This window comes from Lampetra planeri, chromosome 1, assembly GCF_965212315.1.
Source record: "Lampetra planeri chromosome 1, kcLamPlan1.2.h2, whole genome shotgun sequence".
NCBI lineage: Eukaryota > Metazoa > Chordata > Hyperoartia > Petromyzontiformes > Petromyzontidae > Lampetra > Lampetra planeri.
Genome location: NC_136107.1, coordinates 24,089,948 through 24,378,305, shown reverse-complemented (window position 1 = coordinate 24,378,305; position 288,358 = coordinate 24,089,948). Strand labels below are relative to the sequence as shown.

The window sequence follows — 288,358 nt, the reverse complement described above, 5'->3', positions numbered from 1 at the left end:
TACTTATGGTGAACATGCAAACAAAAAACGTGCTCTGATAATGTATGCATTGTCTTTGAAACTGATTGGTCCACACCAGAGACAGCCTTCTTTAGGGCCTCGTGTCACCAGTGTCGGACCAGAGAACGCCAAAAGGCGAACGGTGTTTTATTGCCAGAAAGGGTAAAACCTATTCCTATTTTGTAATACTTTTATACTAGTGTAATGCGAGCGTAAGCTGGGTTCGCGGCTCGGCTCTGGGCCAATCATACGGCCCAGGGTATTGGGGGGCGGGGCCCAGTATGGGGGCGTATGTGAAGGTCCGCCGCTCACCTCGGGTCCAATCGGATGCGAGGTGAGTAGGGCGGAACCTAAAGGCGGAGCCAGCAAGGCGCTATGCGGAGGCCAGATCTGGAAGGTTTGGTGAAGGGCGTGGTGAGAGGGAGGAGACAGGATCACGTGGTGAAGGGAATATAGCAGTGGCGGCTCCTGCAAAATCTCTCAGGGGGGGCAAATGTCTGGATGATTGATAAGGATAAGGTCCACCCATGCAATGGATAAATTAACAGCTTAAGCATGTAAAGGCAACTTCACTTCTTTAATATTAATGAAAAATAAAGTGACTCTTACAATACATTTTGTTTGTTTCTATACTCACTATTAATATACAATCCACTCAAGTTTATTTTATTAAAGATTCCACTAGGTGGCGACAAATTATATTGTTGGATGAAACGTGCTTACGTATGATGACGTAAGCACGTTAGGGCGAGCCCTCCCGGAAGCCATAGAGAATGCATTGCAGCGCCCCCGTTCGAAAAAAAACATCTTTGAATGTAAGTCTATAGGGCCACTCGGGGCGATTCTCAGCCGGAGTGAAATCACCCAAAAAGAGGCGGTACTCCACAGAACGTGACATGACGCTGATTGGACTATATCCAGAGGCACAGTGACGGCTAGCGTGACTCTGTGCTTGAATGACATTGGTGGTGCGTCGCCCAATCGCCCTAATGAAGAAACCGCCCCTGGAATATAGGTGGGATCCCGGAAGGGCTCCGGGTCAGTTGGTGGAGTCACGAAGCGGGACCACGTTGGGTGGCCGGAGGGTTTCCGCGCCATCAGCCACGTGGCTGGAGGAGCTTCGAGCACACCGTCGGCCAGCGGTGTGCGGGAGTGGGGGGGGGAGAGGAGCGACTGATGGGAGAGCGCGTGCGGGGCACGCGCGAGGAGCAGCTGGTCCGCTATCGGGACCAGCGGAGTGCGAGCGGCAACGGGAATAAAGAGTGACGGAGACCAAGCTGTGTATCGGCGAAGTCCTTTATTACACTAGCAAAAAAGGTCCCATGATACAATCTATTTATCATGTAAGTGGCCATATATTGTTTACACGGTAGCCAGCAACAAACAACTATCAACACTAACAGGCATTAACATGTTTCTTGAATTGAGCAATCTTATAAGGAGATTAAGAAGACAGTGGGAGGGAATTCCATAGTCGAGAGGTGCAAGGATAAGAAGCAGACAAAGGAGTGTTTTGACCTGCAGCACGGTGGTTGAGCAGAGTATAGATGGGACGAAATAGTCACTCCGGTAGACCGAGTTCTCAACATGGGCGGAGGAATCAATAAGTGAAGTTCACAGAAACATTAACAATGATCATGTGATAGAAGAATGATTAAGGATGTGACACTGCGAGTGACTGGTGTGCATCAGTGAGTGCTGGATCATTCATCACCCTGACTTCTTTACTTGAATTCTGTCGAATGTAGTGAAGTAGCAACTGGGTGCTGCATCCAAGATAGGATATCAGTTTGTGTTTTTTGACTGATAGCTTAAGACACTCATTACACCAAGTTGCGTTCCAGCAGTCTAAGCATCCATTCAAATACAATAACCAGTTATGTATGTAGTATTAGCTCACTATTTAGTACATTTTCTTTTGGTTAGCTAATTTAAATGAACATATTTATATTTTTTGTCTTTCTTAATTAATAATGCATTCTAATTAAATGGCTTGAAATTGGCGTTTGTTCAAAATAACCGTGGCCCGAGATTATTCTCAACGTATCAACCAAGTTGCCTCTCTAAGGGAAGAGTATCAAAAGGCATTCTGTTCATTTTTTTTTATTTTGGTACGATGCCACGAGAGCCACTGAGCATGAATATGGTGAATTAACATTGAAGAAGTGAATGCCAAATTCCATCCAGCTGAACACAAAGATTGAAATATTTACTTTCTTCCCGCTTTACAACTTGTGTGGGTTGTTACTTTGCTCATGAGTGTTTAGTGAAAACAAAACTAAAATCTGTTTGAGGAGATGATTGGTCATTTTAGGTTGATTAATTTATAATTAATAATATATACTCTCATGGAAACGTGTAACGCTGTTGATATTATATTAATGTTGATTGCACATTAACAGATAATATTTATATTTACACGAAACTATTTGGTAACATTTTAGATGAGCTCATCATAGATGTAGGGAAGAGACTGATGCATTTGCTAGATGCCAGTTATGAAATTTTACTTTCTTCTTTACTTGATAAGAATAGCAGAAGAAACTCGTCACGAATGGAAGGGTTGTAAACATAATCTGCACCTCCAATTAGCACGGTTGGCTATGTACGGTGCATATGTTCTGGTACAATGACGAGGGAATGATTGGAAGGATATAAATGTAGACAAGGCATTTGGCTGTTATATTGATGAACCCATTGTACACTTACAATCCAATTGATTTCCACAACTGTGAGAGTTGGTGAACTCAGTAAATCTATATTCCCCCATGCATTCCACTTTTTCCTTCGACATCAAGAACACGCAATTTTTCTCAAATAAACATTACGAAATACATTTTATGATCACAGATAAGGCAATTAAGTATAGTGGTCCTCAATGTTACTTAGATAAAGGGCCCAACAAATGTTGGAATTTTTAAAAAAGATATTTACCGACATCACAACATGACAGCTGTCAGCACACCGCTTATTTGGAAATATACAAGTACCTTCATCATTACAGCCATTCTTAATTCACTGTTGACTGAATTCCACTACGACGTAAAACTTACATATGATTCCACCAATTTAAAGTGAATTAAGCTCTCATCTTACCACTACATATTTAAGAATAGCTTGCCAGGTATAAATATTTGGTAATCAGCCAAATGTTATAGGCACGTCTCAGCAACCTCTGATGTTTATAAACCTACTAGCGGTAAGTACCCGGCGTTGCTCGGTCGAAAAAGGCAGACACACACATGGACTTACACACAGACATTGACCGACACACGTAGAAACACATCGACTTAGACGCACACACACACATATATGGTTAAACCCAGGATGGATCGTTAGCAGGCCAGCCTAAATGTTTCTAACCGGCGAAGATGTTCCATTAGGGGGATGCACGTTTCGCAAGCGTATAGAAGAGAGGGAATTACCGTGGCCGAGAAGACCTGAAGCTTGGTGCGGAGCGACAGACCAGGTAGCTTCCACACAGCGTAACGCAGCTGATGAAAAGATAATGGCGCTCGACTGATTTGAAGTGAGACCTCTGCGGTTAAACCGGAGCCGGTCATGAGCACACTGGGCAGGTATGGGAATCTCGGCAATCTCTCCACAACTGGCGCATCACGAATTGTGAGCTGTGGGGGTGGATTGTTCGATGGTACAAAATACCCAGGCAAGTGCTTAGTTTTAGTGGGGCTGATGGTAAGGCCCCACCTCTTAGTGGCAAGCTCCAGGTTGAGCAGCAGTGAGCAGCAATCACCAGAGCATCAGCATACATAACATGGTTGAGCAATAGGGAGGCATCCGTTGACCGCACCCGGGCATCGATCAGCCTCCCATTGTATCTGCACAATATGGTAATTCATCGGGTACAGCCATTGAAGGCTTCACGAACTACGTGGTCAAAAGATATGTTAAAAAATGTGGAGCCAGAGGACATCCCTGTCACACCCCAAGGTGTAGAGGGAATGGCTCTGACTGACGGCCACGTAGTTTGACGCGGGGCCGCTCACCATCATGAAGGTCCTTAAGGATCGTGAGCAAAGTTTGAGGGACTCCGAAAGCATAAAAAACAACCCAGAGGCCAGGCCTACTGATAGTATCATAGGCCTTGAGCAGGTCAATAAAGCACATACATTTGTAATAAAGGACTCGATCACTGGGTCTGTCTTCGTTGTCCTTTATTTGGGTTCTTACACTTCTCCCACACGGCCCTCGCTCAGAGCCCCTCCGCTTGGCAACTCCACAGCTGCCTTCGCTCCCGTAGCCTCCCCGCTCCTGCAGCTCCGCTGCAGATCCCCTGTGCAGTCCTCCAGCTGCCCTCACTGCAGCTCCACCGCTGCTCCTCGTTCCTCCGTGCTCGGTCACCGCTGGCCCTCGGTGCCGAGTCTTACTCCGCGTGTGTGGCGATCTCGCCACTCCTCAACCTCCGCCCTGCGTGGCCTCACTGTAACTCCATCTCCCACACTCTCCCGTCTCTTCCGGTATCACTCCCTAAAGACCTCACCCCTCTCTCCCACGTGACCTAACTCCTCCCCCCCATGACGTCATATCCGCGAAGCCGTTTACGCCCGCATTACACATTCACTCACACACAGACATGCAAAGAAATGGACTTACACTGACTGACATGGAGCCATGCACACAAAGCGACTAACACAGACGCCCATGGACTGACACACACAGACATATCGACTGACACACACAAACACGTGGACTTACACACACACACACACACATATGGACTGACACACGCATAGACATGCACTTTAGATACACACACATGGAGATACACACACATACATAGACTGACACACATACAACGACTCACACACACACATCGACTCAGACACAGGCATACGTGAACTCACACGCACATTGACGTAAACACACATGTACTTACACACACACATATCGACTAAGACACACACACATGGACTTACCCTACATCAACAACAACAACAACCGCCATTCGCCACTAAGTGGCGGTGACGTCACCACGACGCTTGTGCCAGGCCATGTGCACCCTGAGGCCACGTGAAGTGTCGAACGCCCGCTGACAGGAGGTCACGGGGCAGACCCAGGTGCCACGGGTCGACTGACCGAGATGACCGAGATGACTGGCTGATGCACCACCTGTGCCCCCTACTGTGCCAACTTGCTGTGCTTTAGCCACCCGGCGCTCCGCTCGTTGTTGTGAGCGTCGCTCCTCCGCCCTCCGTTGTTGTTGGAGGGCGACTGCCTCCAACTGCCCAGTAGCGTCCTTCACGAGCCTCCTCCACTGAGGCCGATCTTGACACCGCTGGTACCAGTCATCGGCAAGTCCACTCAGCTCCACGTCCTCCTGTACCACATCACTCCATCTCTTCTCTAGCCCGTGCCGCGCCCATTTAGCCCCCTCGATCCGGCCGAACAAAAGCTGTTTAGGCATGCGGTGGCTGGGCATGCGGGCTACATGACCCAGCCAACGCAGCCTTGCCTGCCGGAGGAGCTCACTGATGGGACTTTGCCCAGATCTTTCAAGGACTTGTGAGCTCCTCACACAATCCAACCTGGTTAAACCCAGGATGGATCGTAGGCAGGCCAGCCTAAATGTTTCCAACCGGCGAAGATGCTCCACTAGGGGGGTCCACGTTTCGCAAGCGTAGAGAAGGGAGGGAATGACCGTGGCCGAGAAGACCTGAAGCTTCGTGCGGAGCGACAGACCAGGTAGCTTCCACACAGCGTTACGCAACCGATGAAAAGATATTGCCGCTCGACTGATTCGGAGTGAGACCTCTGCTGATAAACTGGAGCCGGTCATAAGCACACTGCCCAGGTATGGGAAACTCTCCACTCTCTCCACAACTGCCCCATCACCGATTGGGAGTTGTGGGGGTGGAGTGCCCGATGGTACAAAATACCCAGGCAGGTGCTTAGTTTTGGTGGGGCTGATGGTAAGGCCCCACCTCTTAGTGGCACGCTCCAGTCTCAGCAGCAGCGTCTCCAACTCCTCTTCTGAATGAGCAGCTATTACCAAATCATCGGCATACATAACGTGGTTGACCAATAGGGAGCCATCCCTTGATCGCACCCGGGCGTCGATCAGCCTCCCATTATATCTGTACCAAATGGTAATTCCCCCGGTACAGCTATTGAAGGCTTCACGAACTACGCAGTCGAAATAGATGTTAAATAATGTGGGAGCCAGAGGACATCCCCTACATACATAGACTGACACACACATTGCCCTACACACACATAGACATATGTACTGTGACACACAGACATCTACTTTAGATACACACATGTAGATTAACACACACACATCGACTAACACACATAGACACACAAACGCACATTGACTTACACACTCAGATGGAGCCATACACACACATCGACTCACACACACACGCATTCACTTAGACACACACACATCGAGTGAAACACACACGTATGGACTTGCACACACATGTGGACTAACACACACACAGCGACTGAAACGCACACAAATGGACTGACAAAACACACACAAACACTTGTACGTACACACACACACGGGGCGTTGTCCGTTTGAAAAAGACAGACACACACATGGACTCACACACAGACATGGACCCACACACATAGAAACCCATCGACTTACACGCACACAAATACATATGGACTCACACACACAGACATCAACTTTAGGGACACACATGTAGTTTCTGCACACAAACGTTATCATTGTAATATTTGTAAACTTATTTGTTTAATAATAGTAAACAATAAACCTCAGTTCTTAGCGAAAGATGCAAGAAAATTGTACTTTACATTGGCATGGTGACGCATCGTCCCGTGCAGAGCCCGCGGCCTCGCCTAGATTGGCAAGCCGGAGGTGAGACGTTGCCAGGCTGCGAGCTGGGCCGCTACCCCCCCCACCATCCCCCCGCCCGAGGCAAAATAATACCATGTAAGCGTTGTCATAATATTAAATTAATATATAAGGGCTTTATAGCAGTAACTGCACGCATTGTGGTGGGAGGGGGGGAAGACGACATGACACTGTGAAGAGAGATCGGCAGCGTGATGTGGATATTTATTCCATGTTAAACGCGTAAAATAAAATATCTCCCGTGAGCTGGAGCGAACGTGCTTCACTTGGTAGGGTCCCCCCCCCCACGCAATTGTCGTGAGTTGGTATGGTCGATGTCGTGCAATAAGTAAATAATGAATAATAGAAACGGCACAAATGTGTTAATTAAACTACTTTAAAGTTTACGGATGGGAAAACGGAATAGCCTATTCCCACCGCGGGGCTTAGGGCGTGCCGCCTGTCAAAAACATTTCTACGTGAAGCCCACCGTCCGAGAGCCAAATCCCCCGCAAGCGCGAGCGCGCGGAGACTTTTATATATAAGAAGAAGAAAAGAAGATTTAGCATGAACACAACATGGAGCACCCTATACTCAAAGAAGTGGGGCCAGTTATTGGAACATTAGCTGTCCTATTCACCACATTTTTACTTGAATGTATTTTCATTCATCCTAAATTATTCTTCTATTAAAAAACTGCATTGAATTATAGACCCATGAGCCACCAATTACACGTGGACATATTCTGCAGGAATTGAGTGATGAAATCAGCTCATGTAAGAGGTAGTTACATCCCACATCCATAATAGATGGTGATGTTTTTAATAGGAATTCCATGAGAAAAGCTAAATACAAACATGTGAAACATTTAAACCTTCATTCATGCATTGTTTCTATATTTTTTTTTTGCTATTTTTAGTGGAAATATGGAATACCTGGCAGATGATGTCAGTGTGATAGCTATTTTTTATAATTGGCCGTAAGCAAGTTTCCAGGAACTGATTTACACAGATTTAATTGGGTGCAATGTGAAGCCATAACATTATGCTTATTATCCTTACCATGTACTGAACTTTTTATATGTATCTACAGGTATGTACAGTATATAATGATTGATGATTGTTGTGCCACAATCTTCGTCAGTGGTTTTGTTGAGAGCACATTAGCAAAAGTTACAGGCTGCCCCATAATTATATTGGAACGAGATTGACGTCCAATGATTCATTTCTTGCAATATTGTGAGGGTAAAACGCTCCAGTAAATTTCAACTACACCGTCACAGATGCTGAGAGGGTTTATATTGGGAATGCTCAGTGCTTCAAATAGCATTTCCCTCCCTCCGGCATTGGAGAGTTGATTGTGCTATAGGTTTATGCAGACCCCCCCCTGCCGTGCACTTACAGAGATATAGTTATTATTACGTCTTTTCTCCGAGTACTGAATACACCCTTGTCAGAAAGCATTAGCAGTCTCTACCTTCCGATGAAAAGGGCTTTTAAATGATTTGTGTTTATATAGCCTGGAGCCTAAACTTTGTGCACCACATTGGTGGATGCAACGCTGAAACACTCGTGCTCTGCATTAAAAGCCTCAGTTTTGTGTGCAACTGGGTTTTTTTTCTCCCTTTTATTATGGAATCAGTACAAAGAAAAACGTTGTTTATAATACAAGAAAAGTGCAATGACATTTCAGGGAAAGTTCTGAAAAAAACAAGTTAGAGCATCCACTAATGTGCAACCACATGCCAAAAATACAAATGTGGATGACCTTTGTGTTATTTTGATGTTCAGGTGCATTGGGTACTGTTGATCTGATCTCATCAGTAATCAGTCATGCTGAATACAATCAATACATCTGGAAATGTATGAAGAAAATTGAAGAATATTTGTTTCTTATTTATATTAACCGCTTCCACCTTTCTCCCCCCGCTCCTTCCCTCCCCTCCCTCCAGCCAGCAAAATTTTGTTCTAACTTAGTACGATAATACATTTAACTTGATTTCATCATTTTACTCAGCACAGATATATTTTGCATAGTACAATGTCTTACATTCCCCCTGGTTTTTGTTCTCAACGTCTTTGTAAGTTATTACGTATTGTATGTTTTACATGTTAACAAAGAAATGAGATGGGGAGGTGCTTTATAGCAGTGAGATAATAGGAATGGTCAGGTGATCACTCACATTTGAGATGGCGTCAAAACCTTAGACATGTAATGCACATTAATGCCTCAACTATGTACTTTTTTGTGGGTTGTCGTGACATGTAACATAAACTAATGAGATGAAAGCCAGATTACATTTAGTCAGAAGTAATAACGTGAAGGCTTGTAATTTAAATATCGCAGCTACTGAAAGTTGCGAATGTGCAACTTTTTATGATAGTTGTCCAGATCAGTAACACCCATGTTAGTGGGAATTAAATGTACTGTGTGGCATTTTCTTTCATACCCTTGTCAATGTGATTTTGGGCTCCACATATTTGCCTATTCACAGCAACGTTAGAAACTATTTTCAATAAAATGACATTGGATTTAGGCAGAAACTGTAATGGGGAAAGCATAAAGTTATATCAAATTCGTAATAATTATCCATGAAAACGTATTTCGAGAAGAAGTGGGTGATTGAATAACTGAATGACTCCAGTAAATATAAAAAAAACAAATCTCACACACACCAAGTTTGCTGAAACTAAATGCAATGAAAATGTATAATGTATCTAAAATATGATCACGATCAAGATAATAAGCAAAGAGGTGAAAACAAGGGCATTGAGCATATTTGGAGAGCTGAACGAGTCATGAAACGCAGCATACCGATGTGCCCAAAGAGTCTCCAATGGCTTAAAGCTTTCGTGACTGCAGGAATTCATTTTCTTGGGTCTTTCGGTAAAGTTACGTAGATAGGTTCAAAGAAAAACAACAGAAAACTACGACGTCCTGAAGACGACCGCTTGCGTTGCGATCGAAACGTCGTAGTTTTCTGTTATTTATTATAATTTTCTTTGAACCTATCTACGTGACTTTACCGAAAGACCCAAGAATATAGTTTCCAATGGGTTTATATTTCCAGCTATGACATACTGATCAGAAGCACAGAGGCTGACAAAGTAAAAGGGAACAAATGGCAGAAAAGTGTGCAGAAATGCGTGCTCTGAATTACATTGAGAGACAGAAGGATAAACACATGGGTCACTTCAGAACCTCCTGCATTTGGGCAGGAGACATCGCTAGAGGGGTTGATGACCGATGGACGAGACTGGCGAAGGAATGACGGCCAACGGAGGAAAATGTGTCCTTGAGGATGACCACCATGGAGATGGATCCACACGATCAGTTATCATGCAGGAATGCAATAGATTGTAGCATCACATCATCAAAAGTTGGCATGGGGAAGCCACATCATTTGAAAGGAAGTAGATAATGATGATAATCGGTGTTTTTTATATCATTACTAGTGGTACGTACCTGGCGTTGCTCGGTCGAAAAAGGCAGACACACACATGGACTTACACACAGACATTGACCCACACATATAGAAACATATCGACTTAGACGCACACACACACATATATGGTTAAACCCAGGATGGATCGTTAGCAGGCCAGCCTAAATGTTTCTAACCGGCGAAGATGTTCCATTAGGGGGATGCACGTTTCGCAAGCGTATATAAGGGAGGGAATTACCGTGGCCGAGAAGACCTGAAGCTTGGTGCGGAGCGACAGACCAGGTAGCTTCCACACAGCGTAACGCAGCCGATGAAAAGATAATGGCGCTCGACTGATTTGAAGTGAGACCTCTGCGGTTAAACCGGAGCCGGTCATGAGCACACTGGGCAGGTATGGGAATCTCGGCAATCTCTCCACAACTGGCGCATCACGAATTGTGAGCTGTGGGGGTGGATTGTTCGATGGTACAAAATACCCAGGCAGGTGCTTAGTTTTGGTGGGGCTGATGGTAAGGCCCCACCTCTTAGTGGCAAGCTCCAGGTTGAGCAGCAGTGAGCAGCAATCACCAGAGCATCGGCATACATAACATGGTTGAGCAATAGGGAGGCATCCGTTGACCGCACCCGGGCATCGATCAGCCTCCCATTGTATCTGCACCATATGGTAATTTATCGGGTACAGCCATTGAAGGCTTCACGAACTACGTGGTCAAAAGATATGTTAAAAAATCCCTGTCACACCCCAAGGTGTAGAGGGAATGGCTCTGACTGACGGCCACGTAGTTTGACGCGGGGCCGCTCACCATCATGAAGGTCCTTAAGAATCGTGAGCAAAGTTTGAGGGACTCCGAAAGCATAAAAAACAACCCAGAGGCCAGGCCTACTGATAGTATCATAGGCCTTGAGCAGGTCAATAAAGCACATACATTCACTCACACACACACATGGACCTACAGACACGCAAAGAAATGGACTTACACTGACTGACATGGAGCCATGCACACAAAGCGACTAACACAGACGCCCATGGACTGACACACACAGACATATCGACTGACACACACAAACACGTGGACTTACACACACACACACACATATGGACGGACACACGCATAAACATGCACTTTAGATACACACACATGGACTTACCCTACATTCATAGACTGACACACACATTGCCCTACACACACATAGACATATGTACTGTGACACACAGACATCTACTTTAGATACACACATGTAGATTAACACACACACATCGACTAACACACATAGACACACAAACGCACATTGACTTACACACTCAGATGGAGCCATACACACACATCGACTCACACACACACGCATTCTCTTAGACACACACACATCGAGTGAAACACACACGTATGGACTTACACACACATGTGAACTAACACACACACAGCGACTGATACGCACACAAATGGACTGACAACACACACACAAACACTTGTATGTACACACACACACGGGCGTTGTCGGTTTGAAAAAGACAGACACACACATGGACTCACACACAGACATGGACCCACACACATAGAAACTCATCGACTTACACGCACACAAAGACATATGGACTCACACACACAGACATCGACTTTAGGGACACACATGTAGTTTCTGCACACAAACATTATCATTGTAATATTTGTAAACTTATTTGTTTAATAATAGTAAACAATGATTCATATTCTCAGGTTTTTTCGGTAAAGTCACGTAGGTAAAAACATTAAAATTAATGAAAGTAAAATAAAACAAAACAAAATAAAATTCACGACGTTTCGGAGGCAACACAAGTCTCCGTCATCAGGTGGGACCGTCACAGCCGAATTAGCTGCATCAAGTGAAGCAATGATTCAAGATGTAATCCCTTATAAGCAAGTTGAAGGGAGGTGGAGAGGGGGGGGAGCTTATCAGGCTGTGGTAGCCAATGAATGGAAACGTATCGGGAGGGAGGAGGAGCGGTGATCAAAGACTGCACGCAGTGCTCAACACAATGAATGGAGACGTGTCGGGACGGAGGGCGAGCGGCGATCAAAGACTGCACGCAGTGCTCAACACAATGAATGGAGACGCGCCGGGACGGAGGGCGAGCGGTGATCAAAGACATCACGTAGTGCTCAACACAATGAATGGAAACGTGGCGAGCGGTGATCAAAGAACAATGAAGAGATCACTGTTAAACACTGTGGATGTTAACACTCGGTGAAGTAAATTAAAATAGTGCCTGTCAGATAAGATGGTCCAAAAAGTGTAATTAAGTCTTTTTTGCGTGGTTAATAACATCTTTCCAGTGATTACTGAGTTTGTACCCATCATCACGGTTGAAATTATGTCTGTGTTTGTATATTTGTATGGCTTCGTGTACAAACCTTTGATGGTAGCCCGGAGGTTTGCAGAGAACCTTGGTCTCGGAAAAGACAATTTCATGAGAGCCCGCCGAGTTGTAGCAATGATCGGCAACGGCCGAAGAATCAGTTCTGCCGTGTTTCAGATCTGACTTGTGCTCGCGGACACGATCAGCAACATGACGTTTTGTTTCTCCAATGTAGCAATCACCACAAATGCAACTCAATTTGTAGACTCCAGGATACTGTAAGTCAGGAACGACATCCTTCACAGATGGAATCAGATCACGGATTTTATGCACTGTACTGAATCGGACTTGGATCTTATGTTTGTTTAGAATTTTGGAGATCTTTTTGGTCACGCCTGCTATGTATGGTAACGTGATAGTTTTGGTCAGAGTTTCATGTGGTTGTTTCTGTGTGGTGGGAGAGACAGCTTGGCGGATAGTGCGGTCAGAGTATCCGTTCATCCTGAGGGCCCGATGTACATGTCTTAATTCATCAGTCAGGTGGTGTTGGTCAGAAATGCCATGGGCTCTGTGGTATAGCGTTTTGATGAGAGAATTCTTTTGTACACGAAGCCATACAAATATACAAACACAGACATAATTTCAACCGTGATGATGGGTACAAACTCAGTAATCACTGGAAAGATGTTATTAACCACGCAAAAAAGACTTAATTACACTTTTTGGACCATCTTATCTGACAGGCACTATTTTAATTTACTTCACCGAGTGTTAACATCCACAGTGTTTAACAGTAATCTCTTCATTGTTCTTTGATCACCGCTCGCCACGTTTCCATTCATTGTGTTGAGCACTACGTGATGTCTTTGATCACCGCTCGCCCTCCGTCCCGGCGCGTCTCCATTCATTGTGTTGAGCACTGCGTGCAGTCTTTGATCGCCGCTCGCCCTCCGTCCCGACACGTCTCCATTCATTGTGTTGAGCACTGCGTGCAGTCTTTGATCACCGCTCCTCCTCCCTCCCGATACGTTTCCATTCATTGGCTACCACAGCCTGATAAGCTCCCCCCCCTCTCCACCTCCCTTCAACTTGCTTATAAGGGATTACATCTTGAATCATTGCTTCACTTGATGCAGCTAATTCGGCTGTGACGGTCCCACCTGATGACGGAGACTTGTGTTGCCTCCGAAACGTCGTGAATTTTATTTTGTTTTGTTTTATTTTACTTTCATTAATTTTAATGTTTTTACCTACGTGACTTTACCGAAAAAACCTGAGAATATGAATCATTGCAGTCACGAAAGCTTCAAATCTAGAAGTAAACAATGAACCTCAGTTCTTAGCGAAAGATGCAAGAAAATTGTACTTTACATTGGCGTGGTGACGCATCGTCCCGTGCAGAGCCCGCGGCCTCGCCTAGATTGGCAAGCCGGAGGTGAGACGTTGCCAGGCTGCGAGCTGGGCCGCTACCCCCCCCACCATCCCCCCGCCCGAGGCAGAATAATACCATGTAAGCGTTGTCATAATATTAAATTAATATGTAAGGGCTTTATAGCAGTAACTGCACGCATTGTGGTGGGGGTCGGAAGACGACATGACACTGTGAAGAGAAATCGGCAGCGTGATGTGGATATTTATTCCATGTTAAACACGTAAAATAAAATATCTCCCGTGAGCTGGAGCGAACGCGCTTCACTTGGTAGGGTCCCCCCCCCCCCCACGCAATTGTCGTGAGTTGGTACGGTCGATGTCGCGCAATAAGTAAATAATGAATAATAGAAACGGCACAAATGTGTTAATTAAACTGCTTTAAAGTTTACGGATGGGAAAACGGAATAGCCTATTCCCACCGCGGGGCTTAGGGCGTGCCGCCTGTCAAAAAAATGTCTACATGAAGCCCACCGTCCGAGAGCCAAATCCCCCGCAAGCGCGAGCGCGCGGAGACTTTTATATATAAGATTGCTTATAAAATAATTAGGCTACACCCATGACGAAACTCAAATCTGTTCCAGGGTTTGCCTTGTTCTAACCTTTGTCGAGAAGACACATTGGTCTATGGGTAAAGGTGCAGCCCTGCAACTGCTTGCTCACATCACTGCTGGCAAAAGGACCTCAACTACAGGGAGCTCAGGACAGCCCCTCTAAAGGGTATTTGGACTACTCTTACAATTTATTTGTCGAAATAATTGTATTTTGGTGCTGAAGTAGATTCCATATAAATTGCATTTACTAATATCTTCTTCTTTCTTTTTCTTTTCTTCTTATATATAAAAGTCTCCGCGCGCTCGCGCTTGCGGGGGATTTGGCTCTCGGACGGTGGGCTTCACGTAGAAATGTTTTTGACAGGCGGCACGCCCTAAGCCCCGCGGTGGGAATAGGCGATTCTGTTTTCCCATCCGTAAACTTTAAAGTAGTTGAATTAACACATTTGTGCCGTTTCTAATATTCATTATTTACTTATTGCACGACATCGACCATACCAACTCACGACAATTGCGTGGGGGGGGGGGGGACCCTACCAAGTGAAGCGCGTTCGCTCCAGCTCACAGCAGATATTTTATTTTACGCGTTTAACATGGAATAAATATCCACATCACGCTGCCGATCTCTCTTCACAGTGTCATGTCGTCTTCTCCCCCCCCCACCACAATGCGTGCAGTTACTGCTATAAAGCCCTTACATTTTAATTTAATATTATGACAACGCTTACATGCTATTATTCTGCCTCGGGCGGGGGGATGGTGGGGGGAGGGTAGCGGCCCAGCTCGCAGCCTGGCAACGTCTCACCTCCGGCTTGCCAATCTAGGCGAGGCCGCGGGCTCTGCACGGGACGATGCGTCACCACGCCAATGTAAAGTACAATTTTCTTGCATCTTTCGCTAAGAACTGAGGTTTATTGTTTACTATTATTAAACAAATAAGTTTACAAATATTACAATGATAATGTTTGTGTCCAGAAACTACATGTGTGTCCCTAAAGTCGTTGTCTGTGTGTGTGAGTCCATATGTCTTTGTGTGCGTGTAAGTCGATGGGTTTCTATGTGTGTGGGTCCATGTCTGTGTGTGAGTCCATGTGTGTGTCTGTCTTTTTCAAACCGACAACGCCCCATGTGTGTGTGTACGTACAAGTGTTTGTGTGTGTGTTGTCAGTCCATTTGTGTGCGTATCAGTCGCTGTGTGTGTGTTAGTTCACATGTGTGTGTAAGTCCATACGTGTGTGTTTCACTCGATGTGTGTGTGTCTAAGTGAATGCGTGTGTGTGTGAGTCGATGTGTGTGTATGGCTCCATCTGAGTGTGTAAGTCAATGTGCGTTTGTGTGTCTATGTGTGTTAGTCGATGTGTGTGTGTTAATCTACATGTGTGTATCTAAAGTAGATGTCTGTGTGTCACAGTACATATGTCTATGTGTGTGTAGGGCAATGTGTGTGTCAGTCTATGTATGTAGGGTAAGTCCATGTGTGTGTGTCTTAGTCGATATGTGTGTGTGTAAGTACATGTGTGTTTACGTCAATGTGCGTGTGAGTCCACGTATGTCTGTATGTGAGTCGATGTGTGTGTGAGTCGTTGTATGTGTGTCAGTCTATGTATGTGTGTGTAACTCCATGTGTGTGTATCTAAAGTGCATGTCTATGCGCGTGTCAGTCCATATGTGTGTGTGTAAGTCCACGTGTTTGTGTGTGTCAGTCGATATGTCTGTGTGTGTCAGTCCATGGGCGTCTGTGTTAGTCGCTTTGTGTGCATGGCTCCATGTCAGTCAGTGTAAGTCCATTTCTTTGCGTGTCTGTAGGTCCATGTGTGTGTGTGAGTGAATGTATGTGCTTTATTGACCTGCTCAAGGCCTATGATACTATCAGTAGGCCTGGCCTCTGGGTTGTTTTTTATGCTTTCGGAGTCCCTCAAACTTTTCTCACGATCCTTAAGGACCTTCATGATGGTGAGCGGCCCCGCGTCAAACTACGTGGCCGTCAGTCAGAGCCATTCCCTCTACACCAGGGGTCCTCAAACTTTTTAAACAGGGGGCCAGTTCACTGTCCCTCAGACCGTTGGAGGGCCGGACTATAGTTAAAAAAAACTATGAACAAATTCCTATGCACACTGCATATATCTTATTTTGAAGTTAAGAAACAAAACGGGAACAAATACAATATTTAAAATGAAGAACAAGTAAAGTTAAATCAACAAACTTGCCAGTATTTCAAAGGGAACTATGGGCCTGCTTTTGGCTAATAAGATGGTCAATGTCCGGTTCCATATTTGTCACTGCTAGTCGTAACAAGTGATGCAAGTGTGCATCCGTTAGTCTAGATCTGGTTGTAGATTTCAAATGTTTCATTCTGGAAAAAATCTGTTCACAGATATAAGTGCTGCCAAAGATGGTTGCCATTTTGAGTGCATGGTTCCTGAGATGAGGATATGTCTCAGAGGGGAGAGATGCATAGAAATTATGAAGGCTGCTTGACTTGAATGCGTCTTTCAGAGAGTCACAATTCTGCAGTTCAGCCAGTTCCATTTGGTAAATTGTATCCACATTTTCAATGTCAATAGAAAATGGGTTACGGAAAAGCTATATGTCCTGTTCATGGAGATGAAGCTCTTTAAATCTAAATTGGAACTCCTTTTGCAATTTTTCCAGTGAATCCACACATGTTTTGTTTGGGAATGCAACCAATGGTTTTTCCGCTAACAGATTTTGAGTTGTGGGGAGATGGCAGAAGTTTTCCTCCTTCACTTGTTTGATGAGGAGGCCTAATTTTACTTCAAATGCTTTGACATGTGATTGCATATCACAGATGAGCTTCCCCTTTCCTTGAAGTTGCACATTGAAACTGTTGAGTAGCTCTGTTACATCTGTCAGAAAGGCAAGGTGCCATTTCCATTCTGCATCATTGAGCTCTGGTACTTCTTTGTTTTTTGAAAGCATAAAAGCTGTAATCTGTGGAAGTAAGTCATAGAAACGTTTCAAAACTCTCCCTCGACTCAGCCAACGGACTTCTGTGTGGTACAGAACATCTTCATAGTCAACATTTAGCTCAGACAGAAATTCCTGAAATTGTGGTTGAGTGCATGAGCTCTAATGAAGTTAACAGAGTCCCACTTCAGTGATTTACTACACAGCGCTTATTGGTGGATGAGGCAGTGTATGGCTATTGGATGAGAATGGTTATGTTTGTCCATCTCTTGGTTAATGCGATCAATTACTCCTTTCTTAGACCCCACCATGCTAGGAGCACCATCAGTTGTCACACTGGCTAGTTTAGCCCAGTTCAGCTCCAAACCATTTACAGTTTGGCAAACCTTTTCATAGATATCCTCTCCTGTAGTTGTTTCTTTGATGCTTTGCAGTGCAGCAAGCTCTTCTGTGACTTCGAAATAGTCATTCGTCCCACGAATAAAAATTAGAAGTTGTGTAGAATCACGAACATCATTGCTTTCGTCGAGTGCCAAGGAAAAATAGGAAAGTTTTATTGTGGAGTTTTGCAAATGCTGATGCAAATTGTCTCCCATTTCTTCAATCCTCCGTGTAATTGTAGGTCCTGAAAGACTCACTGTACTAAATAAATCGGCCTTCTCTGGACACATCTCTTTGGCAACAGAAAGAAGGCATTCTTTAACAAATTCTCCCTCCATGAATGGTCTGCCAGTGCACGCTATTAGCTTGGCAACTTGAAAACCTGCTCGCAGTGATGAAATATTTAGCTGCTTCTGCTTCACAAAAGTATTTTGCTGAGTTGTTAATGTATTTTTCAGTTTTAATATTTTATCTTTTCTCACTTCTCCGACCAAACAATCATATTTATCTTTATGTTGAGTTTCATAGTGTCGACGTAAATTGTATTCTTTGAACACAGACACTATATTCTGGCATATCAGACGCACAGCTCTTTCCTTGTACTGCATGAAAAAGTAATCATAAGTCCACTGTTCTTTGAATATCCTACACTTCGAGTCAATTTTTCTCTTTCTTGACATCATTGTTTTCTAGGGAGTCAAAATTGCTATTAGTAAAATTCCAATATATATACAGCGCTACAAAAACAATATACCAGCAATAACTTTGCCCACACAGAGACATACAGACTGCACTGCCCATCAATGCAGTCTGATTGGGGGAACTCCGCTTTTACCCCAGGCTCACACTGGTGCGGGTGCCATTAAAAAGTTAATTACACCTGCAGTTTTGTTCACAGATCGCAGTGCGATCTGCGAACTCGCATAGGAATCTGATCGCATGGGGGAGAAGACCCATGCGATCCGATTCCACTGCAGGAAAAAAGAAGGCACATGTGCCTTTTTTCTTCCGAATCTAATGCAAGTTCAGCCATACAAGCATATGGCTGAACTCGCACTGCTCAGAGATCGCAACAGTATGAACCGGGGCTTACACAACATACAACATATAACCTCATACAACTGAATAGCAATCAGAATATAAATGCACTTACTGTCATTTAAATTGGGGTTCCTACTCCTCGGCTGTCTGTCACTGACCAGCACGGGAAAACAGCAGGCAGCCCCTCCAGAGATCAGAGATCACTCTGTTATTACCCCTCTATCATTTACTCAGCACACAGGAATATCACTGGGAGTGGAGCCGAGGGGCAAGTGAGGGAGCTGAGGGAAGGAGAGCCAGTCAAGCGCAGCCAGGGGAGGGCTGGCAGCCTTAGGCCTGGGGGGCAAGTCCAGTCAATTGGCCCATTGAACCATTCACCAGCGCAGCCCAATGAGTGCCCACCGCCGCAGCTCAATCAGTGCCCACCGCCGCAGCTCAATCAGTGCTCACCAGCGCAGCCAAATCAGTGCTCGCCACCGCAGCCCAATCAGTGCCCACCACCGCAGCCCAATGAGTGCTCACCAGCGCAGCCCAATTAGTGCTCACCAGCGCAGCCCAATTAGTGACCATGGGCCGGATAAATGTCCTCGGTGGGCCGCATGTGGCCCGCGGGCCGTAGTTTGAGGACCCCTGCTCTACACCTTGGGGTGTGACAGGGATGTCCTCTGGCTCCACATTTTTTAACATATCTTTTGACTACGTAGTTCGTGAAGCCTTCAATGGCTGTACCCGATGAATTACCATATGGTGCAGATACAATGGGAGGCTGATCGATGCCCGGGTGCGGTCAACGGATGCCTCCCTATTGCTCAACCATGTTATGTATGTCGATGCTCTGGTGATTGCTGCTCACTGCTGCTGAACCTGGAGCTTGCCACTAAGAGGTGGGGCCTTACCATCAGCCCCACCAAAACTAAGCACCTGCCTGGGTATTTTGTACCATCGAACAATCCACCCCCACAGCTCACAATTCGTGATGCGCCAGTTGTGGAGAGATTGCCGAGATTCCCATACCTGCCCAGTGTGCTCATGACCGGCTCCGGTTTAACCACAGAGGTATCACTTCAAATCAGTCGAGTGCCATTATCTTTTCATCGGCTGCGTTACGCTGTGTGGAAGCTACCTGGTCTGTCGCTCTGCACCAAGCTTCAGGTCTTCTCGGCCATGGTAATGCCCTCCCTTCTATACGCTTGCGAAACGTGCATCCCCCTAATGAAACATCTTCGCCGGTTATAAACATTTAGGCTGGCCTGCTAACGACCCATCCTGGGTTTACCCATATATGTGTGTGTGTGCGTCTAAGTCGATGTGTTTCTATATGTGTGGGTCAATGTCTGTGTGTAAGTCCATGTGTGTGTCTGCCTTTTTCGACCGAGCAACGCCGGGTACTTACCGCTAGTACAGTATAACCTTGATTTGAAGCTTTTGTGAGTGCAGGAATCCATACTCTTTGGTTCTTTCGGTAAAGTCACGTAGGTTGAAAAATTAAATTAAATATATCACGACGTTTCGATCGCAACACAAGCGGTCGTCCTCAGGCGCGTGTGATGGGCTGTGTGTCTCACTGGCACGACCACCGTTGCGGTGGTTTTCTTGTGTGGACGCGCTTGCCTCTCACAGCGCAGTTGGCAGCGCCACAGCTTGTGTTACACATGGACATGACATTAACTTGCTAATCTCTCTGCCTAATCTCCTATTAACACTGCTGTTGTGCGCATATGCGGGGACGATACTCTTATGCGGCGACTGAAACTCATTTCATGCTAATATCTCTCCCTAAACTCTCCCTAATCTCCCCCATTAACACAACTGACGTGCTTGCGGCCGGAGTTGGAATTCCTTTCCAGCTCAGACCCCGCTTGCTTGCCCATCACCACATAAATAACCTCTTGTTGTAAAAGCTCTCTCGCTGGTTCGCCAGTTCCACTGGTGGATATTTTTTTTTGCCTGAGGACGACCGCTTGTGTTGCGATCGAAACGTCGTGATATATTTTATTTTTCTACCTACGTGACTTTACCGAAAGAACCAAAGAGTATACTGTATAACCTTTTTTACAACCTTTTTCCTGTTAAAACGCAATGTATTATAGATATGGAACATCTAAATAAGCAAAATTAAATGTAGGAGCGCTGAGCATGCTATGCAGTGGATAGTTAACAATCTTTGTACAGAGGTGGAAAATATATTTGGACATCCATTGTCAAAAACACAATTGAACTCACATGCTGTATGATAAAAAGTATATGGCAGATTAAGAGATCGGAGGAGACTTTCTGATCACCAAATAGTGGGCAATAAAAAAACAATGCTCATGGATATGTAGTGACATCGGGGATGTCATTGTATGGTGCTGGCCAGGGAGGGACGTGGCGTGCGATGTTCCTATATCGCGGACAGCACCGTGTGGGTTGCTGTGTGATGCCGGCTTTAGCATAGAACGGCGTGTGATGCACCGTAACCGCGTAATACACGCTGTAGGTGGGTGTAGTACCAGCCCTAGTGGGGCTTGGTGAGCGTTGGGATAGCGCGGGCACCACGCATAGCGTGTAGTGCGGGCTCCCACAAGGGGGAGCGGGAGAGTGTCAGCCCAGGGACAGGGTTACCCTGGGCTATGGCACTCTGGTTGACCCCGTAGACACATGATCTGGAGTGTCCACAGAGAAGGGGGGCTCGGGGGTAATCACGTGTCCAGGGAGAGCTCTCGAGGGGGATCGAGAGGGAGCTGGAACGCTCGAGAAGGTGGGCGGGGCCGAGAGCGGAGCTGGCCCCTACCCGGGAGGATACAGTGAGGGAAAAAAGTATTTGATCCCCTGCTGATTTTGTACGTTGGCCCACTAACATAGAAATGATCAGTCTATAATTTTATGGTAGGTTTATTTGAACAGTGAGAGCCAGAATAACAACTACAAAAATCCAGAAAAACGCATGTCAAAAATGTTATAAATTGATTTGCATTTTAATGAGGGAAATAAGTATTTGACCCCCTCTCAATCAGAAAGATGTCTGGCTCCCAGGTGTCTTTTATACATGTAACGAGCTGAGATTAGGAGCACACTCTTAAAGGGAGTGCTCCTAATCTCAGCTTGTTACCTGTATAAAAGACGTCTGTTCACAGAAGCAATCAATCAATAAGATTCCAAACGCTCCCCCATGGCCAAGACCAAAGAGCTCTCCAAGGATGTCAGGGACAAGATTGTATTCTTACACAAGGATGGAATGCGCTACAAGACCATCGCCAAGCAGCTTGGTGAGAAGGTGATAACAGTTGGTGCGATTAATCGCAAATGGAAGAAACACAAAACAACTGTCAATCTCCCTCGGCCTGGGGCTCCATGCAAGATCTCACCTCGTGGAGTTGCAATGATCATGAGAACGGTGAGGAATCAGCCCAGAACTACAGGGGAGGATCTTGTCAATGATCTCAGCTGGGACCATAGTCACCAAGAAAACAGTTGGTAACACACTAGGCCGTGAAGGACTGAAATCCTGCAGCGCCCACAAGGTTCCCCTGCTCAAGAAAGTGCATATACATGCCCGTCTGAAGTTTGCTAATGAACATCTGAATGATTCAGAGGACAACTGGGTGAAAGTGTTGTGGTCAGATGAGACCAAAATGGAGCTCTTCGGCATCAACTCAAATCGCCGTGTTTGGAGGAGGAGGAGGAATGCTGCCTATGACCCCAAGAACACCATCCCCACCGTCAAACATGGAGGTGGAAACATTATGCTTTGGGGGTGTTTTTCTGCTAAGGGGACAGGACAACTTCACCGCATCAAAGGGACGATGGACGAGGCCATGTACCGTCAAATCTTGGGTGAAAACCTCCTTCCCTCAGCCAGGGCATTGAAAATGGGTCGTGGATGGGTATTCCAGCATGACAATGACCCAAAACACACGGCCAAGGCAACAAAGGAGTGGCTCAAGAAGAAGCACATTAAGGTCCTGGAGTGGCCTAGCCAGTCTCCAGACCTTAATCCCATAGAAAATCTGTGGAGGGAGCTGAAGGTTCGAGTTGTCAAACGTCTGCCTCGAAACCTTAATGACTTGGAGAAGATCTGCAATGAGGAGTGGGACAAAATCCCTCCTGAGATGTGTGCAAACCTGGTGGCCAACTACAAGAAACGTCTGACCTCTGTGATTGTCAACAAGGGTTTTGCCACCAAGTACTAAGTCATGTTTTGCAGAGAGGTCAAATACTTATTTCCCTCATTAAAATGCAAATCAATTTATAACATTTTTGACATGCATTTTTACAAATTTTGTTGTTGTTATTCTCTCTCTCATTGTTCAAATAAACCTACCATTAAAATTCTAGACTGATAATTTCTTTGTCAGTGGGCAAACGTACAAAATCAGCAGGGGATCAAATACTTTTTCCCCTCACTGTATAAGGTGGGTCCCTGAGAGGGACCGGGGTCGCTTCGTTCTACAAGCTGGAAGCTCAACATCTACAAGCTGGAAGCTCTACGACCTACGAGGCATCAACACGTGGCCGGGGACCTGAGTGAGGGTCCGACCCTTCATAACTGTAACTCCTACGTGTAGTGTAGTTAGCTGGGTGGTCACTAACCCAGGCTGTATCTGGTAAAGGGGCAGTTACCCCTTTGAATATACGTGTTAAATTAAATGTGTTACCTCTGAAGAATAATGTATGCGACTCAGTTGGACTCACTACAGATACATGGTAAGAGTAAATGTAATTTCCATGAGAGTTAATTTTACGTAGACTGGGGAAATGTTGAGGCAGGTAAAGGGTTCATGGGTGGCTCAAATGAAATAACATGTGTGTTAGTTCTTGAATGTGCAATTCCAGGGTCGCACCTTTACCTATGATTGTATGTAGTCACCTATACCTTTATTAAAAACCCATTTCATTCAGGCAGGACAATGATCATATTGTTGGGTGGGAGATAGCACAGCATGTTATTCCTCAAGGTCGATCAAATGCATATGATGTTGCAATAAGCCAAACAGTGTCCTGTGATGAACCTGACACCACAATCCATAATAATGTGGATTTATAAAGGGTTCATAATAGAGGTGTTTTGGGTTAGATTGCGTAAATAGAATGGGTTAACAGTTATAATAGAACGAAACTAGAAAGTGAACACAAAAGACACAATCATTGCAAACAAATCCATGCCAATCTAAAATTGGTGCACGTGTGAAATTCCGATGCAATCAAGAAACGTACATGTCAGCCAAAGTACTTCTCCCCATTATATTGCACATGTGCATCTTGCAATGAGATGAGCTGTGACTGCTTATCATTTTGAGTGAATGTGTTTCACTGACAGCTTTTGGCAGAGTTATATTTAAGTGGACATCTAATATACATGAGCGGCCTGAGCCCTGATAGATTACTCAATATAGAGTCGGAATACTACATAGGGAAGTGCACTGTTTGCTGTGTACGTCGAGGAATACAACACTGGGTACTACTTGAAAATTGGCTGTTAACTTCATTAGAAATGTCCAGACAACATCATGTATGAGCATTTGTCGCATTGCCTGACATTATTAAACAGTAAAATAATATTAAACATTGAGGGAATTTGCTATTTGCGCAATTCTTATAATGCAATAATATTACGAAGGGGCTATGTTTGGGCACAGCTATAGTCTGGCATTTGGGAGCAACTTTGCTTTCTCTGTGGTTTTTACACAATCAGGAAATCTGGTAATTTCCAGGTAATTTGAACATTTAGAAAATGTGGACACAGGGCCTACTATTTTTTAAAAACTTCACGGGATATGTAGGTTCCACTGTGCAGCAGGTGGGGTATTTTTTCGTGGTAAATACACACACAGTACTAACCAGGGCAACCGCCAGGCTCGGACTGCAACCTTCTGCAACAGGCAGCGGCGTGCTTCTCCTCAGCAATGTCGCCACTAAACATAGAGTTTATTACACGGTGGCTAATTGCTCTTGCCTACGACCAATTCACCCAAATGCACTCTATATATTGAAATCTTGGAAGCCAAGCAAGTTTGACAGTGGATAGCGCATTGGATGGGTGACCAACATGCCTAAAATTAGAGTGATAAGCTGCTGCGGTGCCAATGTGGTGGGCAACCGAGGGCAGTGCAGCAAAGATCAATTGTTGTACTCTACGTCTTTGTTCAGATATCTATGTTCTACCTGCTCACAAATATGCACACACCCGCATGGTGAAGTACCATCAAACAAACCCTCCACTGCCCATCCAGCTGTGGATTGACACATACTCTTAAGAGTGAGGTGTATATCTCCTGTACCTGTTCCCATGGGCTCTAAAGTGCTTGTTCTCACTGTGCAGGCAGCTGGAGAACATCTCAGTATAAAACATAAGCAGTGGCTAACCACACAACGAGGCAGTTGTGTAAGTGCAGATGTGTCCGCATGCCACTTGTCGTAAGGACAACTTGACAAGTCGGGTCTATAATGGAAACTTCTCTTTGTGTTAAATATAACATTGGCTTAGACATTAATACAAAAAAACCTAAAGCTCTTAATAGTCTCTGTTTAGCTTTACCTTGTCAATTAACTAATATACTGGTAGGAACCGCCAGGTTACACCAGCCCACAGGCGATTATTGTGTCCGTCCGTCGTGCATCTAAACATGGGAGGGATGGGGCTGGGTGAAGAGGGGAGGGTGGGGAGGGGCTGGGTGGGGAGGGAGGGGCTGGGTCGGGAGGGGAGGGTGAAGATGGGCTGGGTGGGGAGGGTGTGGAGGGGCTGGGTGGGGAGGGGTGGGGCTTGGTGGGGAGGGGCTGGTCACCCCGTGGTACCCTTATAAAACTCAACGTTTAACCTTCTCACGCCGGCTTGTGCCCGCCCTCACAGTCGGGCATATTTGCGGAATACACCACGCCGCCGTTGACCCTGGCCATTGACCGAGCAACCCAACGTTCCTATCAGCTCCCTCCGCAGGAATGTGTTCTATAGAATACTGAGCGTTTCCATTAGTCTATTTCAATGAGACTCGGACTTGTGAATGAACATTGATCTCTTAAGAATACACCAGCAAGTATGCAAATGCGTGCACTCACATAGCGTATTTGCAGTGATGTAGTTGTTTTGATGATTCACTTAAACAATGAACATGTTTACCAGTTTGCATATTGGCGTTTACATGTAATAGTTATCTATTGAAAACCATCATTCAATCAAAAACAAATGAAAAGTAAAAATAAAGCACCAAGTGACCAACCTAATATTCTTTGGAATTTTAACACAAACAGTTTTGCCCAATAACTCAATATATGCTGGACGTTTTTATTATGAACTCCTTTCTGAGTTCATGAAAACATTCCAGTGGATCTCACTCATCGGAACTAATAACACACCCTAAGTGAATACATAATAGATTAGACTGGTTGCTAATTTTCAATTGATATAGCATTAGCACAGATTATGTCCCTTGGGTCCAATCATTTCAGGGCAAGAATAATGCAAGACTGTATTAAATGTGTCCCCAATAGCAGGTGACTGTTTTATTATGTACATAGAGTATTCGTAAGTGGCTAATATTTATTTGCTAATTTGTTCGAAACTGACTGACTGCCCATTGAATGAACAATTATAAGCACAATTTTATATGAAAAGCAATGTCATTGGAAATATGCGTTCTCATTTAGAAAATGCATATTGGAAATAAAAAAAACATTCGAAAAACTGTCAGTTATGCAATTGCGGTTAATTAAATTAAAAGCACTGCCAGTATAGAACGTTTTTATAGACATTTTACAATGTAATGTAACGCATTCTGTGCCAAGGTCATTCTATCATTCAAAGTGCTAACAAGCAAACGTCACTTGTAAAGCTTTTTATGAATACATATTTAAAACAACTTATTCAATTTTGGTATATTGGCGCAGCCTGGCTGCCCAGCAGATACCAAGGAGGAATTTTGGGAACAATTTGATGGACACATGCAATCGATAAACGGAGAAGTGCAGTTAGTAATTGGTGGAGACCTAAATGGACACGTTGGAAACGCCCGGGATGGATACCCTCGAAACCATGGTGGCCAAGGATATGGTACCCGGAACGATGAGGGAAACCGAGCCATGGACTTTGCGGAAGCCCATGATCTTGTCCTCACCAACAACTTCTTCAAGAAGAGACCATCCCATCTCATTACGTACGCCAGTGGTGGGAGATCAATTCAAATTGATTACTGGCTTGTCAAGCGGGATAAGCTGAAAACGGTGACAAACACTAAAGTCATACCATCGGACAACATCGCCCCACAACATCGCATCCTGGTCATGGACATGAAAATGGACATTGGCCAGCAACATCGCCCACCAACAACGGGACAGCAGCGAATTAAGTGGTGGCTGATGAAGGAATGCAAGGATCAGCTGAGAGTCGCCCTCAATCAGATTGACGTGAACACCAACCGACCAGCGAATGCAATTTGGGAAGATCTCGCCGGCCAACTGTGCACAGCAGCAACGGAAGCACTGGGGCTAACTAAGCCGGGAAAACGTTTCATTGACAATCAAATATGGTGGTGGAACAGCTAGCAGTGAAAGAGAAGAAGCTAGCTTTCAAGAAGTGGCGCCAAACGCTCGCAGATCTGGATTACCAACACTACAGAAACTGCATATCGGCAGCGAAGCAAAGTAGTAGCAGCGGTGAAATTAGCTCAATACGACCAACTGTATGTCCAACTAGACACCCCAGAAGGTGCCAATAAGATCTATCGACTGGCAGAGGCGCGCCATCGTTCGACTCAGGATATTGGTCAGGTTAAATGGATAAAAGATGAAAATCACAGCGCTCTCAGAGACCCGCCCGCCATCCTTCAAAGCTGGAGCGACTACTTCTCTGGAATCTGCAACCAGGAATTTCCCCACCCACCGATTATTAGCGCTGAACACGTCCTTGGTCCCGTTTTGCCTATCACCATCATCGAAGTGGAACAAGCTATCAAGAGAATGAAGAATGGGAAAACGACTGGCCCGGACGATATCCCTGCTGAGGCCTGGAAGATCCTTGGCAGGCAGGGTGCTGCCCTCCTTACCCAGCTCTTCAGCACCATCACGAGCACCGGTGAGGTCCCAGAAGCCTGGTCGACCAGCACGACGGTTCCAATTTGGAAGGGTAAAGGAGACGTGGCAGAATGCTCGAATTACAGGCCAATCCGGCTCCTGTGTCATGCGATGAAGATCTTTGAGCGAGTTTTGGACACGAGGATTAGAAACATCATCACCCTATCACCCAACCAATGCGGCTTCGTCAAAGGATGTGGCACTATGGACGCCATATTCGTGGCGAGGCTCCTGCTGGAGAGGCACAGAGAGAAGAACAAAGCTGTGCACGTGTCGTTCCTCGACCTTGAAAAGGCATTTGACAGGGTCCCCCACGACCTCATCTGGCACTCGCTTCGATCCCATGGAGACCCTGAAACCTACGTGCATTGGGTGCAACTCCGATACAAGAACGTCACCAGTGCAGTCAGGTGCGCAGTGGACATATCACCGCCATTTCCCATCAGCGTTGGAGTGCACCAAGGATCGGCCCTGTCACCACTCCTGTTTATCCTGTGCATGGACACTATCACTGCCGACCTGCACACGCCCCTGCCATGGTCAATTCTCTATGCGGATGACGTCCTCCTCTCAGATGAAGAGAGAGGAGATGTGGAAAGACAAACGCGCCTGTGGAAGGAACGTTTGGATGAAAACGGGATGAGGTTCAAAATCAAAAAGACGGAGTATATGGAGTGTGGCCCCCAAACCGACGGCACCATCAGCATTGACGGAGAAGATCTGAAGAAAGCGACGGACTTTAAGTACCTGGGCTCCACCATCAGCTCAGATGGAAGCATCACGACTGATGTGAGGTTACGAGTCAATGCGGCATGGATGAAGTGGAGGCAAGTCACCGGAGTCCTCTGTGATCGGAAAATGCCGGATAGGCTGAAGGGAAAAATTTACCAGACCATCGTCCGACCGGTGGCACTCTATGGATCCGAGTGCTGGCCAGCCACAACTGTACACGAACAAGCTCTCCATACCATGGAGATGAGGATGCTCAGATGGAGCCTTGGACTGACTCGATGGGATCGTGTCATGAACGAAGACGTTCGGAAGCGACTTGGTGTGGCCCCCATTGCGGACAAGATGCTTGAGGCAAGGCTTCGGTGGTACGGCCATGTGATGCGAAGTGAAGAGTCATCAGTGGCCAAGACTGCCATGCGTATTGAGCCAGAGGGCCGCCGTCCACGCGGACGTTCGAAGAAGCGATGGATGGATCGAATAAAGGAAGACATGAAGACGGTCAACGCATCCCCCGAAGATGCCCTGGACCGAGCCAAATGGAGAAGACAATGCCGAAAAGCGGACCCTGTGCCACAGCGGGAACAACGCTAGGAAGAAGAAGGTGCAAACACTAAGTATTTAAAAAATATATTAAAAGTAGCCATTTGTGGATTAAGTGCATGTACCTTTTGAAGACATTTTATTAAACGACATGTGGAGTGACCTTGTAATATTAAGTTTTACTGCAATATTTTCTACAGTTGCTCCTGTCATTATATTTTTTCAGGAAGCTTTGCAGACTTTTTCATTCATGGTCACTGAATAATGTGCTTATAATAATGTCTCCCAAAGCTGCATTTTGAACAATGCTCATGGGAGTTCACTACTTGATATGTAGCCATCTGCCCCTTTTATCCAGAGGCCTTCTAACTAGAGACTGTTGTGAAAATAAAAATGTAATCACTGCAATTGGTGGAATCAGCAAGATGGTGCATTCCAAATGACCTATACAGGGACTCTACTTACGAACGAGTTAGGTTCCAGAGGTCTCTTCTTAAGTCAATTTGTTCGTAAGTCCAACTTTACTCCTGTCGATTCCAAACATGTTGCATGGCATGTACGCAAAACACGGGGAATGGCTTTAAAAGTTGTATAATCTCCAAGTAGATGTAGATGCCACTGGTTCTTCTTACTACCACCCTCGACACTTTCACCACTCTTACGCTTCTGAGACATGATGGGGGTTGATAATGTTCATGAAAAGCGGAGAGAATGTCGCAGTGATCCACACACCGATAATACAACAGACAATGGCGGCGGCCCAGGCAGAAATGCTAGGAATACTGGGTAATGACGCCGAACAACCACCGCCATTTATTGCGTGGCGGTTGAACTTACGACTCTCGGTCCGAAAAGGCAACTGGACATATGGACAGGTTTGTTCGTATCTCTGAAAGTCCGTAAGTTGAATGTTTGTAAGTAAAGGAGTTCCTGTATTCAGACATTACATTACCACCATTCATTGCAATGTGAAATTATTATTTTAGTCCAATTTCGAGGGCATCATTATATATGAATCAGTTTGAGGCTACATTCAGAAGGGAACATTACGTTTCTGGTATTACATTTCGAGGTCATGTGCTATCGAACATTCCCAACTGCTGCATGAAAAGTTGTATCCATATGTAATGGGTTCCGGAGACACTTGTAGAGGTAACTTCTTTATTACAATACAACACTCCAATAGTCCTGATACTCTGTTACAGCCTAGGTACACAGCCTAGGTACACAGCCTAGATACACTACTCTGGCTACGCTCTGGGGTCCTCCGGCTGCAATTACCCTAGGGGAGGCTAATTGACCCGACCGAGCCAAGGTGCAGGTCTGGACTCTGGCTTCCTCGGAACTCGCCCTTACAAGGACGTAGAGCCAGGAGTCCCAGAGTCCCACCACTGGCCCTCACAGCGTCCCGGCCCTTACAAGGACAAGCGGGACGAGGGGGTCCAGTGTCCTAAGCTGGCTGGCTGGCGGGTCTTGGGTCTTGAGCTGCGACTGGCCCTGATCGGCCAGGGAGCTGCCCTTTTATGCCTCGTCCCCAACGAGGGGTGTGGTTGTGTGCGCCCCCAGATATTCCACAGAGCACGCTGTTAGGAATGACAGCGTGCTTCAGCCGCACCGAACCTCACAAAAATAATATTCAGGGCCTACCTTGCCTCCTCCCACCCTCAACCAGTATATATACAAGGACTGTTTTCTTGGAATTTCTCTCACTTGATACAGCTTTCGTGCTGTGACGGTTCTACCTGAAGACGGAAGCTTGTGTTGCCTCCGAAACGTCGTGATTTTTATTTTATTTTTTATTTTACTTTTATGAAAAAAAAAATTACCTACGTGACTTTACCGAAAAAAACCTAAGAATATGAATCCTTGCAGTCACGAAAGCTTCAAATCTAGAATCAACGTTGTGTACTTTTCTTTCAACTTTGATCAACATCACGATTACACTTTAAAACACTGCTTGAGTTTTAAAATGCCACCTGGTGTATTACTGTAATACATACCATTAACAGACATTGTTCATGAAGAAAATGAGGAACACAATAAAAGAAAACAAATCGGAGGCCAATCATCTGCTTTGGCAGGGAGGGTTTAGGAAATGTGTCTCTACCACGGACCATACATACTGTCTATCAGATGCGAAAAAAATACTATGAAAAGGCTTTTGACTCAGTGGAAATTGATAGTCATTAGAAATAATAATAGTACTGTTAATATACAAAAAATGGAACAGCCGCACTGAGATTACATTTGGAAAGCACCGTTTTACTGTATATTGGAAGGGGAGTCAGGCAAAGCGATATTCCATCATCATTCATGGTGTTTTCTAAACATTGGATTGGAAAAACAAAGATGCACATAAATTAAAGATGTGAAGACAATGTCGAAAAAAGCAAATATTGTACATATTTTCAAACTCTTGACATGTACTTTTCAAGTAACTTGGGTTTTTAGATAATTGAACCTTGAAGACTGACGATATATCAGGAATAAAGCATTCCATTCGTATCTTCACATGTTTGGATGTTGATTTTTTTTTATTAAGGCCTGGGTTATATTAGAAATGTCCATAATTCTGCAATTGATAGGTGCAAGTGACATTTTATAATCTAACAATTTACAGCAAGGAAAATTAATTATCATGCTCATTATTAGGCATGTATTACGCAGCAGATGCCCTTCATTCTGTCAGTCCTTGTGAGAGTTGTTATTATTGTGATACTTTAAACGAGACTAGACATGATTATGTTTTCTCCTTGTAGGTAAAGGAATTGTGCACTTATTAGGTCCAATGGGCTCACGATTGCTTCGTGTATAATTCAGAAGCAACTTTCGTACTTAATTTGAGCAGTCTAATATAAATAAATAAAAATATTAATTCTCCCCCATCCTTTTATGCATAATAAGTAGTGCTCATCTATGTTAGTAGCTCTGAATCATTGAGGAACAAATTATTTCTTGATTTTAAACATAGAGACTATTATCTCCAGAGAACAACCACTGTTCATTTTCTGCAAAGTTTTGTCTTCTTGTCAAGTGGTGACCATTCTTGGAAATCCAGAGGGAAGACATGCTGAGTTGAGCCTGGTTATAAATTAAACATTTCCCACCGCCATATTGAATGAGAGATGTCGTTGCATACTCCCAAATAAATTGTTGAATAATTATTACAACCATCTGAAATATCCTAGCAAACAAGTGATGTAGGTCTCAATCGATGGTTTTATCTGCTCAGTCACATAATGAAACTTCAAGTGTCTTTATTTCTTGATCATTACATTTCTCCTTACATATGTTCGTACAACTAAATTTGTTTGCTCTTGTTCATCACATTAAAATTGATGAATTTACAATTGTGAAAAGTTGCTGTAAAAGTATTCTTTGGGTCTTTCAGTAAAGTCACGTAGATAGGTTCAAAGAAAATAAGGAAGATGACCACTTGTGTTGCGATCGAAACGTCGTAGTTTTTGTTTTTTGTTATTTTATTTGAACCTATCTACGTGACTTTACCGAAAAACCCAAATAATATGAATACCTGCAGCCACGAAAGCTTTAAGTCAAGATTTTCTGTAAAAGGTTGTGCATATGTATAATAATAATTGGGACCAATTTTTGTTCTACTGCTATGACAAGCGACCGAATCTCGGTGATCTGAAACTATTCATGAGCACCGCTGGGAGAGTGATTGTTAGCTTGTGCCTCACTCCGCTCGTAGTGGGTGGGAACTTATCTGTCCATAATGAGGCGTACAACAGGGATCGGCTACCTGACCAGCAGCTTAAATAACTCGATGTTGTAAATGGGCAGTGTGCAGTTTACATTGTGAGGCCGTTGGAAACTTGACCATGCATAATTGCTGAAAAGCTCCTCTCATAGAGAGTTTGACAAGAGAGCTGCCTCATCACGTTTGATGAATAAATGTCCACTAAATCAACTAATTCCTGGCTCAAATGGACTGGGAAACTAGCCCATTGAGGACTTATTGAATTACCTGCATCTTATGTGCCAACTTTAAAATATTATTGTGCTTTTCTTCTAATCATTCATTTAAAAGCAAAAAGAGACTGAAATATTGTAAAAAAATCTGCAAAATCAGTTGCCATTGTCCTGCTCCAGGGTACATTGGTCCAGAATGAGAGAAAACAACCGACACCACCCTTTTCAGTTACATGCACATGCACTCATTGCAGGTGTATAGTCGTGCTTCGTGATGCCCTGTGGGATTGTAGACTCAGACGGAGACCAGGGTTAAATATTCATGGCTGCTTGCCGTTAATTCACGCCAACATCCGCACTCTCAGTTCCGTCGCGGGCACTCACTACTCCCTGTCCCTTAGCCCTCTCTTCCGACTCCCTCGACCTTCGTCCAAGCTACCTCGTACTCTTCCACCCGTAGCCTCAGGAGCCCTTCTACCTGCTACCTGGCTCCTCTTTATTTATCTCTCTCTCCTTTGTCTCTCACCCCTCCCCTTCCATCCAGGTTCCCCTTTTATCCCCTTAGCCCGGGCTCCTCCCTTTTACCTGGCTCTCCTCCTTCTACCTGGCTCCCCCCACAAGCAGACGTCTCACTCTGCCTACTTACCCTCCTCTCTCGCCCTTCTGGCACTCCCCTTTTTGCTTGGACCCCTTCCCGCGGTTGCCCCTCGTTCGGTCCCTGCAGTACTCCTCTACACAGGTACCCATAGCCTCTCAAATTAATGCAAGGGATGGACAGTGTTGTTTACATTTTCAATCACTGCTTTGTATTATTTGTAGCATCAACATCACCTATCATTACATCTGGCTTGTTCTATCTAAACGCAAAGAGGCATGTGATGTGACAGATACCACTGCTCAGGATGATCAGAAATCTCCAGGGCTGTGTTATAGTAGCCACCAACTCGATCTCCTGCTTTACAATTCAGGTTTTACTGAACTGCGTTTTGTGTTTAGTTTGTTTTCCTTCCCCCACACCTCCAATTAGCATGGTTGTCTCTGTTCGGTGTGAAAGCAGTTCAACATAGATACATACATTTACTGCATTTTCAAAATAAAATGCTTTTGGGTATACGTTTAGAGAGAAGCAAACAAGTCAACACAATAGTGTTCCATGTGTTCAGAAAATCACAATGGAGCTTTACTAGACTAACCAATTATGGCTACAGCTGAAAACAAAAGGGAATGATTTATGAAATAATATTTACTTTATATGAAGGAAAGACCCAATATTTGTTTTCGGATTTGTGTCGTGCACCATGAGATTTGGTCTATTTAGAACTCATGAATATATTTTTTCGTGGAAGGTAATCAGAGTACCCTGAGAGGACTTATACATATGTAGTGTCATGAATAGAGCCACTACTGTAAGTATAGAGACAGTTCGATGTCTCTGTGGGTCACGCCAGCCACAGTGCTGGAGGAGCGCCGGGTGCCCCTATGGCACATGACCGGAAGCGGGCCCCGATTGGACTACCTAAGGGCACGTGGCCGGAAGTGGGGGCATCGTCTTTGCTACAGCAAAGGGCGGGGCTGGGGCCAAGGGATAAAGGGGGAGCGTGTTCCGGGATTCGGGGCTCATTCGGGGATCAATAGAGTTAAGAAACACAGGGGGGACGCCTGCGTCGCCCCCCAACAACCTAGTTGTTTAATAAACGAGTTGCCTCCTACAATGGTGTTTGTGCACCTCAGTCGACATACACTATACATATGATAGGATAGGGTCATCTTGTGTGCGTTGTCATGCCATTGCTGCGCTCGCTGGACGTATTGGTGCAACAAGCTTTGCAACAAAGGCTAATGGGCTACACTAACCCGTTACACCTGTAGTGTTCAACACGGAGGCACACACTCTGGACTGGGAGGCAATACTTTTATTTAACAACTTCCCTAGCAGGTAACACTGAACTTAACTCGGGTTCTATAGTAGGGGATATGGCTAACTATGCGAGTAGCGAGTTAACTCTAAACGAAGACCCGGAGACGACGAGACACGGGACCCAGGCTTGATTCCACAGACGAGCCAAGAACACGCCCGGGATTGCCCCTTTATGCTCCTGGGCGTGGCCTCGCTCCGTCTTTGGCCACGCCCCCTTCGAGACCTTTTCCAAAGGATCTCGAACGAGAATCGCGTGCCCACTCAGGCTACCACGTCCTCCTTTGCCCTCTCTCAGGCCATCACCAGGACTATGCCCCCTAGGGCTGGCTGACATGCCGTACTTACTCTGGTGCTAGAGAGTGGCTCCAGACGCACAGATACATTCCTGTAATAGTAGCTGGCGCGAACACCCTAGTGACACAATTTACATCACTCCACACCAACACAAGGTGAACGTGATCCGCCAACTGCCAAATATACTTATTTCAAACGACAGCGTAACATAATAGAGGATTGTTGATTTAGATCGCCTAAATTATGGATGATATTGGTCGCGAAAGCCTACGTGTTAAACTGAGAGCGCAACAATAATAAATGTGTACATCTATTGGCCAGCTCATCATTGATGGCACTAAAGAATTAGTTCCATCACAGATGATCATTCCTGTGAAATCCACCAACCCTGTCTATAAAGTTCTGGATTACAGTGGTGAACACCCACTCCTTCAACTAGACCTCGGCAAGGTAAGGTAAATTACCTTTATTACCGGGTAAAAGGGTAAAGGTAAAGGTTTCGACATGCCAAGGGGTAAGGTAAAGAGTAGGGTAAAGGTAGCTCAGAAGAATTACCCGGTAGGGTAAGGGTAGGGCGAATAATTACCCGATAAATACAGTACCTTGTTTACCGCTAAAAAGTTCCGTGGCGCAGTGACGCAGTCCGTGGCCTCCATTTTAAAGTGATGGCGGAGCACATGGAGACGGTCCACGTTCTTGAAGTCGAGGTACTAGAGGACGAGGATGCCAGCAACGGCTTTTTTGGGGTTGCTGCGAACAGCAATCGAAAGAGGCAGCGGTATGCGTTCCCGTGGGAGCACACACACGATTGGATGTAGGGTGATCCGCATGCACAGCAAGGGAAGCGGCAGTGCGTGCACTGCTGCAAGTGGTTTTCCACCCACACGAACGCGTCGGGGTGGAAAGCCCACCTCAAGAAACACAGCGTGCTCACCCCAGGCAGTGAGGTCGGGACGTCGGCGTCGGCGAGCCGCCTAATACAGCAAACACTGAGCCGGCCAGCAATCCCGGATCACCTCCTGGTAAAGTTTGAGAACGCGGTGGTGGATTTTGTTATCCAAGGTGCAATCTCTTTGCGAGCCGCCGGCAGCGACAAGTTCAAGACCTTGGTCAACACATTGACGCAGGGATACGAGGGCCCATCGACCCGCACCATCATTCGCAGGATTGTCGAGCATCACGCCATCATGCTGCCCATCGTCGGGGCGTTCTTCTCCAACCTGGATGTCGCAATCTCGCTCACCATCGACGGGTGGTCGAACCGCAACCTGAAGGGATTTTGGATGGTCACGGTGCACTGGATCGACAGCAAATCTGGTGCGTCAAAATCCATGCTGCTGACAATCCTCGATGTGCAGTCCGGAAGGGGTGTCGGCAAGCGCATTGGGGCCGCTCTGTTTGAGCACCTCCAAAGCCTCGGGCACAATATCTCGACCAAGCTGCTCGCTGTCACCAGCGACAATGGCTCCGATGCGAACAGTGCTGTCAAGACGTTGTTCGCCCTGGTCAACGTGGACGCCGGATATGAGCAGTTGCGGACTTGCCACCATATTCGATGTGCAGATCATTCCGTCCAGATCGGTGTCGTCCAAGTGCTAAAACTGATCAAGTCAACAAATGCCGAACTGCGCAAGGCGCTCGTCAATATCAGGTGCAGCAAGGTCGTCCGGCAGTCGTACCGCCGCGAGGCTGAGATCGCCAAGCTCACCAGCAAGGAGCCGACACACCAGGACTCGCCGACCAGGTGGCATTCGACGTTTGACATGGGCGACGCCGCCATCAAGACGCGTGTCCCATTGGACATTATCATGGCGCGCTTCCAGGATGTGATCGGTGTCGGTGCTTTATCTGAACTGCAGTGGGCAAACATTGAGGGCGTGACAGCATTCCTGCGAATGCTGCGCCAGGTCATGGCCTCGTTGTCGGCGGACCACAATTCGACATTGGATCTCGTGCTGGTGACGATGGAGCACCTCGTCCGTCATTGCGATCACGGTGAAGCCGCCCTTAGAGCGATCGATGAGCCCTTGACTGCGACGGGGATGAAGGCCGAACTGGTGCGGTACCGCCACCTACTGGTTCAGGAACCCGCCATTGTGGCATCCTACTTGAATCCACAGCTGCCGAAAACGACAGACCAAGACGAGCTAGCTACACTGAAGGCCACAATCCGCTCTGTCCTGCAGCATCGCTACTCGGACGTGCTCACGATCTCGCCGACGGCAGTTGCTGCCCATATGGAGGAGCGGTCGCTGTTCAGCACCCTGTTCAGCAACGTCGGCAACTCCATAGACGATGGCGATGAAGTCGATCGTTTTCTGAGCATGGGCGTCACGACCGCCAGCGCCTTCATTGACGTAATGCAGTGGTGGTTTCTCCGCAAAGAGCTGCTCCCCGCCCACTACAAGATGGCCTGCGACTACTTGGGAGCGCCGGCGACGTCAACTCCCTGTGAACGTGCGAATAGCGGAGCCGGGCGGGAATTCACATGCGTTCGCCAGTCGCTGTCAACGACGCTCTTTATAAATTCCATGTGCTTGCGCTCATGGATCACGGCCGGCTGCCTGAAGGTTCCGTCTAACTGGGCTGGAGAGGCGCAGGATCTTATTGCCTGTCGTCCGTCCAAGGATGATGGCAATGACGAACTTGATCAGGTTGTTGATGAGATCGCCATCGACCAAGACGACTGGGATGAGGAGGTTATGGAGGACGGTGTTGTCGACAGCCTAAACGCCCGATATGAGAGTATTCTATATGAATAAAGCGTCTTCTTGGTTCTTTCCGTAAAGTCATGTAAAATGGAAATAATAAAATAATGAAAATAAAACATAATAAAATAATTCTCACGACGTTTCGGCCACAACGCAAGCATCCGTCCTCAGGTGAAGACCAGGTCTGTCGGGGAGACAGCGTCTGAATGAAACAGCACCATGCTTGGAGCGTATATTTAATCTGGGGTTGAAGGGGGGGAAAGGGCACCTTGACAAAAGAATTTGCATATCAAGAGGAATTTAGCATATTTATGAGAAATGCAGGTATGTGATTAGTACTTCTTATGCCCGTGCATTATGCAGGATTTGCAGCATCAAAAGGGAGGGGATATGGGAAATGCAGGTATGTGATTAGTACTACTTATGCCCGTGCATTATGCAGGATTAGCAGCATCAAAGGGAGGGGATATGGGAAATGCAGGTATGTGATTAGTACTACTTATGCCCGTGCATTATGCAGGATTAGCAGCATCAAAAGGAGGGGATATGTCAAATGCAGGTATGTGATTAGTACTACTTATGCCCGTGCATTATGCAGGATTAGCAGCATCAAAAGGAGGGGATATGTCAAATGCAGGTATGTGATTAGTACTACTTATGCCCGTGCATTATGCAGGATTAGCAGCATCAAAGGGAGGGGATATGGGAAATGCAGGTATGTGATTAGTACTACTTATGCCCGTGCATTATGCAGGATTAGCAGCATCAAAAGGAGGGGATAGGGGTAGCATTAATAAAGGGTAGGAGTGTTAATAGTATGTAGCTGCTTACTAACAGTAACTAATACATTACAATTCTACGTCGTACAAAATATAACATGCTTCCATCTAAACTTTATTCTCTTACATCACACGAGTCTACACCGTACTATATACTGCCATAGACAAACCCAACATTAAATTATATACTGTATTGCTATAAACCAGACAAACTCCACTCTACATCCTGGCACCAGACAAACTCCACTCTACATCCTGGCACCAGACAAACTCTACTCTACATCCTGGCACCAGACAAACTCCACTCTACATCCTGGCACCAGACAAACTCCACTCTACATCCTGGCACCAGACAAACTCCATTCTCCATCCTGGCACCAGACAAACTCCACTCTACATCCTGGCACCAGACAAACTCCACTCTACATCCTGGCACCAGACAAACTCCACTCTACATCCTGGCACCAGACAAACTCCACTCTACATCCTGGCACCAGACAAACTCCACTCTACATCCTGGCACCAGACAAACTCCACTCTACATCCTGGCACCAGACAAACTCCACTCTACATCCTGGCACCAGACAAACTCCACACAACATCCTGGCACCAGACAAACTCCACTCTACATCCTGGCACCAGACAAACTCCACTCTACATCCTGCACCAGACAAACTCCACTCTACATCCTGGCACCAGACAAACTCCACTCTACATCCTGGCACCAGACAAACTCCACTCTACATCCTGGCACCAGACAAACTCCACTCTACATCCTGGCACCAGACAAACTCCACTCTACATCCTGGCACCAGACAAACTCCACTCTACATCCTGGCACCAGACAAACTCCACTCTACATCCTGGCACCAGACAAACTCCACTCTACATCCTGGCACCAGACAAACTCCACTCTACATCCTGGCACCAGACAAACTCCACTCTACATCCTGGCACCAGACAAACTCCACTCTACATCCTGGCACCAGACAAACTCCACTCTACATCCTGGCACCAGACAAACTCCACTCTACATCCTGGCACCAGACAAACTCCACTCTACATCCTGGCACCAGACAAACTCCACTCTACATCCTGGCACCAGACAAACTCCACTCTACATCCTGGCACCAGACAAACTCCACTCTACATCCTGGCACCAGACAAACTCCACTCTACATCCTGGCACCAGACAAACTCCACTCTACATCCTGGCACCAGACAAACTCCACACAACATCCTGGCACCAGACAAACTCCACTCTACATCCTGGCACCAGACAAACTCCACTCTACATCCTGCACCAGACAAACTCCACTCTACATCCTGGCACCAGACAAACTCCACTCTACATCCTGGCACCAGACAAACTCCACTCTACATCCTGGCACCAGACAAACTCCACTCTACATCCTGGCACCAGACAAACTCCACTCTACATCCTGGCACCAGACAAACTCCACTCTACATCCTGGCACCAGACAAACTCCACTCTACATCCTGGCACCAGACAAACTCCACTCTACATCCTGGCACCAGACAAACTCCACTCTACATCCTGGCACCAGACAAACTCCACTCTACATCCTGGCACCAGACAAACTCCACTCTACATCCTGGCACCAGACAAACCCCACTCTACATCCTGGCACCAGACAAACTCCACTCTACATCCTGGCACCAGACAAACTCCACTCTACATCCTGGCACCAGACAAACTCCACACAACATCCTGGCACCAGACAAACTCCACTCTACATCCTGGCACCAGACAAACTCCACTCTACATCCTGGCACCAGACAAACTCCACTCTACACCCTGGCACCAGACAAACTCCACTCTACATCCTGGCACCAGACAAACTCCACTCTACATCCTGGCACCAGACAAACTCCACTCTACATCCTGGCACCAGACAAACTCCACTCTACATCCTGGCACCAGACAAACTCCACTCTACATCCTGGCACCAGACAACCTCCACTCTACATCCTGGCACCAGACAAACTCCACTCTACATCCTGGCACCAGACAAACTCCACTCTACATCCTGGCACCAGACAAACTCCACTCTACATCCTGGCATCCAGACAAACTCCACTCTACATCCTGGCACCAGACAAACTCCACTCTACATCCTGGCACCAGACAAACTCCACTCTACATCCTGGCACCAGACACACTCCACTCTACACCCTGGCACCAGACAAACTCCACTCTACATCCTGGCACCAGACAAACTCCACTCTACATCCTGGCACCAGACAAACTCCACTCTACATCCTGGCACCAGACAAACTCCACTCTACATCCTGGCACCAGACAAACTCCACTCTACATCCTGGCACCAGACAAACTCCACTCTACATCCTGGCACCAGACAAACTCCACTCTACATCCTGGCACCAGACAAACTCCACTCTACATCCTGGCACCACAAAACTCCACTCTACATCCTGGCACCAGACAAACTCCACTCTACATCCTGGCACCAGACAAACTCCACTCTACATCCTGGCACCAGACAAACTCCACTCTACATCCCGGCACCAGACAAACTCCACTCTACATCCTGGCACCAGACAAACTCCACTCTACATCCTGGAACCAGAAAAACTCCACTCTACATCCTGGCACCAGACAAACTCCACTCTACATCAGGGCACCAGACAAACTCCACTCTACATCCTGGCACCAGACAAACTCCACTCTACATCCCAGCACCAGACAAACTCCACTCTACATCCTGGCACCAGACAAACTCCACTCTACATCCTGGAACCAGAAAAACTCCACTCTACATCCTGGCACCAGACAAACTCCACTCTACATCAGGGCACCAGACAAACTCCACACTACATCCTGGCACCAGACAAACTCCACTCAACATCCTGGCACCAGACAAACTACACTCAACATCCTGGCACCAGACAAACTCCACTCTACATCCTGGCACCAGACAACCTCCACTCAAACATCCTGGCACCAGACAACCTCCACTCTACATCCTTGCACCAGACAAACTCCACTCAACATCCTGGCACCAGACAAACTCCACTCTACATCCTGGCACCAGACAAACTCCACTCTACATCCCGGCACCAGACAAACTCCACTCTACATCCTGGCACCAGACAAACTCCACTCTACATCCTGGAACCAGAAAAACTCCACTCTACATCCTGGCACCAAACAAACTCCACTCTACATCAGGGCACCAGACAAACTCCACTCTACATCCTGGCACCAGACAAACTCCACTCTACATCCCAGCACCAGACAAACTCCACTCTACATCCTGGCACCAGACAAACTCCACTCTACATCCTGGAACCAGAAAAACTCCACTCTACATCCTGGCACCAGACAAACTCCACTCTACATCAGGGCACCAGACAAACTCCACACTACATCCTGGCACCAGACAAACTCCACTCAACATCCTGGCACCAGACAAACTACACTCAACATCCTGGCACCAGACAAACTCCACTCTACATCCTGGCACCAGACAACCTCCACTCAAACATCCTGGCGCCAGACAACCTCCACTCTACATCCTTGCACCAGACAAACTCCACTCAACATCCTGGCACCAGACAAACTCCACTCTACATCCTGGCACCAGACAAACTCCACTCTACATCAGGGCACCAGACAAACTCCACTCTACATCCTGGCACCAGACAACCTCCACTCAAACATCCTGGCGCCAGACAACCTCCACTCTACATCCTTGCACCAGACAAACTCCACTCAACATCCTGGCACCAGACAAACTCCACTCTACATCCTGGCACCAGACAAACTCCACTCTACATCCCGGCACCAGACAAACTCCACTCTACATCCTGGCACCAGACAAACTCCACTCTACATCCTGGAACCAGAAAAACTCCACTCTACATCCTGGCACCAAACAAACTCCACTCTACATCAGGGCACCAGACAAACTCCACTCTACATCCTGGCACCAGACAAACTCCACTCTACATCCCAGCACCAGACAAACTCCACTCTACATCCTGGCACCAGACAAACTCCACTCTACATCCTGGAACCAGAAAAACTCCACTCTACATCCTGGCACCAGACAAACTCCACTCTACATCAGGGCACCAGACAAACTCCACACTACATCCTGGCACCAGACAAACTCCACTCAACATCCTGGCACCAGACAAACTACACTCAACATCCTGGCACCAGACAAACTCCACTCTACATCCTGGCACCAGACAACCTCCACTCAAACATCCTGGCGCCAGACAACCTCCACTCTACATCCTTGCACCAGACAAACTCCACTCAACATCCTGGCACCAGACAAACTCCACTCTACATCCTGGCACCAGACAAACTCCACTCTACATCAGGGCACCAGACAAACTCCACACTACATCCTGGCACCAGACAAACTCCACTCAACATCCTGGCACCAGACAAACTCCACTCTACATCCTGGCACCAGACAAACTCCACTCTACATCCTGGCACCAGACAAACTCCACACTACGACCTGGCACCAGACAAACTCCACACTACATCCTGGCACCAGACAACCTCCACACTACATCCTGGCACCAGACAAACTCCACTCAACATCCTGGCACCAGACAATTTCCACTCTACATCCTGGCACCAGACAAACTCCACTCTACATCCTGGCACCATACAAACTCCACTCTACATCCTGGCACCAGACAAACTCCACTCTACATCCTGGCACCAGACAAACTCCACTCTACATCCTGGCACCAGACAAACTCCACTCTACATCCTGGCACCAGACAACCTCCACTCTACATCCTGGCACCAGACAAACTCCACTCAACATCCTGGCACCAGACAAACTCCACTCTACATCCTGGCACCAGACAAACTCCACTCTACATCAGGGCACCAGACAAACTCCACACTACATCCTGGCACCAGACAAACTCCACTCAACATCCTGGCACCAGACAAACTCCACTCATCATCCTGGCACCAGACAACCTCCACTCTACATCCTGGCACCAGACAAACTCCACTCGACATCCTGGCACCAGACAAACTCCACTCTACATCCTGGCACCAGACAAACTGCACTCTACATCCTGGCACCAGACAAACTCCACTCTACATCCTGGCACCAGACAAACTCCACTCTACATCCTGGCACCAGACAAACTCCACTCAACATCCTGGCACCAGACAAACTCCACTCAACATCCTGGCACCAGACAACCTCCACTCTACATCCTGGCACCAGACAAACTCCACTCAACATCCTGGCACCAGACAGCCTCCACTCTACATCCTTCACTATACATTTACGATACTATATATTACTTTGTACATTGTATTAAGCATATACATTTAATACTATTTGTTATTATACACTGTACCATATACAGCAGTGTGATATACATTAGGGTGGGTAGAATAATACATAGTGTAATATTACAATGTATAAGGTGGTTTATAGCAATACACTATATAATTTAATGTTGGGTTTGTCTATGGCAGTATATAGTACGATGTAGACTCGTGTGATGTAAGAGAATAAAGTTTAGATGGAAGCATATTATATTTTTTACGACGTAGAATTGTAATGTATTACTTACTGTTAGTAACTCAGCTCATTGTAGAGTATATTAAGTATACTGATGATACTATGTAGTTTATACTTTAGTTGTTTACGTGGTGGTTTTAGTTACTGCAGCTACATACTATTAACACTCCTTCCCTTTATTAATGATACCCCTATCCCCTCCTTTTGATGCTGCTAATCCTGCATATGCACGGGCATAAGTAGGTCTAATCACATACCTGCATTTCCCATATCCCCTCCCTTTGATGCTGCTAATCCTGCATAATGCACGGGCATAAGTAGTACTAATCACATACCTGCATTTCCCATATCCCCTCCCTTTGATGCTGCTAATCCTGCATAATGCACTGGCATAAGTAGTACTAATCACATACCTGCATTTCCCATAAATATGCTAAATTCATCTTGATATGCAAATTATTTTGTCAAGGCGCCCTTTCCCCCCTTCCAACCCAGATTAAATATACGCTCCAAGCATGGTGCTGTTTCATTCAGACGCTGTCTCCCCGACAGACCTGGTCTTCACCTGAGGACGGCTGCTTGCATTGTGGCCGAAACGTCGTGAGAATTATTTTATTATGTTTTATTTTTATAATTTTATTATTTCCATTCTACGTGACTTTACCGAAAGAACCAAGAAGATGAATCCCTGCAGTCACGAAAGCTTTAAATCGAAAAATGAATAAAGCGCTCTAACTAGCATTTATCGTAAAACAATTCCATGTTTTTTACCCCAGTAATTACCAGAGGTGTGGACTCGAGTCATGTGACTTGGACTCGAGTCAGACTCGAGTCATGAATTTGATGACTTGCGACTCGACTTGGACTTGCATAATAATGACTTTGTCCCACCTATGAGATGTGGACTCGAGTCATGTCACTTGGACTCGAGTCAGACTCGAGTCATGAATTTGATGACTTGCGACTCGACTTGGACTTGCATAACAATGACTTTGTCCCACCTCTGGTAATTACCCTGTAATCGCGAAATTTGTATGGGATAAGGGTAAAAGGTAAGGTAGGCTCGTTCTTTTTTTACCTTTTACCTTACCTGCTAAAGGGTAAAAGGTAGGGTAGCGCGATTGTATTGTGGTAAGGTAAAAGGTAGGGTAAAGTTTCTCTTGTTTTTTTTACCGTTTAACTTTTACCTTACCTTGCCGAGCCCTACCTTCTACACATCTTAAGAGTCACATTGTCACTAGCCATGAGGTTCAGCTCCATCATGAGCCAAGGCATATATCTCATACGAATATTGGACATACAGTGGAACCTCGGTATACTACTGCTTTGGAATACGTAGAATTTGGTATACGTCGTGTTTTTTCGAGAAGAAAATGTCTTGGGATACGACGTCTTGCTTGGGATACGACGCACTTGCTAGAACTTGTATGGGTCGGGATGAGTCACCACGTACAGTACCCGCGTATGCCCCGTTCACGACTGAAACAAAGCGAGAGGGGCGGGGGTGGCGTGGGGGAGAGGGGTGGAGGACGTGGGGGAGAGGGGCGGGGGACGTGGAGGAGAGGGACGGGGGGCGTGGGGGAGAGGGGCGGGGGGCGTGGGGGAGAGGGGCGGGGGACGTGGGGGAGAGGGGCGGGGGACGTGGGGGGCTGCCCCCATGGAGGGTGGAGCCCCGGGTCGAGGCGCGCGCGACGTGCGGGGTTGAGGCACGCCACGTGACCAGCGCAGCTGGTAGTAGCGCGGTCACGTGGCTTCTGTATGCATTTTAGTAATTAGTGTCTAAATTATATTATACAACTCCATTAATGTATAATATGCCATATAAAATATAATTTATTTTCCTCTGGAACGGATTATTTCCTTTCCCTTTATTTCTTATGGGAAAAATTCGTTTGGTATACGTCATTTTCGGTATAAGTCCTACCTTCTGGAACGAATTAACGACGTATACCGAGGTTCCACTGTACCAATTTAGGTAGACTAAAAATGCGCAAAAAGCAGAACCCATTGCGCCTCGAATCCAGCACTGTGGAGGCAAGGGGTTCGCTGATCACACAAATGTTGAGAAACGCCCTTCCCATGAACGTCCAGGTGCCATACCCTGGCTCACCAGGAAAAGGCAGTAAAGAAAGTTGACTAATCACCATCTGTTTCCATCTATATGGGGATAGAGTGTTGCCCCCTCACGCATTTGATTTTTCTCCGGATGTTCCGGTTTCCTCCACTTCTATAAATAACTCATTAATTGGCTCAAAACATAATAATAATAATAAACCCAATGCAAGGTCTTCCAGAAAAATAGTGCTAAGACTCAGTGTGGCTTTCCTGGTAGATAAGTAATTATTAATATAATTATACAATATTCACTATGCCTGAGCCCACGGTAACATACAATCGTTGAGGATAGCATCTCTTACAAACTGAAGCACTGTATTTATAGACGCAAAATTGCACTCCACAAACGTTGCCAGACCACTTACCCACCGACATTCAACTATGAGTGTTTTGGTTGTATTTACAAGCAATTATATTGCCTTCGACAGGTACTCACATGACATGTCGAAAATTGTGTTGTCGACTTTGATGTCTGGTCTTGTGCTCATTCGACTGAGAGGTCATTGAGTTAAAGCTTTCGTGACTGCAGGGATTCATCTTCTTGGTTCTTTCGGTAAAGTAACGTAGAAGGGAAGTAATACAATAATAAAAATAAAACATAATAACGTCGTGAGAATAATTTTATTATGTTTATTTTTATTATTTTATTACTTCCCTTCTACGTGACTTTACCGAAAGAACCAAGAAGAAGGTCATTGAGCGATTTATTTCATGATTGAGGTTGACATAGCCTGCATTCATGCCTCAAGTTCCTCTAGAAATATGTAAAAAGTCTGCGTATGAGTTTCACTTTCACATGTATGTATATGTTGATTCTACAAATTAATATAAGGGTTAATTAACCTGACCTTTAAATGTTAACGTGCCACATATGGCAGGAGATCCTTTGCACCAAAGGAGACAAAATCCCAACATAATTTCCCATAACACGGAAACACATTCTCTCACGTATTCAATTAATGTAGAGTTGTCACAACAGAAAGCACTATACTTTCTGCCAGGTGACTTATGGACATTAACAATGGCCCCATGTTCCCTGTAGCTTGTGTGACCCTCTCCGAAATGTGGATGACACACTGCTTACTCGCCTTGTCCAGCAAGTCAGTCTTAATTACAAATGTGTACAGTGCACAATGAAATGCATTAGTACTTAAGTCCTGATTGGTTTCGCTGAATATTGTACCGTGCACATATATTACTAATAGTAGAAATAATATTAAAACAATTTAAGTGCGTATCTGCTGAGATGTGCAATGGGGCAGTACTCATTTCCAGTGGCTGCACTGAGCCAGTGGTGGACATGCTTCGCCCTCACGTCTCGAGTCAGTTTCTTCTTCGGGAAACCACGATTGACATCCCCATCGTCGGAATCCTTTATTTACCCCAATGAGATGATAGGCTGAAAAGTCACACGGCCAGGAATTGAACATTGTGATTCTGCATTAAGTGCTCTAACCACGGGGCCACTCAGATGAACATTTAATTAATGGAACCTTGATATAGTATGTGCAAATCACCCGGTAGATGTTATCATCTGCACCAGTGCTGTGTTGCATAAGCAACAATGTCCAGGAAAAGGTAGAGAGAGGAATAGATCTCCTTCGGGTGTCCATTGATCAAGCGTTAAGATTGGCTTCACACTCACACGGAAATACTCGTATTCTTAGGTTTTTTCGGTAAAGTCACGTAGGTAAAACATCAAAATTAATGAAAATAAAATAAAATAAAACAAAAATCACGACGTTTCGGAGGCAACACAAGTCTCCGTCATCAGGTGGGACCGTCACAGCCGAATTAGCTGCATCAAGTGAGGCAATGATTCAAGATGTAATCCCTTATAAGCAAGTTGAAGGGGGGAGGAGAGGGGGGGGGGGCTCATCAGAATGTGGTAGCCAATGAATGGAACGTATCGGGAGGGAGGGGGGCCGGGCTCAAAGACAGCACGGAGGGGGGCGGGGCTCAAAGACAGCACTCCGTGCTGTCTTTGAGCCACGCCCCCCTCCCTCCCGATACGTTCCATTCATTGGCTACCACATTCTGATGAGTTCCCCCCCCCCTCTCCTCCCCCTTCAACTTGCTTATAAGGGATTACATCTTGAATCATTGCCTCACTTGATGCAGCTAATTCGGCTGTGACGGTCCCACCTGATGACGGAGACTTGTGTTGCCTCCGAAACGTCGTGATTTTTGTTTTATTTTATTTTCATTAATTTTGATGTTTTACCTACGTGACTTTACCGAAACAACCTAAGAATATGAATCCTTGCAGTCACGAAAGCTTAAAATCTAGAAGGAAATACTCGTGTCTGCACATCACAGCTGTGCCACTTATCAAGATATAAACGCATCCCCAAGGGCTGCATGAGTCTTGCATCATAGATCAACCATGACTCCTTAATTTCCTGCCCTTGTCAAGCAGATATTAACTGCTACAAGCCATCACAGTGAGGTCAATGGCGTGCAAAAGTCTGGCCATTTAAATTATGTGTTTAGTATTGTTTTCAAGTGAAGTTTGGGACTACGCCACAGTGTATGCAATTACACACTTAAAAGAGAGCTAAAACTGGATTTGTATCATTAAAATTATTTTAAAAATTGATGGAATCGTATTCGCATCTCCTTGACTAAAACAACATCTAGTGAAAATGTATCATTTTTATTAAGAAAAAAACCTCACCGATTGTGTCATTTTTTTTTCTGGAAAGTCTTGATAGTTGGTGGAACCATCCACCAGTGGATTGAGCATGGCTGATGATGATTATGACCTGATTTATTAAAATAAAATAAAGCATAAATAAATATCCCGTTCTCTTATTTTTGCATGTGATAATGTATTATGTACATACAACAATACTTCACTTGAGGTGTTCTTGATCACAAAGAAAAAAATGCCATTACAATTTTGGGAGATACTATATATGCAAAGCATATCCCATTGCCTTCTTCATAATTCCTTTTAACACTTGTGTACGGCACAATGTCTGACCTGGACAACATTGATGTGTGTTTTGCTTTATTTAGGTTGATCAGGTCGTTATTGATGTCTTAACTGCTAAAGCTGATGGATTGTTCAAGGATTCATGAAATATGATGGCTGTCTTCTCATGTCACTGGAAATCTTCACATCCTGAAATGTGCATTTTCCAAATTCCTGTAATGGAATCTAATAAGCAGTTCTAGGTCCCCGCCATTAGAAGGTGAATATCTCATCACATCTGTGAGGCAAACAAATGACATGGCAGCTTATGTGCTATCAATCAGAATGGAGAACGAAGTGGTGTGTCAGAGTGAATGGTGTGCAGTCCATCTTGTCGGGGTTCAGTGGGCGGTCTCTAAATACAGTGGTGGCTTTGTTGTCTAAATAGCTGGAAGGAAGAAATCGCTTCTTTTTTTTCCGACAAAATGTTTCCTCTGATAAAAATAGTCGAATAAAAATGTTGTGTGATGTATTTTGAAACAGGAAATATTTAACCTATATTTATTTAAGTTCCCTAGAGCATGTTCAAGCTAAGCGAATGCAAAACGTTGCAGTATTCCATAATTGTACCTTAAACGACCATGCCGTAAACACAAACATATTTTACATCCTGCCACGTATTTTGCATGAACCTATGTTACATGTTTATTAATACTATACGATCTTGATTTGAAGATTTCGTGACTGCAGGAATCCATACTCTTTTGTTCTTTCGGTAAAGTCACGTGGGTAGAAAAATTATAGATCACGACGTTTCGATCGCAACACAAGCAATCGTCATCAGGTGGGACAACCACAGCGAGAAAAAACTGCTGAAGTAGGCGAGAGATCTGCCGTGGCACGAGGTGATATAGGACTCGGCAGTCGGGGGGGAGAGAGAAGTGGGGGGGGGTGGAAGGAGGCAGGGCAGAAAGTGGACCCCCGCAGCAGCACCAGGGTAACTGGAGTAAAGTGGACCACCACGGGAGCACTGGAGCGATCGGCTGCAGGGGGGAAAAGAGAAGGGGGGAAGGAGGCGGGGCAGAAAGTGGACCCCACGGCAGCACCCGGGTCACTGGAGTAGAGATCGGAGAGAGATGCACAGAGAGAGAGTAAGACACACATGGTCAGGAGGAGAATATAAAAAAAATATGGATTTATTTCAGCAAAGCCAAGACTCAGTGTTAAGAAAAGCAGGTGCATTTGCCATATTTTTGTAACCGTCGACGCTCAAAACTTTACTAATAAATTAGTGATGCAATGGCAGAGAGATGAAAAGAGAACCATTAAACAGGCGATGGAGTGATCAAAATAGAGGCCAAGACAGCGTTTTACGAGAGGCGCTTGCACTTCAAGGTAAATTACTTAAAATTATTTATTTCAAATATTGGTATTATGGATTAGGAATTAATACCTCGCAGTGCATGAAAAAATATATTTTGTATTTCTTTAAAAACAATGTTTTTTACATTTGTAGAGTTAGTAAAGGTATATTTTTTGCATTTATATGATAAATACCATTTAATTTAAAAAAATCTAATTACTTTTAAGATTGAAAGTTAAAGACAATATCATTTCTATAACTAGAATCAATTTTACCTTCATATTCGCTCGGGCCCTTTTGTTTATATACTACTTATGAGATATTGTAAATGTGAAATGTAGCATTGTATTTTGAACAAAGCATAATTAAATAGTAATCAATACTGTTTTATATATATATATATTTGACCAAGTACATTCAAATATTCCCAAAAGTATTATGTTATGTGACAAATGAAATTCCATTTGGAACTCTGCAACTGGCGCTGTCAGAGAATGGACCTCGAAGATTGCGTCACAGAACTACTTCTGAGGTTATTTTAACAGTCCTCCTTATCTGTACCATTAATATTCCATGCAAATATTGTTTGACGCTTGTCAATCAAACCAAGTTTGAAATCTCAGAACTTAAATTGAGCCAAATTAAGTTAGGATCCAAACTTAATTATATTTTTGTGCAGTCATTTTTTACAGGGCTGAAACAATCAGTTTGCTACACTTGAGAATTCGGTTTAATCACAAGTCAGTCTATGGGAGTCTATGGGTCTCTGTGTAGGTCTATGAGTCATGGGTTTTTTGACCAATCTGATCAATCAACGTTAAAATTACACGTTAAATATTACATGTTTATTCTAATATAATTATATTACCTGTGCCATTGCAATTGTGTCAATCGTATATTATAAAACTCTTTGGTTCTCCCGCCGACTTCAGCATTTTCTTGCTGTGGTTGTCCCACCTGATGAGGATTGCTTGTGTTGCGATCGAAACGTCGTGATTTGTTTTATTTGATTTTATTTCTACGTATGTGACTTTACCGAAAGAACCAAAGAGTATGGATTCCTGCCGTCACAAAAGCTTCAAACCCGTTTCCTACATTGGCCTCTCCACGTAGAGGAGTTCATTAATGTTTTATACATCGGTTGCACAGACTTGTGAGAGTGCATATCTTCATAATCATTGTTTTAATGCAAGAAAATTATGATTTCTACATCCAGTGTCTCATCAGCTAAGTCAGGATTGCTTTAGCCAATGCCGGTGAACTACTAAATGTTTAAAAGCAAGGACCCTTCCTGGTTTAAAAAGGATCGTAATTAAACTTCACTGGCTTCCCATTTACTTTTGCTCTCTTTTCAAATATGTTACACTAGTATTTAAATCTTCCCATGGCTTTGCCCCTCTTGATCTTGCCTCTCTCATCTTCTTCTACATCCCCTCTCATCCTGTTGTTCCCAGTCTTCTCTGTCTCTGTCCCATCTTCCTGTACCCAATCTCGATTTCGATCCTTTCCCTCCTTGCGCCCTTCCACTGGAATAAACTTACCTGTACATTAATTCGCCCCCTCCTTAACCTCCTTTCATCCCTCTCTCGAAGCCACATCTCTTCTCCATTGCCCATTCCCTTCCGCTTCCCTCCCCTCGCCCCTCCACTCTTTCCCGTCCCTCCCCTACCCTTTCATGATCCCCACGTTCCCTCTGTTGTGGTCACTCATTCTTCGACCATTGTGTAATTAAGGTCGTTGAGGCGACTTCTGGAATCCGGTCTTTTATTCAACTTTGCATTACAGCTTTCCTTCACGCTGCTGAGAGGCAGCGTGAGAGGGACAGATAGAGAGAGAGACACACTGCCACGTGGCAACCCGGAGCCCCGCTCCCGCGTGGCCCCCTTCCTCTGTTCGTTCCCGTTCTGACCCCGTGTCGTCCGTCTCCACCCCTATTTAATAGCCGGGTCACGTGGTACGTTTCCACCAATCCTGGTTAACCTCTATGGAATATTCCAGAGGCTCCCGGGACCACGCCCCTGACTCGTCTCCCCATTGGCTGTGGCTAAAGCCAGCAGAACCAATCCTCTACAACCAGCTGTCACCTTTCCATTACGTCAGGGCCACGCCCCTAGGCGTCCCCCCATTGGCTATGAACCAGGACCGGCAGAGCCAATCATCGTGATGAGTTGTAATCCGTTAACGACCCGGATATAACCTCACATTACACTTGCATGCCACTGCCATCTAAATCACTCTATTTTTGTTACCGCTTTTAAAACTATGTAAAGTGCCTTGAAATAAGGCGCTGTATAAATATAAAACAAGGTGAGATCAAAGAAGATATAACATGATAATCATTGAGTGTCGTTGTAGACACTGGATGGGAAGGAAGCTTTGTGGATGCGTATTTATTATGGTACTTATATTTTCCACTAGGATGCTCAATGATCATCATTTATTTGGATGTACTGTATATTGTCATGACAGTAATTGGTTGTAGCAGTATTATTTCCACAAATAAAATAAAATGTACATATAATAAAGGATGACAAGGCAGTGCACTAAAGTAATGAGACATAGTCGTGAATAAAGGATATAATTAAACAACAAAAATAGCCTGTACTATGTATATATAAATGCAACATTTTGATTGATTTTTTTAGCAAAAAGAGTTTCGAAGCATTCATGAACTTTGGTGAGACAGCTGTTCACTGCCTGTCAACAGCGTCTTGAGATGAGGTTACATTTAGAGGATACATACTAAAATCCAACTTGCTTTGTATTGTGCTGCATTGTGATCAGTGTTTGCATTAGGTGTGCTGGCTTGAGTCCAGCTAAAATCTGTATTCATATTCTTTGGGTCTTTTGGTAAAACCACGTAGTTAGAAAAATAATCAAAATAATAACAATATCACGTTTCGTTCGCAACACAAGCAATCGTCTTCAGGCAATCACCTGAAGACGTTTGCTTGTGTTGCAATCGAAACGTCGTGATATTGTTATTATTTTGATTATTTTTTAAATGTACGTGGCTTTACCAAAAGACCCAAAGATTTGAATTCCTGCAGTCACGAAAGCTTTAAGTCAAGATTTAAAATCTGTATTTTTTACTTCAGGATAAAAGTCACTTTCATTATCTACAGTTAATGCAAGTGTAGTGGAATAACGCGCACGGGGGGTTGCAAGCGGTGTGCACGCAGGTTCGGCGAGAGAGAGCAACGGAAAGGAGATGGCCAATTAGGATGCATCGGAGTGATTGGCTGGCTGCAAATGCAGGCGCGGAACAGGCGCCAGGTTGACGGGAGATTGAGGCGATAATGGCTGATGCCACGGGGCATGAGGCGACGGAAGGTCGCCAGCTTAATTAATGAGGAGGGGGAAATATACGGCAGCGTGAGAGTGAGCGGGTTGAGTTGGTCGGAGTGAAGACAAGAGGAAAGACGAGAGAAGTCCAAGGCCCCGCTCGCCACACCTGGCCCTCTCCAGCGGTGATGGCTGAACCCCCACTGGAGGCAAGGGCGAGGTTGGAGAGGCGAGGGTAGAAAGGCTAGCAGTAGAGAAGCTATCGGAATCCTAAGTGTGAGCGTGCGAGGCTAGCAGTAGAGAAGCCAGCAGAAGATAGTGAGAGGCTAGCAGTAGAGAAGCTAGCAGAAGATAGTGAGAGGCTAGCAGTGGAGAAACTACCAGAGTGTGTAGTGGTAAGCCAGCAGCGGAGAGAGCGAAGCTAGCGGAGAGTGGCAGGCAGGCTAACAGTAGAAAGGCTAGGAGAGAGAGAGAGCAGGCTAGCAGTGGAGAGGCTAGGAGAGTGAGAGAGAACAGGCTAGCAGTGGAGAGGCTAGGAGAGTGAGAGAGAACAGGCTAGCAGTGGAGAGGCTAGGAGAGTGAGAGAGAGAGAACCGACTAGCAGTGGAGAGGCTAGAAGAGCGAGAGAGAGAACAGACTAGCAGTAGAGAACAGGCTAGTAGTGGAGAGGCTAAGAGAGAGAGAGAGAGAACAGGCTAGCAGTGGAGAGGCTAGGAGAGAGTGAGAGAGAGAACAGGCTAGCAGTGGAGAGGCTAGCAGAGTGAGAGAGAACAGGCTAGCAGTGGAGAGGCTAGGAGAGTGAGAGAGAGAGAACCGGCTAGCAGTGGAGAGGCTAGAAGAGCGAGAGAGAGAACAGACTAGCAGTAGAGAACAGGCTAGTAGTGGAGAGGCTAAGAGAGAGAGAGAGAGAACAGGCTAGCAGTGGAGAGGCTAGGAGAGAGTGAGAGAGAGAACAGGCTAGCAGTGGAGAGGCTAGCAGAGTGAGAGAGAACAGGCTAGCAGTGGAGAGGCTAGGAGAGTGAGAGAGAGAACAGGCTAGCAGTGGAGAGGCTAGGAGAGTGAGAGAGAACAGGCTAGCAGTGGAGAGGCTAGCAGAGTGAGAGAGAACAGGCTAGCAGTGGAGAGGCTAGGAGAGTGAGAGAGAACAGGCTAGCAGTGGAGAGACCAGGAGAGTGAGACAACAGGCTAGCAGTGGAGAGGCTGTGAGAGTGAGAGCGACATTCAGTAGAAAGAGAGGGGGTATATAGAGAGGGGGGGGCATAGGGGGGAGGGTTACATAAAGCAAAACATAAAACAAACAAAAAAACGAAATGATGAACGAAGCAAAGTGTCGACTACACTGAGCATCTTCTTGTTTCCTCTGATCGTAAAAAGAAAGTAAAAAGAAAGTGTGAGAGAGAACAAGCTAGCAGTGGAGAGGCAGAGAGAGGAGGAGCAGGAGCGAGCGGAGCGAAGCAGCGTCAGCGGGAAGATCACGACGGAGTTATGGGATGCCGAACGCGAGGAGTTCTGTTCAATAAAAAGTGACGCAGGAGAAAAAAAAACTCAACTGTCGGCAGTGGCAGAACATGCTTGTCAACAAGGACACTCAATTTATTTTGACAACGTTGAAGTGTTTGTGTAAAACGAATTTATTACTGGCCAAGACTAATGAGAGAATCCATCGAAATTGAGAGAAATGCAAATAACTTTAATCGCTCTGACAGCTACAGGTTTTAGTGCGGCCTGGAAGCGTATTATTAAATAAAATATATTACAATTCCTTATAGGGGAAACGAATACCAATATATAACAATTGAATGATTACCAATATATTATATAATTACAATACCCTCTCCCTCTCTGCCTCAAATCACTGCACCAGATTGGGTTAAATGATGACGTCGCCCTGCTGCTGCTCTATTTAAGACCGGGAGCAGGTGGATGGCTTCACCATTCTGGCAAATTGCCCGATGATGCTGGATGTAATTACCAGCAAAACGGCGTACTCAAAATTTTAAGTGATGTTGATTCACTCTTCAACACACCGGTGGGCTAAAGTAGTGAACTATTTTTGTATTTTGTAAACGTGACACATTTTTACTGTTTGGCCGTGTTGGGTGGTGGAGGGTTATGACACATTTCTAAATAACGCGATGTAACCCAAAAACCTTCATTATTAGAAAAAGTTGTCCGCATGAAATAAAAAACACTACACAAGTGATAATAATCAAAAGCTTTATGTCGACTGGAGGAATCCGATGAGCGATTAAGCAATTTTTCACAGATGTCCAGTAGATAAGCAAATGAACCACAAAGCAGCCTCGCTCTCAAAAACCACGCTCATCTCGAGTCCGTGCAAAATAGCAACATCGGTAATTCATGAGTATAATTTCAATGTCATCATAGGCTGATACTAAATTCCAGCTCATTAATATATTCGCTATTGTGCTCCTGTGGATAAGGGCAAAAATCCAGAGAGGTAAGAGCATGGGGAGTTGTATATCTCTGCGTGTGGGGCAAGCGGGGATGGGCCGGGCAGGGTAGTCGTGGGTCGAAGGGGCGGGAGTGAGTTTTATAAGGGGCTGGGTGGCTGTCCGTGGTGCTTGCTCCGTGCATGCGGTTCGCGTGGATGAGAGCGACAGGAGCGAGGAAGACGGCAGGGTGCTCAGCACCCAAGATCCATCGGTGGGTAATTTATAATCATATAAGCTCTCTCTAGTGAATTAAATTAGTAAAATTGCTGATTGCATTTGCGTGCTGTGCAAGGAACTTTTAATATTACCTCGATTGTCACCGTTTGGTTAATCATGAAAATGGTCTATAGTTTAATAATAAATGTGCAAGCATGACAGCGGCACTGCAATGTGCCCTGGGTACGTCTTTATAAATTGTTCTCATGCGATAAAGTTGAGAAATTAGTATGTTTATTTATGCTTACCGCAAACAAAATTAACATTGGGCATGTGAATTTTGCGTGTTTAAAACTGTATTATGAATAACAAAGATACACTTTGGAATAAATGCACTTCATGTTATATGTGCGTCATTGAACAGATTCAAATGTTCCATAGAAATGTGTTGGTGCGATAGTTTTACCTCCTCTTGGTACGAGTAACGCTCTGAAGTAATTACGTCAGAAGATTTAACTTTTAATCTCGATTTGAAGTTTTCGTGACTGCAGGGATCCATTCTCTTTGGTTCTTTCGGTAAAGTCACGTAGGTATAAAATAAAATAAATTAAATCACGACGTTTCGGGCGTAACACAAGCGTCCGTACGTATACCTACGTGACTTTACCGAAAGAACCAAAGAGTATGTATCTTTTAATTTAATGTGAGCGTGAACCAGCAAGCAATATACCAACAGCATAAACGTCTATTATATGCATCATAGTATTTGGCTACCAACAGTCTCCATAGTTTATAACTTAAAACAACATCTCCCCTCTCATGTTATTGTGGCTGAGTTATTTTATGTAATTATATACTATCATGTATAATTCATTCACTTCAAGCACTGGAGTCTACGTGTAGGCATACCTGTCTGTATTCTTTGTAATTGTTCACCCTTGCTGCAATTTCATCTGATGGTGATACTATTATATCAGATAAATTAACCCGTGTAACATTAACAGGCAATGCAGCATCATGCATAGCCACAACAGTGTCCGTGATGATGAATAACACACTTTATATTTTCTAGCCAGTGCCAGACTGTCAATGGATGGTCTCATCTGTAACATTTAGCATGGGAAGCAAGTCAAATGCAGTTACAATTCCATGACGTTTGTTTGGCAATCTGTACCAAATTATCCAAAATCATCTTCATTTGAGTCTCGTTATCATTTGGTTGTCATATCTGTCTTACAGACCTCATCGTCCTCTTGTAAAACAGATTCAAGAAACCACTGCCGTAGTAGAAGAATGGAATAAGGTAATCATTTGAAAATAGGTTTGCATTTTTTTGACCATGTCATAATCCGGGCCTGTTCCCGGGCATGGCTAACATCGGTGTCGAGTGATACCTGAACTGCTCCTGGACCTCCCCTGAACAACTCACAGCGACCACAGTGACGAAGCATAGTCCCATGTTGGACATGGCCTTCTTTCATCTAGCAGTGTATTGCCAAGAGGCTGTACACATCATTAAATCAATCATACGAATTACACACCTCTGTTTACAGGAATAAAAATTTGTAAAGAGAGAGGGATGAGGACACACTTTAGAAACCTACACTAATTTATTATTTTGGCGTGATAAAGATTGTTATTGCTGCCAAGCTCTCTGAGATTTTAAGGGCAGTGCCTGATTCTTATTGTCATGATGCACAATGAACTATTGAAGTTGCATTTACCGGACCGCAGAGGTTTAAGGGCATGGCACACTGAGATCCCTGAATGAATCACGCCTTACAAATGTTAATTAATATTATATTTTAGTGCCCATGATAAACATAAGAATTACCTTATAATTCGAATCATAATGGTGAAAAATTTGCTTTCATTGCCCAGAATATCTCACAACAATCTAACTTTATTTTTAAGGTACCTACAAAATTGCATGTGTTATGTAGGATGAATAAAAAATATTCAAATGTAACAATTACATCATGAAAATATATTTCAGTAAATACAATGTATTAAAATACACTTTTATAAAAAGCAAAGTCAGAATTTCAAAAATCAAGTGAATACTTATTCAGGTTCTTCATGAAATACAGAAGAAATGAGGATGTTCAAGTGTGAGGTTATTGTTGGCAAATGGGACTTCTCCAACCATATCAGACTAAACATGTATTTACTTGTGAGAGAAACCTAAGAGCAATGGGTGGTATGTGAACAACAAAGGGGTGGAGAATCTACGTATCTCATTATTGCCTTTGGAGTGCTTCATTGCCTAGGGTAAATCAGCTGGAGTTTTTTATTGATGTGCAAAATATATTCGTCATTATCACGGACATTGTTTATATAATGACCACACGAGTATAATTCTGTGTCAGCACCACGGTGCAGATAGAACATCTCAACCAAACTACTGCACCAGATTATCTCAAATGCACAGCGGTCATTCCGCTTGCATGCTTTTATATACTGTAATCAGGACATGTCCTTTTTAGGCCGATGACGTTCAAACTGATTGAATTCACAATGGGATGGATTGCTATGAATTCGTAATTCTTGAGCAAGCGTGTGAGACTCGTGTGACATGTTATTAATGCGAATCAATTTGGTGGTGTTACCACGAGTGGTTTTAAGAATCTAGATTTGAAGTTTTCGTGACTGCAGGAATCCATACTCTTTGGTTCTTTCGGTAAAGTCAAACAATTCAGCAATTGTTTCTTGCTGTGGTTGTCCCACCTGATGACGGACGCTTGTGTTGTGCCCGAAACATCGTGATTTAATTTCTTTTATTTTATACCTACGTGACTTTACAGAAGGAACCAAATAGTATGGTTTTAAGAAATGAAATGGCCTTAACGAGTCAATGCCACCTTTGCCACCTGCCTACACAGGAACACCTTTCCATAGTTGTAGTCACCACTTTAAATTGCTGGTATTTTTTTCTTGGGTGTTTGGCCATTGTTATGAAATACAATTTGGAATTGCCTTGGCTTGATTCTTGACTCACAGCTGGATGTTAAGTGTTCAAATTGTAGTTAGGGGTTGGCTCAGCTAATCATCCCTCTATGGTTGAGTGCTGTATATAAATGACTACTTTGCGAAAATGATCAGTGGTCATCCTTTCAAAAGACGTATCCACCGCCATAAGAAAGTGGTATGTCGACACCTGGCACAAGGTCACCAACAGATGCCACTCTCGGGTTCAAGGCAGATCCACTGCTGCCTTTATCTGGCTTGTATGCAGTGAACCCAGATTAAAATAGATCCTTTATACTGAGAACTACTTTTCCATCCTGTATTATCATGAAGCCGCATATAATCGTGACTCAAAGGGCTCGCATAATGCACATGCATAATATACGTTGCCTCAGTAATCCCCCCCCCCCCACAATGTGCAAGAGCGCAGCTGCATGGTCAACACATCTACGCCTCGATATAAGGAACGAAACAGTAAGACTTCTCCACAAATCTGGCTGTCGCCTGATGTAGCTAGTTGTAATTACTGGCGAAACGTGGTACTCAGATTGTAAATGTTGTGGCTTGGCTCTCCAACACACTGGTGTGCTGTACTAGTGACGAATTGGCATGTTCTGTTTATGTGACAACCCTTACTAGTTGGCTGTGTAGGGTGGTGGCCGGTTTTAACGACACATTTATATATTTACGCGATCTAACCCAAAAACCTCTTGTGAATGATATTGGTCGCGAAAGCCTAATTGTTAAACAGATATGATCATGATACATTTGTATTTCTAAACGTGAACAGAATAAAAAAACAAATGGGCCAAACAGAAATCTAGCGCCTTTTTAACGAGAAAACAGAACAAATTTAGGTACCTTTATTTTGAGGTCCTGGATCTTTAGCACTTATGCTCATACATCGATATAAGTGGCATGCAGACGCCAAGTCAAATTAACGCACGTGACCAATTTACCTGCATTCAATTAATGTTCTGCTGAAAATAATAAAATACATTGTAACCACATCTGCTCAAATGAGATTCTCCCCTAATATGGGATGGTTTTTAGTAACTAAGTGTAACAATGTTTTTTACTTGAGACTACACCAAACATAATTTTGTTATATAAAAGTAATATATATAGGTCAACCAGGTGGGGTGTTGTCTGTTGTATTGGCCGGCTCTCTGTGTTGTGTTGCATTGTGTTTCTAAGTTTACTATGTTTTTTTTTCATTCATTCTTACCTGATGATGGTTGCTTGTGTTGCAATCGAAACGTTGTATTCTATTATTATTTGATTTTATTTTCTACGTGACTTTACCGAAAGAACCAGAGAGTTTATAAAAGTATTTATACATAGCATATATGCAGACTTGCAACATACAGTACTTACTGTGTCAAGTAAAATTAATGTGAAATTCGGTTAGATAAAAAAATACGTTTATTCAAATGCATGTGTGCATAGTTTCCATTTAAATCAATTACATTATTTATGAATGTATTGCATTTAACTAAATGGGCTTATATCATAGGTTTACATACATATTCATGTTAGATACACTTTTTGAACATACATTAAAATGTAATTTACACTTGTCTATTATCATTGCTTGCCCAAGTGCGTTCATAGAATCATGATGAAAATGACAAGTCGGTGATATAGAGTAGCATGAGCATAAATTGGTATAATGAGAAGTGTAGCGGATAACACACGCTCACACCAAAGCATGCCTACTCCCAGGGGTCATACACAAAACATCATTTGAAGGGCATTACAACTTCTTGCCTGAAAATGTCCTTAGTTTGATTGGCAGTGACTGTCAAACGTATGAATGTGTGTTAAACTTATTTTGCGCCGTACATAGCCAACCGTGCTAATCGGAGGTGCAGGGGAAGGACACCAAACTAAACACACAAATCAGTTCTAAAGAAATTTGTTTTCAATTTAAAACCCATATACCGTACTGCTATAATTTTGTTTTGTTCAATATTTATACCCTCGGTGAAGAGCTATGATTTTTAAGAATACAGCATGTGTAGGCAGTGCCAGTCCCTGTTGTTGGCCATGAGGCAGTGGTGGGCATTTCACAGACATATGATGGAGACCAGCCTCCCTACAGGAACAACCAATGCTGACTTCTTCCAATGTGTTGCGATGCGAGATGATGAAGGATAGCAATTGCATGGAGAGGCCTTCATCCACCAGTGGACAAATCATGGCTGATGATGAGCTTAGACGTGTAACAACCAACTGATGAGGTATGCAACCTAGTGATGATTATCAAGGGAACGCTTCCAAAATATAGTTGCATGACATGCTAGTTGAAAACACTGCTAACAGGGGTCAACATATCTATGGCACCTTTTTGTCAGTATAAAAAATGATGAAAAATAAGAATAGGTTTTCAAGAAATAAAACCGATGTTCAAACACCAAATGGACTTGGTGCCTTGGTGTTCGATCATCGTAAAACCTGTTGTATTGCCAGAAGGGGTAAATATGTAATCATATTCACTTGTTACTCGAGCAGGCACGGGGTGACATTATTCTTATAAGTGCACTTTGGGGTGGGCCGGTTGATTGAAGGCATTGAAGCACAGTTGCACTTAATTCGTATCAAAATCATTTGCCACGACCTTTACCATTCATGTGCCAGGAATCCATAGGTAGCTCCTGCGCGATTATGAGTGATACAATTAAGTTATCTTCAGTCTTGATTTCAATACCATTCACGGTATACTTATGTGCATACTGTTATCTGTTTGAATACGATTTTGTATGCAAATTTCATCGGCTTAAATTATATATTTTTACGTGAATTAAATGTTAACAAATAACTCTGATATCGTTTTTGATATTCACAGACATTTTATAGCAGCCAAATTACAACTTATATCATTTAACCCATGCCTTAGCATATGCAATCATCCCAAATCCTTACAAAAGCAATACTTCTAATACAGCTTTGATTAGAGTATAGTAATGTCAATTATAGTGTATGAGCATGTATTGAATATTTGGTCTTCCTGAGAGAGTTAATGTCTCGGTAATCTGGAACTTTTGCAAAACAGAATAATCTAAGTTACTTTGCTTAACATGATTTTTTTTAAAAGGACCCAATTTCAAAGCAGTATATTTCACGATGACAACATGTTACAATTACACGAAAAGTCACAAACGGTTAAATGAGTTAACAAGTTGTACTAACCATTTTATAAATGCTCTATGTGCCCTCCACCTGCTGTATGGACAACATTGAGACGATAGTTGAATTCGTTCCAAACGCCTCTCAAAGTGTCTTCTTCCACTGAAGTCACCGCTGCTGTGATTCTGTTTTTGAGGTCATCCAGATTAGTTGCTAATGGTGGCACAAAAACACGGTCTTTGACGTATCCCCACAAGAAAAAGTCGGAGGGTGTGATGTCTGTGGATCTTGGGGGCCAAGAGTGTAGCGCCAAGTCTTGGGGTCCCGTGTGACCTATCCAACTTAGAGGCAGTGTGTCACTTAGAAAACGTCGAACCTGCAGGTGCCAATGTTGCGGTGCTCCGTCTTGCTGAAAAATGAAGTAATCGGAATCTTCATCAAGTTGTGGAAAGAGCTATTTCTGTAGTATTTCGAGATACACTTGCCCCAAAATTGTTTCCCTCGAAAAAGAAAGGGCCATGAACCTTTCTTTGAGAAACAGCAAAAAACACGTTCACTTTCTGGGAATTACACTCATGCTCTAAAGTTTCGTGCGGATTCTTTAATCGCCATATGCGCACATTGTGACGGTTAACTTTACCGCTTAGATGAAACGTTGCTTCATCACTAAAAATCAAACGTGGTAAGAAGCTGTGGTCCTCCATGTTCTGTAACATCACATCACAAAATTCTTCATGCTTGCCTTTGTCGCCTGCACGAAGAGCCTGTACCATTTGCAACTGGTATGGCCTCATGATTAAGCATCGTCTTAACACACGCCAGACAGTCGTATGAGGGATCGCAAGTTCTCGGCAGAAAACTATCTCACGTTTTCCTCTGAGGTGCGTGGTCGCCCTGTGCTTTTTCCCTTACATAAACAGCCTGTTTCCTCAAATTGTCGGTATCAACAACGAATGCTCGCTGACATTGGCGGATCAATGCCAAAACGCCGTTGAAATGCACGCTGCAATTATGGATTCATTCTTGCTGAACTGCAGAACGCAAAAGGCCTTGTGTTGCGGGGTCGCCATCTTGCGAATGACTGAGTCTAGGGGCTGTTTGCTCGCTGGGAGAGGCATCTAGCGGTAATAATTTGAAACTCTACGCCCCGCCCTTTCAAGTGGTAAGAGTTTAATTCATGGGTGGTTCGTGGTAGCAGAGATATAGCGATTTCAAATCGAGTCAATATGTTTGAAACACCCTGTACTCTTACACTGTTTTTGGAAGTAAAACGTATTTGGTGTGATGTCATACGTCGAATAAGCATGAGGTTATTCGACGTATGACATCAAGAAGGATCCTATTGAGGAGCCTTTCAAAACCATAACCTTACCCTACATTGCTGGGGTCACAAAAAAGATCTCCAAAATCCTGATAAAACACAAGATCCAGGTCCGATTCAACACAGTACATACAATCCGTGATCTGGTCCCGTCTTTAAAATATGTGGTTCCAGACATACAGTACCCTGGCGTCTACAAACTAAGTTGCCTCTGTGGTAGCAGTTACATTGGAGAAACCAAACGACATGTCTCGGACCGCATCCGTGAACATAAAGCAGACCTGAAACACGGTAGGACAAACACCTCAGCCGTGGCAGATCACTGTTACAATTCAGTGGGCTCACATGACATTGACTTCTCCAAGACAGAGGTTCTCTGCAAGCCATCTGACTACCATGAGAGATTCGTTCATGAGGCGATTCACATATACAAACAGAGAGACAATTTCAACCGAGAAGATGGATTCTGGCTCAGCAATCATTGGAAGGACGTAATAAACCATTTCGGATCTTAACTGATTGTGTTCACGTTTACGGTGACTTTCAGACCGCAGTCCACTCACTGACATTGACTATATATCTTGTATTCTCCACAGGGAATTGATTATTTGCTCCGCTGCAAGTCTCCAACCACCACTCTCCCATTGACATATTTCAATGGTATTGTATAGCAGACTGTATAATAATAAATAGTATAAAAGTGTAATGTTTGATATAATGTATAAGGTAATATATAGTATCGTAATTGTATAGTGAATATACAGCAGTGTGGTATACAGTAGGGTGGGTAGAATAATACATAGTGTAATATTACAATGTATAGTTTAAGGTATAAGGTGGTGTATAGTAATACAGTATATAATTTAATGTTGGGTTTGTCTATGGCAGTATATAGTACGGGGTAGACCCGTGTGATGTAAGAGAAAAAAGTTTAGCTGGAGGCATATTATATTTTTGCGACATAGAATTGTAATGTATGACTTACTGTTAGTAGCTCAGCTTATTGGAGAGTATATTTAGTATATTGATGATACTGATGTAGTTTATATTTTAGTTTTTTACGTGGTGGTTTAGTTGCTGCCGCTCCATACTATTAACATTCCTTCCCTTTATTTTTGCTAACTCTACTCTCTCCCTTTGATGCTGCTAATCCTGTATAATGCACGGGCATAATGACTTTGAAACCCCCCGCCCACCTCCTACGCATTTCACAAGTAGTGACTAATCCCATATCTGCATTTCCCATAAATATGCTAAATTCCTTTGTCAAGGCGCTCTTCCCCCTCCAACCCAGCTTAAATATACGCTTCCAAGCCTGGTGGTGTTCATTCAGACGCTGTCTTTCCGACAGACCTGTTCTTCACCTGAGGACGGCTGCTTGTGTTGTCCCAGAAACGTCGTGAGAATAATTTTATGTTTTATTTTTATTATTTTATTATTTCCCTTCTACGTGACTTTACCGAAAGAACCAAGAAGATGAACCCCTGCAGTCACGAAAGCTTTAAATCGAAACTCATAACACAAGTTGAATTGAAAGACCTTGTCAGGGATTTTGAACTATCCAACAGTAAGGCAGAGCTGTTGGGCTCCAGATAGCAGCAGTGGAGTCTCCTGGCAAGTGCTGTTAGGGTTCCATGTTTCATGACCATCAAAGGATCATGTCCCATTCTTCTTCATGGAAGGTGATCTTGTAGCCTGCAACAACATCGATGGTCCAAGCGGTGACGCAGCCTCACAACAGTGCATTCCTCGCTTGTTGCAGACTCCCAGGGTTCGAAATCAGCGGCCATCCTAGTTCTTACCCGCAGGGCATTTGAAACCAAAAATATACACGTGCTGTCTGATCACAGTGGATGTTAAACACCCCTCGCGACGTCATTCACAAGAGTAGGCCATTATGTGCCGACGTCCCGGTCCAAATTTGTCAATTTCGAAAAATAACCTGCACATTATTCGATTGGCTTATACAGTACATAGACAATCATTGCCCCCCTACTAAGAAAACTTGACAGTACTGTCCTCAAAAAGAGGCATGTCACTCAGTGAGCCTCTCTTGACTAAATAAGCCTTGTAATAAAAAAAACTGGCATCCCATGGCTCGTTGAAATTCAGGGCTGTGTTTTTGTAAAAAAAGAAAGCCACCAGAGAAACTCACTGGTTGGTCAAGTTACCAACCAAATAGCTAAATGTATATTTTAGCCCAGACACTACTTGCCAAATGGAAATCAAGCAATTCCCATAACATTTCATTAGCATCATGAAAACAACCCGATTGTAAGGTATGCATTATTGTCCACATTTAAATTGAGCTAAAGTTATGCTGAATTAGAAATGAAAACTTGACTTGGATTTCTCTCAGCAAGCAGTGTGAAACATCATCCCATGTGAACAAACAGTGTACATATAGTATCCTCCAGGATTCCCATGTTCTTTCCTAACCCCATAACCCATTGGGTTTTAGATCAAGAGATTTTCATAAATTATAATGATTAAATTTGCTGCTAAGCCATTGCAAGTCACAACCGTCATGCAGTGAAGGCGTTTGACCTACCCTGGGGCAAGTGTATGCCATAATGCTGCATTATGTTCTAATGATGTTTTAAATAATTTATTTTCATTTACAGAGATGTTATCATGCTATCACTGTATCACAACACTAGAACGGCGTGTTGAGATCATGCCAAAGCGCAGTATATATTGTGCTGTTTCTGCAAAAAAGGCTGCATATAACATTGAATCGTATATACAAGGATATGATTGAATAGGGGAAATCCTCCTCATAAAAATCAATAGGTTAATCGCATGTAATGTCAATAATTTGGCATTGACATGTCTTTGTGGATAACTAACTAGGCTGGCTGTGTTTTTTGCAGGGAGGGCACAAACTCAATCCAGCTAAACTTTATTTATTGCTGTTGGTTTAACATATATCTTCCACAGCTACGAAAGAAATGCAAATTTATTTGCAATATTGCATATTCTTTGTTTATTAAGTTTCAGTCAAACATCCTGGCAACGACGATCGTGAGAATGCCACGCCCCTTCAACAAACGCAAAGGTGAGTGATTGCTATTCAGTGTACTCTTTTACGTGTGAAAATTGTCTTTTTGGTTTTGGCTGTGGGAGTTTTTTTCACACAGTGCTCTATTTGGTTATATATGGATTGTTGTTGCACCTGTTATCTTAATTAAGTGTGCGAATACTATACTTAGTCATGAATTGTAAATAATGCCTTGCATTTCGATCTATGTAGTTTTATTCCCTGCTCATGTTAAACCCCCAGTAGCCAGGTAAAGAGCCTAAATCATCAGCTTTTGGTCCTTTGAAATGTGTTTTATTTACGCCTTTTAGCTGAATGGGAAAAGGCAGTTTTTGACCCTGACAGAATAATAATGTATTTAATGTAATTGTGGGAAGACATGGGTTAAACCAGGCAAATCTTTCAATTTAACAAAACATAAAATTCCTCTTAATCTGCTGATCTTAAATATATTTTAAGTTTTTAAAGTACCCTCGATTACCTCAGCATTAAATTACATAATTGCTTGACGGGAGGCAAGGAAGCGAGATTTATAGAGTAGATGCTAGAAGCCATTTCTATTGGGTTATAATTCCCCCATGTAATTCCCTTCAAGTTTTGATATGTACAGTGATTACCGTTTGATAAGGGTTTCCGATCCATCAACCCAGAATTATGGCTGTCCCTCAATTTACATCTCCAGTATAGAATTATCTGGATGTGCCATTCTTGGAATGGAACCTAGAAGCATTGGAAATTAACTAAATATATATATTTTGTATCACAGAAATAAAACATGGATGCTTTATTTAAAGAGTATTATTTTTCAGTGATTAGTTTGGGGTGACAGGAGTAGATAAAATTATGGCACTGGAGTTGTATTTGTCATTCGTGTAATGGTTATATTGTGATTTTTTTTCTTGTGACAGACAAGATTTGGATACATCCCCCTGAAGTCCTCATACTGGGCTCTGTCCTCTATTCTGTTAAGGTACACATTCAAACCTGCCAGGAACTACCGTAGTACAATTAATCCATATCCATGTATATTATATGGTATATCTTACACTGATAATGAAATAATTGCTGAACGTGGCACAAATGTAAATTCTGAGATAGCAGGAATGCAGCAATTCATTGATCCACCAATACATGCATACATTTATGACACTAACAATGTATAATTTATGCTTCATGCTGATTATAAGCCGTAGGTGTAACAGAACAAGCAAGACACAAAAAAGAAAGCAAAATAAATAAGAGTACAACAATGTAAAAATATATTGAGTCTTGAATAAAATTGGAACACATAATTCATGGCATTTCATTGAATCAGCAGGTTGTAAATTGTTGCATGCCTATTAGATGCCCTGATGGTTTTACATGGGCAACATTACTAAAATTTAGAACAAAATACGAAGATAAAGCCACGTAGATAGAAAAATAATAAAAAAATATCACGACGTTTCGATCGCAACACAAGCAATCGTCATCAGGTGAAAAAATATAGCGGGAGAGCTACTGAGGTAGGAAAAAATATAGCGGGAGATTTGCTGAGGCAGGATGTTATAAAGGTTTGAGATGAGTGTAGCCCAAGGGTCATAAGCGAAGTGGGCGGGGCTAGATGAAATTTGCATGTAAATATAAGATCAGAGAGCTGGGCTACCTCCACGACGATGAAGCTGTGGAGGTGGCCATTGTATTCCTGCAGTCACGAAAGCTTTAAGTCAAGAGAAAATACGAAGAAGTCTATTTTATTGTAATTGTGTGGAATTAGTGCATTCAAACCTCTTTTATTCCAGCCAATTGGCTTCTAACAATTTTTTAGTAAATTGTACTAACATTAAATAAGTTTTGAACAGTCGAGGGTTTATTGTGTAACATTATGAAATTCAAATGCAAGCATGCAGGCGTACACATCTCTTACTGATTTTCGGATAATGCAAAAGTAACACTTATCATAATGATCAGTAAGACAGTGACACTAAAGTATATACCTAAATATTGGCAATGGTGGCTTTAGCAATAAGACTGATATAATTTACTGCAGCTAATTTTTTACGCATTCATATTTTCTCTACTTATTGTACAGTTGGCCTGTGAGAATACTGTTGCCATGTGATTGTGGAATTTCAAACGTTGCCTCATGACTACGAATAAACATGACCACAGCCTCATGTAGTTAATTATTTTAATTGTGATATGTAAATATCGCATTAACATTAGTACAGAATGTGAATACAGTGGCATACATAACTCACAAAATCACTGATTACTACTGCACTTTATTAAAATAACCATTGCATCTATCTCGGCCTCGCTGGGCGTCGCGTTGCACCACTATCCGAGTAGATAACCTCGCATTCAATAAACCTTCAGAGCCAGGGTGAACATCCGACTCCAAACGTATTTAATGAATTGAACGAGGTAAAACTGATGGAAAAACACAACACAAAATACAGCATCTATTAAGACTTGGAATATCAATACAATGAACGAACATGACATCATCATAACATTGTCTTAGATAACATGAAACTCAACAATAGATCCTGGATGGACCAGGCACCTACATTAGTACTGGATAGCTTTACAAGAGAATAAGCTACTGTGTTAAGGGCACATCGTGTAATCACCATACTGCAGCCTAAATATACACTACTACACATAACACTGAATTGTGGATGAGATATTTCGTAATCCTGCTCTTAAGATTGCAATAAGGTTACATGGGTACAAGTCTGACTCGACTTATTCAATTACAAGTAACATTCACAATAATGCAAGTGGCAGGCTTCGTTGTTAACTAGGCCTCATATTTATCATCACAATTTAACAGCATTATAAAGGCATTTACAGCATTATAACGGCCATCCTAACATTATAACAGCATTTCCAGTATTATAAGAACATAAACGAACTTACAGACAATGCTTCTTAAATTCTCACAATGAAAAGATGCACATGTCTTCGCTGAGACGCTATTTGTGCCTCCATTTTGTACTCTGTGTAATGGCTGACACCCTGCCACGTGGCTTAGAGAATGTCAAATCGTAACTTCCTGGTCACGTGACAAAACTCAACATCAATACAGGAAGTTCCTGTGTGCGCACACCCACACCTGCCGTGAGGCAGAACAGCATCCACCTACACGTATGTCACTGAATTTATGAAAGATTTTACTTTTTACTTTTGTTTCCGTCAATATTACAGGCATTTACAGTGCTTGAAGTAAATTCTACAATGAACATTGTACTTATGTATATAGCATGAGGATAAAGAGAACAGAAGAAGTACGCAGTGACTGTTGGTCAAATACAGCAGGTTAAGTATTTGCCTGTAGAATAGCACCCACCATACAAGTCTACCTCTTCGGGTGTGACATTCATTCAAGTTGTCGGTACAAATTTCAATGGTATTTCCTCAAATAAAGACATTCGATGAACAATGGTTATTATTGTCATGAGGACTCCCACATTTCCAGCATACTACCTTGAGAGCAAGACTTTTTATATTCATGTGGGCGATGAATGCTTGAGTAATATTGTTATTGCCAGATTCATTCAAGTCTTAAGAAAATCATGCTGAACAAGGTTAAAATGTAATATACAAAAGCATTTTTGCAAAAAAACTGATATATATATACATATTTCTTATGGGAAAAATTCGTTTGGTATACGTCATTTTCGGTATAAGTCCTACCTTCTGGAACAAATTAACTACGTATACCGAGGTACCACTGTATTTTAAATGTCTGGTTGAATAACAAGGATATTTTAAATATATTTAACAGAATTCAGTTGTTTTGTAACGTGGAAATAATGCACGTTAATTTGAAACTACATTTTACTGGGTTGCAGATTATTTTTAATTTGCGTATTCATTGTGCACAATTTTATTTGTGTGTGAGATATACACCACTTTTTCTAGATTTGAAGTTTTCGTGACTGCAAGGATCCATACTCTTTGGTTCTTTCGGTATAGTCACGTAGGTGAAAAAAATAAAAAATAAAAATCACAACGTTTCGATTGCAACACAAGCAATCATCATCAGGTGTGACAACCACAGCAAGAATTTTTTTTGTTACAGCACTACCATTAGCATTGCCAGCCAGACCGTATGGAGGAAGGGCATTTGTCTAAACACCGTAGACAGTGCAAGCAATTTTGCAATTACATGAGGTGGAACATAATCGATAGAATCTCCTGCACTTTGACCCCAGCCTTTTCTCCCGGACCATTTCATAAATTTTATTTTTTAATGGTGCCACCTTCACAGAGTATTTTTTGTCAATAAAGTAGATCCTTGCCAATTTAATATTGCATGATATAAATCAACTGTATCTGACAAAATATAGAAATTGTACTTGTTGTCTATTAAAGTATCTTCATGTATTTGGATAAACTATCAAAAAAGCATACATTTTTTAAAATAAGAAATAGCAAACTTGCAATCTGCTTTGCATGTGGAACTTTTAAGGTGTAGTTGTTTAATTTTAAGATTGTGGTAATGCAAAATTAATACATTTTCAGAGGAATATACAGTAATTCTTAAAATATATGACTTTAATAAATTGGGAAAGAAGGTCTGCTGCCAAAGATTATACAAATTAATTAATTCAAATTAATGTGTCAACAGTTCCTTTATTCATTGATATTTGTTTAACTTATTAAATTAGCATATATAGAAGCTAATCATCTTTACACGACATCAACATACAGCATATATGGTATACACATACAGGATAAAACATTTCCCAGAACATTATAGATATTTTAATATTTCAACCTCATAGTTTTTTACCCACTAAAGCCACCCATTCAATTTAATATGACTATTTACTTTGCAAACATGTTTTGCTCTCTAGTATAATATACAAGACTACATGTAGAGTCGTGGCATTGTGGTTCATGCACTGGCATATGAACATTGGCATGCACAACATGAATGGTCATTGTCTCAATGTACAAATATATATCATTATATGTAGCAGAGTATATATTCCACGTAGAAAAGTATAATTGTATACAGTATAGTACAGGGAACTTGGAAAGATTATCGCTGTTGCAAAGCCTCAGTCCATGAGCCCAGACCAGATATTGGACTTGCCAGTTCTACCTGAGGTGGCATGACTTTAGTAGGCCCAGTTTCCTGATATGGCCAACAACAGTCCATTATGTGATAACCATTTGCAATGACTGGGTTATGCAATAATTCACTCTCATAAGCCATGTAAATAAATCTGTAGTGCTAAAGTTCGGCTACCTGAGGTGGTAGCACCTGAGGTTATTCGCAAGGTTGGCTATGTACCTCCGATTAGCATCATTGGCTATGTACCATGCAAAATAAGTTCTATGTACATACTCGGGCTGAACGATTAATCGATTTCAAATCGAAATTGCAATTTGAAACAATGTGATTAGCAAATCGCAAAGGTTGAGATTTTTTGTGATTTTTTTTAAAGTTGGAATTGTTTACATTTTGTTATGTTATGTTGAGTTGGTGAAATAAATAGTATTGCTCCCAAGACAACGTCCGCAACTCACTTGGACTGACTACACATCCATTCTCAGCTATATCTGTTCTGACCAATTGACAAATAAGGGGCTTTGCACTGCTCCTGCAAGAAATTTACGAATATAATTTTACACATCAACATGCAAATACAATTGCATATACTTCAGCATTAAATGCAACTATCCCAAGGAGCTGTTTCAAAATACAAATTCCACCATTACATGCAGCCGTTTCTAAATACATTTTAATGACAGCAAATTTTAAAAACATTGCCTTTTTTGTGCTCAACTACAAAAATATTTCTACCTTATTATTTCATTGCCTCAATTTGTTGTCCTTGGTAAAAATAAAATAAGTTGCTTATTATAAACGGAAATGTTTAACCCTGATGTTTTTGGCTGTATTCCCAGTTCCTTGGGAGCCGTGAGGTTGATCAGCCCAAGGGGTCAGATATAGTGAAGGATGCCGTCAACAAACTTAAGGTGAGTTTCAATTGTTAACCTTCCTCCTCCCCAAATTCTGAATTGCTCTTTTTGCCAAGTTAGCAGTGTTAAAATTAGTTCCACAATTGGAATGTTGCGAATTCAAAAGCCAATTAGGAGTTGACCTTGCCCATCATGCTTTCTTGATTAATTCATCGAGTAAAACGTTGTGGGAAGTCAGCAGTGGTTGTCCCATGGAAAGGCTGGCCCTGAGACCCCACCATAGTATGTGGAATTTCCACCACTGACTCTGGACTGCCAATGTGGATCAGTTTCACCCAATACTCATTTTAGCATGGTGCGCCTTTTGAGTTTTGTTATGAGCAGATCACATTTAATGTACAATTTGTTGTTATTGTTTACTACATTTGACAACTGTTACACCTTTTAGGCTAGGTCCACTCAGAGAAGCACTGCATTCAATTTTCATGATGAGTAAACTGACATGAATGAGATGTCTAATGTAAAATAAAATTTTATGGATTTGTCATTTTTGGCAGGGGAGTTCCCATGTATGTTACTGCATAAGATATGTGCTGTGCTAACTTTAAACTGTCCTACTTCTCATGTAGGTTATATGTACAGTATTGAACATTTTCCTCATGTTTAGTTTGATGTTTTTTTGGTGTGAGTGCCAGAACTTTTTTATCCTGTATTTGTTCATGGATCACACGACAAAGAAAAATGAACAGCTTTGCCTTGCTCAAGGAATACGACACATCATGTTCTTTTTTTTTCGAATTCTTATCCCCGTTTTCTGCCCCCATGTATTTCCCCATTGTGTCGTTTCTCATCCATCGGACTCTGCACAATGAAAGAAAAATGAGTTCGATTCCGAAAATAAAATGAATACAATGTAATTGCATTCAAAATGAAATTGGTGAAATAGTTGGTCGACTTGGGGACTGATGCCCATGTCATGGGTAAGGAGCCAGCATACCTCTGAGCTGGTGGGTCAAAGCCCTGAGACAGGGACGGATGAGTGGGGAACCTGAACACAGCCACACTGATACAGAGGTTGTGTGTGCAATACACCGAATGTAATGCAACAGCTCAAGCAATGATTCATATCGCCATTTGGAGTTCACGATCTGTGGATATGTCATCCTTTATATACACGCACGTATAAATGTCTGAAATATTCTGATGATAATGGAAATACAACAATAAAGCAATGTTTCGATTTAAAGCTTTCGTGACTGCAGGGATTCATCTTCTTGGTTCTTTCGGTAAAGTCACGTAGAATGGAAATAATAAAATAATAATAATAAAACATAATAAAATAATTCTCACGACGTTTCGGCCACAACGCAAGCAGCCGTCCTCAGGTGAAGAACAGGTCTGTCAGAAAGACAGCATCTGAATGAACACCACCAGGCTTGGCAGCGTATATTTAAGCTGGGTTGGAGGGGGAAGAGCGCCTTGACAAAGGAATTTGCATATCAAGAGGAATTTAGCATATTTATGAGAAATTCAGGTATGTGATTAGTACTACTTATGCCCGTGCATTATGCAGGATTAGCAGCATCAAAGGGAGGGGATATGGGAAATGCAGGTATGTGATTAGTACTACTTATGCCCGTGCATTATGCAGGATTAGCAGCATCAAAGGGAGGGGATAGGGGTAGCATTTATAAAGGGAAGGAGTATTAATAGTATGTAGCTGCAGTAACTGAAACCACCACGTAAACAACTAAAGTATAAACTACATAGTATCATCAGTATGTAATAACAGCCATAGAGGGTTCACGTGGGGATTGGCTTGCCGGTCCCGCTTTGTAGCCAATAAGGGATGAGCCAGGGAGCATGGCCTCGGCGTGATCACGGCATGTTAGCAGGGGTGATTGGCCTGGCCAATCGGGGCCTCAGCTAATGGGGAGCCGGATCAGAGGCGTGGTCCCGGGATTGACAGGGAACCATCGGGAACGGTCAACGCTGTCTATGGAGGATTGGCTGGGGGGTACCACGTGACGAAGGGATTAAGAGAGAGAGAGAGAGAGCAGTCGGGAGCAGACTTGGGAACGAGAAGGGGCTCTGGGTGCCACGTGCGCGGTGGGGACTTGGCGGGAAGTCTGCCCTCTCTCCGTTGTCTGTCAGCAACGGGGAGTGTGTGAAGTGTAACTGTGGAAGTTGAAAATAAAAAGGACTGATTCCGGAAGCCGTCTCAAGAAGGTTTATTACAAGTATACTAAATATACTCTACAATAAGCTGAGTTACTAACAGTAAGTAATACATTACAATTCTACGTCGTAAAAAATATAATATGCTTCCATCTAAACTTTATTCTCTTACATCACACGAGTCTACACCGTACTATATACTGCCATAGACAACCCCAACATTAAATTATATACTGTATTGCTGTAAACCACCCGAAACCTTATACATTGTAATATTACACTATGTATTATTCTACCCACCCTAATGTATATCACACTGCTGTATATTCACTATACAATTACGATACTATATATTACTTTGTACATTGTATTAAGCATATAAATTTTATACTATTTGTTATTATACACTGTACCATTGACCGTCGTGTGAAAGATACTAAGAGGAAGCAACGAAATATGTCAATGGGAGAGTATTGGTAGGAAACTTGCAGCAGAGCAAAGAATCCATTCCCTGCAAAGAAGACAATGCCAGTGAGTGGAACGCGGTCTGAAAGTCACCGTAAACGTGAACACAATCAGTTAAGATCCGAAATGGTTTATTACGTCCTTCCAATGATTGCTAAGCCAGAATCCATCTTCTCGGTTGAAATTGTCTCTGTGTTTGTATATGTGGATCGCCTCATGAACGAATCTCTCATGGTAGCCAGATGGCTTGCAGAGAACCTCTGTCTTGGAGAAGTCAATATCATGTGAGCCCACTAAATTGTAACAGTGATCTGCCACGGCTGAGGTGTTTGTCCTACCGTGTTTCAAGTCTGCTTAATGTTCACGGATGCGGTCCGAGACATGTCGTTTGGTTTCTCCAATGTAACTGCTACCACAGAGGCAACTTAGTTTGTAGACGCCAGGGTACTGTATGTCTGGATCCACATCTTTTACAGACGGGACCAGATCACGGATTTTATGTACTGTGTTGAATCGGACCTGGATCTTGTGTTTTATCAGGATTTTGGAGATCTTTTTTGTGACCCCAGCAATGTAGGGTAAGGTGATGGTCTTGAAAGGCTCCTCAACAGGATCCTTCGTGATTGTTGGAGTGAAGGCTTTGCGGATTGTGTTGTCGGAGTAACCATTAGCCTTAAGAGCTTGGCGTACGTGTTTGAGTTCACTGGCAATGTGTTCCTGGTCGGAGATGCATTGGGCTCTATGGTGTGCATAATGCACGGGCATAAGTAGTACTAATCACATACCTGCATTTCCCATATCCCCTCCCTTTGATGCTGCTAATCCTGCATAATGCACGGGCATAAGTAGTACTAATCACATACCTGCATTTCCCATAAATATGCTAAATTCCTCTTGATATGCAATTTCCTTTGTCAAGGCGCTCTTCCCCCTCCAACCCAGCTTAAATATACGCTGCCAAGCCTGGTGGTGTTCATTCAGACGCTGTCTTTCTGACAGACCTGTTCTTCACCTGAGGACGGCTGCTTGCGTTGTGGCCGAAACGTCGTGATAATTATTTTATTATGTTTTATTATTATTATTTTATTATTTCCATTCTACGTGACTTTACCGAAAGAACCAAGAAGAAAAATGAAGCAATGGTAATATGAATTATAACATATACAGTGTTTCCTATTTCATGATATTGATTGACCATATAATACTATTAATCAGAGTTTGGGGAAGACTAGTGTGAAATATTACACCGCCTTTAATATAACCAGCAGATTAAATAAACCCATTGAGACACATGGAACATTGTCTCTTGCAAGGGCGACATGGGTAATTAGTTATGCTACCATTGTGCGGAGCTTTGTAAGCTACGAAAATCCATTCGATATCAGTTAAAAAAATATATGCATTCATCCAAGGTCTCACAAGCCAAGGCCTAAATAAAAAATCCTTTTTTTTATTTTATAAAAAAACATTTACAAAAATGGAACAGCCGCACGAAGATGACATGAAGAGAGTACAAATAAACATTATAAAAAGGGAGGCATAATCTCATGTACTTTGGCCGAAGTTATTCACAGCAACATTAGAAAATACTCTCTACAAATGTAATTGGAGAAGCAATGGCATACATTTTAATGGAGAAACAATGAATAACTTCAGATTTTCGGATGCAATATTGATGATAATTTTCAAAGGAATATGGCAGAATATGTGATAACAACTTAATAAAGAAACCTGCAAAGTTGAGCCAAGATGAATATGAGTAAAGCAAAGGTCATTTACAGGAAATCATGTTAACGATTGGGAAACAGTAGAGCATGTGTATCTGGAACAGCAATTTAAGACGGCCTGGGATCAAAAGGATTACATAGAGATATACAAGAGAACAGGTTGGAGTAATTTTCGAATACTGAACTCGAAAAGAAATAGTCGCAAAAACATGTGCCTCAAGAAGATTTGTTTTCATTAGTGTGTACTACCTGGTATGAGAACCATAAACACAGACCATTAAACAAGCACTGAAAAGTGATCATCAAAGAAATGCGTTCTCAAAATTACACAGAAAGAGAAATGGAGGAACACGTGAATTGGAGAAAATACATAGATTAAACGCATACAGGAATTCATACTGTTAAGAAAAACAAGTTGGCTTCCGCAGGGCACAACAATGAGTGGTTTCACAGTCGGACACTATGTTAATGCTACCTTACAAATAACCAGGACTTGTTTAAGAAATTCATTAGTTGAGCTTCTGCATGATATCAGTTGATGGTGATTTCATATTATGATGACTTTTGCTTGAAGTATGACCATGCTTGTAACCATACTCTGATTTTATAGTGAGGTCATCATAACATTATAATAATCAATAATTATTTATTCAGAAGCAGGCAAGCACCCATCTAATTTAACGTTTGAAAACCAAAACATTAAAAAATGTGGTTGCCATTTGGCATCGCGTGCTTTCCAATGCACTTCTGCGGCTGTCTGGAATGCTCTTCCTTCCGATGTTATGAATCCATTGGAGCTATGCAATTCTTAATCTAGATTGAAAACTAATTTATTTAGAACTGCTTTTTGTGTTTAGTTTGTTGTCCTTCGATTGGCATGGTAGGCTATGTATGTTGCAAAATAAGTTCAACATACATACTTCAATGTCTGCTAATAAAACTTGGGACAAGCCAAAGTCGACAACATTGATATGGCTCCCATGTGATTAATGGATAATAGGAAGTTATCTTTGTTTTCACGTGATGATGTAATTGTTAAATTTCCTTGACATAATGCATACTTCATTAGCGAAGGTCATTTAATATCTATGCCACCCTTGTTTTCTAAAACAATATATATATCTAAATTAAGGGGCTTACCTTTTTTCAGAGCAAATTCTGTCGTGTTTGAAATGAAAATTACAAGATTGTCAACAATTAGCTCGTATTTACAGTATATGAACCCCACTAAATGTTAATCTCAAGGACATAGATGGTTCAGGAAAAAAAACGCTCGCATTGATAGATATATATTTTAAAAAATTCAATCTATTACTTAAGGCATTCTAATGTTGTGTCCGTCATTGTGGTAGTTTGGCCATACTTCACCAATGCTTGTCAATGCGGGTTGGTGAAAGAGGGGAGAGATCCCAGGACCGTTCAGATATGAATCGCCACTTGTCTCAGCCGTGGCTGGGCATCGAGCTCACCGGGTTCATAGTGCATTACGCTACCCATTGCATCACCACAATTCATTGAATACATTATCTTTATTATTTAATTTATTTTCTTTCTACGTGACTTTACCGAAAGAACCAAAGAGTAATTCCGGCAGTCACAAAAGCTTCAAATAAAGAGTAGGTTGTTTACACACGTATCGGCATGGCACCTGCTTTGTAGAAATAACAATCAATTATGCAGAGCAGTTCTGTTCGGTTTATGATGAACATTAAACGATTAATGCAAACTGAAAATAAAGCACACGATTCTTAATGCCCAGGAAATTCCTTATTAGTATCCCTAACTCACAATCATAAAGCCATGAGTTTAAATCCCAGTCAGAGTTTATCGACTCAGCTCATTGGGGTCCATCAATAATTGCTGATTTGTGAAAAGTCCAGAGTGGCTGTACTGCAGACAGATTGGTTCTCACCATAGGAATGTGAAATTTCCACAACTGGCTAAGATTTGCCATTGGAGATGAGCAATATGGATGCTTCGTTGAAGGTCGCTAGTTACATTTTGGGCACCCTTACAGCAGAGAGATTAATATTCACAGGACTAATATATGGGCAAGAGAATGATTACAAGTTATAAATGCCCTGGTGTTTAATGGATAACATTAAATGCACCATACTCTCCATCATGAATTTATGAGCTGGAGTGCTAAATGGACTTAATGGCCTTTGGCTTGTTGTGTTATTAGCAACATACGGGGCATTCATCTTTATCCCTCATTTACTTCCAGCTTATATTCCACAAGGCCAGATATAAATGGGATAACTAAACAGACGTTCTTGTTTTTTGTTTGTTAAAGGTATATTTAATGTTTGATTTATTTAATCGCGTATTATTTATCATTGTTCAATGCAGTACTGTATAGTTTTAGCATTTCACATAAACTCATGTAGAAGCCAGAATGAGACACAACTAAGAAAACCATCATTCGTTGTGTCGATGACTTCCAGCTGTGAAGCAAATTCAAATTAAAATGTACAGTATTACAGTTTGGATCTTTTCAAAAGTGTATCTTTTTGTCAAATTAAAAACATTATCTTCAACAAATGCTACTTTGATGTGTGTGGTTGGACTGGAATACGCAGCACCTATTGTGAAATGCGTACAACCTTATCATTCTATTGACCGCTCGCTCTGTTGGTGTCTATGCAAAATCCCATGCATTTTATAGTGAATACATTTGTTTAGCTGAAAAATGAATTTGGACGCGTATTTATTAGGCTGGAGCTCTGGTTGAGACGTGGATTTTTAGATGTTTGATGTTTTCTTGAATTTTACATTTTTCATACAAACCAGTTTTTCATATGTACTGCTCAATAATAGATCGCTGTCTCGTATTGCAATGATGGGATTGTTAAACAATTGAATAAAACTCCTGCCAAATTAATAATACAGTGAAGTTCAGTGAAATATATAACATGCCATTGGATACATTTCCAGGCATGTGGATTTCCGAGTATTAGTTATGCATGATATAGTTGGGTCCATAGAGTTTGTACGTATAATATAAATACGAATGAAACTAGAAGTGTTTCACAGGAAGCGGTCTGCTGCTGCTATAGGAGCTCTCAATTACAAGAATAAAGGTCTCATCATAATGTATCCAAACATACAAAGAGCCTCATTAAAAAGTCCTCATTCGTGTGTTTATAAAAAAAAACTCAGTTCTCACTAATTTGTTGGTGATACAATTATGAAATTGGCAAACATTGGAGTGCGAATCGGGCCATGTCAATACAAATATAAATATTAACCACATAATTTAACTTTGTAGTAAATGTATACAATCTTAGGTGTTACAAAGTAGTTTTAAAATCTATGTAAAATTGAATAAAATTAGGATAGCAACGAATAACAGTACACTTGAATACCTTGTGACATTTTAATAGTTTACAATGATGTCCAAATTAAGGTATAAGAGTAAATAAACTGCCTGGGTTTAATTTTGTATTAAAAACCCTTCTGATCTGAAAACCGAAACAAATTGTAAATGGTATGGTATTTGCACTATGTATACAATATTGAATTATATGCTTGCTAGCGGGAAGTACACGGCATTGCCTGGGTCAAAAAAACACACACACACATCGACTTACACACATACAGACATCGACCCACACACATACAAACACATCGACTTACACACACACTCACATATGGACTCACACACACAGACATCGACTTTAAACACACACACATGGTGTTACACATACACACATCGAGCACACACACACATACAAAGACTCCCACATCGACCTACACACACACACATATGGAGTTACACACACACATATGGAGTTACACACACACATATGGACTTACACACACACGTGGAAACACACACACATCGACGTACACACACACATGGACTGACACACATAGACTCACACACAAACACACATCGACTCACACACTCACATAGAGCCACACACACATGGACTGACACACACATGGACTGACACACACATCGACGTACACACACACACATCGACGTACACACACACATCGACTCACACACACACATGGACTCACACACACAAACACATCAACTTACATACACATATCGAAGCAGACACACACATCGACTCACACACACACACACATGGACTTAGACACACACATTATTATTTTATAATTTACCAACTAATTTTTTTTTTAATTAGTTGTCTACACACACACCATTCACACACATTGACTAACACAACAACAACAACAACCGCCATTCGCCACTAAGTGGCGGTGACGTCACCACGACGCTTGTGCCAGGCCATGTGCACCCTGAGGCCACGTGAAGTGTCGAACGCCCGCTGGCAGGAGGTCACGGGGCAGACCCAGGTGCCACGGGTCGACTGACCGAGATGACCGAGATGACTGGCTGATGCACCACCTGTGCCCCCTACTGTGCCAACTTGCTGTGCTTTAGCCACCCGGCGCTCCGCTCGTTGTTGTGAGCGTCGCTCCTCCGCCCTCCGTTGTTGTTGGAGGGCGACTGCCTCCAACTGCCCAGTAGTGTCCTTCACGAGCCTCCTCCACTGAGGCCGATCTTGACACCGCTGGTACCAGTCATCGGCAAGTCCACTCAGCTCCATATCCTCCTGTACCACATCACTCCATCTCTTCTCTAGCCCGTGCCGCGCCCGTTTAGCCCCCTCGATCCGGCCGAACAAAAGCTGTTTAGGCATGCGGTGGCTGGGCATGCGGGCTACATGACCCAGCCAACGCAGCCTTGCCTGCCGGAGGAGCTCACTGATGGGACTTTGCCCAGATCTTTCAAGGACTTGTGAGCTCCTCACACAATCCAGCCTAGTTAAACCCAGGATGGATCGTAGGCAGGCCAGCCTAAATGTTTCCAACCGGCGAAGATGCTCCACTAGGGGGGTCCACGTTTCGCAAGCGTAGAGAAGGGAGGGAATGACCGTGGCCGAGAAGACCTGAAGCTTCGTGCGGAGCGACAGACCAGGTAGCTTCCACACAGCGTTACGCAACCGATGAAAAGATATTGCCGCTCGACTGATTCGGAGTGAGACCTCTGCTGATAAACTGGAGCCGGTCATAAGCACACTGCCCAGGTATGGGAAACTCTCCACTCTCTCCACAACTGCCCCATCACCGATTGGGAGTTGTGGGGGTGGAGTGCCCGATGGTACAAAATACCCAGGCAGGTGCTTAGTTTTGGTGGGGCTGATGGTAAGGCCCCACCTCTTAGTGGCACACTCCAGTCTTAGCAGCAGCGTCTCCAACTCCTCTTCTGAATGAGCAGCTATTACCAAATCATCGGCATACATAACGTGGTTGACCAATAGGGAGCCATCCCTTGATCGCACCCGGGCGTCGATCAGCCTCCCATTATATCTGTACCAAATGGTAATTCCCCCGGTACAGCTATTGAAGGCTTCACGAACTACGCAGTCGAAATAGATGTTAAATAATGTGGGAGCCAGAGGACATCCCTGTCGCACCCCAAGGTGTACAGGGAAAGGCTCCGACTCCCGGCCACGTAGTTTTACCCGGGCCCGCTCACCATCATGAAGGTCCTTAATGATCGTGAGCAGAGGGTCAGGGACTCCGAAAGCACGAAGAACAACCCAGAGCCCAGTCCTACTGATGGTATCATAGGCCTTGACCAGGTCAATAAAGCAGAGATGTAGGTCTTTTTGGAATTCCCTACACCTCTGCTGTAGCAGACGGACAGAAAATATGGCATCTGTGCAGGACCGCCCTTTCCTGAAACCGCATTGGGGCTCCGCACGCCTCTCCTCAGCGTGCCTAGCAAGGCGATGTTGAATAATCCTTGCCAGGACCTTACCCGGCACACTGAGGAGTGAGATGCCCCTGTAGTTGTTACAGTCGGTACGGTCCCCCTTCTTAAAGAGGGGGACCACCAGGGCATCCTTCCAGTCCTGCGGAACCCGTCCAGTGGTCCAGACTGTTGTTATGATGTCATATAGGGCAGTCTGTGCACAAACGCCACCCTCCCTCAGCATTCACACATCTACTGACACACACCCATATCGACTCACGCACACACACATCGACCTGCACGCACACACATCGACTGATACACACACGAACATACACACACACACATCGACACACACAAACACATCGACTTACACACACACACATCGACTGACACACGCACACATATCGACTCACACACGCATACACATCGACCTGCACGCACAGACATCGACTGATACACACACACACACGGACACACACACACACATCGACTTACACACACATCGACTGACACACACACATATCAACTCGCGCACACACACATCGACTTGCACACACACACACATCGACTTATACACACACACGGATGTATACACACACACATCATCGCAGACACGCACTTCTCACACGCACACAAGGACTTAGACAGACACATTATTATTTTAATATTTACTAACTTAATTTTGAAATATTAGTTGTCTACACACAAACATTGTTATTTTAATGTTTCCGAACTGATTTTTTTATTTTTTGGTTCTTTCAGTAAAGTCACGTATAAAGATAAAATAATAAATTAAATACTAGCATACGACGTTTCGATTGCAACACAAGCAATCATCAGGTATAAATGAAATAGAAACACAAATCTAGTATACTTAGAATTGTAATGTAATAATTAAGTATGAACCACTTCTACGGGGAAGTTTTAAGTAGTTTTTTCTCTCTCTCTCTGGATTTTTGTTGTTTCTCTCTGCTTGTGTATCGGTCTTCCTGTCTGTGTCTTTCAAATTTCACACTTAACTTCTAATTTAGCAATCTTTGGAAGAACGTAATCAACCAGGCTATGCGTTAATTGTGTGTTATCCGACCCTCTGTGTTGCATTGCATTACATTTCGAAATTTTGCTAGGTTTATTTGATTTAGTGTACTTTCTCTGTCTCCACTCGTTTTGTCGTTCTTATGTTCTGCTCTCTCTGTGTGTCTCGGCTGTTGTCACTCTCCCTCTCTGCTTTTGTCTGTTCTTCGTGTTTGCGTCTTGTCTCTCACTAAAATTTCACACTTAACTTCTAACTTAGCAATCTTTGTAAAACGTAATCAACCAGTCTATGCGTTAATTGTGTGTTGACCTACTCTCTGTGTTGCATCACATTACATTTCAAAATTTTGCTAGGTTATTTAATTGAGTGTGTCTCTCTTCCTGTCTCCTCATGTTTTCCAAGCTTTTTGCAGCGTGCCACTCATTGACATGCTAATTTCTCTAACCCCTCCCTCTCTCTCCGCCCCCGCCCCCTCTCTCTATTTAAGGCCTCGACACAGAGGCGTGGTTTCTCTATGTGCCTAAGTTTGTCTCTCTCTATGTATCTCTGTGATATCTGTCTCTACTTATATGTCTGTCTATATATCTCTGGTTCTGTGTTTTATCTCTCTCTCAAATTTAGCATTCTCAGGAAGAACGTAATCAACCAGGTAGGGTGTTGACTGTTATGTTATCCGACTCTCTGTTGTATTACATTACATTTCTAAGTATACTAGATTTGTGTTTCTATTTAATTTATACCTGATGATGATTGCTTGTGTTGCAATCGAAACGTCGTATGCTAGTATTTTATTTATAATTTCTCTTTATACGTGACTTTACCGAAAGAACCAAAGAGTAATTCCTGCATTCATAAAAGCTCCAAATTAAGTTTGATTTTTTAATATTAGTTTTCTATCTACGTGAGTTTAGCGAAAGAAGCAAGAAAAAAGTACTGACTTAACATTGCCGTGGTGAGGCCTAGTCCCGTGAAGAGCCCCCAGCCTCGCCTAGATTGCCCAGCCGGCCGAGGTGACATCTTGGCAGGTTGGGGGCTGGGTCGCTACCCCCCCCCACCATCCCCCCGCCCACGCTACAATAATACTATCTAAGCGCTATAATATTAGTATCTACCGACCCTATAGTAGTAAGTGCACACATTGGGGTGGGGGGGGAGAAGAGGACATGACACTTTGATTAATTTACCTCAGCGTTGTGTGTATTTTTTTTACATTTTTTATGCAAAGGAGAAATCCCCCCCTCCACGGATGACGCGTGTGCGTTGCTAGGGGCAACACCAGGGCAGCTTTAGGACTCGCGGAGCGGCGCGAGGAAATAATTAAATAAGAATGACCACTTAATTGTTTATTTAACTACTTTAAATTTGACGGATGGGTAAATGGAATAGCGCTGGCTCACCACGGGGCTTATGGCGTGGTACCTGACTACTTAAAAAAAATGTATACCCCATGGTTTGCGAGCCAAATCCTTCGCAAGTTGCATCCACACACAGACAGACGGACAGACAGACGGACAGATAGGCAGACAAAAAATTACGTTTATAGGTAAGATAAACCACTCCTTAATAACGCTATATGGTTGCGTTTTTACATTGTCTTTGTAGAATCGCTGCATGCTTAATGAAAAAAATAATGCAGCCTTCTCAATTCACAACCTGGTACAACACATGGTGTGTGATCAGCACCCTGCAGCAGATGGGGCCTTGTGAAAACTCTCACCGACATATGACGCCATCATCCCTGTACAACTTCAACAAACTATCAATGGCAAAATGCACTCAAACACTGTATTTAAAATTTGATGGTGGCTGTTTGCTTAGTAACTTTTAATTAATACACTTTTGTGTTAACTATAGGCAATACAGGTCAATGCAGGCGATTTATTTAAAGACGGCTTTCTTGGCGTAGTGTAGTAATCTGCACTTAATTGCTATATTAAATGTTGAAATAATGAAGTTACAGTGCATGGATATTTGCTTAAAATTAGTGACAAGTATTACAGTTATGCCAAGCTTTTTTATTACACCATAATATGAGAGCCAATCTGAACCATGAGAACATAACGGAAGTAAAACATGTATATATCTTGGTTTTTCTTTGGTATGTTATGTTTTGTGTTTTTATTCGTAGACTCTTCAACCATGCGGGCGAAACCGTCATTTTCTGTATTTGTTTGTCTGCTTGTTTTTTGTTACTAGTTTACACGCCACATCAAAAAAGCTGAAGGACAGAAGCTGCAGAAGGTGGAGCTCCATATCTCCGTCCACATAGTACGAATTGTGCAACAGAAGTCCAAGGTAAATGGCTTAAAAAACTTCAGTGTTAGTATAAGCAATCGAGGCTGGGTCAGCACATGGCAGTCTTGTATTGCATATAAATAAATGCATCATGTGGAGTCCAGCGATTGATAATGAGGTGGTATATAAAATAGTTTCAATTTGTGGATAATCAGCATGCATCGGCAAGCTTCAGGACATTAATACTGGTAGGAACGAAGTGGACCAGACCACCAATAGATTATATCATCCGTCCGTCCGTCCGTCCGTCGGTGTATCAACATCAACCCCTACAGCAAACACTTGGCAGGACCCTACAAAAACCTTTTGACTCAGTGGGGCTTTCCTGGCTTAACAAGTGTAATAATACATTATGTTTATATTCTTTGGTTATCCGTTCCTACCAGCCCACCCCGCAGGGTCCTGTTAAATACAGCAAGAAGTTATCCATACAGAGATTGAGTGTAGTTTCCTGACATACGTGGTTTTCTCCAAGCACTCAAGTTTCATCCTCAATGCAATATTATTAAACAGATTGGCTACTCCACAGTAATATAAGCAAATAAATTAGTCTTTCACCTTACAGGTATTCTGCACCGATGTTTCATAGCAGCATTTGTTTAACTCAGCAAAGACTGGATTGGTTTCAACCTTTTGAGTCTCTTCAGCCAAGTTAGGCCTATTAAACAAACACCACTGTGTTAAGTGTCAAGTAGAAATATCCAACTACTTGAGCTATAGGGCCTATTCAGCGTCAAGCACTGTTGCAAAGCATCAGGGGTGACAAGCAAATAAATACATATATTTAAAATAACATAACAAAAGGCAATCTATTGACAAATACATTTTTCAGCCCATCTGGAAAGCCCATAGGCTGATGGACTGAAAAAATATTTGTAAAAAACGATGCAGATAAATGGACTTTATTTATTTGTTCTTGTATATGATCCTCTGAGCCAGCCTCTAATATACATCCAGTCCATATATACATAAATAAAGGCATCCATGCTACATATACACATTTAAGTGGCAGGATAACCGAGTGATCATCATCTTCATCACCGAGTGAGTTTGTATTGGTAAGATTGACAAAATATAGCAACTGCTCTCTTGTGCATTATACTGGAATGTGGATATTCTTTGGTTCTTTCGGCAAAGTAACGTAGATAGGTTCAAAGAAAATAACAAAAAACTACGACGTTTCGAACGCAACACAAGCGGTCGTCATCAGGAAAAGGGGGTTAGCCTCTAAAGGCAAACTGTTTATAAAGGTTTGAAATGGACCGTAGCCCAAGTGTCAGCAGCATGGGCGGGGCAGCTAATATTAATGTAAGTGATGGTACTCGTAGAGGGCAATGACGTCGCTGGTGGTGGGCTTCCACCAATTAAAGGGCTGCCAGGTCTAAAATGGAAACATTACACCCAGTTATGAATTAAACTGGTTGGTAACGTCCTTCCAGTGATTGCTGAGTTTGTACCCATCTTCTCGGTTGAAATTGTGTCTGTCTATATATATGAATGGCTTCATGAACTAATCTTTGTTGAAAGCCAGTTGGTCTTAGAAAAATCAATTTCATGTGAGCCCACCGCATTAAAACAATGATCAGCCACGGCCGAGGTATTGGTCCTACCATGTTTCAGATCTGACTTATGTTCACGAACACGGTCTGAGACATGTCGCTTAGTTTCCCCAATGTAACTACTGCCACAGACACAGCTTAGTTTGTAGATGCCGGGGTATTGCATGTCAGGGATTACATCCTTCACAGATGGGATCAGATCACGAATTTTATGTACTGTGTTAAATCTAACCTGGATCTTGTGTTTGCTCATCATTTTGGAAATCTTTTTGGTGACTCCTCCTATGTATGGCAAGGTGATGGTTTTGATTGGGTCCTCAGATGGTTCTTTCCCAACGGTTGGGGTGTGTGGATAGAATGTGAATGTTTGAAATCAATCCCAGGGCATTCTGTAGAAGCATTAAACCCCAAAGTGTGTGCAACCAAATAAACAATATCGATTATTTGTATCTACTCTATGGTGCTTTCGATAAAGTCACGTAGAAAGAAAATTAATTAAATAATAATAGAATACGACGTTTCGATTTCAACACAAGCAACCGACTTACCGTTGTATGTTTATGCATGAAATTGGTTTTGCTTTGTAGTACAGTAATTGTTCAAACCCTTAAGCTTACAATCAATGCTGGACAAAGGTGTTTTTTTTACGTAAAAGGTGCATTATTTTTTTCTGAAAGTGATGCATAAAGGCAAATTGATTTTACAAAGTACAAACCGGCTCTGACAAGGTGAGGTGAGGTGATATGAGGTGAGCAGTTATGAGGCTGAGTGGTGTAAGGCTCTGCAGGTTCAGCCCATGAGCTGTAACCTCGTGTTGCCAGGTACAGCAGAGGGAGGTTGGGATTCTACATTCCTGGTAACATTACTGACAGTCATTCTGTAATATCTGCCATTATAGGAAGCATGTTTTTACTTCAATCTGAGACCGTGTGATTATAATTCGAACGTGTGATGATTATAATCCTCGCACCTCCAATTGGTTGGCTACTTACGGTGCGAAAGAAGGTCAACATGCATACATAATTCCCCCTTCCTGTCAAGTGATGTCAATCCTTGGTATAATGTTTTACCTAGTTGTTATCAATGCCTGCTTGCAATAATATATTTATTTCAACAGATAGACTGTTTAATATGTTTACCCAACCCCTCTTGTATTTTGACATGTTGAATCCCATGCCTTTACATATCACTCACTTATATGAGAGATAATCTATTATATGCTACTAAGATAACACTTGACCTTATACATACAAACCCCGCATGTATACTAATCGTTTACAAGTTACATTTAAAAAAAAATCAATCCACTGCTGCATGAGGGCGTCCCCATGCTGTGCGGGTTGTGGAGGGTTGTTTGATCATGCAGTGTTTAACAACGCTGGTCAGTGCAGTGAAGGCAGGGAGCATAGATGTTGGAGCATAGTGACGTAACATCAATAGATTTGATCGCTGTCCTTTCCTGACAACGTATTCCCGCAGCAGCCTCCATCACCTGTTTTATGCATGGTTGTTGTCCATTCAAGCACTATCCTCGCTCAGCTATGCTTAGCTCTTAATATATGATGAGACCAGCTGTATGTCAAGGTGATTTGGCATGGGGAGGCCCTCATTCAGCAGTAGATTGACAAAGGGCTGTATATATAAGATGCATAAATGAGAACAAATATGTTGCTATTTTGGTTGACAGCAATTAAGAATGTTGAAACACATACAGACACCCTGAGTAACTGGTCTAGTCTATTAAAAGCTAGAGGCATAAAATCAATAATTGAAATTCTAAACATTAGAAACTTTATATTCTTGGTTCTTTCTGTAAAGTCACGTAGAAAGGGAAATAATAAAATAATAAAAATATAAAACAATAAAAAAAATCTCACGACGTTTCGTGGTGCTGATGTTAGAAAAAAACCGCCACTTTTTTCAAATTTTCTTGCTGTGGATTTCATACCTGATGATGATTGCTTGTGTTTCAGTCGAAACGTGGTGAGAATTTTTATTGTTTTATATTTTTATTATTTTATTATTTCCCTTTCTACGTGACTTTACCGAGGGAACCAATATTGTGAATCTCTGCAGTCACGAAAGCTTTAAATCAAAAATTTGAAACTTTGTAAATAAAACCTATCTTTTCTGCTGCATGCCTTTTTACCCGTGTTTATATCCTAAACACGTATACCATTGTAGTCATCATTACAACATGACCTTTTCCCCACAATAACATCTCCATGTTTAATACTAGCCCTCGGAAAAGCGTCCTTAAGAATGAATGCCCTTTATCTTAAAAATATACATTCCATTTCTTATTGTATATAATTCATTATATTTATATTTGTAATGCCTTCGACTGTATTTACAAATTATTACACATGTGATTATTCTTAGCGAAATAGCATTCTTATATGGAATGCACTACATTTGAGTGCTTTCATAATGATTGGAATTACAATGATTCCCATTGTTATTTTGAATAACACAACTGGAATATTAATTCGTAGTTTGGTAGCATAACATTTCTAAAGTATAAATTTCATTGCAACTAAATACTGCTGGATTAAATTAGTGTCGTCATCATCATAGCCATGTTCGAGTCACTGGTGGATGAAAGGCTTCTAAGCCATCCAGGACCAGCACATGAACTGATTTAATTACTTAATCTCCTCGTTGGACATCCTCTCAGATGTGTTAAATTCCTTCCACTGCCATTCTATTATTATTCTTGACCATCATCCCATCAGCTATGGACCCTGTCCATTTCCACTTACTTCGACTAAGTTTGGATGTCGTCATTAATATGCATATTTTCTCTCATCCAAATGTGCCTATTTATGGTTTCTAACGCAATTCCAAGTCTGCATCTCTGCATGCTTCTCTGTGCACCTTTCAGTTTGTTATTTTTTTGTGAATGACTTCAGTGTCAACGGTAGATAGTATGTACTGATTAAAAACAAAATCTAATCAATCTTGATTTTAAGCTTTCGTGACTGCAGGAATCCATACTCTTTGGTTCTTTCGGTAAAGTCACGTAGGTATAAAATAAAATAAATCAATCATCGTCGTGATTTATTTAATTTTATACCTCCGTGACTCTACCGAAAGAACCAAAGCGTATAAAATCCAATCATTTTGCTGTCATCTACGTGTTTTTTCATTATTTTGATATTGTTCTGCCTTCAATAGCTCTCGTGGGTGCACATTCTACTGAATTTTCTTGTTGTATCCCTCGGTCAGACGCCTCCAAATGTTTAGCGAACTTGCTGCACGTAACAATTTGTTTTGCGCGTATTTATCCTGAGCCCAACTTTTTCTGCCTTCTCAGTTAAGTACTTCAATCATTTCCTGAAGTTCATTCCCATTGGACACTCTAATCACGATGTCGTTAGCAAATATGATATTGTTAATGTTATCTCCATTCATATGTACGCCTGTCTTCCTTCAATCCAATGTTCAGAAATATAGCTTAGTAACATTAATATGTGTATATATATATGCTCCTGCATGGTGCAGGTAAAAGCTGAGCTCCAAACAGAGCCAGATGTGCTTTTAAATGTGTCCTTAACGATGGCAATTAATTAAAAATGTATTAGGGTCCTAATGCTTGAATTGTTTGAATTTGTACTCCTGAATGTGTTTCCAGAATTGTATTTCTTGCAAATGGAAGTGCCTACGTATGTTATGTTTCACAGGAGCTGTTGCACAGCATTCCACTCAACCATATCTCATTCTGCGCGGATGACAAGGTGGACAAAAGGATGCTTGCCTTTGTCTGCAGGGATGTGGACAAAAACAGGAACCTCTGCTATGCATTTGACAGTGATAAATGCGTGAGTGTTGAGCATTTGACTACTTGTAGCAAATATACTGGAACTGGTCTCAAAGGTAAATAACCAGCACAGAATTAAGGGCCTTTATTTTTGACAGTCGTGTATTTCTGGAGTTGCCACTAGGAGTCACTCCACCCACATCCGTTATGCAGAAGCCATCGGTAAGTCTATTCAAGGCAACATATGGAGTCAGTTTTATTTGTGCTATGAATCGTGTTGGCTTCATGTTCATTACTCGGTTTATGTGGCAGTGTTGATAGCATCATTCTATGGGGAGACTGGCGTCCACTTTTGGGATGTAGGAATTTTCACCATTGACTTATTCTGAGTAATGGGGATGATTGCAACTCCATTGTTTGTTGATTTGACTTTGATTTGACTTAACAGTGACGACTAAGCTGAATGAAAAACCGAGGTTTACAGGAGCAGTAACACTAACTGTAACACTAACTGCGGGGTGGAGCATTGGTACAGTGGTTAGCGCATTGCTCTACAAACCAAAAGACCAAAGTTCGATTCCTGACCAAGACTAACATCAGTGGCAATTGATATCAGAACCTGTTCCCCCTCCTCTTTTCCAATCTGCATGAAGTAGTATGGTGAAATAAGGTCAGTTCACCCCCATGGCCGACGTGGCATGGGGAGGCCTTCATCCATCAGGGCATTGAGAATGCCTGAGGGAAAAAAATAAACAATGTCTGTCCCAGAAAAAGGCAGGATAGTGATTACACGCTCTCATAATCCTATATCTTTCCTATTTGAGGGAGTCAATTTGACCCTCTCATTGAAATGTGGGTATGCGTTTATATTGGCTTACATTGCTGAATTTCTTGAGTTGGCCTTAATTATATTCATATTAAATAATACATTTCATCACCCAAAAACACCTGAGTCAATTACAATGGGGGAAGGTGGTGGGGGGCCGGGGGGGGACGTGTGTCACGTTGAATCTAACAGTGGAACCTGAAGGAATGTGATGCGACTGAGGGCATATCACTCAACCTTGTTAAAGGTCAGCAACGAACTTGTTGAATTACAGCTGTGTACCACTACAGTGGGTATGTTGCCATGGTGTAATGAGTGGTAGGACTGTGAACATGCGCTCCAGAGGTTGCTGGTTCGAACTCCCAGAGCGCGGAATTTTAAAAATTGGACAGGTGTATTCATTACCTACATCTCTGTCCACACAGGCATAGGAATGGGTACACTACTTGTCCGTCAGTAGGGTTACGGTAAAGTGTGAGTATGCGCACTTCTTCCAAAATGTCAAGCCAGCATGACATTTTTCGGGCAAAATGCCCTCTTGAGTGGCTATCCAGAGGTCTGTTGATGTCCTTTCGCCAGCAGTGGCGTGAGCGAGCAATTTCAAGACCACGCCTTAACCTGTTTTTACTGCTGCAGTAGACAAGGATGCTAAAATACGTCGTGTGGTGGTTTATGGTTACATATGAAAAGTGTGTAATAATAGCATGTTTGGAACTATACTTAGTGATGGAAAAGGGAACACGTAAATGATAACACTGTCAAGTCATGTTGACTTTTATATGACTGGGCTTGGGCAGAAAATGGCACGGTATGGACGGTGGTGTAGTGTGGGTAGTGGTGAGGTGTTAGCTTTCTATGGTATAGTATGGATGGTGGTGAGGTATAACTTACTATGATGCAGTGTGGACGTTGGTGTAGTTTGGGTGGTGGTGTAGTATGGGCGGTGATGTATTGTGGGCGGTGATGAGGTGTGAGCTTACTATAATAAGAACCCAGAAACATGATTAATTTCTCGCCACCTTTACCTCATTCTGGCTCCAGACCCCTGCAGTGAAACATTGCAAAGTCTTTGTAGCCTGCTATTTTGCTCTCCAAATGACCAGCAACTGAATAAACTTCTGTTGCTGGTCATTTCCATGATGCCTCTGGTACGTAGCAGTTTTGTAGCGAGGCTAGTGTTCCAAACAATGTCATAGGCTGCAGTAGGTCTAATGGGATGAGTGCCTCTTTCCTTATCAGGCTAAAATAAATCTTCAACGTTTTGAATCAGGACTATTGATTGCGGTGGCCCCGCCTGAAACCAGCCTGTTCAAGGCCCTAGTGGAGGGAGGGGGGGTCTTGATATAGTGCGCATGTCCATGTGTGTATGTGGGATAGAACATCATCGTGTGGTAATTAGATCATTATGCTAGGGTACCGACGATCCAGCAAGTATCCTTTATTTAACCAACAGATAACATAAACCCATAGAGACACATGAAACATTCCATCTTCTGCAAGGGCGACCTGGGTGACATAAAGTTCGTTTAAGAACATGGGACATTTTTAGAGACTCAAGATGTATTTCACAAAAAGTCGAATGGGCTTCTGCTAGTTCGATTCAACCATATGATAGTGTTTGGTGTGGTGTGGATACTGGCACTGTGGAGGTAAATTATGACTTGGTATACATGATTCATTCCATTCCATCGTCTTCTGCAATCTGCCGCGTTTGATAGTTTGTTACAAACACCACCTGCACTAATGTCACAATAGTTTATTCATCATTTGTAGCCCAAAAAATACTCGAGTGATTCATAACACCATATTATTAATACTTGAGCTCTTAACAGATATGATTAGTGCTTACCAGATACCTGTGTACATTTCTTAGATGTTTTGCACATATATATTCTTTGGTACACCATTCCCTGTTGAGGTGTCAATAGATTTAGAATTTTACAAAATGGGTTAAAGGCCATAGATAACAGTTAATTTAACAATCTTCAAGTCTATGAATTGGCTCTTTAGCCTTTGCTACATTTATTTCACTTTGACATAATATTAAATCATGTTTTTTATTGCCTGTGGCCCTTTGGGGCAACATCAGAGTAGTCATGACCATCGAAAGGAGATCAAGTAGACCAAAATATTCTTCACTCATCACAAGTCTTTTGTTCATTGCCTTGACGAGGGCTATTTTTTTTCAAACAACTATTCTTATAATGAAGTGATATTGTGATTGAGTGTCATTCTTCAAACTTGGATCAACAATTACATTTTTTAATATATGTGGAACGTGTATTCAATGGTAAATAATACCTGAAGTGTTTATTTCACTAGAATAGGTTTTTTTAAAATAAATAATATAAGCCATAATACATGTTGTTTTTAGTTTGAGCGCGTAAATATATAAATATTTCATTAACTCGCCGCCACCCGACACAGCCAATTAGTAAGGTTTGTCACGTAAATAGAACATGCCTATTCGTTATTACAACATTTACAATCTGAGTACGATGTTTCGCCAGTAATTACAACAAGCTTCATCAGGCTTGTTGTAAGATGTGTGAGGCCTACAAGGCATATTTTGGCATGCCTGTCGGGGATCAAGACAAACCCTGGGCCCCTAATTTCACCAGCGAGCAATGCAAAAACACTCTGGAAGGTAAGATGGACAATTATTGCTCAGAATTTTATGTTATCAAATTTGTTTAAAATAAATAATTGTAAAAGTTTTTCATTTTTAAATGTTTAACAATTTTCAATGTTATTGAAAAAATATATCATATATGAAAAATGTTGCGAGAATCTCTTACACATTAGCCATGGGTGAAATAAATGTATTTTTGTAAGATGGTAGAGGGGAAAAGAGAGCCATGAAGTTTGAAATCCCAAGAATTTGGCGGGAACCCACTGCCCACTTACGCAACTGCTACTTCTGCATGGTGGACCCTTCCAAACGACGGACTGGCAAGAATGCACGTGCTATCATGTATGCGGACCTTCCTTCGTCCATCGCCCCGGTGCCACACTGCCATGAGCTCCCCATACCCACTCCTCCGGAGAGAGAGCAGCCGTCTTTAGGCAGCAAGTCAGAGAGCAAGGAAGATGTAGATCCAGATAACAATTTCAGAGATGGAGCTGAGGAGAGAAACCCATACTACCCCAACCAAAAATACCTCAACGACTTGATCAGAGATCTTGGTATCACCAAGTCCAATGCCGAGCTTTTGACGTCTAGTCTCAAGCAGTGGAACTTGTTGGATGAAAGTGTGTAAATCGCAGATCAGAGGAAGCGTCACCAACCTTTTTGCAGCTTCTTCACCCATCATGATGGGCTTTGCTTCTGCCACAATGTGACCAGTCTGTTCGAGGCAATCGGAATCACCTGTAACCAGAATGAGTGGCGCCTCTTCATTGACAGCTCATCCAGAAGCCTCAAAGCCGTGCTGCTCCATAATGGTAACAAGTACCCATTACCTCCCCTGGCTCGCTCGGTACACCTCAAAGAGGATTACAACAGTATCAAGACCTTGCTGGACGCCTTGAAGTATGATGAGTACGGCTGGGAGGTCATCGGAAACTTAAACATTGTGGCATTCCTGATGGGTCTCCAAGGCGGTTTTACCAAGTTTCCCTGCTATTTTTGCCTTTGGGACAGCAGGGACACTAAGGCGCACTACAACAGGCGGGACTGGCCATAGCAGACCGAGTTCTCTGTGGAGAGGTACAACGTCAAGTGGGAACCACTGGTGGACCCCCGGAAGGTGCTGATGCCACCACTGAGCATCAAATTGGGCCATATGAAACAATTTGTCAGAGCTGTAGATAAGGAGTCGGCGGCCTTCAAGTACCTTCAAGACTTCTTCCCTAAGCTGTCTGAGGCAAAGGTCAAAGCCGGTGTCTTCGTCGGACCACAGATAAAGAAGATCCTGGAGTGCAATGAATTCCCCAAGAAGCTCATAGTAAGGAGAAAGCGGCTTGGAACAGCTATGTCACAGTGGTTCGTGGCTTCCTAGGCAATCACAAGGTCGAAAACTGTGGAGCTGGTTGAGACTGGTGAAAAACTACCGCACAATAGGCTGTAGAATGTCCCTCAAAGTCCATATCCTTGATGCTCATCTTGATAAATTCAAGGGAGAATATTGGAGCATACTCGGAGGAGCAAGGCGAACGCTTCCACCAGGAAATGCTGGACTTTGAGCGCCGCTACCAAGGACAGTACAACGAGAACATGATGAGAGACTACATTTGGGGGCTGATTCGTGAAAGTGATTTACAGTATAATAGCAAATCTAGAAAAACTACTCCTAAATCGTTTGTAGTCATTTTTGAATTACTTTAGTATAAATACATGTTAATTTTGATTAATATATTGTTTTTTCTGACTTTATGTGAACGAAAAGACACAAATTTGCCCGTTTTTCCATTGAAAATAGGTAAATTTCAAAATATCACTGTCCTGGTCACAAAAGCAAAGTTTGTGGGGAGTAATAGCCATTTTTTATATTTTTTAGGCATAAGCAATTACGAAATAACACTTACTACCCAGGAACAAAAATTGTGTTACATCGTGTAATTATTCCATGAACGGTCCCCTACGCATCCCTATGACTGAAAATCCTGTTCGTGCTTAATTCATCCTTCCCCTGTCATTCAAAATAAAGCTCTCAACATACGGTTGGAGTTTAAGCATTAAATGGACACCACTTCCACCATCATCACAAACATGCTGATCGCATGCTGATCACATGTTTGTGATCGCAACCACTTGATCCATACATTGCATAATCATTAAGAATATCATTAGTTGTTGAGAAGTCTTCCCATAATATTCAACATGTCGATCGATAATCTAATCTGCTGTCTTTGATCAGGCAAAGGAGATTGCGTTGACAATCGGGCAGGCGTTTGAGGTGGCGTATCGGCAGTACGTCGACTCTGGGGCCCGAGATGCAGAGTTCCGAAAGCAGATGGCGTCATTATGCCAGCGGGTATGACATGCTCAGAACGAATACAGGCGAATGCAAAAACACGGATGCACATATCTGCAGACATAAAGCCAAAGATCCCCCATATAGCCTGAACAGACTGTTGGAGCAATTGCCGTGAGAACCTATGCGACACACGAGGGGCGGGGTGGCCAACGCCACGACTGGCGTCTTTGTCTCCCTGTAAACATCGCACCAGGTACTCATTTGAGGCTGGGTCGACCTCGGGGAGGCCCAGAACCAGTTCAGATAATCGTCACTGCTGTTGACCGTTAGCGGGAATCCAACTCTGATCACCAGTTTGGCAGTGAAGCGCCCTAACCGCTACACTGCTCACAAAGGCACTCCCCACGTTCTCTCACATGCACGTATTTTAACATATGCTCTCACACAAAGATGTGAACACAAGTACGTGTGCCCAGTGCCATGTACTTAACGTTTTAATGGCACATGTGCGCACACATGGATGCCTATGCACACATGTGCTTGCACACACACATGGAGACCCAAATACAGTGCATAGCTGTGGTCTCCTTTAATGGAAACCACGAGCTAGCATGCTTTGGACCATGCATAAGTTCACAATTATCCAAGTCTTTGTGCCAGGCATACATAGGCTTAAATAAATGAAACTGTTAAAACTCAAATTGATACGTTAAAGGCCAACTCAAAATGTATCACGTGCTATGTACTCTATTAAATTGTATACAGAATACAACATGTACATATGTACTGTCCATATATGTCAGGGTTGAGGATGATGGGTTAAGGATGAGAAGTTTCAAAAGTCTTGGCAATCTCATGATCGGATTCATCATCACCATTGGCCATGATGAACACACTTCAAGATGAAGGCCTCACACAGTCGTCGCCATCCCTAATGGTCTTGTGAGTCATCAACCTCAGGGATCGGCAACCTGCTTCTCGGGAGCTACATGCGGCTCTTTGGCTTCCCCCCTTGTGGGGAGCTGGTGCAAAAAAATTAAATGTTAAACGTGATTTAACGTAAAAATAATGTATTAAATATGGCAGGGAATGGGTCACTGTGGAATGTTTGGTGACAACAAAATGTACAACAGTCAAACTGTATTGTTGAAGAATAAATAAGGGAAGAGAAACATTATTTGACACAGTTTATTTCATCACCTGTTTTGTTTTTTTAAAGCCAGAATTGGTCTGTCATCTGCTGTATACCTGCTGTGTATGTGTACAAGTAGCTCTGCGTGTGATGCGGCTTAAGAACTATTTTGGTCAAAGAAAAAAATGTCTCTTCTTCTTTTGAAAGGGTTGCCGACCCCTGATCTAGCTTCTTCGCATGAGCTGAGCGTATCACGCCAACTCCGTGGTGGTCGTCCTCTCCGGCGTGTGCTCTACTTTGGCTGACACGTCATCCTTAGTCTCGAGCAATGGCCATCATTCCTTCGTGAGACGTCTCCCACCCCAGGGTCATTTGTTTTTCCTCAGTCATTATGATGTCTCTAATTTTCATATATGTTCCTCCTGCTATCCGTGTAATCCAGAGCATTCACCTCCCCTTGCTTGATTGCACACTTTTCAGCTTTTTCCATCATGAGCCTCGTCTCAAAAGAAAGCTGTCTCTGGTGTGGACCATCAGTTTCAAGGACAATGCATATATTATCAGTGTGTTTTTTCGTTTGCATTCTTACCACAAGTATTGTGATTAATACAGACATGATTCCTTGTAAAAAAGTTTAAGTTTTGTTGCCATGAAAAAGGGGAAAAACCTATTCTTATATACTCTTTGATTCTTTCGGTAAAGTCACGAAGGTATAAAATAAAATAAATCACGATGTTTCGGGCGCAACACAAGCGTCCGTCATCAGGTGGGAAAGCATGGTCTGCTGCTGAGGCAGACTGTTTTATTTTCAGCTTTTGTTAAATGTTATTTGTCAGTGTCTCTGTTTTACGATCCATATGCCATAGCAGGTAATATGCGATGTTTGAAAACTCCCTTTTTTCGGAACACTGGTGTATTGCTTTTCATGAACAAATTCAGTTTTCCAAAAGCACTCTGACCTGCTCTCACAGACGTCTTTAATTAATAACTATATATATATGTGTAAATTATTCACATTAGCCAGTCGGATTTAGTAAAATATTGTTTCATACATGCTATCAATTCGATTTTGGGAAAAGACAAATGAATATCAAATACCATCGTGGCTATAGCCTTTGTGGACTGCAAAAAAGAAATTCACTCAGTGGATACTGATGATCACAATTCGAGGCCTACGTAAAATATATATTTGTTATTGAAAAAAAACATACACACGAATGGAACAACTACACTGACGTTGCATAAAGAATGCAACAACATTTATCAAAAGATGAGTCTGGCAAGTAGATAACCTCTCACTAAAGTTATTCACAGGGACATTTGACGAAGTTTTACAAGCAACAAAATCGCGGCATGAATGCACTGACATAAATGGGGAAATTATACAACTATTTCATACATTATTATGGCTGTCATTGCAACAAATGGAAATTAATTACAAAAAATTCTAAATTACTTAATGAAGAATCGTTGAAATTTGAACTCAAGATGAATGTGAGATGAACAGTTATGCATAATAAAATAAAGATGATTTGATGGAGGGACATATCTGGAATATACATCAAAACGTAGGACAGTTATTCAACGTTAGCGGTAGATATTACTCAATTCCCATCCGTATATGTTGATCAAATAATTAATGTCATGCCTGCTTCATTAAAATAATGGAACCCATTTTTTTTACCTGCTGCCATAGACATGCAATGATTGACATGTGTATTACTTATGAATGACTAACGATATACTTGGGAATTGGATTTGTACGAATCAAAGGAAGCTTAATTACTGAACAGCTCATTTAATTACCTGTTTTTAAAAATATATTTTCATAATCCAAAGAAGGGGATAAAAAAAGAAGTTTCATTACATTTAGCTTGACATTGGCCTAAATTTAGCTATAAAAAAAATAGATTAAAGAGCCAAAATTGATCACATTCCATTAAAGTGCTAAAATAATGCTTATATCGTTTCTCTTTCATTGTTGTTGTTGCAGACTATCAGTCCCCCAACCAATCATTAGTCACTTTAATGACAGATATGTTCATGGCAGCATAGATTAAGCAATAGTTGATTAAAACGAAGTGCTGCCAAATAACCCAGAAGCGTTTGATTGTGGTTACAGTGCTGATCTCAAAATGAAAACTTACGTTTATATTCTGGTCAGGGGTAAGTTCAGCCGATCATCCCTCCAGTGTCCATAAAACGAGTACCACCATTGGAAGTCAACGGTGATTGTCATGTGGATAGACTATCACTCCTCCATGGGTAATGCGGAATTTCCACCACTGGTTCAGGACTGCCAGTGGAAATGAGTGCCATCGTTGTGCTAATTTGGACAGGGAGATACTTGTAGTTGTTGACTGGGACTGTCAAAAGAGCGAGTGATTCCTGGTGATTCTGCATGATTCTTAATTATCTTCAGTTTTTGTTTTTATTGCACAGGTGGTCAACCTGGAGACTGAGAATGGGCAGCTAAAGAAGCAGGTTCAGGGATTGAAAGACATGTTTGAGAGTACACAGGTATGCAGTTTCATTATAACAATAATTTTAGCATCTCGTTTAAAACGTGTTTTTGTGTTTTATTACAAACCAGTAACCTTAATGAGACGTACCAAAATAAATAAAAATATTTAGCACGTATAAATGGCTCCATTATTTCCTTGAATTAATGATATTGAGGGCTTTCGTCAGCTAGTAAACCAGCGAGATTATTGCATCGATATAATTCAGTTGTTCTTTGACATGAACAATTTATAATGCTGATAAATGCAGCATTTATTTTTGTACTGCAATGATGGTGTGTGTGTCACATGCAGAGTGGGCTGGAGAGAAGTGTGGAAACCAAGCGGCCAAACTCCCTGCTGCTGCAGCCTTGCCTCACCCTGCCAAACACGGAGCTCTCGACCCTCTTCGTTCCACCTGTAGGCGCTCTAGACAGCACTCAACGGGTGGAACACACAGAGAGAATGCACCTCGTGAACTATACAAGGCAGTGATGAGAGCTTGTAGAGGTGGAGTCAGGAACAACCATGGCTTGCTCTAGGACACAGTGACCTAGAGCTACAGCTTTGACATTGCATCCCAGGCCTAATGTAGCTTTCATGTGAGATTGAATAGAGCGACGTTATGATAATAATAATAATTCAAATGTATAATGCACATTCCATCCTGGGATTCCATTGTGCAATGAATTCTGAACAAGCTGGTGTCTGTCCAGGATTTTGCTCGGTATCCCAACCAGTCAGGCGTTGCAGTGGTCGAGTCGGGATAACACAAAAGCATGGACCAGTCTCTCCAAGTCAGCAGGTGACAGAAAGCGATACATTTTGGCAATATTTCTAAGGTGAAAAAGGGACATTTTAACCACCTTAGATATGTGTGCCTCAAAGGATAATGACTAGTCACACTGAATACCATGGTTTTTGACCTCCCGTGTGGGACTGACATCGTGACCATCAATCAACAAACGTTATATTACTGTTTGCTATTTACTACCGTATTTTCCCGCATATAACTCTCAGACGCATATACCTCGCAAAAATAGCGTTTTGTGTAAAACAAATTTCAGATAGCCCGCACCTCCTTATACCCCGCATGCATTCATATATTTAACGTCGTTACCGCAGCTTAATTCCATCATATTAATAAGAAGTGTACATTTGTAATACATTCCACTATCAATTGTTAACATTAAAATCATAACGTGCACAAAGAAAACAAACTAACTGTAAACGAGTGAACTTAAAACAGTAAATAAGTAACAAAAGTAAATATCCAATAAATAAGCAACACATAACTAGTAGATAAGTAAGTACAGTTTTAGCACTGGTAGATTGCGCACTGCGCAGATAATAGCGGCACTACGGTAACGCCGTTGCCTCGCCCCCTACCTCTCGCTCCCCCCAGCTCCCGTCGCCGGTAAACAGGGCGCGCACTTCAAACATTGTCGTTTAATTGTACAAACAATTCATTTAAAACGTGATAACATGTGCAATTTTAGTGTGAGTGGTTTATTCAGCAGTGCTTTAGTCAAAGGTAAGTGTTGCATAGTGAAAAAATTTAACGAGTTATGACTTGTCACACGTGTAAAATATGTTTAGGATAGCCCGCACCTCCATATACCCCGCAGTGTCTTGTTTTGTTTGTAAAAAGTGGTATACCTCTCGGGATATATGCTAGAAAATACGGTATTTTTTATTTTACTAGATAAAGCCCACTGAGCTATATAGCTCTTTTTCAAAAGCGACTTGGCCAAAAATGATAACAAAACTTTTTTTTTCACGTGGAAATGTATAGCAGAAAAATAATCTAAACGCATGTTTCTTCATGTGGAGGGAAAAACTGGAGGACACGGAGAAAAATCCACACGAGCATGGGGAGAACATGCAAACTCAAAATATGCAGGCGTCGCAGTCGGGATCAAACCCATGACCTCCTGTATACCAGGCGAGGTAGTGAACATCTCGCCACCCTGGCACCCTCAAAAGGTAGTAGACACCATAGTGCTGACGATTACTCATTTTACAAGGATATTCCAAAACAAGACATTTGTATTTTGCTTCATAACAGTATTTGATCAATATGTCAGTTTGACATTTACCAGTCATTGAATTGCGTGCCATTTTTGTTTTGGCTTCTATAATATTAACGATTAAATATATATTTGTATGTTTTTGAAAATGTGTCAAATATAAATACTTTTGTGCAAACCGCGTTTTGTGTTTAGTTCGTTGTTCTTACCCCGCACCTCCAATTAGTGCGGTTGGCTCTGTACGGTGCGAAAGAAGTTTAACACACACATACGTGGTTCAATTTGAACGTTATATGTCTACTGAAGGTCAACGGGTGCATTGCACTCAAGTTAAGTCGTGCACTCACTTTCTGTGTTTCTATTTATTTATCCAGACTGGCAGTAAATCTCCAGACTCTGGAGTAACGGACATCTTCGATATGGAGCCCTTTTCACCTCTCTTCAGTGCAACAGACTTACAGCCCGAAAGTGACGAATCAGAGGCTGAAAGCCTAAGCCCTCGTTCGGTGAAAGCAGAGCACGACTCTCCAGTCGGTACAACCTTTACAGCCGCTGATGACAACACAGGCAGCCTTTCAGAGACAGCCAACGGCCCAGTGTTTATATCTCAATTCTGTTTGCCAGATCATGGGTTCCAGTTCTCCAACCTTCACACAGGTACTGCACATGAGATTTCACACTCATCTCAGAGTTTGTGCCTTTAGTTAACCATCACGAATGAAAATTGCATAGAAATGTTGAACAACTATCAACCCTATCCCCTCCATTCAAATTCTTAACATTGATATTTGTAAAGTCACATAGAACAAAAAAAAATGTTGTTCTACGTGACTTTACCGAAAGACCCAAAGAATATGAATTCCTGCAGTCACGAAAGCTTTAAGTCAAGATTGACATTTGTTTGAAATTTGTTTCATATTTACTGTGCCGTCCCTCCACACGCTTGCATTTAACTAAATTAGTAACAATTTTTGTGTTGTCTATAAATGTATCTTCAGCTGCATTAATACATGTTAAACCCTGATGGGATGCCCCTTTCTGTGATTCCTTGTTAGAACATGGTACAGTACTTAGGAATTCACAAAAATAACCCTCAAGTCTCGATTATAATGTTAAGTGTCTGTCAAAATCTCAATACACATTTGCTCATTATATCCTTGGACCAAATTGGCCAATTTTTGTAGCCTTCCAGCTGAACAAAATCGCAATAATTTTCACCCTGGTGAGCTTTATAGGAAAGGAATGCTTTAATTCATGAATCATTACTGGAAAGGAAAATGATTGCTCACACAGAGGCTGTTAATAAAGTTCTCGAAAGTGCTTTATTAATTTGGCGACTGAAAGAAAATGTACTTGTTACAATAATACACTTGCTTCAGTTGTTACCATCACAATGCTCCTTGCATTAATTGCAATCGTGCCAAAGAAAGTAATTTAAAAGCTTTGGAAATACAAGTATTTTCATTCTTAGCTTTTTTTTAAATACATCTTTCAACTGTGTAGAATATACGTAGTTGTCAATATCACACGATGCATTATAAATGATAATACGCAAACAATGTACTAAGGCAGCTCTCATTTTAAGTTATATGATATTAGTGCTGAGCTTCCGTGATGTTCGTGAATGGAGATTTGGAGGTTTATAATCCTATGTTCTTATTGTACAACTCATTGCATAAGGTTCCAAGTTATACGACTCTAATTGGAACTGGTCTGTGTGTTGAACAGGATCAAAGTGGATGAGCATGGATTCCCAATGCCTCACCCTTCTGAGACATCACTGGGTATGTTGATGAGCCATACATCTAGCTTTCACAACAACAACAATGCATAGATAAGAAGTAAAACAAATTATACGCAAGTGTTCATTGACCGATTTCTGTCATCTTTTCTCTCTCTAGGGATGAATGACAAAAGTAATCACAGAAAATGTTCACCTGCCCTTCTCAGCAGTTAGGGTTATTCCTTCAGTCTTTGGCCACATGAGCTCAGTCACACGAAGTTGTCCTGGTTACAGCCACCCAAGAATTTATACGTGCATGACTTTTGCCCTGAAATAAAAAATAAAATCGTCACACTTTGCACTAATTCCATCTTTCCTGAAAATGTACAGCTCCTCATTGCATTTTAAATGTATAAAGTCATTGCTAATGTAAGTTTAGTGATGTACAACAAAATATGTAAAGTACCCTTGCCCATTAATATTGCTGATATCTCACCTTCAAATCAACCCCAAAAAGTTTACCCTAAAGGGTGAGGTTAGCACTTGATAATTTCTAACCCCAAGGGCCGAATTAGAGTCAGATGTAATCCTGACATATTATAGTCATTATACCAGCATATACTTTGGTTGTGTACGAAGACACAAACTATAATTTTATGGATATCTCATCCGAGGTTGAACATCTGTTCAGAAATTCCGAGATGGACCAAGAAGGCAATTGGACATATGACAGAAGACGCAGATTCACAGCGCGAGACCGCGCGGAGAACAGAGATAAGTGGAGGGTGGTGCTGGACGCCACCAACCCTCAGGGAAGAGGATGGCACTTGATGGCGAGCTTGGAGCACTTGCATGGGGAAACTTGGGCAAAACAGGTGGAAGATAATCAAGGAAGGTTTGGGAATCCAGAGAAAATATAAGGTTGGTAAGTTCAGCGAGAAAAGTGAATCTGATCAATGGTAGAACTTTGCTTGGTGGATTGTTAAGTGTGCACTTAAATGTCCAGGCTAAAAGTCGTCTGTTCGTTATTTTGAGTATGGAAGTGCTCAGGTGGCTGGAGGCCAGTCTTAGAAAGTAATAATAGATCAACAAGTGAGATCATTGACTTGCGGATTGACAGGGAAGTGCGAAGTTCAACAGCATTCAATGGAATCGACTTTGGGAAATGGGCCAGCGTACCAGGTTTGATACTGCAATGCATACTAACTCTTAAACGTGTTGTCACTTTCTGCTTGAAGAAAAGGGCGTGTGAAAACGCCCAGCCATCTACGTGGGCTTAACATTTGTAAGGTTGAGAGTTGATTTGTTCATGTTTTTGTTCATGTTTTGTTTGTTACGGTTATACCCGAGTCAAGAGCTACATGGCTCACAGGGCTATACCTAATAAATGAAACTGAAAACGGAAAAACAGAAGAATGATTTTAATACAATGTAACAATTCAATATTTGTTGAGAGAAACATCCAGGCATTTCAAAAAACCTTTCGTCTGGACATAAGGAGGCACTGTGTATTATTCATTCAAGTACCACACTATATTGAGAGTCTCCAAAACGTGTTCTGTTAGAGTAGTTATGGTACAAAGCATTTTAAATTTCGATTTAAAGCTTTCGTGACTGCAGGGATTCATCTTCTTAGTTCTTTCGGTAAAGTCACGTAGAATGGAAATAATAAAATAATAAAAATAAAACATTATCAAATAATTCTCACGACGTTTCGGCCACAACGCAAGCAGCCGTCCTCAGGTGAAGAACAGGTCTGTCGAGAAGACAGAGTCTGAAGACTGTTCTTCACCTGAGGACGGCTGCTTGCGTTGTGGCCGAAACGTCGTGAGAATTATTTTATTATGTTTTATTTTAATTTTTTTATTATTTCCATTCTACGTGACTTTACCGAAAGAACTAAGAAGAAAAAAAAAGCATTTTAACTTTTTGTGCAGATCATCTTCGACCTCATGTGGCCAAGTGTCTATGGCCTCTTTGTTTATAATTTCCAATGAGTTTGTATCTAAAAGCGGCAACACAGTTATTATTCATGTGACTGGTCACTGAGGAATCACGGGACAAACACACACTCCATGCAAATATTCAACTGTGTTTACCAGCATAGTCTTGAATTAAAGCTTTCGTGACTGCAGGAATACATATTCTATGGGTCTTTCGGTAAAGCCACGTAGATATAAAAAAAAATATCACCACGTTTCAATCGCAACACAAGCAATCGTCTTCAGGTGAGAGCAATCGTCTCTCACCACGATCGAAACGTCGTGATATTTTTTAAATTATTTTTCTATCTACGTGGCTTTACCGAAAGACCAATACAATATTTATCAGCATAACTTTAAAAAAGATCCGGTTTGTGTGTCGTCATTTTGTTCATGAAGAGCTTACATTTTTTCTCTGTTAGAGGTGTCTACTTTAGCCTACAAAATACATATGAGGATGGGTGAGCAACAGCAACATTGCAGTTTTAAATCAAACCTGGCACAGTTAGAATTGAAATATTACAGTTGGCACGATGAGAATATGAAGATGTGCTGAATTACTAAGAAGTATGTTGAAGAAGGAAGATGGAATATGTGGAACAATGAACAATCTATGAAGGTGAGCTGGCGATATGAAGCATACAAATCTGCAGAAGATAAAGAAATTAGAAAATTTGCTGGGAGGATATGAGCAGTTGGACGGGACTCTTCATTCGAGACGATGAAGATCGTAAAAAAAGTGGAAAGCATCTCTTCGGTTCTTTCGGTAAAGCCACGCAGAAAGTAAAATAAAATAAAAACAAAAATCACGACGTTTCGGAGGCAACACAAGTCTCCGTCATCAGGTGGGACCGTCACAGCCAGATTAGCTGTATCCACTTGATACAGCTAATCTGGCTGTGACGGTCCCACCTGATGACGGAGACTTGTGTTGCCTCCGAAACGTCGTGATTTTTGTTTTTATTTTATTTTACTTTCTGCGTGGCTTTACCGAAAGAACCTAAGAAGATGATTCCTTGCAGTCACGAAAGCTTCAAATCTAGAATGGAAAGCATCTGTCATGGAAATTGACCCTCAGCTCTGAGGATGACACTTTATATATCTTTATTAACACCGTTGTGCTAGCACATCCTGTCCCAGTAGACTTCCTGAAGGCAGCCAAATGTATAGATCTCCAATGGAATACTGATTCACAGCAAAGCTATTGTATTTTATGTCAATCCTATCATACTTAGTACTTAGTTTAACATTATACAATGTGTTAAGAGGTGTTTATTATATGGCAGTTGTGTGGGCATTTCTAGATCCATTTGTTGGCTGTTTAACTTCAGTGTTAAAATGGTTTTGTTAAGCGTTATATCAGCTTCTGATGAGTTTCTGTGTGTTTCAGATATAAAGTAATCCTTGTGGTTTACATTATAGTGGAAATTGCTCACTTTTACTTTAAATTTGTATGTCAGCATATATCAAGTTGTATTAATGTTCAATATGGTATATGGCATAGTGGTGGTTAACACTTTAACATATGGTCATTTGTTTACGAGTGCTGGTGTTTATTTGACTCTTACCCCTCTGTGTTTGCTGTGTAACAGCTTCACACTGCACCTTTGTACAGGTGTTTTTACTTAATTTTACCATCCCACTGAATATACTAATAGGGTTTTTCCCCTTTTTCTGGCAACAAAACTGACACCTTTTGCAAGGAATCATGCTTACATTAACCACAATACTTGCAGTCAAATGCAAACAAAAAACAATACTCTGATCATTTATGCATTGTCTTTGAAACTGATTGGTCCACACCAGAGACAGCTTTCTTTAGAGCCTAGTCCCACTGAATGTTGGAAATAACGGTGTTAGTGCAGGTGAGATAAGTCTGATTATGTTCAAAAGTAAAAAAAATATTGTTACCATAAATGTTGTGCGAGCTAATTAACTTTTAAAACACGAGGACAATTTCTTCATTTTCAAAAAATTTGAAATACAATGCAGAGTAAATCAATTCCAGATAATGAACACAGACCCCCTTTGTTTTAGTGGGCTTTCATTATCTGCATTGATAGCAATGAGTCATGCTTTTAATGTGGCCAGGTACTGATATCATGTCCCTGCCTTTCAAAATTAGTCTATATATTGTAATGTATGTGTCAAAATAAATCTATTGTGGATATATTTCAGAAAATATATTTGTCATGTGATTAAATTTTCAAGATGTGTGTTTTGTTTTATCAATGTATTATTCGTAGTAATTGCTTTAAACTTTTATTTTAAAGTACAAAGTAAAGTTCTTTCTGGGCAAGTGCGGAAATGTAATTCCATGCTACTGTGACTTTCTGACTCACCCTTACTGGACATCTGTGGAAAAAAGAGCCTCATAGCTCATCGGATTTCTCCAGAATGAATAAAGTTTCTGATTCTGGTTCATTACCACATAACTCTTACAGGCTGACCAGGTAGGGATCCTTAGCTTTTACAAATGCCATAGACTACATTTCAGTGTAATTATTAAAATAGTTGTAGATAGCAATGAATAATGAGGAAGTAAGATATGTTTGAATTGCCATTAGGCCTTAACCCTGAAACCTGAACAATGGCGCATCAATTTGACATTGATTTCAATTAGTTTGTGCTACCCAACCACCACCCATACAATCGTGTACAATTTATCATTTTTCTTTCACTATCTACCGTAAACAATAGACTATCACGATAAAGTAATTTAGAACGACGAAATTGCAAAATCATAGAGGTGGTGGGGCCTGAATACTGCTGTGGCATATTGTTCACAGACCTGGGCAGCCTGCAACCATTCTGGCAAATGCTTTAAAAGCTGCGTTTGGCTTGGCTTTCGTGCCGCCCACATCCGGTCTTTGATGAGCACAGTGGACGATGCCTGCCACGTGCAAGCTTCCTTGGCACTTCCTTTGGCTTGCCCAGCGCCTGCGACACACATGGCAAAGAAAAGCTCAACTGTATTCTCAAGTTCGATACTGCTCCGTCCACTTAACCTTAAAAGCAATATAAGAATAGGTTTTCCCCCTTTATTCTGGCAACAAAACTGAAATCTTTTGACGAGGAATCATGTCTGCATTAACCACAATACTTGTGGTCAGAATGCAAACAAAAAACATCCTCTGATAATATACGCATTGTTCTTGAAACTGATTGGTCCACACCAGAGACAGCTTTCTTTTAAACCTATTCTTATATTTTGGTACTGGCAAAGGAGGTCCCATGACTTAAAAGCAATATTTAATTTTACGTAAAAAAAAATGGAGAATATGCTCCAGATTATGTAAAATATTAACTTCCAACTTTGGTGGCTGGATCGTCACGTGCGGTAAAATATGGCCGCCAATGTTTGAAGTGCATTTCCAAAGAGCTATGGTACGCCGTATACCGCACTGTGTAATACACTTAAGAGACCCTATGACAGAATTCTCAAGAGTAGGCCATTACTAATGTAATAGCCCAATGTCGACTTAAAAAATATACTCCTACTGAACTCAAAACCCTTTATTAATTATCTGCCTGACGAAGGGCCCCTCCCCCCCCATACAACTGTCGATTTAGTCAACCCTACTTCCCCATGCTGGTCAGTACAGGTTGAAGGAGGGGATCATGACATGTTCATATATCACTTACCACGTATGGTAACTGTGGCCTACATCAAACTCCACTGGGTTCAAAACACAGTGTACTAACCAAATCACTGCACCACGACTCCGCACCAAACCAAATAACAAATGATTATACCCATCAACAATCACTGAGATATCCATTGAAAGAAAACATCCTGACTCTCACTGGTTATTACGCTTGTTAATACAGAAAAGGGTATTGTAACTGCACGTTTATTCAAGCTAAAAGTGCAGTCTTTATTTATAATCATACTAGCGGTTTTTCGGGGGCGCCTGTGGTGCCCCCTCACAACCATTTACGGCCTTCGGCCAGGAAAGTCACGAAAAAAATTGCACACGAACGACGCATTCACGAAAGCACCCGATGCTCCGTTTTGAAGTTTAAAAATGAAACATCTTTGAATTGTGTTATGTTTTGAATTAGATAATTGTATTTCTTAATTAAAAGCTGATATCATCTGGAAGACTTCATTGAAAACGATATTTCGTGTCAATTTTCTCTCGTCGTTAAGTAGATGTCCTTGCTGGGGGTTCGGATCGATGCGGACTTTCACCTGTTTAGGATTGCGGGATCGAGATAAGTCGACATTGAACTGGCCGTGCGAGTAGACCACCGTCTGCAGATCGATTTCAACGTAATCGAACGTCTGTCCCTGCGCCTGCATGAAAACGGAAAGTGCAGCGTTCATCACAGAAAAAGTTGCGCGCTTATATAAGAGTATACAATTTGGCTTTGGTTGCCATGTGTAGGAATTCACGTCAGGTAATGTGTTAACAAAATTTAGCACTTGTCTTACAGCTGTCATTTGAGGTTACAATAGAGTTTTATTGATGATGAATTAATCAGTGTTATTCTGTTTAAGGACTGTGTCCATATATATGTTTTTATTACAAAACTATATGTTGTGGCCACTTAGTGTTGAATTTATAATTGTCACTGGTGGTATCTAATTGGTGTTATCTTAATAAAGAGTGGTGGGGCAGTGGTTAACATATTGCGATATTAACTTATATTGCGATATTAACAGCCGTAGCTAGCATCAGTGGTGAGTGACATCTGAACCAAACCTGCAGTCCCCACTGCGCAAACCAGCACTGACCAGAGTGGTGAAGTAGAGTCAAACATATCCCACTACAAATGACAGGATGTGATGAAGCTTTCATCAAAGAGGCTTGAGAAAGCACTGACAATTATTTCATGTCATGACTTTGTTTTATATTTAATATATGGTACATGTTAAAATACTATAATAATGTGAGCAGAATATGCAGATAGATTTTATCATGAGGTGTTGTGCAATTTGTATGATGCCATCATATTTGAAAAATGATGTTGGTTCCTCTACTCATGAACTGAATAACTTGGCAAAATCATGAACATTTTCAATTGTACCTGTAAATGGTGTGGGTATCTTTATAGAAGATTAATTCATATTTGACACCATTTTATAATGAAGACTTGCTAATGTTTTATGCCACGGGGTTTCCCTCCATTTAAAAAGGGGATTGTTTGTCAAAAATATATATAATCAGTTTGCCAATTATTTAAAAGAACAAAGTAGGATGTTCAATTATTTAAGCTTTACATATCTACGCAGCTACTTTTTGGGGTTGGATAACCGTGGAAGTAATGTCACTAGTAACATCACTTACGTTTTTGGAATAATCCAAAACTATATTTTTTGGTTCATTCTAAACCGTGCTAATCGGACGTGCGGGAAAAAGTTTAAGATGAATCCCAAAATTGGGGGCACATCCCAAACGCCATGTTCATTAGAACGGTGAAGACAACGAAGAACAATGATTTTTCAAGCAAAAACATTTGGTATTTTACCTCTGTACGGTTATTGTTCAATAAGTATTAATATTTATGTTTTTAAACAACTTGATAGACAGAAAACAAGTTCTATCTTGAAAGAAAAGTCAGAGTAGGGCATGGAAATGTATTAACTTAATAAACATAAATGTTTTTAGGTATTAAAGTGTGTATCCTTGATATTAATTTAACTTATCGTCATTAAATAATGTATGCTGGAGTATTTTTCCTGGATTTTGTATGAATAAAACATACACTCACAAGTTTGGCTTACTTTGGCAAGTCCTGCCCCTGGGGCGTGGAGGAGAATTTTAATCAATACAGAGGTAGCCACAAGTATTTTCCCCTCCACAAATTATTAAAATCATCTGTGATAAAATGCAGCCTTTGATCGCAACCCTTCAACAGATGGCCCTGCACTGTACTCCATGTCTCAGGCTGGCCTATGCTGCTGGTTGTTTTAGTATTTGTCTTTGCAAATATCTTCATTACACATTTTTAAAAAAAACAGGATATTACACAGTATGCACATATCCACGTGAAATGTATTGTTTTATATATATACTTTATGAATTAATGTACACACAGGGGTTCATGTGTTAGGCACACTGAAGGTGGCAGTCAACTCCATAGGACGATCTTTTCCATAGGGGAACAGCGTTATGCTCCCCCGCAAACGTGTGCTTATTTATTTACCCCAGAGGGATGATGGTCTGATTGAACCCCTGCCCTGAATTTAAATTAATATCCTTTTTACTGTAAGTCAAGCAGTCTAACCACAGTGCCACCTGAGTGGACCGATATCATTGAGATGACATTAACGAGAATACTAGGCCTACACACAGAGACTACATGGTACAAACAGATAGATTCTTTAAAAAAACATTTGGTAGAACTTTTCCTTTTTCCACAGAACGTCTTTGGTATGAATATTACCTATATGTAAAGGTAAGCTATTAGTAATATAATAGGACAATATATAATTGTTAACATTAACTCACAACAGCTCACTGGTAACATTTTATTTAGCTTGCCACACCCGATTAAATAATACTTTCCCCAAAGATGGATTGCATAGTAGCTCAAGAAAAAAATTGTTGTTTGAGTTGTTGTTGGGGAAAAAATACACGATGAAAAATATTTATGTTTTTAATATTTAAATAACCGTGCACGGCGGTGCATTTGTGTAATACAGCCCGTTGTAGGCAAGGGTTGGTGAATCCCATACATTGTTGGAACCAGGGCCGTCCATAGTGGGGAGTGAGGCACGGGGCAAATCACACCGTGTGGGCCCCCGACGTCTTCAAACTAAACCGTAAGTACGACATCTAAAGGCGAAGGGCGGGGCCCCCTAAAGTGCGGGGCCCGGGACAGTCTCCCCGATTCACTGCACCCTAGGGACGGCTCTGGTTGGAAATTCCAAACCCACTGGGCTCTGTGGTGGCCAGAAGATATAGTACATCGTGTGGATTTTAATCCACCTGTGTGCAAATGTAGCTGTTATCCCCTTGTATGCATGGCTTTTTCCTGAGTACTCCAGTTTCCTCCCACATGCCAAGCACTCATTAATGAAAATTGGAAAACATCCCAGTGCAGCACTCTTATGAAAAAGACGGTCTAGAATAATTGAAAAATGTTTTTATAACCAAAGAAAATTATTAATATATGATCCAAGCAATGTTACCATAGTGTTACTACATTCAAACTAATTGCAAATATTGTAGCTATTTACGTCATAATGTATCTTCATGTTTTCAAGATGGGAACATTTTTACACTCTATTTTATACACTATTTTATAATGTTGGTAATTCTATGTTGTTGAGTGCAATTTTTTAAATTAATAATGGGGATGTAAAGCTCTGTTTCAAACCACTGCTGGATGAGGGCCACCCCACATGCCATGCTTCAGCACACTAATCAATGTGGGCTGATGAAAGTAAGGGACATTTATGTGGAAGCATAGAAGTACAATACAATGGATTGTTCTTCACTGCCCTAGTTGACCACCACATAGCGTCTAGCCTAGAACAAACTGTTGTGAATGGTGATTACCCCTTCCACCGTTATCCAGGCTCAAAACCTTGCTTAGCTTCTCCGAGCTGACAAGATCAGTACAATTCTGAGTTATTTGGTCACAGGAAATATGATTGAGATTGAAATATATTGCCCAATTAAAATAATTAATAGTTCATTAAGACATATGTTCCAGATCTAAAATCTGCAATCAACATTTGGTATGCTTCATGATGATACTGGTGGAGATATTAAATTGATCCCATACGTTTTTTTCTAGGTTTGTGTGTGATTATATAAGTAGTAATATGAAAACATACAGTTTCATGAAAGTGAGTTCTACATTATAAGCGGGTAAATGTTTTGAGCATTGCTGAACATTCAAAACAATGTAGTACTTGTTCAGTCCATAGCCAGATAAATGTAATTTTTTGATACCTTTATCAAATTTTGACTTAAAACTTTCGTGACTGCAGGAATTCATATTCTTTGTTTTTTTCGGTAAAGTCACGTAGATTGAAAAATAATAATAAAAAATAAAGTGAATCGAAACACAGGAAAATGAGTACATCCCCAATTTTAATTGGCGAAGATTTTGGTTCAGGTCTCACAAAAAAGGTAGAAAGTGCAATGTTGACAACTGTTTACAGGGAATTATTTTTTTTAAATGTACAACACTCCTGACCTTGAATCACTTTCATTGCTTCCATTCAGGGGATTGCGCGAGCAAGGGTTAAACTTTGGTACTTCACGAAGGGGCTGGGATGCTGGGAGGGAGTGTCGTGCAACATGCTGTGCCATTTGGACTATTGTGGTTTGGCTATAGGAGCCGCAGAAGATTCAGGATGAGAAGCTAATGCATTCTGCATGCGACATCTGGCCACACTCGCCCAGTTTGTGGCTAAAGCTGAATTTTGGCACCAGTACTCCTGGAATATGAAGTTAATATTTTTTGTAAATGTTGAAAGTAGCATCATTTTAAAAATACAATTAATAAACTTAAACTGTATTAGTTTGAATACAGAGTTTATGTTGTTTCAAAAATGGTGTGAAATTTAAAAAGTGAATGGGGCAGGATTGTAAGTTTATTTTCATGCGAAGATATGAAAAGTTCAACCAGATTCGTTAGTTGAATTACGCATAACATTACCCCACGTACGTATCAATACTTTTAATTGTGGGTTGAGTTTATTCTCATTATATACATTGAATGTCTCTGTAGATCTGAGCATTGTGTGTTTTCAATGATATAGCTAATCAAAGTCAAGAAAACAGAGAAAATGTTCACGTGAATATGACCAGTTTAGATTTTGTATACTCTTGATGAGAGTTGGGTATCAAAGAGGTGAATAGTCACGTGCCATTGTAAAGTTACCCCTATTTATTGATTAGCCACTCAGATTAGTGGAGAGGATTAAGTTGCTGTCAAAAAATGAACATATTGGTCATCAGTTATCTGATGTATCCTCCAGTTGTACAGCACAGTACAATCCAAAAGGACATCGGAGAGCTATGAGGCACATTCATGAAAACTTGCACAGTAGAAGCAGGTCATCCGTTTACTTGACTTCGTTGTGCCAGGGTCTTCCACAGAGTTTGCGTCAATTTTAGCGCTAGGGAAGATCTTGTTCGGCCCTGCTCAAAGATGCAGGCCTGTGCCATTGCTTTTATAATGATAGGTCATTGTTCTAAGGTCTAAAGTTTAAATATTATTTATTTTCTCAATTTGTTATGGTAATTTAAAAAGCCTAGTTTAGTATTCACTTTCATCCATTGTAAGGAGATTGTAAAAATGTACACATATAATGCCTGATACAAACTAGAAATAATTTCAAAATTGCTGAAGTATTCGTGCAGTTATATAATGTTTTATTGCCAGTAGAATGGTACGCATTATATTTTTGACTCACTCATATGTATTTAATTATATCAACAAGGAATATAATACGACATTGACATCCTTTTATCGGTAGCTACTAATACTCCATCAAGGTGTACTTACACTTATTAGGCTCATCAACAATACCATGACAGATAAAGGATTGGGAGATGTCTGTATAGAGCACACCTTTGTTTAAGGGGAAAGGAGACATCCAAGAATGTGCACGCTATCGTGGTATCAAGCTGACAATTCATTCCTTAATGCTTTGGGAAAAGTGATCAAAAAAAGATTGACAGCAGATGTGCAAATCAGTGAGGACCAATTCCAGGAAGGTTGGCAATAGATGCCATCTTCTTGTTGAGAATGTTCATGTAAACTTCGATTGGAAAAAAAAGGACAAAACACACATGAGGCAAAAAGGTGATGAAATGGGAACCATCATGGCAGATGAAGGTTCCAGAGGCAGGCCTGCATGTACGAAAGATAGGGATGGGAGCTATGCACTTTTCAATCTAGAATAAAAAGTCATTTTTTTAGAACTGCTTTTTGTGTTCAGTTTGTTGTCTTTCCCCCGCACCTCTGATTAGTACGGTTGGCTGCGTATGGTGCGAAGTAAGTTCGACATACATACATGAACCAGAATATGAACTGCTGAGTGGATGTGGAGAGAGCCCAGAACAAAAAGGGGACCAGGAAGGTCGACCCCACGTGAAAAATAGTGGACAAAAGTGGTGAACTAAAGCAACACAAGATTAACCTAGTTTATCTTCTCATTTATTTATTTGTAAATTAGATGTGTCCCCCATCTTCCAGTTTCATTATTTGTTGTGTGAACAAAATATACACACTCAAAATGTACGCAGGTTTTTCTTGCGATATAAAATGCTGGCAGCTACCATCAGTTTCCAGCTTAAAGAATGGAAAGGATGCCACATGTTTGGTTGCAGTTTCAGGCTCAATTGCATGACATGTACACATTTGGCACCCAAATGTTTCCTTACGTCTGCCAGGAGGTCATTGATTCCTAAAATTCTGATTGGTGAAATTTTACAAAGTGTGAACTGTGTTGTCATAAAAATAGGGCAGAATCGGTGCTAATGTTTTACCCTCTTATCACCATCATGACCAACCATCAGTATTCATTTTAATTGTATTGCTGAATTAAAGTTTTACGAATGCTGATTCCAGTGCCAATGTCCAGCAAAGTGGTAACCTGTAAAGCTGTGGTGTTCATTTATAATGAAAATAGATTCAACAGGAACTGGATTGCTGCACAAAAGTGGCGGCACGCCTACAATGTAATCCATCAATCTAGAGGAAGAGTTGGGAGATTGTGCGAGCATCATCACGTGCCTGAAACATCCACACGTCTGGCTTTGAGGCTCTTCCTATTTCATATGGCATAGGGGCAGGGTGGGGGGGAAAGCAACAGTTTGTATAGATGGCATTTCAGCAAAACCGCCAGGGTGTGCGTGGATGGCGCACTCGTCGATGATGCGTTTGATGGTTTGGGCTTTACCACAGTCGGAGTTTGGCGCTCTTTAATTTTCCATCCATGAAACGTGTACGACGCATATTTCCCGTGCTGCGTTTGAGAGCAGTTCAGCGTGGTCCACAGCCGCCGTGAGAGAGAGAATCTCGGGCTTTGAGGTGTCCAATATATAGAGGCTGATCGACTAAAATCCCAAGGTGTGGCCATTCGAAGAACCGAAATAAATATAATTTTAGGAGTATCCAGGGGACAGGGGTGATGGCGGGCCCCTCAAACAAATGAATAACAATTAATCATTTTTATTTACCTGATTAGGCCACAAATGATAGCCCAATGTAGTGGCTTATCGCGTGGAAATTTATATCAGCCAAATATGCTATACGCATGTTTCTAAATGAGGAGGGGAAAACTGGAGGACCCGAAGAAAAATCCACATGACCACGGGAAGTGAGACATGCAAACTCTAATATACAGCAGGCGTTAGGCTCGAGATTGAATCCACGACCTCCTGTGCACCAGGTGATGTAGTTAACATCTCGCCACTGCACTCCCCCCCCCCGGATACGCCACTCCCAGTATGAGGCATTATAAAAGTATGTATGTTGAACTTATTTTTCACCTCGTGCATAGCCAACCCTGCAAATCGGAGGTGCAGTTGCTGACCACTCGGGATGGGTGTTTATGTCACATCCTTGCATGTGCGGATCTTCACCCGGTACTCCTAATAGATGCAAACAATAATCACCAACAAATTTGGCAAACTGCAATATATCAAACTCAATTCCTAACATCCGTGTTTTGTGCCAACATGGGATCAGCAATGCCGAAGTCTGGAAATGGCCATGGAAGGTAGGCGTCCCAGATATGAAGAGACAACAAATATTGCACAGTGAGGGACGCGTGCAGAATGAAGGATGGCCGTTCACTGAGGCAGGCAGTGAAACAGTCTCTAAAGAAGGGAAATAATAAAATAATAATAAAAATAATAAAATGAAATTCTCACGACGTTTCGGCCACAATGCAAGCAGCCGTCCTCAGGTGAAGAAACAGAACAGAGCTGTCGGAAAGACGCTGTCTTTCCTAGACGCTGTCTTTCCAACAGCTCTGTTTCTGAGGACGGCTGCTTGCGTTGTGGCCGAAATGTCGTGAGAATTTCATTTAATTATTTTTATTATTATTATATTATTTCCCTTCTACGTGACTTTACCGAAAGAACCAAGAATATGAATCCCTGCAGTCACAAAAACTTTAAATCGAAATGTAAGTCTCTAAAGAGTCCAGAAATGACGGGAAGACCTCATACCAGATTGTTGTGGTATGCAGTTAGGGCAGATCACGGAGGAAATCACGTGTCTGCTGTGCATCAGCTGTGAGATCTGGCAAAAGGTGGAAAGTGTTGGTGTGGTGGCATTAACTTGGTCATGATGACATCTTAATCGTGATCAAATATCACAGCGATGGTCCCACTGAACGAAACGTCCAGATACTCGGATGGGACTTTTGTCACTCTAGAACTCCACGATATGTAGATACAAATGGGAAGGTTAATCATTCACCGAGGCAGCAACAGTGTCTAAGAGGGGCTGGCACTGTATCGAGTTCCATGCACATTGCCGGGAGCCACAGCGAGTGTGCCCATGTGATTTCCAGCCAACAGCTCATCTGTTCTAAATCCCTTTCGAACTCCACCATCTCCCTTCTCCACAACCACAAATGTCTATGCACATTCATTTATGAGGCTATGCGCGAGGGGTTTCATAAAGGAAAGCAGTGGTGCCCTGCTGATGACGGTAAAATACATCATAAGGTGTGCTTATGGCTTTTCATAGTTGGAACAGATAATATCGCAATGGGTGTCTTCAGAATATTGTGTAGTTTAAAATATGTTTTAGTGCAAAACTCTAAATGTGATGTATTAGGCAAAGCGTTGTGTATTTTTTGCCAGTGAGTGCTTTCACTTTCACGTGTAATGGGTGATGCATTGCAATGGGAGGTGGTGCAGGAATTAGGAGTGCAGGCGATGAAGTGAAAACCTCAAGCCAGATGGTAGGATACTGCTAGAGCAACATTTGGAGGGTGGACGTCAACAGTGCAACAGTCGAAGATCTGGCAGAAGGAAGCGATGGTGGGATGTGTTGGCATCAACCGCATGGCTATGATGACATTTTGACCTAAACGCACGATGAAAGCATACAAATAAATAGAATCAGCCATACTTTAGTATATTTGTTTATATATGAGCGATGCTGTGGCACCCCATAATCATAGGGTTATGAGTTCAAATCCTGGTTAGAGGTCAAATCAGCCCATCGTGAATCTGGGGTCAATAAAATCAGCACCACTTTGTGGGAAGTCATCATTGTAAATCCTAATTAAAATCTGACCCTGCCAAATAATTGTGGAATTTCTACTCTTGACTCAGGGCTTCCAATAAAAATCAGTACTGCCCTACGTTCATTTGAGAAGAAATACACGGCATACGTTTGCATACATTGATAATGTAACATGTAAGCAATTGCACTTTGCTCATGAATTGCATTTGCTTAATCATGTAGATAATTTCCTGTCGATGTCATAAGTAGTAACATTGATCTCTGAATAATAAAAGATTACAACAGGGCTTTTTCTTCTTCTTCTTCTTAGCTTAATTTTTTTATAGTTAAGTTATTTATCCAGGACCACCATACATGTAAAAATATGCCACGTGACCTGTCAGCTAAAAGATGTCTCGTGTTTCTATCAATACAATTACTATTGACACTTTACATCTACGTATATTATGAGTATCGGAAAGAACAATGTGTACACAATAAGTAGCCGTTTTATGGCCACGCTTATGTACATCTTGTTTCCCCCACGTCGCAGCCAACGTCTCCTGGTGCTCCGTTCAGGTGCGTCTTCAATGGATGACATTCATGAATGAATGAGGTGGTAACCGTACGACGTGGATCCCAGGCATGGTGCATACCAAAGCACGTTGTGTAAATTAGACGACCGTTAAAAAAAAGTGTTCATTCTCAACCAGAGGGTTTGTCTTGTTAACTACCCCTCATTTCCCCACCCACTCCTGATAGGCTGACGATCGTAGAGCCTCTTCGTCCATGCGAGTACATTTATAAACGTCCGACGCTGCAGAGTCTTATCGGGTTTCATGCCGAAGGCGTGGTGCCCCGGAATTGATCAATCAGCTGTGGAGGGTGGATTGGACGGGAGGCGGGGCTCCGCATATATATTGTAAAAGTAAGAAGAGGGCTTGGGTAAAGCATATAATTGTTTTTCGGGGACCGGCTGCAGTGCATGAAGGTCTGATCCCCTTTATGACTGCACCATAGTGCAGCCTCGTCAATTCCCTCGGTCGTTGTTTGAACGCGCTTGCGTTTTTTTTTCGTCCCCCATCCGCACAAGGACTTGCATGTCTAACATTTAGACATGTCAATCTTTGTGCACGGCCGGATACTGCTGCTCCTGGCAGCGTTACAAGCGCTCTTCATCACAGTCAGCAGCCAGCGGCAAAATCGTAAGTGCCCCCCTCTACCCCCCAATTAATGAATGGATGTGCCCTCCACGCCTCATCACGCCACCAACGCAAACACTGCGTTGCGAGTATTGAGCTAAGTTGTATATCACACCAGGACGTAACTCCCACGCAGGTGTGCGACATTGTTTGAACCCAACACCCTTGAAGAGATTGTGCGTTATAGGCGGGGTGGTATGCGGTGGGTGGTATAAATGTCGCACCCATTGAGCCCGAGATAATGTTTGATAGACGACGCGATCGAATTCAAAGTTAACTCGTGAAGTGTAAAGTCGACATTGTCACCAGGGCTTATTTGATGTGAACATCGAAGATAGGTTTGTTGTTGTAACGCTTGTTTTTGTTTGGAAACGAAAGCAGCAGGTATCGCGCAAGCTTTGAAACGGAGTTCCAATTTTCATTCCTCATGCAACCGTTTTGGTTTGCAATAAACAATTGACGTCTTATATCCAAAGTACATTATTGGACTGTTTAAAGCTAGTAGTAGCATCGTCTAAATTAGCTGTGTACTAAACTGTTTACCTACACCAGCGTAATGCCAGTTGACACTTTAATTGACTTTAAAGTTGTTGGTCCCATATCTATTACCAGCGAAGCTAAGTCAGATAAACATAACATGTGCCATGTAACTTCGTCTAATAACCACGTTCTAATCCACGAAGAGGGGACATTTTTTTATTTCATGATTCAAAAGGCACGTGTGGTTTTGTGTTTATCATTCAGACCAAGGCTACTTTTACAAGGGCCCTACGGTAGTGATCTCACCATCCAGTAGAGCGATGCAGATGTGGCAGGTTGTTGCGCGTGATGGATGTCACGTATTAGAGAGACTCTATAATCTGAGATCTGCGCCACGAGGAGGCAGGCGGTGGAGGACGTCCCCCCATGTGGCTTGCGGTTTTGGCCTCGTGGTCTGGACGCGTGGCAGAGGATCAAACGCCCTGCTTTCAAGTTACAGACGTATTATTGAGGCACGGAACAGAGCGTTTTAAAAATCCAAAGCGTGATTTTATAGAGAGAGAGAGTACGCTTCAAAACGCTATTTTAACTTCACTCCTATCGCGTGCGCTACAGGTTAGTGGATGAGAGAACTCAGCGGTAACTTCGCGCCGCGTGTCCGCAATACGTGGCGCTGTCCGTGGTGCTGCGCTGACACTTCCACTCAGGATGGCAGCAGCAGCGCTCCTACGGAGCCCGCCACACTCAATGGGAGGCAATGGGAGGCGTTGCCAGGCACAGAGGAGCGAAGAATTGACAGCTTCTGTAATTAAAGAAAGGGCTCAATGCACGTGTGCCCCACATGAGTGGCCGATAGGAATGAGCACTGACTGAGTTGAATTATCAGCTGAACTCGAATGCCATATGTCTTTTAATTTCTCAGCATTTGCTAATTATTTAAATGTTTTACTGGCCTTTTAAAATTAATCATTTTCAAGATTTATTTTCAAAGTACATTTCAGTTACAGATGTAGCCGTACTTTCAGCAACATTTTCCTTCACAAGCAGTAGTCTAATTGGTGTACTATAACTTGAATACGTGAGTTTATTATAATAGGATATTCTATAAACACTGTTCTGTTAATGCATACGTTTCGTAAAGCAGTTTTACATCAGTATGATACACACTTGAAGGTTCGGTGCATTATTATTATTTTAGTGCAGTTATATTATTTTGAGAGTCGTGATATTAGGTAGTAACTTGTCTCTAACCATGTGGCTTTTTTCAAATGTCATAGAACCAAGTAGAAATATAATTACATTGTAATCTTCTTATTGATTTTAACTATTACCTATTACACAAGCAATATTACAGTAAATGAATTTGAACAAAAAGCAGACAAAAACTAAGGGTATAAATTGCATTATCTGGATTTCGTAGCCCAATTGAATTATATCTAATTTTCTAAAAACAGTTTAACATGATATGCACGATTTGACAGATCATGTGATTGCTTGTTTTTTTTATCATTGTTTCTAAGGTTTTAAATCACATCTGGATTAGCGATTTGCACAAAAAAACATTTGCTCATTTATTTTTAAACAGCATCCCCACCTCTGCACTTGTGCTGATTGTGTAGCAGGCTCTCTAACTAGGGATACCAAGTTCAGTTACTTGTATTTACTTAGAGTGACCTAAAATAAACAGCTAAGGCAAGTTAAATTGGAATTAGTTTGTTCATAAGCTCCATTATCGTTTACAATTCCACACTTAACATTTAAACTCTAGTGCTGCATTCCCATTTCCAAACAGCATTTAATAACATTTAATACATTGCATTGGACACTCCTCAGGGTAGAAATTTATATTTTCGTAATTGACACATGTCTACTGATTGTTTTCGTCACAATAGGAATTAATACTTCAATTACATTTAATTGGGATAGTAATAGAAATATAGAAAAACGTGATATTTAAAGGTTATTAAATATACACGATTTTAGCAAATTTGTCAGACATTTGGTAGTCCAAGAAGTTTCATTAATAAATAAAAAAGGACTCTTGATAACATTGAAAGGTCTATGTCAATGCACAAACATGTTTAGATCCTCCATAATAGAGTTTTTTTTTGGGTTAGATCGCGTAAATATATAAATGTGTCGTTAAAACCCGCCACCACCCGACACAGCCATCTAGTAAGGGTTGTCACGTAAACAGAACATGCCAATTCGACACTAGTACAGCACACCGGTGTGTTGGAGAACCAAGCCACAACATTTACAATCTGAGTACGACGTTTATATATTTACGTGATCTAACCCAAAAAAAACTCTATTATGGATGATATTGGTCGCGAAAGCCTACGTGTTAAAATGTTCAGAATCTTTATGTTGAGGTTTAAAAAAAATACCAATTCGTTTATCATACGACTGAAAAAAGTGGCATGTTATACATTTTATTCCTGCTATTGCATGCCTAGTAAAGTTTTTGTGAAGTCCGTCACTTTGTCCAGCTAACTCTTTCTGTAGTAAAACGTGACTTTAAGGAAATAACCAAAGAGTATGGATTCCTGCAGTCACGAAAGCTTCAAATCAAGATTTCATTTTTTTTTAAGTATGACAATATTACGGGATATAACAATCATTTTGGAAAGACATCATGACTGGGGATTACTCGTAGGTCAACGGTTGGTTGTAATGTAGGCAACACCTGAAACAATACTTTCAACAGTTATTAAAGCAATGATAGTTTTGTTATGCTTTCACTATATAATAGGACTTATGCTGTCAAAATGTTGTCAGTAAATGTTTTAATGTTCCGTTCGACAATTCCCTATTCATGTGATAGACCATGCACAAAAGCTCTGACACTCCGTTGTGTCACTAGGTTTCATGGATTTTTTTGTATTCGTTAGTAATGGTTATTAACTATTGAATTCATGTAAAAACGAATGGTAATACAGTTTATGATTAGCAATACCCATCACGTTAACTATGTTTATACATTTACTTTGCAAGATCGCATACTTGTTTGAATATGATGCAATGTTTACCAAGAGGTATCCGTGAATATTCTTGCACATCTTATTGTAATTTAATTCCATTTTATGAGTAGCCCATATCTATGTCTTTGGTCACTTCTTCGTGGGCAGTACGCCTTATGAAACCACTTTAAATTTTAGATTATTTAACCTAAATCTCTGAATGCAGCATGTTTCTCTAGCTATGTTATTATATAGGATAATTTCTATAGATTGCATATATACATTTGAATCTTTTATGAATAAACAAAGAAATGTGTCACCTCATTGACAAACATGTTCAATGTTTTTCAAAATGTAATTGATACCAAGTGTGCTTTTGCTAGATATTGTATTACATATCAGAAGCCTCCTTAACTAGGATGGATCAATCGAACATGTTATTTTGTGAATTGTCATACAATTTCAAAATTTGGATCAACTCCTGGCAGAAAAAAATTATTGGCAGTATATATTGTATTATTTAAATGCCACATTCATGCTAAACAAATACTTACATGTTCACTTGTGTACAGAGAAAAAAAGTTAACACACACACACGCAAGTGTCATGCATGGTGGTGTGATTTTACTTTTGTTTTTTTCTCTCTCTGTCCCATCACAGCGGAAGGAAGCTGCGAATATGACGGCCAAGAGTACACAGACCGGGCGATATGGAAGCCAGAGCCCTGCCGCATTTGCCTGTGTGACCAGGGAACCATAATGTGCGACCAGATCTCATGCGAGCAACTTGACTGCCCCAACTCAATTGTACCCCAGGGCGAGTGCTGCCCCGTATGCACACAAGGTGAGTCACGTGTGCGGCGCAGTGCTACGTTATCTTAGTCGCACTCGTTACATACAAAGCGCTGGCCACGAACGAACCACAATACTTTGCTGACCTCGTCAAGGAGCATCAACCATCACACGAACTCGGGTCATAACAGAGATGGGCACTGCATCACGCGCTTCCAGATGTGCTTCTGTGGCCGTCTGGAATGCTGTTCTTTCCGATATTAGGAAGCCACTGGAGCTATGCACTTTTAAATCTAGATCTGCTTTTTGACTTAAAACTTTCGTGACTGCAGGAATTCATATTCTTTGGTTATTTCGGTAAAGTCACGTAGATAGAAAAATTATTATAATACAAATCAAGTGAATAAAAAAAATATTTTTTTTTTACACTAATGTAGACTGTAGCCTGGATCTTAATCGGAGTGTACTGGAAATCTCTAATGTAGACTGGAGCCTGGTTATTAAGTTTGGTGAGTGTACTGGCAGTCTATAATGTAGACTGTAGCCTGGTTTTTAACCTCGATGAGCGTACTGGCAGTCTATAATGTAGACTGTAGCCTGGTTTTTAAACGGCGTGAGTGTACTGGCAATCTTTAATGTGGATTGTAGCCTGATTATTAAGTTTGGTGAGTGTAATGGCAGTCAAGAATGTAGACTATAGCAATGGTTATTAAGCTGGGTGAGTGTACTGGCAGTCTAGAGTAGTTAAAATAAATAAAAATCTAAATAAAACTGAAACGAAGTGGTTCATCCTCTATATTACAGGTTTAATTCATAACAAAACAAAACCTTCACATTTAATATTTCAAAGGTGTGTACTGTTTCATGTAAACTTTCAATTCTAAAATCATGACAAATAACGTCGATGGAACTTGAATTGCGACTCCGATTTGTTAGATTTGAAATTTACTACAGAGGCAATGTGCTCATGATCTCTTAATGCTAAACTTCATATTGCCGTTATCATCAGAATGTAGTACACATCTCAATGTATCATGCATTCTTCTATGGAGTTAGCTAGATAATGAATAAATGCCAATGACGACAAGATCTTGCTTCATATTTGAGGTGTGAAGGTATTAATTTCTTATGCAATGTTTATCAAGCCGTGACTATTAATTTCCAATCTAGTCCAATTACCATTTCTGAAATTTGACATGCGCTTTGAGAACAAAAACCTGCAAAAACTGTAATAGAAATACCGTAGCTTATATAGGAATACTATTTCAAATTAAGGTTATTAAAGGATCTATTATGAGCAAATCCATATCTGGGTCACAGATTCGAAGTGACTCTCATGTAAGTGTGTAATATTTACTTAGGGAAGTCTAGTTAACCATTACTTTCCTCCATTCTGTAAAATAAACGGCTTGAGAGACGGCAAAGGATTGCGTATTGTTACGATACATTGTGACAGTATCTGATAACTGTAAATGTAACATAGCTGATCAATTTAAGGGTTGATAAATAGTTTACAGTGAGATCCCATTTACCTACGAATTCACATAGGATATGAATAATCTATGTTTTCCATATTGGAAAGCTTCACGAGTGTTTTGCCTCCCACTTGAGTTATGGTATCATAATCAACAATGCAGCTCAGCTGAGATTAGTATAATGCGAGCATTGCTCACATCATTCCGATACCACTCACCACTCACTCACCAGACACTCACTATTCACTTGACACTCATCACTCACGATTCACTAACACTCACCACAGAGGGGTGTCTACTTGCCAGTCACCATGAACCACGCACTCATTGGTGATGAACTTACACCAGGGAGCAGTAAATCGACCCCTTTACATTGCCAACTTCACATGAGCAGCTGCCAAAACAAAACATGACACGTAGAAGAAAAAAATGACATGTACCACTTCATGTAAGCGGCTCTCCCGTTCGCTTGCTCGCACGCCGGAGTTTAGCGCACCGATTGGTCCAGTGTTTGGTGGGAAATTCCAATCCGACCAATCAAGGGGAAGTGTAACATCGGCGATGACAGATCTTCAGTGATCACGACAGAACAATCCTCGAGAGCGTTCTGATTGGTCAATGATTACGGATGGGCAGACATTGGTATTTAAATTATAGATAATTCTAACACAAAACACATTTTCGAAAAAGCTTGACAAACATTTCATTAAGCATCAAAAAACAATATTTTAGCCAGCCTAATTGAAACGAGATGTGGGTTATATAGTGACACAAACTGATTAAAAGTATGATTTTCTTGAACAAGGCATAACCAGTGACATGTTTCGGGCTCTTCTCTGAGGCATCATTTGAATACAGTTGATGATGAAAATAATAGTTATATATCCTTTTAGTCTGTCCACTTGGATTGAATATATTTACATGTATTTCATTAACGGCGTTAATAACGACACGGTTTTAATTCTCAATATGCCAATAACAATCTCTTTATTTCTTTTTTCCACAGCCCGAGGACCGCAAGTAAGTCATGTTAACAGTTTGTATCAAAACAAATAGCAATACAAAATTGAGTAAATTGAAATAGCCTCGCTATCGAAAGCCAAATGTTCTAATATTGGAAACGTGGAATTTGCTGTACAGTGGTCATATAGAGGAAATACTCAAGTAATGCATTTAATATTTTGCTGATTACATCAAAAAAAATATTGTAATAACTGCTTGTCAAGCAAAGAGTACAGTATTGAGGTCTTACCTTGTCAGTGGCACCAGATGCAATGATGTATCATTCACGTATAGAATTGATTGCATTATGATTTTAAAATGTTATATGCGCTCATGGCTTTAACCGTGATTTTTTTTTGTATTCATGAAACACATTCATATTTCATGTGGCGATCTTTCTTAACTAATTATAACGTTTTGGTCCTTGCACTGGTTATGGTAGTTATTGTAAATAGTCATCGCATTACATGTTTATATTAATAACTTGAATAATCATTGCAAGTATCTTCAGCGCAATAGTTTAACTACTAAATACAAAACACATGTAACAATACCAGTTTTATTAGCATGATATGTAACTTTAAGTTAGTGCCATTTATTTATACGCATTGATAATAGGTTTTTTTCAACGTCTAATTTTATTTATGAAATGGATTATGAATTTCGTGGATGTACATGTATACACCATGCCTCTGGCTTTATCATTATTTGAGAACAAACAAATACAAATCTAACCAATCTCATAATCAGAGAGATATAGTATGAGGATACACAGGGCCGCAATCCACTATAAACCCGATTGAGATCTAGCCCTGATCTAGATGTGGAAAATTGCTTTTGGCTTGAGCCAAACCTGGTTAATAGTCATGAAGTTGAATTCTGATCATCACATTGATTTACTTTTTCTCAGGGAGAGAAGGGTCAGCCTGGAGACCCACCCAGAGTGAGTATAATTACACGCACTTTCTGGCTTATCTCTGTTGATGTGTATTTTTTTATCATTGAATATTATACTCAGAATACAATTGGTAGTCAAAGGACGTAACAATGGCCCAGTCATTGCAATCCAATGGCAGGGTTATTTTGTAAATAACAAACAAATTAATGTACAAGTGAACAGAAAGTCACTTTCAGAAAATTTGAAGGCTGTTCACATTTTTAAGATAAACATTCTTCCATCAGGCCAGTAAATGTTATTCTTATTTTCATGCTTGATAATGCCAACTTTTGGTTTGCAACGCTAACCTCCACCACCAACTTTCAAAATTGAAATCACAGCTTCGTGATTTCTACAAACTGCAATTTGTTTCACAATAGTAAATTGCCAAAACTAATTTTAATTATAACATTTACATATATATTTACGTAAACAGACAATTGACTTCTAAAAATGTCTAAAGTTTATGTATCACATGCTCTAACAAATATTGTAATTCTCAACTTCTGGCATATAATGTATATTACATGGCTAAACTAGTGAATAAAATATGTATTTGTCAATTACATTGTTTGTGGATTACATCAAAGCCACTTTGGTCTAAAATACAAATCCCCTATGAAGTATTTTTTAATTCATTCTTCTTTATAAATATACATTCAATTAGTACGGTCGACTATATACTATGTGAAAGAACTTCAACATACATACGTCAGTGTGTAAGCATCCAATGATAAACCTTGTTGCCACATTTTTATATGTGGAGTGTTGAAACTGGAGCACTAATGGTGCTTTTTTGTTTGTTTGTTCTTTAGTTCACGATTCGCCCTGGACCTCAGGGAGGAGTGGTAAGGATTTATCAGTTATTTCTGCACACTTTAAACATCACTAACACAGTCTGAAAATTATGCAATTCATTTATAGCATTGCGGTATGGTTATACAGTATCTACAAAATATGCAATATTATATTATTCTAAAACAAACAATAGATAACTAATATTTTAAAAAAAACTAATACAATATAAACGATAACACGATTTTTGTGTAGAATATTAGAATTACGCTCCCAGAGTTGACACTATGCTCGCAAACATATTCCCAAATTGTCCTTTGTGTGCAAGGCCAGTGAAAACAATTATTAATTTGATCAGACATACCTTTAGTTATTCCACACGCTTTTTTACTAAGGCAGCAGCGTGATTTGTCTGCACGCATGTCACAGTATTCAATACTTTTAAACATTCTGTGCATGCTGGCACAAGGCATGTCGTGTAGTATTTTGGAAGTCAGGATTGCGGGATGGCACAGCTTTCGTTCCATGTTAAATACCAAAACATGTTTAGCTGCCTGCAAGGTTGCCAGTTGATGGGAGTCAACCAAGTAGGTTGCTAGTCTGTGTATAGATAAGGAATGGGCAAAACGCTCCTTACACAAAACACTAAACGCTATGTCGAATGGTTTACACGTTCCAAGCAGAACCGTCTCGATAAAGTGTGGAGACTTTTGAAGTTTGTCCTTTATATATATATTAGCTTTACTACCCGGTTTCGCCCGAGACTTAGATTATTGTCTTGGATTAATACACGGCCTACGCAGAGGGTTGGGGGGGGGGGGGTGCGTGACGTCAGCAGGCACACTGCGTGACGTTGCCGCATGCGGGTGACATCACAGATGTAACGTCACGGCTCACTTGCCGTGCAAAATATATCCATTATTGCGCCCCCTATTTTTATACTTTTTGCATTGGGTACAGTCTGGAAGCTACCCACATACCAAATTTCAAGTTTGTTGCATGTTGGGAAGTATGCTAAACATTTCGAACAGACACACATATTCACAAATTTCTCTTTTATATATATATAGATATACACAAACAAAGGACATTACCATTATTAAACATAATCGCGACGTGTTTAATACTAGAATTGAACCGTATGGCGGTTCCCCGGGGTACCATAGTATCCCGACTCTCGCATAATGTCCGTGATGCAGTCATTTTTAGTCTGTTGATGGTCGGCCAAGGTGGCAATCGACTCATCTCGACGAGCTGTACACGATGCACTGTGGTGCATTACGAGCGTTCAGGGTTTCAGCGAAATCGTCGTGGCTGCGTTTCGACAATGCAGAGTGGCACTGATTTCGGATTGATTGGTACCCCAGTCACGGAGTTAAGTACACCCCTGGAAAAAATAGTGTCCCAGAAATAAAATATTTAATTGCCTCGGCCATTTTGTATTATTTGGTACCCCGGGGTACCGCCATGAGAATCAGATGTTACAGTTGTCTCTGTTACCGTTGTTCATAGGGTCCCAGCGGCGATGGTGGTCCCAGAGGTCCCCGGGGACGGAAGGGAATTAAGGTGAGAGGCTGCTGTCCATGGTGCTAGGACTGTCATTTGCCTTGCAGGCTCATTCAAGTCTATGTCGTATCTTCTATTCTTAAATACAGTATATAAATAACAAAAATATATAGTGTTCATGCCAACGCAGGTGAACCACCTTCATCAAATGTGTTATAATTCCAATTCTGACCAAATACATTAGATCGGTGACCTACAAATGTGTTTAAACCACAGTGTTTTATTTAATTTAGAATGTTTTATTTGTTGAATGATATTAATTGCTTCTAATTATGCGAATATTGTCTACCTCTTCACACACTTAATACATTTAAAATATATATATTTGGTGCTATGTGCCAAAAATAAGTTAATGGTGTTTCCAACTGAAATAAACATGGAGCGGTGTTTTTTTCTTCTTATTTACCATCCTGAGCCAGCGCTTGAAATTCTGCAAATCCATGGCAGGGATGAATCTTTGCAAAGGACAACTAACTTGCGATGTACCATTTGGATTAATTTATGCTCATGAAACGGACTTCACTTACAGACTTATCTAACATGTGCCTTGATTGATATGCATTTATGTTGAACATCCAGGGCTTTCCAAATTGCAACATGATCTTAATGTAGCAAGTGCACAAAACAAATACACCTGCAAGGAGCACAAATGTAAGAAAACTGTGCTCTCCTACAGGGCATGGATGGTCCCCAAGGAAGAGATGGAGAACCCGGAATTCCCGGGAACCCCGGTGTGGCTGGACCAGCTGGCCAAATGTCTGATGATACTTCCTACTTGGGCATGGGCGGGGTGAGACATACAGAGCAATCACGTGAAACTTGCTCTCACACACATGCAAGTGCATGCACAACAAAGACAAAGATCCCCCGTATAGCCTACACAGGCTGTTGTGGTAAGTGCCTTTAGCGAGCACATATGAAGGCCCACATGGCACACGAAGGGGGTGGGTGGCCAACATTACGCAGGCCGCCTTTGTCTCCCCAGTGGCGATGTTTACACACCACACCAGGTACTCATTTGAGGCTGAGTCTACCTAGGGGAGGCCCAGGACTGGTTCAGATTAGCGAGCACCTATGAAGGCCCACATGGCACACGAAGGGGGTGGGTGGCCAACATTACGCAGGCCGCCTTTGCCTCCCCTGTGGCGATGTTTACACACCACACCAGGTATTCATTTGAGGCTGAGTCGACCTAGGGAAGGCCCAGGACTGGTTCAGATTATTGTCATTGTTGTTGGCCGTGAGAGGGAATCGAACTCGGGTTGCCGGGTTCATAGTGCAGTGTGCTAACCGCTACACTACCCCACAGCACAACGCGCACTCGTTCACATACATGCGTAACTCACTCACACAAAAACTCAAACACTTGCAACCCGCACACACATATTTCTGTCTTTACTTATTGCATGAAAATGCAAAATTATCTCTAGAGACTGAACAAGTTATGCACTAATATGCTAATAGATGACTATAATTGGTAAACAGTATTTTAAAAGGCACTGGAGTATTGGTCACAAAAATGAATGTGAGCATACTTACTTATTCATTGTATAGACACCACGTGGCCAGCTCTCAGAAAATGGTTTAAAGTAAGCATTCGTAGAAGAGCCCAGATATTTAAGCATCTTCAATAAAGATTTACACATTATACAAATTGTGAATGTAAATATATGTTATCATATGAGAGGAATAAATGTAAAATCAATGGTGAATGCCCGCAATTTAATTATCAGCCAGAGTTACATATTTGCTGTGAATTGTTGTCATACTTATTCAATAACATCGTGTTATTTTCAAAACGTTTATGCATAAATAGAAAATATGTAAAATATGCTGATGGAAAAGAAGTAACGCCTTGGCATTCACATTTTCCCAACACGGAGGTCACTAGTCCACATGGAAAGCTGATCACAACTCTACAGTGATAATCCATTGTTCTGTACTTAGTTCTGTCCACGTGAACGGCACCTTCTGGAAGAGCCTAATGGCATATTGTCAGTCGAGGGACATCTAGTGATGAATTAATGCAATGGATGCATGCATTTAGGAGGATGAACAGATCCAAAATGTTGAAAAGTTATGCAAACAATGTGATCGTTTTCACATTTTGGTCAAGAATCGATTTGAAATTCGTCAATTAACCTCTCACGACGTGTTGTCATCATTCACCACTTTTGGTGAATATTTAACATTATTTACATAAAAATGTAGAATACTGTACTAAACTCACGGGTTTATATTCACAATCACTTGATAATTTTATTTCATACATACTTGGTATCGTGATTTCTGTATGGGCATTGTGTTAAGCATCAAGTCGTTCAAATGTGGCTCAATCTAAGTGTGTTCTTCTGCAATCGTCTCCCATTTACAGAACTTTGCTGCTCAGTACAAGGATCAACCTGGACCTCCACCACCCGGACCCCCGGTATGTATCCTTAGTCCACCTTAGTCACTAGCCAAACACTCGCCCGAACCAGACTCCAAACACTAGTCCTAATCAGACTCCACACTCTCCATAACCAGACTACACATCAGCCTACAACACTACCATTTGTTGTATAATATAGAAGCTCACAATATTGAGTTGCACACTACCTTAATTATAGTTGGTGTTCAGATTAATGTATGGATGTCATGAAATGTCTTTATTTTTATTAATCTTCCCCAAGAAAATATCCCCTGTACACCGAAATTATATTGAGAATCTCAATGTATGTACAGAGGGATTTAAATAAATCCATATATTGTTTTATTAGTAGTTGATGTTCAAAATATATACAATCTACAAATTGTATTCACTGGTCAGCAAATATTTAATTATATATCTCAGGACATTTAATTAAGAAAACACATTTTGTTTTACATTGGTGTTACATTCATTTATTTATGTAAACATATACGTATTTATTTTTAGCACCCTTTTCAGTTATTTTATGTAAAATTCCATAGCGTTTGGTCTAAAATAGTACGCGGACATGACGATTTTTATTCAACCCCTCTCTAACACACAATGAAACCACATAGCGAGGCACTTGTGAATATCAGTTCGGTCATAAATTAGTACTATTTGCAGTGCTGTGCAATTTAGCCTAAAATGGACATTCACGGTAGTGATAAAACTGGCAACACACCATTATTATTCCACGGTCATGATTGTGTTATTCGATCTCGTGATAACTATTGGGCTGTTGTCCTTTTTCCTTAAGCGTATATGTTGAACATATTTCGCACCCTATGTAGACAATCGTGATAATCGGAGGTGCGGCGGGGGGGGGTGCAATGAACGGAACACATAAAGTACTTTTCTATATAGATATTGAACGTGTGCAGTAAGTGTTCACACAAAAAATATAATTTTTTATTGTTACCATAGCTCTTTGCTGAGACGTTCATGTGGCCGTGGCTAACATGCAACATGTGTTTTTTTTCTTTCCCTTAGGGACCCATGGGACCCCGAGGTGCTCCCGGTTCCGTCGGAGCCCCGGTGAGAATGGTCCCCCACTAACCCGATGCTGTCGCCTGCACGTGCTACACCCTCGCCTCGTGAAGGCGTTCACCCAAATGCAGCGTTCTTTATGTCGTCCAAATGATCGCTATGGAATTGTTTCAGGGTGGTACTGCTTCAGGATAAATCGCGTCTGAAATACCCACGCAAGTTTGTTAATATAACGATGTGAAAATTATATATATATTTTTTAAATATGAAGAAAAAAAAGCGTTGTGTTAATTTCGTTTGCTTGACGTAAATGTATTTATAGAAAAAGTTATTCAAGTAAAGGTTTATTGACCCAGGCCACTCTTGCAAATGAGCCTGTCCTGGTCTCTTGAGTTCTCACCTGGTGAAACAAATAAATATAACATGGGCTTGCTTTGAATTTATAGGATTTGATGTCTGAATAGAATATGATTGCTCTATTGTGTTAGGTTATTTAACATATAACATGTGGGTATAGTGTATATAATGTATCAAGAGCTGTGTGTTTGATGTACTTTAAATATTCCATTTTAACTTCCACTTCAAAGTTCACGTTTCATCTGTATGACTATTATAACCAGTTATTTTAAACACACCATATGCTTAACAGTCAAACATCGAATTTTACAGCTTAATGAAACCATACTACATTGCTTATAAGGAAGAAGTATAGGTGATTTATTTTCACATGTAAATTGCACAAGTTTGGTACAGTATTAGAACTATTGTCTTTTTAGGTTATCTATATGCATTGGGGAGGCAAGTACTGTGGTGTTATTAACAGTCTGAATATGTGTTTAATCAACTATTGTCTTTTCTTCATCTTCACGTGTAGCACTGACCCACTGCATCTCTGACCCATTGCCCCAATGCATCAGTGCTTTCCACATTGTATCATCGCCTTAGCATTTGCCATTCTATTTATTGCACGGAGTAGGCTGTGTGTATTACAGAATGACTTTACTGGATGATGCCTTATTGGGCGTGTGCTGGGTGGCGAGGGTATTTTCTGGATGCAAGTAGCCAGGACAGAACATTCTCCTCAAGCGCGATTGTCCACAATGTTTCATGGACAAAAACTGAAAAACAGATCCCACTGTATTAACCCTTTATCCAGAGCATAACTGTTTTACACACCGGCTCTATTAAAATCTTAAATGAATCATCATTGGCAAAAGGTGACTATCCCAATACATGCATTTGGCCAGTGCATCGTTCTAGATAATTACTGATCTCTGTTGCTGGTTAATGAGCCTGTTAGTTTAGAGTCATGCATGTCTCCTACCGAGTGTATCCTGAAATGGACCAAAACGGTTAATGCGGCTGGGTCAATTGTAATCTGAGTGCACTGGAGTTGGCCTTGTGTTGTCTCAGTGGTTTTATTGGTGGAGCAATATTACACGTTGGCCTGATGATCATCTTTAGAAGCTAGTGTTTGCATTGAATGCCAATGCTGTCAGTATAGTATGGTGCACTGATATTGTTGACATATCAACCCCCCCCCCCCCCCACACACACTTTGTGGGGTTTGGTTTTAAGAAAGGTCTATGAACAATGTAATGTAGATGTACCTTAAAGATCGCAGCTGTGATGATCATAGGGCTTGTTTTTCTTCCGCAGGCCTTTGCACACATGTGTATTAGTATTTGTAGGCCTGTGTGTACTAACCTACCTCGTGTGCATCCATAGGGCCCAGCTGGATACCAAGGAGCCCCTGGTGAGCCTGGCAGTTTGGGACCACCTGTAAGTACAACTGAGATCTCTAGTTCTTGCGTTATTGAGTCCAGCAGAATGTTATTGCTACATAATCGTTAAATACCATATTCATAAAAATACACTATATATGTATGGATTAATGATCAAGTTTTGAATATGATTTTCATTGAACTAAAAATATGAGTTGATAATTAATCATTCAATTGAAACTTAATAAATTATTTATTTCGGGAAATTATGTCCAATACCAGATCAATCTATCTTTCTATCAAATACTATATCAAATGGTAAATGTATTTTCGCTAAAAACATTGGTGGAATGAGAGCCCTATACATTTATAGCATTACTATTTACATTTTAATACGAATGATCATTCCCATTTTCTATTCAGCAAGGAATAGATTATGTACAGCGCAATGGCTTGTTCATCAGTTCATTGTCGTGGGTAGTTGACTTCGCATTATGTACTGTTCAATGGAATAATAATAAAACACCTGCCTTCAAAATGTAACCATTTAATCTTTAACTTTGTGTCCCATTTCAGGGCCCAGTCGGACCTTCAGGTCCCCCAGGCGCTGTTGGCAAGAATGGAGATGATGTAAGTGAAATGAGCTATGGAAAATAGGCCACATGTCCTCAATAAATAAATCGCTTACATTTCAGTTATACCACCGCGTAGATTTTGCGATTTCCCTCTATCACTCTCTGATGTGTTGTTGGGTTGCACCACATGTTGTTCGGCACAATGTCCAACGTTTCGCTTTCACGTGCCTGGAGCTTATCTGTGAGCTTGGAACTTCTCCGGTAAGCTCCCGGCACATGGAGCTAAAACGTCGGGCATGTTGCAGAACGACGCATGGTACAATCTTAAGACACATCGGGGAGATTTTTTTTTTATTTAACTTGTTTTTCACTGACTACCATTAGCCATTGTATAGCACATATATACAGTTACGTTGGTGTCACCCTCACTGATGTAATGCTGATGTTTTGCAGGGTGAGGCTGGCCGTTCAGGCAGGAATGGAGAGCGAGGATTGCCCGGTGCTCAGGTACGTGATGGAACTATGACCAAGGCCACATGTACTGAAGGTTCCAGGTCAATAATAAACACTTCAAATTGTTGAATTAGCAGTCTTTGTAAAAACATTTATCTAATCGACCTGTTGTAATATAATATGCGACACAAAGTCAAAATGGTGGAATCGCTGAGATCTGTAAGTTGATCGTCACCCTTTATTCCATCACTATGGTGAAACCGCCATGTAATTATTGCCCTTGTTAAATATCACACACCAACATACAATGTGCTAACAGCACACTGGTTTCATTGCAAAGTCGTTAACAAGTGGTACACCATGTATGGATTACATACCTGTCAACCCCTTATCAGTGCCTACATTTTTTCAGACCAACTCAGACCTTATTGGTTACCCGTGCCCTTATACATCTCAACGTTCATCCTACAAAGTCCCATCACAAGGGAGAAACACTAACAAATAGACGAAATAATTGCCCGTATTGAAACGGCTATATGCCGTATAGGCCTGAAAACTAAATTTCCCTGTACAAGAATACGGGGTGAATTGTATGGGTTGACAGGTATGGGATTGCAGGGTGCACTTACAAGAAAACTGTGAACTGTATCATCCTCACATCATCACGATCCATGGGCAGACAGCCCTTAGGTGTCCACTGCCCATTGTGTGATGTTTCCACTTTCCTCTGCCTTGTGCCAATATGCTCAAGTAATACCACATCCTTTTGGCACCAATCTCCTTATGTCATCATCAAGCCATCCTCTGTTAGGTCTTCCTCTCTTTCCGGTTCCTTCCATTTTTGTCAAACAACGCAATTATAATTTTGCTGCTGTTGTCCACCCTACATGCGTCCAAATAGCTCCAGTTACCTTCTCGTCACTGCCTGCATCATCAGGGCCTCTATTACACATATTCACAAACTCTATCACAAATATTAATTACCCACATCATTACAGTGCATGCGATATTGCCACGGCTATGCAACCGACCCACCTTTGGAGTAGATAATGTAACCATAGGTGGTACATAGCGTCTGCATTCACTGTGACTGTTCGCTTGAGGTCACTGGTTAAGTTGAAGTGGTATGAGAGTGCGCGGGTGACATGGCTGATGTTTGTCTTCGGCAGGGAGGTCGTGGGTTCCCAGGAACCCCTGGTCTTCCCGGCATCAAGGGAAGCAGGGTAAGTGAATTTAGTGGCATCACCACACTGCTGTGCGATGCTGCAGTCATTCACAAACTCTTGAGAACCGCTCGTTGTGTTTAGTTTGTTGTCCTTCCCTGCACCTCCCATTAGCACGGTTGGCTATGTATGGTGCGAAAGAAGTCCAATATCATACATACTAACCTTAAAACAAAGCAGTGCAACGAATGCTTTGTATCCTTAACTTTCGAACGTAACGAAATATGAATGTATTTTTAAAAAATATATACCCATAATAAACGCTTTTGACAGCAGTATTTTTTTAAAATGTTACTGCTGGGTTCTGCGAACTGACGTTGCCTTCCATTTCAGGGCTTCAACGGAAAAGATGGAGGGAAGGGAGAGACTGGTGCTGCTGGAGCAAGGGTGAGGACCATTGTTCACGAAAATCCGGAGATAGCGTGGTGTTGGTTACTCTGTAAAACTAAACTGTGTTATATTAACTCGCGCACACACACACACTACAATAGCACCTGCAGCTGTGGTTAGATTTACTGGGCACGGTGAAGTGCAAACAACTCCCATAACCAACACAATGTGAAGAGGCCTCTGTCCAGCAGTAGATTCACAAATCTACCACTTAATATGTTTCAGCATAAAGAAGACCTAACATGGGAATGAAATTAATATATCCTAACCCTTTGCAGTGCCCAAAATATGCATCTGCACATAATTTCTGATGTAGTTCTATGTGGGTTTGGGTATAACAAATAGAAATGGTTCAGTTTTGTAATGTTGGGAATATTAAGAATGGTATTCTAACGTGGGGATTGAGTGGGGGTGCAATGGTCAGTGCCTGTTATGAAACTGGTGACCTGAGTTCAATTCCTGGCGACGGTTAACTTCTGTGGAGGGTGAAATCTGATCATGGATTGCAGCGGATTAACGAAGTGCTCTACATTATTATTATCACTAACTATTCTATGGTGCATTTAAAAATATTATTGATGTTAATTTAATAACATACCTTCATGATCTCTTTTACAGGGAGAGTCCGGTAGCCCTGGCGCTAATGGTGTACCTGGAGCAGCGGTACGTGGTTTGTCTAAATGTCATATACTAGCTGTGAATACTAAGGAGCTATAAGTACATCAGATGGCAGACTTGCAGCGAATCACTCATTCATGATAAAAAAAAAAGGCAAGCATTCTTGCGCCGGTTTATATAATCCAATTAAAGTGATTACAAAACACTGTCCCTTTAACAACATCAAATCGGCTTGTGAAAAAATCAACCCGTAAAAACAAAGTTTTTCACTATAAATCCTTTATATGCGTGGCGGCTAGAGTCCTCTCGTCCTCTGGCTTGAGATGGCTGCCACCTATGGGTCAGATGATTGCCTGCCACCATTAAGCAATTGGTAATTAAATATCATTTATTTTTTTCTAAAAAGTGTAACATTTTGGGAAAAAAATTTCAAGAAAATAAATTGTCACGCACAACGAGTCTGTGTACAAAATGTCAACTCGATTGGATCACGGGAAGTGGGTTAAAAAACGACCGAAAGATTTGCACGGTCGTAAGCGCGCAAGCAAGCAAGCAAGTGAACTTAATATAAAGGATTTTAAAATAGCCTCATAGCTTATCGGATTCCTCCAGTCTAAATAAATGTTCTGATTCTTATCTTTCGAAGCTGTTTTCTGACATTATGTGATGCCCTCTTAGACTATGAGGGTTCTGAAGATAATTTTATTTGCTTATTGACATGAGTCAGATAGCATCGTTGAAATAACGTTACTTGTCAAAAAAATGTAAAGGTAAAAAAGATGATAATTTTTTTTTACCCTTGTCATGTTTGCATAGACCACAATACCTGCAGTCATAATGCAAACAAAAAACATAACTCTGATAATGTATACACTGTCCTTGAAGTTGATCAATCAACGACAGTGCATGTTTTTGTTTGCATTATGACTGCAGGTATTGTGGTCTATGCAAACATGACTCCTTGTAAAAAAGGTGTCAGTTTTGTTGCCAGATAGAAGGGTAAAAAAAAACAATTATCATATTTTTTACTGGCAAATGAGGTTCCAATGGTGTAAAAAAGATGCTTTGTTCTGGACCTAACATGGGTAACAAATGAATCGACACATACTCAGAATAGTTCATCCTACTTAGAGTACTCAGATAGCTACTTTTTGTTTTGTGTATATCTCAATTTAAATGAAAGAATGTATTTATGGAATGTTTTGGTATGCTGATGTTTATAATCAAGCATATTACGATAATGAAATTTATAATACCGATATGCTTTCAGACAAAGTTTGTCAATCTGTGCACATTACCAGCCGCGACACGTCAATGAAAAGCGTGTACATTCACAAACAAAATGTAACAATGTTTTAAACAGAAAAGTTGAACAATAGTTGAAACCAAAAACACGAAAACACGCATTGAGAGATGCAATGCATGAAATTATACTGAGATACAAGAAGTGGAGTGCACGTATCGGGGACCAACATTTGTGTTCACCTGCATTATATTTTGCCGTGGCAGTCACCTGCATGAAGGGTGCTTTATGCTTTTGCTGTGGTATCACGTCGACTGCGCTGTGCTGCTATGTGGTGCTCATTTGTATCTTCTGCACTTCAGGGCCCACGGGGTTCGCCTGGTGAGAGGGGCCGTACAGGACCCAATGGCCCTGCTGTGAGTAGACCTTCAACCAACATCATACACATGGGTGTATACATATACACCCAAATCATATAACGCATATTTGTATACATCCCCTTGTGTTTTTACAATGGTCTCTTGTTCGTGTTTTTTTATTGCTCTAACCAGGTTTCTATGGTGTAAAAAGTTCCCCATAGAAAATGAGCATTTATTTGCCAAATGGGATTTACCTTTATTTTAAATTATCACGGGTAACTGGCTTGGTACTAACTTCAACGAGTCCTCGTGTTGTTTGTTCCCTAATCTATGAAACGCTCGTCAAGGTACACATACACTCAGAGGCGTAGCTAGGGGGGGGCAGGGGGGTACATATGTCCCCAGGCGCCAAGGTAAAGGGGCGCCAAAATGAGGCTTACAACGTTACATTGTAACTTATTGCGGCAGGCGCGGCAGCCTGAAACTACTGCACAAATCTACACCTCAACCTAAAAGTTTATATATCCTGCCACACAGCCTACATGTCATGTAATTACATTTTGGTACGCGGAAAATTTGAATGCGGATGAGGATAAAAATGTTGGAAACTTTCTCGCGCTGATCAAACTCGTTGCTCAGTATGACCCATTGTTAGCAAAACATGTACAGCACGCAGGAGAAAATCCGGGATCAGTTTCTTATTTGTCACCGGAAATCCAGAATGAATTTATCCACATACTTACGTCGACTTTAAAGAACCAATTGTTGAGTGATATCAGGAAAAACAAGTACTACGGTATCTTACTTGACTCAACTCCTGATCTAGGACATCGGGAACAGCTTTCTCAGGTCATAAGATTTGTGGATGTGGATTTTCAAACTAAAAAAGTAACTATCAAAAATAATTTTTAGGTTATATCGAGATACATGCAAAATATGCAGCAAGCCTAGAAAGAGTCATCGTCGAGAGACTGAAATCTGACAACATACCTCTAGCCGACTGTCGGGTACAATGTTATGACAATGCTGCTGTGATGACTGGGCATATATCCGCCTTCAACAACGAATATGTGACAAAAATCACAGAGCATTGTTTGTCAACTGTGACAACCACAGCTTAAACTTAGCAGGAGTACACTCAGCTAAACAGGATCCACTTGTCATATTTTTTGGAACAGTTGAAAGTATATATTTGTTTCTCTCTCGTTCAACAATTCATTGGGAAAAGTAAAAAAAAAGCTGTGCCCATCACAGTAAAGCGGGAGGCTGAAACACGCTGGAGTGCACGATCAGAAAGCTGTTCAAGCTATCTATGAAGGACTGGATGAACTAGTAGGGCTGCTAGACAAATTATCGGAGGACGTAACTATGACGCCTGAAACCAGAAGTGATGCAGAACAGTTACAGGTGTAACTCACTACACAGGCATGCATATTCAATTTTAACTTCATAGTTCTATTACATTTATGGAATGTCATTCTTGGAAAAATTGATCGTGTTCAGAAGCGCTTACAGGATCCTACTATGAATTTCAAGGAAGCAGCAACTGATCTTGAATCTTTGGAGAATGAATTTGTCAAGCTTCGTGATGATTTGAGCCAAGTTGCTGTAGAAAACGCCAAAACAAGATGCACAGCCTGGGGGATCGATGTGGACAGAAGAATTAGGCGACGTCGTAAGATGCCAGGAGAACTGGCAAGAGATGCAGGACTTTCAGCAGAAGAAGAAATTGTGCGCGTTATGAAGAGTGTATTTAATCGACTTCAACAGGAAATGTCAACACGGTTTTTACGACTAAAAGACTTGAACACAAAATTTGGATTTCTGCTGGACGTCAAAACTCTTCTATCCGACACAGATGTCGATGCAATGAGTCAAAATTGCACAGATTTTGGAAATTTCTATGACACCGACATCAATGGCCACGAACTTTTCACAGAAATTGGAGATTCCAAAATGCTGCTCAGTAACCGGAATGAAGTTCTACCAGAAACTCCTTTGAATCTTCTTGGTTTTATTGTGTTTTATGCAGACGACGTATTTCCGAATTTGTGAATTTCACTGCAAATTTTATTAACAATAGCAGTTTCAATTGCAAGCTGTGAGCGGTCGTTCAGCAAATTGAAACTTATTTTGTCGTATTTGCGTGCTTCAATGGGACAAGATCGTCTCAGCGATCTTGCTCTTCTTAGCGTTGAAAGAGAAACATTGGAAAAATCAGATTTTGATTACGTGATTGACCAGTTTGCGACAGTGAAATCAAGAAAAATTAATCTTTTGTAGACTATGTCAACCAGTCTACGACAGTGACTGAGTGAGCCATGTATTATAATTTCTATAAATTTGCTTCTTTAAATACAATGTTTCATTACAATTTAAATTGTTATTCCTTATTCGATGTAATAGGAAAATGTGATTAAACGGGGGGGGGGGGGGGGGGCGCCAATTTTATAGTTCGTCCCCGGGCGCAAAATATCCTAGCTACGCCTCTGCATACACTTCCCTCCGACTCCTGCTGCATGTTTAATGAGTGTTGGCCTGCGTTTGTGTCATCTTGCAGGGAGCACGTGGTAACGATGGACAGAGCGGACCCCCGGGACCCAGGGTAAGCATAAGCAGCCCATTAGCATTACAACAAAGCTAAGACAGTCCACGCTGAATTGATGTGTTTGCCCAGATTAATGTCTGTAAAAGTGTTACGGATCAGGGGGTGTCAAGAATGGATTTATCAAACTCCTAGGACATACGTTTCAAACAACACATACACATAACGTGTATAAAGCACTCGGTATTTGTGCATTATGCATAAGAGCATCAGCAGTTCCTGAAGACTCGCACTGTCGTCCTCTTCTATGGTAATTTTTTTGTGGCATTGTGGTCCTCATTTACAGATTTTATCCTAGGGGGCAGCGGTCATCATTGCAGGAGGTCTGCAAGAGGGTAAAGGGTCCTTAGTCTAAGAGAAGTTGAAACCTATGTTATAGGTGCATTGATGTTTTCCATACCTTCATTTGATTCCTATTAGGGAATTAATATCTGTTGGTTCATTTACTTATGTACATCATTTTTGCATGTTTATAAAATGTTTAATACATATAATTGCCATCCTCAATTCTTTAAAAACAGACTTCGTTCAAATATGTCTTAAATGGGTTTTTTAGCAAACAGGGTTAATATCTCCACAAACAGAAATTGAACAATAATATGACCGATTATAAAATACCAACATCTCCTCTACTGAACTCACAAATTGCAAACGACCTGGTGTTAGCTCAACTGCAAGGGCGAAATTAATTATGGCATCGCAAGACATTGGTGGATGGTTATGACGTGGGGATGCCTTCATCCAGCAGTGAATTGGTTATGGTTGTTAATGATGAAAAATATCTACGTGTACAGGATTGATTCTCCTCTGCCCATCTCCCCTGTCCCCAAAACAAGAAAAATATAAACTGACTCATCTCAGGACAATAAATACACAACTTGGAGTGATACATGAGATTGTCCTTCGGCTTGAGGTGTCTGTCATAAGTCTACGAATTACCTATCGTATAATCTTCATCCCTCACTCATGATTGTGTTCATTTTTCCCAAACAGGGACCCAACGGACCCACTGGCCCAGCTGGTTTCCCCGGTGCTCCAGGACCCAAGGTGAGTGAGACGATAGCAATAACATATTTAGTGCATTTGTAATAGAATACTAGATCAAGAGGAAAATGTCATTATGGCCAAAGTCAAATTATGTCCCCCGAATACTATTTGGTCAATGTAAGGAACTCGCTGTTAACATAAACATTGGCATGAGGCTCATCTACATGGGAAGTGCTGAGCCAGTGTTGCAAACAGTTCTGTTTGAACACTCACAGTACATTTTGAAAGAATAACAAAGGTTTATGGTTATTTCAGAAGTCGTGTAAGGTGTTATTGAGGCAATATTAAGTTTATCTAAAGACCTCACACTGCATTAAAGCAGATTACCTCTTGTCTGTGGCTGTTTTTATAATTTTCCTAAAGAGTTTATTTCTGAAAATGCCTCATGCCATGTTTCTCCGAGACTGCTTAAACAAGGAAACAGCGTGACCAAAGGTTTTTGATCTCCAAATGCTACGTGGCCCAAAAGCTCTCTGTGCCCTTTTGTAAATGCGAATATGGCTCTGGGTTTCCACCTGTCCTAGTTTTTCCAGAATGTTCTTATTTTTTAGGTAGTTGTCGTGATATATCTGGTCATTGTTCCTGGGAAACAAAAGTCCCAATGTTTTTCCCCATTTGAATAATAATTATAATACACCACTTGAGGCAACGCATTGAAATATGGTTGTGCTTTTATTAAATATTCTTCTTCCCGTGGTCTCTCCCAGATTTTTGTACCTCAGAGACCCCAAATTGACTCATGACATGATGTCACACCTTATTATATGCTTCAGTGCTTGACCGTTCCAATTCCTTGAGAAGCCTACTTTGTGTCTAGATCACGACCATCCATACAGACGTTGAATGTTGACGAGGGCCTATCTGTGTGTGTCGCGCATTCACAGGGTGACACAGGAGGACCTGGAGCTCGTGGGCCTGATGGGGCGCAGGGCCCACGTGGAGAGCCTGGAGCCTCAGGCCCTGCAGGAGCTGCTGGGCCTGCCGTGCGTCGAAGCAGTGACACTGCATCTCCTGAGCGGCCACACCACTCATAAAGAATCCCTTGCTGCGCTCACACATAAGAGTTTGCATCATGCGCAAGCAGGGCCATTACAATTCAGCATTATCAATAAATCACACTTAATTATTATTGGAAATAATATTATTGAATAATTGCAAAAATTAGAAGATTTTATCAATCAGCTTTTCAATCATGTTACTTATTTAAATTAATTGCTATTGATGTTGTGTAATCACAATAATAATCCAACCCGAGTATACATTTTGTCGTATTATATTTAACACGAATTAATGTAAGTTCCATAACCCGTAAAATCTGTATTTTAAACTATATACATTCTTTCTGGTTCTTTCGGTAAAGTCATGTAGATAGAAAAAATAATAAAAGAAATGAAAATACGACGTTTCGGTCACAACACAAGCGTTCGCTTCAGGTGAAGACGGATACTTGTGTTGCGACCGAACGTCACCTGAAGATGGACGCTTGTGTTGTGACCGAAACGTCGTATTTTGTTTTATTATTTTTTCTACCTACGTGACTTTACCGAAAGAACCAGAGAGAATGGATTCCTGCAGTCACGAAAGCTTCAAATCAAGACTATACACATTGTTCAGTGTCTGTGAGCCAGAGATACTTGCATTAGTCAGATCAATTGAAGCACTGCTGTAGTGTGGTGGTCATGGTATTTAAGAACACAATTCAAACCAGATCCCTGGTGGAAAATTATAACAAATCCAATTAATACAAACCCACCAAATCCTTTGTACTGTACTCCACCATACAAATGTCATCATTACCAATACTGATTACCAAGCTCCACACAAATCGGATTACCCAATTCAAATGGGAGGTATAAAGAATTCAGTAATAATTATCACAATTTAAGAATGATTCAATCGTGCGGCTATTGGCACCCATGAAATGAAAATATTGTTGGGTTTTCAAAGCTGTGATTATTTTGTGATGTCTTTCAGGGTCTGGCAGGATCTGATGGCGGTATTGGAGCCAAAGGTGCTGCTGTAAGTCGACAAATCAAACTATTTGCAAAAAATAATTCACAATTTACACGTAAATGTAATACTGACACGCTGTGTTATGACATTGAGCTTCCTAATTGAGAGGGGTGGAGCTTCTGCAGTTTAGCATACGACTTAAACACAGGTTGAGAATAAATACTCGATTTTAAACATATGCTCGATGCTGTTAGCATTGTGCTGTTCCAGCTGTTGTGCGTGTACTCTACATCATGCTAACACAAATATATATTATCTCTTCGTAATTCTCAGATAGCATTAAATAAAAATGTGTAAGTCCCACACAAGCGTAAATAAACGTCAAGGTAAATGTGCTTACGTGGCTTGTAGTAAAGCTACATTTGGTAGTGCACTCCAGCTTTAGTAAACTGCAAACATTTTCGGACAAATTAGGAAGAGGCTGGGAACTAATTGCGTTTTATTGCATTCTGCTTGCCAGGTTTATGTTAATTACGTTCTGTATTTATTACGGTATAACACCTGACGGTAATGATGCTTAATATGCATCATCCCACCATGCAGATAGTTAATTACCATGAGGTGTCCCTCATGAGCTGGTGGGTGAAAATAAAATCACAATGTTAACTTTTGCAAACCATCATTTCACCCAGATATCCAAAGTGCTCGTTATATGAGTACGGTTAAAATAATGTGTTCCTTTGCAAATGGGGCCTATAAAGCATGGCTATATAAAATGATGAAAAAATAATTAGAGATAAATACGCGGAAAATTATGCCAAGCAAAGGGGTTAACATTCAAGGAAATGAGTAGGGAAAATGGTTATATGTTTAGTATGTAAAACTAAGGCCAGTTTAATATCGGTCAGTGATAAAACAATAAATAAACGGAATAATTATATTTTACATCAACATTTTTGTAACTGTAAATATGTGTAATTAGTATAATATTTTAAGTAGTGTAATACATATATCAGATATAATGTATATTACCTGGACCAATCAATAGTGTATAGATTATCCTCCTGCTGAAGGTGTACTTACATATGAGGTTTTTTTTATGGGTGAATCGGTATGAACAAAACACAATCAAACACACCGTGATAACACGGATAAGTAAACGCTGAGTCATTTTCCTTTACAATCATCACCTCCTGCACCTGCTATGGCTCAACATCACATGGACGCAGTCCCTTTTGTGTTTGTGCTCTCATTGCTTTTCAGAAAATCCTGCAATGATATAAATTCACACGAGTCATTTATAGAATTGGAAGATTGTCCTGGCTGTAATGGCTACTTTTGTTTGATATGATCAGAATACGTTTGCTCAGTCACCAACTCTGCCGTTTGTGATAAGGAGCCATACAAACGTGTATAAACTACTCTCTCTGCTTTTGTATATTATGCATAAAACCATCAGCAGCTCCTAAAGACGTGCACTATGATCCTCTTTTACAATGTACAGAGGGAACGACAAGCAGAGGCAGAAAGAGGATGACACGCATGAGAGAGCAAATGCATATTAGAGACATATTGAATAACACATAATAACTGGGCTTGGGTCAGATGCATTGCTAAAAGAGATGATAGCCAATGGACGAGACTGGTTAGGGGGTGGCAACCAGAGGAGGGAACACCCCTGAGAGGACATCCCTCTCCGGAGAGGGATTGATAAGATATATTTATGTGCAGGCGTAAGATAGATTGAATATAGTGGATACATGACAGCTGCTGATTATGAGTGTATAGTGAATTAGCTAACAAAGTAAATAGTACAATTGCCTCATCCTAATTCTTAGGTACCCTTAATATATACACATACAAAATATTATCTATAATTTGACTAATCACGTATATTTCTCTTTCTGTGCATATCACCAGGGTGCCCATGGCATGGCTGGTGCCCCAGGTTCCCCAGGAAGTGTTGGTGGCCCAGGAGCTGCCGGATCAGTTGGACCTCCGGGCCCCAGGGGTGCCAGTGTAAGGCATCTTTCTATCACAAAGACAAAATGCATTCCCCTAAATCCTTTGAAGACTGTAGGGGCAAGTGCTGTTAGCGAGCACCGATGAAGGCCGGCACGGCCAGCACCACGCCCGGCCGCCTTTTGTCTCCCCTGTGGAAATGTTTACATTCCGCACCAGGTACTCATTTGAGGCTGAGTCGATCTAGGAGAGGCCCAGGACCGTTTCAGATAATCGTCCCTGGTGTTGGCCGTGAGCAGAAAACTTTCCATCTTCCATCAGCCCCAATACAAACAATGGCCATAGTTTTTACTTCAATCTAAAACCAGAACCTGTTGATAAATGTAAAACACAACCTTAGCTTTCATGTTAAAATCTAATCCTTGCCTATTTACAAATATTGAGTATTAGAGTCAAGGTTAATACTAATAATATTGCCATAACACCAGCCTCAAATCTAGCACTATGTTCAGGCGACTGGCATCAAAGGAAGATTTTGAGGTTTCAACTGTTTGGAACTCTTTAAGAAATACTCATTTTGATGGTTCTGTCAATCGGTCTGAAATATTGAGATATTTTGTTCCCCCTTATTGATACAAAAAACATTTCTGATTTTGAGATAACATGTTATTATGGATGTTATTTTATGTATAAGGTAACATAAGCAGCATTTGTATACTTACATTTTCCTATTAAAGGAGTATGCATTTGTATCCATCCTAATTACTAGGGCATAATATACATATTTTAAATCTAAATTTTTTTGTTATGACTTTATCTCAAAAGTACCAAACACAACATAAAAACCTGAATGCATTTGAACAATTTATGTCCAGTTACTTAATATTAAACCTACCTTTGGATTATCATTGGTTAAATGTATTTTATCCAAATTTTACTTAACATAAACGGCAACCTCGTCAAACGAAGAATTACGTGTCGTCACTTTAAAATAATACTCTAATAATAACCATAACATGTGTTTCCATCTGTTATCCACTATTTGACTACCCACGTGTGTGTCACCCATCAGTTTATACTTGCATAACCCTGTGAATTACTGCCCCCATAATAGGTTTGAGGCCTGTCATTCCTTAGCACAGCACTCTGGGTAGCCACCCTGATCACCCAACCCTGTGATAGTTTGTGATGCCAAGGCAAAGAGTGTGGCTTAGTGTTTCCCAGCACCGTAATAACGTGGTAGGTAGTGTAATGCTGTGTGTGCTGACTGCTTTGGTATCTGTGTCCATGCAGGGAGAGCCTGGCCTGAATGGAAACAAGGGTGAGCCTGGTGCCAAGGGTGACCCTGTGAGTATGGTGACACCTACGTCTGTAAATTATTTCATATAGAAAAAAAGATGACCCAGGAGGGATTGCGTGAGTCAGGAACTTTATTGTAGCTTAGGTATGAATGGACACGCAATATTCGTGGCGTACTTTGGCAGATAGGCAATGCGTATTCTGTTTGGAAAAATATGAGAGCTTGACACCAATTAATAGGCATCTGCTTGGCTGCATGCCCATATCTAATGTTTCTGTAAGTCACATGATTCATGAAAAAAATAGATATGGGCATGGTTTGGGTAGTAATGTCGTCCCATCACATGTGGTGACATCATCTGCAATTTACTGTTGTCGCTTTATTTATTGTGTACTTTGCACTTGTTATGGTATTCAGTTATGGTATAAATATTGTTACCACTGCCAACAAAAACTTACCCCGTGATAAGTGACATTTACATTCGACGGACTAATTTGGGTTAGCTTCAAGTGCCACAGGTCACGGTCTGTATGTGCATTACTGTCGATCTATAGGACAGTCGTTACAGTTCATGCATTAAACTAAATTCGTACAACATAATTGGCTGTACGCCATAAGTTCTCGGATTTTGCATCATAGAGTGAGAATGGGAGTAACAGCCATGAGGTAACATGTTTAAGAAAAAGAGCACAACATAGCTCAACAAGACTGGGCTGCACTAGAAATGCTGTATCTTCGTTTAGCTAGAAGAAATGCACCGTTTGCGAGCGTGGGTCCAGCGATGCGAATGACGTGTGTCCTGTTGCCATCTTCCCCACGCCTCACCTTGCGTCAACAGGGCCCATCTGGGGGTGCGGGTCCTTCTGGCCCAACAGGAGCAGCCGGCAAGCGTGGCGGTCGTGGAGAGCCTGGATCCGGAGGCCCACCCGGCCCCGTTGGCGAGAGGGTAAGGCGGCTCTTGCGTATTTAAGAGCTGTGAGCGGTGTCAATCAACAAGGAAACGCGCTCTAAAATGCTTTGTTATGAAATCGCAGGTGACTCACAATGGAGCTCCTCAGTGAAGGGCTTTTTGAAGTAGGCACGCGACAATAAACGTACAATGGCGTTGTGCGCTGCGAATACGAAGCAAAATACTTATCAAACTTATTGATATCCAGTGAGATTTCCATGGTTACACAATTTCAAACGCTGATAACATTAGCCAAATGGGCTTATTATTAGAATGATTTATGCCTGGAACAAGACGCCATCATAACATCACACAATATTTGTCTAAAATTCTCACATTAATATTATTGTTATCCTTTTCATTTTACTTCACGTAGATATACAAGCGACTGTGTAGGATGTATTTCAGGACTGGTAAAAAAATATTGTCTCTGTACTTTTAAGACCTGGAAAAAACTAACAAATATAAATTCACAATATAGGCCCAAACAACAATATTATAACTAGCCTTCAATTCAAAGCTCAATAAACTATTGTATATTAATGCAACTGTCGGTTAAAAACACACGTTTAACTCACTATTCAATCATCTGGAAAATTACTCGGAAAGTGTCCGATCTCATCAGATCTCACAACGGACAGGGCTTGGATGGGTGGCCACCGTGCAGCGTTGAAGGGCTAAATTGTGGGCAGCAGAGGGCAGTACAACATAAGGCAATGACGTCCTGTGCGATGCTCCTCACCTTCACCAACTCTGAATGACCAGCACGGTGAAGTATGGTCAAATAACCCCCATTACTTGGACAGTATGGGGTGGTCCCCATCCAGTGGACTAACAAAATAGCTGTGCATGTACCCAATCAGATCTTACCTCAACCAAACTTAGTAGATTATTGCTCGCAAATGTGGATTCCAATGCCTCACGGTATACATAGTATAATGGAAAAGGTTGAAAGAGATTATGCAGGTAATGGCAAAGGTACAATTGGTAGTGGTTGCAGACTGGCCCTGTGTTAGCTTGGGACCCGCATACTTTGCTTTGTAAAAAAATGTGGGTTGTGTGTTCCACATCTAGTGATGGTACTGGCCAATTGGGAGCCCTAAGCAGAAATTATTTTGTGGGGCCCTCTTTCAATTAATGAATATCCTCATGAGATGACAAAATACAGTATATAGATAATATACATAGCTGTAGTGAGATAACAGAAATATAGACAAATATAGATAGGTATTGAAAAGAGGGAAGAGAGATGCGGACATGATACAGTTGAGATAGATGAAGTGTCATGTGCTATGTTCGTAAGCTGATTTTGTTTACGAGCATCATTTTAGCTAATATTTGATGCACCCATATTTTTGTTAATTAATCCGGGGACCTTGTGTTACTTGGGTCCCTGAGCTTTTGTCTTGGTTCGTTTATGGCCAGCGCCGCCACTGTCCACACCATCAATGACCTTGAGCGTTTTGTTCTGCACGCTGCCATTCGCAGGGAGCCCATGGAAGCCGTGGAGCCCCTGGTGGCGATGGGTCACCTGGCGCAAAGGTAGCACCGCTTTTTATACCGACCCTGCACATCCCATGCAATGCAAAATTGTACTTGTTGAGAGGCAGGCTGTGTTGATACATTTTGAAACGAAAAAAAACATGATTCAGGGCTTGTTTTCACAAGTAATTACAATCTGCAAGGTAATATAAATCGAAGAGAATTATCATTCTGAAACTACACCTACAACATAGCCGGGGTACCCATTTACATTCATTATTCTATTTTGTTTAGTTTGTTTTTATATTCGCCCTGGCTGATCGAAGTTAAAGTACAGGAATAATTAAATTTTGTAGCTTAAGAGCTTATTTGAAACACTTTGGCATACGTTTATGCAACATTTCACATACATGTTGTTTATTCCATTTATTGTTAAATATCCTGTTTCACGGCCTTTGTATAACATTAATATATTGCATGATTTTAGAAATCAAACCATTTCATTACATCATACTGTGTGACATTAATCTTCAACAACAAAACCACTGAGAAGATGCAATTATGATAATTAAATATACAAGGTTTACATTTAAGTTCATGCTATAATCAGTTTACACCTTAGATGTGAATGTTTCTAATGTGTGAAGTGTGCAATGTATGGATGTATCTTGAACTTCTTTCGCACCATACCTAGCCAACCTTGCTAATCGGAGGTGCAGCGAAGGAGTGCAAACTTAACACAAAAAGCAGTTCTGTGCAATGATGCCTTTGAGTTCATGCAACATCAGAGCATTACGCATCACAGTAGCTCTCATTATGTTCAAGAAGTTGCTGAGAGTGGCTCAGGAGTGTGATGTGTGTTAACTTCCCCGCTCACAGGGACCTCCTGGAGAGAGGGGTGCCACAGGCCCAGCTGGAGCTAAGGGTAATTCTGGAGACCCTGGCAGGCCTGGCGAGGCCGGACTTCCTGGTCCTCGGGTAGGTCACAGCATCGCAGGGTATCTTGTCGGAGCAGTGTACTTGGTCGCATCAATATGATTCAGTACGACAATGTCTTTCATCGTAGCAGTAGCAACAGGTTTCGTAGTGATAAAGTGTCTCATTATGCTCATGTTCCCCACCGCAGGTGTTTCATTTAAAATAGCAAAGTGTTTTGTCACTTACAGCAATGGTGACTGTGCCTATCCGAATGTAATAAAATAAAGTGTTCCATTCATCTCTCTTTCCCCATTAAATTAAAAGTATATTTCAGCACATTCAGTACGTAATTTCGCCAGCAGCATTTGTTTAAATAAGGGCATTCTGGAACCCGCATTAAAACGTTTTCAGTCTCATCATTAGTGAGGCATGTTAAAAAAGATTTATTTTTTATAATGCTCTGCAGCCAAAGGAAATCTGTAGTAGCAGTAGTAGTGGACCTTTAACAAATGAAAAGTTGGTCATATACATCCTCAAAAAGACAAGTGAAATGATGAGCTTGTAACTGACCATGACGTGTTGGTGCGCGTGAACTGTAGGGTTCCACTGGAAGTCCCGGACACGCTGGCAGCGATGGCAAAACCGGTCCCCCCGTGAGTGCCCTGTCTGCCTGGTTTCATGCTCCTTATAGCCCAGTCAATGTCTAAACGACCTCTGCCAAGAGCATGCATATTGATGTATTTGGGTGGTTGTGCATAGTGGACGTGTGTGTGTTTTTTTCTCCGTTTTGTTCCAATATGTGTTCTGACTTTCACATATTATTGATGCGTAAAATTGCAAAGTTCAATACAGGTTCACATATCTATCGACCGTGAATGTATTTTGATGGCTTTGCCGTTTGTGTTTTTATGCAACTGATTTATGAATGACCATCCTATTTCGGCAAGCTGAGAACAGTAATTATGTTTCAAGAATGAATAAAAACAAGATAAACGAAGTCCCATTTTTCTGAGCATTAAAGCATTGCTGAAACAATAAATTTCGATATGCATATTTTTCTGCTATAGCCAATGTGTAAATATTTGTTATTATTTTCACCTAGGTTTTATTATATAGACTAAATTTAAAAATAAAATGTCAACATATATATCATGATGGCATAGACATATGTGTGTTGTTTCAATTGTTCTTTGTTGCTATGATATATTTGTGTTTATTTAATTTGGTGAAGATAAGCCCATTATATCATGAATCGATACTTTGATGGAGATCACTGTTGCACTCATTGAATGTATCAAATGGTGGGTGTGATAATCTATTTTCTGAAATGTATGTACACGCATGCAAAATGGTATGCCAATGTTACATTGGAGCTAATTGAGCAACACTACTGTGAGAATGAGATAAAAGAGAAATATAAACAATACATTCGAGATGGCAAAAACAAGACGAATAAAAATAATTAGTACTTGAATCAAATGTCGACGCTTATTTGTGACAATTCGTGGGGTGAATTGTTCCTTGTGCGTTGAATCAATATGTCCTTCATGTCCCATTGCCCTCCTGCCCGTGGACTTTCATCTGAATACAGGGCCCCGCTGGAAATGATGGTAGCCCTGGATCCCCTGGCGCTGCTGGTGCTCGTGGCGCTCCTGGAGCAATGGGTTTCCCCGGTGCCAAGGGCCCATCCGTAAGTGCCCCTGAATTTAAACCCCACTCTTGTCTCTGAAATGTGTAATTTTCCTTTCAGTCTGTATGATGATGGCTTAATTCATTTGACGTGAGTGGCATTGAATTCCCATGGATTAATTCATGGCTAGAGGATCAATGTTTGTAATTACTTCTCATTTTCGGAATTGCCTAGGTTCATTAAGTATTTCACACACACATTGACCTACTGTCATCTGTAGGTGTAGGCGATGCATGCTGAAATACAGTTGAAAATATTCTCATTCATTGTTATTGATTTCAATGTACAATTACAACCGCCTGCTGTAGGTAGCCTGCTCAGTCACAGTGGAAACATTTGAAGCACAATCATGGGTTTATCGGCAGATTCATTTAGTCCACATCATTTCACGAAATGTTACCCTGAAAATATTTTCACCTTACTGGGGAAGGGCACTGGGAAGCAAACAGTGGCTTTTTTTTTAAAACAGAGCAGTGGCAGCTGGACAGGAGGTGTATTCAAAGTCCCTCACCCCATCCTCTGAATTTTGTTTATACGTGACTGGTCTCAGTGGGAGATGAGGTGTTCTCCGGAATGTTGATTAAAACACCTCAACGTACAGGGTGTTTTTTTGCTGTTCTCTATTCACAATATTTTTTTAAAAAATCAGTGTTCAAGTCGAAGGGATTTTTTTTACACGAGGATGAAAAATTGTACAATTTCAATTGACATCCCATTCAGGATGCCGTTGTTTTGAAGGGGATGCATTAAATAAAAGGGAACAATACATGTATCAACGCACAGATGCCCTTTTAGATATCAGAGACAGTTGACTTCCAAGTTATTTTCATCGTGAAAAAAATATTATTGCAGCTCCCAGGCACTTGAAGTGTACCGTCGACATATACTGTTAGCAGTGATGCAGTGGTGGTGCAGTGGTTAGCTCCCTACACTATGAGGTGAGTTAAATTTCAGCTGCCCTGAGCTCCAGTACTTAATTTTAATGTGTACAATTGTAACCTGCGTTCTCATCACTCAGACTTTAGTCATGTTGACCGCTCATGTCAATGGCCTTTGTGAATTAACTCAATGTCAACGGTCTTTGTGTCCTGTGTGTTCCCCTAGGGTGAGTCTGGCAAGCCTGGAGAGAAGGGCTCTGTTGGACCCCTTGGCCCCATTGTAAGTGCCCTCTGCTCTCTGAGCCGTAATGTGTATTCCATCCACAGCATGTGTTGCTTATACTCAGTACCAAAACATAGCTGGCATGAGTGTTGTTGCAATCCTCATGAACTGGATGCATGAAATCAGTCTCGGGTTCTCGAGACCAGTCCTCGGCCGTGAGGCAGCTCATGGACATTTGATCAGGTTTTTTCCCTTGACCTTGACCTCAGGGGTCTGGCTTTTGGTGCCTTCAGTCCAAGGGATTTGAGGAGTTGGGTGTTTGAAACGCGTTAAGATCGTTAATGCATGAGATTTGTCATTGTTTGTGTAGCCACGGGTCATGGTAACTATCAACTTTAGTATATAGTTGTGTTCCCTTTATGGTCTTACCATGGAGATAACCAGCCAAATTGACCCAAGGGTTACCCAAAAATTCGCACTTAAATCCATCGATTAAAGGATAAGCCTGGCCGACCAAGGCAATGATGTCACACATCACGCACTCACATCTGCTCCCGAGGACGTCGTGTGACATCACACATCATTACGGGAATTGACACTTGCCTTGACATAAAAGGCTCCTAGCCTGATGGCTTTCAGCCTTGACCTCGTGGGTCCCAACCTTGAATCTCAGACTCTACTTGAATTGTACTTGGTAGAAATGTTATTAAATGTACAACACTAGTCAAAATAGCCAGAATTTTAGACAATGAGATCTCTTTGCCATTTGGACATAGAACTTTGTCCTATTGCTATGTCTAAAGATCAATAGGCGAGTGATATTTTACCTTGTTCTGGCCTCCCCTAATTTGACTCAGCGTTACATGAGTACCTGTTACGGTACATAAACGTCAATCCTGGTGAGGCACAGGTTGGCTAGGCATGGTGCTGGCCACACCACCTCCCCGTGTGCCATGCAACGCCTTTGTAGGTTCTCACTCACAGCACCTGCCAGTGTAGCCTGCGTGGCTTATTTTAAGAGTATGAGAACTAGTAAAAACAACTAAATACCACACTGTCAATCATAGTGGTCCAACAGTGTTAATTGCAGTAGAGATACGAGTTATTGTGCAGCGTAATTGTCTCTAAAAAGGGACAAAGCTGTCACTCGAAGTAGAATCAGTAATGGAAGCTGACGCATTTGGACAGTTTCATGATGCAGATGTTGACCGACTGTATTCCGTGCTTTCTCACAGGGTCTGCCTGGCAAGGATGGAGATGCTGGCCCTGCTGGTCCCGCTGGGCCTGCTGTGCGTAACCATGCTGAGAAAACCTCCACACCTGCACACACAGCAGCAGCAGCAGAATTCACTCGCGAAAACGCAGCGGCACACTCAGGGCCCCAGCGCGCCGTGTCTGACATCCCCTTATGTAATCAGTCCTGCTTGGTCAGACATCTCTTGTGAAGGTCCTCCTGAAAATAAATTGGAAACACTCAGCGAGTATTTATTTAACATTGTCGAGGGCATTATTGTAATTCATTCCTTTTATCTTCATATTATACTGTCATGGCCTTATATAGAGGTGTTTCTACTACTCCATTATTATTACGGTATAATTCATGACCTCAATAGAATTATTCCATTATACACTTTGTGTCTAGGTGGGAGCCCAATTGGATACACTTGCAAGAAAAGCAAGAGTAGATGTAATTCTGTAGGAACAGCTTTCATTGTTTAATTCAGTTGCAGATCAATTTTTAATTGGAGCCATGCGCTGTGACATCAACATGCCATATTGCACTCTGGCAATTTATGCATTTAATAATGCCCTCACAAGAATCACTCACAGCTAACAGCTCCTTGCAACCTGGCTCAGTGGCAATCACGCTAAGCACCAAGCTACCCAAATGCCTTGCAACACATCAGAAATACATTACCCTATTCAACTGCATTTAAATTAGTCAATTTCCTACATCTCCAGTGACTACAAACCTCATTTGCCAATAATGTATACTCACTTTTGAAAATAACTGCCTCATCCTTTTCATAGTATACTTTTTACAATGGCATGTTTAACTGTATAATTAAACCAGTTTCAGTATGATTATACAATGCCAAAATTATTTGGATTATTAAAGCATCTACCTACAATTTTATCTCAATTAATTTACATATTTACTGACTGATTTTCATTTCCTCATTTGATATAGTTATTTTTTGTGATGTTGTAAACCAAACTCACCCTGGTCTCTGGAGTTCTCACCTGCCTGAGCAAAAACTAGACTTCATCTAAACGGGCTTTTACTGAATTTAATAAGAGTACATACTAAAACGTCTACTTTTTCGCAGTTGGTAGTATTAAACTACCGCTTTCAAAACCGTAGTTCAATTTATGAGCAGGTCACAAACCCTGTTGTCCGCTGAAGTAAAGAAAAACATCATACTCTGCTTTCTTTTCATGGAAATCAAAATGAGCAGCAGGAAAAAGAGAGTAGGAAGCCCGGGTGTAAAATCAAAGTATTTTTTTCGTCTACGAATGCACTGACATGTCTGTCTCTGTGTGTGTCTGTGTCTTGCATTACGGATATAATGAACAGGGTGCTGGTGGAGAGAGGGGAGAAGCAGGTCCCGTTGGTGCCCCTGGTTTTCAGGTATCAGCTAACAGTGTACATTCATACCACATCCGGCCCGTATAAAATGTGCTCCCCTTATTCATTTTTTATATCCCGTCACATTTTGTTATGTAAAAATAATTAATTGAATACAACACTACACGACAAATCACACGAATGAATCCAGACAGAGTCTACATGTTTTGCATTGTGTGTCTGAGTTTAACAAAAAGCTCAAAATAGTTATGCGTAATGTATGTCCTGTCAAGCTGGAGTTAATGCAATTGAAGGTCATTCATTGCCTTTGTTTTATGAAATTGTTAAATGTAATATTAATACCTCTGCAACCATTACAACACATTCTACACAGTATATATATACAACTATGTATTCCAAATGGAACGTCTACTATATGACAATGCCATGTGAAGGAGATGGAGGCAGTGGCCCCATGACACAGTGTGTGACTGCAGAGTTGCAGGCAGCACTGTTCACCACAGTTGTGATCATCCGAGGGTGTTGCCCGGTGTTGCGGTGGGCACAGCGTTCTGACAGCGTCGTTTGTCGTGCAGGGATTGCCTGGTGCTCCTGGTGCGCCTGGAGAGCCTGGCAAGAGTGGCGAGCCGGTAGGCATCTTGACAGTGCATGGCCTGCACGGATGTCTCTTTCAGACACGCACACACACACACACATACGGACATGCACGCAAAGTCACAAATGCATGTGCACACGCGCACGTGTATGCGAATACACACATTATCGCAAACATTTACGCTGCTTGAATCGTGGTTATCACAAAAGAGCATCATCAGCATCACTGAAATGACCCTCATCACGTGATCACTGAACATTTAAGGAAGTGTTTTAAAGCTGGTGAAGATTTTAGAAATATCGGTGCAGAAAATGCACCCGTCTAGTGCTGACATTTATGGGGGGGGGTTCTCATAAATAAAAGGTTTTTGTGTTTATTTTTTGTAAATGTACACAGGTCTCTTCCACTCCTCTGTCTGCACAATGAAGGGATTCCTGAAACAAAAGCTTGTTTACACTCATGTGGAGTCTCAGTAATAATAATAACAACCACAGTCTACGCCTCTGCCAGTACACAGCATGAAATGTAATTGACTGTAAATGTAGTTTTTCACTTTCAGGATTGTCTTAGGTGTGGTTGCAACTGGCGAGGTGGTTGCGGGAGGTCGTGGGTTCGATCCTGAAACCTGACACCTGTATACAGTATTTGTTTGCATGTTCTCCCCGTGGTCGCGTGGACTTTTGTCTTGAAACATGCGTTTAGAGCATTTGGCTGGCATACATGTCCACGCGATAAGCCACTTCGTTGAGCTATCATTTGTGGCCAGGTCGCTTCTGAAATAAGAGCTTTCTAGCTCAGTGGGTCTTACCTGGATAAATAAAATAAATATTGTGTTTTTAATGTCATTGTTATGTGTGTTGTGGGTAGTTGTCCACTGTGCTCTGCTCTGTCCCTGTAGGGTCTCCCTGGTGAGAATGGGATGCCTGGTGGTGCTGGTCCAAGAGTAAGTGTTGCCTCCCCACCACCAATGCTTCTCTACGTCAAACGCACAGCCTTACGCAGGAGCCAGTGCCTCAAGCGCAGGTGGCACCATTTGGTCAAGAAAAGTAGTCCCTCTTAACACGTGTAAAAGTATGAAAATTGCATCACGAAACACGATGAAACTACAGAGTGAATGAAAGATCGATTATGGTTGCCATGTGGTTGAGTTCCGTTTTACGGAACTGAGTTGGATAACTTAGTTTTTCAATACTTACGCGTATTTGCAAAAACAAAGACAACCATTTGGAAACAGAATACGTGGGCACTTTCTTGGTGGATTGTGGGTGATATTATACATAAAAACAAAATAACCACATTGGTAGGAATGTCTGTTTCATTATTAAAACAAATGTCCACCAATGCATCTGCCATCTAAACCAACGTTCCCTAAACTTGCACTGATTTTAAATTTTCTTGAGTCTTATCTGCAGAGCGTGGCCTGATGTTACAGGCAAAATCAATCATAAAACCATAACCAGTTAAACTGTACCCATCCACCCCATAGTCATTGACTAATATAAAGCGTGCATAACATAGTCTGTAACAACAAATGCACGAAATTTACAGCAGGATAAAACCCAAGCCAGAAGATGAGGCTTCAGCTGAGCGGTACGCGTGACTGTGTGTTCCTGTAGGGCGAGCGTGGAGCTCCCGGAGAGAGGGGAGAAACCGGCGCAGGGGGCCCACCCGGACCCCGTGGAAGCAACGGTTCTCCTGGCCAGGATGGAGCTAGGGTACGTGCCATGGCGGGCGATGAAAACGGGCGATCCTGGTGGCCCGACTCGGACAACGAATTCACGATCCCCACGTTCCCACGGTCCCAAAGATCCTGCCAGCTGACAGCACCACATAGTGGTCCTAAGCTTCACGGGACAGCAAGCTCTATTAACTGGGACCGTAGCACCAGGACCGTTGGTAGACGGTACTGTCCTCTGAGCCTGTAATGTGTGACTATGAGACTTGTTATGCACACAAACAAACACACACACTGGCTTGGCTCACACTGGCTTCATTATCAGTGATCTTCATGGAGAAGATGAGGTCCTTTACCTGCTGCACCAATTATGCTTTTGGGGTTCGAGCAGTCGTCGGCGAGATCGCGGGCCAGCAACGTGACTCCTGACACCTTTCACGGGGACCACTGGCAAGGCATGGCCTCAGTAGGTGCTTGATAACTAAGCAGTTACAAAAAAACTATTCTTAGCCTTTGAGCATATGTTGTCTGAGATGGATGCTCGGAATGTCATGGCAAGACAGGCTAAGCAATGTACAAGTCTGGAAGAGAACATGACAGGTGAGTGTTGTAGACGTGATTAGACAATCATTATTGCACCGGGTTGGACACATTTGCGGATTGGTGGAGGGCCGGGTAATGAGACGTGCATTGGGAATGGTCTCCACAAGTCAAACCACCAAATGAGATACCTCAGAGCAGATGGTGAGATACGGTTGTGGCAGATCTTAGATGCCACGTGTCTACTGTGCAGCAGCTGCGGATCTGGCAGAAGGTAGAAAGCATTGGCAACGTGTGGTAGCAGCAAGAGCTTTGGCCATGATGACATCTTGATCTTGAAGGCCACGTATCCCTTGTGATGGTGCCTGACTAAACGGGAGGTCTTGCTCTTCGTGTGCAATCTGCAGGGTGCTGCTGGTCCCCCTGGTCCCGCGGGCACTGTTGGTGCTGCCGGCCTGCAAGGGATGCCGGGAGAGCGCGGAGCTTCTGGTCTGCCTGGCGCCAAGGGCGAGCGGGTGAGTACACGGCCCCCTGCGGGGGAGACGCGGGCATGCGTGTGGATTTGTTCAAGCCCCTAAACACTGCGTGGCATTAGGACAGAGTCACACAATGTGCGTATGAATGTTGAACCTTTTTGCACCCTACGAAGGACATCAAACTAAACACAATTTCGATTTTAAATGCCTATGATGTTACTATTGGAGATACCTGCATGTATAGCGATACTAGTTTCACAATCCTAAAAGTGCTATTACAGGATTTCAAGAAGCAATACAAATTGGTATGCTTATCTTGCTTCGCGAATCTGAGATCATGATACCTTGGCAATGGTCATATCAAACGGTTTGTGTTCAATTTATTACATTTGTAGATATTAAATAAATTCAGCAATACCTTGGTAAATGATATAAATTTGTTGTGTCTCTTGCAATTAAGAGCTGCTCATCTGGGACAGCCTAAATTAATATATGGAAGGTATTTTCAATGAGCGATACAGCTAAATATATAATATACAGTATTTTTTTTATGAGAGAAAGCCAGTATTGGGGAAATACCTGTAATGCTGATGGGCATCACATTGCTATATCATTGTATTGCAATCTAGAAGTGGGATCACGTGCCTTAAAGAACTATAGTTGCCAACATCATATCAGTATTTCATGAATGAGAATGGAACTTTTTAGCATATTATATGATACAAAATGTTCAATTCAAGAATAGGATCAGAATTATTTAATGATGTTGTGGTGTCAGCAAAGCTGAGTTTGATCATAAATAAATAGTTACTACCTAAAATACATGAATAATGCATGCGCATTTACTGCATTGTAAATTTGTCCTGCAGCATGATGTCATTGTGCCTGTGACTGTGTGATATCCCCCAGGGCGAGGCTGGTCCTGTTGGTATCGCTGGTGGTCCCGGCAAGGATGGCCCCAGGGTGAGCGCCTCCTAATTTTCTCATCCGCAGGAAGTCACCCCTGGTTATAGCTCAGAAACACGACCACTGCACTTTCACACTATCCTGCAACGTTCGAGCGCTAAGCATTGTTTTTGCCCACATGAAGTCGATACAGCACAACACCATGAGCATATTGTATCTTTCGTTGGAAGGCCACTTAACATCCTCTGAAAACAGGGTTACTTTATTGGTAGGCTTTGCATACAAAACAGACTTCGTGATGACTACAGTTTATTCGAAGTCCATAATGCTGGTTTTCATGAGATGTTCGGTAGGTATGTTGAACAGTGCAAAGTAAAAAAACTTCAGTAAGTTTGCAGTTCATAAATATTTGTAGGGCCAAGAAGCACAGTTGAAGAATAGAGATTGCCACGAAGCTTTCTTATAAAGTGTGTGTTTGAGAATGTGTTTCCTGACAATGAAACCCCAAGTGTGTGACCACTGGAGGGAGTAGCATTTCATGGCTTGTAGAAGCGCAATCTTGAGACCTATTCTGACCACGGAGAACAAAACATGCAATCTCTTCACTTGGAAATTCTGACAGTTTGTCTTCATCTCGCCACATCTAGAAATAAGTCTGAAATACACAATCGTTGTTAAATGGTAGTAAAATTAATCTCTGGCTCCTAACACCAAAACAAGAAAAGTGAAAAATGAATATTGGTGTTTCATGTTATCCAATCATCGATTAAGAACAGAACAACGCATGAGTCAATAAAACACAACAAATTTGAACCACGATTAATTGTGTCTATCTGTCCTGCTTTAATGTATATTCGCGTGTGTCCACCAGGGATTGAGCGGTCCAGTCGGCCCTGCTGGGCCCACCGGATCCAACGGAGAGAGGGTGAGTTGTCACCTTTGCGCCCAGCACCACCTCAGTGTCTTACCACGCCAGTGTGATGCCGATAAACCCGACACATAGTGGGTAGCGATTTAAAATCATGAGCACTGCATGTTTATCCCTGTGAAATCCTGCTCATGTTTCTTTTCTTTTTCCAAACTAACTCACAGTTGATTTTATTGTCCTTTTCCCGCACCTCCGATTAACATGGTTGGCTATGTATGGTGTGAAAGAAGTTCAAGATACATACGTATAACCCTAATTAAAAATCCATGAAAACAGCCTATTTTATACCTATGATTAGTGATGCCTATTACATTTTACAAAGGGTTTCAATGTAATTGAATGTATCTAAATCGCAACACGTTTGAGCCTAGATTCGCCTTTGGAATAGCTCTGCAATTTCCTTACTTAATATACACATGCCGATGTGACCTTTAAAGTTACAGACTACATAGGGGCCGTCCATAAATAACGTCACGCACCTTTGGGGGAGGAGGGGGGTCAGACATTTGTGACGATGTGTGACGAGGGGGGAGGGGGGTTTGAGAAATGTGACGTCACATCAAAATGCGCAACTTTAAATAAATATAAATTAAATAAGAATTGTTATAACAACACTACTTTTGATGAATTTTCATTAACTATTTGATTATTTAAATTTACTAAGGTCACCTTTTATTTATTCCATGAAGGAGCATTTTGCTTCTCCATGGGAGAATGGAGAAGCATACATTTTTTTTGATGATTGTTGTTAAAATGTTGATTCTAATGATTCTACCAGGGTTTTTCATTCTGTGGAATGAATATGTGAGTGTTATAATTGTACTCTCCATTTTGCTTCGTTCTACTACAAAGTTTCAAGTATTTTTTAGTTATAATTACTTTTAATATTTGATAATTATAAGATAATTTCAATATAATATTCGGAACATCTGCAGTTTTAATTAGACGTTGAATATTTTTAGGTGAATTTTATGCTAAATTTCAGCTTTCCAAAGCCTCCTTTTTAATACATGTTTTCTCCTACAACATCAGAGTGCAGCGCCACATTAAATGACAATAGTTTATAGTGATTTGATGCATGTTTTATTTTCAAAATGGAAATATGGTTATAGGGGGGGGGCAGAGCTTTGTGACGTCATATTTTAGGGGGGTCTGACTTTTTATGACGCCGTGTGACGAGGGGGGGGGGGGTAAAAAATCGGCCAAAATCGCGTGACGTCATTTATGGACGGCCCCATAGGTATAATTGAAGCTTAACTTGTTCCGCTTTAAGGGTTCTATAATATAAGGCACATATCTGATGTCTGCACTGCTCAGACGAAAGATGAGCAAACGCGTGATCTCACTCTCATGACGGATTTTTCCGGGTAGTGTAGGTGGTGTAGTGCACGTGTGTGACCACTGGAGGGAGATATCCCAATGAAACACGACAGCCCTTTGAATTACGTTCATTTACAGGTGTTCTTGAAAACATTGCACTTGCCTGCAATGGCACCCACGAGGAGCGTTTAACGTTACTCACATCGTATTATTTTCCAAGTGTATTTTTAAATGCAGTGTATTGTTCAATACACGTGTTGCCTGTAATACAATTATTGCATTCACTAACATGCACAGAGTGAGCCATATGGTGCTGTCCTGTTATATTTCGCGTAGATGCATTCTTATCAAGACAACTGCAGGCCACCACATCACCTGGAATACGCCCAATCTTGTCAGATATCTGGAAGCTAAGCAGTATTGAGCCTGCATAGTGCTTGGATGGGTGACCACTATGCCTAAAACAGATGTTGTAGGCTGTTTTGTGGGACTACGTTGTCAGCAAGACACAGTGCTACAAACTCAATATGTTGTAATGTATTATGCCTCAACGTATATGCTCACCGAGTTCGCTCAGCCACACTGACCAGCGTAGTGAAGTGTGGTGCGCAATAAAACCCTTCCGAGACGCACAGTGTGGGGGGAAGGCCCTCATGCAGCCGATGTGGTTTGGCAAAGGAGCTGTCGCCTTTGCAATGCGAGCCACATGTTTGTTGTGCATTGTGTCCGTGCCGGTGCACGTGATGTTTATGGTGGTGTCGTGTCGTTGCGACTGCAGGGTGAGGGAGGTCCTCCTGGCCCTGCTGGCCCCGCTGGTGGTCGTGGAGCTCCCGTAAGTATCAGCAGTCGCACGTCCACTTCTGTGTTTGTGCACACATCCTCCTTTGATCCAATAATAGAGAGGTTTTGTTGGGGGGTTAGATGGCGTAAATATAAATGTGTCGTTAAACCCGCCACCACCCGACACAGCCAATTAGCAAGGTTTGTCACGTAAACAAAACATGGCAATTAGTTACGAGTTCAGCACACCGGTGTATTGGATAGTAAACCCACGACAATTTCAATTCGAATACGGCATTTCGCCGCTAATTACAGCCATCTTCATCAGGTGACATCCAGAATCTTGAAGAATTCCTCCTGTTTCTGTCTTAAATAGAAGGGGTAAATGTGATGTCGTCACTGTGAGCCGATCAGGTGCGAAGACCAGGGGTTAATGTAGTCATATAAATTACAATAGATACCTATTATTAGTTGGATTAGTCACAATAAATCAGCATACATAATTTATGCACGTGGTACATCCTCCTCTGGACGATGGACAGGTGCTCGCTGACCTGTGACCGGCCTCGCATTGTTTACCCCATAACCTGTCCAGCATCAGGTTTACACATTGAGACATCATTTCATACACCGTGTTGAGTAAAACTGGACAGGGGTTACATTTCTCAAGCTGTCTAATATTATCACTTTAAATCTGTCAACATCTGCTGTTGGTGGAATGGTGACTTAATATAGTAATGGCCCCACCACTTGCTCATGTGCCTTATTAGGCACATGCCAATTATATGATTCACGATCTACAAAAGTCCATGTGGGCTGTAATGGGACGTTTGTGCTATTGTGTATGAGTGCAAGTGCTGGAGCACACATGTATCTACGATCTCATCTGTTTCTGTTTATATTTCGCATTTCAACAACACTGATAGCACCACTCTGACATATTACCCAACCGCTGCACTGATGGTTCATTAACGTTTGTGTACCTCCTCCCATGACAGGGTGAGCGTGGCGAGCCAGGTCCTCCTGGATCAGCTGGATTCCCAGGGGCTCCTGTAAGTGCCACAGATGATCATACCATGAATGCCTCAAGATCATAATTACCATGAAGCACTTATAGACATGGCCAAAGTAAGGTTTCATATCAAGGGATTTTGGCATGTATTCCCACCAATATTTACCTTCTCGAACACGAGTCTTCAGTCCTACCTTCATGGCTATAATGCAATAAAGAGGTGCATTGTTGCATTCATTTTCACTCCACCACACTGAAAGTCATACTCGTCATACGTTCATATCCAAATGCCGCATATTGTCGCACGTGCGGAATGTGTCACGATGATTATACGCGTGTGCACACAGGGCGCCGATGGTATGCCCGGGGCACGAGGTGAGGCTGGAGAGACGGGAGCCCGTGGAGAGCCAGGCCAGGCCGGACCCCCAGGAAACAGTGGTCCTTCTGGCCCTGTCGTGAGTTAATTAATATTTTATTCATTCTTATTTTTACATTCACATTGGGTGTGATAGGTATCGCTTCATGGAAGATCTTGTCAAGGGAAATCCATAGCAATTGTGCTATTATTATTCTTTTTAAATACCAGTATTGAGCAACTTATCTTGAAAAAGTATCCTTTGACTTTAATTGCTTTGCATTATCTAAATGTATCATTGAATGAAACCCTCAAGTAAAAATGTAGATAGGTAAATTTAAAACGAAAGGGCAACTTCAATCATTGCATTTGCCAGTTTCTCGTACATGCAGGCAATGTCCATTACAAACACGCAAATGTTTGTGGAATAGACAGGCAATGTCCACCATTGATGTACGTATCATTTTCTCAATTGCCTTTCTGCACATGACCATGGTCATCCGATCCTACCCTAGGGTCCACCTGGAGCTACTGGTGCTAAGGGAGACCGTGGCCCAGCTGGTCCTCCGGTGAGTACATCCACCAACTATCATCCACCGACTACTACCACTGCTCCGGTTACTCTCAACAGTCCATGCCTCCACAGAAGAAAGGCTCAAATCCATCTCAATCTGATGCAGCCAGGTGTGACAGAGCTGGTCTCTACAAACTAGTGGAGGACTCGAGGACCTGTGAGAGCGTCTAGCATCTTAAACATGAGCCTGTGCTGTGGCCAGTTTAGCAGTATAAAATGTGGAAGCTTCTGAGGGGGCCATGATGTTATTACCAAGAAAGGTATTATAACTGTGTTATGTTATTGCCATCACAAGACGTTGTTTTCTTGAGAGCTAATTTTTCGGATTAGGCCACCATTAAACCCAAATCCTACATATTACATGAACATTACTAATTCGGCAACATTGTTTTTCCAGTAAATATTGTGAGGAGAATTATATTTTCACCAAATATGTGCCTGCGGAATAAAATTTGCAATTTTGCATACAAATGTCCCAATGCTCATTGACATTTCACTTCTGTTTCCAAGAATATAATTGTGCTCGTCATAGGTCACACTAACGTTCACATGTATGTGGCGCATGTGTGTCTCTGTCTGTGTGTGCGTAAAGGGAGCTACTGGATTCCCAGGTGCTGCAGGAAGAGTGGGACCTCCAGGCTCTGCTGTGAGTTGCACTGCAACAGTGTCACTTTCAGCATCAGCCTCCATTTTTATTGCAGCACAGAGGCTTGGGCAGCTCATTTGATGTTAAATCACCACACAATATCAGTAATTGCTCCGAAAAAAATTAAGGAAGAAATTTCGGTGAAAGCTTGTTTAAATCAGTTACAACCAATATGAATCAGAAAAAATAGCATATGTACTATATGTGTAACACATCATATAATACAATTAATTGCTTTCAATCGTTTTCATCATCATCATCATCAGCAGCACCAACGTTGATCAATCTCAGCTCTCCACCGACCTAACACAATTCGTCCAGGTCGGCAACTCACCATCCCCCCACTCATGGCACAATCTGCGTGGCTGTCTTGTCGGTGCCACTCTTAACGGTGAACGGTGTTTGCCGCGTCCAGGGTGGCCCCGGTGCTCCCGGCCCAGCCGGTCCCGATGGAAAGGACGGCGGCAGGGGAATGCGCGGAGAGACCGGTCCCCCCGGCAAGAGTGGAGAGGTTGGAGCTGCAGGACCTGCCGGGCCTCCTGGCGAGAAGGGATCATCTGGCAGCGATGGCCCTGCCGTGAGTGAAGCGCATACGCTTCACAATAAAAACGAGGCGTTGCGCCTGCGAAGGTTATCGCGGTTGAGCTGTGTAGCCCAGTTTCTGAAGGGTCTCCCAGCACAAGGAGAGTAAATGTCGGACCTCGTGCCGAATGACAAAGCGACGGTAGCCCAAAGAGCACTTTGGAGAGGAAAAAAGAAGACGTGTGATACAACACTATTCAAACAGTTTCTCTTCACGATTTCCCATTTGTTAATTTTTGCTTTGTAGTTTACGGACCCATCACTATCTCTTTGCATCCATATGTTCCCCACTGGTGCATGTGGTCTTTCTCCAAGTGCTCTGGTTTCCTCCCACCTGTATAAACAACTCATTAATCGGCTGAAGACATCTTAAAATAAAAACCCAATGCAGGACCCTCCAGTAAAAGAGTCTGACGACTAAGTGCAGCTCTCCTGGGTAAATAAATAAGTACGTATAATAATCATTAGGTATTGCATAAAGCGGTGTTTTGACGAGGGATAACGTATTTCCTCTGTACATGCACAGGGACCCCAAGGACCTCCTGGATCATCTGGTTTGGCTGGCAGCCGTGGTTTGGTTGGTATGCCTGGCCAGCGTGGAGAGCGTGGATTCTCTGGACTTCCAGGACCTGCGGTGAGTAAAACGTCACCCATTGCCCCGCTCGTCACTTATTTTAGCGGCTTGAAGCGGTGTTCATGGCAATGGCACGCTTGTTCCTCGCTGGAAACGTTGGGTTTCTTGGAGTGCAAGGGCGTCGACGTCCTTCATCTTCAGTGTCCTCGTGAGATGCTCACACTTCACCCGGGAAAATGCACTCAACTTTGCATTGACAAATGTGCGTACACATGCCCGGGGTGGTTTGAACATTGTCTATCAGAGCATGCCACTCACTGTGGCTGTCCTGTGTGGATAGGGGTGCACAAAGGTCGTTTTCTACTTCACACATCGTATTTCACTTAAGACCAAAGTGTCTGACAAAGTTGATCAAGTTGTTAAAGTCGAGTGAAGTTTCTCCTTGCTCACACCATAAGGTGGTGTCCTTCATTGAACAGTTTACCATGGTAGAGGCCAGTCTCTTGATAGAATGATGACTGCCATTTTATATGATTGCTTGACAATATTAATAGACTTCCATTCCATATGAATAATAAAATGTTTCAATCCATCCGCCTTTAGGCATTCCAGACCAATGTTAATTAGCAGTATTAATTTAAAACAGCAAAAGCTGGGCTACTTTCGACCAATCCAATTATTTAAATTCATTCATTTGTTTACCCATAACCCCCTCGACAACACAATATGTTTTTAAAACATCAATTGTAGACCTGCACAGCGTGGGGAGGCCCTCATCTAGCAGGAAAAGCGCTGTACACATTTAGTAATACTTCAACACTATAAGGACTTGGCAAAGAGTGATAGATTGTGCTCTGAATGTGCGTCGCACGGCCATATAATGGAGATGATTGTGTGCTGTAGGGTGAGCCCGGAAGGCAGGGCCCAGCGGGTCCCGCTGGAGAGAGAGGAGCATCTGGGCCTGCAGGTCCACCCGGCATCTCTGGCCCATCTGGAGAGAGCGGCCGCGATGTACGCCAACTGCACTCACTCTCACCCAGGCTCTTGCTGTTGTTTTGTTTCGATTGATGTGGGCTTTGGAGTTGCATCTGTTCCTAATACATTCTATGAAAACAAAGGAAGCTCAGCCAAGTTGGACTGACTTCTAATTTCAACAACAAACATTGTTTTGAAATATTGGTTTTGGGCAGCATTTTGCGTAGGCAGCACTTTGCGTAGTCAAAAGACATTTTACTACCCTCACAAGAGCATTGTGTGGCACTAATTTTAAATGGTGGTGTTGAACTGATGAAGCAAAATCCACATTTCTATGGTGGGAACTATAGCCATAAAACCACAAATGTTGAATTGTTACAAAGTGTTACTTATTTCAGTGACCCTTGAGATATGATGAACTGAAGTCAAATATGTTAGGGAAGCCATTTCAGTGGCATATGTAGATACTGACTTGAAGAGCAGTCCAGTGGAGTCAGTCTTAGATGCCAGGAGGTCAAATGGGGATCGGGGAGATGGCCCTCCTTTTGATATGCGGAATATATTTAACAGAGATAATATATTGATTTTCATAATTATTATTATTGGAGGGCCATATTTTAAAATATTGACAGTTGAGGACTGCCCCCCACTTCCCGGCAACACTTGGGAAGTTTCGAAATCTGCTTCTGGTCCACTGGCAGTTGTTAATGGTGGAGGACTTGAGAAAGGCTTGAATAGTAATCTAAACTTTAGAAAAAAAATTGTATTTTACCAGGTAAGCCCCACTGAGCTCTATAGCTATTTTTCAGAAGCGACGAATGAAAGCTCAGTGAAGTGGCTTATCACGTGGAAATGTACAGCGGCGAATACTCTAAATGCATGACGAGTCATTTGTAACACTCGCCGTTTGATTTGTTTGCAGGGAAACCCAGGAAGCGATGGTTTGCCTGGCCGCGATGGAGCTCAGGGCAACAAGGTGAGGAGACAGGACTGTCCCGCTTATACATCGCCCATTGCTTTATGTTGCTCATCAAGTGTTGGCCAATGTCATCAATTGGATCACCAAGTAACAGCTTAACATCTGTTGCACGGAGACATATCTAGTAACCGTGAATGATATCGTGGAATAACAAGAGATATTAATTTGAATTACATTTTCCATTTTAATTAAACAAAAATTGACGAAACTTGTTAAATATATTTTCATAGCTATCTAACACTATCGGCAACTGAATGACTTTCTAAAAAAACGCACTGACAACACTTGGTCATTGGCACGTTGGTGGCCCTGAATCAACCAATGGCGGATGTTGCATATTCCTATGGCAGCAATCAATAAGAAAACAACTGTTATAGTTCCATACAGTGGTACATATTTTATTGATCACAGAAGAATCCACTGTAAATTGTGAATCGTGTACTCTGACCACAACACTTTCCAGCTCTTTTCTAAACATGTTTTCTGCATCGATGGTTTGTCGATGAATTGTCAAGACATTGTTTTAACTGTCTTCTCCAGCTTCCCTATTGCGTCAGCACGCCTATGAGGTTCATTGTGCCCTGTATGTATGCATGTATGTTTAACATTTTTCCTCACCGTACTTAGCCAACGGTTGCTAATGGGAGGTGCGGGTGCCCTGCTTGTCGCACGCTTAGGGAGACCGTGGTCCAGCCGGAAATTCTGGTCTCCCCGGATCCCCCGGCCCAGCTGGTCCTCCCGGAGCCCCTGGCCCTGCTGGAAATAATGGACACAAGGGAGAGGCTGTGAGTTTCCCTTCTCACGTGAACACGATTCTCTTCGCATGTTCGATTGTCCCTCGGTTAAAACGTGCATGTCGTAGATAATGTCGACAGGTTGTAAAGAAGTAAACCACAGACTTATTACCTATAATGCTCCACAGCAGGACGTACTGAGTTCTTGTATAATACTGCAATTGTTAGGACCTCTTCAGTAAGATAAAGGTGCAGCCCTTCAAGCACCTTCCCCTGCTGACGGAATGGCCTTTGCCAAAGGGAGCTCTTGAGAGCCCCTCCAGCAGGTATTTGGCCTGCTCTTCCATGTCAGCCATATGCATTGAAATAGGTGGCAGTACCCACACTCTTCCCAGCTACAAGTGAGCTGCCAATCTACTAACATGGCTTAATGAGTTTTCACACAATACTGCAGTTGTTAAAAAATAAAAAATAAACCGTTGATAACAGCATCTAAATAAAGCATATTGGACCTGTGTTAACAATACGTCTGAGGCTGTCTTATCTTGATTCCATTTCTCATCAGGGTCCTGCTGGTCCTTCTGGTGCTTCCGGTACCACTGGTGCCCGTGGTCCTGCGGTAAGTCTCCTGCCCACAACATGGTTTTTGGACAATATGACTCTCACCCGAAGCGTGTCCTTTTTACAAGCAATCTGAAGCAACAATGCAATAAACATATTACACCGACAAACGTGCAGATATACACACAAATACACAACCATGCATATGAACACGTACACACGCACACATATGTAGCATGCACACATGCACTCGTGCGTACGCATTGTCTTAAACATGCAACTATACACACGTACGCCAAGGAAACACACAAATGGCGCAGAATGTGGGCAACTAAACCAATTTCAATTCAATGGGTATCACTTTCGTCATCACCAGCCATTGCTTATCCATTGCTTGATGGAGGCCTCTCCGTGCCATTAACATCTCACAGTTCTGCGATGTCACAATATTAACTCGACTAATTGCTCCAACGTCTTGGTGATCATCCTCTTGGGTGCATTTTCTAAATGTTTTGCCATTGCATTACCAGTCATGTACATTAATTTTGAGAGCTTGGATAACCGTATCTGATTTAATAAATATAATACCTTTCATAGGCTTTAAAAGCCAGGCATCAGGACATTGTTAAGTAATTTGTCTTTTGTAAGATCTGATTTATAGTATGTCGTCAATAGTCGGCAAAACTTTACCTAAATCCAGCTTGCTGACATGCCTGGTCAGCCTCTAAAACATCCATTATTTATTGCAGTCAGATACCAGTTACACTTAAATATTTCCAAAGAGAAGACGAAACTAATGAAAGGAAAAACAAAACAGTTAATCAGTTTAACACGTAGGCTTTCGCGACCAATATCAACTATAATAGAGTTTTTTTGGGTTAGTAAGGGTTGTCACGTAAACAGAACATGCCAATTCGTCACTAGTACAGCACACCGGTGTGTTGGAGAGCCAAGCCACAACATTTACAAACTAGTTGGCTGTGTCGGGTGGTGGCGGGTTTTAACGACACGTTTATATATTACGCGATCTAACCCAAAAAAACTCTATTTATGGAAAACAGTTAATATCATGTATACCAATTCTGAACTACTAATTCAAATCCCTAGAGGCAAAACATATGAAGATTGGGTGTCAAATGTGCATGGAGCATTACATAACACCCATACGTTATCTCACATTTACTGGTAAATTCTCTGCTCAGTGAGCACCTCGTATTGACTACATGTAATTTTCGTGTACCTACAGGGTCCTGCAGGTCCTCGTGGTGACAAGGGTGATGCCGGTTCCGCTGGAGAATCAGGAATGAAGGGCCACCGTGGCTTCTCGGGTCTGCCTGGTCTCCCTGGACCCCCGGTGAGCACCCAACTCCAGGGCCAACCTGGCTGAGTAGGCGAACGGTTGAACATCACGGAGGGTGCACTGGGAGTAGTAATAGTTTGGGAGAATTAATATTATATTGTAGTTGTATCTACATGGCAATGGAGTGTCTGTCACGTTAATAACTATGCACAGATGTGTCACCATATTTATTTGCCGAAAAAAACATGGTCGTTTACAAAATGCATAATGGTTTTGTATTCAACGTCAAGTTAAGTAAACGCTTATCCCCCGTTCAAACAAGCACATGCCAGTTATTATCTTAATTTGCAGTCCTCAACTCGTTGTGAAAATGTTAACTTTTCTATGGTGGGAATCACTGTTGAATCCGCACAAAGTGGTAATCCACAGACAAATGTTCGGGTTCATCAACCATAATATGAGCTTGCATCCTTACTATTGTGAGTTAAGCCCTCTGCTACACTGCCCCTCATCTATATTGTAGCTCTATAGGTGCAGAACATATTACGATCATACTGTACAAATATGGTGGCCATGCCACTTAAAAATTGTTGGTGGTGTCACGAATGCCTTAAATCAGATTCTGCACTTTACCACGAATGCAATCAAATTACTTTAGAAATGTATGCGTGGTGTTGTGTTAACGGTCTAAATTAAGACGACAATCTCCATGTGTTTTCTTCTCAAAGGGTGCTCCAGGTGACAGGGGCATTGCTGGAGTGTTCGGCTCCGCTGGTTCCAGGGTACGTGACACCCACACCCTCCATTTTTCACTTGCGTGTCACTCACCGAGAACAAGAGCTGTGTTGCTCGACAGGCTTTAATGCGTCATTCCATTGTCTCGTTGCTGCGTGTGGCCATGCCTCTGCGTGTGTACAGGGTCTCCCTGGCCCAACTGGCCCCAGCGGTAAGGATGGCGTCAGTGGCGTTCCTGGCCCTGCCGGCCCTGCTGGACCTCGAGGCCGCAATGGAGAGACCGGTCCTCCCGTAAGCCTTACCCATAGGCCTTGCTGATACATTTTTTATCCCCTCTTTATTGCTTTGATATGTTAATCATCTTCCCCTTGCTTGGTGCATATGAACTGGACAGTAATGGTATAAGTTGCGAGGCAAAACTACAAGAACAGAGATGCTAAACAATGACCTTTATTTATAACTGAGCAAGTTCCCACGGAATAATTTTTTGGTAAGAGGACCTCAAACACAAGTTTCATAGCTTTGCTCTCAGGCATAAGAGTGTTTACAATGAGCCTATTCATTAGCTGTGTGGGCATAGTAAACCATATCCACCTACCCTTTTGGAGTACAATCTATATTTCCCTATAGGATTAAAACAATTATTCACATTTAATTATATTAAAAGCAGCAACAGATCAACTACATTTGCCCAAATCACCCTTAATGTGCTTGATCTTGTTAATACAGTAATTGGAAGCTCAGCAGGCCTAAGCCTAATTGATAAAGAGATGGTTGACCACCAAGGAATACCAGGTGTTGGTAGACTGCTTCGATGGCAACATAGAAATGGATTCTTGAAAATATATTTATAAAACTCGAAGTGTTATCACCTAATATATGTGGGTGCTCCTTGAGTACTCCAGTGTCTTCCCAAAATGTCAAACATTCCCGGAATTGATGAAACATTCCAATCCAGGACTCTTCTAAAAAATTCGTCTTGAGGCACATCAAGTCTTGTATGAGTCAATGAAGTACATCGTTATCGTTGGTGGGATTAATTTAATTGCACCAACCAGCAGCGTACCGAAACATGGTGGGGCCAGCAGTAGCTGACCAGCCTCACTGGTGGAAGTGATGCTCTTTCCCGACTGAGTCAGACGGGGTGCCTGGTGGTGCCTGACGGATTTTGCGCTCTAACCTGTCTCGCGTGGCTCACCGCCGCAGGGCCCTCCCGGATCTCCTGGACCACCCGGCCCTCCCGGCAGCTCCGGCGCTGGCTACGACATGGGCGCATACGCTGGGTTGATGGCACGCCGTAAGATGGGTGACCAGTCTACTGACATGCTGCCATACGGCCTGGTGCTGGACGCCTCCATCAAGGCACTGAACGCCCAAGTGGAGAGTATCACCTCCCCGGATGGGAGCCGCAAGCACCCAGCCCGATCCTGCCGGGATCTCATGCTCTGCCATCCTGAGTACAAGAGTGGTAAAACTTTCTTCTCGTTCTTGTTTTTCATTAAGGTTTTAATTTTTACGTGGGATATTTCGACTGTTATCTACATAGGTAGGAAGATGAAGCACAACCACACACACAGATGTTGTGTTTGTCCACCAGTTGCCTGATGTGGGCTGGAAGTTATTTACACATTATTTAATATCCAGTTATGTATAACTAATGCTATTTAAAGCACCCCATGAGATAGAAAGTTCTTCTAAAAGTAATTTAGCCTGAAAAGCTTCCTGCCATGCCAGGAAATGGCCCCAGAAGATGACACCACAGTGCTAGATCGATTGAAGTTAATAGAATGTTCTCACGGAACATCAGATGGTTAGCAAATATATTCAGTCATCCATTGTATTCATACTCACCTTCAGAGCTGGATTCGGCAACACTACATACGTATGTATACATACATACATACGTGTATGTAGTGTTGCCACATGTATACATACGTATGAAATGTTGTATGTAATGTTGCCATATGTATATGTATGTATGTTGAGCTCCTTTACACACCGCACGTAGCCAACCGTGCTAATCGGTCCGGTGCTCTGATACAAGCACTGCGAGTGTCCCCCAGGGGCAGAGTGAGGCCAGAGAGCCCTAAACAGAGGTGCTGTCCTCCACACACAGGCGAGTACTGGATTGACCCCAACGAGGGCTGCCGTGCCGACGCCATCAAGGTGTGGTGCAACATGGAGACAGGCGAGAGCTGCGTGAACCCGGGCATGCCCAGCCTGCCACGCAAGAACTGGTGGCGCAGCCAGGCAGCCGACAAGAAGCACGTGTGGCTCGGAGAGACCATGAGCCCCGGATCCCAGGTGAGAGCAGGCGGCAACAATAAGGGGGCTTGGCTTGTTCACTGCGCTTACCTCACTATTATCATTGTTGTTTTTAGCAAATTACCCACATCGGATTACCCGCGTTATGAAATTACCCGACGTCAAATTTGTAGCCGCGTTATCGGTGCCTAAAGCAGTACCATGCTGCGACCAAATGTAAAACATTCAGAGGCGGCTTGGTAGGTCACACTCAGTTTGTCATGTGTGTGAGAATGCCTAGCTGCTGGGCTCTGTGTTCGTCAGTAGATGGCAGCATATCAAATAGCCATCTATTTGCGACACTGCCACATGCTGACTAATATACACCAAAAGTTATATCTGTTTTCCTCTCATCATTAATATCGCCACACCGTCACTGTGACACCGCTGTGCCCCTGCAGTTCACGTACGGTGATGGCAGCCCGAACATGGAGGTGCAGCTGACCTTCCTGCGCCTGCTGTCCACCGACGCATCCCAGAAGATCACCTACCACTGCAAGAACAGCGTGGCCTACCTGGACAGCCGTGCCGGCAACCTCAAGAAGGCCCTGATGCTGCAGGGCTCCAGCGACGTGGAGATCCGTGCCGAGGGCAACTCTCGGTTCACTTACTCTGTGCTGGAGGATGGGTGCACTGTGAGTCACGCGCACACACTCGTCGCCCCCACTCGGCGGTCCGCGCGTGATACTACGTGTGCGAGCCAACCTCCTGCAGAGGCAGCGAGGTGCTCACGGTGGCGAGATGTTAACCACCTTGACTGGTATATTGGAGGTCGTGGGTTTCATCGCGACCCTGACGCCTGTATATTTGCAGTTTGCATGTTCTCCCCGTGGTCCCGTGGATTTTCTCCGGGTCCTCCGGTTTTTCCCGCCACATTTAGAAACATGCGTTTGGAGTATTTGGCTGATATACATTTCCATATGATAATCTACTTCACTGGGCTATCATTTATGGCCAGGTCGCTTCTGAAAAAGAGCTGTACAGCTCAGTGGGCCTTACCTCATAACATTTTTTTTAATTTAGAATAAGACTGCTATCCTATACACATAGCCTTTTTGAGGCTGGTTCTATATCATGTGTTGTAAACATTTATTTATACGTATCACATGAAACAATATGCTGTCGAATAGTATATCACTGCAGTTGTGTCCATATTTATATTTGTATTTGAGAATTGGGAGGAAATGGTAGATGTGTGCGCACATGTTCACGTCTTTGTGCGCGTGCATTGCTTGCACATATGCCTCTTGTGTAGTGGTCTCGTGTGTTGCGGTGCATTCACGTTGTCGCTGGCTGCGTTGTGTGAACCCGCAGACGCACACCGGCGTGTGGGGCAAGACGGTGATCGAGTACAGGACGCAGAAGACCAGCCGCCTGCCGTTCATGGACATAGCCCCAATGGACGTCGGTGGTTCCGACCAGGAGTTTGGCGTAGATGTCGGTCCCGTCTGCTTCCTGTAAAATGGACACAAAACATTTCAATATGTAAAATCCCAAAATCAACTCCCAATTCCCCCTCTGCAGACACGACACCTTCAGAACTGCTGCACTGAACTGCCGACCTTCATTCTGGTCCCCAGCGGCCCATCCACACGCTTGGAATTTTGGACTCTGTAAAGCAACGTAGGTGGTCAATCAAGTTTCCCCCTCCTGGTCTGTTCACCAGCAAAGCTTGAGCGAAGGCAGGTTTCAAACTCAGGCGGCGTCCTCTGAGCCTTGGCCACGTGCACTGGGGGGGTGGGCACATCGCATGAACCCTCCCTCGCTCTCGGTCCACGGTTTTCCATACCCAGTGGCGAGAGGAGTGGGGTCTTGACGCTGTTCTCACGACAGCCGTGACAAAACGTCCCGTGCAACATGTCCGGTGCACGCCGCCACATCTCACCACTCCTGGGAAGTACCGTGCCTGACCTGCTGCATGGAAGTGCTTACCATCACCAGCTTCCGTTTGCGGACTTAGCTACCTCAGTCAGAAGCAACGCATTAAGTTGGAAAAGGAGTGTTCAGATCTGGATGTCAGGAGTTCATCAGTGCTTCTTATCACATCGTGTGGCTTCAGTTTCTACAATTACTCAATTTGCTTGAGATCCAGTGAGTCCAAGTGGTGCTATAAATCTTGATCGTGTTTAGGTGCTCAATGTTGGCGTTTTTATTTCATTGTCGCTATTTTGTAAAATTCGCCTTGCTTTCCAAAATGAAGCCTGTGGATGGGTGCATTGGAACCATTCTTCAAAAGTTTATTCTCACACACAAAAGGGGACAACCGTGGATCTAATGGGGACAAACACTAAAGTATAATTTGAAACTATTTGCGTATAAAACGACCACAAAAATAAAACTGTTAAGTGTTTTCCACAGAAATTTGAACATCAGGGATTCTTGATTATTTTATATAGTTGGGCCAAGGAAATAGCTTTTGACGCATTCCTCCCCCTCCATAGGCTCTATAGCACACTTTTCCACCAGCGTTTTATTTGTAAGAACCTAAAGCAAAAAATGTTGAACCTTTGTTTAATGTTAACCATAACTGGGATATGTCAATAAAAATCTTAAATAAAGAGCAGTGTTTTGTGGTTTGGAATGTTGCTACGTTGTGTTTCTTCTTCCTTGCACAGTCAATGTATGAAAGGCGGTCAGGTGTTTTCGCATACAAGACACATTTTGAAGAAAGTTTCAAGGATGGTCACAGATGAATTTTGAGCAGGCTCCTCGGTATAAAAGTTCTGGAAAATGCCAGCCGCAGACCATCATTGTTTCAGCCACTGACATGTTAGAGCTGCAGTCTGCTCCACACAGCAGCATTGCCCCTTTTTTATCAGGGGGTGATTCTTCTCCATACAGTACATATATAAAAGGCAAAGTTGTGATTATGTGTGTCTGTTCAAAATGTTTAGCGTACTTCTCGACATGCAACAAACTTGAAATTTGCCATGTGGGAACTTTCCAAACTGTACACCATGCAAAAATTATAAAAATACACTTTTTTGTGGGGGGGGGGGGGGGAGCTCAATAATGCATATATTTTTTGCACGGCAAGTGAGCTGTGACGTCAAATCTGTCACGTGACCCGCGCATGTGGAAGCGTAACGCATTGTAGTGTAGTGGTTAGCGCGCTGCGCTACGAACCTGGCGACCCGAGTTCAATTCCAGCTCACGGCCACCACCGGTGACGATTATTTTAACCGGTCCTGGGCCTCCTCTAGGTCGACTCAGCCTCAAACGAGTAATTGGTGTGGTGTGTGAACATGGCCACTGGGGAGACAAAGGCGGCCGGGCGTCGTGAATCTAAGCCGGGTAGTAAAGCTAGTGGGTTAATAAGGTGAAGGTGCAGCCCCCAAGTTGGATGCTCACACCACTGAGATGCTATGGCGGCGAAATGTTAACTACCTCGCCTGGTATACAGGATGTCGTGAGTTCCATCCAGAGCCCGACACCTTTATATTTGGAGTTCGCATGTTCTCCCAGTAGTTGCGTGGATTTCTGTCAAGGTCCTCCGGTTTTTTCAATCCACATTTAGAAACACGTTCCTTCGGAGTGGGCAGGTAGGAACTTGGTTGGACAGCGCATTCGTGCACGACAGAAGCTCGCGGTCACGTGACGCACTTCAACCAATCCGGGAGCGTACATGTTTGGGAGGGGCTATGCACGACAGACAAATAATCCCTGGTGGGCAGTGTGGAACTGTTGTTCCTACCTGTATAAACATGCATTTAGAGTATTTTGCTGCTATAAATTTTCACGATGACAAGCCACTTCGTTGAGCTATCATTTGTGGTCAAGTCGCTTCTGAAAAATAGCTTTACCTGGTAAAATAAAAAAAATAGTTCAAGAGTTCACTACTTTAAACAGGGCCTCCACTAGAGGGAGCTCTAAAGAGTGACTCGGGCAGTGGTTTTTAACCTGTACTGCAGCTTTGCACCCCTTTGGTTATCAATCGTTTAAAAAAATGTATAATGTTAATAAGTACATAGGTTTGATGAAACAATGTAGTTATACTTACGTGCTCGTGCTTAATTTATGTTTCCATGATTTACCTTCTAAAAAGATCTGGCATGTGTCGCAACCCCAGAAAGGGCATCTCGCACCCCGAGGGAGTGCTTGCACCCCAGGTTAAGAACCACTGCTCTAGAACGGACTCTTCCTTGCTGGCCAAACATCTTAGTAGATGTGCGAGTACCCCCACACTTTGAGCACCCCCTCAATGCCCATTTTAGTAAAACATTCCTTTGAATCTCTATTCTGACTTAGTGCCAAGTTAAAGAAAACATCTATGGAAAATGTGACTGTTTGCAGCTTTTTCCCGTGGTGGGGAATGCTTTAATGTATTTATTTTTTTCCTTCTTGGCCCAGTGATACGTCTGTATGCTTCATATCTGGCTCTTTTGGAGTTATGCCAAAGAGGATAACTATTTGGCCAAACTTCAGACAAGCACTTTCTGCAGTGTCGAAAGCAATGCAGCCTTGCGTGTTCAACTTCCAGCGTAGGCATACAAATCAAAACCGCCTCCGCATCCTCCAGCACAGCATATTTTAAGTCATGCGTGCGCACGTCACGTTGGTCATGATAAACCATTGGAAAACTTCCCTTGGGGTTGCCCTGCCAATGTATTTTCTCTTATGTCCCTCTCTTCATTTGAATTACTCATTGATGTAAACATAACGATCGAAGGACAAACTACACATTTCTGGGAAACTGAACCTCGTTCTTCTGATTATGCTATATCCACATGAAAAGATGCCATTATATTTTGGACACGTTATTTGACCGATTTGCTGTTAAGAGAGTATACCGTTTGAGACGTTAAAGCACAAGCAGTTGCGCAGCATTCTCATGCCCTGGATGTATGGTAGGCCCCCTCTATGTAACCAGGCAAGGGCCTCCTTGGGATGTTGTTACCTTTGTGCAGTGAAGAACTGGAAGACGCTAAATATGAACCGATTCATTGCGACAATATAGTGTGTAATGTACGTTTTTTTTTATCTAACTTCTTGAGGACACAATAGTCTATTGTTGCATATGAGGTCACAACGGGCCCTTATAGGATCCAATTATACTGGTACGAACCTCCTGGTTACACCAGCCCACAGGGGATTATTGTATCCGTCCATCCATCGTGCATCCAAAAATGGGAGGGGTGGGGCTGGGTGGAGAGGGGAGGGTGGGGAGGGGCTGGGTGGGGAGGGTGGGGAGGGGCTGGGTGGGGAGGGTGGGGCTGGGTGGGGGGTGGGAGGGGTAAGGCTGAGTGGGGAGGGGCTGGTCAACCCGTGGTGCCCCTATAAAACTCAACGTTTAACCTACTCACGCCGGCTTGTGCCCGCCCTCACAGTCAGCCATATTTGCGGAATACACCACGCCACCGTTGACCCTGTCCATTTGTAATGGGTTCAATTTAGGCGCACACACTTCTTGGGAGGCAACACCATTTTATTAATGAACACAACGGTTACTCAACAGTTACTCTTACTCTACACATAGGGTGGTGACCACCGACCTACCCTAGCTAACACACACTTGTCTCTTAGCTACTCCAGCGTGACCCAGCCAGGTGGCTGCTGGCAGTCCGCTCACTGTAGGCCTTCTCTTCTTGGCATCAAAGTTCAATTATTAGGTATAGCCCTGTGAACCATTCGGCTCTTGAATCGGGTGCAACCGCAACAAACAAAAAACATGAACAAGAAAACATCCTAAAGTGACTATGTGCAAACAGAAAATCCAAGAAAAGATAGCAAAATATTGCAGAAAAATCACCGTACACCAACCCTGTGCAAATATCCCAGTGGGATGCAAGTCAAACAACAACAACCACAAGACAACTTAGATTAAGGCCATCAGTCTAACTCTGTACTACAACAAACAAACATGGCCAAACCAAAAAACTTTTCGAAAATCACCAAAATAAAGCCATAAAAGCAATGAAACAGTGGTCATCTTCACGAGGCGTCTTCATTTTTCGCAGGAACAGCCCCGAACCTCCTGAGGAGGCCGCTTATATGGGGCTCGGCGTGCCCGGGCCCCACCCCGGCCACGCCTCCCTTCGAGTACCCTCTCGAAGCCCCCCTGCTGTCCACGTGCCCCCCCCCCCCGAGGGCCCCCTGGACCCCCGGCCCCCACTGGGATCCGGTCACGTGTCCAGCAGCAGCCCTGACGTCATTCCTGCCTTCAGCTGGGATGACGTCATGTGTGTGAGTTGACCCACGTGGTAGTAACGCTCCTGGCACAGTGACGTCATACGTATGCGTATGTACCCAGCAATGATACCACAATCACTACACATTGACCGAGCAACCCAACGTTCCTACCAGCTCCCTCCGCAGGAATGTGTTCAAAACACAGAGATCCTTAGTAATGCACTTCACATCTTACTAAATGGACGTGGAAACTGAACTGCTGTAAACTGGGACAGCAGTGAGAACAAATGCATAAGATGTGCAAAGTTTAAAATGATCTCTTAATAATTTTGACGCAAAGCCAAAAGCCCAAACTTAAAACTGTTATTAAAGTGTGGACGAAAAAAATATGCTTGCGTTTTTAAGGATTGGCTGAAGGTATAATTGTTAACACACTGGACTTCCAGAGGTTGGCGGTTCGATCTCCCGGCAAAGCAGTTGAATCAATGGACAAGTTTTTTTCATTGCCTCCGCTTTTGTCCACCCAGCAGTATAAATAGGCGCACCACAGTTAGTCGATCGGCAGGTGAAGTATGCTGAGTTAACGTATGGGTACTCCACCCTCTTTTAATATGTTGTGCCACCGTGGAAGAGTAGGTTAACATAACCTTTAGAAGCCATCTCTAGTTCTCCTTATAATATGGAGGCCCTTTCAACAGTAGTGAAATCAGCAAGCAACAGGGCTACACATTTACCTTTTCACCTTGTACAAAAGCACTGATTTGTAATCCCTCATTAACATTCCTTTTTCAATGACCGTAACAAATCCTATTCCGCTGGATTAAATCATGCGTCTGTTGCCGTGATAATGAAATGTAGCATAGACATGCACACATGGAATGCGAGGAGCTTAGGGGGCCGGCCATATTAGGCGACAAGGTTCAAGGATGTGAAGCTCATTTTATTCACCTTCGACCATGCCCATATATCCTGCTGATGGAAAGAGGTCTGTGTGGGAGGGGAGATAAATAAATAATAACCACTGGATTAAAAAGCTGGATAAGGCTTTGTCCAAAATTACACAGTCTTGCAAAATAAGGTGTTGCTTCACGGAATAAGTTACGAATGCCTCTGAGTCATTTTCACATGCGTTGGACAACAGTGAAATTGCCAGCTCACCACACACAACTTTCTACGTGACAAAGTTGAACATGACAGGTGCATGAAGACTCACACTTTATTGCGTGCGCATGATGTGTGGCGTGCCAGGCTGCCCCCTCATTCAGTCTGGGAAACTCCTCCTGCAGCATCGCAATCTGGGGGAGACGGAGGCGATGTATCCGCAATGTGATCATGCAATAATCACGTAGAGCTCTTTGCCACTGCCAGATGAAGGCCTTGCCACGTCTTGGGGGATGTTTGACCATAATTAATCATGCTACTCACTGCGAGTTGGTGAAGGGAGAGGGGGGGAAACAGAACCAGTTCAGATATCATGTTGCCACTGATATTAACCATGGCCATGAATCGAACTCAGGTTGGCAGGTTTGTAACGCAACATTCTAACCGTTGCAATTACTTGTCCTTCTGCTTTATCGCAGTGTAGCTGTATAAGCAATGGGTAGAAATGGAATATAATTTGCAACATTTTGACTCACATCAGTGGGGTGGAAACCAGAATCTGTATGGGATTTTTTTTGTTATCCTACGATTCTCATTTGGAGCATGCACTTGCTTTCTCACGTCATTGCTGGCAGAGGGTTTCCACTGAAGACAACTCTAGAGGACCCCTATAAGAGGGTATTTGGCCTGCTCTTCCACACTGCCACGTAACTTGAAAGAGGTGGGAGTATCCACATTTTACCTCACCACACACGACTGTGGTGGGCCCCGATGTAGATTACTCAATGGACAGAAAACGCCCATTGTTTCGGGGGGCAAGAACCAACAGCTTCAGAATACCTCCAGATTGCAAATCAAGTGAGAAAACCATTACACTACATGAATAGTATTTGTAAGCTTTATTTATCGACAGTCCTCCAGTTATTTATCATGGGCCACACTGATGCTGACACTCACAGGCACACATAGAAGTGTATGCACACGTGCACTCGTACACGAGTACAAACACAATAGTATATTCATTCGCAGAGCTTATAAGGAAAATGCTTTATTAGGAAAGGTTACTCTTTGGTTCTTTCGGTAAAGTCACGTAGAAAGAAAATAAATTAAATAATAGAATACAACGTTTCGATTGCGACACAAGCAATCATCATCACGTATAAAACAAACCTAGTGAACTTAGAAATACAATGCAATACAAAACAGAGAGTCGGCTAACACAGCAGTCAGCACCTTATCTGGTTGATTACGTTCTTCCAAAGAGTGCTAAAAATTTGAGAGAGGGACAAAACACAGACACGGAGACACACAGACAGACACACAAGCAGAGAGAGAACCAAAGAGTAAATCCTGCAATCACGCAAGCTTCAAATCAAGTTAGAAAATGTTAATTCAGGCAACTTGGTGGGCTTTATATAATTCTAAAGGGTTGGCCATTCCCAGAAATTTTACCAAAGAGAATAATTACACACTCTTTGCTGTATTTGTGGAACCATTACATGATACCGTAACATTGTTTGTCAATATCACCATTAATTGTCACCATGTACTTTCGACTATTCATTAATATTCTAGAAAATAATTTAAACATCAATGTCATGTCAGCTATCAGCATTAGAAATCTGGGTAATAATAATGTGGGGGAGCCTGTCACCACGCTGGCAAATGATTTGTACGCCGCAGTGGAGAGATGTTAACTTCCTCGCCTGGTATATAGGAAGTCATGGGTTCAATTCCGACCCTGACGCCTGCTGTTTATTTGGAGTTTGCATGTTTCTCTCCCTGTGGTTGCGTGGATTTTCCCCCTGCGTCCTCCGGTTTTTCCATACACATTGAGAAACGTGCGTTTAGAGTATTTGGCTGTAATGAATTTCCACACGATAAGCCACGTTTGTTGAGCTATTATTTGTGGCCAGGTCGCTTCTCAAAAAGAGCTATATAGCTCAGTGGACCTTTCCTGGTAAAATAATAATAAAAATTATAGTTTAGTTTAACACGTAGGCTTTCACAACCAAAATCATCTATAATACAGGTTTTTTGGTTAGGATCACCTAAATATATAAATATGTCGTTAAACCAGCCACAACCCGACACAGCCAATTGTCATCACATCTACGCCTCTATTTAAGGAACGAAACAAGTGGACTTCTCCACAAATCTGGCTGTCGCCTGATGAAGCCAGTTGTAATTACTGGCGAAACGTCGTACCCAGATTGTAAATGCTGTGGCTTGGCTCTCCAACACACCGGTGTGCTGTACGAGTAACGAATTGGCATGTTCTGTTTACGTGACAACCCTTACTAGTTGGCTCTGTCGGGTAGTGGCAGAATTAACGACACATTTATATATTTACGCGATATAACTCAAAATCTGTATCATGGAAGTTTGTAGTTTAGTTTAGTCATAAACAATTCCAGAGCGAAAGTTCAATCCATCCTCCTGCAGTTTTGTTTCAAACGCTGTAGGCTTTGCTGGGATATTTTTGCATCAGCATAAATTTAAAATGTTATCTGCTCAAACAAATATGTGGTGATGCTTATTTCCATCGGTACAATGTCTATTTGCCGATGTCAGGGGCAATTATAGTAACAGAACAATCACATGTATTGTGGCATTCCTAACTCAAGTGATCATCATATCGTCATGCTTTCAATCTGATAGAGGTTACATTTCAACACTATTTCATTTACTGATTGAATGACCATGGCTCGATCAAATGTTGGTTGAAGAAAGGTTTTTTTTAGTGAAGTACAGGACAGAAAATGATAACGGGAGTTGATGATGTCATAATAAAGGGGCATTCTGGCTCGCCAATCGTTTGTTTTATCTAATGAAACACAAATAATTGTATAAAAATTCCACTGGTTTAAAGTGCCATTGTACAATTAAAAGTATAACTTTACCATGAAAACTGTTTATATGTCTCGAAAAAAGCGCATTTGCTATCTGAGATTATGGCTGTGTTAATAACCTTTTGACAAGAAAATGAATGGGGAATTAGCTGGGACATAGATTTGCATTTGTAACGTGATGTACTGTATGTGTATTGAACATTATATGTCCTCTATTGAGCACTGTACTGGTTGAGACTGTTATCATTCATTTGGTGATGTTGATGAGTATTTTGAGATGATATACCACTTTTGTTCAGTGTCAGGAATATGGACCCTTTTTAAGTAATTATATAGAACTATATTAAATGTGGAAAACTATTTACGACTTTCATGAGCTGAATCTGAAATGTATATATGATTTTGCAAGAAACGCCCACACGGGAAAATATCACGATTACACTAAAGTTTTTAAAAGGGGGCCAATTTCAACAAAGCAGGCATAGTATTCTTTAGGAGAACACGTCTTTTTTTACTGGCTCCAAGTTAAATATTACTCACAGTTCCTTAACCTTTTGAACTTGCAGTCGCTTTTTCACAGGCCGCCTACTCAGAGGCTGCGAGGTTTCCTCAATACGAGACAGACTGCATGTGTGAGTTCAGGGACGTGATGTGCCAGTTGAACGTCAGCATCTGGTATCTCTCAGAATAAAACACTGATGACACATTATTATTGGCGAATTGTGTCCAGTGTCTCTACCCATGCTCAGACAAGTGTTGGATGTTACTGACATTGTCACTGAGCCAGAGTTGCAAAGTCCACATTATTACTATGCTGGATCTAGACCAGGGGTCGGCAGCCTGCGGATTGATTCGTGACGTTATTTGTTAAGGACCGTCTCGTATTCACATTCATTGTGGAACCTTGAAATATTGAGGGTTTTGTTTATACCGAATTCTATCAAAATGGCTCTTCTTATTATGTTGGTTGCCGACCCCTGGTCGAAAATGTCTGACAACGACTGTTTACTGCTCAGAGTGGTACTGATTTTAGTGACACCAAATAAATAATAGACTGGGTCACAATAGCCTCTCGATTTATTCATTTATTTGCAGGAGGTCGTGGGTTCGATCCCGACCCTCGAGCTATCATTTGTGGCCAGGACGCTTCTGAAAAAGGGTTATATGGCTCAGTGGGCCTTACCTGCTAGAATAAAAAAGAAATATTATTAGTTTAAAATAATAACAAGAGATTATGTTTCTAGTCGCCTTCAGTTTTTGATTTGTACAGATTTGCTTGGTCACCTTTAAGATCTCAACTCCACCCCACTATCATTGTTCAGTTCATGCACAGTGTTTGCAAACTAGGTGGAGCAATTGTATAGGAAGAACAATCATATTTTGTCAATATACTATTGTGTTTTGCTGTTACAATCACAGTAGACCACAAATTTCGGTAATTTTATGAAATTAAAAAGCAAGCTAGTTCGATTGAAAGTATGCTGAACACGAGGGGTATTCATCACTTTAAAATAACAATACAAAAATACATATCACAGACACTTCAAGAGGATGTGTTGGTCTGTGTGCCACGAAAATGCTAAATTCCACAGCCCAAATGCAATCACGTATAAACACTCATGTGTTGATGTGGCACATCACGGGTACTCCATCTAAAAGAGAGATTGAGTGTTCTTGTTAATAAGATTTGGCAACCCTTCAGTGTATTATTTACATGCCTGATGATGCTGATGGGACCATGAAAGTGAAAACCAGTCCAGAGTATGCTTCTAAACGTCGTGATTTAATTTCATTTATTTTTATCTTTTATTTTTATTTTATGTTATTTTATTTATTTATTATTTTATTTACCTACGTGACTTTACCAAAAGAACCAAGAGTATGGATCCTTGCAGTCACGAAAACTTCAAATCTAGAATCAAATCTAGAATAAACAAACATGGCTGAATAGTATACAGAATATATTTTTTGTTTGCATTCCGACCACAAGTATTGTGGTTAATGCAGACATGATTCCTTGTGTAGTGACATCGGGGATGTCACTGTATGTTGCCGGCCCAGAAAGGGCCGACATCGTGGACAGCACCGTGTGGGTGGCGGTGTGTAATACCAGCCCTAGCGGGGCTTGGTAAGCACTGGGATAGAGCGGGCACCACGCACAGCGTGTGGTGGGGGCTCCCACGAGGGGGAGTGGGTGAGTGTCAGCCCAGGGGCAGGGTTGCCCCGGGCCATGACACTCTGGTTGACCCCGTAGACACGTGATCTGGAGTGTCCACAACAGGGGGCCCCAGGTGGGGGGCTAGTGGGTGATCACGTGTCCAGGGAGAGCTCTTGAGAAGGATCGAGAGGGAACGAGAACGCTCGAGAAGGCGGGCGGGGCCGAGGGCAGAGCGGCCCCGACCGTAGGGGGATATAAGGCGGGTCCCTGAAAGGGACCGGGGTCGCTGCATTCTACAAGCTGGCAGCTCAACACCTACAAGCAGGAAGCTCTTACGAGGCAACCACGTGGTCAGAGACCCGAGTGAGGGTCCGACCCTTCGTAGCAGTAACTCCTCTGTATAGTGTAGTTAGCTGGGTGGTCACCAACCTAGGTTGTATCTGGTAAAAGGGCAGTTACCCCTTTGTGTTACGGTGTTACAAATAAAAGTGTTGCCTCTAAAAGGAACAACGTCTGCGACTCAGTTGGACTCACTACACTTGTAAAAGGTTTCAGTTTGGTGTTTTAACAACTTAACACCCTTTTTGTTGCCAGAAAAAAGGGGAAAATCCTATTCTCATATTTTGGTACTGGCAAAGGAGGTCCCATGATGTAGATGCTCACCCTGAGCTCTCATAACTCGAATAGTGCATTGTCTTTGGGCTGTACACCTTTTGGCGTTCTCTGGTCTAACACCGTTTGAGACGAGGCTCAAAAGAAAGCTGTCTCTGGTGTGGACCAATCAGCTTCAAAGACAATGCATTTATTATCATGGTATGTTTTTTGTTTGCATTCTGACGACAAGTATTGTGGTTAATGCAGACATGATTCCTTGTAAAAGGTTTCGGTTTGGTGTTTTAACAACTTAACACCTTTTTTGTTGCCATAAAAAAGGGGGGAAACCTATTCTCATTCCTGAAAAGTATTGGTCAAAAAGGCCATTGAAAATATATATATTTGCTTTTATGTGGAAAAACGAACGGAGGTATTTAGATTTATTTCAAATCATTGAGATTTATAAGAGTGTTAAGCAACTCTCATGCTTCCAGTGGGAAGTTTTGGATTTCATATTACCATAATAAGGTGTTCAAATAAATCATTATTAGCTTCCCAAGTGACATCAACTCATCTGGGCACACCTGTAGTGATGAACTTGATACATTGCAATTGTGTTAACTTGTAGAAACCTCACCTACGGATAGAATCACTTTGTTTTGTTAATTATGGTTGCTTATGGTTACGAACAATGTTAACATGTGTTGTTTTATATGTACACCCATGTACCACAGTGGGCTCTTCTCGGGAGACTATACCTGGCATAACTACCTGATATAACTTTCTGACCCGCCTTTACTGGAAATCTGTGAAAAAGAGCTTCATAGTTTATCGGATTTCTCCAGGATATATAAAGCTTCTGATTGTGATGTTCCCATGTGAGGGAGTAAAATTCTTACACACACGTTTTATTCTGTGGACCGCCTTGTTATTTTATAGAAGACCTCGATTTAAAGCTTTCGTGACTGCAGGGATTCATCTTCTTGGTTCTTTCGGTAAAGTCACGTAGAAGGGAAGTAATAAAATAATAAAAAAAACATAATAAAACAATTCTCACGACGTTTCGGCCACAACGCAAGCAGCCGTCCTCAGGCGAAGAATGGGAACATTATCAAGCTAGGAGCTTATATAGGTGTAGCGAGGAGGAGCGCCTTAACAAAAGAATGTGCATATGAAGAGGAATTTAGCATACCAATGGACAATGCGTAGGGGGTGGGCGGAGGGGTTTCAAAGTCCCATTATGCCCATGCATTATGCAGGATCAACAGCACCACGGGGGGGCGCAAGGAACAGCGTTAATAAAGGAAAGGAATGTTAGTGATATGTAGCTGCATTTACCAAACAACCACGTAGAAAACCGAAGTGAAAACTACATAAAAAACTAAAATATAAACTGATAATTACTATACTCTACAATAAGCTGAGTTACTAACAACAAATAATAAAATTACAATTCTACGTCGTAAGAAGTATATAATATACTTCCATCTAAACTTTATTCTCTTAGCATATACAGTACTATATACTGCCATAGATAAACCCAACATTAAATTATATACTGTATTGCTGTAAACCACCCTATACTTTATACATTTTAATATAACACTATGTATTATTCAACTCACCCTAATGTGTATCGAAATGGTTTATTACGTCCTTCCAATGATTGCTAAGCCTGAATCATTGGAAGGACGTAATAAACCATTTCGATACACATTAGGGTGAGTTGAATAATACATAGTGTTATATTAAAATGTATAAAGTATAGGGTGGTTTACAGCAATACAGTATATAATTTAATGTTGGGTTTATCTATGGCAGTATATAGTACTGTATATGCTAAGAGAATAAAGTTTAGATGGAAGTATATTATATACTTCTTACGACGTAGAATTGTAATTTTATTATTTGTTGTTAGTAACTCAGCTTATTGTAGAGTATAGTAATTATCAGTTTATATTTTAGTTTTTTATGTAGTTTTCACTTCGGTTTTCTACGTGGTTGTTTGGTAAATGCAGCTACATATCACTAACATTCCTTTCCTTTATTAACGCTGTTCCTTGCGCCCCCCCGTGGTGCTGTTGATCCTGCATAATGCATGGGCATAATGGGACTTTGAAACCCCTCCGCCCACCCCCTACGCATTGTCCATTGGTATGCTAAATTCCTCTTCATATGCACATTCTTTTGTTAAGGCGCTCCTCCTCGCTACACCTATATAAGCTCCTAGCTTGATAATGTTCCCATTCTTCGCCTGAGGACGGCTGCTTGCGTTGTGGCCGAAACGTCGTGAGAATTGTTTTATTATGTTTTTTATTATTTTATTACTTCCCTTCTACGTGACTTTACCGAAAGAACCAAGAAGATATAGAAGACCTGTCAATTCAAAGCTTGATGAGAATTTAACAGAGGGTTAAACTACGTCGTGAGCAATGCTTTTTATTACATTTATGTGAAATTTGAGAACAAAATATTATTGCGAAGCTTTCATTGAGACGAGAATGTATCTTGCTTGTGCAAGATTTACCCCTGAGTTGTACCAAGTTACGCTTTCCATAAAGTATAAGGGTCTATCTATTTTATTATACAACACACAGTGAAAACTCAAGGCTATACTTAATGCACGCCAATCCAAACGTCAAGTTGCTCAGGGCCATACATAACACACTGAAGGCATCTCGTGAGTTGATTGCGTTAAAGTGAGCCTAACACGTGATGAATTTCATGTGTCCGTGTGGTCAAACGTGGTTATTTTTACCCAAGGGGGCACGCTGAAGGGAACTCTGCCCTAAGCTCAGACATGTAGCTTGTGCCTCCCTTTACACACGACTTTAAAGGGAAGCAACCATTTACCACCACCATCACCACCAGAGATGTAATGCATGTTCACAATTCTGGGTTGTGATTCAATTCAATACTGCAATTGATAATTTCTCGTCCCATGTTCTCCATCTTGTTAGAGTTATTCCTCAGGTTTAGCCTCAATTACACCAACCACCATCAGTCTAAATCAGTGTTATTCACTCATTTTTAGAGGGGGGGCCACTATTGCTGATAAGACATCATCAGCGTGAGGGCCGCCACGCATATGAAACCATTGGGTTTCACAGCAGGATGATGCTTGGGGTGTGTTTACGTGTTGTGTATTGTTAGGGGCCGCACGTCAGGGGCCACATTAAAGGTGACCAGGGGCCGCTAGAGCTATGAAGAACACTGCTCTAAATGTAACATGATAGACGAATATGAAAGGTCATACATTATTAGATTCGAAGCTTTCGTGACTGCAGGAATTGCTCTTTGGTTCTTTCGGTAAAGTCACGTAGAAAATAAAATAATAATAGAATACGACGTTTCGGTTGCAACACAAGCAACCATCATCAGGTAAGAATGAATGATAAAACACAGACACGGGAACAGCATAGGCAGACACACATGCAGAGAGAGACACACAAAGACACGCCAAGCGAGTGTGTCTCGCTCGGTGATCCCGTGTCTGTGTTTTTATCATTCATTCTTACCGGATGATGCTTGCTTGTGTTGCAACCGAGACGTCGTATTCCATTATCATATTATTTTCTACGTGATTTTACCGAAAGAACCAAAGAGTAATACATTAATCTTACATGCATGATTCGACACATTTATTGTGAGCTTAATATATTTTCATTAATTATTTGATGCATACATGCACTGTTACATGCTTATCACAACGTTTAATATATCATTGCACAGCAATGATATATTACAAACCTTGGTAATTGAAAATAAGTTTTAAAAATCATAATCCATAATAGTGATTAAAAAAGGTAACAGTTTAATTTTGAATTTAGTCATGTTACTTTAGAGTATTCTGCATTATAATCTCGAAACAATTTTATTTGTGAGTTTCAAATAGGAGGTGTAAGCGGTGAAATCTAGCTTGAGATGGCAGAGATGATAAATAACAATATCAGTCCATGTAATTGAAGCACCATACAGCACCTTAAGTGGTTTTCCAGTGCATAATATAGGGTGACGAGAAATATCAAACCTCATGACAAGTCGGAGCACACCAGACATTTATCTAACTAGTGAGACATTGAGACTACATGGAACATAGTGTGAGTGTTGACCATGTATCGGTGTCGAAGAAATTTGACAAAATAGTTGGAAGACTTGAGCAAGACTATGTCGTGCAATTTGGACAGATTTTGTAATGTATGCGATATAATTCATTACAAGTTGGAGCACACCACCATTTTGGTGAACTCTTCAGATGTTTAAACCTCTGCAAGCAATTCGCAGTCATAATACGTTTTAAATTACCTTAGCTGTACATAGTCATCAGCCATGATCTATCCACTGTGGGTCTAAGGTCTCCCTCAAGTTGTCAACATGCTTCATTATCTAGTGATGACAATAAATTAAACCTCTTTAAAAAAAATAATAAAATCCAGAAGAGGCATAAACTTAACGCTGAACACGGGCTTCATACTTTGTCCCAAAATCACGTGATGCTGCCATGACCATCCAAAAGTGTATGTTTGCAGTGTTGCTACAGTGTTGTTGAATTTCAAATGGTATTTTATTATTGCTTAATTTTACATGTTCTGTTTGCGCATAGTCACTTTAAGATGTTTTCTTGTTTATGTTTTTGTTTTTTATTTGTTGCGGTTGCACCCGATTCAAGAGCCGAATGGCTCACAGGGCTATACCAAATAAAAGAAACTTAAAACTGAAACTTGATGTTTGTTTGCTGAAAAACTACACATGTACATGCAAATATGCGTTGTCAAGGGGCCAGCAAGAAAAACATTAATTAAAGAGCACTGGTCTTGAATTTAATAAGTGAACCATTGTTTGAAATTCCTTAGGAGATTAGTAACGTAGGTCCTTCACAAGAATGGGGTGAATGGCTGCGGATAAAGTCGAGACAGAGTGCGTGCCAAATGTCTGCACATGACAGGTTTTGGTCTGGGGTTTTTGGTAATACCCATATTTATTTTGGCCTTCGTTTGTGTGCTATAGTAAAATAATATATATATATATTTTTTAATTTAAACACGCTTTTATGAAATGTACTAAAAAGTTACAAATATTTTTTTTTCTGTTCAAGTACTTTGCCTTATATATGTTTCATATACTGTTGTTTTAACTGACTAAAAATAAAAGCGTGAGGCGCTCGTGCTATTTTTTGATGTTGTTTATATGTTGTTATTTAACGTAAAGTAACTGCTCATATGTTGTTCATATGTTGTAATTTAAACGTAAAGTTTGTAATCCGTTTATTTTTCTGAATATGTGTGGATTGACAATCGAAAGTAACTGGTCATATATTGTTCATATGTTGTAATTGTAACCTAAAGTTTTAAAGGCGTTAATATGAGTGCCCCAAGCTTTTATTTGTAGTCAGTTACAACAACAGTATATTAAACATATATAATGCAAAGTACTTGAACATAATTTTTTTACTTTTTAGTACATTTCATAAAAGCGTGTTTTAAAAAAAGTTTAAAATATATATTATTTTGTACTTTTTCGTGTCATCAAATATTGTAACCAAAATTTATTTTAACTTCTTTTTGCAGAACCTACCTGGGCCACAAACAATAGCTCAACGAAGTAGCACTTCGTGTAGAGATTCATAGCAGCCATCCAGCAGTAGATCGATCGTCACATGGTAAACATGAATGTACTATAGTAATGGAAGAACTCCACGACTCCAGGAAGTGGCCCCGAAGCTTGCCATAACGTAAGGGACCGTGGGCAATTACAGCCCACGTTAGTTAACCATGGACAATTAGACCCAAGCCGTAACATAACATATAAAGAAGAATGTTTAAAAATATACAGTATATTTTTTATGATAGAATATATTATTGTTATCAGTATGACATAAGTATACCAAGTTTGCAGTCGATACCACATTGGGAAGTGGGTTAAAGTTTAGTTACAAGATTTGAGGATACAACAACAGACAGAGTGAGTTAATTAAAGCGTGTAATAAAAAAAAAAGACTGCGTTTTGAAGGCGAGAAGTTGTGGGGTTCATTATTTGGTTCTTTCGGTTAAGTCACGTCTAAAGATAAAATAATAAATTAAATTAAATAATAGAATACGACGTTTCGATTGCAACACAAGCAATCATCATCAGGTATAATGAAATAGCGACATAATATCTAACCAGAAAACTATAGACAGACATATTAGCAGACAGATATCACAAGATACATACATAGCGAGAGCAACACAGGTGACAGAGAGGGGTGATCGTCTCTGTGGGGTGGCCTTAAATAGACAGAGGGGGGGCGGAGGCAGAGAGAGGGAGGGGGGTTAGAAAAAATTAGCATATCAATGAGTGGTCCAAAAGAAAACGTGGTGCTGCGAGTACGATGGCACAGCAAGCAAGCCTGAAAATCAGGAGAAAGACACACTAAAATTAAATAACCTAGTAAAATATCGAAATGTAATGTAATACAACACATTACATTTCGATATTTTACTAGGTTATTTAATTTTAGTGTGTCTTTCTCCTGATTTTCAGGCTTGCTTGCTGTGCCATCGTACTCGCAGCACCACGTTTTCTTTTGGACCACTCATTGATATGCTATTTTTTTCTAACCCCCCTCCCTCTCTCTGCCTCCGCCCCCCCTCTGTCTATTTAAGGCCACCCCACAGAGACGATCACCCCTCTCTGTCACCTGTGTTGCTCTCGCTATGTATGTATCTTGTGATATCTGTCTGCTAATATGTCTGTCTATAGTTTTCTGGTTAGATATTATGTCGCTATTTCATTATACCTGATGATGATTGCTTGTGTTGCAATCGAAACGTCGTATTCTATTATTTAATTTAATTTATTATTTTATCTTTAGACGTGACTTAACCGAAAGAACCAAATAATAATTCCTGCAGTCACGAAAGTTCTAAAATTAAGATTGTGGGGTTCAGTTTTGTATATTTGTAGCTGGCTTATTGTTTCCCATAAACACTAGTTATGAACAATTAGTCAGCATCATAGAAATTTCACAGCAGTATTTGAGCAGACCAATGGAAATCTTCATTCCTATAGGCAGGGGGTTAATTTACCCATAAGACAACGACTGGACTGTTGACTTCCGGAAAAGGGGTAACTATTTTAGTGAACCCAGAGGGATGATGGACTGAGACTAGAAACAGTATCAAATAAATAATATTACGAATACAGTATCAATACATGTATACATGTGTTCAAACAAATACAATCCCGAAGCTTAATTCGGAAGTTACTGACACAATGTCCTCTCTCATCACACAATAATTTTCAAACAAGACGAGGGCCACCGATGGAGATGAGTGGCGTGAAATATCTCGTTCGAACGTGGAGGCAACTTTGACTTGACCTCTGAGTGTTGTCATAGATCAGTCTACGAAGTGTTCCGCATGAGCGGTGGTGTTCTCAGTTCAGAAGAGTGTCGTATACCGCGTGCGACTTCTTTCCCACAAACCGCAGAGTCCACACCCAAACCTCATTAAAAAAACATCCGCTTCATAAAACAGAAAAAAGCAATTCAAGTGAGTCTCCGTCACTCGCCATGGTAACGGTATTTAAAAAAAAAACATGGGAACACATTTCACAATTTGATTCTGTAGGTGACCGAGAGGAGCCATGGCAATACAGGGTAACAATGACGTGAAGTCTTTCCTGCATATTAAGCATAGATTCATATAACGTAATACTGGTTTGACAAAAGCTTATATAATATTCATTTCGAATAAACATAGCGCATACAATGTGTCATAGCAAGCAATGGGGAGTGTTGAAAGCAGAAAAAATGAGGTAGATGATTGGCAACACGCAAATGGAATCCTTTGACGAAAAAGTTGAAGCCATGATGGTCGTTACGAATGATCTCACCTAACACCCAGCCTGCCATTCGCAGCTTATTGCTACAGGTGTTAACATGTACTTCCAGACCCAATGCCAGAAAACATCCTTTTTTATTTATTTATTACATAATATGCATAACATTTCTAGAAGCATTCACAGGAGTTTATATCTATATATATAAAATCGCAAATCTGTCTGTATGTGTGTGTGTCTGTCTGTCTGTATGTCGCCGGACCATACGCAGTTTCATTGGACGAAATGTGAGGGATTTACGAGACACGATTGGTCCGTTTGGTTTTCCACGGCGGTTGCCCCTGGCAATGGGTAGCGACGCATTCGTTGCGGGGTGGACGCCATTTTTAATTCCCGTTAAAAATATGTGCACGCATTAACACGCGACTCTGAGGTAAATTCATCAAAGTTTCACGTCCTCTTCACCCCCCCCCCACCCCAATGTGTGCAATTACTATTATAGGGTTGGTAGATAATAAAATTATCGCGATTAGACAGTATTATTGTAGCGCGGGGGGGGGGGGTAACGGCCCCAGTACCCAGCCTCAGCCGGTTGGGCAATCTAGGCGAGGCCGGAGGCTCTGCACGGTACTCGGCCTCGACACCCCACCCGTGTCAAGCGACGACTTTGTGGTATAAACTCGATATACCCAGCGTTGCCCGGGGGGAAAATACATTTAAAATCTTCTGAAAACTTTCAAACATTACATAACAATGAAATCTGTGTATATATGTAAGGTTATTAAGAAATATATTTTTCACCCGGGCAACGCCGGGTACTTCTGCTAGTTACAGTATAAAGTAGTGATATATGTTTTTCTATCTACGTGGCTTTTACCGAAAGACCCAAATAATATTAATTGAACAGCTTCCAAAATAAACATAAAATCTTGTGTTATATATGTTGTATACATGCTGCATATCCAAACAAGTTTAAATAAGGTCAACTTTATTAACGTGATTAATGTTTACAAAGATGCTTCGTTTAACTATGTACATTTGAGAACACATTCCTGCGGAGGGAGCTGGTAGGAACGTTGGGTTGCTCGGTCAATGGCCAGGGTCAACGGCGGCGTGGTGTATTCCGCAAATATGGCCGACTGTGAGGGCGGTACAAGCCGGCGTGAGTAGGTTAAACGTTGAGTTTTATAAGGGCACCACGGGGTGACCAGCCCCTCCCCACCTAGCCCCACCCCTCCCACCCCCCACCCAGCCCCACCCTCCCCACCCAGCCCCTCCCCACCTTCTCCACCCAGCCCCTCCCCACCCTCCCCTCCCCATCCAGCCCCACCCTCCCCACCCAGCCCCTCCCCACCCTCCCCTCCCCACCCAGCCCCTCCCTGCACGACGGACGGACACTATAATCCCCTGTGGGCTGGTGTAACCAGGAGGTTCCTACCAGTATAAAGGTTATCATTATTATGACATCGCAAGAACATGAGATCGTTGCAGCTTGAGGAGAGCTGCATCCAGCAGTGGATTGAATATCGCTGATGACGATATCGGTTAGATATTAGGCTAAAAATAGCATCAGCGCCGTGTCATAGGTTAAAAAAAAATGTAAAACTATGTACAGTAAAACCTTGGATTGCGAGCATAATTCGTTCCGGAAACGTGTTTATAATCCAAAGCACTCGTATATCAAAGCACTCGTATGTCACGTGACACTCGGTAGACAAAGCGTATACATATTACTCGTATTGCAAGACCTTGCTCGTTTATCAAATTAATATTCATTTAAACATTTTGCTCGTCTTGCAAAACATTCGCAGACCAAGTTACTCGCAATCCAACGTTTTACTGTACTTTATAGGGATTTATTATTTTACGTGTTCCGTATAATTATTATCTTCACTGATCGGAGATCATTCAAATGCTTAAATATCAGTCTGGAAACAATTCCAGTACAATAATGATGATCATGATGATGGCAATTGCCGACTGCACATTTCACCAAGCCGTATACACATATTAACACAATAATTACATTTTAATTCTAGATTTTAAGTTTTAGTGACTGCAAGGATCCATACTCTTTGGTTCTTTCGGTAAAGTCACGTAGATTTAGTTATTTTTATTTTATTTTCACCTACATGACTTTACCGAAAGAACCAAAGAGTAAATTTTGATGTAAAGCTTTCGTGACTGCAGGGATTCATATTCTTGGCTCTTTCAGTAAAGTCATGTCGAAGGGAAATAATACAATAATAAAAATATTAAAAACATTTTATTTCATCACGTAGAAGGGAAATAATAAAATAATAAAAAATATGTCAAAAAATATTTTTTTATTTCCCTTCTACGTGACTTTACCGATAGAACCAAGAAAACCAAAGAGCAATTATATTTTACGCAACTTCATATTTGACGGTGGGGCGAACGGCGTCACTTTCTCCAACGTGCAGCAAAAGTTAATGAAATGCGGTGAGCAATTTATCAACCCCCGCCAGACGTCTTTCCCATGAAGTGGCGCGCGTGCGTCAGCGTGACTCACAGAGTCCCCGCGGATGACCGCATCATCACCGCCCCCTCTCACCTCGCACGCCCGACCCGCGCTGCGCACGGGGATGGAACAACGGTGGGGGAGGAGGCAAAGAGGGCTGCTGGGCTGATTGACGCTGCGGGGCGGCATCCTCGCGCGGGTATAAACGTGGTTCGGGATTCACCTCCCACTCGGTAGTGCTGAGTGAGCTTCGACTGGCGGTGAGATCAACTCGAAGGCTCTCCAACAAGTTCAGAGCGACCACGAGTGGAGAGACGAGATGGAACGCCTCGCCTCTGCTATTGCTTTGCTGCTGGTGTCGTCGGTGGTGGTGCTCGTGAATGGCTCACCCAGCTTGGACGGTAATGCAACGTTCGTCACGCGTTCCGCCGCGTTCTCGTACGGTTTGGATGAAGGCCTTTTTCCCGATCGTAAGGGCTGTTTGACCAAATTTTCACCATTGCTGATCATTTGGCTAAGTGCGAGATGCAAAAACTGGGTCACGTACGTATGCTTTGGTTCTTTCGGTAAAGTCACGTAGATAAAGTCTGACTTTAGGTACCTACGTCACTTAGTAGGTACCTACGTGACTTTACCGAAAGAACCAAAGAGTATGGGTCATTGCACTCAAGAAAACTTCAAATGTAGAAATCACGTACGTATGTATGTGGAGCATTTATTTTTATTTAGAATTTATTTCGCACCGTGCGTAGGCAACCGTGCTAACAAACTTAACGCACACACACACACAAAAAGTTATTCGTAAATTAGTCTTAAAAACCTATTAAATTGGTTTTAAAAACCAAATTTCATATTAATCACCAGTGATATTAGCTATGGCTGGGAATCAATTTAAGGTGCTCATTGGGTTCAGAACGCAGTGCGCTGTATGTATTTATCAGAATCATAATGTGCATTTTTATACTGGAGGAAGCCGTTTGGAATGCTCTTCCGATATTAGGAAGCCACTGGAGCTATATGCACTTTTAAGTCCGGATTGAAAACTCATTTCTTTGGAACTGCTTTTTTGTGTTTAGTTTGTTGTTCTTCCCCCGCACCTCCGATTAGTGCGGTTGACTACGTACGGTGCGAAAAAAGTCCAACGTACATACATTTGTGATTGTGCGTTATGGTATAAAGTGCGGTGCGGTTTATTCCACAGTGTGTGCACATACTACGGGGTAGAACGGAGGCATGCCTGTAATATTGAGGGTAAATGATATCAGGTGGGGAGCGATGGTATAGCGGTTAGTGACCCGAGCTAGATTCCAGCTCACGGCTACCAACACCAGTGAAGATTATCTGAACCGGTCCTGTGCCTCTCCTATGTCGACTCGGCCTCAAATGAGTACCTGGTGCGCTGTTTAAACAACTAGAAAGCGGCCGGGCGTGCTGCTGGCCACCCCCTCCCCCCCCCTCGTGTGCCGTGCCAGCCGTCATAGGTGCTTATTCGCTAACAGCACTTGCCCGAAAAGTCTATAAAGACTATACGGGTGGTCTTTGTCATGGGCACCCTGCACTGACCAACATTTGTACAATTTGGATTTTAAACTCGCAATCAGTAGTTGAGTGTTCTGCCACAGCATCACCCAGCAGCTGTATGATCAACGGGACCATGGTAGAGCCACATAACTGGGCATATTTAATGTGAGCACAGTGAACATCTCGTATTGTGCTTGTGGCGTGTGCAGACCAGCGGGTGACATGCACTCTGCCTGCAAAGCCTGGAGACTGCCGTGCCGCCTTCCCACGCTACTTCTTTAACCGCAGCACCCTCCGCTGTGAGTCCTTCATCTACGGAGGATGCCATAGCAATGAGAACAACTTCGAGACGATGCAGGAGTGCCGTGCGGCATGCAGCTTCATCAAAAGTGAGTGCCACGAGTCTCTTTTTACCAGCAATTGCTCTGTGACTCGCTAGCAAGTGACGGAAAATACGGGTGTAGTTCTGATGTGATGTCGTGTGTTTGGTGTGATGTCCAACATTTCACTTAACATGCGAAGGGCTTCTGCAGGGAATCATCGAAGAGCTAAGCGGCATCACTGAAAAAGCTGAGCAGTAGACTATGGGTAGATTGTGGGGATGTATTGCTTTGCCTTTACCAGGGAACTGAGACAGCATTGTGGAGGGCATAATTGCCAATAGTTTTCGTCACAATTTGTTTAATTTCAACTCTTAAGTTCATATTATGGCATGCATTTCCAGAACAATATTAAAATATTTCTGTGATGCCACTCAGTGTTTTAGTATACACAATAAAAACGAATGAAGGCCATGCTATGCCAGTCATGGGTTTTTTTTTACTATACTTCACCACACTGGTCAGTGCAGTATGGTTAAGGGGATAGAGAGCTAGCTCAGAATTTACAAAGGACTGCAAAGTATGATTATAGACTAATCGAGTGAGTGGGCAATGACATTTGCTAAAAGCAACTGCCTAAAACAATAGCTTTATACAATTGTACGTTATAAAAGCAGCGTTAATGAAGACTGTGAATGTGCCGTACCATAATCAGCCAGAGCATTATTGCTGTTGATGCATCAGTTGCTGCTGCTGCTAATGGCGATTCTAATTATACATTTTAAATCTGTTGTTTTTATTTTGCAGAAATTCCCAAGCTTTGCCGACCAGACGCAGAGACGGGACGCTGCCGAGCACACATTACCCGCTACTTCTATAACATGACATTGGGCATGTGCATGCCCTTTGTATATGGAGGCTGCGGTGGCAACAGTAACCGCTTTGAAGACAAAGAGTCCTGCGTCTTTTCTTGCATTGAGAAGCCCAGTAAGTCTCCAGACATCTGATGACACATTATAGACAGCAGGGACAGGCATTGCAAGCAAGCGCTTAGGAACAAAGGGGGAATGGGACATGCTACTGACCATACCACCCCCGGCTGTTTCCTAAGCCCAAAGTCAGATACAGTTACTCGTTGAAATTGGTGTTGTGCATGGTCATGAATCAAACCCTGTGTTGTGGAATTGCATTGAGGTGCGCTAACGATGTGCACACAAAGGTAGAGTTGTTTGAATTTGGTTGTGTGCACAATATCATTGAAAACTTAGCAATTTATATTCTTTACACATAGCAGAGACCCTGCAAAGGTTCTCTCTTGAAAATCAAGTGAATGCTGGCAGCTGCACTTGGCAAATCAATGTAGCAAACCAGCTTTTCAAAGGCTCATTGTAGCAAAGCCAATTTATTACTGTGAGCTGTCGTATTCAAGCATCTGGAAAAATAACGTTGCATTTACTTGGAGGTTAAATTACATTCATGTTATGGGAGAAAACACACACACGTCAATCAATATTACTTTATAAAGAAGCCCTTATCCCTTCTTTCAAGAGTATTCCGACCGTGCAACGTGAGTTGTTCTGAATAGAGTAAAAGTACATCACATTCCCAACTCCCTCTTATCCTTCTTTGCAGACACCCCGCGGGAATGTCTGAGCCGACATGATACTGGAGACTGCCAAGGAAATTTCCGCCGCTTCTACTACAACATCCAGAAGCGCTCTTGTCTTCCATTTAATTACTCGGGCTGTGGCGGCAACAACAACAACTTCATCAGTGCCAAGACCTGCTTGTCAACTTGTCTCAGTGGTGAGAACCCAGCAAATGCCATGCCATTCTTACCCCCCATTAACGCACTCAATAAACCACAAGTGAATGGAGACCAATACAGGGAAACGTATGCTAATGAGTGAACAACGAAAGTCTAAGATAGAGCAGTGAAGTTCAGGCTACTAGCAGGTGTGTATTATGGGAAGCCTTCAGCTTATAGTGATTTGAATATTACTGCCACTGATATTGATAAAAGGTGCAGTTTCACAATTCTCTAGAATAAGTTATGCATTGTGAAAGTTGTAGTTTAATTTTCAAGGATGAAGAAAAATATATAAAAGAAAACTCAGGATATGTAGATGGTCACAATGAGCCCATTTCTACAATGCATGTGGATTGTTTTAAAGTGAAAATCTGAGCTGCATACATTAAACACACTACAACAAAGTTTTCCATACTCCAGTCCTCGTGACCCACCAAATACAAATGAACCCTCACGCTGCTTTCACCTGATAATTGTTAAACACGTCCCAAGTGATGCGCTCGGCAATTCAGGCTGTCTGCGAGGAAAGACGTAGCGTGGTGGGTTCTGAAGACCGGAGTTTGGGAAACCCTGCACGATATAACATCGGCTATTGAAGGAAACATCAAGACCACGTGATAAAAAGGGTGCATCTGCTGCCATCTACTGAAAAAGATGACGTCACCAGTGATTATAGAAGGGAAAAAAACACTGTAAACAAAAGCACATTTTACATCAGCAAAATGTGCATAATTCCCACAAGATACAACGGGATTCAAAAATAAATTTATATTTGCTGCAATAGCTATTTGACCTTATAAGGTTGCTCGCAGACACTGGGTGTTTAGATATGGAATTCCATGACACTTTGTGGGCAATTTTTTTTTTAATGTTTGGTATATAATTATTAGTCATCTACTGCGATACTAATAAAAGTACCAAATATACGTGAACCATGCAAATTTAAAACATTGACAATTTTCACAAAGCTTAAATAAGAGCGCAGAGCTTCTATGTCCACATGTTACCATTTACAAAATGTCAAATTGCACATGTGTATGGGATGCAGGAGCAGGTGAATTAATGCAACTTTGACCTATCCTGCACTATGAGACAGTCACAACACTCAAGGCAGTGTGCATCTAAATTTAGATGTTGCAACTAAGTTATCAAATTGGGTTTTCTATAAAGCACATTGAAAGTATTACTAAGTTTGTAATATAATTTAAGTGCACATTTTATTCTTATGCAAAACAAACTCTTTAACTGTGTTATGTTTTAACCCGGATATTACATATTAACACTATGCTTAATACATATAGTAATGCTTAACAAATTGGCAATGATTAATAAAAAGCATATCCATGTTTTCATTCCAATGTTATTCTTTTATTTGCAGATAAGATCCAAGTCAACAACGAAAACAGCAACACAATTAAAGATATCTTCACATAAACACATGTTTAACAGAACATACGATGGATAGTAACTCTTGCTTTTTTGGATCATCATTACTACATTGAGAAATGCACAATTTCCATTTAATGTAAATTACCTTTCTGAACAATATCTTTCGACAAAAGTATATTACTGCAAGCACGTATTCTGTAAACCCAACAACTTTATGAAAATCAGTATGAAACGTTGAAGTGGCTATCAATGGTTTATGTACAGTTTGTATGTGCATGTAAATAATACATAATTGATGAATAAGACTACACAAATAGGCAATCCCAAATCACTTGACAAGAGTGGGAGTAACGAGTGCAATGGGAATGTTGTGCACATTTTAAAGTACAATTTACCATTAATATTGCATCGAAGAGTGTTTTTATCAGCAGATGCCTTTAATGGCACTTATTTCTACCATAAAGAGGCTTCAATTGTAACTAACCTTGTGAAAGTAGCAACCTTCCATTCAATGTTATGGTTCTTACATTACTGCCAATAGCAACTGCAGTAGATACAATTGTAGGTAATACATTCATATATACCTTTTTGTCGTAACTGATAAGCCTAGTTGCCCTGTTATACCGTGACTGTTGTGTGAGTTTTAGGATTTTGTATAACAGATGGGTTCAATTTTACTGTACCACAATATTCACAACTATCGATGAGGAAGTAAGACAGATGAAGTGTAAGTTTGTAGCTGTGTTGGTGAGGAGTGTTGGAAAATATTGTAATGTCCACTTTACTTATTTTTTACAACTTAACTTAATTACTAAAGTTATTTAGATTATTTATTACACTACCATAATAGAATACACTTATTTATAGATATGAGTCATTTCATAGCTATTAAACACACAAACGTTTTTGAGAAATGTAATGCTGTAATTTTAAAGTTGGATATGCTGTACATGATCAGGGGGTTAAAATCATGAAATGAAAGTTATCACATTGTATGTGTATGTTTATATATACACACATCCAGTGTAACTTTATTGCAAGTAAAAGGTGACAACGCTCCCAGTTTGTGCTTCGTTCTTTATCTTGGCTTATGTGAGGTCAAAATTATGAAAACGTTGACCTTTTGACTCGATAATTGGGCTGATCAGTCTTGCACGTGCTTCTCTGCAATTTACACTGGGTAGGTGTGTCGTGGTAGGGGGCTGCAAAAACTTGTGGTGGGCCCTTGGGTTGAAGAAATATCTGCACCCCCCACCACCGAAACCGCCCGACTGCACATACCTCTAGAGGGCAGTCTTTAGCTGTGGCGCAATATATAGCACTATTACAGTTACATGCCTATACATGTATTTAAAGACATTTAAAAGCACAGACCACAGCAGGGCCAGGTTTGAAATGCAATGGAGATTTACATACAACACAGTACAATAAAAATTGCCTGATTCATGCAGAGTTTCCACACATTTGCAAACTTCCAACGTTCGTCAATTCTGAAAAAAAGCATTTCCCCAATAATTCACGTGTCAATTTTTGGCCCGATTAGTCCGTGCAGAACGGGTGGAGCACCATTCTGCAAATAACAGAATCCCAAGGCCAATCAGTAGTCGGGCAGGACGTGCTGACATTTTAAAAAGAGCTCATGGGATGCCTCCAGTATATTCTGATTCGGATCAGCACATGTCCCGCAATGTTCATCGAGTGCTCGCCGAGTTGCATTCGCTTCCGGTTGCTGAACGAAGATCAGCTGGAAGGATCTGTGGGCCATGGAAGCGAGGCGGTTGAGCTTTTCCATCAGAGCAACATATGACGTCTTTCCAACACCAGTTAATCTTCACCAATGGTATGGTGAAGATCCGGTCTGTGCCCTCTGTTCCATGCCAGCCAACCTTAGGCACATTCTAACAGGGTGTAAAACAAGCCTCACCCAAGGACGCTACACTTGGCGTCACAACCATGTCCTTAAAAACCTTGCGTCCGCCCTGGAGGACAAGCGAGCTGCCACCAACTCCCTACCACCCCCAGCAGCATCACACCCCTTACGGGCGACCTTTGTCTGCGAAGGGGCTAAACCACCGAAGAGCGGCTCTATACCAATAGAGCGAGACCAGCTGCGCTTAGCCCGCGACTGGAAAATGCTAGCTGACATTGGCCGGCAACTTGTGTTTCCTCCGGAGATCGCAACCACCACCCTAAGACCTGACATGGTGCTCTGGTCCCGTTCGCTCAAGAAGGTCTTCATCATTGAGCTCACAGTACCCTGGGAGGACTCAGTAGATGAGGCTTATGAGAGAAAACATCTGCGCTATGCCGATCTAGCTGCCGAAGCACAGCATCATGGCTGGAACACAGAAGTCTGACCAGTGGCGGTGGGCTGCAGAGGTTTTGTGGCAACATCTACAACCAGACTGCTTAGAGACCTGGGAATTAAGGGCAAGAGCCAGCGTTCGGCAATCAGAGCTGTATCGGAGGCGGCAGAAGGCAGCAGTCAGTGGCTCTGGATGAAGAGGAAAGACCCCAGCTGGGCCCCAAAGTGAGAGGGCCGGGAGGTATGCAGTCAACAATGCTTGACTCAGGGAGGAGGACACCCCTGCCATGCATAGTCCCATGGGATGTTGGCTATCAACAACAAGGCAACTCCTATGACTAATTGGGAATGGGACGCAAGCGTAGGATTGATCACCCTGTCGCTGGCCGCCTTTGGGGAGGGTGTATGGTATGAAAGGCCGAAACACCCTAGGAACCAAAGGTTCACTACTGACGATGCGCTCCCCAAATTTCACCAGGCTCACTGTTCATGAACTCTTGGAAGTGCTTGCACAAAGGATAGTAACATCTCATCCTGTGTTCTTTGGAATCTGAATATCTGGACTTGTCCAGTGACTGCTGAGAAAGATCAGCTGACAACAGGGCAAAGTCCTTGTGGCGGCACGGAGAGACGGCTGACAGGAGGGAATAGACCCCACTGGGACAGTCATGGGTTAGCTTCCCATTTCTGTAGTTGCCCATGCTTCGCAGTATGTTGGAAACACCCGCTTTAGCTACAGAAAGTCAATATACGAGAATACCCCTAGAGTCTGCGAGATCGGGGGCGGAAGATGACTCATCGACTGACAACATGGTAACGACTGGACCGGAAACGACTATGAGTAATGAGAGCACAGCACAAGAGAACACCACAGCAACTGTCACAAGTTCCACTGCAACAGCAGGCCACAAACAGATGCAGGTATGTGTCTGTGGTTGGAGGAAAGTTACATCACACCATGGGTTGAGGATCCACCAGGGGAAGAATGGGTGTTTGGGTAAAGAGAGACAGAGGCCTCGCATTGATTACTTTCTGCGAAAGCGATCAAATCAGTCGAATGAAGCACAGCAACTGGACGCAAACCATAGTTGTAGTGCATCAGTACCACTGTCATGGAGGACGTAAACTCAAGCACCGAAGTAACAACTGAGGTGGAACCAACAACAGGAGTGGAACTCACCCAGCCTCCCAGACCTGCAGTCGAGAGGAGACTACCAGGGCACAGACCGTATGTGAAGTGGCCTGGCGCCAGTGACAAGAAGTTGTGGGAAACAGTGAATACTGACCTTACCTTGACCCTCGAGAAACTTCGAGGCACAGTGGAGAAGAAGTTGGAGAGGATGGGGGACATCATCTATGAGTACGGGGCAGAAAGCTTTGGAGTGCAAGAGGCAAAAGGCGGGAGAAAGGTTCCAACCCCACCAGTTTCCAGGAGGCAACAAGAAATCAAGCGCCTCGTTCAAGAAAGGAGACAGCTTAAGAAACAGTGGAAGAAAGCCTCGGAAGTGGAAAAGGAGGGCATAGAGGCACTTCAGGCTGACATCAAAACCCGGTTGGCATCCCTCCGTAGAGCAGAGAACCTACGGAAGCGCAGAAGGAAGAAAGAACAAACTAGAACTCGATTCTATAAAGATCCCTTCAAGTTCCTTAAAAGTCTCTTCACGAAGGAAAAAAGTGGAGTTCTAAAAACAACAAAGAAAGACCTAGAAGAGCACCTGAGAACAACAAACTTTGACTCAAAGCGACATGAACATCTGGCCATCCCATCAGATATCCCACCCATTGAACCCCCGGAACATCATATTGAGACCAGCCCTCCGACATGGAAAGAGGTGGAAAACACAGTTTGAAGGGCAAGAACAGCATCAGCCCCGGGGCCAAATGGAGTCCCGTACAAAGTGTATAAGAACGCACCAGACGTCCTGAGGTTCCTCTGGAGGCTTATGAGAACAGCTTGGCAAAAGAAGATAATACCCAAAGTGTGGCGTAGGGCAGGCGGGGTCCTGATCCCTAAGGAGAAGGATGCAGTGAACATCAGCCAATTCCGCCCAATCTCCTTACTGAATGTCGAGGGTAAAATCTTCTTTAGGGTCATTGCCCAGATGATGGCTGAGTACCTGCAAAGGAATGCGTACGTCGATACATCTGTACAGAAGGCAGGAATATCAGGGTTCTCTGGCTGCTTGGAACATTCCAGCATGATCTTGCACCAGATCCAAATGGCCAAGGTGGAGAAAAGGGACCTCCATGTAGTCTTCCTCGACCTCGCCAATGCATTTGGCTCTGTGCCCCATGAACTCCTGTGGTCTGCCTTCAGATTTTTCCACATACCGGACACCATCACAACCCTGGTGAAGTCGTACTTTCAGGATCTGCAGTTCTGCTTCACCACCTCAGAGTTCACCACCTCATGGCAATGCCTGAATGTAGGTATAATGGCGGGATGTACCATTTCTCCATTGGCATTCATAATGGCAATGGAGATTATCATCAGATCCTCAAAATGGGTTGCTGGTGGAGAGCGAGTCGACTCTGGTTTTCGCCTCCCTCCACTCAGAGCCTACATGGACGACATTACAACATTGACCACCACTGTCCCATGCACCAGGAGACTGCTCAGAAAACTCGAGGAGAACATCAGCTGGGCCCGTATGAAGATTAAACAATCCAAGTCACGCAGCATCTCGATTGTGAAGGGAGTACTCTGTGACCTGAAATTCTTCATCGGAGATGACCAAATCCCAACAGTGTCTGAACAGCCGGTAAAAAGCCTTGGAAGGTGGTATGATGCAAGCCTGAAGGACAAAGACCAGGTGCAACAGCTGCGCAAAGACATCAGTAGTAGCCTACAGTCCATCGACAACACCCAGCTACCTGGAAAGTTAAAGGCCTGGTGTCTGCAGTTTGGTCTCCTACCCCGGGTGTTGTGGCCCCTAGCAGTGTATGAGGTTCCAATCTCAACAGTGGAGAAGATGGAAAAGTCACGAGCTACTTAAAGAAGTGGCTCGGAGTTCCACGATGCCTTACCACCATAGGCCTCTATGGAGATGGTGTCCTCAAGCTGCCCCTCACCAGTCTAACCGAGGAATTCAAGTGTGCAAAAACCAGGCTCCAGATGACACTGAATGAATCTCGAGACCCAGTGGTGAGCAACAACGCGCCGACATTGGCAACTGGGCGCAAATGGAGGCCAGGAAAAGCAGTCCAGGAGGCAACAGCAGCCCTCAGACATGCTGACATTGTGGGTCATGTTCAGCAAGGGAGAGGAGGCCTTTGGCTAACTAGCCGTGCTGCTTGGAGTAAGGCCACTGCACCAGAGCGGCGGAAGATGGTAGTGCAGGAAGTACGCCATCAGGAGGAGGCTGCAAGGTGGGCCAAGGCAGTCTCTCTTGCCAAACAGGGACAGTGGACTCGATGGGACAGTGTGGAGAAGAGGAAGATCAGCTGGAAGGATCTGTGGGCCATGGAAGCGAGGCGGTTGATCTTTTCCATCAGAGCAACATATGACGTCCTTCCAACACCAGTTAATCTTCACCAATGGTATGGTGAAGATCCGGACTGTGCCCTCTGTTCTATGCCAGCCAACCTCATGCACATTCTCACAGGGTGTAAAACAAGCCTCACCAAGGACGCTACACTTGGCGTCACAACCAAGTCCTTAAAAACCTTGCGTCCGCCCTGGAGGACAAGCGAGCTGCCACCAACTCCCTACCACCCCCAGCAGCATCACACCCCTTACGGACGACCTTTGTCCGCGAAGGGGCTAAACCACCGAAGAGCGGCTCTACACCAATAGAGCGAGACCAGCTGTGCTTGGCCCGCGACTGGAAAATGCTAGCTGACATTGGCCGGCAACTTGTGTTTCCTCCGGAGATTGCAACCACCACCCTAAGACCTGACATGGTGCTCTGGTCCCGTTCGCTCAAGAAGGTCTTCATCATTGAGCTCACAGTACCCTGGGAGGACTCAGTAGATGAGGCTTATGAGAGAAAACATCTGCGCTATGCCGATCTAGCTGCCGAAGCACGGCATCATGGCTGGAACACAGAAGTCTGACCAGTGGCGGTGGGCTGCAAAGGTTTTGTGGCAACATCTACAACCAGACTGCTTAGAGACCTGGGAATTAAGGGCCAGAGCCAGCGTTCGGCAATCAGAGCTGTATCGGAGGCGGCAGAAGGCAGCAGTCAGTGGCTCTGGATGAAGAGGAAAGACCCCAGCTGGGCCCCAAAGTGAGAGGGCCGGGAGGTATGCAGTCAACAATGCTTGACTCAGGGAGGAGGACACCCCTGCCATGCATAGTCCCATGGGATGTTGGCTGTCAACAACAAGGCAACTCCTATGACTAATTGGGAATGGGACGCAAGCGTAGGATTGATCACCCTGTCGCTGGCCGCCTTTGGGGAGGGTGTATAGTATGAAAGGCCGAAACACCCTAGGAACCAAAGGTTCACTACTGACGATGCGCTCCCCAAATTTCACCAGGCTCACTGTTCATGAACTCTTGGAAGTGCTTGCACAAAGGATAGTAACATCTCATCCTGTGTTCTTTGGAATCTAAGGGTGCACTCATTACACACAGTGCTTGCGACACATCAACTACAATACTTTGCTGATCTCGTCAAGAAAAAATAACAATGATGTGAACTCCGGTCATCCTCGCAGAAGCGGTTTTTGGCTAACCATTGCACAAAGACGGTCACTGCACCACGCACTTTCAGCTGCACTTCTGCAGCCATCTGGATCGCTCTTAGGCAGCCACTGGAGCTAGATTGAAAAACTACTTTCTTTAAAACTGCTTTCAAACTGCTTTTTTGTGTTTAGTTTGTTGTCCTTTCCCCCGCACCTACGATAAGTATGTTTGGCTATAAACGGTGCGAAAGAAGTTGAACATGTTGCACACTCGTAATGAAGGACGTGGGCAGGTGCTCCAAATGGAGGGCAAACACATTTATTGTGATAATCTGTAAAATGCAAAAGCACGTGCGTCACACACAGCAATTATCAACCAGTCGCCATTAACCACGTGACTGGTGTACAGATCAGGTTACTCTATACCAGGGGTCGGCAACCAAAACAACAAGAAGAGCCATTTCTTTCCAATTCGGTACAAAATTCAGTATTTCAAGAGCCGCAATGCATCTATGTACATACGTACATATCGTCAAGAAGCAGCCCGTAAAGAGCCGCATGCGGCTCCGGAGCCGTAGGTTGCCGACCCCTACTCTATACCATCCACTTATATTGATATCTTGCAATGCAATAGCAATGCAATAGCATTGCAAGTAGTCATACTCTGGGTGCATGGGCATGGTTATAGAATAAACAGTATCAGGGTTAGAGAATTACCAGTATTAACTACAGCACGTCATCCTTAACAGTGTACAGTGATAAACCCCCTTCTATTGATATACACACACTACCAATTCAAAGGCAAGCTTAAAGACTAAAACATTTATATAACTATCAAAACATTTGGGTCCTTTACCTGTAAAATGCAACGGCACGTGTGTCACAGCAATTCTCAACCGAGTCGCCATTAACCACGTGACTTGTGTACAGGTCAGGTTACTCAATAGCCCTGACAGCCACCTACAGGCCCAACTCAGTATCGCATGCTGGTGTACACACGTGCATTGATGTACTGCACAGCACATAAAGACCTTCACAAACCCACACTTTGCTCCATTGCTGCACAAAGAAATAATTAAAAGAGTGGTCCATTTCTAATGCGCCAGAAACATAAATACATACAGCACGCTCGCTCCGCCGACAACCTGAGGCGACCAATCAGTCTCGGGCCCATGACGTCACACGCGAACACGTGCGAGACGAATTTTTGATAATGTTCTCATTCTTCGCCTGAGGACGGCTGCTTGCGTTGTGGCCGAAACGTCGTGAGAATTGTTTCATTATGTTTTATTTTTATTATTTTATTACTTCCCTTCTACGTGACTTTACCGAAAGAACCAAGAAGACGTGCGAGACGGTTGTTCAGTCCTTGACGGAGGTGCGAAATGACGAAGCTTTTAGTCAAAAATGGCTTGGCCGCTACTTAAAAATACATATGCCGATGATGACGAAGAACACGATGGTGATGCTGTTACCGGTTATAAATGCTGAATATTATCATGCTGAAGACGCTGACAGTGATTATGATGAAGATAACGTTACACGAAGTTGACAGGAATGATAAATGATGTTGACAACGGTAATAGTGGTTCCAATGATACATGAATTAAGACGATGGTGATGGCGATAGATGATATCTGAAGATGCGATTATAATATTGATGCAGCTGTAACTACTACCAACCACAAATACTGTACAACAACCCACACCAACACCTATGCTGCAACGATCCACAGAATAGATGCCACCGAGTGATGTCAAAGTCTGTTGATAATAAGTAGAATGAGCTTATCTGTTATAAAATTGCTTTACCTTTTGAGATCGTTTTTGGTCCTTGTCGCTTATTTGGGGTGTGTTGTAAGAGGTGACTTCAACACAGATTATAGTTTAGCAATCGTTGTCGGGGTGGTTTTGGTGATTGATGTCAATGTCAAAACGCATGTATTAACACTCATTCGATTCCAACATTCATGATTTTAAAATCATCCAATCCCCCACCCTCCTCTCCCATTCAGTTAAGAAAACAACACCCACGTGGGCAGGGTACGGCGAATCAGGCGACCACCCCGGGCCCCGGGGTGGTCGCGCTTCGACGTCACGGTGTCAGATGTAATACTTCCGATTTAGTTAGAAGGTGTCGGGGGGCCCAGTGTGATTCGCCCTGGGCCCCCTATGGATGGCCCCGCACATGGGTAAACTCCTCTAACCCACCACGCCACATGGGATATACTTCAATGTTTTTTTCAACACGGGAATGTGCCACATTGAGGCAACAGAGAACACGGAGATGGAGGGAGTGAGGATGACCTTTTATTTTTAAAATAATGTAAGTATCCATCAATATATTTGATATCAGGTGTAACCTAATGTGGTATGTATCAAAATGAGAACTCCTAAAAAATATAATTTACTCCCCTTCCTCTGAAATCGGTTGTTGGGCTTGTTTTTAAAAGCAGTGCGCTGTTCTATCTCGTGAGACTTGGCAACACTGAACGTCACTGACGTGAGCTGTGACCAGCAATCCCACGCACGTTGTTAGCTTCACTTCCTTCAGCATTTCCAGGAACCAGTTAAAATACCTCATGCCACTATTTGTCATGGCCAGGAATCACACTTGGGTCACCTCTCTTAGGTCGACTCATCGTTAAATGCGCGTCTCATGTGGCGTGCGAATGATGCCTGTAACCCATCACTTTCGATGCATGGGTTGCTGGATCACGTGGAGAAGTCCAAAACTCACTAAAGTACTCGATGTCCAGAAGTCAAGAGGCATTGGATCTTAAATCTGTGGACTTTTTTTAACGTTATCCCTTCCAAGCATGATTTTTCTCTGGGTATTCTAGTTTGCATTCACATGTCAAATCATCTTACAAATGAGGCGTAAAGGGAACACTTTTCTGCATCACCGTCGCCACCATCATCAGTAGAATAGCCGCAGAAACATCGTCATCAGCTAGAGTAATTTAGCCATGTTCATTTTCATCATTATAAGAACCACTGTCGTCGTCGTTAGGGGCCATCCATAAATGACGTCACGCACCTAGGGGGGGGGGGGGGTCAGACATTTGTGACGATGTGACGAGGGGGGGGGGGGTTGAGAAATGTGACGTCACATCAAAATGCGCAACTTTAAATAAATATAGACAACACGTTCTACTTAATTAAATATACTTTTTAATAAATGTTTTCTCCTACAACATCAGAGTGCAGCGCCACATTAAATACGCACTTCAATGATAATAATTGAAAGCGATTTGACGCATGTTTTATATTTGGGGGGGGCAGAGCTTTGTGACGTCATATTTGAGGGGGGGGGGGTCTGACTTTTTGTGACGCCGTGACGAGGGAGGAGGGTCAAAAATCGTTCAAAATCGCGTGACCTCATTTATGGACGGCCCCTTACCATCATCATCGCCATCTTCATATGAGCCTGCATTCAGGAATCTGGTGGAGTGTTGAGCCCTTGTTGGTGTCACGGTGTGACACTTGGTAAGCCGCCGCGCTCTGTGCTTGCCGCACGTGGGGAATGACCGCTCCATGCCGAGCCAACCATGTGGCTCACACATCCATCAATGCCCGACATCGGCAGAGTCTAAGCCATAGGGCACTATATTCTTGGTTCTTTCGGTAAAGTCACGTAGAAGGGAAAAAATAAAATAATTAAAATAAAACATAATGCAAATTCTCACGACGTTTCGGCCACAACGCAAGCAGCCGTCCTCAGGTGAAGAACATAGCTGTCGGAAAGACAGCGTCCGACAGCTCTGTTTTTCTTGTGGCCAAAACGTCGTGATAATTTTTATTGTTTTATTTACATTATTTTATTATTTCCCTTCTATGTGACTTTACCGAAAGAACCAAGAATATGAATCCCTGCCTTCACGAAAGCTTTAAATCGAAATTTAACCATAGGGCACTCTTGATATTGCTGATAATTCTGCCAAAAGCTATAAGGAAAACACACATACACACACTCCATTTACATACAGTATTGTTTTAATTTAATTATTGGTTAGGATATAGTAATAGGTTTTTACCATTTTATCTGACACCAAAACTGACACCTTTATACAAGGGATCATGTTTGCAATAACCACAACCAGTCAAAATTCAAACAAAAAGAGAAAACTCTGATAATGATATGCACTGTCCTTGAAATTGATTGGTCCACATCGGAGACGGCTTTTCTTAGAGCCTAGTCTTCACTGGTGTTGGACCAGATGACGCCAAAAGGCATACAACTCAAAAACAGCGCACTATCAGAGTATTGAGAGCTCTGGGTAAGCATTTACATTATGAGACCTCCTTTGCCAGTAGCAAGATATCGTAACACGTTCCTTCGGAGTGGGCAGGTAGGAACTTGGTTGGACAGCGCATTCGTACACGACAGACAGACAAATAATCCCTGGTGGGCAGTGTGTAACCTGGTGTTGCTACCTGTATACAAGATCACTTGAGGTAGCCAGGCAGCCAGCCAGGTAGCCAGCCCCCTTAACTATCGGCCCCTCCCCCTTGCTTAGGCCCCTCCCATTACCCCCCTCCCTTAGGCCCCTCCCCTGACAAACCCCCCATATCCTTAGGCCCCTCCCCTCACCCCTCCTCCCTTAGGCCCCTCCTCTGAACCCCCCCCCCCCCACTCAGGCCCCTCTCCTGACTCCCCCCTTCCTTAGGCCCCTCCCCTGACCCTCCTCCCTTAGGCACCTCCCCTCTCCGTACCCGGCAGTAGGTCTCCACCAAACAAAGAGCTGCTTGTAAGGTCTCCACCAATCAAAGAGCTGCGTGTATTATATATTTATTTATGCACGACAGACAGTCAGACATACAATAAATCCCTGGTGGGCAGTGTGGAACATTGTTCCTACCTGTAATAGGTTTTTACCCTTTTATCTGGAACCAAAACTGACACCTTTATACAAGGGATCATGTTTGCAATAACCACAACACAAGCAGTCAAAATGCAAACAAAAAGAAACAACTCTGATAATGATATGCACTGTCCTTGAAATTCTGGAGACTCGGCTCTAAGAAAAGCCGTCTCGGGTGTGGACCAATCACTTTCAAGGACAGTGCATGTCATTATCAGAGTTGTCTCTTTTTGTTTGTATTTTGACTGCTTGTGTTGTGGTTATTGCAAACATGATCCCTTGTATAAAGGTGTCAGTTTTTGTGCCAGATAAAAGGGTAAAAACCTATTACCATATCTTGCTACTGGCAAAGGTCTCATAATATAAATACTGGTTAGGATATTTGTTACGCGTCAGTTTTTAATAACGGACAAAGAACATCCATCATTGTCATCACTGAACAATAGCAATAACGCTGCTTAGTTGTCGGGGCATTATCACTGACCAATCAGAATTCTCGGCGGTGTCGATTCCCCATCACCACTGACGTCACGTCGTGTGCCCTCTGATTGGCCGCATTTCAATTCCCCGCCAAAGGCTGTGGCCCAATTGGCAGCGCGCTCCACGAGGGTGCACGAGGCACACCGGCGGAGAGAAAGACGCGAGGATGTGTAGTAGAGTTACCCACTCGATGTTCACAAACTGGGAGAGCAAATCGTTAACAAGGTATTCCCGCTCAAACTAATGGTCAGGGTCTCACAAGATGTGAGAGCTGACCGTAAACAAGGTTTTCCCGCGCGACCAAACGGTCAGGGTCAGATAGGGTGAATTGGGATCGAAAAGCAGATTGGGAACGACCAATCACAGGGTTCCACAAGGTGGCCGGGGATTGGATAACCCGGCCACGAACAAGTATAAAGCCAGAGCGCTCAGAGCTCTCGGGGAGTTCGACTACACGAAGACCCAAGACGGCGGAAGAAGCCTAGGACCCTGGACCAAGCCCTCCAGCCCTTATAAGGGCTAGGGTTCAGAGTAACCAGTGGTCGGGGAGACATCTCCCTAGGTCCAGTCAGAGGACACTGAAAGAGCGGGATATTAAGTAGCCTGTAGGGTACGGGGGCTTGTACGTTCTGAGTGTAACGGGTGAGGGGACCGTATACCCCTCAGTGCATAGGGACTGTGTCAATAAGACGAATAAAAGTGTGTGCTACAAAAGACGTTGAAGAGTCCGTCTGTACAATACTACAGATGTAAAGGTTTAGATTTGCTCCGGTGTTAGGCCGTCACCATCACTGTTGAGTGGATATGAGTCGAAGGTAAAAATCGCGAGGTCTGGGGAATTTGTTAAGCACGTTTCGTGACGGGTACTGCAAGATCCGACCGTGTCCGTCCGGTGCTCGCTGAGCTGCATTGGCTTCCGATTGCTGAACGAATACATTATAAGGTCGCACTCATTCCACACAAAGTACTTACCACGAATTAACCACACTATCTTGCTGATCTCGTCAAGGAGCACAAACCATCACGCAAACTCCGGTCTTTCTCGCAGCAACTTTTGGCTGGCCATCGAACAAACATGGTCACTTCATCGCTCACTTTCAGATGCACTTCTGTGGCCGTCTCGAACGCTCTTCCGATATTAGGAAGCCACTGAAGCTATACACTTCTACATCTAGACTGAAAACATTTCTTTTTGAATTTATTTTTGTTTAGATTGTCCTTCCACCGCACCTCCGATTAGCACGGTTGGGCACGTATCGTTCAAAAAAGTTCAACATATATAAGACTTGCGGTTGAGTGTCTGATGAGTGCGTAGAGCATGGTGAGTAGTGTTTCATGTCAATGTCTGGTGAGTGCCTAAGTGGTGAGTGTCTGATGGGTGTGAGTGGTGTCTTGAGAGTGGTGAGTGTCTTGTGATTGTGAGTCTGATAAGTGTAGTCCATGGCAAGTAGAGTCATGAGTGGTAAGACCTGGGCACGTAGTCACGCCAGCAAAGATGTTTATTTTTTCCTCGCAATATATTTCCTGTAATTACACTTATAAACAGCAAATACAAATTAACCGACAAGTATTAAAAACGGTTTGTTTCATCTAAAGGCACTTAATTAAAACGATGTTTTTTACAAGTTAGATTTAGTTGTCAGCCTTGTCAAATATTACTCTTTGGATCTTTCGGTAAAGTTACGTAGAACCAAAGTCACGTTTCTACACGACTTTACCAAAAGAACCAAAGAGTAATTCCTGCAGTCACGAAAGCTTCAAATCAAGTATGTCAAATATTCCGACACAATATATAAACATGGTAATGAAATATTGTATTATAAAAGCTAAAAAAAAACTAAAATTTAAATGACTATGATACGATAAAAAAATAAGTTTTACCTCCATCTATCATATAACATCAGGCTATGTCTACTAGGATTACACTAGCAGTACCTAAAGCATGGATTTCTGAGTCAGAAATTAACTTGCTTCATAAATCATTAACTTCACTTCATGCCCAGCACACCAGAAGGTCTTAAACTCGAAAAATAACCACTCGAAAAATAACCACCCTTAGGTAACACCTGTCACTGCTGGGGCTCACATCACCACGCAGGTGACCCTGTGCAATGGAAGCCCTCAGTGACTGTTGAAACTAAACAATAAAAAAAACTCCAAACTGCTCTCAAATAAATTAGACAGATGGGGACACACAAAAACTACAGATCCCTCATTCAGTGGGGAAGGGAGTGGAACATGCCAACGGCTGCCTTACAAAACCAGGTTTCAGGTGTTTACCTTCAGCAGCTTTTGACATTCTGGAAATCGTAAAACAATACATAGCAGTTCCGGAGGTGGGAGAATAATGCATCAATAACACTAAGGGACACCCAACAAGAGAATTGCTTTGACAAACGTGACATCCCTTGAGGCCAGTGTCAAGCCTGTAGTGCTTAACAAAAGTGTGGTTTTCACCACACAACCCCCTCACAAATACCTCTCCAGTTGAGCTTGCACTTTGCTAGCATGGCGTCGCCATAGCCCTTTTGCAGAGAGGACCATACAGCTTAGAGATGGCTGAATACCTCTTAATTCATGATACAGATGCCAATTCTCGATTTTGAGACTACCTAAATAACTGTGAGCCTCAATAAAGCACAAGTTGTTCATTTTAATGCCAATCCTTGTTTTGCCCAGAATAAAACGTCAAGTAGCAAATCACGTCCACGATTATGTAAGGACCTCTGCCCCTCAAATCTGAATGGTTTGGGCAGAAATAGGTTAACAATTTCCTGATTTACGTGAATCATGGACACCACTTTGGGAAAAAAACCTGACAGGATCGTCAACACTATCTTATCCCTATGAAGAGCAATGAATGAAGGGTTGCAATATACAGTAGCGCGTGGATTTCTCCAACTCTCCTGGTCAAGTTACCGGCCACCAGAAACACAATTTTCATATTCAAAAGCTTAAATTAACACGTAGCCAGGGGCTCAAAGTCTGATTTGCAATACACTCTAAAGGCTAGAAGGTCTCAATGGGACCACCTCCAACCTCACTGCAGGACCTCACCTGACATATTGCTTGATGACCAGACTAGATGAGCCAACCAATTTTCCTTTAAACCCATCAAAATTGTGGCCACTCTTATGGAGCAAGGATAGGGCCAGTCCCTTTTTGAAACTCCTCCACTCGAACGTTCAAAACTGCTGACATGGCAGAATATTCAATTGAACACCAGATCCCAAATGTATGCCAATGATTTGTAGATTCGGCGAGTACAGCTTCTCTGTGACTTCCAACGTCAAGCACCTTTGATGTCAAGCTGATCCTTTAAAATATGGCCATCTTCACCTCAAGGCAGTCAGTCTGAACCTGACTGAATCCTGACACAGCAAGCTCCACTCCCCGGACCTCACGAGTTTTGTGACCTAGCCAATCGACAACTCTGTTCTCTACACCTGCCAAGTGATGGGCCACCACCAGTCACATCCCCACCTCCTTCACTCATATAAGGATAAAGATGCATGAGGAGATCATAATGAGGTGAGCCCTGGCAACTCATTGCCACCGCTTAAGAGGTTGCATATGACCAAGACTTGTTTCTCTGTTACCAAAACATTGAAACGCTGCAGGGATCAGCTGATTGCTCACAACTCTAGCGGGTTAATACTTGAGAGCCAGTCCTGAGCCAAACTGGCCTGTGCTATGTCCCTGCTAGCACCGCACTAAGGGAGCAAACTCCATTAGCAACAAAAAATATAACCCCTGATGTGTAGCTCACGAAAACCACTGATGGCCACAGAAGTGATAGCACTGAGGGCTTCCACAGTGTGAAGCTTCGTGTGTGTGGTGAAGCGAGACCACAGAAAAGGTCTTGCCTCCAGGACAGTAGATTTTAGTTTTAAACTTCTGGTGTGTTGAGCAGGTTAATGATTTACAAAACATGCTGTCGGCTGCCAAAAAGTAAAATCTAACAATATAACAAAAACAAATGATATTTGACACGTGTAAAAACTAATTAAATATTAGTACTGTACAATATCAATTATATGATAGCCAAATATATTGTGTAATATATATGCAATAGCAATGCAATCTACGTTTGTGAATACATATTTCATATATACAGTATACATATAAAGATTAAGAGCTGGTACATACATGTTTAACAAAGTGAGGGTAAAAAATACATTTCTACACAGCATTTGAGTTTTCAAATGTGCATGTTAATGGCATGGACATACATGTACACTTTACTGTGTTACCACTACACTTCACTTGTGCCGTCTACTCAATGTCAAGCCTATTTTGAAAAAAAAGTGGCAACCAATGAGCATCTGCAGGTTCTCCCAACTCATTGCCTCGGTTTCCTTGAAAGTTGACACACATTTGTGTTTGACTTATTTTTGATTGACCTTGAAACCAATATTTCTGAAACTATGTTAAGAAGCACCAGGTTGCAACTAATAGACTACCATTACAACAACACATTAGTGACTTAAAAGAACAATAACAATTAAAACTGTTTCTCACTAGTTATTAGTGTCCTTATCCAAACCTCTTACGCAAGGCCTGAAAACTATCCCAAGTCTCCATCTTGTTTTTATTAACAATTAGTAACAAAAATATAGAAAAGCAATGCATGCAATTGAAAAGATAGTTAACACAGCAGCAGAAAAACTGAGCAAAGCCAAATTGACATTTGAATAAACTTAACAGTTTATATGAACAATTTGTCACCAACCAGCTCCAATATGCAATTATGTATACTGTATATTGTATACCATGTATTTTATACAGTAAGGATTACAATTTTCATGATTTGTCCTCACAGTAAGTGCTAATTAATTTTAAGTAAAAATATTTTTGATACAATATTTACTACATAATTACAAGAATAAGAGCCTCAAACAGTAAATGTTTTATCTTAAGTTGTGATATGACAACTTACAAACATTTTAAACAAGAAAAAAACAAGTACGATTTTCTATTTTATCTAATTCCCACAACCTCTTCCACTACAGAAATTAACATGCATACTTAAGACTGAGAAATGAACAAACAAACTTAAAACGACCTCATTTTAAGGTAATGTAAAGAACCTGCAGTGGAAGATGTTTTAATGGAAGCAAAAATATCAAAATAGACTTTATAGACCAGAAAGAAGCCCGACACACTGTAGTTTATGTATATACACATCATCAGAGGACCAAATAAATGATTATTTACAGAATGGATGTACTCGAGTAAAATAAACAAATATATGTATTTACTGGTTTCATAGACAATGTTTGCGAATCGCACAAATTGATGGTATTAACAATGGTATATGCTGGAGTTTTACTTGGTAACACTTTAAAACATTTCCTCCTAATGCACATCTTAAGATAGGTTACATTTCACTGAGGACCAAACTAACATGAGTGAAGAACTGAATAGAATTTGGTCTCCACAGTCAAGAAGGGATTATTTATGTTGCCAAAAGTGCGTGAAAGACTGATCACAGTGCCCTCTCTTGCAGTGGCTGTGTGAGAAAATAAACAAGTGCAAAGTTCAGTATTTGCAAACAAGTGCGAGTAGCTTGTTACACAAACCCGTGTAGTATTTGAGAGCTAAATAATGAGCCATTGCTTACATAATGTATTTTTTTGTTTTAAATTAACCGTGCTGTGCACAATTGCAGTTGTAAAACAGCTGTGTAAAAACGATTCCATTCATGAGACTAGTGTTTCTCCTAGGTACCATGTACTTTTGTTGTATGGAACCAGTGTAGTGCCATTGAAAGCTAGTTGGAAATGGTGCCATTGCATGCTTCAACAATTAATGCAGTGTCAGGATCATCTTGGACAAACTGACAATACAGCTGCATTACGGCAATCATCAAAATTTAAATGTTTCTGCTTGAATTTAATTACTGTACTGTCAACCCAGTGGACGACCTGCAATTGTTAGAACTCTAGGCCACTTATGTTGTGCTCTGGACACAAAATTGGTATGCTTGACACATTTTAAAAACTTTAAATCAAAAGGGTGTACTGTATGTACCCATTGTGTGGTAACTATAACATTTCAGAACAGACCAGCCCTTTACAGACATTCTCTTCTGTATGTGATATGACCCGACAAACAATTACTGCAGCCATTCTCTAACAATAACATTCGTTCTGATTACAATAACTATTACGTTGCTGTGACTATGCAAATATAATCAAGCACCAACGTTGATGATAATGCAGATACCATTTAGGAATATATTTAATGTGTGTACCATTGTTAACATAAATAACTTCTGCTGTGTAAGACACAGAAAGCTGGAAACGACAAGCAGCTTGCTCATCGAAATATAAAGCTCACAGAAGTGTTCATTGGAAAAATATGTAATCCTTCCTTAAGAGCATTCAAGCAGCATACACCAAAGTGTGCGTAAGGAAGATTTTGTGCATGACCTCATACGCGGATCAGAGCATACACTAAAATGTGAACTTGCATTCAATAATGCTCATGCGTGTTTGAATTTTGTTGAGATATACACTTCATTATTGGTATTTTCAAAATGAGGTCTATATACATGACGTGAAATTTTTCTTGAACGTCCGATTCACTGTTTTTCACATTCCATGTTTTCTTTGTCCTTTGAACGTGCCTTCTGGGGATCTGGAGAAAAAAAACCATCACTTGAGCCCATGAAGAATATCTAACTTTTCTTTTCAAACACTTATCCGTAGTAATCCGTCTGGCTGATCTCAGGGTAGGGTTGAGCGCCATCTGCAGGAGCCAGGCTTGCCGCGTTCGCCGTGCCGACGCCACCAGCAGGGAGCAGTACACTGCCTTGAGTGCAGTAAATGGCCGCCATCTGGAGAAGACCAAAGGTGGGGTGGGATGGTCAGAGAAAGGAACGTGAATTTAATGAGTACAAGGAGAAAAATAATTACGTGCAAAACTCGTGGAAAAAATGCTCCGCTTTAACGTGTATCTGCCAAACAGGAAGACATTGCCTTTCCTCCAACATGCATTAGGCCTGCTACGTACAACCGACTATTCAAACGGTCCTAATACCCTTTTTTCGGCATGTGTCCAACGCTACGTACATTACAATGATGTGCGTGTGTGTATTCCATCATTGTCACTGCAAAGCTGAATCCTACACTATATTCGGTATTCGTTTTGTGAACACGGCTGTTGTGAAGACACGGAAAGCATGGTAAACCCTGCATGCCAATGCATCATTTATTGGGAGTCGTATCATTTGAGCGATATACTGTGAAGTATATTGGGACTTTGTTGGCAGTCATTATAGAACTATCAAACTTTTGTCAACGGAGCATAAAATATGTACATTTTTGCAGTCACAAATTCCCTTATCCATGACCTTGTATACCTGCCACATTGTAGACCAAGTATTTTTCTGTGTAAACAGCAACCATGTGTTGAATGAGAATAGGTTTTCCCCTTTTTTATGGCAACAAAACCGTTGTGTTAAGATGTTAAAACACCAAACTGAAACCTTTTACAAGGAATCATGTCTGCATTAACCACAATGCTTGTGGTCAGAATGCAAACAAAAAACATACTCTGATAATTTCTGCATTGTTCTTGAAACTGATTGGTCCACACCAGGAGACAGCTTTCTTTTGAGTCTCGTCTCAAACGGTGTTAGACCAGAGGTGTGGACCAATCAGTAAATATATGTGTCGTTAAACCCGCCACGAAACGTCATACAAATAGAAATCAGTTTAACGCGTAGGCTTTCGCAACCACTATCATCCATAAAAGAGGTTTTTGGGTTGTCTCCTGATGAAGCTAGTTGTAATTACTGGCGAAACGTCGTACTCAGTTTGCAAATATTGTGGCTTGGCTCTCCAACACACCGGTGTGCTGTACTAGTGACGAATTGGCATGTTCCATTTACGTGACAACCCTTACTAGTTGGCTGTGTCGGGTGGTGGCAGGTTTAACGACATATATTTACACGATCTAACCAAAAAAACGTCTATTATGAATAATGAGGGGTATAAGTACTGGTGGATGTCGTAAAGCATGTGGAATTTTTTTCCGAATTACCAACCTCAATAGACTTGGCTGAAATGACTCCCTGGACAGTCGTAAGGAAATTAGGAAACTAGCCCATAAAACACCCCCCCTTACACTGAAATGGTTGTGTCCAAATGTGACTCAAGTTTTGCATGTGAAGTGAACTGTGGCATGACATCCGAGGTCTTAGTATGGAAAAACCGTACCGCTCAAGGGATTTCTTCTATTTCGCAACAAACCCCTCAATGCATGTTTAGCATTATACGTTATGCTAATTGATAACCAATTAAATATGCGTCAATGATCACCACCAGTACCCGTATTGTCAAAAGCACTTCGTAATTAGCTAAAAGTATGCATTTCTTCCTAGGCTTTACAACATATGTGGATGAGTCATCGCTATTTAAATACAAAGCAACCTGCAACAATACCTGGACTGAACACTCCACTGTTACACTTTGACCCAAGGCCTATTCCAGCCAGACCCAACATGACATCATTGGCAAACATTAAAATCCAATTTGACCTGTGAGCTATACAAAATACATATGTTATACTCTGTACATTCTGAAGATGAACATCAGTGTGGTTGTGATAATCTGAAATAAACAAATGTGAATGGGCAGCACAAGTATGCCTGCGTGCTTATTGCTGTGTGTCTTTTCTGGTGTGTCTGTAACTGTCTTGAGAAATGTATCAACCATTGTATTTCTGAACAGGTTTCATTCTTGAAAAACCTCTTATTGAAGAAAAAAACTCTACCAAAAAAAGTGTGGCTTGAGTGATCTTTTTTTTTAAAGCCTTCGGAACACATTCATATAAAGAGTCTCGTGAGTACAAAGCATGTTTTTTTTCTGCAGGAAACGTTTTGTAATACAGGAGTCCAAACATTTAACATTCAAGATGCATTTACAGTTGTAGCTCATCACAATTAGCTGTTCACAACGACACAATCTGATTCCTGACCAAGTGGTGTCTCACAACACAACTTTTAGAAATTAATCATTGGTAATGTTGATATGATTGGAATATGTATGTATTGTTTGCCAACTACAATTGTGGTCTGCTGCAACCATGTGTTCTGCAGGTCGCTGCAGTTGCTTCAGGTTCATACGACAGAGAAACGTACATCCTGCCACCAAGTGGCAATTATATCCATCCAGGTGTTGAGCAACCTCAACTAAATTCAAGACAGGTCAACTTTTTGCTTCATTTCATATCAGTATCTTTCCCCTGTCAACACATCGAATTACGGACGAAACCTCCAGCCACCGTGTGGCTTCACATTCACAGCAGCACTTAAGCCAACACTGCACTTGCAATATCAGCAACGAGTCAAAACGTGAAGCAAGCGTTCAGTTAAATTAATGCTAAAGCTGCATTGGTAATAAATTATGTACAAGTGACTTGCCGCCATTTGACAGCAACAATAATACCATGTGTGCCGACAGTGAGACGCCGCCGCCCCCCCCCCCAAGCTCCCTTTAACCCAGGTGGTGCAAACAGAGACTAGGATCCCCGATGGCCGAATGTCTCGTATCGAGCTGCTATATGCATGTATGTTGAACTTCTTTCGCACCGTACGTAGCCAACAACAAACTAAACACAAAAAGCAGTTGTAAAGAAATTCGTTTCTGTTTTGTTTTTCACGCTGAAAGGCTGGTATATATTTAAGCTATTTGATTAAAACAACGTGTCGTCATTGAAAGTACTATAGATAGGTTTAAAGTTGACATTCTGGAAAGTAGATGTAAGTTCATTGTTGATTGAGTGCTGATCGTGCAACATCGGTCTTTTGAGTATACGTTTTGCTATTGTATTAATTATTCATTATTTTATTCTATATTAAACATTGATTTTGAATATTTCAAATAACTCTTTCCTGTAAAGGATTAATTAAAACTTTTTTGACCCGATGTTTGCGTGTAGAGTACATCGATGTGTCCGATATTTCGGTGTTTTTCTTCCCATGTCCCATCCATACACAACACCTGTCTATGGCTAGGATTCTGATAACCCAGTGGAATTTCGGGTTTCTATGGCTTTTTACAGTAAAGTCATTGTTTCTCCCTGCACAAATAAGCAAGGCCCAGTGCTCATATCTGCCTTGGTGGTCATAAGCCAGTGCTGCCAATTCCATAATCCTAAAGTTTTAACTTAAGATCAATAATAATAATAATGATATAATTTAGAAAAAGCAATAAAAACAAATCTCTCCACTTTTGCATTGGCAAGTTACTTTGTTTCCAAACTTACTAATATCACCGGAAGCACAGAACACATGCGTTTCAAATTGAAGGTGAATGGGTGGGTGTAAAAGTCTGACAATGCAACCCATGACATTACCTATTTTGTATGTAGCATTAAAACACAATGGAAAGCCAACATTCATAATTTGCTGGATCATCGCACAATTCAAACTAAATCCTACTTGTGACAGGGTTTTGCTAAATATATGAATAAACAAAGATTTACGTGCGCACACACGTACAGTGTGAACTGTATATGTGTGTGCACGCATATCTTGCACGGTAAGGCATTTTCATGAAGCTGCTGGTCAAATGTATGAGGATAGATCAGTCGCCAATCTCACCATGTGGTTTCCATCCTCCTGCTTAGTTTCGAGTTTATTCTGTAATACTATGCCATAATTCACATCTTGGCAAGAGGGTTGTATTCTTTCATGCTGGTGATATAGGTGTCCTTGCACTCAAACACAATTGGGTATATGGCCAATATGTATTTCAGTTCTATGAAGCAAAAAAACTGGCTCTGCTAATTAGATATTTTTAAATCCTAGAATTTCTGCATCTATCCTTTCTATTTTATTTTTAAAATGTTGATACAAAAAATGTCCCAACAAGGAGGCAATCTGTGATGATGTGTTTCAGTGGTTTTGTCAATAAAGTAAGTGAATATGTCCTCATGGTTTCACCTACATTATAAAAAAAATCATTCATTAATTTGCACACCTAAGTACACATATCTGCAGAAGCAAGCAAGACAAGGCAAATATCTTGTAAAGAAATAACTTTTGCAGTTGCTCAGAGAACATCGCTCATACAATTCCCCTGTCTTTAAGAATCTCACCTCTTCAGCAGTGAGTCGTTGCTGATTGGCTGGCGGACAGGAACTCTGCATCTGGAAATTGCAGGGAGCCATACGTTTTTCCTCATTGTATTGGCCTTGATGCTGGAGCGGATGATGCTGATGGTCGTTGTTATACTGGTGTGAGTTCACTTGTTGGTTCCTTGCATTTCCCAACTGCGACGAGTCTGTGGAGTAGCCCAGGAAGTGTTGGGATTGGCCGGGAAATGACGATTGCTGTAAAGGAACTGCTACTCCAGTAGTACACATTTGCTGTGGTGCACTGAACTCTCTGTGGCCGACTGTCCCATTAAAGTTTGCAGTATGTCCTCCAGGAAACTCCATTGGCTGCAGATGCATGTTTTGCGGGTGAGTCTTACGAGGCCAGTCACAGGTGCCTTGTGGTTGAGCACCAACCAATGATGTTTGCATGCAGTTTTTGGATAAAATGTTTTCAAGAGCACTGTCATGCGTTGGTACAGCATCTATTTCACTTTGCACTCCTGGGCTACTCATTTGCATTTGTCCATGAATTGTATTTAATGCACTCTGAACCGGAAGACTATTCAGTGGACTTTCAACCTGCACGGCACTGACTGGACTTTGGACAGTGACTCCACCCATTTGGTTCTGTGGCGGTACACCATTCACAAGATTCTGGGAAAGGACTCCATATTTAATTGTTTCATTGTAAGTTATGCTTTGTCCTGGAAACCTGTCTCTATAGCTCTGAGTTGCTGCTACATTTTGCCCTTTACTTCCATTCATGACAAAGTGGCCTTGCATCGTGTTTGCAAAATCTTGACTTTGTGCATGCATGGTGCCCCAAGGCTGTCCTTTGAAGTCCTGAGGCTGCAAGTTTGATAGCTGACCAGGTATGTTGCTTTTCCTGGTTGTGGCTTGCACTATATTTTGGCTCATTCCACTTTGAAACACAGTATTATGTGTTGCACATTGAAGTGGACCATGTTGAGCATTCTGGACAGAACTTACAAAGGGAGTGTTTTGCAAGCTGACATTCTGAATGGACATAGGTTGTGTTCCACTTGTACTTGTTGAACCCGGCATGTTGCATGGGACTTTAAACTTTTGTTCAATGCCATCAGCAGGCATTGCACCAAACTGTCCATACGGACGCATTTTCTGTGTTGGAAGATGAGACTGCAACCTTCCGTTGAATGTCTGTGAAGGCTGCAAGTAGTTCTCAAATGTTTGCATGGTGGAATCATTGCTGCTTCCATGACGCATCTGTGGCTGTTGTACCCTCAGGTAGTTGTTTTTATTGAGTGACTCCTGAACCAAGGAAAGGATATCATCATTTGAAAGAATACTCTCAAGGTCTGGTGTACAATCCACATCCATCATCAGCTGTTTCTCCTCCTCCTCAAGTAACTCAATGTCATCTATGGTTAGGCCCAGTGTTTCCAGAATATCATTCAATTCGTCTGGCACTTGAAAGCCAGAATCCGATGAACTTGGCTCAGAGAGGCTTTTCTCCACGTCAGACTCAATCTTCACGTAGCTTAACAAGCTGCCCTTGCCTCCATTCCACCCAGAAGCCTGACCGACGCTGTGTGAAGACTCTGCCACAAAGCTAGGCATGCTTAAACCTCCTGCCAAGTCCGTGGCAAAACGGCTCTCAGTGGCTGGTGGCCGCACGTACACGGTCTGATCCTGCTGCATCATGGCACCGAGCAGCGAGCTGGGATCCACCTTCTTGTCCCACTCAGAATTCTTCCCGCTGCTCATCCTCTTGATTAACAGATGATTTTCATCTTTCGGGGGAAGGTTCCCTTGCATCTCCGGGGGCAGGAAGCCTGTTTCGTAGAGCATCGCTTCACCGGTCGTGAAGGCGAAAGGGAACTGCAGTGCCCTCTTGCGCAGGTGTTCTTCTCCCTCCTCGTTGCTGCAGGAGCACAAATAAGCATCGTGTAAGCCTACAACTGTCTGCAGCTTCCACTAACAAGCAACATTTTCGACAGCATTCTTGTATATTTGCCACATTTAAAAGTGGAAAATGTGGTCACTTTAAAGTAAAAGCTGCTGAGCATATAATGTTACCTTTTTCACAAAGATACAATGGCAGTATTTCACCACAAATTTTTTACGTATTATATCACGTGATTTTTCAATTACTTGCTGTCCCCAGCAAAATACAGTTAAAAGTGCAATAATACACTAACTACATATGTGTATATCTCTGCGAGTGCTTCTTTGTAGAATCTCTGTTGCTCACATGGAGATACAGATAGACACGTCTCTTTGGGTGTGTCTTTGTACAACTGTATTTGTAGGGAACAATAGTGCAACGGTTAGCGAGCTGCGCTACGAACCCGGTGACTCGAGTTTGATTACCGCTCATGGTCAACACCGGTGATGATTATCTGAACTGGTCCTGGGCCTCCCCTAGGTCCACTCAGTTTCAAATGAGTACCTGAGACAAAGGCAGCCGGGCGTGGTGCTGGCCACCCCACCCCCTCGTGTGCCGTGGCGGCCTTCGTAGGTGCTCGCTAACAGCACTTGCCCCAACAGTCTGTTAAGGCTATATGGGGGATCTTTGTTTTTGTATCTGTAATTTTAACCCATTGATTTCAGTGCAGTGGGACCGAGTGTCTTGAGGGGGCAATATTTGGCATGCCACCTGACTACCTCAGAGCAAACGTATGTCCTTCAATACAATGCAACTAGGTCAAGGCATGGCCCACCTGAGTGGCCTTTGTGTTGCTATGATGTAGTCTGGGCGGCCGTTCTTGTAGACAAGGCGCGCATTGGCCTGTACCCAAGCCCAGCGGTTGCCCTTGGTGAGCAGCCGGAAGATGGTGATGCCACTCTCCCCAGTTTTCATCACTGCCAAACAGGGCAGAGCAGAAAACATCGCACTCAGCTCAATCCGATCACTTACACTTTGACACATTTAATTTTTTATATGTAAAAATCCAGGACCCTGATGTCACGCTAATTCCGTAACGCTATTATTAATAATGATGAGCGGAACATTATTTTCGATTGAATATTTCAGATTTACTGCGATACACCCATTCTTAGACGGGCTAAAGGCGAGTTTAACTGGAAGCAAGACGCCAGATATGTTAACTGCTGTCTTGAAGATTTGGGAGTATTTTTTTATTGGCATAATGTTTTTTAGCATTTAGCTGTCAACAGCAGTTCTGGAATGAAGCGGTGTAATATATCCATTCTATCTTTACCAATTCAACAGTGTATACAAGCAATGATTTTTGTTAACAACACTTCCTCATAACAAAATATATGTGCCTCATGTTTCAGGCAATTTTTACATTTCAAATAATCCTTCCTATATACACTTTAATACTTTAAGAATTATGACATTTCAAACATGTAAATGATGCTCACACAAGTGATTATTGGCATGCTGACATATTACCAAAATAAATACTATTGTAAATAAAATTACAAAAGCAGAAAGCGTTTTCAATTGGACCACCTAAGGAAGATAATTATCATGACAACATAAAAGTTTTCTGTGATTTATTTTGGCCACGGGATAAGTGATGAACACATCGTCTGAAGCGCGAAGCCAATCATAATTCACTCTGACACACAGGCTGTGCTAACCGCTACTCACTTCGCACGTGGTTGTCGGCACAATGCAGCATGTCGGCGGCATGGATGAACTGGTACCCAGTGCCACGCATGGCAAGCTCCAGCTCAGTGTAGCCAAGTACGATACGTCCCCTATAAACAAACACACATCGGTCAATTAACAACGGAGCCGTGACACAGCGGCGAGCGCAGCGCGCTCAAATGTGAACCCGGCGACTCCCAGATTGATTGCCTGCCACTCCTAACCGTGAAGTGCGGTTATCCGAGCCAGTTCTGGGCCCCTCTTTTTACCAAATCGCGTTGACCAGCGTGGTGGAGCGCAGCCAATCCCCATTTACTGACATAGTGTCGGCGAGGCCTTCATCCCAACGGTGGAACGACAAAAGACCATATGTATATGAAATAAATCAATAAAGCTACCCACCATCATGTCATAAAAACAGCCAAAACTACTCTGGATTAACATGTTATGCTCATTGTCAATTTTTTTAATTAGATTTTCCATATAATGGGTTATGTTGTATCAGTCTAACTCCTAATTTGATTTAAATAGAGGAACATTTTAAACCACATGCAATTAAATGAAGCAGGAGGAATTAACAATAAGTAATGTTCATGAGTAGCACATAATGACACAAATGGTATTTAACATCAACTTAACTGCAGACAAAATGCAATTACACAGAAAAATGACTGAGCCGCATTGAAAATCAAACCATAAGCTCCATGCAAATGGACTCGTAGTCAAACTTACAAACTATTGGGCTCTCTTAGTAGCCATGTAATCATCCATTGAGGTATCTATTATAATCAGTTCACATGCTCAGGATGCATGCATTGAATCATGTTAGTTAGACATGATTACAATTCATACAAATCAAATGAAAATTACTTGGTGATGTTTCGTTGAGCCTAATTGAGCAAAGAAAACTGGACGGACAAGTCAGAGGTAAACTAGAAACAATACAAACAAGATGGCCAAAAATTTGACAAGAATAATTGATTGTTGCATGGAATCACAACCTACGAGTCGTGACCAACTGTCAAGTCGTCGTATGGTTACGTGATTGTGTGCCCAGTAGACAATGCTCACTTGGCATCGCAACCGATGGGCGTGAAGTCCAGCTTGTGTTTCGTGCGGAAGATAATGTTGCGGGTGCGGATCTCCAGGATAGAGGGCGACTGGAGAGGGGTGGCGACTGCGAACAGCGCCAGCTGCGCGGGTTGAAGGGACCCATCCGCCGAACGACGGTTCTGACCATGCAAGAACTTGAGGCGTCCCTGCATCTGCAAAGCCTGGCGCGTACAGAGAGCAAACTTGCATGTCAATGCTGGCACGGGGGATCAGTTGTAATGCATGGGTGGATGAGAGCTCCACATTTTATTGTTGGTTATTGACACATGCTTACGAAGTTTCAAGAAACCCATATTGGCCCAACTAATACTGTGGTCAAGTGCTTGACTTACATTTAGACATTCATGAGTTCAAATCCCAATTGTGAGTTGACTCGGTCTATTACCCTGCAGGATTGGTAAAGTATCAATTTGTGGGGCAATCAACAGTGGTTATCCTCCACTGTAGGAATGTGGAATTTCCACCGTGTTTCTATCGACACCAAATGGAGAATCCAACACTCGTTAAAGCATTGAGACCCTTCAACTTATGGATGGAAACAGAGGATCATTGTCGATGAAGACAATGTGTGGTGATATTATGTTGTATATATAGTTCCTTCAGACCAAAGAATCATCCTTGAAACCAAAGCATCATACTTTGTCAAAATTAGTTTATATACTCGTGAAAGACAAGGCGAAAAAGGTTTGGGAAAATTCTGGACGTATCGCCCTTATGGAGTCGAAGAAGCTAAGCAGGTTGGAGACTTGCCAGTACTCTTTGTATCTGCTGTGAAGCCATCGCCCAAAAGGTTGCCTATTATACATTTTTTTCTTTTAAGGCAAGACTATTGACAAAGGTGTTAAACGTTTTGTTATTTATGCTTTTGCAACACTGTCAACACAGGATCGGCAAATCATTTGTTGAGTACCGACCACTGGGAGTTTGCCAGATGTTGTCAGCATGGGGCTTGCAAGGAGGCCAGGAGATAGCAGTGCTCAGTGTCACCACCTCATAGTCGTGGGTTTTCTCAGGATAGTCTGCTTTTCTTACACATTCCAAATGCTACCAAACACGACCAAAAACCAAGCTACACACGCCAAACGCTACCAAAAATGTACTGTCTCGTTATATTTGCGTTAGAGTTGGTTGTCCTTCCCCCGCACCTACAATTAGCGTGGTTGGCTCTGTACGATGCGAAAGAAGTTCAACATACATACAGACAAGACATTGTGGGTAAATTATATTATAAATAATATTAATTGAATATTTGTCAGTATGTGGAGAAATCATGAATTCCAGTGAAAGACAAGTTGCACACACACACGCGCACATAATTGACATCAAATGTCTCTCAAAGAAATTCAAATGTGAGCTCACACGAGTTTGTTTTGGAAGCCAATCGTGTGGGCACATGCCATCTCACCAGGAAGCCAGAGGAGTTGTCAAGTAGACAGCGGAAGCGGCAAATGAACTGGCGTTCGAGGAAGGAGGAGTTTTCAGGCGGTAGCTGCTGTGGGTTGTATACTGCCACTGATGATGTGCTGCCATCCTGGTCACCTGCACACACAAGCAGATAATAAATAACGATCATCTTGGGTGACATATTATACTGTCTCGTGATTGTCTCATCACCAAAGCACAATGGGAGGAAACAAGGTGTATAAGCCTTAGATCATCATGGCACAAGCTATCCCAATATATGCCATATTTCCAAAATGTTGTTTTCCGGCTGAGCTCCAGAGAAGAATAAAAAACACAGCAAAGAGACAGATCCACATGTGACTGGTCAATTATATGTGGAATTCAGGCACTGCAGGAAGCAAACCATTTATGGGACATATTAGGCAAATCTAATCAACACAAAACAGAGGCCTGCCTAGAAATTCAATCTGATCAATTAACCTATGACTAACCATTCAAAAGCCTGTTCCCTTACTACAAATTACATTTAGGATTCAAAAGTTATTGTATCAAGCTCAAATTGTGAGATGCGTACACAGCTTAAAAGCAGAACAAATGCAATGTACAGCAAATCCAGAAACACTGCAATATGTGGGCCACATAAAGCTGCTATACGTATCCTCAATGAGTTTAAGTTATGTTTTTAAGCTGTAATTCTAATGTGCAATTACATAAGAGGGCCATTAGAAAAATCCCAAGGATATATGAGTGTTTTAAAAGGTGCCATTTTCAAGCATACAGTGGATTGTTATTGTGACTTTCCATAAGCTAGTACAAATATTGTATCACGTATCAGTGCAATAAAATGCAAGCCGAAAGGAAATTAAATATAAACAAAAACAGGTGATTTAATCTGTTGCCCCATGCAATAAATCACAAGGAAAGGCGAAAAGCAATGTGGTTGTATTTGGATTGTATCCTCTCTATTCAGTGATTCATCAAATATAACAGCCCTATAGTACTATGTACATACGTCACAACTCTATGTGCATGGGTTACTATGTACATGGATTACATATTTGTACAATGGCAATTGGAGAGGTGCACACAGTAGAAACTATAACTTTTATTAGGCTGTGTTACAGCAAGCCTGGCATCATGTACCTTCTCCTTCGGGATTTCCGTACAACATATGTGACTGCTCTGTCACACGATGGTAAATCATAATTTTTTATTTAAGGAAACTGGTTATACCATCCAACCACAAATGTTATATCGTACAAAACATATAATTAACTCACATTTCATACCCACTCAGAACTGTGGCTCGGTCACAACCAATATCCATGCTCTCATTGCGGAGTCATATTTACAATAAACTATGTTATATGTGTAGACAAAACATTTGCTATGCCTTTAAACAAATATTCTGTAAATTGCAAAGATGCCAATAGGCCACTACATTACTTTATGTTTCATTAGCAGTATCCTTTATGTAGGATATTGAGAGTAAAACACATCGTTTAATCAACCCAACAAAGTCATATCATACATTGCATCCATCCAGTTATACTAAGCCCTGGTTAATGTGGATATGAGCTAGACGCACCAAACTGAGCAGCCCTTGAGCCAAAGACAGGGAAATTACATTTTCACCAAATACCAGAGGTGGGACAAAGTCATTGTTGTGCAAGTCACAAGTAAGTCTCAAGTCTTTGCTCTCGAGTCCCGAGTCAAGTCGAGTCAAAGATGAGGCAAGTCCAAGTCGAGTCTGAAGTCATCAAAATCATGACTCGAGTCTGACTCGAGTCCAAGTCGCATGACTCGAGTCCACACCTCTGAGGTGGGACAAAGTCATTGTTGTGCAAGTCACAAGTAAGTCTCAAGTCTTTGCTCTCGAGTCCCGAGTCAAGTCGAGTCAAAGATGAGGCAAGTCCAAGTCGAGTCTGAAGTCATCAAAATCATGACTCGAGTCTGACTCGAGTCCAAGTCGCATGACTCGAGTCCACACCTCTGCCAAATACAATTTCACAAAATACAGAGGCCAGTTTTGGGTTTGGCATTAAATGTGTGTATATATATATTCACAAAAACAGTCACAAGGCCACTGCTTAATTTGAAGTGCAACTTTCAGACAAAGGCATTTGTTAATTGCAATTCTGAAGCTGCCATGTATACCTGAACCATCTTTGTGTGCCTCTCTGGCTGCTGGTGGTGGCTTGAGAGCCCAATGGAGTTGTCGAAGGAACTCGTATCTATCTTCAGAGTGGACCAGTTCGTATACACTTTGATGGACCACGTCGCACTGCACACCAACGAGAAAGATCATGAGAAAAGCAAACCCCATGCAGGACATCCTGCCTTTTGCATGCAACCTGCTAATATTAATAGCCGACGTCATACACGGTAGCACATGCCTATGATTCAATGCTATGGGTGCAAGGTTGGCAGGCAGATCACATAGAATGTCACCACAGCAAGTGGATAGCTCAATTAGCTTTAAAGATTGTTGAGTGTTATCCCCTGATGTATGTATGTATGTTGAACCTCTTTCACACCGTGCTAATCGGAGTTGCGGGAGAAGGACAATAAAATAAACACAAAAAGCAGTTATGAAGAAAGGAGTTCTAAAAAAACATCAGCAGTTCTGATGAAGGCAGACTTTCTCTGGGCACTTTGGTTTCCCCCCGTATGTTAATAAACACTTAATAAGACAATGGCCAAACATCCAAAGAGGGCATTCCTTACAACATGGCAAGTGAGGATACATTTACAATGTTAAAATAACTTTTTCTCTGGCCAAATTGTTAGCAGGTGATCTCGAAGGCTGGGTGCCTGCTGGAAATGTCGTAAAACACTTTCAACTAGGGATTTTGGAGACTACACAAATCCAACCTCATCATGCGTTATATTGGTTAACATGCATTATTATGGTAAAAGAAGTGTGTTTCTTCCATCACGGCCCCCATTAAGAGGTCAAATTACAGGTTTCAAACTGCAGCATTCTTAAAGGTTTACATCCACGAAACAGTGCACATGGCAAAGAACCCATAAATCTCAGCCTCAACGAATGGTGACCATGGCTATCAAGTTCGGCATTCACCATGTGTGTGTGGCAGCTGTGTGTGCAGGAAGTAACATCATAGGAGTACCTGGGTGGCCAGACATTCTGGTGAGAAAAATATGTAGCAGCATGTGTCTGTAAGAGATTGTGGCCTGCAACCCAAGTACTTACTACAATGAGAGACTAGTTTACATAATTGTAGCATAGATATTTGACGAAGTAGTACCTTAAGAAATTTAACCATCTTGCAACGAAATTACCTTTATACAGTATTACCCCCCGGTTTACGTTGGGGATGCGTCCCTGAGCGGTGCCACAACGAAAATCCCAAACAACGTCAATCGAAGGCATTTACAGAGAAGTAGGTGGAGGCGAAGGTTGAGAGGCGACGGATACGAGAAAGGACGGACGATGCTGTCAGCAAAGCTAAGCGTGTGTTGAGGCGATGCAAATCAGGTAGCGGTATTAATAATAAAGTGGTGATGTATTTGCAAAACGATCTAAAAGTGGGAGGCTTAAATCGGATATTACTGTATTTGCTTGTGTCCATGGGAAAATTCAACAATGTTTATGCAATATTTTCTACATGTATATCGTATTATTTAATCATTGTAATTATGTACATAAGCAGTCATGTTTGCAGAATCATCAGGTAAGAATGAATGCAATCGAAACGTATTCTATTATTATTTTATTTTAGTTTCGTTTCTACGTGACTTTACCAAAAGAACCAAAGAGTAATTCCTGCAGTCACGAAAGCTTCTAATCTAGTATGAACCACCTCTACGGGGAGGGTTTCATCACAACTAACACTTAACTTCGAATTTAGCAATCTTTGGGAGAACATAATCAACCAGGCTATGCGTTAAGTGTGTGTTAGCTGACTCTCTCTGTTGCATTGCATTTAACTCTCTAATTTCACTAATTTTCTTGTCAAACTTCCTATTTCTCGCTCTAATTTTTCCTTGCATGTCTGTTTCACACTTAACTTCTAATTTAGCAATCTTTGGAAGAACGTAATAAACCAGGCTATGCGCTAATTGCGTGTTACTCGACTCTCTGTGTCGCATTGCATTACACTACTTAATTTTACTAAATTTACTTTCTCAAACTTCCGATTTTCTTGCTCTAAATATTGCCTTGCTGGTTTGTTTAGAGTCCATTGTCCCTTCTCTGGCCACTATGGTCCGGAATTCTACACAACTCTCTCATTGTCCTCTGCCCCAATCCCCCCCTCTCAATGCCCCAACCCCTTAACCTCTCTCTATTTAAGGCCTCGACACAGTGGCGCTGTCTTTCTGTTTGTCATTCTTTGGAGGAGCGTGGTCAGCCAAGTGGGGTGTTGGCTGTTGTGTTGGCTGGCTCTCTCTGTGTTGTGTTGCATTGTGTTTCTAAGTTTACTATGTTTGTTTTTTTTCTCATTCATTCTTACCTGATGATGGTTGCTTGTGTTGCAAATCGAAAAGTCGTATTCTATTATTATTTTATTTGATTTTCTACGTGACTTTACCGAAAGAACCAAAGAGTAATTCCTGCAGTCACGAAAGCTTCAAATCTAGTTTCTAAACATACAATTTAAATTATTTTTTTTATAGTGAAACTGTTGTTATATATTCCAGAAATATATTTACACATGAACTGCGGTGGAGCAATGTTGTACTGGTCAGCACATTGCAATATTAAATTTGCGATGAGAGTCAAATTCCCGAGCGTGGCTATCGGTGGTGAGATGTGAATCGGTCCTGGGCATCCCTTCACTAACCTGTACTGACCAGCGTGGTGACATATGGTAAAACTACCCCCATGATCAACACGCCATGAGGAGGGCCTCATTAATAAAATTTATATTTAAAAGTGCCAACTCCTCCCCCCCTTCCCCTTCTTTACCTAATTATGTTGGTTTTCTTTCCCCATCCTTCCCTCCCCATACAAGCTTTCGTGTTCTGGCTTGCGGTCCCCACCTGGGTGGGACAGAGAGCTCGATTTTCCCCCCTTCGTTAAGCCCCTGGTGCGCCCGGATCTCGGGTTTTTACTGGCAGAGTTTCTATCCCCCAAAACCCTGCCCCCCCCCCTCCACCTGTGCTGTAACTGGTTGCTATGTACTGGACATCGTGTTGAGTCGCAATAATAAAAAAACACACACTCCTAAAGGATTGTGCTTATGTTATATATGCCAGGACAACATCGTTCAGAAAGGGGCAAGTGGTGAGGGATGTGCAGGGGTGTCTTGCATGGGACCCATTTCAGTTGAACCACAAAGATTGTGCTGACGTTTCGCGTTGAGGGTTGAACTCAAATCCAGGACCCATGCAGAAAATGCGACTCATACGGGCCCACTCGCTGAATCCAACATGCTGACATTCTTCACAAACACAGTGACAACCGTGATTTGATTCCTTCGTAAAACCACAAAGGCTCTACTACATTTGAAAAAACAAAGCCATTCTTTTACAATAAACTTCAAAGGATCTACGGAAACATTTCCATACTATCAGTAAAAAATATCTGTTTTCATTACGTAAAAAAATAAACCCTGTTTATAAAATGGCTTATCTAAACAGGAGTGAGGTGTTTACATATTGAGGGAACAAGATCGTGCATTCCTGGCTATTACATCAAACAGCCATGGGGTGACTATGGCCATTTAGTTGAGTACAGGTTAGAGCGGGCGGTGTGTGAATTGTGATCTTTTGGCAAGGGCAACCTGATGGAAGCCCAGATACTCCTGGATGGTGTGGGAGACGTAAAAGACCAGTCCCTCAGCCGTCACCACCAACACAAAGCCATTGAGAGCCTGGGGGGTGGGGGGGAAACAAAGCATCTCCTTATTAATGTCTTCATGTGCATTCTGCCATGTTTTTCACATGGATACACAACATTTTAAGAGCCCCTTTAAAGCTTTTATAGACTGTATGGGTACCCAAGCCTGTTGAAAGCCTGGCCCAAAATATGTAAATAACAAAACAGCATCTAATTACACTTGAGCCAATTATATTATGAACACATTCATTCATGAAAAAAAGATCTCCTAAAAAAACATGTTTTGTAAGGCATTATGGCATTCAGCCAAATCAAACTGTCAACAACCCCTTTATTAAAGAGCTCTATCTACCGATGTCTCCCACCACCTTTGAGGTCCAGTCCGTAACCCTCACTACTAACGAGTGCTTTTCCATCATTTCTATCTATCACCCTCCAGATGGCAGCATCACTACCTTCTTAAACGAGCTTTCGGAATTCCTTTACCTCATTCCTAACCCATCTCACAGGCTCGTGCTTACAGGAGACATTAATTGCCTACGCAATACCCCAGCCTCCATTGATAGTCACCTTGAGTCAACCTTGGCCTGCCATAACCTGGTCATCACAAACCGAGGCCCCACCTGAGCTTCCTCAACAAATGTTGAGAGCATGCTTGACCTGGTTCTGGAACCTCACCAGCATCGACGCATCACTGCACTGGGAGTTTTCCAAACTGGTTACTCCGACCACCGCCTCGTACTTTTTTCCCTTCAAATTCCCAAGCAAATCACCATCAAATTCACCCGCCACTCCCGTAATTTCAAGGGTATCGAGTTTTCTGCTTTACACCACCTCCTCGCAAATTCGCCTTCAATGTTATCCCCATCATCGGATCCAACCATCTGCGCTCTCCAACTAAAAGCTGACATGAGGGCGGCGCTGGACAAACTGGCTCCATTAAAATCACGAACGGCTAGGCAGTCTTCCCACGACACTCACTGGCTCTCAAGAGACGCCATCATTGCTAAGCGAACAAGGAGGCGCCTTGAAATTATCGCATCCCGCAGTGGTCTACCTGCTGATCGACTTGCTTACAGAGTTGCCTGCAGGAAAACTAACAAATGTAGCCTTGTCTCACGTTCCTCCTACATTGCAGAACGCATCAAAACAGCAAACCGGAAAACCGCGCATTCTATGGAAAACCCTCAGGTATCTTCTACATCCTGGTAGTACCATGGTCCCTCACCTTAGCGATCCCCTGGCCTCACTGAAACTTGCCACCTCTTTTAATACTTACTTCACCAACAAGCTAATCACCATCGCAAACTCCTGCACGTCTACCCACACATCTCACCATTGTACCCCGCTCCAGTTTTCTGAAATTGTAAGCATTCACCCAGACACCTTTCTAACTACGCTCAAGCCGGTGTCTACAAAAGACATTTTCTCTTTAATTGAATCCCTTCAATTTAAGTCATCTCCACTCGACGTGCTCCCAGGTTCCTTGTTCGAGCAATGTGTTCCGGAACTCGCCATCATGATCAGGAACATCGCAAATGCCTCATTCTCTATGGGGTGTTTTCAGTCCAACCTCAAATCTGGACTGGTTTCCCCCTTGTTAAAGAAACCAAGTCTCGACCCGGATGACCCATCTAGTTATCGTCCCATCACTAATCTCTCGAACCTCTAACGACTAGCCCTCGCCCAGCTAAAACCACACATTACCTCCTCCCCAAACTACTGCTGCTTCCAGTCAGCTTACCGTGAAAACTACTCCACAGAAACAACACTCACTACAGTGCTCGATGACATTTTAACGATTATTGATTCCGGTTCCATTGTTGCACTTGTAAGTCTGGACATGCCGTCAGCCTTTGACACCGTCAACCACTTGCTCCTTACTTCCCTCCTAAAATCCGACTTCGGTATATGTGGCTCAGCACTCAAGTGGATAGTTTTGTATAATCTGACCGGCAATCTTCAGTCAGGGTGGGCACGTCCACATCGCCTGAAACAAAAGCATTATGCCGGGTTCCCCAGGGCTCCGTCCTAGGTAGCCTGCTCTTCACAGCCTACACTTCCCCGATCGGCCGGCTCATCGCAAGCTTCGATGTTAAGCACCACTCGGACGCGGACGACACTATTCTATTCACCGCCATCGATTCAGGCAATGCATCTGGATTCGAGAAGCTCTCGGAATGTACCACCGCCTTGCAAAAGTGGTTCACTGCACACAACCTAGCCCTTTATCCGAAAAAGTAAGTGTCCATCATGTTAGGTACCAAGCAACGTCTCAACTCATCAGCACTCCCAACACACATACACATCTTTGGTCACAGCATCAGGTTCACCGATCACTTCAGCTACCTCGGTGTCATCCTAGATTTAACTTTATCCTTCGACCGTCAAACCAATCATATCATCGGTTCATGTAACTTTCACCTGAAGGCTCTCAGACACCTATGTCCTCTCATCTCCACTGAAATTGCCAACACATTGGCATGTTGCATAGTTGGGTCTCGCCTCGACTATTGCAACTCAGTCCTAGTCCGGACCTCCACTGGCAACCTAAAAAAACTTCAAAGACTACAAAATAACCTAGCACGCGTCGTCATTGGCCGCACTTATCCCCGTCTCAGCTCACTTGCCTGTCTCCGTGCCCTCAACTGGCTACCCATCGCCAGCAGGGTCATATACAAGATCTCCTGCCTCTGCCACCATGCCTTCACATCTGCCCGCCCGCCGTACCTTTCTTCATTATTGACGACTTGCAGCTCAGCACACGGCAGATGCTGCGCAGTGCGACTCACGACCTCCTCTTGATACCAAGATCCAGGATGGTCACGTCTATGCGTCGCTTCTCGTTGGCAGCCCCAACAGTCTGGAACGCTATCCCTCTGCACATTCGCAGCATCACCTCAATCGTCTCCTTCAAGAGACACTTAAAAACTCACCTCTATAACCACGCTTTCGAGCGACTCTGAGCTTGGCTCCGCGCCTCTGAGTTGCGGCCGTTACGACCGCAAATTTGCGCGCATTATAAATTGCATTATTATTATCAGTCTATGATTTGCAAGCCAAATATCTATGTATGACATACATCCCATGACAAAACCCCGAGGACTCCTCCAATCGGTGGTTGTGCCAACCATTGGAAAGTTTAGAAAAAATTATTACGCGTTATATTTCTCAAAAATGTATTATGTATTATTTTGTACTATTTTCTATCACTGCATCCACCTAAATGTAACCAACAAAAGCCGAGAGGTATCCACAGTCTAGGGACAGAGAGACGGAAAAATATTGCCTGCCTAACACCTGAGTCCTATCTATTAACATCTGGGTACCCCGAGCGGCACAATGTCCATTACAACATTACCAGAAAGCATGCAGCAGCATTAGACCCAAGCATCCCACAATCCAACCCATATACACAAATTTACAATGGGCTGCTATTAGGAAACTTTATATTGCTGATAAGGTTATATTAAGGAAAACACTGTTTAAAGATTTACAAATAATTTAAGCCCAAAAACACGCTTCCAGTTCCTATAAAAGTATTAACATGATTGCTATTGTTAGAACATATCACAGATAGTCAAAGTTCACAGCAATTGTCCCCTGTCTGGCATAGGGACAAACTACCTATGAGGCTCTCGCATAGGATAAAAAAAACTGAACCAAGACATACTGTTAACTTATGAGCATAATATAAATGCAAGTTTTACAAACATCAATAATTAATCTGTTTACTTGCTGATTGCAGAACAGTAGTGTCCATCAAGAATTATATAATTAACCAAGAAAGAATAAATTGTGGCAAAGCTAAACGATTGCACATTTGTGCGGTTGTGTCAATATATAAATAAAGATACCGTTAATACACCCTCGCATGCACAAGCCATTGATTATTATTTAAAAGAAATGGCCTTTTTTTGTGAAGCACCTAATATTTCCAGCACAGAGGCAGCATATAACAATGGGATCCGCTTCGTTTTGTACCATTTGTACTGCAAGACCACTCACCCATTCTGTAAATACTGGGCAGATAAACGAGTGTCTCAAAGGGAGGAACATACCAAGAACTCGTGTGTGTGTCTGCAGGAAACTCATGGTTCTTTTAACACTCACCTACATATCAGATCACTGATAACACCGAGACAAAGGTCAAGTAAAGCTCACACGACACACCGCCTAAAATCTCTCATGCCTTTTCACTTTGGGTCAACTTTTTTTGTACACTGAGCACAGTAAACAAGAACACTATTGTCGTTCGGAAAAAAATGGTCAATAATGGGGAATAGCATGTTCAACAAAACCTCAGCATTTCAGTCTTCAGAGATATGAAATCTACGTATGTATGTTTAACTTATTTCGCACCATATGTAGCCAGCCATGCTAATCGGAGGTGCATAATAAATATTGAAAGTGAATGTAAGAGGCATAATTAACTAAAATTCAATAATACATTGCCCTCTAATGGAGATACACATTACTTAAAAGCAGGTTCAATAATACACGCTTTTAATTAAATACACATTAATTTGGTTAGCTCTCTGATGTCTGGTTGTGCTGCGTGTTTTTCGGCACCATATCCAATGCTTTGCTCGATGTGCTGGGAGATTGTTCTTGGATTTGGTTTCGAAAGCTCCGAGCAAAAACGTTGGAACACCAACCATTAGAAAGCCTTACCACGGCATTAAAGCAGATGCACAGTACTCACATGGTGTTGTTGATGGAATATGTGTATTCACTAGCCTTTGTGTGCATAGTCCCCAGTTAAAGATAATCACGGATAAAAGGATGGTTTTGCCGATACTGCCAGGTGACTTCTTATCCATGTGAAGGCTTGGATAATATGGAGAATTTAACACACAAATTAAATAGGAAGGTGTGCAGATCGTGTATGGCATGGCTAATATGGTCTAGGATAACAGTAGTTTCATGGTACTCTGTTAAAACATTGATACAGCAATGATTAGATAAAGTAAAGCTCATGGAATTCAAAATAGGATAACATTCCTATCATAGTGTGCACCACTTTTCAGAAAATGAAAAGGCAGCACTGTGTGTGGGCTAAATAAAAAAAAACTCGAAAGAATTTGATCACGATTATAACAAGCTCAATTCATTTTAATCGATAAAAATTCACGACAGTAATAAAAACAATACCAGCCCAGTATTCATAAAACATGGTCTATGGGAAGTTAGATAACCTTGTACCTGTTGAATGCACAACGAAGAGACCGACAGGCAAAATCAGACGCCTACGACTGTAGTTCACGGACAAAAAAATGTGTTGTGGTAGTCAATGGAATTTTGTGAAGGGGGACCCAGACCCGGTTAAGATATCACTCGCCAAGGATATTAGGGGTGGGTTGGAAATGGACCTGCGGCCACAGGGTTCAAAACGCAGTGCCCCCTAACCCTTGAGTCACTGCTCCACTCTTTCCAATAAATACTGAAAATGGTGTAATATCTTGATTTGAAGATTTCATGACTGCAGGAATCCATACTCTTTGGTTCTTTCGGTAAAGTCACGTATTTTATTTTATACCTATGTGACTTTACCGAAAGAACCAAAGAGTATGGTATAATATATATTTTTTACACATCATTTTCATTGTTTCACACGTGATTTTGCTTTCTGTTAAAGACACTTAAAAGTGTGGGTAATTTAAATTAGATAACTATTGTATACTCGGTTATTCACGTGAGAGCCATTAAAAAAATATTACCGTTTGCGATAAATACCTGGGTATCTATATAAGTGCAGAGATTATTAATATATTGGTGCTGCATCCAATTGCGTGATAACTAAAACTGATTTATGACACAAGTGCATAATCATTTACTTTTGCACGCAATTGAATTAGCTCTTTAACGTTTGCTCTGCTATCTGCTAGAATAGAAGCCTCAATTTAGTGCAGCTTCATAGAATGGACAGTTTATTAGCCACCGGCTAATCCAGCTTAAATAATGGAACCCAGAAAAAGGCTTTCAAATGGACAATAAACCTCGCAAATAATTTCCATGCTTGCTGTGCAGGAAAATTGCAATGAAGGTCTGAATATATTTCATTATTTGAGGACAAAGGACCTCCCACAGTATGCAGCATTTGTGAACCATAGTGGACAACTACTGCAAAAGTTCACGTACCTATGGTTCCATTACTCAATGGATGGCCAGCCAAACCCCAGGCTTGGCTGCCTTTGTTGATTTTACCTCACTCACAACTCTGGGTACTGTACTTAAAGCAGTTTGAGTAAACCTTAGGGAGACGTTTCCCGGTTAGAGATTGAAATAAAACTTTGGATTGATGTGGGCTGCCATTTCTCATCTTTGAAGGGAGCCTTTATTTGATGCTATATAATAATTGCCATGACATCAATCTCCTCTTACATGTGCCCTGCTTAAATCAATTCATTTATTTGGTTGTTAATTTCTAAAACTAGTTTTGTCTATTAAAAAAAAAGAATTTTTTTTTTGGGAAGGATAAGCTCGACTAAAAGAGATAGCCATTGAAATGCTGCCCATCATCACTTTTGCAAAGCAAGAGGGAAGAAATGTGGATGTAATGTTCAAGGTAGGCTTTACCAGTTTTTACCACAATTCTCTGCCCACCTCTCCATTTTCTTTATAAACCTAAAACTATGAGGCGCCAGAGTCAGGGGAGTGGGGTGGGGGGGCAGACAGACTGCGTAGTTTGGGGTATGGACTGGTAAAAAGGCAGAGAAGGGGCTGAACAATTTGTTTTCTGCTGCAGATAAGTCACGCAAAGGGAACTTTATCAGGGTTCAGCATCACTGCTCAGAGAAGGCGATAGTTCAGATAGTGGATGGGTATTTAAGGTATGGCGAGGCACCAGTAAGTAGGGTCAGTGCCAGGGGTATGCTGTAATGAAGGCCAGTGACTATTTAAATGAACGAACACCAAGGCCTCATCTGGAGAGACAATAAACGAAATGGATGTATTAAAAAGAAAATTAATCAACGGCAGCAATCTATGTATGAAAAATAATCCAGTTCACTTCTCACGGGATGTATGTACATGATTAAGGTTGCATAATATTGCGGACATAAGATTGTTTTTTCGTGGCTTTTTGAACGTCTTCATCTGAAGAATAGGGTTACTGCTGGAATATATGAATGTTTCTGCTATAAAGACCTGCATACAATTCCTCCACTGAATTTAAGATTCTATCTCTGTCATGTAATATGCTTCCAAATTTCTCCCATTTGTGAATGTCCCATCATTGACCTCGCTTTTTCTGCTTTCATGCTCGCATTGCAGAAAACTCACTTGCATCATTTATAGTTGTGATAACTTTTCTATAATTGTTGTGCTATAAACACAAACAAGTACAAGCTTTAGGCTCACTCAAAGAATAACAAAAAAACACCAAACCTCTGCACACTTTACACTACTTAACTTATGTACATTAATGCAGCAATTTAAACGGCTTCTTCCTTCTTGCAAAGTCACATCGTGATTTGCCTTCTCTTCCACAACTCTTGATCTGCCACTTTGTATATACAAATCTTGAAAAGTGCCTAACACAACCAACAAAGCAATAAAATTGCAATTCTGATAGTTATTGTATTCAGTGCACCAGACATCACCCAAATGTTATGTGAAGAATAACTGTGCCTTGGTGTTTTTGTGGCTTGAGCAAGTATCTGGAAGCCACAGTAAAAAAGGCTTTAACGAAACCCCTATGGCTCAAACTTGTGGAAAGTGTTGTACGCATGTACAGGCAGTCCTCAACTTACGAACGCCCGACTTACAAATACCTGCACTTACGAACCAGATTCCATTAAGTTGTTTTTTACGTTCATTTAAAACACAAACTCTCAATTGCAAATTGAACTGAGGCACTATTTTGTTCAGCTGAGCGATCCTCCGTGAGATATAATGAGTCAGCCTCATGCTGGGAGCAAGTGTTTGTGTGTCTGGGCATTTACATACAGTATATTACTGTGTTCTGACCATTCAACTTATGAACGGGCATCAGGAACTAATTGTGTTCGTAAGCCGAGGACTGCCATATGTTGAACTTCTTTCACACTGTACTTCGCCAACCGTGCTACTCGGAGATGCGGGGGAAGGACAAGAAACTAAACACAAAAAGCAGTTTTAAACCACATGAGCAGTTTAACTCTTCGAATTCACTTGGAAAAGTAAAGAGCAGAGTTTTAATTTAGGAGTATACCATTTAGCTCTTTATCTCGTTAGATTAACACAAGCAACAATATCCCTCCATAGAATGTGCATGTGTCAATTGAAATAAACCCAGATTATGAATGGGAATATGTATTTCCCAACCACCACACATTTCCTCATGGTCCATGTTCACATTTAGACCAGAAATATAAAGATTATATAAAATATGAAAAGTAACTGTTGACTCGTATTACCCTTTGGGTTTTGGTTGCGTCGGAACAGGACAAAAATCTCATGTAATTTAGTGCAGCATGGCTAAGCAAGTATGCAAGCAATACTTTACAATTTTCATTGGTAAGTCTATAAATGTGTCAACATTAACTAATATACTCAAATCATCACAACTAATCCATGTAAATAGTGTACACATAAAGTGCACATCGTTTATTTAGAGATACTAATGCGGTGTTCAGTTTAACACTTGAATAGTTAATCATCCTCTTTTGTACTCTGTTTTACACAAGACAATTGCAAAGGTACTCTTTTAATCAATTACTTATATTGCGATAACTTGTCTAAAACTTCTTCCATAAGTCAATAAGTTCATACAAACTTTTTAATATAGTTATTGCCATCATATATTTAATACATACAATTATCGCAAACAGTTTAATTACATTTAGGTGGGCTGACTTGAATATGGGTTGTTATAAATCCAAAACAATTACGTCACATAGTTAAGGCTTAATAATTGGTTAACTCTTTTGGATCTTCACATTCCTTTAATTTTCACTCTTTACATTTCAAAAGTCGTGAAAACTATTACACGTGACAGTCATCTGTTTAAACAACCACGTAAATTAACGATCTTGTTTGCATTTGCTGTTTAATCGACTATGTGACTAGGAACAACTGTCAATAGAATAATGGCCCTACCATATGATGGACAATGTAACGAGTTAATATTGAATTCCCACAATGCCATACTTGTCAACCCATACGGTTTACCCATATTCTTATACGGGGAAATTTAGTTTTCAGGTCCACACGTACAGCCGTTTCAATACGGGCATAACAATTGCCTATTTGTTTGTGTTTCTCCCTTGTAATGGGACTTTTTAGGATGGACATTGAGATTTATAAGGGCACGGGGTGACCAAAAAGATCTCAATTAGTCTGTAATAAGGTAGGCACTGATAAGGGGATGTCAGGTATGCAATGCTATTAAGGCCCACAAGTTTTATGCCTGTGTTTGCAGCCCATATGGGGGCTTATATGCAGACAATTAATGCAAAAGAATGCAGTATAGTTTATCAGGTCCAGAGTGCAGTGCTTGAACCACTGTTCTGTGAATTGACTCCATTTATGCGTGGGCATTTTTTTGCAAACAAAGGAAGCTAATAGGATGCATTTTCCAATGTCCTTCAATTATGCGTGAAACATTTATAAATAATGGGAGCAATGACGTATTTCCTCAAAGTAAATGCCGTGAAAACAGGCTGGTCATGACTCGTGGATAACCCACAGAAGAAAAGGAGATAGAGGCAACATGGTTGTGAAACAATAGATATTCTTGTGCATTAAAACTATTCATCTAAAAACACTCATTGCAATACTCATCTAACTCATTCCACTGTCACAACTCAATGCTATCCTGGCTGGAAAGCAAATGTTGCGAAACACCACCAAGATCCAGAATGAATTGCAATGTATTGTATGGATTCGCTATTCCAAATGTTTTCATGTGTATTCTAAGTCTGTGTGTTTAGCCATGCTTATCAATTGTGCTCATACGAGTGTGCCAAAGCTCATGCAAACAATGTGTCCCAAATCCATAAAGGCCCCATAAAGTTTCTATATATTCTTTGAGATGATAAAGCAACATTTACGAATGGTGGCCTAGGTCAAAGGGGCAAAACCTGTGGGTTTGAGGTCAGGCTGCAGTCATTCCACACTCATAATCAACGTTTTTGGGTTGGATCGCGTTATTTATAAATGTGTCATAACCCTCCGCCACCCGACACGGCCAATCAGCAAAAAAGTGTCACGTTGACAAAACACAAATAGTTCACTGCTTTAGCCCACCGGTGTATTGAAGCGTGAAACTACAACATTTACAATATTCCATACTCGCCACGATATTTTTGGCATAACGTTGCGTGCCAAAATCTGTCCCACGGACATGCCAGAATTTCCTGGGGTTTCCTTGTTTATTTGAGCAAGGTTTACAGAGTGATGGCACCGCACTGCAAAAGGAAGCTGAAGGCTTCAATGTGTGTGTTCACGACACAAGCAAGGCAAGACAGCGACAGCTGCAGCAACATAGCATGCGTGTGTGGCGCTATTTACAGACTTTAAGCTGTTTTTATGCATGGGTTTGTGAGCATGTGAGTGGATAAGTGCATGTGGGTATTTTAAAAAGTGTGCACTATTTTAACTGTACGACATCCTTCGGCATGGTTTGCACAACATTAATAATGTAAACATCTTCTTAATGCTGTTTGTATTCCACATTTTCACATCCAAGCGTCAGGTGGGTAAGAGGAGTGAGTAACAGTGTGCATTGCAGAATGGGCAGGCGTAAGGCAGTAAACACGTGAAATAAGCAGGGTAGGTTATAAATTGGTACAGAAGCAGCTTTATTGGTCGTCTTGGTAAAGGTGAGACATGGGCACGCGTGCATATATATGCAACAGTGTTGGCTACACGGAAAAAAAGGAAGAAAGGTTAGCCTAATAAACAAAAAACTAGCAATTTTTTTTCGCCAGATATTTAAGTTTTTCTCCGTGAATCAACATTCAGCCTCACCAACCATTAATCACTTGGAGGTCCAGGCATATAATCATGCCCTTCGTTCGTCAGGCAGTAGCCAGCATGGGGAGCAGCTGCATCCTCACCTGCAGCAGGTGCTCCCCCTCTGCTATAGGTGTGTCCAGGTCAGGTTGGATTCCAGGTGGCCCTGGGCCCATCGAGCCACCGTACATTTGCTTTCCATTTGTGAGCTGGTTCTGACTCCGATTCGTCGTGACTGGAGGGTTCAAGAAATGGGGGGGGGGGAAGAGAGGGTTGAAGGGCATTGGGCGGCAGAAAAGGTGTTGGAAAAGCAATCAATAACATATCGTTTCTAGTAATCAAACACACACACACATTTCATTGTAATAAATGTAAAAGAACGTGCAATATGAGTTTCACAGAACTGTCTTAATAAGTGTACCATGCTTACAAAAGTAGGCTTCATCATGGACATGTTTGTTATGACTTATAAAATATGGCTACAAATAAACACAGCAATTAATTTTCCTTAATCGGGCATTCTCATCTCACTTCTATACTCGTGTTGCTACTGCATAATACTTTACATAGTAAACGTGTGCCTTTACAACCTTCCAAACAGATGTCATTGAAATATATTTAACGTGACATATCCAGGAAAATAACATTCCAAGCACACACGTATGATCCGTCAACCACTATCTTAACTTAATGTCTGACATAGGCAAGTCGGGTTGGGTTAAGCGAATACCGGTTTTGGGCACAGGTGGATGGTTGTTTATTCTTCACGTATGAGGATATGAAACAGTCACGTGCTTAGGTGAGTCTCTAAGGTACAATCACCCAGTGTCACTTGTGCCATGTGCGTGCAAACCATCAGTATTTCCGATTCGAGTTTTGGCAGCACGATAACAGATGGGCAGACAACGATTTACAGTTTGTAACAAAAACTTGCTCGGTGTGAAGGTAATGCCACGCACATTGCCTGAATGGTTTGTGTGAAAAAATGTCCTTTTTGTAAATATTTGAAGGTTTAGGAATGTATATATTTTTTTATTTCTTTATTTTCAATCACAGTGCATCATTACACTGTGTTTTACTGTATTTTGCTGTACTGATTAAACTTGACAAAGGGCTGCATTTGGTAAAACTTTAACATGTACAGTAAAACCACTTGTAGCAAGACCCCAGTCAGGCAAATTTATGGGAAAGTGGCAAAAGCAACTAATATCCATGGATAAATACATTTAAAGTAAAATATTTAAACTCTAACTGGAACATGGGTCACGTACTAGTTAAGCTGTGCACGATATGTTACGTGGCTGAGTAACTGGAGAAAAGTGTGAGGTGGCAACACTACTCATACAGATGGAATGGATAGTCCACAATTGCTGTCCTGCTATCGCCCAGCCAGTCAGGGAATGGTACTGGTAGGAACCTCCTGGTTACACCAGCCCACAGGGGTTATTGTGCCCGTCCGTCGTGCATCCAAAAATGGAAGGGGTCGGGCTGGGTGGAGAGGGGAGGGTGGGGAGGGGCTGGGTGGGGAGGAAAGGGTGGGGAGGGGCTGGGTGGGGAGGATGGGGTTGGGTGGGTGGTGGGAGAGGTGGGGCTGGGTGGGGAGGGGCTGGTCACCCCGTGGTGCCCTTATAAAACTCAACGTTTAACCTACTCACGCCGGCTTGTACCCGCCCTCACAGTCGGGCATATTTGCGGAATACACCACGCCACCGTTGACCCTGGCCATTGACCGAGCAACCCAACGTTCCTACCAGCTCCCTCCGCAGGAATGTGTTAAACTCAACACCCACGGGAAGGGAGTTTCACAACATTTGTGCAATCCACCAACTCTCACCTCCATAGTGATGTATTACAGACGTGCATAGCCGCCGCCACCGCCTGGCATAAAGGCGCGTGGCTCTTTATCTTGTTTGATCACCTTCTTGGTTCTTTCGGTAAAGTCACGTAGAAGGGAAGTAATAAAATAATAAAAATAAAACATAATAAAACAATTCTCACGACGTTTCGGCCACAACGCAAGCAGCCGTCCTCAGGCGAAGGGAAGTAATAAAATAATAAAAATAAAACATAATAAAACAATTCTCACGACGTTTCGGCCACAACGCAAGCAGCCGTCCTCGCCTGAGGACGGCTGCTTGCGTTGTACTTCCCTTCTACGTGACTTTACCGAAAGAACCAAGAAGATGAATCCCTGCAGTCACGAAAGCTTTAAATCGAAATTGTTTGATCACGTTTACTCGATCATTAATTGGCATGAACAGATAATCTCTGCAGCCTCCCACATCCAGTGAACCTTCCCCGCTGCTTCATGGTGATGATAAATGACTTGGATTAAACTGCAGAGTAGATTTACCCATAGGATAACTGTGTTGACATTTCATAAAGTCATACTTTTTGATCAACCCCATGGTAATAATGGGTTGAGTCAACCCCAGATCAGCATTATTACGTGGTTAAACAAAATACATGAACTGATTACTATCATTTATTTGAAATGAGCATTCCTTTTTGGCAGAATACTAATACTGTACTAACAATCAACTAACTGTACATTCGACAAAACTACGATGCTATACATTTGTGTCCGTCGTGAGTAGCACACCATTATTTTGATACAATTTTATTAACATTACTATAAACACACTTGCATAACTAAATGACTACTGCCACAAAGACAACAGCTTATGTCATGATCTGTGTAATTTAGTTTGGCTGGTCAGCTGGGAGAGCCACTGGCTTTCACTTTGACTGACCAGTTTTTTTGAAATGGAAGCCAAACCATTTTATACAATGTGGATCATGCCTGGGGAAGCAAAGGGCTTTCAAGATAGCAAAGACATCACGCATTCTGATCAAGAAGCGCGTTTATACACAACCGAATGCACAACTTGCATATATAGTGTTGTATATATGTTTGCCCTCATGTTCACCATCCTTGAATAAATATGTTGAGATTTGAGCTACATTAATATAAGTACGAGCAGCACTATTTTTTAGTACTATAATGAGCCAAGAATGTGTCCCGCGCGCGACGTCACTCCACATGAGGCCCACCCCTCCTCATTAATATTCATGAGTGGGTGGATTTTTACACTAACGCAGATGAAGGTCGAGCTTAATTAAATAATTTATTACGAAACGTCGCTTCAAATATGACGTTTCTTTACAGAAAACTACGGAAAAAATACATCTAAGCAGCACAGTGCGACATCCGTGCGTGACGTCACCGCAAAAGAGCCCCCCACCCTTCATTAATATTCATATCCGCGTGGAAATGTACACTTACGCACAAGGTCGCGCACTCCACATGCCGCGCCCCTCCCCTCATTAATAATCATGAGCGGGTGACGTCACTCCACATGCCGCACCCCTCCACAATAACCATGAGTGGGTGACGTCACTCCACATGCCGCACCCCTCCACAATAACCATGAGTGGGTGACGTCACTCCACATGCCGCACCCCTCCCCAATAACCATTAGCGCGTGACGTCACTCCACATGGAGAAACCCCACCCCCCTCATTAATAATCATGAGCTGAACAATTTTTCTATTAAATATTTCAGATTTACTGCAACATACACCCGTCCTTGGACAGGCAAAAAAACTAGTTATATTGAAGTTCATACTGACGATTTCATATTTAGAGGCTCTAATTTCTGGATCCTAATACAGTATGTGTTTATAATTGCATTTTACTCCTTTTACCCTCGTGGTTAAGTATGGATAAACAAGCATAATATTAATAATTTAACACCACTTATCAGTTGCTTCCTATTATCCACGTGACAATAGGAATACTGCACAGATAACATACATACTGATGTTGGATTACGGTGCATGGATAATAGCAAGAATGCACAAAATGTAATCGTAAACTTTTGCTATATCCCCAATAATGTATGTATATCCTTGGTGTAGCAGCTTTGCCTCCCAGCTAGGCCTCAGCAAGGTAAGGTAAATTACCCTTTTTACCGGGTAAAAGGGTAAAGGTAAAGGGTAAAGGTGTCGACATGCCAAGGGGTAAGGTAAAAGGTAGGGTAAAGGTAGCTCGGAAGAATTACCCGGTAGGGTAAAGGGAGCGCGAAGTAATACCCGGTAAATACGGTACCTTGTTTACCGCTAGAAGCTCCGTGGTGCAGTCCGTGGCCTCCATTTAATAAGTAATATAAAAAAAAACTTTTTTTAAAACACGCTTTTATTAAATGTACTAGTAGTAGCAGAACTCCACGACTCCAGGAAGTTGTCCCGAAGCTTGCCATAATGTAAGGGGCCGTGGTGATTTACAGCCAACGTCAGTTAAGCGTGGACAATTAGAGCCAAGCCGAAACATAACGTATACAAAAGATCGTTTAAAAATATGTATTTTTTTAATGATATAATATAGTATTGTCACCATTATGACATACGTATACCAAGTTTGCAGCCGATACCACATTAGGAAGTGGGTTAAAATTGAGTTACAAGATTTGAGGATACGACAGCGACGACAACAATAACAACTAATAGGGTTTTTCCCCTTTTTTCTGGCAACAAAACTGACACCTTTTGCAAGGAATCATGTTTACATTAACCACAATACCTGCAGTCAAATGCAAACAAAAAACAATACTCTGGTAATTTATGCATTGTCTTTGAAACTGATTGGTCCACACCGCACGTTAGCCTTTTGGCGTCATCTGGTCGAACACCATATGAGACGAGGCTCCAAAGAAAGCTGTCTCTGGTGTGGACCAATCAGTTTCAAAGACAATGCATCAATTACCAGAGTATTGTGTTTTGTTTGCATTTGACTGCAGGTATTGTGGTTAATGTAGACATGATTCCTTGCAAAAGGTGTCAGTTTTGTTGCCAGAAAAAAGGGGAAAAACCCTATTAGTATATTTTGGTACTGGCAAAAGAGTTCCCATGAAACAATAACAACGACAACAACAACAATAACGACAACAACAGACAGAGTGAGTTCAAAGAAAGCGTGTAAAATTGGAATCATCGAGAGTATTCTATATGGATAAAGCGCTCTACCTAGCATTTATCGTTATAAACCTTCTTCATGTCGTAGTACCCCAGTAATTACCCTGTAATCGGGTAATTTGTATGGGGTAAGGGTAAAAGGTAGGGTAAAAGGTAGGCTCGTTGCTTTTTACCTTTTACCTTACCTGCTAAAGGGTAAAAAGTAAGGGTAGAGTGATTGTATTGTGGTAAGGTAAAAGGTAGGGTAAAGGTAGGCTCGTTGTTTTTACCTTTTAACTTTTACCTTACCTTGCCGAGGCCTACTCCCAGCCCACACCCCGCCCCCACACTTACCATGCCCCCCTCCCCCTCCAGGCCCTGCGACTATATAATCCCTCGTCACAGCCATCTCTGAGACACACTTAAGCGGTTGTGCTTTCGCTACGTTGTCCCCACCTGAAGAAGGACGCTTGTGTTGCGCCCGAAACGTCGTGATTTAATTTAGTTGCTTTATTTTTAACCTACGTAACTTTACAAAAAAAAGAGTATAATCTGCGTATAATTCACTAACGGCTCTGTTAAACAATTATAATATTACATGTAGAGTCCTATTTAACCTTCCTCTTCTTCTGAATGAAATTTATCTTACAGCAAGTTATTGAAAAGTTACTGACAGCGACACCCAAATAGTTGCGTTATCACAATGCGGGCCAACACAAACAGCGTGCCATCTCCATGCCCCCGTTGTACTTAAACGTCTTGCCTCACACGAGGTTAAAAATAAACGACACCGACGACGGTATTGTGCACATTGCGTTCCCACAGTTTAGCAGAGAAGCGAGGGAACGTGCACGGAGGTACAACAAAACGGGAGATGGAGCGATGAAATCAAGCCATGTACTTGGCAGTGGGTCACTTAAAACCTTCAGTGCTGTGAATTCCACAAGGAAATTCCTTTGGGGTCTTGGGGGATTGCCCCCACCTTTTGAGGTTTTCATTCGTGTTTGTTTTGGGGATTTTGGCCCCTATATTTGTTTTATACGAGTCAAAATATATCTAACTTCAGAACCGCTCCTGAAAGTTTCTAGATCCAATGCTTGTGATTTGTTGTGAGCATTTAGCTTCATTCATGGAAACACCTTAGATAAAGAATGAAACTTGAATCAACAAAAATAATCGCCAGCATGAAACATCAAACTAATATCTATGTGTGGCTCCAGGAGTGTAATTATAGACTGGGTTGAACCTTAATTATAAGTGGGGGGGGGGGTGAATACATAGTTTTTTTTTCGAAAGATCAAAGTGCATCACCATGAACAACACACAAGGATATGTTCTTAATTAAAATAACGATAAACCCCGCATTGCAAAAAGCATGCAAACACAAGAGAATCAGACACACACACATATCCCAGTAACAGGTTAAACAGGTGCAGCAAAGCTCGTCTACTCCGCCCCAAAGAAGCAACATCCTTTGTTTATGGTAGCTGGCACTGTTTATATCTGCTTCAGACAGTCTGGCGTCAGTGTGTCTGCTGCGGTTCTACAGCTCTCCGTTCCTCCTTTCAAAATGAAATAAAATAAAAGCCTTGTGGCATGAGGGCCATATTAAGTAATTCATGTGAGCCAGCTGCTCAACGTTTTACATACTATTACAAAAAAAAAACATCTTAATGTATGTGTACAATGTTGCACAAATAACATGGCATGTAGGGGGTGGGAATGGTGGCACTGTGGTTAAGTGCACTGCGCTATGAAATCTGGCGACATGAGTTTGATTCCTGTCTGGTCACGGCAAACATTTTCAATGTCGAGTGATATCTGAACGGGTCCCTGGCCCACTCCCCCATAGTCAGCTATACAAAAAAGTGGCAGGGTGAAGTATGGTCAAACATGACTGAAACGGCATGGTAAGGTCTGCATCCCGCATTGGATTATTTCATATAGAATTACTATTAACACGAAAGTGCTTGTGTACGTTACACTTGAGCATCATGTGATGATTAAAAAAAACGTGTTTATCTATTCTGGAGGCGAACGCATGGATTTGCTTTGAAAGCATGCAAGTCACGTCCATTCGGCCTTAAAGAAGCAGTAATTTAGATTCATTATACAGATACATATTACTTCGGATGGTGTTTTTACTAGTCTCTCTTCTTACTACTCATTCATATGACCATGGTTCTGACGCTTGTTTGTTCTCTTCTTTCTGCGAGGCAATAAATACCGGGAGTAAAATTACATCTAATGCTGCCCGTTTCCTGTTGCTCGTCACGCTGCAAGATATCTTTCAATCAGTGGAAATAGCTGCCGTTCAAAGCGCTCGCTATTGGGGCGTTTGAAACCACAATTTCCCGCTTTAATTGGGCACGCCACATGGTGGTGCAAATGACGGTTTTCTGTTTTTGTGTCGGTTTTTCAGGGTTAAAATTATGCTTATCTAGCCCACATTAAAATATATGTATCTTTAAAATAACAATCTATAACAGTAAAATTAAGGTATAGGTGCTGCCCTGCAATTGCTTGCTCATAACATTGCTGGCAGAAGGGCTTCCAGGAGCCCTAGACAGTTTCCAAATGCTCTTCCATGCTGGCCAGGTATCTGAGAAGATACGGACGTACCACACATCTCTAAACCACACGTGGCCCCCCGGTGAAATGTGGTGTACCGATGTATAACTACCACGTGGACTAAATAGAGGTGGGAGGGAGATTTAAGCATGTCCCTTCAACCAGGGCGCAGGGAGAATAAACCAGCGACCTCTGGATTGCAAGCACATTGCGCTAACCATTGCACAACAGCGGCATCCATTACAGCATAACTCCTAGAAAAACATTGCTTCTGGTATGGCATAAGGCTCCCGGATTCCAGTCTACAATGCTTCAACATTTTATAAAATGGCAGTCAAAAAATTTCACCAAACGGTGGAATTGTGTTGGTGCAATTAATCAAATTAGTAAAAATGTACGAGACATCTCCCAGTTAGAAATGTTCTACATGCGTAGGCACGTAAGTCACAGAGAATGTGCGTTGATGCCATATTGTCAGCACCTTCCATCACACGTGCAATCCAAGCAAAAGCAGACATGCTTGCTTCACTGCAAACACATACTCAACAGTTATAATACTGAGCTCATCAACTCATTCACAGGGTGTTACGTGACTGGAGAATGGCGATTCTGGCCAATACCTGCCAGCTGGTATTGACCAGAATCACCATAGAAATGGATAGCAAATGGATATATATTTCCCTAGGCCAGCCAGGCGCTACGGGCCCTGCATTGTTAAGCCACGCGGGCTCCATGCGGCCCTTGCCAATCCCATGTTCTTGCTAGGGTTCACATTTGATTCCAAGGATGGAATCGTATTTATAGGCTATGAAAAGTAATAATCATCCAGATAGTTTGTAAAGTGTTATATTTTCTTTGTTATAGGATAATTAACCAAAGATCTGCTTCTATAGTGACACGTTTTTCCTGAGCAAACAGCACCACAAATGGATGTGCAGTACAAAGCATGGTTTGATTATTAACATACCTATTAGTTAATATGACTGTATGGAACGAAACTCAGCCAATTTCAATACTTATTCTGAAGTAAATTTTCCAAAAAGCACATCAGTACTGCCTGCTTTTCGCAAACGGATTTGCAAATGTTTACATTATAACACTACAGCAAGACCTCGAATATGAGTTAACACCGTTTAACACGTAGGCTTTTGCGACCAATAATATTCATAACAAAGATTTTTGTGTTAGATCGCGTAAGTATAAATGTGTCATAACTCTCCACCACCCGACACAGCAAATAAGGTTTGTCACGTAAACAACGCGCCAATTTGTTACTACTTCAGTCCACCGTTGTGTTGCCGATTAAATCCACAACATTTACAATTTGAGTACGTTTCGCTGGTAATTACATCCAGAATCATCGGGCGAGTCTGGCAAATCATCGGGCGATTCTGGGAAACCAGCGAAACGTTACACTGAAGCAGTAACTAATTGTCGCATTGTTTACGTGACAAACCTTATTGGCTGTGTCGGGAGGTGGAGGGTTACAACACATTTATACTTACGCGATCTAACCCAAAAACCTTTATGATGAATGAATTAACACATACTGTACTATCTTGATAGTACTCACTACAATTTTACCTTATTTAATGGAAAATATCAAACCATGCATAACAGAAAATGATTAAAGGGCAAGGCTATACACTTCATACTTGAGAGGCATAAAACCGACTTTAACTCAACTAAAAATTAACTGCTTACCCTATTTCTCGTTTAGTTAACTGAGGCTGCAATTATATTCTAGCTTGAAAAACAATTATGGGATATGCTTGGTTTTGACTTACATGCAGCCAATGTCTCGTTGAAATATATTCCGGGTACTGGCAGATAAGAAGAGTGTTATTTTTAAAACACGAAGCTTGAAACCTACTTATCATAGTTCATTTTAATATTTACACATTAGCTTTACTACCAAAGACACCATGGTATTCAACATGTATCCACATGACTATACAGTTATGCAAACGTTATTAATGTGTAGTGACGTCAATGGAGTCACTATGGAGTTTAGCGCCAGCTACTGTCACAAGAGTGGAACTGTGCGTCTTGAGCCTCTCTGGCACCAGAGTGGGTATGGCATGGATCGGGCCCTAGGGGGCATAGTTCTGGTGATGATTTGAGAGAGGGTAAGTAACGAGGTGACAGTCTGGGTCAACCCAAGAGGGCATGTGACCGGGACAGGGTAGTGAGGGGGCCCAAAAGGGGCCTCGAGGGACACGTGATTCTTGGTCGAGAACCTTCTGGTAAGATCCAGAAGGGAACGTAGCCGAAGGTGGAGCGAGGCCACGCTCGGGAGCATAAAAGGGAAGTCCCGAGAGCGATCGCGGCTGTCTGTTGGAATGGAATCCGTCGGTGCTACATCTCTTCGATCCTCGGTCTTCGGTCTTTACGCTCGACTTCGTGGGTCAGGCAGTATGTTACTGACTGACCCGGTTATGTAGTTACCCCATTGTGGTATACCCCGTTGTGGTCTAGTTAACCAAGTGTACGTGTATGCAGTTACCCTGTTGGGGTGTTATAATCAACGTGTTGCCTCCAAGTTCTAGTGTGTGTCTACGTGAAGAACACTACAAATGTATTACCAGGTTAGAGTCAGATCCAATGTCTTTGACAAGGGAGATAAGTATCAAGGAATGTATGGTATTGGTAAACAACTTCCTTAACTAGTCTGAGTCTTTATTCACATATGTAAAAGGAATATTATCATTTATAATGAATGGATACAATGATCTTGTACTTTTGGTAATCCACAGCACAAAATGGATACATAATTTTAAAACGTAACACCTCACAAAAGCCACAATTTCATCATTCTCTTATCCAAGATGAATACCAAAGACTTAAAATCCCAGTAGGGGGTAAACTTAGCCCATACTCCTTCCGAAGTCATTAAACGGGTGTATCTCTGTGGTAAGTCAACAGTAGTAATTCTTTCCACTGTTTTTCAGAGGTGTGGGGGCACTTTCGCCGATAAGCCATCAGTTTGAGGGCCGCCACACCATCTGCAAAGGGTGTCTTCACATCTATGTATTGTCAGGGGGCCGCGCATCAAAGGCCACACATCAGGGGGCCGCAATAAAGGCCACCGGGGGCTGCCAGTGGCCTGCGGGCCTTCCACTGGCTCAGGGCTGCTAGTGGAGGTGATTGGAGCCACAAATTTTTGTTTGAGCAGAGAAACTGACCTTATCAATACTTTACATGGGTTAGGTGAAGGTGCAACCCTGCAATCGATTGCTGACACCACTGCTTTTTGGCACCAGGGACCGGTTTCGTGGAAGACAATTTTTTCACGGACCGGGGAGGGGGGGATTCACCATTGGGTCTTTCCCCCTTTTCAAAGAAGCTCTCCAGCGACGTTTGTTTTTTACTCATTTTGGCTGGGGGTTAGCTTGTGGGCTTACCAAAACTGTGACTGAGACAAGTGCACAGTGCAGGAAAGAGACGCAGATGGAAGTGGTAAATAAAATAATGGGTGGGCCACGCGCGGACTCACCGCTCACCTCCTGCTGTGTGGTCCGGTTCCTAACAGGCCACAGACTGGTACCGGTCCGTGGCCCAGGGGTTGGGGACCCCTGACCTAGTGGGACCCCCTCTCTAGGGTACTGTATTTGGTCTACTCTTCCACACTAACTAGACGTCTTGGAAAAGGTGGGATTACCCACATGCTATCTCACTACACGAGACCTTCCGAACAAATAAACGTCATGTACCCATTTACAGTATACTTCTGGGTGGACAAAGGATTGGGGATTAAGCAACTTGTCCATTGTTTAAACTGCCTTGCCAGGAAAACTAACCGGCAACCCCTGGATTGCAAGTCAAGTTGACTAACTTTTTACACCATGGGGCATCCTTATGTGGATTAAAAACACATTAAATGAGCTGACTTTAAGTTCTCCCTTCACAAGCACAGGCAAGATTACGAACTGTAAAACCTCGCATCTGTATGAATCAGCAACAGTGTACATATGGACATGCCCTGGCCTACAGCTATCCTATAATAACTCGTTTTTAGGATAATGAAGCTCAGGCCTGCAGTTTTGAACGGGAGGCACCCCTTTGACAATTAACTGGCGCCTGTGTGACACGGCACATCACTATTATGTGTAAATGTTGTGCAATTTTCCTTAAGGACCCTGTACTAGTTCTCTGCCATATTTACGTTTTTTTGTGTCTTTGCTTTGTTGTTGCTGTGCTCAAACACCAAACCACGGATCTCCCTTGTAAAATAGCCAGGCAACTGGCTAAACGTGACCACAAGTGGAAGAAATAAAATGAACCAAACTAACTGCCGTCACGTGCTCGCGATTACAACGCTCTAGTCTGGCGCGGCTGTCACCCACGAACATGTAAAAAGCGAATAGGCGCACATTAAAAATAAGATCAGACCTTAATTATTGATACAAATAAAACACTCCAATTTACAAATCTTGCAATTGGCATTTTGCCTCTGTAGTGTACAAAATGAATTCATGTTACACTCAATATGAGAATCACAACCTAAAATAGCTAACGGCTGTTCCGTTTAAAAACTAGCACCGATTATATTATTCAGGAGAGAATAACCATGCGTGTTACATGCAAACTTCAGAGATATGAAAAATAATTTCCAAGCAAACGAATACAATTTGTGCACCGTACAGCTTCAGGCAGGGAAATGTAACTTTAACTAAAACGAAAGTGGATGCCCCAATTTAAAAATTATCATTTCAACAAATTTTGGCCATAGCCAATTGTAGAAAAGCTAAAAAAATATTTTTTAAGTATTTTTTTTCTAGGAACCTGTAGCATAAGGGCAGGCAGGCACATGCTATTTATGTCTATGTCACACTGTTTAAGGTTTATGTGCAATTGGTGGTGCAGCCAAAACTCTTTGACTTTGCCGACAAGGCTAGGAGATGTTTACAGTAGTGGCGGTAAAACTGTGCAATGGGCAGGAATGTGGTCGGATGGCATGACCAGTGCACATTTAGAGCTTGTGGTGTACAGCTGTTGTATAGCCAATGGCTCGTCACAAAATCAAAAGATATGTACAATGTGAAACACGGCAATGAAGTTCAAACTGCACCAGTGAGAAACATTGAACCTTTCTGTGCTGTAGTTTAATGTTATTTTACTTTGTCGAGTACAGCCTGGCTTTAATCAAGTCAGGCAAAAAAAGATATTCAAGTCACAGCTCAAGTGACCTTTACCACAGTTTAGTGCTGTGACGTTAACTTGTGTACCTGTGTAGGCCACTTGGAAAATCCAATATATACGTTATACAGAAATTCCTGGATCCAAATTAAGTCTTGTAAATATTTGTTTTCACATTTTTACAGGGTTGACAATTCCATGTGAATAATATCTCTTCTGCTGTAACAGCACCAGACTGGAGTTGTAAATGATTTATAATTACTTAATGCACCAAGAACAACAAGCATCATTGTCAGTGTCCTCATCATGATTGATGCTGCCTCTTGGGTGGATGGAGTTCAGGGCACCAGTGGTCAGACTCGGATTTCAAACGAGCAAGTACGTGAGTGAGGGGATCAGAGCAGTGGTCTCCTACAACACCGCCACCTGCCCCTGCCAGCCAAATTAACCAGCCATATGTTGAATAACCTTAACATGAGGCAACGAGCAATTATTTAAATGTGTGTATAGTGACGTGTTGTAATATATTGGGGGAGCAGTAGTGTAGTGGTTAGCGCGCTGTGCTACGGACCCAGCGACCCGAGTTCGATTTGCACTCACGGGCAACACCAGTGACGTTTTTCCCTACCGGTCCTGGGCCTCATCCTCAAATGAGTACCTGGTGCGGTGTATAAACATCACCACTGAGGAAAGGAGGTCAGGCGTGGTGCTGGCCACCCACCCCCTCGTGCACCTTGCCCGCCTTAATAGGTGCTCACTAACAGCACTTGCCCCAACAGTCTGTTATGGCTATACGGGGGATCTTTGTTTTGTAATATTCCGAGCAGAGTATGGCTCTACCCTAAGCTTACTATTTGTTTAGTTTGAACAATAGACAATTGAAGTTGAGTTGCTTATCTGTGGTGTGCTTTCCCAAAAAATAATTTTCCAAACAAGTCAAAATAAATGTCTTATCTACGACACGTTTTAAAAACATTTTGTGGGTTTTTTTCTGATTTACTGGTAATGTCTAAGGTTTCAAGGAACTACCCTACACTACGTAAGAACTGTTGCTCATCAAATCTTTCCCAAAGTTTATGCGCAGTTTTCAGACATTCAAATTTTGCATCACCTCAGTGCAGGCGTGTCGTCTCGTTTGAACGAGGGAGAAACGTTCCACGATAATTTCTCGGTTCAGCAAAACCCCGTGAAACGATCATCGTTTTCCCATTGACTCCTTCCCACGGTGAAAGTTGAGCTATGTTTCAGCCCCAAAATGTTTTGCTCTTTAACAACTTTTTTTACGTGAGAAACACAAATTAGAATTTTAAAGTAAGTAATAAAACATCAAATCTAACACTTACCAGACATTAAGAACCACAGTGCTTTAACAGACTGTTGGGGAAAGTGCTGTGAGCGAGCACCCATGAAGGCCGGCATGGCACACGAGGGGGTGGGTGGCCAACACCACGCTTGCAAGCCTATTGTCTCCCTAGTGGAGATGTTGACACACCGCACGAGATACTAATTTGAAGCTGAATCGACCTCGGGGAGGCCCAGGACCGGTTCGGATAAACGTCACCGGTGTAGGCCGTGAGCGGAAATAGAACTCAGGTCGCCGGGTTTGTTGCGCCTACGCACTGACCGCTATACCACCGCTCCCCTCCTACCACCCACCATCACAGTGCCACCACGAGGCCCCCGTCCCACACAGCATGAAACACACGAGGCACGCAGCACAGCTGGTAAACAAACTGCTGTGGCCCATCCTGCACCCCTTGCCACCACGGGACGCCTATTTATCGATTGGTCTCTGCTCGATAAGTTGATATTTAGCTTTGTTTTGCGAACAAATGGGTCTAAATTCAAATTGCTCGTTATGGCGAATTGTTGAAGAAAGAACGTCCGTTAAGTGTGGCATGCCTGCACAGTATATCCTCTGAGATGTGCACTACGTTGATACTCTTTTGCAGTAAAGAGGTTGAACATTGTGTACTTTTTCACTTTGATAATGATCCAAACAGGTTTCCTGTGCCCTGCAAGCACCTCATAATGCTTACCCATTCAGCCTCTCCACTGAACACAAATTATCGTCTAAAACAATATTTTCATCATTTTAGATTGCATGTCAGATGCATTTTTATGATAATTTTACGTGCCAAATTGACCTTATTATGCAATTTCGCCTGCACAATATGAATAATTTGATGGTGAGTATTCCCATTACCTAACTTAGCTCAGATAACAGGGGAAATCAATCCGCATTGATTAAAAGGTATGCATATAACAAGGCATTTCACTGAACTTTGTGATATTACCTCTACAAAAAGGACAAATTTATGTTGGAAAATGTTGTCCACTAAAGGCAATTTGTGAGTAATTAACTCAATATTCAAGTAAACCAATGACCCAAATGTTCTGTTATATGACCTTTGATTACTCATCCTTTAAGTTTAAATCCGTATCTAATATTTAAATTAGGTTTACTTCCACAAATATATTTATACTTATATATTCCATGTGAAAGGCTAACGTTTGACTCATGATTAGTGCCAATACAGCTTTTGATGTGGGCTCTTTTGAACATTTATATATTGTGTAAAATACGAGCAGTGGGTATCTTTTGCCTATTAACAAAACCAAAATGTCCTTCTAAGGTACGTTTGTGGCGGGTAAGTCTAGACAATTTCCTGCCAAACCACCGTACTGTATGAAGGGGAAAAAATAACACTGCATAGTTCCTTAATCTTTAAATAAAGCACACGACTTCCGAAATGTTCTTGCTGCTGATAATTGTGTAACAAAAAAAAATGTATTTTTTGTTCCTGGGTAGTAAGTGTTATTTTCCAATTGCTTATGCCTCAAAAGTACAGAAAATGGCTATTATTCCCCACAAACTTTGCTTTTGTGACCAGGACGGTGATATTTTTTAATTTACCTATTTTCAATGAGAAAACGTGTGCATTTGTGTCATTCCTACACATAAAGTCCTGGTCACAAAAGCAAAGTTTGTGGGGAATAAAAGCCATTTTCTATACTTTTGAGGCATAAGTAATTAGAAAATAACACTTACTACCCAGCAACAAAAAACATGTTACATAGCGTGTGTAACATTTTACAAATTCATAAAAAAATATATATAAATCAATATATGGAAAGCAGGCCTATATATACAATTTGATACATAGATGTAAATAAAGTGGCCTATGATTGTGTTTATTGAATGAAGCCACTCTAAATTCGCTTAATTTAGATCAGTGGAGTAGTTGAATAAAAAGGTACTCAATACGTTTGGCAAAAACACTGTGGCCTTAAAGAAAAAAATATATCTAACAGGCGACGTTTCAAGCAATGGCTCTTCTTCATAGTACATAAATAGAGGCCCAAGGAGACAACGTCAAGCAGACTTGGAAACTGCACTTAACACCATGGGGCTTGATGAGAATTTAAAATTTTTTAACGTTTTTATGACAAGTTTTTAAATAAACATGAGAATAGTTGCCTAAGAGTAGACTGAGTAACAGACACACCCAAAACAAAGCACTGTCCCTATGGATCCTGGTGTTGAGTTAAGTTTAAACAAAGAAGCAGGATTTCTCAATCCGTGGCACTGTGTAAATATTTATTCCAATAATATTAAAATGTAATAATGTACGCACACAAAAGATTGAAGAGATTGGGTTGAGGATCAGTCGGACAAAGACGGAGTTCATAGTGGAAAATTTCAGTGGAAATAATGCAGGAGGATTTCAAATTGGAAGTGGCCAGTTAATGAAGAAGAACGATTTTAAGTATCTGGGTGCAACGATGTTTATTGATGGATCACTCGAAGGAGAGATGACAACAAGAACAAGGGCTGGATAGATGAAATGGCGAAAGATGAAGGATGTGGTGTGCGATAAGAGGGTCCCAGTTCGGTTGAAGGGAAAAGTGTACAAGACGGTGGTGAGGCCGGTGCTGTTGTATGGGGCCGAGTGCTGGGGCACAAGAAAGAGGTAGGACAAAACTACGGCAGTCACAGAGATGAGGATGTTGCGGTGGATGTTGGATTTAACAAGGGAGGACAGGGTGAGAAATAAAGAAGTGAGAAGAAGACTCAAGGTGGTAGATCACAGAGACGAAGAGAGAGAAAAGGATGGTGTGGTTCGGTCATGTGGAGAGACAACAGCAAAATGATGTGGGTCAGAAGGTGCAAGTGATGCAAGTGGAAGGAAAGAGATCAAGAGGAAGGCAGAAGAAGAGGAGGTGGGGTGATGTGGTGTGATCGCACATGGTGGCCCGAGGAACGGAAAGAGAGATGTCGCAGGACAGGGCAGCATGGAGAAGACTGGCAAGGACAGCGGTCCTCACATGAGTGGGACAAACACGTGGAAGAATCAGAAAAATAATGTACGCACACAAACGGTGGATTAAATGTGCCGGTATATGATGGTTATGTCATACAGGCACTTTTCAGAAGGCTAAATTAAGATTGCGTCTACCGGTATTTTTCAGAACGCCAATACCACGACGTTTCCGTAAATGGGAAATGGCAGTGAACATGGACTGCTGGACGAACGAGATTTCGTAACGGCACTTCCCATTTTGGCCACTGCACACAACTACAGCATTTGAACATTGTAATTATTCAATAATGAAAATTATTTACACAACAGCCTACTTGCTGTACTGCCTTTCACTGAGATACAATCATTGGGCAGGTCCACGGATGAATAATCGAAGGCTGCTCACAATCACACCGGTTTTTTTGCACGCTTAATCGCCACCGTTTGAAACTTAATCTAGTGGGTATTGCGTCAGCAAGGGCGCTGGGGGACTAGACTTGACCTATTACTTGAACCGCATTTCCAAGTTCCATGCAGTCTGAGCAAATGGAATGGCATCTTCCAGGCTTGGTGCATGAGTCAAAGAGTTGTGGTAAGGGAGGAAAAACCCAAGGTTTCAATGCACATAAACTGCACAATATGAAGTGAACACAGCACGAGCGTAAGGGTCTCAACATGCACGTCTGCACCTCCGCCTAACCACGCGCTAATGCAGCCTGCGCTAATATGTGGATGTTTTACTGAACGGCTATTAGTTGTTAATTCAGTTATATTTTACAGCTTAGCACTTAAATCAAAGCTTAGACTTCCTGCAGCATGTGCCTCACTGAACCACAATCATTTTTCACGAGGGGTAGGTTATGTTTGGTCACAATGCATTCTAAAACAGCACTTTGTGTGGATAAAAAAAAAACATGTCATGCATACCCCACCACGATTTAGTGTTTGAGTGAAGCAAGGTCAAAGGGTCACCATAACATCACGATTGTTTCTGAGTTTGATCCAGGTGCATTCTCCTACTTAGCCCTCTTTGACAGAACTTGGGGACACGGTTGACGCACGCAAAGCCGTGTCGAGCTCACGTTGGAACTTTCCTTGGAGACGATGGCTTCTGTGCAGCGATTTGCGGCCTGTTTTTCAACCACGAATAGATTTACAAATCAACTTACCAGTTGATTGGAGCAGAGGCTAAAAACAATCCAGTGTGCCAAAAGTCAGACCAAGTGCGATTAGACGATGACTCAGCAGTTTCCCCTCTGCTGCTGTGGCCGCCCCGCAGTATTGGATTCCATCTGGAAGTCTGAATCCCCAAGCAAGCTCCACCACCCCCCACCCTTCCTGTGCGCACTTGCAACCCAAACAATGGGGCCCTTAATGGCAAGGGATTTGTGGGTGCAATTATTGGTGGGCTGCTCCACCATACCCCGTCGAACCCCCCGACAGTGCTACTAACACTGAACTGTATTGCGTGTACGATGGACTTCTTTAGCACCGTACATAGCCAACCGTGCTAATCGGAGGTGGAGATAATGCCGACATGAAAAGCAGGGACGCCCACACGCCACCTCCACCATTCACGTTATGCCTTTGCAAGTGAACGCGACAAAAGAAGCTTGTGTATGACAGTACTGTCGTAAACGTTACGTGTGTTTCACTGTGCACGGTAGACATGCTGTTCACTGCTCACGTGGACTATTAGACGTCTTAAAACTAAATATATGGATTTGCTTTTGAATGTAATTTTTTTTATCCAAGCCAAATGATAGAACATCTTATTTCTAAAACATACATTTGTTGTCCAATGCATTGTGAATTGTGGGCCACGTAACATGTAAGTCATCACTAATTATTTTTATTCTAACTCATAGCACATCGGACATTGAAAAGTACATTTATGGACAAGATGGGTTACTGAAACCATTACTGCCACTCCAAGCCCTGAGATTTAGTGTTAGATTTCTTAAATGCACTGTCTTATGTGACCAGTTTCCACCCTCCAAAACAAATATTGGGCGTTTGTGGAAGGCTTTTTAAGGCATCAATCATTAAGCATTAAGTACTGTAGTACATATGTGGCAACGACCATTTTAAAAGTGTAAGTGAACAAGGTTCAAGGTGTGTTTCCATATAGGAGTGGCCGGCAACGGATTCCGTACATCTATATTAGGAGTATAAATTTGCGAAAGGCATTTTCTACTTTTTTATTGCATTCCGCTATAAAGGTATATATATACTTGTTTGAGTAAGTCAAAAGCCAGCTCACAAATAATTTGAGTGCAAAAAATATTCTACAGTATAGCATATCCGTGTCGTTCACAATTCAGTGATCCTGAGCTTTCAGCATAACCCGTTTGGCTATCATCTACGCAGCCAATGGGCATCACATGCCCCGATGCAAACTATTCAACCGTGTCACTTCCTACTCGCGGTGTAAATGTATTGATAGGGAAATGCAACGTGACACTGGATCAATCCCACGAGATTAACACATATGACGCTGAATTTTACATTACAAGATTTTCTGGACTTTAAGAAACCTTTATTGTAAGCATCCTAGAGGCTAATGTTGATTTGAAGCTTTCGCGACTGCAGGAATCCATACTCTTTGGTTCTTTCGGTAAAGTCACGTAGGTAGAAAATTGATAGATCACGACGTTTCGATCGCAACACAAGCAACCGTCATCAGGTGAGACAAACACAGCAGGAGAACTGCTGACGTCAGCACTTTACCAAAAGAACCAAAGAATATCCTAGAGGCTTACACTATGAGATCTCTTTTACCAGTGGCAAAATATAATGGAAGGTTTTTACCCTTTTAACTGGTACAAAACTGACACCTTTATTCAAGGCATCATGTTTGCAATGACCACAACACAAGTAGTCAATAAAGCAAACAAAAAGAAGCAACTCTGATAAGGATAATAATATGCACTGTCATTGAAGTTGATTGGCCCACACCCGAGACGGCTTTCTTAAGAGCCTAGTCCCCATTGGTGTAGGGCCAGATGACACCAGAAGGCGTAAAGATTATCCATTCGTGAAGCGTATTTTACCAACTGTTATGCATTTCATTCATTCAAAAGAACTACAAGTTAGTTTAACCCGTAGGCTTTCGCGACCAATATTATTCATAATCAACGTTTTTGGGTTTAGATCGCGTTATTTATAAATGTATCATAACCCTCCACCACCCGACACGGCCAATCAGTTCAACACACCGGTGGGCTAAAGCAGTGAACTATTTGTCTTTTGTCAACGTGACACTTTTTTACTGATTGGCCATGTCGGGTGGTGGAGGGTTACGACACATTTATAAATAACGCGATCTAAACCCAAAAACGTTGATTATGAACTACAAGTTAACCAATGCAGATTATTATGGGTGTAACGATGCATCGATTAATTAATATCGATTCTTAATCAAGTGTCCCAGCCAATAGTGGCCCATACATTGATACTGAACATCTGTGAAAAAGAGCTCCACAGCTCATCGGAATCCTCCAGTCAAAATTAAGATTCTGATTGTGATAAATAAAGATTCTAAATCAATTATAAAATCAAGTCGCACATTTGTTGAATTGCAAGAAGTAATTGTCAAATTCACCAAGTGTAAGCCCAATTTTTTTTAATTGAAATTAATTAAAGCAATTGTCGATGGATGAATCTGTAATTTCAACAGCTAATATTGCAGTTGTGTATTGCCAAGTGTGTTACAACAACTGTATATGTAGATCGTGGTATCCATAATCAGTATGAATGATCACAGGAAAAACTGGGACCTAATCATAAAGTGCGAGGTCAAATTGGGTGAACTAAGGTCGTTCTATTTAAAGCTTTCGTGACTGCAGGAATTCATTTTCTTGGTTCTTTCGGTAAAGTCACGTAGAATGGAAATAATAAAATAATAATAAAAATAAAACATAATAAAATAATTCTCACGACGTTTCAGCCACAACGCAAGCAGCCGTCCTCAGGTGAAGACCAGGTATGTCGGGGTGACAGCGTCTGTCGGGGAGACAGCGTCTTCAGACGCTGTCTCCCCGACAGACCTGGTCTTCACCTGAGGACGGCTGCTTGCGTTGTGGCCGAAAGGTCGTGAGAATTATTTTATTATGTTTAATTTATATTATTATTTTATTATTTCCATTCTACGTGACTTTACCGAAAGAACCAAGAAGATAAGGTCGTTCTGTTCTTAGGGGCAGTGCAAGTGAAACGGCCGTGTTGTTTGTGGTGACATTTTTTAAAGCGTCCCTGTGCATACTCTCGGTAAAGCCACGTAGGTATAAAATAAAATAGATCACTACGTTTCGGGCGCAACACAAGCGTCCGTCATCAGGTGGGAAAGCATGGTCTGCTGCTGATGCAGCCTGCATCCAAAACGTCGTGATCTATGTTATTTTATACCTACGTGACTTTACCGAAAGAACCAGAGTATGGATTCCTGCAGTCACGAAAGCTTCAAATCAAGATCGTCCCTGTGCAGTTTCGCTAAGATGAAAGCACTCGGGGCTGAAAATCAACTCCAAGCCAAAAGTAAACATCAAAAGACTCCCAAAAACAAGTTTGTTATTGTTTTCACCTATAGTTTTGCCCCAGCCCGTACATATAGCATGTGATAATGAATTTATTGGTGGGTTTTTTTCTTCAAAGTTTTGGTTCTATAACTTAAAAATGTACCTACAGTATTAAAAAATGTTCACGTTATAAATGTACTTATTATTGAAGATTACTTCTTCGGTTAAAACGTGACATTTAGGCATGATTGTGAAAAGTGTTCGTAAAAATAAAATTTGATAAAGCCACAAACATGGTTAAATGTATACATTCTTAGAAAGGGAGACCGCGATCATGAATGGGAAAGCCAGTGCTCTTGGGAAGAGACCCGAGATCATTGAACTGAATGACATTATTATCCAACAGTCAACAACCAACTCTAGGTAGAAACAGCCAAGTTACATCCATATGAAAACTACGATTACAGTTGGTAACACTCATAGCGTCAGTTATAAGAAGCACAGCAAGCAGGTTATGTAACAAGTGATGCTGAACTGCATTTGTTTGTAATGATTGAGCGCTGGACTGTCAATTCTATAATCATGGGATTGTAGAAATTCAAACATTTTACAAAAAACATCATTTAGGTATTTGTAGTTCCTAATTTGTTATTTACACAGGCCCGTGTGATTAGTATGTAGGAGCTCATTTAATCCCCGTGTCTATTACACCTGCACGGGTCTTGGAATGATGTTACTGTAGAATTGTCAAAACTATAATCATACGATGACATATGCACGTATAGAAGAACTCTTATCCTTGGTGATATGGGGGATCAATATCACGGATCCTATAATCCACGGAGTTATTTGTGATTTTACTCCTCTTACCTGCGGGGTAAAACTTTGCGGATAACTCGCAGATAATAGAAAGTAGGGTGATGGGTTATCAAAATGTTCGGGAACCCTACAGCTGCTGCAGATAATAGAAATTGCGAGTAATAGGACTATGGATCAGAGGCGTTATCCTGCAGTAAATGCCAAAGATGCCCCGTTTAGTCTGCAGTACCTGTATTTCAGGGCCACGTGCTGTTAACAAGCACCTACCTAGGCAAGTAGGCCATGCAAATAGGCTGATGGAGGCCACCATCAGACAAAGGCTGACCACCTTTGTCTCCTGAGCCCAGACGATTATTTTATTGTAAGTTACACTGGCCCAGAAGAGGCCCAAAAAAACTTTGGATACAAATTTCCACGGGTGTAGATGGCCAAAACTCAAACCAAAAGTGGCTGCGATCATATTGCAGAAATAAAATGCAATCGCTCTCTGGTACCCATAAATCACCATTCAGAATACACCCACAATATATACAACATTCGCAGCAGGGGACATTAACAAGTATGGTGATCGACACAAAGAGGAGTGAGTCCCTCTGTGTAAGTGGGGTGCAGAGTATCGCTTCGGTTGAAACACTGGGCAGTCACTGGTGATGAGATTGTTCATGGCTTCCAGTTCACTCTGCGGGTGTCTGATCGGCATGATTGCAAGACTAGTGCAGTCATGGGGGTTAGAATTGTGTTACCACTCGGGCATGACTTTAGAGCTTCTGCTATTGATTGAACTGTCAAATACCCACAATGAAATGATAAACAGTGACAGGACAGCAAACATTTGAACTCATGATATAGGTGTTTTGGGTTAGATCGCGTAAATATAAATTAGTCGTTAAATCCGCCACCAGCCGACCCAGCCAATTAGTAAGATTTGTCACTTAAACAGAACATGCCAATTCGTTACTAGTACAGCGGTATGTTGGAGAGAAAATCCACATTTACAATTTGAGTATGACGTTTCGCCTATATAATGGATGATATTGGTCGCGAAAGCCTACGTGTTAAACAAACACTTCAACCGTTCAATTTGGCGACGACTAATCAGCTGCATTGGTGAATTTCTTACTGGTTTGTCCATTGGACAGAAACCGTGGCTGCGAGTTGACACTTCATAATCACATCGCAATAGCAACTCATCCGGTCCCCTTGTGATCACTTCATGAACGCCATTGACTCTTCTATATAAATCACCATGCACGTGGGCATCTACCTCGAGCGCTTTAAACTGGGCTCAATGTTACGTGCATAGGTTTACGTATCTACTGGCATGTATGTGCTCTCTATTATTTGTGGCTGTCGTTCATACCATACAACTGTACGATAGAAGTGATCGACAGTGTTTCCCAAAATGCTTAGTGGGTGTTTAATTTAGCAACCGCACTGTCTGAGACTCGGTTAAGAGTGCTGTTCTCTCAGCACATCTGTGCAGAACCAGCCCTTTAAGTAAGGCTTGACTGAAGAAAGCACAAAACTACATTTTTACTATGTGTTTTTTTATGCGGGCATTGGTTTACCCATCACTCACTAAAATGACAAATACTGTCGTGATTTTTACTGCAAGTGAGAGCCCACGGTTCTTGAGCGCCTGGGTGATCTATGCTTACACTTTTATTGGAAAATGTCTTCACGTAACAACGGTAAGAAAATGAATATCAAAACACTCCGAACTGCATCTTCAGTGGTTTTCTTAAAATAGGGGTTGATAAAGAATAGCTGTAACAGTGAGATGCCACAATTAGGAGTTGAAGGGGTTATTTAAATCGTTTTCACTGGACTGCCATATCACATTCAAACAAACACGGGAGTACTGTAGTATTTGCATACCAAAGCCACCGTGAAACTTTGGAACTGAAGCCAAGAAGGGAAAACACACGTTATGTTTGTTGACCTGGCTCACGTCCGATTAGCACAGTTGACTACGTACGGTGCGAAAGAAGTTCCACATATATACAAATGCCACACACGATGGCAGTATTACGCGTGGATCCATGCCCCCCAGCAGGGCCCCAAGAGTCCAGGTTCCAAGACAACAAAACACCCTCCCACCCAACACGGCCAAGCTACTACCTACATCTCTATTTACCCCACCTACGCGTGTCCGTAGGTGTAAAATATTTAATGCACAGTGGTCTGGAGCTTGCTACAACGGTCTTGGGAGTTGGGTTTTAACACTGCTTCACCATCAAACCAAGTGCCATCGGAGCACTTGCCATTTGCCTCCAGTTGGACAATACCCATGGTGGGCCTCCTATAGGGGTAACTGGGCACCAAGTGAGTAACGAGATTGGTATTTTCTTGAACTGGGAGGTAAAGGCAAACAGATGTGTTGTTGAGCACTCTCCCTCTGTGTGTGCGAGCAAGACTTGGCCAATAAGCATCAAAACAGATTCAAAAGTTGTAACTGTTGAAAGGTGACACGATATATCCTTCCTTGCTTTCCTATTCTGGGGTTGTTTTCCCAAGATTGGCATTTGTGCACCATAAAACACATTTGCTCACATTACGTCTGTGCACACGCCAATTATACATCGATATCAACATTGCTCCTGGCGTGCAAAATGAGCATTCACTAATCGAACAGATCAGTGCAAAGCAAATTGACTTTCAGCCAGGCACAACAATATACTACATTATACACGCACACACATTACATTATCTATACAGTAACTGCTTGTTAATCCACAGATGTCTGGGACCAAGTAAACACGTGGATGAGTGAGTGTGAAGAGATTAAATAAACATCGGCGATAATGGACAGTGCATACACAGTGCCTGGTATTGTGCATGACTGACTACTGATTGAAAGGAAGCTTTGGATGGTTTGAAACTTTGTGTAAATAAATCATCGCATCCAAAGTGTTATAAAAAATAATTACAATATATTTATTCCCACAAGTCAATCAATGCTTCCGTCACATACATCAATTATCAATCACACCGCACCGTGTAGAAAATGAATAATCAGACAATGCACCTCCTTTCCGTAACTGCTGTGTGTGGTTGTATGCGTGCAAGGAGTCATTTTTATTTACTTGAGTCTATTCTAGTCTTCTGACATTAACTGTGATGCAGAGAGATGGCCCGAATCGGCAACAACGTTCAACGGTGGGCCAGAATAAAAACACTTGCACGGTGACACGTCCCTCCCCCCATGTTGCGCACACATAAACAAAGCAGTTAAAAAAAAGAATCCCCCCAAATAGCCTATTAGACGATTGGGGCCAAGTGCCATCAATCCATTAAGGACCTTTTAAGGACTGCGTGATGCATAAAGAGATGGTGTGGTCAATACCAAAGCTGGCTAACTCTTCTCTACCCAGGGCTAATGTTTACTCACCTGGCCAGTTGTTCATATAGGGCAATGTTGACCTACGGGAGGCACCAGGGCAGGTTCTAACCCCACTCAAACTCAAGTTGCGAAATAGGTATATACCGTTGCATCAATTAATTTATTTCAAGAAGATTCATATAAGCAAAATTAATGCATCGAATCATGCACTTGGAAATCGATTATGTTTGGTCGTATGCGTTCTATGTAATTGGTTCATATGACCCCTGCAGCCACTAGATGTGCTATATTCACCACAATGTAAAATATAAGCTTAATTATTTAATCAAATCATGACTACACCGAATAGTGAAAATGCATGAGTTACATAGGGGGCCCATCGTCAATTGCCTGTTGTTGGATTCGTAGCGCAATGTGCTAACCACCATAAAAAAACAATGATGCCCCATATAGCCTTAACAGGCTGTCGGAGCACATGCTGTTAGCGAGCACCTATGAAGGTGGGCACGGCACACGTGGGGGTGAGTGGCCAGCACCACACCCGGCCGCCTTTGTATCCCTATGTTTACACATCGCACCAGGGACTAACTGGGGGCTGAGTCGGCCTAGGGGAGGCCCAGGACCGGTTCAAATATTTGCCACTGTTATTACCCGAGGGCGGGAATCAAACTCAGGTCGCCAGGTTCATAGTCCAGCGTGTTAACCACGACAGTACCTCTCCCCATAACCACTATACCACCACCCCCACACACAGGAAAACGATGTTTAATTTCCCTTCTGATCTACATACACTGTAGTGCTGGCATATACTGCACAATAGTCATATATTCCTGTGACAAGTACTATCAGGGAATCACTGTAGAAACTAGCACAGCATCAACAGGGGAGGTAGGTATAGCACTCTATCCAGATGTATTTGTCTCCCACGTGCTGATATTAACACACCACATTAGATGCTCACTTTATGTCAAATTATCCTAGAAGAGCCCACTACTATGCACGACTAAACAGCGCAGTTTGGTAACTCGGTGCACTACAACAACAAAGGTCACCATTCACCATAAATCGTAGTGACATCACTGTGATCCTTGACACAGCCGAGGTGCACTGAGAGACCATGGACTATTAATGGAATAACGATGTCAGGTGACAGGACAGACCCAAGTGTTACATGGGTCAATGCGCACAATAGGCAGGTAACGTTTAATCGATTACCGAATTAAAATGTATTCAATGCAATGAGTATTCACAATGTTTGCTAATGATACGCGGGCATATTTAGTCTATGGAGCAAACAAAACTGGTCAAACAATACAGATCAAAATAAAAAACAATACAAACGAGGCATTAAACACAAGACTGACAGAATTGAGTCTTGATTTCCAAACAGTAATTCACCTAAATTGCTTTCAATTGGCATGATAACAGAGCCAAAACTAAACTTTTAGAAAAACCTTTTTTAATTTTACCAGGTAAGGCCGACTGGCAACAAATGGTAGCTCCTATAATTCCCCACCTTCCATCCCGGCATCGTGCGGACCTCCCGGGAGCAACGGAGCGTGCTCGAGCTGCGAGCGACCGGGCCATGTCAGGCCGTGGCATCACTCACCGTTAAAGTAGGTCTTGGCGCGTAGATAACTGACACTCAGTCGCAGGATGGACAGCTTGTCCAGTTTGGCCACGACGTCCTGGGGGAAAGGCAGCATGCCAGCCAGCCGTTCCATCTCCGAGTTGAGGCGGTCGCGGTGCCGCTTGGACGGGTTGGTCTTGACCGCCGGGCCGCCCTCCATCTTAGGGCTAAACGGCGCACACGTGCCGGTGAGAAGAACAGGCGCACGTGTGAGTCGGAGCAGGGTGAAGGGGCGGCAGCTCATCTCCTAGACCTTTTTTATGTTTTCACTTCCGTCTACCCATCTTTGAGTGTTTCAGCTCTTACAATTGTATCGGTGTAAGCGATGTTGATTTCTTTACACTTAGATTTAATGGGTAAGCACTGCAGAGGGATTAATGAGAAATGAAATGTACGGGATCCGTGTTGACAGTGTTGGCAGTACACGCAGAGACCAAACATATCTCACCACCATTGTGTCTAACAATGCGTTACAACAAAAGTATAAAGTAGGCTGTTGATTTGGCAGTCACCCTCTGTTTAAGCCTAGGATCCAAGTTTCACGAGTAAAAAATATGAAACTATTATTGGCCAAATGGGATACCACAATAACACAACTGTCAGCTTATCTATTACATAACTTGTTTAACACAATGTCAAAAATGAAACGTAAATAATAATGATGTTCAAATATTCAGGATACAGTAACATCTTAATATTGTAAATATAAATGTGTCGTTAAACGCGCCACCACCCAACACAGCCAATTAGTAAGGTTTGTCACGTGAACAAAACATGAAAATTCGTTACTGGTTCAACACACCGGTGTGTTGGAGAGTAAACCCACAACATTTACAATTCGAGTACGACGTTTTGCCGGTAATTACAACCAACTGCATCAGGCGATAGCCTGATATTGGTCGCAAAAGCCTACGTGTTGAACTCATCTTCAATAGTTTAGCAAACTTTGGTTTAGATAAAATATATCTTGAGCAACATTTGCAACGGCCATGACTCTATTAAGTTTGTATTTTCCTAGAGTTCGTTTGCATTGATTATTATGACTGTCATCAAAGGTCTTGTTGTTCATTTATGAATCACCTAAAATCACGTAAAAAAACATGTTTGTTTAACAAGTCAGCCATGAGAAATGAATTGCACAATCTGTATTTCCGTTTTCTACCAGAGTATCACTCTCTTCAGCAATTACATGCATAGCATATTTTGCAATAGATGTATTTGATTTACTCTTGCAAAGGTAAGCCACAATGCTAAATTAATACTAATTGCATGTGTACCAAAATGTAAAGCGTTTAAAGTTTAAATGTTATGCAAATATGAAGCAGAGCTATACCACTTTTTCAATCGTTACCATATATACATTACTTGTTTTACAATTGATGAGCATTATCTGATAAGTAAACAAATAGCAGCTGTAAAGAAAGCTATGTTGTATAACTACTATGGTTACTGGAAACAAATTGGCTTTCAAAACAACTGTGGTTGAACTAATCTATGTACTGTATAACAATGCATGAGGGAAAATTCATGATTTCACCTCGAGCTAAACACACATGGCCAGATGCACGTGTCGAAAAAAAGACAGAAACACAACCCCTGGAGAGTTGTCTCATTGTCATTGGAAAGATTTTACCAAAAAATCGGACGGAAATAAGCATTTTCCACCATGTGCATCTCACTCGTAGTGTATTTAATAATTATAATGCTACTATATTATCAAAACGTTAGTGATACTGCGTTGGCAGTGGTGCTAAAGCATACAAAACTAAAACACTCTAAAAACATTCATCAATAACACTGCCTTAAAAGAAAAAATACGTAAGCAAAGTTGCAGGAAAGAGGCCAGACAGATGGTTTGAATGTGAGTTCGACTTCACTTTACACCATGGATCCTGATATGAATTAAATGGAAAAACAATGTAATAGCTTAATAACTTTTACCCATGGAGGAATTAAATAAAGCTTTATCAATTGTCAGGTTCTGGTAATACGTGCACTGAGTGTGTACAGTATTCCCTCGTTATTCGCGACCTTGATATCCGCTCTTTTGCCTATCACATCTGGAACTCTACACGACTGCATCGAGAGAGAGAGAAATACGTAATATAAAAAAAATTCAACACGCTTTTATGAAATTTACTAGTAATGGCAGAACTCCACGACTCCAGGAAGTGGCCCCAAAGCTTGCCACAACGTTAGGGACCGTGGCCAATTACAGCCAACGTCAGTTGACCGTGGACAATTAGACCCAAGCCGAAACATAAAATATAAAAATTTATGTAAAAAAATATGTTTTATTATGATAGAATATAGTATTGTCATCAGTATGACATAAGTATACCAAGTTTGCAGTCGATATCACATTGGGAAGTGGGTTAAAATTGAGTTACAAGATTTGAGTATACAACGACAGTGAGTTAAAAGAATGCGTGTAAAAAATGTGATGCGATAATGTAATGAGATGAAGTGAGAGATAAAGTGATGAGAGAGAATGTGATGCAAGAAAGTGATTAGATAAAATGATAGAGTGATGAGATAATTTTCACGTACTCACTCGCGTATTTACGTATTTATTGAAGGTAATAAAACAAATTTCAAATAAAATAGGTTTTCGTCGGCCTGTATTGTTATCCACTAAATGTTCTAATCGCGATCATATCCCGAACGTATCCCTCGCGAATAACGAGGGAATACTGAACTGCATGATCTCTTCCTCTCTGCGTGTGCACGTGCCCACTCACAGGGTCACGCGCCTCCACATTTTCCAAAAAAACAATTCATACCCAGCGAGTTTGGGTATCTGCGCACGTGTGGGTACAGCCCGGGGCAGGGGGGTGGGGTGAGAGTGCTATACTTGGCCACTTCCATCCATTTAGATAATTTATTCAATAAGTTAAGTAAACGTATTTTTTTTTAGCAGGCAAAGAATACGTGTGTACGAAACACTGTGGAAACAATGAATGAAAATAAATGTATTTCACAATATATATAACAAAATATATCCCAAGCTGCATTGAGTCATTACTACCCTGCTTATGCAATATCGCATTGCACTCTGCAGCAACTGCACATTATCATGCTGTGCCATGCCATATTATGATATCACACTATGAAAACCACTTTCCCAACAATAAATACGTTGATGCACAGTGGGGCTTTGTATGCTGGCCATACCACTGCCCATATGAACCTTATGGCGACACCCTGGGGTCCTATAAGCCCCCGGCTCTCGCATAAACATGAAATTATCATTTACACAAAAACTTTGCTCTTTTTCACCAATGGCTTTGAAGGATGGTGGCAAGTCTTGTTAAACTTCGCCTTTAAAACTGAAAACTACTTACCTGCAGTACCTCTGTTTAAATACACTATCGAAAAAATAATTTACACCCCTCTGTCAATCATCGTGTTTCTCAGTGTGGATTTGTGTATACGCTTTGTAAACAGTACATAAAATAGCACGCCTTTTCAATGCGCTGTTCATATTGTAACAAGCGTTTATACCAATGTTACTCGACAGAGTAGTGGGTCGCCGCTCCTCTTATCCGCATTGATATGAGCGGTATGTGGGGACTATGGCTTAACCGCAAGAAAAAAACCTATCTGCACAGATGCATACGGACAAGAGAAGTATTATCAAACAGGAGGAATTAACGGTGCAACGCATCTCGTCTGTTAAATATCTGCAGGTAATAGAATTGTCATCGATTGATCCTGGCTGCAGACATTGGTAGGTCACAAATAATAATGAAGATAAGAGGGCAGTTTCACTATATGATGCATCCCGTTATGACAAATAAAGGACTTAAATCCTTTAGGCCATGGGTCCCCAACCCCCGTGACCTGTTAGGAACCAGGCCGCACAGCAGCAGGTGAGCGGTGAGTCCGCACGTGTTGCCAGCCCATTATTTTAGTTACCACTTCCATCCGCGCCTCTTTCCCGCACTGCGCACTAGTCTCAGTCACAGTTTTTGTAAGCACACAAGCTAACCCCTAGCCAAAATGAGTAAAAAACAAACGTCGCTGGAGAGCTTCTTTGAAAAGGATGGTAAGACCCCCACCGGTCCGTGAAAAAATTCACGAAACAGGTCCCTGGTGCCAAAAAGGTTGGGCACCGCTGCTGTAGGCAGTTTGAGCAGCTTTGGATACGACTTATGATCCTGCCCAAACCCGAGCATTGAGTGGCATTCGCTTGTTCAGCTCTTGTGCGCATTCGTCCTCGCTGCTGCGCTTGCAAATGACAACAGAATGATCCGCGCCACGTGGGTCGCGGCATTTATGTGCGCGGTGGGACGGAGTCGCCAAAAATGTATTAATTACGATTTTGACTTCCGTTTATTCGGGATCCCGGGGTCCCGCCATGAGGTTCATATGTAGAACAGCCATAATATCACTGGTTCATGAACTTCATTTATTCAGGCTGCAAAAGTTCAAATATATAGGAACCGGACTGCAAGATAACATCTTATTTTGCATATCAGCATCGTGATATTATAAACGTTGCACAGCCCTTTCCTCTTCATGGAATTTCGACTTCTTACCAACTACAGCACTACATGTACAGAATAACAATTTCCCATGGTAATGTTCACGTGTGAAAACTACTGTACAGTATTCAATATTGCATAAGCATGCAATGAAAATACGCCTATCATGGATAAGTACAGAATGAATCCCGTGGCGAAATCTTGCAGTAAAGCATGTTTTGAGAGACATTTGGGATTAATAAATGTCCTAACTTTCCATAGGGACTCGCAGACTCATACAGGAATACAAGAGTAAGATCCCCCATACAGCCTTAGCAGACGGTTGGAGCAAGTGCTGTTAGCAAGCATCACCTAAGGGGGGGCAGGTGACCAGCACCACGCCTGGCCGCCTTTGTCTCCCTTGTGGCGATGTTTACACATCACACCAGTGTCTCATTTGAGGCTGAGTCAACTATGGGAGGCCCAGGACCGGTTCAGATATTCGTCACCGATGTTGGTCGTGAGCGGGAATGGAACTCAGATCGCCGGGTTCGTAGTTCGGCGCGCTGACCGCTACACTACCGCTCCCCACACAAAGGTACTGACACATTTCACAATTCCTCCTAACCCACGCAGACAGGTGAACATGGACACACGAACGAGAAATAACATGATGCACTGCTTCTTCGTAAACAAAACCTGTGCTCACGCTAAAACGCAGGGTATATAGGAAAGGTAATACGGTGGGCAACACACATCGGAACAAGGCAGACAGACGTATATATCACACTTTCAAATATCCAAGGAAAAGTCCTGTGTCCTTACGAACAACATAGCTGACACAATCCAAGCCAAATTGTGATTTATTTTAGTGACTGTCACCCCTTGAGAATGTGTTCACTGTACATACAGGAAGCTCATTATCAGTGTTGTGTTTTTTTTAAATGAAACATTACACAATGGAAAAGTCTGATATCTGAGGTGGTTGTCTCTGTAAGATGGACAATATGTAATCACCATGTGTCTTTGAAATCAGATGTATACAAATGGTGTCATCTTTTGTGACAGCATAAAAACACAACACAAATGATGTTCCAGTGCAGATATATTATTGTGTACTCTTAGGTTTTTTCGGTAAAGTCACGTAGGTAAAAATAAATAATAAAAATTACAATAATAGAAATAATAATAGAAATAAAATTATAAATCACGACGTTTCGGAGGCAACACAAGTCTCTGTCATCAGGTGGGACCGTCACAGCTAAATTTACTGTATCAAGTGAGGCAAAATACAAGTTAAGGGGGAGGGGGGGCTATTATATTATTGTGTCACAAGGTAAGACTTGTAAACAATGCGGTGGCTTTAGCATTCTGTTACGTTTTCGGGTTGTACCATGTGTTTGGCATGATGTCCAACGGTTCACTCCATGTGCTGGCATCATGTTCAGGAACTAAATTCCTAAAGAAACTCCCGGCACATGGAGTGAAACGTCAGATTTCATGCTGATTAACATGCAGTACAATAATAATACATACTGTATCGGACAGCTACACCGTGTTTTTAACGTAAAACAACACACATTCCGCTAAAGGTAAGATATCGAAAAAAGGTGGATGCATCGCTCAGTCCTATTTAAAGACGAGCATTTCTGGGTGAACTACACACCACCATTACATCTCAAAAGGCTGTATACAAAGTGCAACGTGGAGTTGAACGGAAGTTTGGAACACTGGGTGCTCAAAAACCAGTTTAGGGCTGACACCAACAAAACGAAACGACCAGCTTTTCACGCATCATGATTTCATAACAAATTCCCGTCAACAACCCTGAAAATAATGTAAACAAAAAAGGGCCCAGCTCCTTTTAGGGCAACAACAATGTGATCGTTCTCATTCAACATTTTTATGAAATGAAATGGGGTGTTGTGAGTCTTGCAGAATATAGAGCATCCAGTGTAATAGTACGCGTCCTTGTGTGAAAGCTGTACAGGATCGCTGTTTTCAAATATGAAGCCAGTGTCATAACATCTTGAAAATATACGCGCATCAATTTTACATATGCAGTAGAGGTACTTCTTAATACATTCGCGATTAACCGATAGGCACAACACCGTGTCTATTTAATCTAGTAATCGTTAACAGTCTTGTAAATGTGGCCATTGTATTATAGACTGTTGCGAACAGAAATGCAGCGATACAACAACAGGGGCTCAATGGATAAACAGATAGGCATATTGACCGGACAGAGTTTCGGGTGAACATGCAGGTAGGTCATGGAAGTTTGGTGGGCATTCAGGAAGGCAGGAAGCAAGACAAATACCCTAGTTTATCCTGTCAACCCATACGGTTTACCCCGTATTCTTGTACAGGGAAATCGAGTTTTCAGGTCCATACACGTACAGCCGTTTCAATACGGGCAGAAAAAAAAGTGTGTCTATTTGTTTGTGTTTCTCCCTTGTGATGGGCCTTTGTAGGATGAACGTTGACATTTATAAGGGGCACGGGGTGACCAACAAGGTCTGAATTGATCTGTAATAAAGTCCCGGCACCACACAGTGACAGGGTACAAGTCACTACACATGCAAGTTGACGGGCAGAGCGTTGAGTATATAATCAGACACGGGAGTGAATTGTCGCAAAGGCAGGTGAGTAGTCAGATAGGTAAGTTGATAAGTCAGATAGATGAGAATGTGTATAACAGGTGAGTGGGTATTCGGTTTAGTGGATAGCAGTACAGGTGAGAGTCAGGTGAGTGCTTGGCCAGGCAGGTGAGCGAACATGAAGCCGAATGGGGAGACATTTGAGTGTGGACTGGCAGACAAGTAAATATACAGGTGAGTGGATTGTAGGAAGAGGGGGGGAAGAGAGCGACGAAACAGGTGAGGGGATTGTCGAATTGGCAAGGGGGGTTCAATCGTAAGGTGGATGCTGAGTGGGTAATGAGACGGGTGAATAACGGGTTGACAGATGATGTTGTAGTTGAGTAGTGGGTGACAGGTAAGGTAGTGGGTAACAGGTGATGTTGTAATTGAGTAGTGGGTGACAGGTAAGGTAGTGGGTAACAGATGATGTTGTAGTTGAGTAGTGGGTGACAGGTAAGGTAGTGGGTGACAGGTGATGTTGTAGTTGAGTAGTGGGTGACAGGTGATGTTGTAGTTGAGTAGTGGGTGACAGGTAAGGTAGTGGGTAACAGATGCTGTTGTAGTTGAGTAGTGGGTGCCAGGTAAGGTAGTAGTCGTTAAGCCGTGCCATGTACCTGCGCTGGACGGGCTTCTTGCGCTTGCGGCTCGCGTACAGGCTGATGCCCAGAGTCGAACTCATGTCGGCGGCTTCTTCCCTCCAGCACGATGAGTCCTTTGGGCTGTCTGGTGACAAAAGTGTTCACGTCACCGTGGCGTCTTCACGTGAACACCCACGGGCAGAACGATTCAATGCGAGATGGTTTGGGTCTTGAACTCAAAGAAACTGCAGCCAGCAAACTACGTATGGAGATCAGCAGCGTGTGTTGTAGATGAAGAACACACACCACCGAAGTAATGTAACAGGGATAGAGTAGCATTTGTACCCACGACCTCTGAACTTTCCTACAAGTAACCTTTAACAATCACGAGTTGAGATCAACTTCGTCGATACACCACCGCGTTAGGCATTTCGGCACTTACACATAATTCGATGCGCTCGTGACGACGGGTCTGACAGCTTTACGGTTTCAAAGCAGACACAGATAAGTAAACCAACAACGATGGTCGCGATGAAGGAGTTGGTACGAATGGCAAGATACGTCGACGGTGAGACCGCGCGACTCACCCGAATTCGTCTCTGCCACCAGAGTCACGACCAGCGCTCGGGAGCCTCCTCGCTCGGGCGCTGGGGAATGGGCAACGCGCAGCTCAGCGCAAGCCACGGGAGGCGCGCCTCCTCCAGCCCCTCCCCTCGTTCACTCACTCCCCAGCCCCTCCCCTCGCTCCCAGACCCCTCCCCACGTTCACTGCGTCCCCAGCCCCTCCCCTCGTTCACTCACTCCCCAGCCCCTCCCCTCGCACCCAGACCCCTCCCCTCGTTCACTCACTCCCCAGCCCCTCCCCTCCCACCCAGCCCCCTCCCCTCGTTCACTCACTCCCCAGCCCCTCCCCGAGTCGTTCACTCCCCTTCCTCTCCCCTTGGCCCACAGCCCCTCCCCTTGTCCCCCAGCCCCTCCCCTCGTCCCCCAGTTACCCCCCCCCCACCTTCGTTCCCCAAAACCCAGTCGCTCCCCCAGTCGCCCACTTTGCTACCCCTCCCCAAGTCCCCCAACCCCTCCCCCATAGTCCCCCCACATCCTTCCCCGAGTCCCCCAACCCCTCCCCTAGTAATCCAACCCCCCCCCCCCTAGTCCATCCACACCCCAGCCCCTAACACAGTGTCCGCACCCCACTCCCCCAGCCTCTCCCCTCGCCTCCCCTACACCCCTCCCCTCGCCCTCCACACCCCAAGCCCCTCCCCCCTACACCCCAAGCCCCTCCCCTCGCCCTCCACACCCCAAGCCCCTCCCCTACCACGGCTCTCCGATGCGGAACGAACAACACGGGCGAGGGACCGCGCGCATTTGCGCTACGTTCTGCGCACGTTTTTGCTGCTGCACGCTCGGGATGAGGGCGTGAACTTGGCCGAGATTGG

At 42.2% G+C, this 288,358-nt stretch overlaps 4 protein-coding genes across 7 annotated transcripts; 3 read left to right on the top strand and 1 right to left on the bottom strand.

The window, feature by feature from the left end:
* Window positions 1–56,701: 56,701 nt before the first annotated feature.
* LOC144720543 (uncharacterized) lies at window positions 56,702–106,628 on the top strand. Its single transcript, XM_078597338.1, has 14 exons — window positions 56,702–56,798; window positions 57,983–58,046; window positions 67,155–67,218; window positions 68,109–68,170; window positions 73,108–73,179; window positions 86,465–86,563; window positions 91,806–91,943; window positions 97,568–97,684; window positions 101,202–101,279; window positions 101,576–101,680; window positions 103,094–103,246; window positions 103,665–103,947; window positions 105,019–105,074; window positions 105,192–106,628. Exons 1-14 carry the CDS (start codon window positions 56,728–56,730, stop codon window positions 105,195–105,197), a joined length of 1,368 nt encoding a protein of 455 aa, XP_078453464.1. The 5' UTR covers window positions 56,702–56,727; the 3' UTR covers window positions 105,198–106,628.
* A 24,695-nt stretch (window positions 106,629–131,323) lies between these two features.
* LOC144732787 (uncharacterized) lies at window positions 131,324–180,094 on the top strand. The gene is made up of 47 exons (XM_078614769.1): window positions 131,324–131,364; window positions 132,041–132,154; window positions 133,739–133,792; window positions 134,807–134,851; window positions 136,532–136,559; window positions 137,104–137,157; window positions 137,556–137,609; window positions 138,725–138,778; window positions 139,112–139,165; window positions 139,787–139,838; window positions 141,392–141,410; window positions 143,949–143,993; window positions 144,987–145,040; window positions 145,925–146,023; window positions 148,914–149,004; window positions 150,249–150,302; window positions 151,131–151,201; window positions 152,630–152,746; window positions 153,566–153,664; window positions 154,204–154,257; window positions 155,196–155,294; window positions 156,399–156,452; window positions 157,631–157,805; window positions 159,561–159,614; window positions 160,479–160,523; window positions 161,197–161,295; window positions 162,203–162,310; window positions 163,181–163,234; window positions 164,049–164,102; window positions 166,204–166,257; window positions 167,204–167,257; window positions 167,565–167,672; window positions 168,088–168,141; window positions 168,739–168,792; window positions 169,208–169,369; window positions 169,901–170,008; window positions 170,852–170,959; window positions 171,846–171,899; window positions 172,580–172,687; window positions 173,202–173,255; window positions 174,444–174,551; window positions 175,226–175,279; window positions 175,416–175,523; window positions 176,439–176,700; window positions 177,349–177,536; window positions 177,938–178,171; window positions 178,851–180,094. Exons 1-47 carry the CDS (start codon window positions 131,324–131,326, stop codon window positions 178,995–178,997), a joined length of 4,014 nt encoding a protein of 1,337 aa, XP_078470895.1. The 3' UTR covers window positions 178,998–180,094.
* Window positions 180,095–200,789: 20,695 nt separating this feature from the next.
* LOC144720537 (carboxypeptidase inhibitor SmCI-like) lies at window positions 200,790–206,772 on the top strand. The gene is made up of 5 exons (XM_078597326.1): window positions 200,790–201,074; window positions 202,404–202,583; window positions 203,322–203,501; window positions 204,147–204,320; window positions 205,703–206,772. The coding sequence occupies exons 1-5, from the start codon at window positions 200,993–200,995 to the stop codon at window positions 205,756–205,758; spliced, it is 672 nt and encodes a 223-aa protein (XP_078453452.1). The 5' UTR covers window positions 200,790–200,992; the 3' UTR covers window positions 205,759–206,772.
* Window positions 206,773–219,473: 12,701 nt separating this feature from the next.
* On the bottom strand, window positions 219,474–287,645 carry LOC144720515 (aryl hydrocarbon receptor-like). Of its 4 annotated transcripts, none has more exons than XM_078597296.1 (13): window positions 287,510–287,612; window positions 286,959–287,063; window positions 285,081–285,161; window positions 279,216–279,403; window positions 252,065–252,195; window positions 240,967–241,056; window positions 237,377–237,503; window positions 235,221–235,354; window positions 233,774–233,976; window positions 232,703–232,812; window positions 231,804–231,945; window positions 229,102–231,004; window positions 219,474–224,833 (listed from the first exon to the last, which is right to left on the bottom strand). In XM_078597296.1, exons 2-13 carry the CDS (start codon window positions 287,021–287,023, stop codon window positions 224,696–224,698), a joined length of 3,312 nt encoding a protein of 1,103 aa, XP_078453422.1. In that variant the 5' UTR covers window positions 287,024–287,063; window positions 287,510–287,612; the 3' UTR covers window positions 219,474–224,695. The 4 variants fall into 4 exon arrangements, with proteins under 4 accessions (XP_078453422.1, XP_078453413.1, XP_078453439.1 ...); XM_078597287.1 differs by having other exon boundaries at window positions 286,959–287,100; window positions 287,510–287,591; XM_078597313.1 differs by lacking the exon at window positions 285,081–285,161 and having other exon boundaries at window positions 287,510–287,645.
* Between the last annotated feature and the right edge of the window lie 713 nt (window positions 287,646–288,358).

Excerpts from the sequence above, each read along its gene's own strand:
- LOC144720543 (XM_078597338.1), top strand. The coding sequence starts at position 56,728 with ATGCGGTTCGCGTGGATGAGAGCGACAGGAGCGAGGAAGACGGCAGGG. Across the intron at positions 68,171-73,107 it reads CTGTCCTCTATTCTGTTAAG|TTCCTTGGGAGCCGTGAGGT; the intron begins GTACACATTCAA and ends CTGTATTCCCAG. Across the intron at positions 91,944-97,567 it reads CATTTGACAGTGATAAATGC|GCAAAGGAGATTGCGTTGAC; the intron begins GTGAGTGTTGAG and ends GTCTTTGATCAG.
- LOC144720537 (XM_078597326.1), top strand. The coding sequence starts at position 200,993 with ATGGAACGCCTCGCCTCTGCTATTGCTTTGCTGCTGGTGTCGTCGGTG. Across the intron at positions 201,075-202,403 it reads TGGCTCACCCAGCTTGGACG|ACCAGCGGGTGACATGCACT; the intron begins GTAATGCAACGT and ends TGGCGTGTGCAG. Across the intron at positions 204,321-205,702 it reads CTTGTCAACTTGTCTCAGTG|ATAAGATCCAAGTCAACAAC; the intron begins GTGAGAACCCAG and ends TTTTATTTGCAG.
- LOC144732787 (XM_078614769.1), top strand. The coding sequence starts at position 131,324 with ATGGTGGTCCCAGAGGTCCCCGGGGACGGAAGGGAATTAAG. Across the intron at positions 139,166-139,786 it reads CTGGTGCTGCTGGAGCAAGG|GGAGAGTCCGGTAGCCCTGG; the intron begins GTGAGGACCATT and ends TCTCTTTTACAG. Across the intron at positions 166,258-167,203 it reads CTGGTGGTCGTGGAGCTCCC|GGTGAGCGTGGCGAGCCAGG; the intron begins GTAAGTATCAGC and ends CTCCCATGACAG.
- LOC144720515 (XM_078597296.1), bottom strand. The coding sequence starts at position 287,023 with ATGAGTTCGACTCTGGGCATCAGCCTGTACGCGAGCCGCAAGCGCAAG. Across the intron at positions 237,504-240,966 it reads AGTATCTGGGCTTCCATCAG|TGCGACGTGGTCCATCAAAG; the intron begins GTTGCCCTTGCC and ends GTTGGTGTGCAG. Across the intron at positions 231,946-232,702 it reads TGCCGACAACCACGTGCGAA|TGATGAAAACTGGGGAGAGT; the intron begins GTGAGTAGCGGT and ends CCTGTTTGGCAG.